General features: G+C 37.3%; 3 protein-coding genes across 9 annotated transcripts; 2 read left to right on the top strand and 1 right to left on the bottom strand.

Annotated features, from left to right (window-relative positions):
* The first annotated feature begins 4,470 nt into the window (after nucleotides 1-4,470).
* Nucleotides 4,471-195,482, top strand: adamts8a (ADAM metallopeptidase with thrombospondin type 1 motif, 8a). Of its 3 annotated transcripts, XM_073952221.1 has the most exons (12): nucleotides 4,471-4,704; nucleotides 10,187-10,400; nucleotides 29,543-29,633; nucleotides 74,059-74,179; nucleotides 178,138-178,377; nucleotides 179,325-179,457; nucleotides 181,069-181,233; nucleotides 185,289-185,587; nucleotides 188,898-189,084; nucleotides 189,257-189,429; nucleotides 189,921-190,096; nucleotides 192,626-195,465. In XM_073952221.1, exons 5-12 carry the CDS (start codon nucleotides 178,156-178,158, stop codon nucleotides 193,359-193,361), a joined length of 2,091 nt encoding a protein of 696 aa, XP_073808322.1. In that variant the 5' UTR covers nucleotides 4,471-4,704; nucleotides 10,187-10,400; nucleotides 29,543-29,633; nucleotides 74,059-74,179; nucleotides 178,138-178,155; the 3' UTR covers nucleotides 193,362-195,465. The 3 variants fall into 3 exon arrangements, with proteins under 3 accessions (XP_073808322.1, XP_073808324.1, XP_021332165.1); XM_073952223.1 differs by lacking the exon at nucleotides 29,543-29,633; XM_021476490.3 differs by lacking the exons at nucleotides 4,471-4,704; nucleotides 10,187-10,400; nucleotides 29,543-29,633; nucleotides 74,059-74,179 and adding an exon at nucleotides 171,857-172,761 and having other exon boundaries at nucleotides 192,626-195,482.
* adamts15a (ADAM metallopeptidase with thrombospondin type 1 motif, 15a) lies at nucleotides 139,904-170,008 on the bottom strand. The gene is made up of 8 exons (NM_001126429.1): nucleotides 169,070-170,008; nucleotides 152,050-152,182; nucleotides 150,568-150,735; nucleotides 148,388-148,674; nucleotides 145,553-145,730; nucleotides 145,248-145,423; nucleotides 142,863-143,038; nucleotides 139,904-140,723 (listed from the first exon to the last, which is right to left on the bottom strand). Exons 1-8 carry the CDS (start codon nucleotides 170,006-170,008, stop codon nucleotides 139,904-139,906), a joined length of 2,877 nt encoding a protein of 958 aa, NP_001119901.1.
* Nucleotides 195,483-197,767: 2,285 nt separating the features above from the next.
* On the top strand, nucleotides 197,768-222,235 carry zbtb44 (zinc finger and BTB domain containing 44). Of its 5 annotated transcripts, none has more exons than XM_005171911.5 (6): nucleotides 197,768-198,075; nucleotides 203,065-204,172; nucleotides 206,361-206,445; nucleotides 208,249-208,400; nucleotides 211,066-211,149; nucleotides 217,714-222,235. In XM_005171911.5, the coding sequence occupies exons 2-6, from the start codon at nucleotides 203,086-203,088 to the stop codon at nucleotides 217,737-217,739; spliced, it is 1,434 nt and encodes a 477-aa protein (XP_005171968.1). In that variant the 5' UTR covers nucleotides 197,768-198,075; nucleotides 203,065-203,085; the 3' UTR covers nucleotides 217,740-222,235. The 5 variants fall into 5 exon arrangements, with proteins under 5 accessions (XP_005171968.1, XP_073807069.1, XP_005171967.1 ...); XM_073950968.1 differs by having other exon boundaries at nucleotides 203,069-204,172; nucleotides 217,714-222,114; XM_005171910.6 differs by having other exon boundaries at nucleotides 203,069-204,172; nucleotides 211,066-211,366; nucleotides 217,714-222,114.
* The last annotated feature ends 16,030 nt before the right edge of the window (nucleotides 222,236-238,265 follow it).

The raw sequence follows: 238,265 nt of genomic DNA, 5'->3' as shown, positions 1-238,265 counted from the left end.
CTAACTGTAATATACAGATAAATCAAATGGTCTTAGTCTGTTAATGTATTTACTGTTTCACCATGTTTGTAAACAGTACATCACAGGCATATCTAAAACCCAGCCTGAATATATACACAAGAATGAATCCAACAAGAATCTCAACGGACTTCCACAGGATTACATTTAATCTGGCTGCTGTAACAGTGAAGTTCTTACCTAAAATGGCCTGCTATTTCCACATCACCTGCATGGCCTTGCAAGTCTGGACCAGGTTGGACTTTTTTTCTTAAATCATCTATAACCAAGGCCAAGCTTATTAAGGAAGCCAGTGAAGCAGAATTAGATTACATTTCTTGTTATTTTCATTCTTGCATGTGTAGCCATCAGATTTCTATAATAAAATCCATGTGCTATTATTTGGTGGTTTTCTATACTCGCATGCGCACATTCTAGAAGCACTTTGTGTACTTGTCTGAGACGCGGGTTTTGAAGCATAGCTGGATTTGCGTGCTGGATTTACGAGCGCGATGACTGCATGATAGCAACAGGTGTACAGAGATTTCAGATTCAAACACCAGATGTAATGCTTTCAACACTCCTTCAAAACAAACAGACAAAACTAAACAGTGGATGACAAAAGAATTCAAACAACTGTCTGGAAGATAAACTCTATTTATATGTATTTCTTGTATTCACTCGTATCTGTGGACAAACACATCCCACTGTAATAGAGACAGTGGGTTTTGCAAATACATTTAATTTAGAAATGAAAGACATGTCATATATCAATATTCAAGATCTATTCTTCTCTGAATATACAGAAATGTTGAAACAGAAAGATTTATGCTGCATAAATCATACTGACATTGCCTCTTTGACAGATTCTTTATTGCCAAAACAATGTTTGTATTGTGTGAAAGGCAATTACCAGAGCAGGTTGTTTAGAATAACTTTCATTGAATTTTATAGGGAAGAAATGAGAAATGTTTTATTCATATTTTTTCTAGAAAAGAGTTAAACATGATACTGTGGCCAGCAGTTGTTGATGTGAATAGATGAGAGCACTGATAGATTTAATTAAAATCATCTACAATGAGTCCTGTAAATGTAGGAAGACTGAGGGTGAATATACTAAAGCAAACATCTAAATATTTTACTCTATACCTAAATACATGTACTATGCTTTTTATGAGTTATGTGAATGTATTGTATTAACAGTTAACAGTTGTTTTAATGCAATAGCTTTTAAAATAAAAAAGGGCATAAATAAGTTTATCTACCAAAAGAAATAACTAACCCTGAACTGCCTGACATGTGTCAACATTAATTCCAGGATTACTTCCTGCGCAAACTTTTGCTTTTTTATATAGATTTTTATAAGTTAAGCTCATAGTCTTTTATAAACCACTAGTTAAACTGAATTGAAAATAAATGGAGAATATATACTTTTGCTGTTGTATTCTGAAGTGCCAAGATTTACCAAGATCTACCAACTGACGCTAATTAACAATTCAAATCATGATCCTTAAATATACCACAATTTTCATATATGTTGAAAATTTAAAGGTCATGATTTGGATTGTTAATTAGCGTCAGTTGGTAGATCTTGGTCAATTAAACTAATATTTTTCTGTAGGATTCTTTACAATATTATTTTTGTGCACATTAGTTTAGTATGTCCTGAAGCCAAATCTGGAGCTAATCTAACAAAATAACTTACAATAATGGTTCAAAAATGTGTATACCCAAAATTATTTGTAAGGAAAAAATATGAAATAAAATATTTAAAAATAACAAGAGAATCAAAAAACACATACAATTAAGTTGAAATGTAGTTTGTGAACTTTTTTTTGCAGTATTTTGCATGAATTTGAATGTTTTATCTTTCCATTTCTAAAGATGTTTTGTGAATAAAATATGATTTTATAAATATATCTGTTTAATAAATCTGTTTTGTTCAAATGCACCAATATAGTTCTTTTCAAAAATGGTAATGTTCCTTTTTTATTGTATGTAAACTGTTTTCAACTGTATTTCAATCAGGCAGTGAAGATTTTTAATGAAAACAGACTTTAAACGGGGCGATTTTGTATCGGCATACAGTTCAACGGAAGAGCTTGACCCAGGTTACTGAAAATGAAAAGTATTTCTGCATATACCCTATGAAGCTAAATAATGCTACCATTCTAATAGCAATGGCTTTAACCAAACATTTATAAACATATTGTCACTGCTGTGTCCTTGATCCTGTCATGTATCTCCATGGTGTTTCATTCTTAATAAGTCCTGCTACTTTCTGTAGTTAATAAAACATCTGCTTTTTTTTTTTTTAACTGTCCTAAACTGAAAACTGCTAACGTTTATGAACTCAGCCTAACCACATCTCTGCAGCAGTCATTCAGTTTAATGATTTCACAGTCCTGCATGTCAGGAAGTATTTAGACCACTCATAATCAAACCTTTGACGCAGAGAACTTTGTGGCAAAAAGGAGAAGGTAGAACATTACGGTCTCTTTACCGCACACTAATGAGAATTCCCAGATTCTGTAGATGGCAGAAGCAGAGGCTGAAGTGTTTGTGTCAGTTTTGATGACAACTGTAATTGAAAGCAGTGTCAGTTTTACGGCCCATCATTGCAGGGTCAGTGACTTCAGCTGCTCAGTTATGGCAGTAATAATAATGTGAACTTTTCACTGTGTTTTTATGGCAGGTTCTGCAGATTGTGTGGTGAACTTAGCACACTGAGATCTGCGCAAAAGCTCAAGTAGCTAAAGATGAGAGGATATGCCATGAATTCAGGAAAGATTAATGAATGTGTGTAAATCAATAATATGTGATTTGTTAGAAGTAAGGAGCTCCAGATTTTTTGTTAAAAATAAATAAATGTGGGTTTATCTTTTTCCATCTTTGGCTTCAGTTCAGTTTCTTTCTCGTAATGGAGATTGACATGTTTACTTGCTCTGGACGCATCTGTTTATGAAATAGATCTTTTTTGAGACTACAAATTATGTCTGTTGTTCTTTTGTTGTTTTACATTGAGTAGTCTGTTTACATTTGTCATGAATACCTGAACTGACGAAGATGATGTTTATAGTTTTGAGCGGTTGAACGTTGAACAGCTGAAATCTTTAACAGACGTTTTACGTCTGATAATGAGTGATTTTCCTCCACATGGAATCGGAGAAAATGAGGAAAGTGACTTGGTGTACTAAGAACATTTCCAGCATCAACATGGTTACTTATCCCCAAAGCCCAGATTTGTCGTAATCATGATCAGATCAGAACAAATGTACAAACCTTAATCTAATTATACTACAGAGAACTGCGGGGTTTACAAGGTGATGATTGTCAGTTACAAAAAGAACTATGTGCTGGTTAGGAAGAGGTGAAAACCTACCCACTGCACAATTACCCATTGTCGTCATGAGACGGGATAAGGGATTATGTAAAATGCAGGTGGTAGTAGCCTCAAGGCCTGAGCGTGGCCTGGGTCTTACGTAAGGGCATGGTATGTTTTAAATCAATGTCAGATGAGAGGAGAATCTGAGGTATTCACTCACGTGCACACAGTTTTATACAGAGACAAAAAGCACTTGAGTTCGTTATCAACAGGCATACTTTCTAGGGAATAGCTTAACAGCTAAAGAATACTGTAGATAAAGATAGATGGATGGATGGATGGATGGATGTCCTGAGACATGTGCACCTACAGATCATTGTGTACACAACAAGTTTGGGAAAAACTTACCAAGAGTTAATTTGATGACTTATCCTAACCTTGGCCACTGGTCTTTTGTACACAGCTTTACATTCAATGAGACTCTATTTGCAGCGGTTCAACTCACCCAGGAAACATTGTGAAAAATCAAGATTAATAGAAATGTATTTTCTTATATGTGAATTTGTTGTGTTCTTTTGCAAATACAAGATATTGCTTTCATCTGTTTTCTGCTGTCATTTGACAAATGGAGTGTTGGTCTGGAGATAGCCTATTCAACTACATATTGGTATTTCAAGGACTTATATTATTTCTATTCATTTGGCTGTGTCTTAGTTATGCAATGTCCTGCACAAGACATTCATAGTAAGGAATATCATTGAAAAATGTATAAAAGTTTGGGTTGTATTTCACAAACATTTTGTTTGCTCCCAAAACTCACATGCAAAAGGACCATTACTTTTGCATGTTTTTTTTTTTTTTTTTTTAAAAGCTTGCTAATTTTTATAATGGACTGCAATTGCATGGGAAAGCAAGCATGATATTATTAGGCCTATCAATGATATTGTTTTGATTGTTATTATTTGCAGACTTTTTTGAGTTCTGCCGAAGAAAAACTAATATTATAAAGCGCTGAAACAAATACCTTACCTACTGATTATATAATGACGGATTTGTAAATTCAAGGTGTAATATTATGTAAAATCCTAATTAACTAAAAACGCATGTGTCCAATTGCAGATCATATTTCTAGCCAACCGTTGACTTTTGGCGCTCTTTCAGTGCAAACGGAAGACAGGTTATTCCATATGTGGCGAAAACGGAAGCGGAGAAGAAGCCGAGGAATTGGAGCAGTGTTCACAAATTTTAAAGTGTTCGAAAATTGACCATGACGGATAAAAGCACTAAACTGAATAATAAGAGACCCCCGAAAAGCACAAGACGTAATGAACATCTTGTCATCGATGGACAGCTTCAAAGTCGATACTTTGCTCATACCTGAGGTAAATACCAGTCATTTTGAAAATTGATGTCATACCAATTCAATCCGTGTTTGTGTGTGTATGTGTGTGTGTGTGTGTGTGTGTGTGTGTGTGTGTGTGTGTGTGTGTGTGTGTGTGTGTGTATGTGTGTGTGTGTGTATGTGTGTGTGTTTAATGAGAGAGAGAGAGAGAGAGAGAGAGAGAGAGAGAGAGAGAAATCAACAAATGTACATCTTACAAACACTGATGCTTAGGTTTTTCACTTCAATTATGATAAAAACATTCCAAACCATCAATATTTAAACGTAAAATCTGTACATTATAATATATTTTATTGTGACTTGGAGCATATTTACCATTCAACTAATTGAAAGTATTAAAATTACCAGTGGTGTCCTTCAGGGACCATTATAGTTTCCAACCAACTCAATTCCCACTATTAAAATCAAACGATCAGATTCTAGGTTTATTGACCGCCAAACAACATCCTAAAATGTTGCTTTGCATAATGTTTTCTTTTTGTAGAAAATTAAAGTATTTTAGTTAAAAACAATATTTACCATCATAACAGTAGTTAAATCAGTAAATGGTGGACAAGCAGAAGTTATATACATGTTTTCTATGTCAAGTATACAATTCTCATGATCTCACTTGTTTCTTTAATTCTTTTTTATTTTTTGTTTATTTCATTATAATTATTTTTAAGATGAGTCATTTTAATTTTCATTCAGAGTAGACAACCACCCACAGCTACCTCCTCATGCCAGTTTATCCATTTGGGAGGCCTGGTGTGTGAGAAAAGAGCTTTGCACTTGTGTTGTCATGGACGCTTGTCTTATCAGACTAAAACTGGGCACTCTTTGTGTTTTGCCCAGCAGGCTGTTATAACCGTTAAGAAGTATGGGGAAATAACCTCATAGTGCCCACACAGGCTCTTTTTTGTGGCCCTGAAAGCTTTGCAGATGGCTGTTGTGAAATGTGCTAGCTATACTGATCACTTCCAGTAACGCAACACTGCTTATTTGCATCTTGACAATAAAATGCGCACTCAGAGCTTTCATCTATAAAAGTCTTTAGATACAAGCTTGACGCTAAAGATGGCGAGGGTAAAAAAGGATTGATGGGAATGCTGTGAAAAGTGAATCGTACCTACGCACTTGTTCCTGCTGCGTTGAGAGAAATGAAAGACTTTCCAAAAAGCAGCAGAAGCCAAAAGAAAAGGGGGCTCCCAATGTGTTACGTAAAGCAGTGCAGATGTTGGCACTTTACAAACTACAAAAAGAGCTCGGGGGTGAGGACATTTTAATTCTTTTATGAGAATATAATAATAATAACTGATATCAATTTGTGTAGATGGACATTTTTGGTTTGGCTCATCCCGCAGGCTGTCTATTCTCGCTGTCTAAACAGATCTCCGACGCTTGGCCGTTGGAGTCACAGTTGGCTACTGTGGCTTTGGCAGCACTTCCCGCTTGGAGACATTTGGATGACAAGTTGTGACTGTAATTTCATAAGAGGCCACCCAGGATAGACTTATTGGTCAGAGGAAATATCTGCTAGTGTTCCAGATCTTTGTAGTCCCTCACCACCAGGTTTTCCAGTTAATGGAAAACCTGTGTCTCTTTTTCCTTCATGTAAACAAAGGACTTTGCCTCAGATGCCATTTTCATGCATTATTGGTCTCTAGGAGTAGTAAATTTGAATGTTGCAATTTATCGTCCATATGTTGGTTTTCTTGCATCTTGCAAAAACACGAGTGAGACCGTTTGTGAAATATGGCCCAACAGCACGATTGCAAGTATTATACAGATTTAATTTAAGCATTACCTTAACAATAAGATAAAATGTATAGTGCATTTTCTGCTGAAAAAATATGTTAATTAAAAATGTCCAGTAGCTTATAATTCATGAGTGTTTTCAGTTTATTAATGTTTTCGAGGGGCAGCACGATGGCGCAGTAGGTAGCACAATCGCCTCACAGCAAGAAGGTTGCTGGTTCGAGCCCCGGCTGGGTCGGTTGGCGTTTCTGTGTGGAGTTTGCATGTTCTCCCTGTGTTTGTGTGGGTTTCCTCCGGGTTCTCCAGGTTTCCCTCACAATTTAAAGACATGCGGGATAGGTGTCCCAGTTTTGGGTTGTGGCTGGAATGGCTTCCGCTGCGTAAAACATATACTGGATAAGTTGGTGGTTCATTCCGCTGTGGCAATCCCTGATTAAAAAAGGGGCTCAGCCAAAGAGAAAATGAATGTTTTCGAATTGCGTTATTAGATCTCTATCCAACTTTTATTGTTGAAAGTTTAACTCTGCATACTTTTATTGATATTTTAGTAGTATGGCATATATTACGTATTGTATTATGTAGATAAAAATCTGTAAAATTATGGAAATTCACTGGCAGCTAGTTATAGAATTTTAAAGCTACTGTACTTGTAGCGGTATTTGGCAAATAAAATGGGTTGGTCACCAGAGGTAGAAAACTCCACTACAGTTACTCAAATAAGTCTATAAAAAAAGTTTCAACAAATGCATGATTTAATCAAATAAACCAAAATCATGTCTGTAAAGCGGTTTTAGTTATTTTCATAGATGAATCAATCTATGAGGGATTAGTTGCTGTCTATGAATGAAGCAGAGTTTATGAACGAATCGGTTCAGTTAGTGATTTAAATTTTTACCACTCACTTGTGTTACAACAAAATTTGTCGAAAAATCTCAAGAGGACTTTATAGAGCCTTGCACATTACATGCATAAGAAAACAAGTCATCTTTGTACTCGTGACCTGTTTTATTAATTACTTCCGTCATTTTATTGAAGTTGTGGTTACATTCGGAAATGTTCCCTTACTGTGGTCACAGTTTGTTTAAATAAACACAAGGGATAATATCTGTTAAATTTGGCCATGCAAAACAGGACACCAGAACTATTATTTATATACTATATAGGGCTGCACAATATATCGTTTCAGCATTGATATCGCAATGTGCGCATTCACAATAGTCACATCGCAAAGATATGCAATGTCCAGTCTGGATTATAGTTGACTAAGACCCACAGAATTGTATTTATTCACTGTATTTATATGGAATTTATATGACTTATGCAAAAAAACAAACAAAAAAAAAACCATTTCTTTCTTGGAAAGAAAACATTTCTTCTTTTTGTCTTGTTTCTAGTCTAAACACTTTAAAGCGAAAACAAGATTATTTCACTTATCTTATAAGCAGATAATTTTCTTAAAACAAGAAAAAAAAATCTCTTAATCTTCACTTATTTCTACTTACGGTGAAAAGTAAACAATATATTTCACTTGGTCTTAGAATTTTTAAAAAAATATTTGGATCAGAAAGAAGACAAAATACGAAAGGCTATTTATCTACCTGAATATTCTTAGACACCCCAGAAAATCCTCAAATAGTGGTATTCAAAATTCCGAAACTGTATTCATATCACAGAAAAAAAATCATAATGTCAGTTTTTTTTCCAAAATCTTGCAGCCCAACTTTGTATTATAACTTGTTCTTTTGATCTTTCATAATTATCCATGTCAAATTTATACTAAGAAAAAGAGCAGTGAGTGAAGGACTCAGGTCTGATTTTATGGTTCAGTTTCTCCAGTCTTACATCCAGCATCAGTTACACTGTTGATCCCTCCGACCTGCAAATAAACTCATGCCTCGTCTGTGTCAAAAAACAATAGCTTTCGTATTTGTCCTCGAGGGCTCTGTTCTCTAGCCCTGTGGCTGAGACTGTGGAGAGTTAGTGGTGGCTTGAGGAAGGGAAGCTATGGGTCAGAAACAGGTCGGCCGGGATTTATGAGCTGATGCTTTGTGAATTTCTATGACCCAAAAGAGTGCAGAACTTCAGTCATGGGATTACTCCACACAGACTGATACTCTTGTTTGGTGTCTGATTTAGTCCAGCCTTGTAGAGCTGAGAATTGATTTTCGCTAAATGAGGCTAGAATGATGTGCGAGGAATGTCCACAAATGAATAACTTGCAAAACAAATGAGGAATGAAGCTGATTTAGGGGTTGCTGGTTCAGATGAACTTTGGTGTTTCATAACCTGAATACTCTTTGAAAATAAGCGTGCTCACTGATCGCATGCAGTTTATTTCACAGAATCCAAAATACTAGTAAACGTTTGTTTGTTAGGCACAGAATGAGGTCATTACTGGTTTGCACGTCGTTTGCTTTAATGTGCAACAGATAAGGCAATCGTTTTAAACCACCAAGCTGTGACAACCACTGACATCTAACCTGTGCAATGTTGGTTTCTATCCGACAGATGGCGGTGTTGAGTTATTTTTAAACAGAAGAGTGAGTTTGCAGGACTGTGTTTTGTAAGGATGATGGCAGTGTAACCCTGCACAAGGAAATCAAGTGTGACGTGTTCAATGCTTATAACATTCTTTTAAATTTACTTAGTGACTGCAGTCTTGTTAAACAAGCTTTTAAGAAAATTCTAAAAATGTGTTTTCTTCATTATAATTTCAGGTTTACTCTTAATTATTGCTTGATACTGGTTGCAGGTTTGGCGTGCTATATGCTATCCCAGGAAAAAACCCTGAGCTCGGAGATGCTTGAGCCCAGGGTTCTCAACTGGTTGTATAGCATAGAAGGGGGTCCGAGATTAGGTAGGTCTTAAGAGATCCCCCTAGTAATGGAGGAAAGGGGGAGATGGGGTGAATTGATGGACTCCAGAAACGAAGATGGAAGTAATGGAAGTAAAACAAACCAAGCTTGGATTGACCTGATTGGTTTATCGATGATTATGATGCGGGACTAGCCGCTATCAGTCACAGCACGTTACCCTCTCAAAATTAGTTCATAAAACTTGACTTAAGCTAATTTTAAAAACATTTTTGTTAGTCTAAATAATCTCCATGCGTCTTGTTTTTATATCATTATGTTTCAATAATCTGTAACTACAACAAAATGTTTTGTTTAAACATTGATTTTATTAATTTTGTAGAAAGTAATTGTGACACATGCCATGTTGATGTGACTAAAGCAATGATTTGGTGCTGATATTTATTGTCCCCATAGAATGAATACTCAGGTTTTTCCTGACAAATGAAGGCCTGTGCTTTTATGTGTTAAAGGTTTCTAATGTTAATCTCAAAACAAGTGATACAGAGAGCTTAAAATAATCTGGTGGGGCAATAATTTATATTTTTAAATGGATGAAGATTGGGATCACTGATTTTTTTGGGGGTTATAATAAATCTATATAATTATTTTAAGAGATCAGACTTAGCTGATGATTGACTATAAAGCGAGTTTGGCATACTGTCCCGGTAGAGAGCCCTGAGCTCAAAAGATCCTCAAGCCTGAGGCTCCCTCCCATTTGTAAGGCGAGAGGGGGGTTTGAGCTTAGGTAGATCTTGAGAAGTCCCCTGCTTATTTATGGCTAATGGCAATTAGGAATTGCTGATTTTGACTTATCAATGTTGCCAATTGGGTTTGATCAATGCACTTATGTCGCATGTCTTTGGACTATAGGAGGAAACTGTAGAACCCGGGGAAACCCACTCAAGCATGAGGAGAACCACTCCGCACAGAAACGAAAACTGGCCTGTTAAGGATTTGAACCAGTAATGTTCTTGCTGTGAGGCAACAGTGCTAACCCCTGAGCTGCTGTGCCACCCTGTCAGGGAAAAGGAGGGAGGAGGAGTAGGGATAGAAGGAGTGATTCTTCAAGACAAAGACAACTGAGGTAAAAACTCTGTTTATTTATAGTGAGTTAGGACTCATCCGATTGGTGAATCCTGCGTTGCTAATGCAGAACCAGCTGTGGTCAGTCATAAGCATGTGATCCTCTCGAAATTAGTTTATAAACTATATATACATATTATAATTGCTAAACTTCACTTTGCAATTAAGCAATATTAAGTTTTACTTCATATACATACTGTCAGATGGTGATCTAGCTGACAATTTATTAATGACAAGTGATATAGTACACCATTAAGTTACTACAAGTGCAAAGCAAAATTTCTGAAAAAATCCGCCACAAGATTATGAACTTTTCCTTAAGGCAAATAACAAACACAGATCAGTTCAGAGAATCAGTGTTGTGTATTATCTTTTGCTACATACAAATCTAATCGCTTAGATTTTTTGCCCAAAATGATAAGCTAGCAAAGACAGCATTGCGTTTATCTCGCTAAATATAGTAAATAAAACCGTGACTGGTATCTTCTGGATATGAATCTCTACAAAGACTGATCTGGCTCTACTCCCTCAGCTCAGATAAAAACCAAACTATTTCTCTCACAGCCTTTGCCAAGAGTGTAGTCCAACACCAGACACGCCTGATTAGTAATGGACAGCTTTAACAAAGAGTCCAGGAGACAAGCGAGAACCTTATGTTTTGTGATCGCTGTCAATCAGTGCAGATGTAAACTACCCCAACAGTTTGACCATAAAGATTCTCTAATGCCAGACACTTCTATCTTTGATCAATTTTTGTGGTATTTAGTTAAATTCTGCAAAATATAACCTGGTGATTCAGTTGAAATAATATCTTTTACACGCTAGAATTGTAATCAGATTAGCATTTTATCAAAGGTACTAAAATTTACGCTACTTTGATTTCTCTTTTCTTCCAACATGCTAAGAAATGTTATTATAATGATATTAGTTTTTAATATTAGCTGAAAAATTGATTTCCTAAACCTAAAATCCCCATCATCATTACCTGGCATACAGTACTGTTTCCCTCATATAGCTGTATGGCGGGACTTTCTTTTACCATTGTGTTTCCCCAAATGTGTTTTTCCTTGTTTTAGTGTCATGGCCAAGTGTCAGGTTTCTATTTTAATGGCACTGCTCTTTCCCTGTTGAACTTTCTCATTCCCTTTTCTACATATGCTCTAAACCAATGCCACATGATGCTGAGCATGCAAACTCAAGCAAATTTAAGTTTCGAGGATTAAAAGTGTTCCTCGTTTTGGCCTTCCATCAAAAGGACATTCTCCCTAGGCACCAAATAAGGCATTTGCTTTGACGTGTGTTTGGATCTTGGCTAAGAGAGAACCACAGACCTCTACAAACGTAGGGCAGAGGTCAGAGAATTGCAGTGTAAATTCTTGACAAGCGAAAGACTATCCTCTCTTTGCTTTACTCAATGTTTTTTCATTCCCTGTTCTTCCTCTTTGTTCATTTATTCGAGAGATATCCTGAAATGTGCTTTCATCTAGTTTTTTCTCCATTGAATTGTAAAATGAAACAATGGCCTTGTTATTGTGCCATTTCCGGAAAGAGATGCAGGTGTTGTCATCATAGCCATTTAAAAGTGTTACAGCTAATAGATCAAACACATTCCTCTCACAGCTGAGTATGTGGTGAAAGCGGTCACAGGCTGTAATCGCAAAGAGTCACCATTAGGGGAAAAACACAGTGTGGAGGAGAGATCTCTGCATCTCAGAACTGCATATTTAAGCATTTCTATATGTAATACAGAACCCCCATGTTTCTCCCAAGGCAGTTGATTCTTGCTGCTTTCAGCTCATTTTTCTCTTTCAACTTATCTTGGATCAAAATTATCCGCTTCATCGCTGTCTTGTTTTGGCTGCCAAGTCACCGTGAGAAGGCCAGCATGGGTGAAGGCAGCGCAGAGGTTATGTCTCCTTTTTCAACTCTAAGAGTATGTTTTTTGTAATGTATTAGTTTAGTGCGAGGGCTGAGCTTGACCTAAAGGGCTCCTATTTTACCCCTTTTTCAAGATTTAAGATAAGTCTTTTGTGTCTCCAGAATGTGTCTGTAAAGTTTCAGCTCAAAATACCTATCAGATGATTTATCATACCTTTCGGAAAAATGGAATTTTCTGCTCTGAACACAATGTAGCTGTTTTTGTTGCCAGTGCCTTTAATGCTAGTCCTCCCAACCCACTGTTCTCATGTGCCTGTCAGAGTGTGCCTTAATCTCCGCCTTGGCTGCGTCAGATAAACAGCACAGTGATAGACATGAAGGAAGCAGATCTCACATAACATTTATGAGAAATAATACAGTTAGAACTTTCCCAATGATTATTTAATGTATTTGTTGTGGATTTTATGAGTTGATGAGAACAATGAGTCACACAGAATGTAATTACAAAGCTTACACACACACACACACACACACACAGCACGCACACACACAGCACGCACACACACAGCACGCACACACACAGCACGCACATTTAACTTTGCACTGTTTTTGCACACAAATGTGACAGGATATATGTATGGGACAGGATTCACAGCTGTATAGATATCTTTTATGTTAAATGTACAAAATGAACCTGATTTAACATCCGCAAACCGGGATTGAAGCATCTTTTATAATTGTACTGACATGCGGCTGTGGTGATGTTAAAATCGATGTAATACATCACAAACATGCACTGTTTTCAAAACGTTTTAAACTTGTAAAACTCATTCTTGATCACATTTGATAATGACTGGTGATCACAGAGAGCTGAAGAGATCCTGTCTTGTTGATATGATTATATGCATTACGGAGACATGTTAATACGGGTCTGTCAATCAATTCATTGGGTGGTTAAACCCCACTCTTACTTCACGTTGCAGTGGGCCTTAAAATGGGAGGGAATTGGATCCTATTTTAACATCATGAAATTTTAACAAAGTGACTTATTGTCTTTCTATCACTCCAATATGACTGAACAAACTATACCTACACACAGTTCTGTCCAAACAGCTTACAAAAGATGATTTTTATCATTGGTGCCCTTTAAAACTTATGACCCTTACAAGATGCTGGTGGAGATGTCAATGAAAATGCATTTCATTGCATTTCATGCAAAATGTATTTCTGCATATTCTGCACATTTCTGCATATTCTGCATATTCAAGGAAAAAGTATTTCAAGCGTACATTTAAAAAAGATAATTTATCAGCCGGCTTTATTCCAAAACAGTTACTTTTTTGTTCGATTGAACACGTCAGAAGAACCCCACTTACGTTCACTATGCATATTTAAATAAGTAAATAAATAAGCAAACATTTTTTGTAGTGGGTGTACAGTGCCTCACAAAACAAAGGGCCCTCACTGCATCTGAAGTACATGATTGAAGTTATTGCACATCCGTCGGCACCCACCTCTGATTGAGTGAGTTTGAGCCATAGTCTGTAAAAATGTTGGTTTGAGCTACTTGTACAGTACAATAAGTTAGCATTACAAGTATTTCCAGTGTAAACAAAACACCTGCAAAGAAACTCGAAACCAGTTAGAATTTTGGAAGTCAAACAGAAAGCACAAGTATAAATGCTCGGCTACTGTACCTGCAAGAAATGCATCATGGGTTACACCGATCACTCAATGCAGAAGTATAATTGAGTCTACAATAATGGTTTAAAATGTGTGCATTATAACCTGTGCTTTATGTATTGTTTTGTATATTATTAATTACTTTGAACGGTCATCATTCATATACAGTACATGATGTTTCACCACTTATATTGTTATTGCAAAAATTGTGAAAAAAAATTACAGATACATTTTTTACTAATGCAGTTATTTAGTTAAATAGGTTAATGTTATTTGAGCACCTTATTCAGCATATTAGTGATTTGTCATCACAGGAATATATTATGTTTTTCAACAATACTGAAAACAAATTCATTTTCTAGATTGCACTGTAATTAGGCCAAATGTACAATTAAACAGACATCTTTCCTTTCCTTCCACATTCCTTCCTTATTTGGGATATGTTTGGCCACGCATAGAGCAAAGTGTTGGAGAAAATGGCTCAATTTGCCAAGTGTCTTGAGAGTAAATGGATATGGTCTGCTCTCCATTGCCTGCGCTTTGGCTCCTAATCACACTGTTAATCTGGAGACAATCCAGATATATTACATATCATCTAAAACAGCCAGTCCATGAGATTGTACAGAACACATCCATCAAAACGTCTGTTGGTCCAAATCACTGATTACAGGAGAAAAGGGAGAAAGAGAGTACATAGCTTGTCTAGATATTTAAAGCAAAACATGCTTTGCTAGGTACAAAAGCATAGAGAACACACACAATTGCCTCTTTCACACATACAGACCTTTACCGGCAATTTTCCAGAAAGGTCTGTATGTGTGAACAGGCCCTTTTTGAAAATACAGGTAAATTTGTTCTGGCTATTTTCTGGAAAGAGAGGTTGTAACATTTCCGGTAATTTGTCGGAATGCTGCGTTGTGTGAACGCAGAAGGAAGATCGCCGGAAAGAGCGCGTGCACATCTAGAACATGCTGACGTAAGACGTCTATTTTAGCCAATCAGAACAGTCAGACGCATTCAGTCGGCGCGGTTTATGAAAATAAAAGTCTTTGAATATTTTCCCAGACACATGTAGCTGCTAGATGTTAGTCAGATAACGATTATATTTTCTTTCTTAATGCCAACTGTGTAAATAATTATTGATAAGATGCTTATGATAAGCCATTGTTTGTTTACTTTCAAGCTCTGCTTCCTTCAGTTGCGTGACGCGTCGCGTGTGTTTGTGAAACAGCCCGTGAGCGCCAGCACACACACATATTATGTACATCTCGACATGTGAAAGTGTTCCTCTATATTTTCATTTTCGTTGTTCACAATACTTCTCCATCCACAGAGTTTTTAATGATGTAGTCAAATGTTTACAAATACAAACCCAGCCGTTTAGAGCTCATTTCTGGTTAATGAAGTCAGAATTTACCGGTATTTTGGAATGGATGTGTGAACATTCTTTTCCGCAAAAATTCCATAACGTCCTCACCTGTCTGAACTGCTTTTTTGAATTTACCGGTAAAGTCGTTCTGGAAATTTTTCGGATATTTACCGGTATCACTGTGTGAAAGGGGCTACTGTGACTAACACGAACCAACTGCATATGAATGCTGAATCTAATGGGGCTCATTTTAGTGAGTCTAACATATAGTATTCTTACATCAGTTTTGCCATTGCTAAGTTCACAGACGTTGGGTGGCGGAGCTGGATCAAGATGAAGGTCATTTGTAGCTTGTGGAAGCAGCAAGTCGATCATCTAACAGTTTTCATGTTAGTCGAAAACATCTCTGTTCTGGATTTGAAGTTACAATTTAGTGACGTTGCTGTGTCTAATTAGTACAGCTGTGTTGTGTGTTAGCTAGTCATAAATTGAAGCCGTTTGATGTTGGCAGGCTGTTTGTGAGGGCTGCATAGGCTAAGACACTGAGTCCTGTACATCCAGTGTTTATGGAAATCCCCTTCACGTCGCTGTTAGATCATCAGTCTCTTTGCTGCCCAGCTGCAACTCCACGCCGTGTGTAAAACATCTGCAATGTGAGTGACAGTTGTGCATTCTCTTGGGATGTTATGGCCAGCCAAAATATGCAGCCATTGTGAGGGATCTTTTGTTTTTAGGGCTTGTGTTTGTGTGTATGTGCAGCTGTGCATAGTGTTTCATTGTATATGTGGGTTTTCTTCTGCATACACATGTACATGTGGGTTTGTGTGTAACTCGTGCAGCTGTGACCTGACTGCGTACCTCATATGCTCTTGGGTCAGAACGACCCACCATAATACTTGTCAGCTAAGTATCACAGTGTTTGTGTGGGCTTACATTTCAGTTTGTGGTTCTTAAATCACCTTAGAGAGTATTAGGTGAGTGTGCATGTGTGCATGTTTATTTCTGCAAGTGTATTGTTGTTCTGCTGGTGCTTTTGTATGGAAGCTTATCTAGGCCAAGACTCCACTTTTTTCTTGCAACACTTCAGCTGTGAGTTTATAATTAGCATTTTAAAGAAGAAAACCCACAATGAAAGAGTCATGAGCAACTCCATGTAAATGTTTCTATGCTTTTTTGTGTAAGCAAGTATTTTACAGTATTTTACGAACTGTACGTACTCAAATTTATCTGTCAATGTTTTCAAACAATTATATTTGATTTTGCAAAGTTACACCAGTGCTAATTTTACATCTGTCACATGTGTTACGTATATGTTAAAATACTGTATACTCTCTTTGTGAATTCAGTGCCTCCCACAGGTTTGAAATATACTTGCGGTGGTAGCCGAATTAAAACACATCCTTTACCCATGGCACATGAATGATTAACTACATGAGACACAAAAAATAATGTGATTTTTAACAATGCTTTTATTTTTACACTATTATAGATCATTTCTTTTCAATGTGTTAAAGTTTAAAAAAGGCTGGTGAAATAAAAAAATTAATCCACTATTTCTCTTATTTTAATGCTCTTTAGGAGCAATCTGCACACAGCGGCTCTCTCTTTCTCAAGTTCATGACAGTACAGTATTGCCTAAAGCAGTTTAGATATGTATAAAATATGTATTATATTACATAATTAAATTAATCACATATACAGCAAATTTGAAATAATTACAGGAAAATAAATAAAAACAGACAATATATCTGAAATGGATATTAATTAATAATTAGAATAAAAAGTGTATATTATATTCATTCATTCATTTTCCTTTCTGCTTAGTCCCTTTATTAATCTGGGGTCGCCACAGCGGAATGAACTGCCAACTTATCCAGCATACGTTTTACACAGCGGATGCCCTTCCAGCTGCAACCCATCCCTGGGAAAAATCTATACACACTCATTTACACACATACACTGCAGACAATTTAGTTTATTTAATTTATACCGCATGTTTTTAGACTTGTAGGAAAATCCGAAGATCCCGAAGGAAAACCAGCACTCAAACCAGTGACCTTCTAGCTCTGAGGCGATTGTGCTACCCACTGTGCCATCGTGCTGTCCGTGTATTTAAATAAGGCAAATGACTTGATTGATCATTTCTAATGATCTACATATCTTTTGCAACCAGTTTAGGGCCTACTCACACTATGCCATCCGTACCGTGCCCAGGCCCGTTTCCCAGATCGTTTGAGAAGTGTGAGTGCGCTGAATCAGGCTCAAGCACGGTTCACTTGGCCGGCCCTGGCCCGGTTGGAAGAGGTGTGCCTGAGCGCGGTACACTTTGGCTTTGGCGCGGTACGCTTGTGTGTGAGCGCGAAACGCGCCAAAGCCCGAAACCGAAAGCGAGACGTGACTTTTAAGGGACTGTTTGATATGGATTTATTAATCATTCTTACTGTTCAGTGATCGCAAACTGCCGTAGTTTATTAAAGACGCAAACTCCTCACAGCACGCCAGCTGCGCGCCTTCAGCAGACCTCCTCATTCCTGCAGCACGAGAGCTTTATGATTGTTTATGAGCGCCAAAAGTGGCGGATCTGTTCGGCGAAATATCTGACTGTGTGTCCCCGCATCCCTAAGGACTGTTTGGCGAAATATTTGACTGCATGTCACTGCATAACAAACGACTGAAAGGATATAACTAGAGAAATCTCCACTGTGCAGCTGAGTGAGAGCTTATGGCAAGCCGTTTTAACATTTAAACCTTGTTCTGACTATCCATAAATATATTTAGAGATATAATTATATATTTTGACAAGTCATTATTATAATTCGACTTGTCAGAATGACAATTAGAGATATCTGCAATTACAATTGTACTAGTACGAAATCAGATTGGAGATATCTGCAAATATATTATGACTAGTCATATTCCTCCATTGACTTCCATTGAAAAATATTTGCAGATATCTGTAACTGAGTTTTGACTCGTCCAATTCAAGATATCTACAACTGTAATTCGACTATTAGTAAATTAATTAGAGATATCTTCAAATATATTTGTAAATATCTCTAAATATTACGAATTAAAGACATCTCCAAATGTATGACTAGTAAAAACTCAGTTAGAGATATCTCTAATTACAATTGTGACTAGACAAAACTCATTTAGAGATATCTGCAAATATTTTTCAATGGAAGTCAATGGAGGAATATGACTAGTCATAATATATTTGCAGATATCTCCAATCTGATTTCGTACTAGTACAATTGCAATTGTAGATATCTCTAATTGTTATTCTGACAAGTCGTATTATAATTATGACTAGTCAAAATATAATTAGAGATATCTCTAAATATATTTATGGAGTCAGAACAAAAATTTAAATGCTAAAAAGGCTTGCCATAGAGAGCGCTTCTGAACAGCGCAGCAGCGTTGACGTAAGCGTGTCGAGGCCCGATATGGTGTGAGCGCGGGCCGTCGGGGGAGACGGGAGGGGGGACAAGCGTGCTTTGGCCCGGTTCGAGGCAACTGTACCTAGTGTGAGTACGGCCTTAGATGTCATTTCGTCCTCTCTGAGTACACAGTAAAGTTTTTCTGAATTGTTTGGATTAAAGAAGATTTTATTTACTTTTTCTCTTGGTCTTGCAGCTGTGCGTGCTGTCAGCTGTGAAGCCAAGCAGAAAGTAGTCTTTAATAAAAGAGTAATGCAAAAACAACTTGAGAAAGCGAAAGCAAAAGTCCACTCCCGGACATTTTAGAAGATATTAGTAACACCGGCCGGATGCATTTTTAAGCCTCAAAAAGGCACACCTCTTTGCAGATCACGTGAGACTGTTTGAGGAAGTGTTGTTGACAGTTCTCGCGTGAACACAAGCAGTACGAAATGTGGAGAGTGAAAGAAGATTTTCCACTGGTTAATCAAACGCGGATGTTTGGTTATCTTGGGCTGATACAAAAAAAAAAGTGTAAGAGAATGATAATATTGGTAAATAAAAAATACAAAAAAATTTGAGCGGCCGTTAATATACCTGATTGGTATATTTATAGAATATAGTAATTTTTAGAATTACTCCCATGGGAGAATATTATTATATTTACTTAATATTTTTATTTTTTTTATGTGAATTTGCATTTAGGAAATATAAACTTTAGTTGCAAGGGGAAAAAAGTGAATTAATAGAATAGATTTTTTTCTGGAAGTTATGGAAATTCCCTTTAGTATATGTATTTAGGGCACATGAAGTGCATGCAACAGAATCTGTGGGTCATAGTATTAAGTTTGGCTGGTTGGTGAAGTCCGGATGTGAAATTCGTTTTGCTGGGCCAGATGGCTTGTATTTATACACTATTTATGTCCAGGTTGTGTTGACTTGGCTTGAGTCCTTAAGGTTTACAGGATGCAGCTGCAGTGTATTCTTATGTAGGCGATAGTAACACATCAATCAGCAAAAGCAACATGTGTGTGATTCACTGTATAAACTTCACTCTTTTTTGGACAGCTAATGGTTGACAACATTAATAGCAGATTTCCGTCAAACTTATGAATGCAACATCTAAGCAGGGCTCGAAATGAACCTTTTTGCTTTTGTTAACTTTAAACAAATAGGAGCGCCAGCCAAAATTTAGCCGCACCCATTATTTTTGAGCACCTCTACTACAAGTTTTAATGAAACTTACAGCTTTTTCACACCGCACACGAAGGCAGAGTGTTTTTTTTTTGCGTCATTGTTAACAGATAACGATAATAACTGTAGTTCAATCTTAGAGAATGCCAGCCCTTTTTGACTGCATCCTTACGATTAAATGAAGGATTAAATGGAACCTCTCATGCTGAAATTGTGTAGATGTGGCAAATGCTGTTACCTGCAAACTCCATCCCACAGGATTTACAATGAATGCTTTAAACATTTTGATAGCAGACTTTAACCCACTGGAAGTCTTTTATCCACTCTTCGAAAAAATGCAAATAGTGGATTAACATACACCCTATGATCACTAATCAGATGTGCCATTATTTGAAACTTTAGGTGGCTTCTAAAACAAAATCTGTCAGTGTTGTTTTCATCCTGTCTTCTTCAGCGCTTTACATTTTGACGGTTGTAGCTCCCTGTCATCTGAAGGCAGAAGGCTGTTACTGAGTGATTGACAGCTGATATTAACCAATCCATTCGCGTTCAGTTCTGGAGCAGTGGGCCAATCAAAAGAGCTTCAAGGCGGGGCAAGCATCGCCTGCATTTATTGCAGCAAATTGACATGACAACTGTTTAAAACTGTTGCAAAGATGAACAGTGTCCCATCACGCGTACTTATACTACGCCCTAAAAATAGGTACTTTTTTGTGGCCAATATCAACGATTAGATTATGGCCAGTTCTACACTTAAAATTTTGTCCGGAAATAGTAAACCATGCGGGATCCTTTGGCATACTCTTTAACATACTACGATTTTGATGTACTAATTCTATTTTCAAATATAATTTAGGACAGATAGTTTTGGGACGCAGCATGTGATTCTGTGTGAATGTGTCCTGAATCCACGCATGCAAAGAAAATTTTTGGCAGTAAAAAAGCACAGCAACAATTTTATACACTCACACAAATACTCCCAAATATATTTTAAAAACATGAAGGGAAAAATCAGCATGTAAAAGCATGAAAATACATTATTTAAGACATTCAGGAATTCACTTTGAAAATATTTGGAGAATGTGCAGTGTTTTAGATGGGACCAGAGACATAACATTGGTATTCTGGTCAGTACTCTTCTCTGATGTGGTCTGGTCAGCAATTACCAGTTTCCAGTGAAAAATGCTGCTTTCCTTTTGACAAAGTATAATTATAAATGTAAACTAAATTGAATGTACTCTATTTGTTCAAAGGAAGGCAGATACTATATTTGTCATTGATTATATTCATGCTTTATACAGAAAGTTTTGTCTACTGCAACATTTGAGTCTGAAAGGGCTTTTACTGTCAGCAAGCACAACCTTTGTTTCTTGTGACCTCTCATTTCCAGTGTACCTCAAAGTTGACCCGTAATTCAGGGATATGGGGGAAAGAGAAGAAGGAGGTGAGGCAGCCTAGGATAGCCCATCATATTATGAAAGCAAAGGAAACAGGCCATGCAAAATACAATGCATACATCCAACTTATTGAATGTTTAAGATAGGATTTCCAACACACATTGATAGTATTTTATACAACACACACTATAGATCCCAACCTTTTTTTTAATTGTTAGCAATTTTGGATGCACCTAAATGTATACAATTTTTTGATTACTGGAGTCCGCACTGCATTAAAAGTTTACTCAACCAGCAGTGCAGTATGCTAGTATTTAGTTTTGAAGTCATGCTTCTTAACATGAATGTTATGATGATGCAGCATTGCTTGCTAGTGATCCGCATTAGGCTAAAATGAAGTCAGGGAAATGTTTTATCTGTTTACAGGACCATCATTGAAGCCTATTCTTTCGTTCTGCTACACATCATGTTTAGGGAATGTTGTTGTCTCTAGTGAATAATACAGTGGCCTAGCGTCAACTGTGGATGTGTATATGCATGAGGATGTGTAACTTTAGCCTCTGGCCAATAATGCTGGAGTGTTTGTGTGTGTATGTGTGTGCCAGTGTTGAAACTTGTATAAAATAAGTGCGCAGTTTTAGGAGGGATCAAAGCTGAAGTTTAAAACAAAAGCGATGGGGCATTCTCAATCCATCATATTTTCATCCTGCCATGGATGGATCAGAGTTTAAAGAGTTACACTGGAAAAGCTGCTGACACGGTGGTCTAACTGATGAGTAAGTGCTCAGGTGTTGCGGAAACTGTTTAGATTGTTATGAGCCTCGCGGCACTTTTGATTGCTGCCTGTCAGGAGATCCTAACAAGCTGGAAGTATGTCAGACTTGTGCAAAGCATTATGAAAAGACTTGGTGTACCTGTCAACTCTTCAACAAAGAAAACTTGACATGTGCTTTAAACAGGTGTCTGTTTGATTCTAATATGTTTTGTTTTGGGTTTGTGCCCTGGAACAAGCATCAAGAGAGTACAGTTTGTGCCCCCTTGAGTATCTGTGAGCTTAATGATGTCACTGAATATGAGTCCTGTAGCTTATTCATCTGAGCAACATTCAAGTTGTCATCTTGTGGTTTTCCTGCAAAGTTTTATTTTCCATTGTTTGCAAATCTAAACAGGAACCAAGGTGTTTGGTTTCAGATCTTTGTGCTGATTTATGATATTTTCATTATTTCTTAATCGAATCAAGATTTGAATTTGATTAGGGAACGCAGATCCAGGCCAGCAAACAAAAAACAAGCGCTGTGTTAGTGCCAGGTGTTTTACAACAAAGTTTATGTTGGCTTTGAGTTTAAAGATCTGACTAAATACAGCCTGATCAAAAATCTCTTTAAGTGGCAGAAGAAAAAAAAAACCCTGTTTTGTGGTTCAGGTGTGTCTGCAGTGCAGATTTCAGTGAGCCTTACTGAGTTCTTTACTCTGCTGTCGACCGAATCGTTTCTGAGTTCCATTAGGGAGAAAGGGCGTTTGTCTTGGCAGACATTGAGTAGATGATGGCATAAGTCTAGCTCAGTAAAACCTCTGTTCAAATGAGGTCACTCAGGGTGGAAAAAGGCAACACATACTTCTCTATTTCCAGAGACATGCAGTAATGCATTGTTGGATAGTGTAAGGCAACCCGGTACAGTGTTATCTGGTGTAATCCACTTGTTAAGTGTGACGTCACGCGAAACAGCTTCCGGGTCCAAGCGCTATATCAAAGTGTACAGGGAGACTAATCGAATGGCAATAATAAACGTTTAATACTTTTAATAAGCGCTGTAATACTTTCCAAACTCACGATCGCAATATACTGTGTGTGTGTGTGTGTGTGTATAATATATATATATATATATATATATATATATATATATATATATATATATATATATATATATATATATATATATATATATATATATATATATATACATACATATATATATACATACATATATATACATGCATAAATATACATAAATATCTCCATTCATAATATCCGATAGCCAGTAAGTGATACATTTTATATAAATTGTTAAAATATTGATGTCTGTGATGAAGCAAGTCCAGAGACTGTTGTGTACATCATGATTTTATATCAAATTCACTTTAATGAGTGATATGACTAATAAGTGGTCATAAAGGATTATTTTCTCAATTCAAATGAGTTACAGCTTGGACCTGGAAACAGTATTCCATACGTCACAAATTAATGAGTGGATAGAAAGCTGCTCATCAAGCACAGGGATGTCAAATGTGCGCATTAAAGTGAAAAGGTGAGCCCTCAATCATAAACTTTACTTGTTACATTCCTAGATGAATCAGTATTTTTGAATGAATCTCTTGAAAAAAATATGCAGTCACCTACTGATATAACAATGACCACATCAGTGCTTATATTGAATTATGAACATTAACCCCAATGCTGAATAGCAAAATTACTAATTTAAGAATAAAGATGTGTTGAAGTCAGAATTATTAGCCCTCCTGTTTATTTTTTCTCCCTAATTACTGTTTAACGGATAGATTTTTTTCAACACATTTCTAAACATAATAGTTTTAATAACTCATTTCTAATAACTGATTTTTTTTATCTTTGCCATGATGACAGTAAACAATATTTCACTAGATATTTTTCAAGACACTTCTATAAAGCTTAAAGTGACATTTACTGGCTTAACTAGGTTAATTAGGTTAACTAGGCAGGTTAAGGCATAGGTGTCCAAACTCAGTCCTGGAGTGCCTGTGTCCTGCTGAGTTTAGCTCCAGCTAGCTTCAGCACACCAGCCAGGAAGTTTCTAGTATATCTAGTAAGAGCTTGAATAGCTGGTTCAGGTGTGTCTGATTAGGGTTGGAGCTAAACTCTCCAAAGAGTTTGGACACCTCTGGGTTAGGGTAATTATGTAAGTTATTGTATAACGATAGTTTATTCTGAAGACTATTGAAAAAATATATATCTTAAAGGGGCGAATAATTTTCTTTCTAAATTTCTAAATTTCTTGTCAGTCCAGTATAAACCACAGCAAGCAGTTTTTATTTATATATTTATTGCAGAGTGCGAGAACAGTTTGAAGTAATAGCCTATATTAGGCATTGGCCGGTAGAAGATTCTGACGGTATGATAATCTTGGATAGAAATTTCACGGTAGAGGTTTGCAGCCGCGGGACTCGACCAGATTTGTTGTGGCGCGGAATAAATTTCAGAATAAAGTGCGGGAGCGTTTGGTAACTGGTGTAATTTTAGACGGCAGCGGGCGATCTAAAAATATCGCTCCCGGCTACCGAGCGAGCGAGCACGTGTGTGTATGTGTGTGAATTTAGCTTGTGTGTGTGTGTGTGTGTGTGTGTGTGTGCGCGCGAATGAGAGAGCTTTGTGCTGTCTGTCTGTGTGTTTGTGTGTGTGAATGAGAGAGATCGTGATGCTGTCTCTGTGTGTGTGACTTGCTTGGTGCTTATGTGTGTTTGTGTTTATACAGACAACTTGTAATAGGCTGTCTGGACTCTGTATAGCTGGGTGGTTTTCGGATTTGTTCTCCCCCGCTCGTTAGCGGGAACAGGTGCGGCGGGTAAAAAACAGTGCGGGTTGTCAGCGTGAGAACCAATGCTGAATATTCAGCATTCGGGCTCAGGCTAAAACCTGGCGGAAGCGGGCAGGAGCGGCAATCAAAATTTAGTGTCGTGCAGATCTCTATTTTATAGTGTCATTGTATTGTAATCACTGTTCTAAAATATGTTCTTTTTTAATTGTCTGGGTAAAAAAACAACAGCATTTTTGCCAAGTGAACACAATATAATTTTTTTAAAGAAACATTTAAAATATTTTAAATCAGTAACTTTTGATATGGAGGGTCCTTTTTAGCTGGAGATATTGATGCCCTAAAAACTAAATAAAATAGTTGTAAAAACACGTAAATAAAAAAACAAAAAACAAAAACTTATTACCGTAGGAAAGGTATAACATAAAGTTTTGGCGGTTTTAAAATCTTGACTTTTCCAAACCACTGTAAACCTTGAAAACGGTTATCATCTCATGCCTATATACACAGGTGCACTGCACCGGCTTTTCTAAATAAACAACAATATTTAGCTATTATGCATGTCTGCATTTATGTATTGTATTTATTTATTGTTAATCATTGATTGTTATTGCTTGTACTGTAAGAGGGTCTATGAATTGTACATTGTTCATACATTCATACATTTCCTGTTTTTTAATAATAATAATAATGATGAAAAAATTAAAAATTATAATAATAAACTTGAAAGAAATGTTTAAAATTAAACTAAAGTTTCTGTTCCTGTGTTAAAACTAAGACAAAGGAATCAGATCTTCAGTGGTTTAATGAATTTGTCAGGCGTTTTTGTCATGTGACCTTTCCCATGTGCTCCTTTGTTCTGTTTCCTGCCATTTCATTATGTTGATCAGTATCACCCCTCATCAGTATCATCGCTGTGTGTGATATACAGTCATCATGTCCTGTGTATTTATAGTCCTGTGTGTTGTTTAGTTGTTGTCTGGTATTCTTAGTGATGTTTTTCTACAACCCATGTCATTCCTGAGTCTCCAGTATTTTCTATGTCCTTCATGTGAGTGTTCATCAATAAATCCACTTGTTTGATAACTCCTGCGATCCTTTGCCCTTCTTAAAGAGCCCAGACATGACAAAATTGGAGTTATGCTGTTATTTCACACTTACTGGACATGTACTGTTCTTCCCCATCTGAGAAATATAAATCATAATAACTTTTTGATTTTAATGCTGACACTGAAAAATGATATCCCCTTATAATTAAGAAGCTTTTGTTGTGTATCTTCAAGTAAAATAAAAATATATTAATATAGTTTTCACAATCCAAATGAAAAAAATCTTATTACTAACAATATGGTTCTTCGTCTCAAGGCCTCAACTGTTATTAAATGAGGGCTAATTATATTTCAGTTCAAGGCAGATGACCTAAACTGAAGTTTGTGTGTGTACTGCATGTAGGATATAAAATGATTAAGAAATGAAGTGACATCAAATATGTTTCTAACTGCCCAGGTTAAATGTTTTCCAGGTGAGACTGACATGTCATAGTATTTGATTGATAGTTGCTGTAAAACGTGTTCCAGCTAAAATTTCTTATATCATCTGGAGAAGATGTATGGAAAGAGAAGGATCAGGATCATCCATCCTTTGGAGATGACAGAGTAGGGAGGAGGCAGGACAGAACGAGGGAAGAAGGAAAGTAGGCCATTTACTGGTCAGCGAAAACTCCTTGGATAGTGAAAGAGTGAGAGGAATGATGGACTTTAACACTCTGAACAGCTGAGAGCTCCACGCCTCATTCCGGCAAGCCAAGTGTCAGGATGTCAAGTAAAAAAAATGAGCGTAAAATAAAATAAGCTTCAGAAAGGCTATTAGGAGACAGCTGGTGGGGATGGAAGAGTTAATGAGTCTGGTGGGATCCAGGTCTGTGGGAAGCGTCTAGCTTCCACAAGGAGAGAGAGAGAGCACCTGCACCTGCCAGTAGGTGCTTACTGTAAATGGTCTATATAAAACTTGCTGCTTTTGGGCATGCTCATAACTCTGGAATTAATGTTTTTTTTATTTTTTTTTTATTTTTACATTTACATGACTTTGCATGTTCTCCCTGTGTTGACGTGGGTTTTCTCCGGGTATTCCGGTTTCTCTCACAGTCCAATGACATGCGCTATAGGTGGAATGCAATTGGCCATAGTGTATGAGTGTGTGTGTAACTGTAAGAGTGTATAGGTGTTTCCCAGTACTGCTTTGTGGCTAGAAGGGTATCTGCTGTGTAAAACATTTGCTGGAATAGTTGGCGATTCATTCCACTGTGGCGACCCCTGGTAAATAAGAGACTAAGCCGAACAAAAATGAATGAATGAATTTGTCAAAATCTAACGTTTGCTTCATATATTCACCCTGAACTTTCATACCTGTATGAATTTCTTTCTTCTGAGGAACACACAAGAAGATATTTCACTTTAGCCATTTTTTTAAAATATGGTACTGAAGTCCTGGGGTGAAATTAAAGAATTATTTTCAAGTAGATAATTTGAAGAAAATATAAAAACTAATGTATTAGAAAATGATTGAAGAAATTGTGTATCACACTTTGTTTAAAATCAAGATTTTGATTCTCCCATGATTCTGAATAACCAAGTGATGGAAATGTCATTTACTAGAGGGTGACAAAATGTTAATCACTGCATTTAAAAATATTTGATAAAAAAGGTTTAAAGGAATTATTTAGTCATTAAATAATACTTTAGTAAACTCATAAAGTCATACATTTAATTACTGGATTGATCTGTGTTGTTGAACAAATCATTTGAACAAATATGATGTAATAAAAAAATTCAGAATAAACAGTTATGTTCCACTGATGTGATTTTAATTATTTCCTTTTTAATGCCATTTCAGGGTCTATGGCTACATTTGTGCAAAAACAAAAACTGTTATCTCTTACAAGACTTTCCAATTCACAAGTTGGGGGAGGGGTTTTATAGAGATTGCAGTTAATCTAAGGATTAATTTTAACATTTTATTCACATTTCAATCATCATCATCGTTGTTTTTGTCCAAACAATGAAACTGGTTGGTTACCTAGATTCTTTCAAATATCATTATAAATGCACATTAATAAATAAAGAAATAATGACGGATTTCATGCACATTATCATGTGATATAGGGATGGACGATATTGTAAAAATGCAATCCAGATAAATATTTTCCATATTGAACGATAACGATATATATTTCAATACAAGTTGTTAATGCTTCCAGATTTAAAAGAGTAACCCAACAATGACTAAAGCAGCAAAATTAGAGGGTCTATTAAATGGTATAACATTTTCGGCTGTCAGATTTTCGGTGGTAGAATTTATAAATTAGATATTTTAGTTTTTATTGCTTTATTCTTCATTTATTCTGAAAAATAAATAAAATATACATATTTTTAACATGTATGCCTCTTTTTGAAAACAAGAACTTATTAAATAATAGCTCAAAATATCAGTTTATCTGCTTTTGGTCAGAAATGTATTATTCCTTGTTGAATAATCAGCACTTTATTTAAACAATTAATTGTATTGTACTGAAGTCCCCATTAGACAGAGCAGTTTGTGTACTGTATGGCATGAACCTTGTTCATGTATACACTGTAAAAATACTGGCTTCCACACAATTGATTTTTGTTGGGGCAACATGAATGAATTAAGTTAACTTATAAGTTATTGCAAATTTAAGTGGATTGAGCATTAAACAATTAAGTTGTCCCCCCCAAAAAAACATTAAAAAAATCTTGTTTCAGATCATTTTAAATAAGTAGTTTAAACAAACAGCAGACATTCTTTTTTGAGTGTAGCCTAAAAAATCTTTTGAATGGAGAAGGGAGTCATTAGGGAACATTAAAGCTCTCAGTTCCCCTTTGCAAATGATTGGTTTGCCCTCAGCATTTGAAATGACAGGAAATGTAATGGCCTAAGCTCTAATTGACCCATTTTTAAGCAATTAGTTGAAAAGTTGGATGTAAAAGGTGGCACCTGTTTACAGAGGAGTTAACGTTTTAATGGCTCAGCAATTCAGCTTTTCTTTCCCAATAGAAAGCTTTAGCCCTTATGGATATGGTGACATGATATAATGTGACCAACAATTATTCTCACAGACTTGTCAGAATGGCAATTATTATTTGAAACATTCTTTTTTTTGCATTCTGGCAGAAACTGAACCACCAATGTGTTGCTCCCACAGGGGATGTCCATTAACACTGTGTGCTCACTATGTAAAGGGTCTTTTATTTTCATAGCTGCATGTGTTGGTACAGTAAGTCTGGGCCAAGTTAACTATACAGGTTACAGTATGTTCCACTTGGCGCTCCAACATGACTCGTGGGAATCGGTCTCCAGTGTTCAGTCCATGCCAGGACAGAATGACGCCTTTTGGACCGAAGAGGACTGTATTTATTTACATGAGATAAAAATTTGTCTGATGAATGATGAAATAAATGGCAGGTTAATTGATCAGCATTTGAGGGCTGAGGTACTTATGGATAAATGTGTTAAATTTACATTTGTTTTGGTATGAGCAGAGGTGAAATCATTATTATTCAAACCTGGAGTTCCTGGGGTTAAAATAATGAATGAACTGGACTTGTGTCTGCTTTCAGAAGAGTAAACGGAGGAGGATGGGATTTGAAGAAACGATGGACCATTATGTAATTCCTACGAAGAGCCATGGGATTTTGGAACGTGAAACAGGTGTGTGAGAAAGACACCTTTGGTGAGGGAGACCAAAATGTTCTCATGCTGCTTCATAGTTTGGCAAATCTTGCAAGTCTTTCATCTTCATAACTGGAGGAATTATAAGCTGTCTGCACAGCTGTGTTGCTTTCTGAAACTATCGCTCCAGGTCTTGACTGACAATATGAATTTATTGCTGAATAGAACTTGGTCAGAAAGAATGAAGATTATGTCCAAGCATGGTCAGATTTATGTTGGACAGAATATCAATTTGTTTAATGCTATTTGTGGACCGTCTTGTCACATCTCATAGAGCAATTCAAAATTAAGTTTGAAGGATTAGAGTAGAGGTGTGAACCTACAGTGGTCCCATGGTTCGGTTACGATTATCATGCCATCGATTTGGTTCAATTCGATATCTCTGTGCATTATGGTGCATTGATGATGCTTTCCATACATAATTCGATTTTTTTCTTCACGATACAAGAATTTTAAAAATTAAAATCTATAAATATATTCATATTTATATTATATTTGTAATACAATTTTGTCCTGTAATATAAGTAGTAAGAAATGTGAACGGTACCTTTAATTTGACCTGCTTTTTGAATGTATCAAACAAAACTCCAATACATGCACAGAAGACAACACAAGCATTTATAGCAAATAAACTAATGTAAATATTATCCCGCTTCCTTTTTGTGCACTGTTTTACACTCCTATGATTGTTCATTGTCTTCACCTGCTCAACAGAAAGGACTGCGCTTGGCTTTAGAAACAAAAGCGCTGTTCACAGATGAGTCACACAGGAAGAACAGCCACGGTTACAGTCTATATTTGCATAATACGCGGTTATCACAGGTAATCCGTAATAGACACAGTTGAGAAAACTTGCACCTCAGGAACGCTCGTGTCTGGATCCACACGTATCGCTTTAACAGCCAAGAGGAGAGGAAAATTTACCTCACAAACAGGCTAGCGCAGTGAGTCAAATGTCCAAAGTGTGTGTGATAGTGAGAGAGAGGCAGAGATGGATTTTTACAGCATCTCTCCCTAGTAGTGAAATAGCAGCATAATTATGTGCATAATTATCTACCTTTTAAGTAGTAGGAGCGTTTTATTTAGTTGCCCTCACCTCCTTTGCCATAGTATTCCACTGCGAGGTCGCACATAGGAGATAAATGACGTCAGTACGTAATAACCAGCTATGATCTATTACTGAACCGATATCAAATTGTCCCCATCTGCATTGCAGTGCACCGAAGAAACAATTAATTTTGACACCCCTAGATTAGGGATTATATCAACCTAAAGGAATTTTTAAAACTGCGGAACAGACAATCAAGGTATGATTTAGCTCTTTTGGTTCATACTGTGAATTTGAATTTTTTATATAAAGAGCTTTACAAACAGAAGACACTGTAAAAAGTACTCGAGGGTTTCGTGAACTTTTCGTGCATTTGTTTTGATCCAGGAATGTAATACCTAGTTTTACTACTGGGTGTCAAACCTGCATACTGCACCTTTAGGTGTGTAAGTGCATAAGTACATAGTGCATAAGTGTCATTTGGCATGCAGCTAAAGACATTTTTTAAATCAAATCTAAAAGAAAATCACATAAAAGCTATCCTAAACAAGTCTAGGTGGTGATTAAAAACATTTAGGGATTTAACATCAAAGCAACATTAGACCTCATTGACTGTCCATTTCTCAAAATATAGTTTTATGTGCTCCACAAATGATTGAAGGCCATAGAGATTCAGAACAATGTAAGGGTGAGTAAATGATGAGAGAATTTTACATTTTAGAAGAACTATCAGACCATTTAGGTCTATGGCTTTGGAGTGTTTCTTGGATCGTGGTCACCATGCTATTTTCATATTATGATAAATTGTTAGGTACGGTTAAGCCTTAGACATGGTTCCAGCATGTTATGTCATGCTGAATAATATACAGCCTCTGTCTGAACGTTTGGTCAAGGAGATTAATGGCAAATTAATTCCATTAATGAGGCAAATCATCAAGTTATCATATTTTCCAAGCTCTGCAAGAAAGCTGTAATATATACCTAAGCCATCAAGATTTGTCAGTTAAAGAAAGAGTGAAGATGACACACAGAGAGAGAGAGAGAGAGAAAATAAAGAAGGAGAGGATGAATTATTAGATTTACAGTATATTTCATTGTGGTACAGTGGAAGGTTATAGTAGTCCACTATTAACCACCTCCCCAATATTCACATGAATGGTTGGTCAGAATTTAGGACCATTTTTTTAACTTTGTGAGTATTTTGTCGATCTTCAGCTGTGCCAGACCAAGTTCTTAGTAAGATTTAAAGCTATTTCTGTATGATTAATCTGGTTTTGAGGATTCCTTTGGCTTTAGTGTACTGTGGTCCAGTGTTGGGGAAGATACTTTTGAAACTATAGCCTGCCAGACAACAAGCTCCTCATAATTTAAACCAGTTAAACTACAGTTAAGCTACATCACTACAGGTACTTATGGTACATCTTTATAAATTCTGTTTTGTAACAATGGAAACAGGCAACTCGATGGCGCAGTAGGTAGTGCTGTCCCCTTACAGCAAGAAGGTCGCTGATTCGAGCCTCGGTCAGTTGAGCCGAAAAGAAAATGAATGAATGAATGAAAGAACAATGGAAACATTATATAATTCTCCAATTTGAACAAAATGAGTAATTTCAGCACATAAAAAGAAATACTGTAAAAAGCTCATTGAGATATTAATGATACAGTGATGTGTTGTGTCTCAAACAATATTTTAAGAGTTCACACTTAGCTGATAATTAATAAAGCATAATTGGCATGCTGTTTCGTAATATTCTCGAGCCCGGGGCTCCCTTCTGTTAGTAGGGTGAGAGGGGAGTTTGAGCTCAGGTAGATCTTGAGAACTCCCCTGCTTGTCGCCGTGTGAGAAGTGTAAACTAAGGTTGTATTGGGTGATAATTTGGTTTAGTCAATTGGCTATGGTGTATGTTTTTGGACAATGGGAGGAAACCGGGGAACCCGGGGAAAACCCAATCGAACACGGGGAGAACATGGAAACTCTGCACAGAAACGCCAACCGGCCCGATAGGAGGTTGGACCAGAGGGTGTTCTTGCTTTGAGGCAACAGTGCTAGCCACTGGGCCACCGTGTCACCCTTTCGAAAAAAAAGGGTGGGAAGTAGGCGTGGAAGGGGGGGAAGCTTCAAGCGAAGATAACTGGAGAGAAAAACTTATTATTTACATTTACTTATTGTTATTTACATTTAGTCATTTAGCAGACGCTTTTATCCAAAGCGACTTACAAATGAGGACAAGGAAGCAATTTACACAACTATAAGAGCAACAATGAAAAAGTGCTATAGGCAAGTTTCAGGTCTGTAAAGTCTTTATAATGCTTCTGTAATCATCTAATAGGGCAGATTATGGAGCTAATGAGGTGCCAGCTGTGTTAATCAATAGCATGTTATCCTCTCGAAATTAGTTTATAAATAAACCACAAAAAAATACCAAGAAGTTCAAGATCATTGGTTTGTTTCCCAGACCCTTAAGGAACAGAGCTGGCATGGAGGTACTGTAATACCCCAAGGCAATTTTTGCAATATTTTCAAATGGTATATAAACCTTTGTTGAAAATACAGAGATGCACATAACATCTAAAAATGTGGATCAACTTTTTTTGCATTCGAAAAGATGGAAGAAAACAATGAGACTTTTACTCAACCAGACATTTAGGGAGTTCTTGTTTTGATTATATATTACTTGGCTAAGAGCTAACTAAGGGCTAAGTTGTTCTGGTTAATAGTGTCACTACTTTTAGTTATTTACTATCTGATCTGGATGCATCAAAATTGGAAACTGCAATTAGCTTAACTATATTAGCATCATTTATTATTATGACAAGCCAAAGACTCATTTCCCAGTAAATACGTTAACATGTCTGCAGCTACATTTTTCAGAGTAAATCCCCTGCATGAATCCTACAGTACCTTAAGCATGATTGATGATGAAGGCCTGTTGGCCCTTATGTTGTTGTTCAATAGCAAGCCCCGCTGTTTTGCAATGTTCAGTGGACCTAAAAAGTACCCTCAGCTCACAGTCCACTCAGAATTAAATATGTGAATCATTCATCCCATGATGCATACTTAAACATATTTTCACAAGCCTAGACGCAGGACTCCCACATGGAGCAGATTGCATTGCATCCATCAGGTGTTTAAGAAGTGTGTTGTTTTTCTTCTCAGCTTGTTGTCCTGCAGGGTAATAGAGCTGTTGTTTATGTTATACATGCATTTAAGATTTATTACTCCACTCACCCACGGTTACGCATATTTAACACCACAGGAAAACATCCTGTGAATCATCAACAAGAGATCAAACTGTCTATGTGATGCTTTGAAAGATGTATTTAATAGATGCATCATGCAAGCATGCATATTCTGTAAGTGGAATTAAATTCTCACACACTCAATCTCAGACATTTCAAGTCAGTGGCGAAATCAGACACCTGCTTGGCATGAGACTCATGAGGTCACTCATGAAAACAAAGCTATTTCCCCAAATGGAAACAACAACATCATTAATTACGATGTCTTGAACTAACAAAAGAACAATCTACTAAAAACGCGGGCTTTCATGAGAGCTAGAGATTAAGGACAGCACAAAACTTTTAAAGTTAAAACATAACTTTCACAAGAGTGTCTCATTTCACATTGTTCATTTAAAACCCTTACATGATGTTGTGGGCGGCGTGGTGGTGCAGTGGGTGGCACGGTGGCGCAGTGGGTAGCGCTGTCACCTTACAGCAAGATTGTTGCTGGTTCGAACCTCAACTGGGTCAGTTGGCGTTTCTGTGTGGAATTTGTTTGCATGTTCTCCCCGTGTTCGTTTGGGTTTCTTCCGGGTGTTCTGGTTTCTCCCACAGTCATGCGCTAGGTGAATTGGGTATACGCTAAAATTGTCTGTAGTGTGAGTATGGGTGTTTCCCAGTGATTGCAGCTAGAAGGGCATCCTTTGCGTAAAACATATGCTGTATTAGTTGGTGGTTCATTCCGCTGTGGCGACCCCTGATTACTAAAGGGACTAAGCCGATAAGAAAAAGAATGTATGAACATGATGTTATTAGTAAAGTAGATTTCAGTAAATGTACGCTCCCTTGTTAGGCTGGACAAAGGAACCAACCTGTGTATGTTCTGAATTACAGCATTTTTATTATTTAAAGTTACATTGAATTTTAAAAACATTTCTTCAAAGAGAAGATTTACCATATTTGGTGTTCACTGTGAGAACAACATATCATTTTTGAAATTATTTTCACCCTGTTTTAAAGAGCTAGGAAACAAGGCTCTCTAAAACTTAAAACAGGCATTCCAGAGGGCGAAGGTAATAGCTGCGGGAAAAATCCAAAGGGATAATTCAACATGGAGTCCTGGTGGGTTTAATGTTTCCCATTAATCCACACGCACACACACACAAACTCACTCTCATCGTAGTGGTACTGGGGCTTCACCATGGATGACGTCATGTGTTTTCATTCTGATCCAGTGTGCACTGGTGAATGCTTAGAATGTCCTTCCAGTTTGACATGCTGCTTATGCCATAAATGGAATTTTGACATTTTATTTGGAAAGATTTATGCATGCTGATAAGCTGAGATATTTTGCTGGCTGCTGGAGGGAAAAAGTTTTATTGTTTAAAAGCCTCAGCAAATATAAAACATTTCCCTTTTTGTACATTGTTTTGTGTTGCCTGCTGCTTTCCATTTGCAGTCTGAGATCTTTGTTTTTGGTTTTTGAAAAGAATGATTCGATACTGCTAGTTAAAAGGGATTAATGGATTATCATTACAATGACAGGCTGGAGTTTTGAGAGTAATTTCAGTTTCCACAACAGCATTGCTTACTCATTGTCATCTTGTTCCAAAACTCTACTCTACTATTTTTAAAGGTGACATCAGATAAGGGCTGGGCGATTTGGCCTAAAACCAAAATCTCGATTAATTGATCATTTTAACTCGATTACGACAATCAATGAATGATTATTATATTTTTTTGCCTTCATAGTTCACTGACAGGTAGTGCTGTGACCTCACAGCAAGAAGGTCGCTGGGTCGAGCCTCGGCTGGGTCAGTTCTTCCTGTGTTTGCGTGGGTTTACTCCGGGTGCTCCAGTTTCCCCCACAGTCCAAAGCCATGCGGTACAGGTGAATTGGGTAGGCTAAATTGTCCGTAGTGTATGAGTGTGAATAAGTGTGTATGGATGTTTCCCAGAGATAAGTTGGCGGTTCAATCCGCTGTGGCGACCCCAGATTAATAAAGGGACTAAGCTGAAAAGAAATTGAGTGAATGACTTTGCTCACATATTACATGAGAGATTTCTGAATGAAGGGTGCATTACTTGATTTTAAAATAATTGAAGGAAACACACACTATCTACTACAGTGCTTCCCACAGATTTGAAATATACTTGTGGTGGTTGCTGGATTGAAATCTTTTACCCACAGCAAATAAATAGTTAACTACATGCAACAAAGAAACAAAATGTTATTCTCAATATTTAATTTATTATGATACTGTTGGTGTCATGGTGGCACAGTGGGTAGCACACTTGCCTCACAGTAAGAAGGTCGCTGGTTCAAGCCTCGGCTGGGTCAGTTGGCTTTTTTGTGTGGAGTTTGCATGTTCGCCCCATATTCATGTGGGTTTACAAATATTTTACAGCCAGTTTATTTTGTTCTCTCCAAGTATATAGTGAAATTTATTAAGTTTGTTTAATAAATAATTATTTAATGTTTTCTCTCTGCTGTGCACGTGCAGTCAGCTGCAAAAAAGGTAATGCAAAACAAATACAAATAACTGCAACTTTAGCAGATTCAGAAACTATAGTCGGACGCATTTTTGGCACAAAAGGCATGTCTCTGTGTCACACACGTGAGATTGTAGGTAAAGGTCATTGATGTGACCTTTACTGCCTTTTTTCTGTCCGTACAAACAAATTTAATAGCCAGTAGATTTAAGGCCCTTTAAGGTATTGTCTATACAGTTCAGTCATGTCATATTTGTGATGTTTGCTGTTAATTTGATACTGCACAGAGACAAGGGAAAACTACAGATATTTGTTTCACTGATCAACACACACACCCAAACCGCAAGTACTGTACACCAACAGTATTTCCCTGAAGAACCCTAGTTGAAAAAGTTGAGTCAGAAAATAATTGGCAGTACGAAATTAAAACAAACATCACAGAGTGTGAGGAGAAACAATGTGTAAATCAATTTTTATTTATTTTTTTTTTTTTTACAAAATCACTCCAAACAGAAAAGAAGCAGGAGCATCTCTTTTTATCTATCTTGAGTTTATTATTCTGTCATGTGTATCATAGAGGGGATTTATTTAATAAAGTATCAAGTCACACATAGAAAACAATTCTACATTGTTTTCATACGTTGTTATGTGAGAAACTGAAACAAGTCATTTAGACAAAATCAAACTAATTGGCATCAATGTTGGCACTGTTCGTGCTTGTTGACAGCTTCCTCAGCGCTCTGTGCGGTCGTTTGTTCTTTTTCTGAGCTAGAACTGGCTGTTTATTTAAGATAATTGCCTGAACCAAACATTTCAAATGGCTTTTAATGTCATTTCTTTTGTAGCGATCTTTTCATTGTTTTTATTTGTCATATTTGCTGAGCTGTGTGAGATGCCAGAGTAAAGGAAGCACTGTATCATGTTTTATGTGTGCAGCAATAAGAAGTTTTGAGCATGAACATGTTGGCATAGTGCATGCTAAACACTCACTGGCCACATCCAAACATTTATAATGACACTTCTCAGCTGGAAGTATCAGACAGCCAATCTTACTTAAAAGAAAGTCAATCTTACTGGTGGTTTCTTCCCAAAAACATGATAAAACTTCCAAGACAACAGAAAAGCAGACCAAATAAACACACAGAGGCATATATAAAGCCAATATCCATCATGAATAATGAAAGAGTATGCCTGTACTGTTTGTACAAACAGGAATGGTGGAACAGAAAAGGGTCTTTGAGTGACTGATGGAGGGGACAGAAACAAATCAGGATAAACACAAATCCCCTTTTTTTCTCTCTCTTTTTATCACTCCCCACCCAGAAGTTTGTTTTAGGTAGTAATATCACAGCTTATGATATGAGAGAGCATGTTTTATTTGGAGCAAGAGGGTCAATTTCTGTTTTTTGTCCAGTCAGGCATTCCATAAATCTACAGATACGCTGTGGCAGGTCTGGAGTGTGTAAGAAGACATGATTGATTTTTTTCTGTTTGTGATGATGAGTTCATGCAAGACACAGAGAGAAGGTCCTGCAAGGAGCTTCAACTAAGATTAGTTAGGTTTGTGGTGATCTAGACCAGGGATCCTTAACTATAAAGTGTTGCTACTGTGTTACAGTGCATTCACCCAGTCCTCCTTTTTTAGATTTAGTCAACCTAGGCTCAGTGGCGATATGTGCCCTGGTGTACATTTTTGAGAACCGTTAAATATGTACCCTGGACTACGTGTGCTTGTATTTTTTGTTTACACAAATCCTTTAGAGGCCGGCGTGTAAATTTTTGACAGCCTCAGATACAGTACTGGTGCACGTTTTCTCATACATTGCATACATGCCATTTTTGAAAAATCAAAAGAGGCTGACATTTACATTTCTGCCTATCTTGAGAAAAGCTGGTCAGCTTGTGTTACATAATATATTAGCTTGATGTTGACTGACCCACCCACACACCCCCTTTTCTAAACCCAATTGATTGTGTTTTTAAAAGCAAACTAAGGGGAAAAGCCATCACGGCTGCAAGCTTTTACCACAATGTCACACTGCTTTCTTAGTATTAGGTTTACGTGGTTTTTGGAACAGTCTTCACCGAACTCGAATCCATGTTGTGGTGAGTTAATAAACCAGTCACGCTGAAAAAGCATATTATATAGAGGTAACCAGTCAGCGATACCATATTTCTTGGTTATCAAAAATGTAGCCCTGGGCACACATTTCCAATGATCCTGTGTTGGATATGTTTTTGCAAGGAACAATTTTGCCCTGACAATCACAACACTTTTTTAACTGTTTAGTCTTTTTTTTGCAAACTGCACAGTTTATATCCCATTGCAGGCAAGGCTTAGGGCAGTGGTCCCCAATCTTTTTTTTCATTGCAGACCAGTCAACGCTTGACAATTTATTGTGGCCTGAGGGGTTTGGGGTTAGTGTGCGTACGTTGCTAGATTACCATCACCCGTTTTCTCACGGCTGACAAAACATTGCTGCAACTCTAATGCAAATTTTATTTATAGAGAAAATTAAAAAAACACTGCAGTGTTTGAGATAATTAGTATACTCAAGTTTTAATATGTTCCATATAAAATATGAAGCTGATCGGTCAGTTCTTGTCACATGACTTGCAGTGTGCACGCAGCATTCATAAGATGTGTTTAACTGGAAGGCGCTAATCCCTCACTCTCTAATATGCGCGTTGATCTTCTTCTTGCACACACAGACATGCTGGATTCACCTTATTTGTTGACAAATGGGATGCGGATCCATTCAGTTCATGGGTCCTTCACTGGGCCTTTTCCCCTTCGCAAAGCAACTTTCCAAAGACCTCTGGTTTTAACTTATTTTGCTAGTGTGTGAGTTACATTTTGGTACTCAAGTGACCTAGATTTAACCTAGAGAATACAGTCATTTTGTTTTAAATAAAAGACTTTTCAAAATAAAAGATTTTTCAAAATAAAGGATTTTTCAGGCATAATAAATAAAACTGAAATAATTGATCATTTCTTTTGCAGCCTCGTATCAATTGATTCACGGATCAGTACCGGCACTGATCCAGGGGGTTGGGGACCACTGGCTTAAGGCTAGTCCTAGACTTAACTGCATGTTTAAGCTGTTTTAACTGAAAATTCACTCAAGATACACACATGTTTTCTTTGGCATTTTTCATTAAAACTGCTTAAACACTCTAATTTATTTAAATCCTAGTGCTGCCTCAATCTAAGCACTGTTTGTGGAACTGGTGTTGTATTTTTTTGAAAGTCAGAAAGTCTACTTTTTTTCATACAGGTTTTTTTTTTTTTTTTTTTTGTGGAGCACATTTCACGGTTGTCACGAAAAAAAAAATCTATAAAGCAGGTTTAAACTAACCAAAGCATGAGAGCATGCTTCCATCATTCCCAGTGGCACCCACCTGTATTCTTCCATGTTGTCAGCTTGTTTGAAAGTCATGTCACTCCACTTTTACTCCACCTCAGGGGTGTTGGTTAATTATATGCGGTTTCCTTTCTCTCTGGCACGTGTCTAGTAACATGAAGCTCAGACGTTTACGGTTCCATAGAGAGGAATAAAACGCCTGCATGCCAATGAGCTCAGTACTGTTTCTCTCCTATTTTCCTCAGCATCTGAAGCAGCAGGTGAAACAGGTTACTTCGTTTTGTGAAACGCTCTTTTGATGGGCCTGTCTGGGTTTACTTTGTTTCTCCTTTGTGGCGTTAAGATCACATTGTACATCACCACTGTGACTTTACAAGCTCCTGAGGGGAGAGCACACAGAGTGGGAAACAGATGCACTCTCTGCTTGTGTCATGCAGGACAATTCAAAGCTGTTTTTGTTAAGTACCCTCTATTTGCATGTTACAGATTGACGTGAAAGTCAAGCTGAAGTGGGTTTTAATTGCAATTGACCTAATGTAAACGTGTTCTTGCAGTTTGTTTTCAGATAGCATGTTATCGAGAGCTAAAATCTCTAGTACTGTACACACTGAAATTTCATACTGAGTTCACACTAGACTGAGTTATATTTGGTGCTTCACAACATGAATATATTTGTTTAGCAAGCCTTAATTTAATAAACTCTTGTTATAAAATATAGATATTTTGTTTTCCAAAATCAAACTCACTGCTTATTAGCTAAATGTAAAGTTAGAGACGCTAAATCATTAGCCAGTCAGAATTTTTGTTATTTAAATATATTGTTTTAATCGCAAAGTAATCTGCGGGAGCTGTTTATACAGCACTGTTTTCATTAAAATCTGAAAACTTTATATGCATTGGCCATTCATTTACACATCAGTGTTTCTAAGTGTGTGTTTTAAAATGACAGCTACTACAACAAGGCAATTTTATAAAATGGTGCATGCATACTATGTATTCAGTCTATAGACCTTTTTGAGTGACGTAAACAATAAGGATCCTAACGTATTTCCTGTTTTATATTTTTATTTTCTATAGCTTCCAAGAATCAATGAAGATCCACATATTGATAAATAATGTTATTAAAGCTGTTTTAATGTTAAGTTGTTATTAAATTGCCTATTGTTATAGTTAGGAAATAGTTTGACAACAAGCAGGAAATGTTCATGGGCCAATGACATCGCCACATTGAAATGGTCTATAGTAGAGATGCCCAGGTTCTGCAGGCCAAAGTTAGCCCATGGTAACCTTTGATTTGGCTCGTCATCCCATCTGAGAAGAGAGGGAGAATTATGGAGATGGTAAACTGTAATGTAATGTTCATGCAATCATTCATTCATTTTCTTGTCGGCTTAGTCCCTTTATTAATCTGGGGTCGCCACAGCGGAATGAACCGCCAACTTATCCAGCACGTTTTTACACAGCGGATACCCTTCAAGCCGCAACCCATCTCTGGAAAAACATCCACACACACATACACATACACACACACACACACACACACACACACACACACTCACACTCACACACTACGGACAATTTAGCCTACCCAATTCACCTGTACCGCATGTGTGTGGACTATGGGGGAAACCGGAGCACCTGGAGGAAACCCACGTGAATGCAGGGAGAACATGCAAACTTCACACAGAAACGCCAAGGCTCGAACCAGCGACCCAGTTACCTTCTTGCTGTGAGGCGACAGCACTATCTACTACACCACTGTGTTACCCAAATGACAACTGACCTAGCTCGAAACAGCGACCTTCTTCCTGTGAGGTGACAGCACTACCTACTGCGCCACTGCGTCACCGTAATTTAATGAAACCTTTTATTTGTTTGTTTCATTGTTAAGCTACAAAAAGGCTAATTGAGATTAAATGTCTCAATTTAAATGCTGTATTTTAGTTTAAAATGTACATACTGTCAACCGACGGATAGAGGACTACGCAGAGACTTTGGTGAGGGAATCAAGGCAAAGGCATATTCGGCTTGATTAGTGTACGCCGCTTTGAACTTCACTGTGTTATAAATATTTTAATTTAAAATGTTATACTGCATTAGTTAATATGGTTGAAAGTAATGTTTTTCTATTTATTTTTAAATATCATGAAATAAATTAGGAAATGACCCATGCCAACTTTAATGTAAAATAGTGTGGTGTATTTATCTTCGGCCCACAGTTCTCTGTGATATTTGGTTTTTGGCCCTTCATATGAACAGGTTTGGGCACTCCTGGTCTACAGGGTTATGTGAAAACTTTATATCCTAATGGTGGACTGCAGAGTTGTATATGCACATGTGTGTGTTATTTCTTTACAAAGTGACATCCGCAACTAGCCTGGCATACTTAATATAGCATAAGTGCATGTGTTTGTACATGGACTTTTGACAGTGTTGTCATCTGTCTACAAAACTGCAAAGAAATGTTTTTTCTGTTTGTAGTACTTGGCTTGTTTGCTTGGGGATGCCATTTATTTTTAATCTGAACATTTTCCTGTGAGAAGTCATGTCATGCGGCAGTGCGGTGACACAGTCGGTAGTGCTGTCGCCTCACAGCAAGAAGGTCACTGGTTCGAGTCCCAGCTGAGCCAGTTGGCATTTCTGTGTGGAGTAGGCATGTTCTCCCTTTGTTCATCTGGGTTTGCTCTGGTTTCCCCCAAAAGTCTTAAAACATGCGGTATCCACCTGTAGGTGAATTGGGTAGGCTAAATTGTCTGCAGTGTATGTGTGTGAATGAGAGCGTATGGGTGTTTTCCAGTGATGGGTTGCAGCTGGAATGGAATTCGCTGCATAAAACGTGCTGGATAAGTGGGTGGTTCATTCCGCTGTGGTGACCCCAGATTAAAAAAGACACTAAGCCGAAAAGAGTCAGGTCATTCCAACAAGAATTTTTTAGATTGTCTTTATTAGTGCTGATAAAGTTACACAGGTAAGCTCCTTGCTTTATACATATACAAATAAATATACATGTTCTTTATACATATTGCCTCACCTTAAATGACATTTGTACAAATATGGATTGATTGATTGATTTGATTGATTGATTGATTGACTGATTGATTGATTGATTGATTGATTGATTGGATGAGCTACATGACATTTGTTTTACTCAAGCACATTTTCTCATCAACCCTTATAATAAGAAACTGATTCTAAATTATGATTCCAACCACAGGTTTAGAGATGTAGTTGCAAACACACACTTGAGGATGCGGTTTGTGACTGCTTGGACGTATGGATTTGGGAAACACAGAGTCATTGAATAATGCATTTTTACATGCATTTTTTTTATTTCTCTTTGCTATTTCGGCTTATTGGAACCTATATTTAGGATAAAAACCTAAGTATAATCTTTTGATATGATGTACTTTTAGAGAAAAATTATGTCTATATACGTGGACTTGTGGTCCGAAATTACATAAAACACTTTTTCCTGAATGTTTTTAATGTTTATATAACATATAATTTTTTAAAACATGTTTTGAATATCAGATAGTAAAAACTATTTTTTTTTGCCCATTTAAGACAGTAAAAATAGTGTTTGGGACATTTCATACTGTATGCTGCAAAACAGTTGCAGGATGACACTGGATGTCTGTAACAAAATATAAAATATTTAAAGTATTTTTAATAGCCACTTAAGAGCTAAAATGTGCTGTCCACATATGTGGACACTAAGCCCTAGGAGGTTAAGCATCCTAAGTTTGGGATAAAGTGAATGTTGACTAAAGAATGACAATTTTCATAATCCCTTTAAGCACCTTTAAAACCGACAAATATGAATCCAGACATTCTTAATGCAAAAGTCACTCAAAACATGTGCACTGTGTTTAAGAGTAGACGAGACCTGCTTTGAATCATCACGGAAATCAATCCTGTTTTCTAACCTCATCCAATTTGCATTAGTCTTGCGTCAGCAGCATGATTGAACAGAAGGTCAGCCGTATGCCATGCTGAGGTGGGTTTGTGGTGGTGGTACAGTATACAGCAGGTCCACTGAGACCTTGTTTTGGAACATTATACTGCATACCTAATCCAAACCCTGCTGGCTATCATTATTGTAAACTTGTGAGTCTCGGGGGGTACATTTACCCCAGGCCTGTCAGAGGATATTACAATCAAACACTACAGCAGGTAAAATGCATTACAGTCGAGGCTCAGATGACTTCAGACAGGACGTATGTGGTTTTCATTCAATTTGTTTTTACATAAGGCACAGGTTGTGATAGTAACAGTTTATATATCAGACACAAATGTCATTGCATATGCCTTCAAGTTGTAACTTGTCATCGTGTTCATTAGAACAGTCTGTGAAACGTATAATAGGGCCTATAGACTATGAATGAAAGCAATATCTTATGACCAAACAGTTCAAACATTTGTCTCAAAGTCATTTGTGCATTATCATTTTTGTAATCTCAACATGTTTTAGTGTTTTCTGCCTGGTTTATGTCCCTGTCATCAGGTTTCACAGCTTGTTTTACTCTAAAGCAGTATAAGAAACCAGAAAAGAGCAAAGGTCAGGGAATGAGAACAAAGTGGGAGAGAAAGTTTGTATAACTTTACCTTATTCAGTAAGGTTTTGATCCAGCCTGACCACACAAGTACAGTTTTCCTCATTTATGAACAAAAAAGAAAGACCAGCATTAGGTCTGAGGATTAACCACATTTTTCTGTGGCTATAAATTGAGGCTAATTTAATGCCTTGAGGTCTGGAAAAAGACGTTTTCTGAAGGTTTCTTAACTGCGGTTTTCAAAATCACAAATCATATCATTTTCTTTCAAGGCTGCCAGAAAAACTGATAAACGCTGAAAACACTGAATATTTTTGGTCATTATTTTTGGACTAAATTAATGTTTTCCCCAAAGAAAAAACAATCTGCTTCTTCAAGCATGAGATTTTATCAAAGTGTGTTTATGCAAACATTTTTGTCAATTAAATGGCAATTCAGCAGTCGAGGGCATAACTTGCCAGATGTTTATCATTAAAAATAAATCAAAGGATCATAAAAAATGTATTCTATTTTTTAATTTAGCTGTGTTGCATATTTTCACAAGACAAAATAAAATAAATGTTATTGCACACTAAGTCCGTAATTTTTGCGCATTAAAAAATAAATTTGACCTCACATAGTGAGAATCGTATTGACACACTGCCTCCAAAACTTTCGTCTTTTATAAAGTCGAACTGGGTTCGATTTTTTTTTTCTTCGTTTTTCGTGTCCAAAAAAGCACTTTGAGAGGTGTTTTGAAAGTTCAAAGCCACCGTACAAGCGAAAAGCTAAATACAGAATGCCGTCATTTGAGCTACATATAAATTTATGACAAACAGTGCATAAAATAAAGACACAATGTGGCAGACCCGTGAGAGGGTTTAGTAACTGGCGTAGTTTAGTAACTTGACGTAGCCTAGTGCACACATTATAATAGAAAGCATGGTCCGCTTTCGTTATGTTGCTTACAATTACAATGCGGCCACAATCTGTTATAATGTCTATTTTTACTGCTAGTTTCTGTTCAGGATTTGTTTACATAAGTCAATGTGTGAAGTATCTAGACATGGACCGGTATAAGATTCTGACAATATAATAACCTTGGATAAAAAGTGATATTTAAGTTTTACGGTAATGTGATTACTGCTATAAAATATATTCATTTTAAATGCTTAGGTAAAAAAACAAACACTTTTTTATGCTTTGAACACATTTTATTTTGAGGAACTTTTTAATTAATTTGAGACCGTAAACATGTCAGGCTAAATAATTTAAATTGACTTCTGCTGTCTACATTACTTTCAAAAGCACTGATTTCTTTACGATTTAAAATGGCACCTTTGGATATCTTTTCTGCTGGAAATAAAACTTAAAAATAAAATGTAAAAAAATCGAACTTAATTTATCGTAGGAATGGCATAGTAGAAAATTTTGGCGGTTTTACTACGTTGACATTTCCAAACCACGGTATACCTTAAAAACATTATCATTCCATGTCTAGAAATATCACAAGCAATGTATCCATTTTACTGATTTCCTGAAATGAACTTTGCATTTCGGGATAATCATAGCACAGCTTTTGATAAGAAGGAGAATTCTCTTTCCTCGATGCAGCATTGGATGAACACAATATGCAGCATATCTCTCTTTTTTTTCTACTTTGGCGAAGAGAGAGGACAACAAAGTATCACTGCTTGGACTCACTCTGAAATGCAATTTTTTGTAATGGATTTATCAATACGCATTGGAATATTTGTAGTTTACAAAGATCTTATTGACTAAGAATAAATTGCCTAATATAAAACATGTCAGAACTGTATGTCTACATTCTGTGTAGACGTTGATTCAAATGTGTATGAGGTTCTAAAGTTATTGAGTATGTTAACGGTGTAGAAAAAGCCAATAATCACTTTGATACTAGGCCTCCTACTTTATAAATGGCTAGATCCCGTGTTATATTGAAAGTACCCAGAAGACGTGATCCCCACACACACGAATTTAGACTTCATCAGATCAGGTCCATATTTTAAGAGATCCTTTAAGACTTCAAGCAATTCAGTCTTAGTCCAACTCCTCTAAATCTCACTCATCTTGCATTCACATTTGATTCTTCTGTTTTCCTATTTTAAGGCTTAATAGTCTGTCTCAAGGGCCTGTCGCTTCAGCTCACCTGTCTCTGCTTCTCGTTTGCCCATCTTTTTCCAACTCTCACTTTTTTTAAATTGATGACTACTGCTTTCCTGCTTCACTGCTTTTTAATTTCCCTTATGTTTTGGCTGTCTTTTATCTGCGTTGCTTTTGTGTTTTGCTAAGAGGTCTTCCAGACTCAGCTCCAGACTTATGTAACAGTGCAGGTTCTTTTTTGATTTACTGCGCAGGTGTTCAGAGACACTTCGCAGGCAGGTTTTCACTCATGAAATAACAGCAAGAACACATTTTGGGGTAGAGATAGAGAGCAGACAGGGAGGTTACTGGGAAGAGGAGAATATATGATAAAATTCTCACAAAGAATCACAAAAGTCTAATCCTTAGAGCCTATAGTGATGACATCCAATAAAAACTGATATATCGTTCATCACATAATTTGGGAACTATTTAAAAATGATTTAATGTGGTCCTTTAAGTTGAGAGAACCATATATTTGGCTTTTAAATGTATGGACACTCTTAGATCTTATTTGACATTTACATTTTTTTCTTGTCTATGAAGCTTATGAATCTTCTGTAAAAGAAAGAACCCTTCTTAAGAAGCCTTATGAATAATAAAGAACAGTGATGACAGATATGATGACCAATTGAAAAGAAATCACCATCTATTGGTGTCTATTGATTGATTGGACTTTTTATTTTAGAAATCAAAGTTAAAAAACAACAATTAAAAAAATCAAAACACTTTTATTGTCACATTATCAGCAGCACTTGTGAGTGAAAAGCTTAGGTGCTGGCTCCAGACATTGCAAAATACAAATAAGAAGCTTTCCCTTAGTCAGCTGGTGCGTGACCGGATGCTGCGGAACCGGTTGCCTGAGGGCAGCAGAGAGAAAAGTCTATGGCTTGGGTGGCTAAAGTTGCTGATGATTCTCTTGGCTTTCCTCATGCACCGCCTGGTGTAGATGTCCTGGAGGGAGGGAAGTTCACCTCCTACTACACGTCCAGCAGTTTGCACAATCCTATGTAGGCCATTGTGATTGCTGCTGGTGCTATTTCCATACCAGGTAGTTATACAGCCAGACAGGATGCTCTCCACAGTGCAGATGTAGAACGAACGGAGGATGTGGGGGCTCATTCCAAACCTCCCGAGACGCCTGAGGAAGAAGAGGCATTGAAAAATGCGTAAAAAGGTTACCTCGATGTTGTCTTTTGGTGATTGGTGGGTTGATTTTTGGCACATCAAGTTGATAAATGTGTCTATACACTATTCAAATGTTAGGGGTTGTTTTTATTTCAAGTAATTGCAGATTATTCTATTGATCAAGGAATCCCGAAGGCAACAACTGACAACAGTTGCGCCGCCACTGCACCACCCTTTCATGTTCAGTTCTAGTAAACTGAAACTGTCAGTCCATTTTTTTTGAGTTGAAGTTCAGTTTAGTTCAGTTCAGTTCAGTGTGGTTTAAAGTTCATTGCTGAAAACCCAAACACTGAAGAGCAAATAATTCCAAGCTCCACAAGTCACAAACCATGCAAGCCAGGGGTAACAGTGGCGAGGAACAAAACTTCAACAATTGATGAAAGTGAATGAAAAAACTTTGAGAGAAATCAGGCTCAGTTGAGCATAACCATTTTTCCTCTGGCCAAATATCCTGTGCAGAGCTGCAGTCTAGGTGCCGGAGGCTGGAGAACACTGGTCCATCGTGGAGAAACTGAAGGTATGAATAGGTCACTGGTGGGTGTTCAGTCTGGCCCACGGAATCAATGCAAAGACTCGTATGTCACCGTGGTCTTTCAGGAATCAGTCTCATGCTCTCCGCTCCTCCATGACCACCACAGTATCTGCTCAGAATACACTTAAGACATAAATAATGAATTCAGCTTTACCATCAAGTAAAATAAATATATTATAATAAGTTTAAAATGATTTAAAAACATTTTTTCATGGTAGTATATATTTTTGCATTGTTTAAACTTTCCTTTGGTTTCTCCAAACCAGTATATGTGATTTTGTCAAATTCTGTTTTCTTTTTTCTAACTTTAATAAAACCTCCATTTGGTTTTTAGCTCATCTTCTTGTTTTTAATGCGTAAAGGATTTACACCTGTAGTTTCAATGCTGCTAAAACTAATACTGTTTTGGCATTTCAGATTAGTCAGCTAAAGATGATTGCAGCAAATGCTTTCCAAACTGCTTTCAATGAAGAAAAAGCAATCCCAAACCCTGCATGATGCACTACTCAGACAAAAGAGCCTCTTCAACAGCTGACTGAATGTAGCACATCGGCTGAAAAAAAAAAAAAAAGGCAAACACTTTGCCAACAGCCATCAGGCTCAGCTATGCATCCCACAAGCCAACTAAACAAAATCCTACTAATTGGTGACTGTTGAAGCAATATGGACACTGTAGTAACTATTTAGTCATTGTCATAAAAATAAGTCAAGGCTATCAGCAACTAATGAAAGTTTCCTACTATCATGGCACTCACAAACCATAAAATGCCAGTTATTAAATAGAAAGTGTGTCTTATTGTATTAATTTAGTCTTTGGCTTCAGCCTCTCACACTTGAAGATTCCCTTATATGCACATGGTTTACAATCCATTAAAATTTCAGTCCAGGAATTGATGTGGTCAGGCACATAAGGCCATTTTACAACCATTGCATAAGCTTTTTCTTCAGGCATTTTCTTTTTTAATTGAAATACTGGGGCTATAATTCTTAACTATTCCGTGTGTGGAGAAGATCTCTTTTTATTAAAAATCCCATTCCTTAAGATCTGTCTGTTGCAGTTAGCTAGCCTTGACATGTAGGATTAAATTCAGCATGTGTGTGAAGGCTGTAAACATGGCTGTTTGTAATTATACAGTACCACCCATTGGAGATCACACAGCGGGCTATTGGTAACAAACATACATGCTCCTTAGGGGGCACATGCTTAAAACTATAGCCTTCAACTCAAAGTGAAGTAATCGTAGATGTAATGAAGTGGTATATTAGATTTTACTTTGACATGCTTGACTGTAATGCTACAAAAACATGATTGTTTGAATGTGTGCATTACAAGGAAAACAAATAAACACTTTAACTGCACTTTTGAGTTCAAGGTACTGAACATTTGCACAATAGCTATTTAAAAAAGAGAAACGTTTTCAGGCTTTAAAACGTTTTGTATAAAGTCAGTGTTGTCAAAACGACCCCATTTACACAGATCTACAGAAATCACAATTTGCGACAACAACCCATATCAATTTATCTCTATATCTATAGCGCTTTTAAAATGTAGATTGTCAGCTAAACATACAGTAGAAGTTCTAGTTAATTAAAACTGACTCAGTCCAGTTTTTTGACAGTTGAAGTTCAGTTTAGTTTAGTTCAGTGTGGTTTAAATTTTAAGTCCAAACACTGAAGAGCAAATCCATTGATTGGCAGCTACACAAGTCCCAAACTAAACAAGCCAGTGGCGAACAAAACTTCATCCACTGGCAAAAGTGAAAGATGCATTGTTTGTACACTTTACTAAATATATACTGTTGGTCTTTAATCTAGTTTTGAACTGAGAGAGTGTGTCTGAGCCTCAGACATTATCAGGATGGTTATTAGGATGAGTTTAGGAGCCTTAAATGAGAAGGCTCATCCTCCTTTAGTAGACTTTGCTATTCTGGGTACTATGAGAAGTCCTGATTTTAAAGAGCGGGTTGGATTGTAGCGAGACAGATGGTTGGTTAGATAAACAGGAGCTAGATTATTTAAAACTTTATAGGTAAGAAGCAATATTTTATAATCAATACAAAACTTAACTGGCAGCCGGTATAAAGAGGATACAATTGGGGTGATATGATCATAGACCTGGTAAGAACTCTGGCAGCTGCATTTTACAACAACACCATCAAACAAAAAAACAAAAAAACATTATATTGCAGGCCAGCAGTTGGTAATGTCACTTTGTGACGAACGGTGCACTGCAGATATGTGATTTTACAATCTGCTCCTGTTGTTTTGGTTGTTAGTGACCTGTTTGGTTTTGGTTGTTAGTGACCATAGATTGAACATGATATGTACACAACTTGACTATATTCCTGTTTCCCTTTATTTTTTAAAACTGCATTTTTATAGTTTACACAGAATCTGTAATGGTATTGTTGGTACTTAACAATTTGCATTTTCAGGCTTCCAAACTCTGTTGTTGTGTAAATGAGCTGTCGAAATGGCATAGCTTTTCAGTTTTTAGTTTAAAATGAAGCATGTAAACAGCCTCTAAATCTTAATCATTATATAGTTTTTTAAAAAGAGGTCATTCATTCAAAAATTATAATGTTTTGTAAATGTACTCACCCTAAGGCCATTTTCAATTCTTTTCTTCAGTAGTCACAGTCATGAGCCACACTAGGGACACTCCGTCAGTTCACTTGGTCAGCCATCCGAACTTCAAATCCCACAATTCATTACATTTGTTGCTCTCTAGCTTATGCACATTACAGGACTATTTTAGACACATTCACTCTTACCCTTCACAAAGTCTTGTCTTGCTGAGCATTTTCCTTGTTCCCTTGTTTTCCCTTGCTTTTTAGACTATTTCTGGCATTGCTATTGTTTTCTTTCTATCCTCACTATTGCATTTGTATTTGGAATACGTTTTTGGATTACCCTTTAGGTAAGGGTGCTTTAGGGCTGCACAAAATATTGTTTCAGCTTCAGGATTGCAATGCGTGCATCTGCAAAAGTCACATCATAGGATGTGCAATGTTGAGTCTTGATTGTAGACCAGAGGCCACAGTTCAGAACATTTGTGGAGAAAGAATGGTGAAGTCACTGCAGAGTTTAACAATAGTATAGAGTAAAAAGTTTATTATAGTTTCATTTGTTTTTGAGGGTGGCTAACTGGATCGCTTTACAACAAGAAGGCCACTTTTTTGAGTCCCAGCTGAATTGTAGAAAATGAAATTGGCCACAGTGTGTGAATGGGGCAGTGTATGGGTGTTCATTCCACTGTGGCAACCACTGATAAATCAGGCACAAAGCCAAAGGATAGTGATTGAGTGAGTGTGCCTGAATACTCTTAGACTCCTCAGAAAACCATAAAAAATTTGATTTTATTTGTATCTTTTGCTCTGTTGCATTTATTTATAATTATAGATTGCTTATTATATTTCACGCAGACGCACTCCCCTACAGAATCATCTTAATAAATCTAAAATGACAAATTCTTTACAAATAGAGCTACTCAATCATCTGGTGAAATTATCACAACATATATAGCAATAAAAAAAATTGCAATGTTAGATTTTTTTTATATCGTGCAGCCTTAACACTTCTTATTGTTGTTTGCCCCTGATTTGCCCCTGCCTGTTTTACCATAATTTTATAATAAACACTGCACATGGGTCTTAACTTCAGTTGTCAGTCTCTAGCAATAGGACATTAAAGAGCATTTCTAGCTGGATTTATGTCCAAACTTTACCACAGATTTGGACCACTACATGTTTCACCAAAGAAAAGTCACCAAAATATGAGCTAGCCCGAGGATCAAATTGTTGTTATTGGGCCAACAACATCTGTAAAAACGACAATTTTTTTCCACTTTTTTATCTTTATCCACTGTTAACTTATTATTGAATCTTAAGAAGACTTCATAGCACAAAAACAATGATTTTACTTCTGTTTTGTGTGTTTATCCTGAGATATTTAAATCTTGAAGCAAATAATAAGCAGTTTATGTTTCATTCTAAATAATGCAAAAAATGGGCAAGCAGACTGCCAGACTGGTGAACATTTTTATGAGGCACATAAAAGACATTTTTATGCGACTAACGCCTTTAAAGGAAGAGTGTAGATTCAATTTGTTTGGGAAATAACATGGCCCGTCTTCATATCAGCAGTGTTTTTGCCACAGCTCTCTTTCATCTGGCTTACAACTCACAACAAGCATGTGAGATAGTCATACAGTATGTGATCTTACATTAATTCAAGTCCATGTTGTGAATACTAGTGATATGAGTGTCTCATAGCAACCGTAACTGTTTTATACACATAAGATGAAAACACTCACTACACAAGTGTGGAAATAATGGTGCATTTAGAGATATTTTTGGCGTTGATATTTCTGGCATGACATTCAATTCTTATTATATTTATACAGAACAAATCAACAGTTTCAGAGTCTTTTTTTTTGATTTTGAAATATGCAGGTCTTTACTATCTGAGATGCATTTCATTTCCACTCCCTTAAGGTTAGTGTGAGAAAGTAAAATCACAAGATTAGTCGAACACACATTTCCAAGTTTTCTCTCTCTCTTTATCTCGCTCTCTCTCTTTCTCTCTCTCTCTCTCACACACACACACACACACACACACACACACACACACACACACACACACACACACACACACACACACACACACACACACAATCCATCTCTTTCGGTTTCCAACCCTAGCAGCTGTTCCCAGGCCCTCAGCTCTTTTGTGAAAAGCTGTGGGACTCAATTTAACAGTCAACATTTCCTGTTCATGTTCTTCAGCCCAAATTATTTTGAAATGTGTCTGATAATATATATTTTTTCTGATTCATTTCAGTGAAATTATGTTACTGGAAAAGCAGCGGACTCATTTCTCATCTGGCATTTTTTGGTTTAGTTAGATACGTTATGTTAGACAGTGCCTGACTATGTTGACTACAATTTCCCAGTAATATCAGAAATTGTTTATTAATCCAAGATTTTTACTAGCCATTGTCAATTTTATTAAAAACATTAAACTCTATTAAAAAGTGGATAGTGTTTTTTTTTTTTAAAGATTATTACAATTTTATTCTTTCTAAAGACTATAGAAGTACTTTTGAGGCCTTTTCATTGAAAGTTTTTTTTGCAGAACACAAATTGTTTTTCTATGCCATCTATGTAATCTTTATTTTTAAGATTGTCCAGGGAATTGATGTTTTTATGTTACTAAATTATGTCTGTACAGAAATTTACTCAACCTCAACAAAAATATCATTTTAATGGACACAGAGTACAAATAATAATATCACAGTGTGTTCATTTCATTTTTTGAATTGTTGTGATGCTTTTCCAAGCATTTGTCTAAAAATTTTAAATTTAGTGGGACTTGCCGATGTTTCATAGTGTGGCCTTTTTCTTAATGCTTCAATTTATCATTGCTTGAGTTGATACAGTTTCTTTGTCTTGATACATATTCAATCAATACATTTCTGTAAATAAAGTGCATAATAACAGTTTTAAGAAATTCATTTGTGAAAGTGGGAAAGTTTAGTCTTGGGCCTAATCGGACTATTTATATTCCCAATAGCACTAGCATTACCTCATTTTGTGGCAGTAGTTTTTAGTTTAGAGATTTGAGCAGAGACATGCTGTATATTACTATGTATATACTTCATGATTACACCTTTCAAAATATTTACTGTAAGTGAACAAAATATATGACCTTCAAATATTTAGAAAATTAGTAATCATGAAATAATGGCTGGTAAATTATATTGAAATCATTGCCTTATTGTAATGCAATTAAAAGAGAATACCTCAAGTGAACTGAAGTCAGCATCTTACAAGAAATAGTCAGGGCAAAATGCCTTTATTTATTCATGATTAGAGGTAATATAAGTTGGAAATAGAGTGATTTACTAATAACAAACATTTTGATGGTGTCTACATCACTGAGTGTGTCATTTAGATGTATGCTAAACATGCAGAAGTGCTGAATTATTTTCTTTTAACAAAATAAACACAACAAAAATGGCATAATTAAATTTTTTTGAAAATGTTCTAATTCGATATACAGTAATGATCTACTCTTAGCTTAAGCTAAAAGAGACTTCCAGACCCAAAGATCGGCTGCAGGATTTTACAACTCTAGGGGAGTTGTAAAATGAGCCTGTTTTCAAAAATAGGGTGTTCCTTATAGAAAGTACCATGTCAAAATAATTGGAACATTATGCACTAGGAAAGTTTAGGTTAAGTTTGAGCGTAATCTGAACTTAATATGAAATATGAAATTTCTCATATTGAAATCACTGAAGCTTCAACTGAAAAGCAATTGCACTGACTCTTGAAAGAAAGGAATCAAACGGACACTCTCATGTTACATGTGATTGGCTTTTTGCTGCACCTCACACTTTCAGCTTAAATGTGGTCCAGAGTTAATTACAAACACTTGGTTAAGCCCAGAGTTAACCGAGAACATTTATTTCATTTGTTTTGAAACCACTTAACCAGGTTGAATTTGTTTGTTTGTGTCTACTCAAAACTCAACCCAGAGTTTGTTCAATTTATTTTGTGCAACAGGCCTTCTGCTTTGTGGGATTGAAGTGTGAATTAATCTCTTTTCATAAAAAGTCACAAATAAATCTTAAAACAACAACAGCAGCAACAAAACACACACACATACACATAGAAAACATGGTGATTACATTTTGAATCAATCTGGTCAATTACTGAATCTAGGGAAAAAAGGTGATAAATAGATGGAGTGAATTTTAGGTTATTTCCTGTAGTAAAACAGACAATCAGCCACAGCTGTTGCACAGAGCTGTTTTCTGTCTAGTGTCCAGTGCCTAGATTAGATGTGGCTGGGCCAAATGTGATACATTTCGTAAGTGTGTGGTCGACGGTGGAGTGATGACAGTGCTGTCAATCAAACCCAGAGCTTTGTGTCTGGGTGGGGTTTTCCCATCAGCTTCCCTTCTGTAGGGCCGGGGCTAAACAGGCCAGCTTCCAATCTGGCCCCAAGGTTTCAATTATTCTAAGGTTAATCTCTAAGATTGCCTGTGGATTTACTGTTTCCTTGCCAGGCTAGAAGAACGTGAGAGCGCACTATGGAACAAGAGCTTGATGTGACATCCCAAATCTTTAAGCCCCCCCCAAGAGCATCATTGTTATGGGTTTAATGGGGTTGAGAAAGAGCCAAACCCAGTTCCTTTTTTTACTGTTGAAAAAAGGCAGGTTTGGGTCAGAAAAATCACCTCCTCGGTGGGTGACCTAGTCTTCAAATAGGAACCACCAGGCTATCAATAAATCCTTAAAAGTCAGTATGTTCTCACACATACTGTAGCTTCATAGGATTTAAAACACACCCAGAAATATGTCTATGGAAAAATGAAGGACTATTAACCTTCACGGAATCTTTCCATTCAACAAAATGCTCTTTATTGCAGAAAATAGTTTTTTAGATTATCTAAATGTTAAAGTGCTAAAAACTTCTAAGTTCTAAGTTTTATTCATTTGAAATGTTCCTTTGTCAACCAAAGTTTAAACAACAACAACTACTACTACTACAAGGCATTGGCATTGAAAATATCAAGCAGCTATTTTTATGCTGCTTTTTTGTAAATATGCCAGGTTCAACAGTTAATCATTGTATTTTAATGTAGGCATGCTATCAGATATTGGCTGTCATAAGTGAACACAGCTGGCATGAACTTTACAATGGCATATGGATTTATTTGTAATTTTTGGCAAATTGTATTGTCTGTAATTTTGTTTCCACCATAAAAACAATGCTTTGATTTAATTAGTTTTGACATGTTGCTTCAGATAATGATCCAATGGTTGACTAATATTAAACCTTTCATTTAAAGGGCCCCTGTGATGAAAATCATCTTTTGTAAGTTGTTTAGACAGAACTCTGTGAAGGTATAGTGTGTTCACAGTAATATTGGGGTGACATAAAGACCATAAGTGTCTTTTTAAAAATTTCCCAATATTAAAATAGGATCCAAATCCCTCTCATTTTGAGGCTCACCGCAATGTGACTTAGAAGTGTGGTTTCCCCGCCCACTGAATTGATTGACAGCCGCGTATAACATGTCTCTTTAGTAATGCAAATAATCATATCCACAAGAAAGGACGTGCGCAAAAGCAACTGGGATTAAAAGATCTGTTCAGCTCTCTGTGATCATCAGTCATCATCAAATGTGATCGAGTGAGTTTTACTAGTTTAAAAAGTTTTTAAAACAGTGCATGTTTGTAATGAATTACAGCGATTTTACCGTCTTTACTTTATCACCACAGCCACATGTCAATACAATTATAAAAGAAGGTGCTTCAATTCCGGTTTGAGGATGTTAAATCAGGTTTATTTTGTACATTAGCATAACTGATATCCATATAGCAATGGATATTAATTCGTATCCTGTCACATTTGCGTGCAAAAAACAGTGCAAAGTTAAACGCAAGAGCTATGTGTCTGTGTGTTCACAGTGTGTGTGCATGAACTTTGTAACAACATTGTGTGTGACTCATCATTGCATCTTCATAACAAATACATAAAATAATAATTGGGAAGGTTCTTACTGTAGTATTCCTCATAAACGTTAAGTGAGATCTGGTTTCTTCATGTCTGTCACTGTGCTGTTTATCTGACTCAGCCGAGGAGGAGATTAAGGCACACTCTGACAGGCACGTGGAAATGGTGTGCAGGGAGGACTAGCGGTAAAGGCACAGGCAACAAAAACAGCTACATTGTGTTCAGAGCTAAAAATCCTAATGTTCTGAAAGCTATAAAAAATCATCTAATAGGTATTTTGAGGTGAAACTTTACAGACACATTCTGGAGACACAAAAGACTTATCTTAAATCTTGAAAAAGGGGTAAAATAGATACCCTTTAAATCTTATATTTCATCAAACGAACACGATTACAGGTACACCAGAAAAAAACATGCCCAAATAAACTTATACATTAAACTGGCTGGCAGATCATCTGAGAAATAGTCGTTTGCAGGTTAGCCATTTGCATTTAGTAAATCTGTGTGTACATGCAAAACAAGTGTTTGCAATTAAATCCTCCATTCCTATGCTCCCCTTGATTTATAGGTTGTTTTAGCCTGGTGGGTCATTAATGCCCTGTTCATTAGAGCTTGTTTACTGGATTAAACACATGTTTGGAGAGCCAAGCTTAGCAAAACATTTGCATCATGGAACAAGAAATAATAAGAACTCAGTGGCAAGGCTGGCCTATGGGTTTATGAAGATTTAGGTAAACAGACCCCACCAGTGTTAAGATTGTCATAACATTAAATCATGATATATATATATATATATATATATATATATATATATATATATATATATAGTATGTGTGAAGAATGGATTCTTTTCAAGACGTCCATGTACATTTTCTGACCCCAGAACTATATACAGTAGATTACTGGTAACCACCTTTCACCTGGTTTATTAACATTATCAGTTAATTTGAGGGTCAAAGAAACTACATGTCTAAGAATAAATGTATGTCTAAAAATTCTTTGTTATATTTAACCCCCCACCCCCAAAAATATAAAAAAAAACTATTAATAAATCTTAAATCACCAGTAATAACATTAAAGAACTGTATTTGGCAGTGCACAAAGATTAAATCATTTTGTGAAAACCATAATATTAAAGAGGTTCACTTTCAGAATGGTTGATCACCATGGACTCCATTTCCAATTATTGGCCGTGATTGACTTCCATATTTTTTTTATGGGAGTAAGCGGTGACCAAGCAACTATTCAGATACAAATGTTTTCCAAAAAATCTGAAAAAAAGCTGAACATAACACAAAGAAAGTAATGCAGGACTGCAACAAGTGGTGGGTGAGTAAATGACAACAGAATTTTTATTCCAGAAGTGAACTGCTCTATTCATGCTCCATTTTTTTCCATATAAATACAATTTATTCATAAAAGCTAAAATAATGCATTCAATAAAAAACATTTTAAATTTTTAAATAAATCTTAACATAAATAAAAACAAAATATACAGATCTCTTAAAGAGTATGTTTAGTTTTTAGACTAGTTTGCAGATTAATTGTTTATATTTTCTCTTGGTATAACTTTATCTTGTCCTAAAGTTCTTACCTCACATTATTCTTGACAAAGCATGACAAGCACTGCCAGTTATTTTAATCTTGTCATTCTGATTATCGCTGATGTTATTTTGATTGTGTCTGCAATTTGGGTTTGTTCCTGTAAACATACAGCAATAGAGTACAATTCCCTGCCTTTTAAAGTCAACGTTGTTGACAAAGCCCAATGTCAAACGATAGTAGAAGTCTCAAAAAAACAACAACTTTGTCCCTTGAAAACGACTTCTGCTTTTGGCTCCATGAAAAACATGGCATGAAATCATCTGATTATTCACCACGCACTGCCTGAAGGTATGCTTGTTCTTCATGCAATACTCTGTTACCGACACATGCTCTTACTGACAACGAAAACATGTACACTTTTATATCTGTACACTACTTTTATACATGTAGACTACTTTTATATCAACAGGCTGTAACCTGAAATTGTGTGATTGTTAAAACAAATGAGGTGAACACTTTAGTCTGCATTTAGAATACATTTGTTGTAAAACCATTGCTATGATCACAATAAACACATCTTGCTCTAGGGTGAGTTTTGATCTCATGAAACTCACGACTTCACATCATATCTTATAACTGATTGAAATAGTTTTTGCTGTACACAAAATGTTACAGGCTGTTCATTATCCAGGTCTGTGTAAGGCTATTAAGGTTTTGGGGAAAAACAATGACAAGAAAGCTGCCCATGCTAAGGTTTTATTTGGCTGGCATCAGTTGTGTGGTTTGGAGTTCTTGTAAACAGTTGAAAACAAATATTTTTTACAAGATTTCATGAGGGAGTAAGTGCAGCACTTTAGAAACACGGCAAAAACACTTGTAGATGGTAAACTATTTTGTGTGGTTCTTTTACAGTAATAGCTCTAACATTTTAGCTATTTTTTTCTTATTGGGCATGATGTCACCATGGTTATGCCAAATATAACTCAGGTCAAACCAACAAAACATTTTAAGTAACTTGTGGTTGGTTTTTGCCATTGAACCGAAGTATGTAATGTAGACGCTGTAGAAAAAGTATACACATTCATAAACCACTTTATTAGTTACACTGAATGTATAAGAAAATTGATTTAAGGGACTTTGAATGTGAAATGGTTGATGGTTTAAGATCTATTGGTATTTCTATTCCTTTTTTTAATCTACTATTGTATTTTATTTAATATACACTACCCTTATCACAAATCCAAGTTTTAGGAACAACAAATAACTTGACTTCTAGTTGTTCACTTGGTATCAGAAATGGCTAATATAAATGGCAAAGGTCTCTAGGTTAATCTTATTTTACCAAAATAAAGTATGATCATTGGTTTGATTTTTAATTATTCATATCAGTAAGGTTTGCCTTTGCTTAAACAAAAGTCTTGTCTCTTAACAGAAATAGCGTACAGTGTAGAATATAAAGTCATGGTGCAGTGGGAAAAGAGTTAATATTGTGTCTGACTCCCATGAGCTTGTACGACTGCATCCATATATCTCTGCATTGACTCAAATAACTTATTAGTAAAGTCGTCTGGAATGACAAAGAAAGTGTTCTTGCAGGACTCCCCGAGTTCATCAAGACTCTTTGGATTTATATTCAATGCTTCCTCCTTCATCTTACCCCAGACATGCTCAATAATGTTCATGTCTGGTGACTAGGCTGGCCAATCTTTGATGACCTTCTTTGCTTTCAGGAACTTTGATGTGGAGGCTTCCTCTGGTTTGTAATGTAATGGACAGCACAAATGTCTTGATACCTCAGGCTGTTGATGTTACCGTCCACTCTGCAGATCCCCAAACCAGATTTTTCCTTCACCAAACTTGACTGATTTGTGTGAGAATCTTGGGTCTATGCGGGTTCCAATAGGTTTTCTGCAGTATTTGTGATGATTGGGATGCAGTTCAACAGAAAAATCTACCTTCTACCTTTTCCAAATGATTAACTAGAAGTCAGGTTATTATTTGTTGCTCTCACAACTGGGATCAACAACAAGATTTTTGTGAGATAGTGTACAATCTTTTCTGGTGCTTAAAGAAGACAAAAAGAAAACAAAAAAGGAAAAAAAAAATCCAGTAAGTGGCATTTATGTGTATAATAATGTCTTGTCAGGGCTCGAAATTAACTTTTTTTACTTGGTAGCACCGGTGCTCCCAACTTCAAATATTTAGGAGCACCAAAAAATTTTTAGGAGCACCAGAAAAAATTTAGGAGCACCCACCAAAAATGAATGAGCACCGCTGCAAATTGCTTTTTAAGGGATTTTTTGTATTTTAAAACAACATTAATAGGACTGACAAAAACCAGAAACAACTATCTAACTAATGCTGCGAAGACATTGATATTTGTGTGCAATAATTCTAAAACGAATGTCTAATATTTAGGCCATAGAATATTAATGATGATAAAAAATGACAATAATAGTAACAATGAATTCCATTTCTCATTATGATGCTGCCTTGAATGTGCATGAATGTAGGTTATCTGCTATAAAAAGTCTGTTACTTTATGAAAAATAATTGTATAGTTTGCATCAAACAAAAATGAAGCATTGCAGTAAGAAATATTTATTTTGTACTGCTGTTTATATATGCATGTCAATTTAATAAATAATATTTCTGCTACAAAACAAACAAAAGATTATAATAAATCATTCAATTCAATGATGAAAGCTGCAAAAGTCATCAGTAAATAAATATAAAAATAATATACACCTCAAAAAAGAATAGACAAAAGAAAGTAAGTTGTCTCACTTCTATCACTCTTTAAAAGTTTTGGTTTCAGTTTGTGTCAATTTAAAGGTTCAGTCTGAGCTGATCTTCATTTTTCTGTCATAGTGGAAAGCAGGCGAGTCAGCCGACCCAATTTATGAGCAGGCAGAGCAGGATTCTTGCGCTAACCATCGGCGCAATACCAGTCTTTGTTATGAGCCGCAGTTTCAGTGTAAACTTAGTAAAGGCGAGCTTCTTTGGCGATGATATGTACAGTATTAGATTTGACTTTTAGCGAACATTTGCACTGAACACGCAGTGAATGCAACGCATGGAGGTTTGGGCACCTTCTCCAGGAAGCGCGTACTCGATTGATCTCAGCTGGCGGATCATTATTCGCCACGTGACATGTCATGATCGCTTTCATCTGCGCCTAAACTTTAGGTAGGGTTTGCAAACCTGTGTGCTTTAAGTTTTTACTCTTCAGCCGTTTGCATTTCCCGTGGTGATAAAAGCTCCTTCCCTGTCATCTGACAGTGGAATACCTTGTTGGAATATGAACCAATATAGCGGCAGGGAAGAGCGATTCAGCACGTTTTTACAAAAAATCAAAACAGGTCGCACTACAACTAGTATCTGCAGTCGCACTAATGCGCCCAAATATATTATGAGGTCGCATAGATTAATTTTCGGGCGCATATGCGACCAAAATGGTGGCAATTTCGAGCCCTGCTTGTTCATGTTAGAAGAGAATGAGGACACTAGAAAACAGTATAATACCATTAACTAGAATTGTACATTTCCTAAAGAAAATGTGAGTGGGGTTTGCGTGGCAAATCGATGGGGTAAAATGCATTACCAAACTGGGCAAAATAGCAGTAAATGCAGAGAAATGGTTAAATTCATGTGTTTATGTGGTTGCTAGGGTATTGTAAATGGTTACTAGGCTTAAATAATAGCTTAAATAATCATTAAAACCCAGGTCTGCAGAAAAGCATACATAAACATATCAAACCTTGAAGCAAATGAGCTACAGCAGCAGAAGAAGAGCACAATAGTCACACTTTTGTCAGTTAATACCAGCAAACTGAGGCTACGATTCACACTGACTCTAAAAATTCATAATTGGTTATTGGAAAATTGCATGGTCTGATGAGTCTTGATTTCTGCTGCAACATTTCAGTAGTAAGGTCATATAAATATACGTCGAAATTTCTGTGGAATGTCTAGCACCTTGTTGAATCAATTAAGGTAGTTGTGAAAGTAAAGCAAGTACTACTTGCAAGATGTAGTAAAGTGGCCAGTAAGTGTATATAGACTGTGTTCGTTCAACAGCTGTGAAATAATATTTGGTTTACTCACTAACCCATAAACATGTAAGAGATGAAGAATTTATAAGCCATCTGCGGTTTTGCTTTGGTAGCTGTTACTGTGGCAGCACTCTTATGTTATTGTGTGGTTTTTGTAGGATGTGTTGCTCATGTTTGGTATGAGCATTTGTTACATTTATTGTGTTAAGAGAGGTGTTGGTCGGTCGGGCAGGATGTGGTTAAATTAGCAGTGGATGTCATTTGTTTATTTGTGAGGTTAGAAATTATGCTTGTGTCAGCTTTTAATGGGGTGTCTGAGGTTATGACAAAGTTGTTTGTAAGTACACACTGAGGTTTGGTGATTTAAGTTAATGAAATGTAAGTTGGCAAATAGGTATAGATTTGATCATTTATATGGTAAATTGTCACTTTTTATTTTTATAAGTGATTTTTTTATTGTTTTATATTCTATAAGCGAAGACTTATGAAAAATCTGAATTGTAAAAATAATGTAAAAGTGTTTTATGAAATCTACATGCTGAAATAATGGTACAAAAACTGTCAAGGTACCTTTTAAAGGACTTCAAAGAGAATATATTTGTCATTTTCAATAAGTACACTTTAGGCCCTAGTATATATTAAGATACCAGTATGGATCTTTTATGGCCCATTTCCACTGAGAGGTACAGTACGGTACGGGTCATCTTTATCAGGCTTGTGTTTCCACTGCCAAAAGGGTACCCTTCTGGTGGGCGTGGTGTACGACAGAAAGTTTCAGATGAAGTAATTTTTACTTGAGGAAAGGTCTACAGTAAAGCTGTATGGGTCATTCACACATCATATGAGCAGCATTTCTCACAACACAGATGCTTTATGCACATAAATACTTGTGTATAAATGTTCATTACTTACCTTTCTATGAACATGATTTGATTATAGCTGCAGATCAATGACAGTGCGACATAGCCTACTGTAACATCTGCAATTAAATAAAATAAATAAATAACTGCAACATATATGAGCACACACAGCCCCTTACAGTCTCTGATATGTTATCAATTACAGAAAAACTACACACAGCAGACCTTTAGTCCTTATTTGGGTTCAAAAACAACACGAAATATAGCCCAAAGTCAGTGCAAACCTCTCATATCTGTCCTTAATCTTCTGCAGCACGTGTAGCCTCTTGTTAGAAAGTAATTCCATCATTCTGAGTTCATAATAGTCCAGAAGGTGATGATAATAGTTAATCATGTACTGAAAACCATAATAAGTTGACTGAACTAAATTAATTAAGTAAACTTATTGCCTCAATTTAATTGAGTAATGGAGTCTCCCAAAACTTGTAAATTTAAATTTAATAAACTTGCCGGTTTTGTATACTTACATTTCACAAAACTAAGGTGTACTTAGTACTAAGGTTGCGCAGTGGGTAGTACGATCGCCCCACAGCAAGCAGGTCGCTGGTTCAGGATCTGTAGAGCTGAGCATTAATGGATTTGCTCTTCAATGTTTGGACTCTCAGTAGTGATTATTAAACCACACTGAACTGAACTAAACTGAACTGAACTTAAACTCTGATAACTGAACTATACTGTTTCAATTTACTATGATCTTTTTTGTTAAGCTGCTTTGACACAATCTACATTGTAAAAGCGCTATACAAATAAAGGTGGATTGAAATGAATGATAGATCAAATGTTAAACTTTTACTCTGTTATGTTAAACTAAGCAATGACTTAGGCCCACAGGGAATCACGCGCAGAAATTCGCTGATTTTTAGCCCTATCGAGTCGATTTATTTACGTGTGTAAATGTGTGTAAATTTATATTTTTTCAGTTTTTAAAATTAATTTCAGTAACATTTTTGACTAACATGAAAGCTTTTATTTGATACATTTACAATACAGTTTGTTAAGTAAAATTTTCTTTCTGGTATTATATTATATGATAGACTTGCTTTGTTTACCAACCAAATAAGTGGATCTAGATGGATTTGTATTGTAAGCTATTACGGATACTCTCAAAATAATTCCACATAAATCCACATTTTTTTTTATTTCATTTTATTTATTTTTTTTTTTTTTACAAAATTCTCTGCAAAAATAGCAAAAAATGTCTGTAAATTCTGTATGGCCCAAGCAGTGACAAAAAAACTATGATGTTCTTTAGCTTCTGCTGTAATTCAGACTCAACATTGCATATATTTCTATGGGACAATTGGGAATCTGCACATTGTGGTATTGATGCTGAAATGATATATTGTGCAGCCCTAGTCCCAGCCTTAAAAGACATGCACAATATTCTCAATGAAATTTATTTTTTTTTTGTGAGGGAATAATAAAATAATTTATGAGAGTCATGCAACGGATTAAGAAGCTTAAAAACTCATATAGAAAATCTGCTCTAAAAAAACAAAACAAACAAACAAAAAACCTAACAAATAAACTGTTAATATACTACTGTCTTGACAGAAAGCGTAAAGCCTACAAAAAGCCTATAACAAATGTGGAAAGTTATTGCGTATCATTTAACAAACTGTATTAAACTGTATTTAACAAATTGTATTTCAGTTTACGCACATGGCTGGTAATTTAATATTAATGAGATATCAAATGATGTCATTAAGCTGCCCTCTTGCCAGTCACTTATGATCATGATTTTGAGATTCAATAGATCTTCCTTTCACAACACTCATGAGCTCACACAGCAGTCTCAGATCAAATTATTCAGATATTTTAATCTGATTCACAAACCCATTTTAAGAACAAATATAACCAGAAGTAAGTTATCATGACTAAAGATCCAAAATCTGACAAACCATCTAGATTGTTTTAAAAAAGTTACTTAAGAGAACTTACCCTGTTCTATAGAATAATACAGTGAAATTGAGGCTTGATGCTGACAATCTCCAACAGTGTGAAATACCACTATAAAAACACTTAAAAATAAAGGTTCTTTATTGACATTGATAGTTCCATGAAGAACTTTTAGGTTGCATGAAACCTTTTATTCCATTAAAGGTTTTTAAGGTGACAACAGTTTCTTTAGATTATTTAAATGTTTTTGACACTAAGAAAAATGGTTCTTTTAAGATCTGGAAGGTTCTTTGGGGAACCCAAAATGGTTCTTTAATGGCATCACTGTGAAAACACCCCTTTGTAATCTGTATCTTTTAAGAGCGCGTATGACTTGTGCGCTTCTGATGCTTCTCTAAATTTCATTTGTGGTGTTCCACATATGAAAGAGTTTGGGGTTTGGAATGAAATGAAGGTGAGATACTGTCATGAATTTTCATATTTGAGTGAACTATCCCTGTAATTATATGAAAACTTGCACACAGATATTTGTTCTTATAATACAAACCAGATATAGAATATATAACAGTCAAATAAGTATATCTATTTGTAGCATGCAAGAAGCCATCATACATTCTACATTTTTTTTCTGGCTCGCATGTGTTTAAGCATCTAAAGACCTACATTTATGTTCATGAATCAGCTCCCAACCCCCAGCTAGTTTACAAAGATTGCCATAAGTGGGCTTCTAGACTTTAAGGAATGAGAAGAATCTATTAATTGAGAGACATGGAGTGAAATATGATATATGACATGGAAAGTATTCAGTATTTCTTATGTCACTAATTGAAAACTATCGGACATTTCTGATGACAGGAGCATCAGCTCTTACAAAATATATATTTGTTAACCGCAAAACAAAATTATATTTAGCCAGACACGTAGACTGACAGCAGAATGTCTGGACTCTATCACTGCTTTTTCAGTGGTCATTGTCTGCATTCTTTCTCTAACGCAGGAGTCATAATTTGCAAATGAATACATTATTTTTCATTGTTTGAAACAAAGAGAAATAAAGATACACATGGCTATAAAAAGAACATATGAGTAAAAATAAGCTTGCCGCGCTCAGATGTTAAAGCCGCTCCAAACCCAAAATAAAAAATAAAAAACTAAACAAAACTCTGCCCTTATATGAATGGGACCGCACCAAAGTTGACAAAGGGGTCACCCAGACACAAATACATTCCAACCAAATAATTTCACATCACTCAAAACAAATAAATAAAATATAATACTTAAATCATCATCACTTAAAATAAATCTTGAAAAAAAAACTATTTCGCTCTGCTTTTTTTAACATTAACCAGCTGTTCCCTGCCCTCCTTTTGCATCTACAAAAGAAACAACATAAACTTTCTGACTTAGAGTATATTAAAACAAATCGATAAAGGAAAAATATATAAAATACTAAAAACATTTAAACTTTTTTAAACTCAGTACATTTAAGCTATGTGAGGCCTCTGTCTTCACATACAAAGCACCAATTAGTGTTTATCAAGTGTTTAGGTACATAAAAATTCATTCATTCATTTCTTTTCTTTTCGACTTAGTCCCTTTATTTATCTGCGGTCGCCACAGCGGAATTAACCGACAACTTATCCAGCCCATGTTTTATGCAGCGGATGCCCTTCCAGCTGCAACCAATCTCTGGGAAACATCCATACACACTCATTCACACTCATACACTATAGACAATTTTAGCCTACCCAATTTACCTGTACAGCATGTCTTTGAACAGTTGGGGAAACTCGAGCACCCGGAGGAAACCCACGCGAACGCAGGGAGAACATGCAAATTCCACACAGAAACGCCAACTGACCCAGCCGAGGCTTGAACCAGCGACCTTCTTGTTGTGAGGCAACAGCACTACCTACTAATGTAACATCAGTGATTTTAAAAAGATGAAAAAGATGAAGATGAACCAAGAGCAACAGTATTAAAAAGGAAAACCATTTTTTTTAAAATTATTTGCATTCTTGTTACTGCAGCTCAGGATATTTATTTGGTCTCTAAATTGTGCTATACTGAATATACACTTAAGATTTGATACTAGGTAAGTTAATGCAAACTACTGGACCTTTGCCACCTATAAGCATTTGGCATCATTCCTAAACAACCAATACGCTTATATCACGCAGCCAACATTTTAAAACATAAAAGCGAGGCTGTGGTGGGTAGAAATCCAGAAGTAGGATCAGCACTGTAAACATTGCAACAACAAAACTCCAGCTGTTACCACGTTTTCAAAGTGCAGAAATGGTGCAAACATCACTTTCACATCATTATAATTAGTTAAGTTTAATTTATACAATTAAAAGCATATTAGGTATGAAACAAACTCACAATCTTTTTTAGAGAATACTATGATTTGCCACAATATTCACCAGTGCTCAACAGAAATGACTGTGATTGTCTGTGAAGGTCATCAGTTCACCGCTCTTCACTGAGTGCAAATACAGACACACTGGATCATTTTAAAGCCACGAAGATCAGTTGAGTTATCAGCATATCGCTTGTCTGTGTTTACACTTGGTAAACCTCGGGTAAAGTGCAGTGAACTGATGACCTTCACAGCCACAGTCATTTCTGTTGAGCACTGGTGAATACTATGGCAAATCAGTGATGTTTAACTGTGCGCTCAACAGTGCTTAAATGTTAGCAGGAAATTTAATTTTTAAAATATAAATTTTAGTACTGAAATTCAGTATTGTGGCAAGTTTGATAAATGAGCTTAATAAAGGGCATCTAAAACATGTGTTTGGGAAAGATAACATTAGCTAACTAGTGCCATTTCCTTTAACGTAGTTAAAAACGAGGTCTGATATCCTTTTTAATTTTCACTATCCATTCATAACCGACCTTCGGGTCACTTAGAGGGCGGTGAAATTGTTAATTTGTGTCGCTTTCTCTTTGCTGATAAGATATGCAGCCAGGTACACAATGTTCCAGTGTAACTCAGGCGATAATTCCGGGTTTCTCCACACCCCAGCCTCAATTTGGCTTTTGAAATAGTGGCCGCATGAAATCAGTCTGTACAATCAACAAGCTTGTTAAAATAGCTAGGATCAGAATACTGCAGCACGCAGGTATACACTCAATATCACTGCAATAATATTTTATAATCTTTCAGAGCAGCCACATTCCAGGGCCCTATGTGTTCTGTTGCCCTTTTCTCCTCACTTATGACACGGCTGGGTGTAATGACTGTGAGATTCACTTATGGGAAGTCATTGTCCAACCAATGCATAATACTGTATCTGTGTGAATGACATAAAAATGTTAATTGCTTGTGTGAACCATGCATAATAACCATAAAGTATTAAAAAAAAAAAACTATTAAAATGTGCTGATATTTATTTACTTTACCACACTTACATAGTCATTCGGTGAAAAACACACTGTGTCAATTAGGGGTGAGTTCTGTGTGGATGACTCCATCACAGTTAGAGACTTACTGGCTAAACATATTTGATTAAGAGCACATGAAGCCACAGAAAAGAAAACATGACAGAAAAAGTAAAGAATCCAGTTTATAAATGTAGTTCTGATAATACCCAGGCTGCACAGTGATTATGACACAAACGTGTGTGTGTGTGTGATATTCCCCAATTGGACAGATTGTGTAGTCTATATACCATTTCATCTAAACTAATCATGACAGACGAGTTTGTTTTTCTGTGAATCTGAGAATATTCATTCATGTATGTGTTTTTACTTCTTTTCCACATATGGTGTTCAGTGACGTTAAACAGTTTTTCAGCTTCACCCTAAGTGTGCTCACAACCCTGTGTAAAGCTACTGATTAATTCTTGATTGTTTTGCAGTGGAGTGAAACGCGTGTTTATACACATGCTTTATCTAGATCTGGAGCCCTTTGACTGAGCTACGGGGCTTTTTTTTTGTACTGCAAATAGTTTAGGCAAACAAATCCTTATTTTCTTAGATATAGTTTGCATTTGTTGTTTTTCTTCGTTTAATAAAATTTGTTTAATGAAAACTAATGTTTTACATAGCAAGGTGTGATCCTAGATGGCATTATCGATAAATGCAAAATACACAATATTATTCATTCATTTTCCTTTGGCTTCGTCCCTTTATACTTCAGGGGTCGCCACAGTGGAATGAACCGCCAACTTATTCAGCATATGTTTACACAGGGGATGCTCTTCCAGCTGCAACGCAGTACTGGGAAACACCCATACACACTCATTCACACATACACACACACACACACACACCTACACTACGGCCAATTTCATTCATTCATTTTCTTTTCGGCTTAGTCTCTTTATTAATCTGGGGTCGCCATAGCGGAATGAACCGCCAATTTATCCAGCATATGTTCCACGCAGCGGGTACCCTTCCGGTCGCAACCCATCACTGGGAAACATTCATACACACTCATTCACACACATACACTACGACCAAATTTAGCATACCCAATTCACCTATACCACATGTGTTTGGCCTGTGGGGAGACCGGAGCACCTGGAGGAAATGCACGCGAACACGGAAAGAACATGCAAACTCCACACAGAAAGGCCGTCTGACCCAGCCGAGGCTCGAAAAAGTGACCTTCTTGCTGTAAGGCGAACATGCTGCTCCACTGCATCACCACTATGGTCAATTTAGTTTTTCCAATTCATCTATAGCACATGTCTTAGGACTGTGGGGAAAACCGGTGCATCGGAAGAAAACCCACAGAAACTCTGGGAGAACATGCAAACTCTACAAAAAAATGCGAACTGGCCTAGCTGGGATTCAAACAGGCAACCTTCTATGCTATGAGGTGACAGTGCTAACCACTGAGCCACCGTGTTGTCCCCACAATTTTTTTTTTACATGAAATAAAGAAATATTATTTCAAGGAGAATTCAAGCTGAGCACTGGCACTGTGATTTACAACAAAATGTGTAGAAATTGTAAATGCCTCCACTGCATTGCTTTATTAGCATCACTTTTGAATAAAGATACAGAACAAGGTTTTTTTGTTTGAGTTAGATTAAATTTAATTAAGGTCAACTGAAAAAATGTATGTGGTTAAAAAATGAATTTCAGACTGCCCAAAACAAATAATTATTTTGAAAGTATGTCCACTGACACATTTACAAGAACATTATAGAAAAATATATATATTTATTTATTTTTTGTAAATTAGTGTTGGTATTTAAGATTTAAAAAAAAATTGTGGCAAATATTTGTCTGATTATAATGTATTAGTAAGAGAGGCACACTCATTCTACAAGGGTGAGTAGCGGTGATATTTGTCCTTGTAGATTTAAAAGTAGAAAGATTTTTTTTTAATACTAGCCCTGTTGATTGTATTGTATTACCAAGGACTATTAAAGACATACAAGCTGACAATATTTTTACAATTCTATTTTTAGAAGTATATTTTTAATTGAAGTTTTTTTGTGGTGAGTGTAATATGGGTAACATTTTACATTAATTGTACATCAGTGATGATCTATTAATTTGCAAAGTAAACATTACTTTATTTTGAATTATTGATGAATTAAGGTGCATGCTAATCAAAAACTAACTTTAACTACAACATTAGTCATATGATTTTATGTGTGAATAGTGGCTACCTTAATTACTTGTTATTATAACCATATTAATTAACATTTAAGTTAAATAACACAAGCTGTTATTGGATAATTACGTTTTGATGACTTTACTACTCATGAACTCCTGTGTTTTAACACTTTTCTATTGTTATTCAGTGTAAATGCACTAGAGTCTAGTGACTGGATGGATGTGCATAAGGAGTTCATGAGTAGTTAAAAATGAGTTAACGATGATGTGCCCTTCCAAGTCAAGTCATGATATAACATTAACATATCATAAGTTCATGATGGTTAAATTAAGCATAAACTAATGTGGTAATTTATACATTAATTTGCAAACAAGCATGTACTAACAAGTAATTAAGATAGCTTAATCATAGTTAAAGTTGGTTCATGATTAGCACATGAATTAACTCATCATTAGTTTATAATAAAGTAATGTTTAGTTTACATATTAGTACATCATTATTCATGTACTGTACATGAACATTGTAAAGTGTTACCGTAATATGTGGTGTAATATTGAGGACCAGCGTTTTTGTGTATTTTATCTTCAACATGTGTATGATTTAGACTTATTAGATTTGTTGTGTATATTGTTTTAGATTTTGACGAAGAACACAGACAAAATATATTTGAGAATGTATTCCTGCATTGGCAAGGATGAATTTTTAGCAGTCATGTATTTAAGTCTTCATGTAAAGAGATGGACGCTGGCCAACGCAGGTGCAAATCCAAATGCAGGATTATTCAACAGAATGGTCAGGCAAGCAATGGTCAACACAGGGGCAAACGGATGTATACAGGCAAATCCAGAGTCAAAAGGCAAGCAGCAGACATTGTAAATAAACAAAACAATAAAGCAAGAGTCTAACAAGGCAAGTCATGTCGTAATGCTCACAGATAAACAAGACTCAGCAACTATTGTGTGTGTGTGTGTGTGTGTGTGTGTCTGTGCTGCTTTTAAAGTCTAGTAATCAGTTCTGAACAGCTTAACCTTTGTGTGTCAGCAATCAGCAGAAAACTGGAACAGGTGTGAGTGTGTGGTGAATCACAGGATTTGTAGTCAATATAGTGACAGATTAGTAGTCCTAAGTCAAAGTCAATGATTCCTAGCAATTTACAAGTCTTGATTGCTGGTGATTGTGACACTTCAATATCATATGAACTTGTTCTAGTATGCTTAATTGGTGCTCAGAAAGATTTATTGTTGTTATTAGTACTAATAGCTTTTTTCTCTTAAATATTAAAAACAAATAATTATGAATAGAATGTTTTTCTCAAATAATACAGTAGTTTACTTTACTTTTTAATTGTCACATTTGGTCAATTCAATTCATCCATTCTACACATTTAAAAAATAATGCATAGTTTCTGTCACCAAACGTAGTAATTTAGATATGCCACTGAGACACGAGTGCTCCATCATCTAGCCTAAAATGTTCCCCTGTGTGCTTCCCTGTTTCCCCGCTCTTTCTGTTTTGAAAAACACTTCAGGGATTTTTGCACACTTTTGCATCTGTTTTCTCTCATGCTGTCTGTTTGCATTCATTAGCCAAATATACAGAATAAACAAATTTAAAGCTACAGCCCGAGCATCTGGTTTCCAGTGTAATGGGACTGAATGCAGATGAACACAGGAAAAAGTCATTCAAGTATTTTTCCTGCTCCTTGCATTAAGGCTTTGTGATCATCTCTGATTGATACAACACAGAGATCAAGAGCATTCCTTCTGATGGAGTGTAAAAGAAATCACTGAATCTAGTTCTTGTCATGCAGTCATAGCAAGTACATGAAGTTCAACCAATTCATAAAATGCATAAGTCAGGGTGGGATTGTAGAATGTTATGTGAATATTACTGGCATTTTGTTGTGAAATGCAAATATGACACATTTTAACTTGTGCTGCACAATATATAGTTTCAGCATTGATATCACACTGTGCGAATCTACAATATCACAGGATCTGCAATATTGAGGTTTGATTAACCAGAAAACCTCAAAACATGTGATTTCAGGAGTCATTTGCAAAATTAAACTCTAATAATATGAGAGTCTTTTATTTGGATGTGTTTTTAAGGCCCGTGACTGTAAGATTTCAAGTGAATTTAAACCATTTGGGCACAAGAAATGATAAAGTTTACCGCTTTAACAAAGGTAAATTGTGTTTAATTATTTAATACAGTAAACACGATGCAGTGGTTTTATGACATTTGATTATTGAATTTCTGCACATTTCTAACACTGTTAAACTCGAAAGAAAACCATCAAAAACCATTTATATTTGTTCTGTTGCTTTCATCTGTGCTTTAATTTATTTTATTTTGTATATTTTATGCAGATCCTCTACAAACAATTCCAATCACTACAAAATTAGGAATTCTTTCCAAAATAGGGTCATCTGGTGAAATCCTATCACATTATATATCACAGAAATAGCAAATATTGCAATGTCAGTTTTCTGTCATATCATGCACCCCCAATTTTAACCCCTCAGACCTAAATTATGTTTCAAGTTTTAGAAAAATGTAGAAGTACATTTTAATTTCCTATCATTTCCATAAACGACACAAGAAATTAATTATAAAAATGTCAACATTCTTTCATTTCGATGGACGTCAGGTTAAAACAGTTGGACTGCAAAAACAATATACCATGAATATTGCATATGTATCAATATAAAATTAAATTAAAAATATTTACTTGGAGTTTCTTCTGAAGATCACAAAGGACAAGATTATAATATTCAACCTTAATTTGGAGGTTTTTCTTTTATAGACTGCACATTATTAGAACTCAAAATAATGGACAGACATATTTTAAAAACTCCTCATTTAAAGTTTGCAATTCTACAATTGATATTTAAGTTTTATTTGTAAATAAAATCCTTTTTATTTATACAATATCTGAAATATTGTCCAACATATTAATAAATGTGAACAAAACCATTGAAAACGTTGCTTTCTTCTGTTTTTGGACCAAAGTGATGCCATGCTACTCTTCAGCATATTCAGTATTTTTTTAAATTATAGCAGACAGAGCCTTGGAATATAAATGTCCAATGACATAGACAACAGGCTTTAAATTAGGTCAAATGCATTGAAAGCAAAAATAAAAAAGACCTGACATATGATGTCCATTGTAATGGATGCAGGTTCCGTAAGGGTTCAAATTTGTTCATGTTGCCAAACCATTTTGTGTATCCCTTGTTTAAATGCTTGGACTGTTTTAATGTAACCAATGTCAAAACATTCAGTGGAAAACACTATTCAACATTGGCTCAAACTGTTTCTCTGTTCTCAAGGGCTAACACAGACCATTTAAACCAGGGATGCTGTACAAACATGTCCTCTCGGAGCACACTGTGAGGTTCAACCCAACCGCTGCATGGAAGACAGTGCGTCACAGCAGAGGATCCCCTTTAGGTGAGCGAAAACTGATGAAGTCAAAATACTGCACCAAAACAACACCAAGAGTTGACATGGAGAGAGAAAAAGACGTTCATCAGAACCATGTGTTTGGGTGCACTTTGGGTTTAAGGAAATGTGTTGAATCACACATTACGGGATGTGCGTCACTTGACACGTTTATTGTGAAAAATAACGAACTGAACTGCTGGAGATAATGAAGTGCAGCGGTTTGGGTCTCTGTCTGTTTTTTTGTTCTGTCCCTTATCCTGTGAACATTCGACCTTGGAGTCTGGCTTTTTAAAAGCATTAATCAGGATGCATGACGCATTTTGTGCTCTACATTTGATCAGCCATGATATGCTGAGTTGGCGGCTTGTCTCTTCAGGGAGCAAAACAGCCTTTTGTGTGTGAAATTTATATATGCATGTTTCCTTGTGTGTTCATGCCTTATTTCATTCCCTTATCTTTGTGATCCCTGGAGTATTCATCGTTGCGGTTTTTGGCTTTGAGTACTCGAAACGTCTAATGTTATGAGTGCAATATGAAACACATGTTGATTCAGACACGTACAGTCAGCCATCTTCCAGGAAGGACGAGGATTGAAGTTAATTTTGGAATAATGAGACAACAGGTTTGAGGATTGTTGTTAAGAAGCCCCTTCTTTGGATTCCAGTTTGCAAAATAAGGTAAAAGATTTTGCTTTAAATCTGTAGGTCAGCGAGACAGAGTTTGAAAATAAAGAGAAAAGGGCTTAAATAACCACTCAACACTTTTCTCAGTATTTTGATGACTATTGTTAGACACAATGTAGTCTGCAAATGATTATACTCTTTCATTGTCATTTCACAAAGCTCACATTTGTTGCTCAAATATTGAATCAATTACCATGCAAGAACATTACATTATATTTCATTGGTTTGGACAGCGTATAATAACAGGGTAGATCTTCTCCATGTGCCAACAGATACTCTGAAACAGGAGGTTTTACAGGGAAGAATTGAAGAAGAGGAAGAATAATATCATAATTTTTGATAAAATTTGGTGCTACAGTACTCTTACAATACTCGACAGTACTTTAGCTTAGTCCCTTGTTTTTTCACAGTGGAATGAACTGCCAACTATTTTTATGTTTTCCACAGCGGATGCCCTTCCAGTCACAACCCAGTATTGGGAAACACCCATAGACTACGGCCAATTTAGTTAATCCAATTCTTCTATAGCGGATGTCTTTAGATTGTGACGGAAATCGAAGCACCCGGAGGAAACCGGGACTCAAACCAGCGACCTTCTTGTTGTAAGGCGACAGTGCTAACCACTAAGGCACCGTGCTACTCATGCCACAGTACTTTTATTAAGATAGATACAGTAAAGGTGGACAGCAGAAAGAAAATACACAAAAAGCTCTATAACACCAAACAATACATGCTAAATAACAATATATGAAACAAAACAAATTCCAATCCGCAGTTAAAACATTTACACTGTTCCAAAAAACTTTAAGACTTTAAAAATATTTTTGAGAGATTGCAAAATTATTAAATTCATCTTTAATTATATTTTTACAATGTAGATTGTATCAAAGCAGCTTAACATAGAAGTTCTGGTAAATTGAAACTGTGTCAGTCCAGTTTTCAGAGATAAAGTTCAGGTTAAGCAAGAGATTGTACACTTTCATTAACATTAAAAACTGATATTAATTGTGCTGTTGTTGGTAAGGCACAAAATAATGGATTGAATTTTCAGTGGTGTAAATAAATATTTTTAATGAATAAGGTAAAAACACTGGAAAATATATTTTAGCACATCTCAAAAAAAAACTTTCATATATATATATATATATATATATATATATATATATATATATATATATATATATATATATATATATATATATATATATATATATATATATACATATATATATATATATATATATATTTTTTTTTTTTTATATTGGCCATTTAACATTTGCATTGCAATTTGATTAAAAGGAGTTACCTTAAGCCAGTCTTATACTTTAGGACTATATGTCAGTCTACCTCTGATTCACACCTTACAATAATCTGAAAAGAGTTTGGAATTAGAGATGCTCCGAGATGATACAGATACCTTGTCATGGTGAACGGCGATACCGAGCATCGATACTGATACTTCAAGCTTTATGATGCCTAAAGCACAAATTTCCCTCTAAGTATGAACCTTAAGTGGAGATCTCTCCTTACCTAAAAGAATAAATAAAGGATGTTGCATACAGTATAATCCCTTAATCACGTCTCTTTTAACCATTTAGTGTGAGCTTGTAATGGTCAGATCCAGATTTACAGAAAATAATAGATAAAATATGTTTAAAAAATGGTAAGAAATGACTGACATGATTGAAGAAGAATGCAGCATGTCTCAGTGAATAAAATGTTCGGAGCATAGGCATTATTTGATGCATAAGAAGTGCAAAAACACCTTAATACGTTACTTTTTTACTAAAAAAGATAATGGGTCCATAAACTACTGTTTATTGCACTAACTAGGCCTATATTAGTAAAAGTTATACTGTATTATTAATTAAGTAAAATATTTGTAGCTAGGTTTTAGTGAACTTCAAATATTATCAAAAGTATTATCAAAATGTAAAAAGGCCTAAATACATGCAAGGCCATTAAAATATTTGCTGATCTCCAACTCTTGATAGCTGCTCTATGATTGCAGCTCTGGACAGTTACAGCAGCTTGATGAGAGAGCGGGGATTTTCTTTACCGCACTATTTGCTTAACCTTACAAATAGCAAACATCTAAAAAACGGATCAATGGAACAGACAGAACAGCAAGCAGCTTACAATGATGGAGTCTGGTTCAAGCATGACGGCCGCTGGACTTGACCGAATTGAAAGACATTATTTGTGCTTTACACGCATGGCTGGTATTATTTTGTTTAACTCTTTCCCTGCAGTTATTGAAAGAAAACCAAAATGCTTCCCTGCGTCGAGTTTAAGGCAATCCGTGTTTATTACAAAATAAATAAGCTTTAATTTTATGATTTGTGCCATTGTCATTGTCTCAGATTGCACACCTAACTACCTAATATGGTAATTAAAATTATATATATAATTTTTAATGTTTATATTTTAATCGCAAAATTGTCTGCCAATTTCTGGGAATTAATGACACAAAATAAGTCATTTTTATAGCGAAAAATCACCCCAAAAAAATAGCGAAAAACCAGGGGGTCTGGATATAGTATACAACAAGGCACATGTGGTCAGAACACAAACGAGTCGAAGGTAGTAAACAATTAAGCGGTTCTCTCAAAGAAAAGCATGTCTAAGCAAAATGCTAGCAGGCCTCGTAGCTCTGCTCACGCTTTGCGTCTTTGCCCTTGTTTGGTTTCCCCCGGTCGGTGCAATGATGCGCAAACAAGTGCCGATGGTTGGCCACGCCTACTTGTAGCTTTTTTTGTGTTCTTCAGGAACCTATGGGTGACGTCACGGATACTACGTCCATATCTTTTACAGTCTATGGTTTTTTTATTGCTGTTTCCTTTCCATTTACTTGTTTCGTTTAAAATTTCACGAGTCCTGAGCAGACGCCATACAAAATCCACATGCTTTATAGCTTTTCTGTGGTGTTTCTGTGGTACTCTTTTGCTTGCATGACAGTAGTCCTGCTCACCAAGCATGTCAGCGCTTGCTCTGATCCATTTGTTGTGGTAACTAAATAATTGAAGCAATAAGCCAGGCTGGACTCAGATCAGTACCATGGTGCCGTATGGGAGCTGTCTATGATGTAGATCGCAGAACTGGCAGTATCTGCACTGCTTTGGCTTTCATTTTGCATGCATTACATCCACACCCTACATATTGAAATATTCATTGAGGCAAACGTTGCTTTCATGCAATCATTATTAAAAGTGCATTACTCTAAATAACATCACACAAGGATTTTATTATGTGATCTATTACAGCAAACAATAGTTGCTCAAAAGATCACTTGCTGAGTGTGTATGACAAGTCTAATACGTCATTTTATTTGCACTTGGTTTCCTTGAGCGTGTCATCAGAAATGCGAACGTAAGGGATTGTGACTGATGGGTAATTTCTATGGTATGAGGTGCTGTCTTGCTTTTTTTTTCTATAGATTATTTTGGCTGAGTCAGTGTGTGAGTCGCTCTACCAAGGTCAAGCCAATGAGATCACGCTTTTAAAACTAAATTATTCTCATCTGCACAAATAAGACGATCTAGCACTGCTCGTCGTGTTCACCCCTGAGGTAATGGTAAAGGAAAAAATTCAACACTTGACTCTGGCAAAATGTGCATTTTCTCCTTCTAGTCATTTATCTTCTAATGAGGCAAAAACAATAAAAAATTTTTTTTTTTCGAAAGAGAAGACATATCGTCTACATGTCTGGCATTATTAAGAGTTCTACTTGTCTTGGATGTACTGTCAAAGGCTCTGTGACTGTGAATTGTTTACTGTCTGGCGTCTAGAATTAAGAATTAGACCGGGTCATTGCTTTTGTCTTGTGTTACTGTCTTAGTTTCACAGTAACATACAATGGTCAGGGTTTTAAATGGTCATTTATCATTCTGAGGGTGCACTTCAGAGTTTAAAAAATGTTGTTCAGTGTTTTTACTTTTAAACTAACAGTGGGAACTCTTGTGATTCTGTGTGGCTGCTTTTGCTTACAGATCAGAGCTAAAAAGAGGTCCATGTTTTATGACCCAAACCACACACTGTAAAACCAAAGTGAAATGAGTTAATTTAGCTAAAGTATTATTTAAAGTTTATACTTAATAGAAAAGTTATTACTTTATTGAAAAAAGTTGGATGAACTCAAATTGATTGTATTACATTGAACTAAAGCTGACTGAGATCATACGTACAGTACATGTTGTGTTTTTTTTTTTTTGTGGTATATCTGGAGCAGGCATGGGGCGATAACCATTTTTAAGGTATACCGCGGTTATGGTATTTTCTGTAATACCATTCCTAGGGTTTGAGTAAGATATTTTATTTACATTTTTTTTTGGAACAGCAGCAGAAAAAATATTCTAAGATGCCGTTTTAAATTATAATAAAATCTGTGTTTTTGAAATTAATGAAGACAGCAGAAGTTAATGATTTATTTGATTTATTTAGCCTGACATAATTACTGCTCTAAAATATTTTAAATCTTTCAAAAATATATATTATATTGTTTTCAAAGGGGAAAAAGGTTTTTGTTTTTCACTCAGACATTTAAAAATAAAGTATTTTAGAGCAGTAATCACAGTGCCGTGAAACCATGATATTTATTATTAAGGTTATCATGATGTCAGATTTTATACTGGCCCATGCCTAATCAGGAGAGATGTTTTAGTTTTTGGGCTAAAAGTGTTGTGAAAAATTGATTCAGCATTGATTATGAGATTTTTAACATGCAAACTTGAACATTCTCTCTGCAATTGATTCTAATGTCTCGTTTTCACTAAGTGGTATAGTACAGTACGGTACAGTTCGGTATGGGTCACCTTTATAAGGCTTGTGTCTCCACTGCCAAAGGCTACCAATGGTACCCGTTTGGTGGGTGTGTTCAACAGAAAGTTGCAGTCAACATCATCCAGATATTATATGAGAAGCTTTTCTTACTAAACAAATGCTTTACATACCTAAATACATATGTATAAATGAATGTTTATTACTAACTTTTCTATGAACGAATTTGATTATAACTGCAGAGCAATGATAATGTGAAAGAGCCTACTGTAACATCTGCGAAAGTATAAAATAAAATAAAAAATAAATAAAAATAAATAAAACCATTAAGAACACATAAAGAGACTTACAGTCTTTGAAATGTTACAAATTTACAAATTAAAAATACCCCAAACTTACATTTAGGTCCTATTTGGGTTCATAAGTCATACAAAACATATATTTTTTTATATATTTTCATATGTTTTATGTTCATATTTTTATTCTTCACCACCACATGTAACGTTAGCATCTTGTTAAAAAGTAATTTAGTGGAAACGGGCCACAAGCTAATTAACAGCAGATTACGCTGTAGGCTTCAGAAACAGCTATGTTGTGCTTGCATCCACTTCTTTTTAAAGATACCACTTAAACTTAAATAACCATTATTAAAGCAAGGAAAGGTTTAAGTGAATTACAAGAGTGTTCATAGTGAGCTGTGTTTACTTACCTGTACATCTCATGACATAATGTATAGGTACGTAAGCGATCTTCCTCATAAGCTGGTGTAATTCAAGATATAAAAGTGAAGCAATTTGAAAATCTCAGAATAGATGCAGAATCAATTTGTCGAACAATTATTTTGCCACAACTCTATTTAGTGCCCTATTCTTTCTGAAATGCATAAAATGCAGATGGAAATGCAGGATCCAGTCATAAAAATGGAATTTGATTTCGTATTTTGGATGAATAGATCACAAGTAGTGCTTTACACCTAAGCAGATTGCAAAATACTGTAGACTATTGTCTGAGAATTGTATATGATCTGTGACTATCTTCCGTAAAATCTGTGATTGTCAAAATAAAAATCTTCAGTACTTCAGTAATCAGTGCAAACCTGGTAAAAATGGCTTCCAATGATTGGATTCCAATGAAAAACCTTTGAATTAGTTCATTTGTAAAGCTGCATTTTTAGATACACTGTGTGCATGTGGTTGAACCTGTAAGGCAAATGCTGGTGAAGAGCCCATAATTCATTTGTCATCACATATTATGTCCAGTCTGTTGGTCAGTGAAACTTTACTGTCATTGAGTTTTTAGCACTAAGAAAATCTTCTTGTCCAACCAACTTGGCCAGACATACATTACTGTAGATCCTGGCACACAAGCAATGTTGTTTGAATTAATTTGCCAAGAAACAGTTGTACATAGTCCTGAAGGCCATAAATGGCAATGCAGAGACATTAGTTTAACAGCATATCTCTCATACTAATCTGCAAAAGCAGCAAGGGGGGTTTCATTGTTTCTTAATAGTAGTTATCTTTCCCCACCATGGTAGTTTTCATTATTATCAAATCTACAAACAAACGTTCTGACTGATTAACAGAGCATACAGGAATGTGTACTGGTGATTATGAACCTGCATTCGTTTTCATTTTTTTGGCATCTTCTCAGACATTTAGCAGTATTTTTAGATAAGAAAAATATTGATGTGTACAAAGAGACTTTATTTTTGTTTTTTGACACTATACGCAACTCAAAATTAAATTAACTTCCAATGCGATTCTAGGCGAGTCTGGACACAGATTGTCTTTCTCAGGGGTAAATGAAGTAATCTGAGCGATGCTTTGAGGTCTGAGGACAGAGAGAGCTTATCTGTTGTGCTTTGGCAGGCTGTAGTCCTAGTTCTGATCTCTATCAGGTTGAGCCAATGAATATTTATGTTTGGTGCTCCTCATTTCATCTTTATCAGTTTAACATACCATGAATTATGACTGCTAATCCATTATGTCTTTCAGCTTTGCCCTGGAAGTTCTCAAGATCAAGGGTTTCCAAGCCTTTGTATATGGCAAGTTGGGCAATAAAAAATAAAGTATTCAGGATACTAATTATTAGTTTTAAACAACAACAACAATAATAATAATACTAATAATAATAATTAAAAAAAATAATAACAATAATAATAAATATATTCTGAAATAGACATAAATGAATTTAATTACATTCAATTAAAAAAAACTATTGCATTCATTGGAGAAGGATTTTTAAAAATCTATTTAAAGGTTATTTAAATTATTTCAAACTTTGATTTATGTATTATTATACATTTTATTTGTAACTACATTTTAAAAACCGAAACTCAGCAGTAAATAAGTGACACTCTTAATAGGAACAAATGTGTTATGTTTTTTCAATCTATGATTTATTTATTTTTTGTAGGTAATTTATTGTATTTTTAGATGTTGACAGTGGCTGTAATTTTATATGGATTGGTGAAATCAATTCTGATTTGTTTAAATAGGCAGCTTTTCCGGGAAAAACTTTGCAATAACCATTCGGCCATTCATTTTTCAAGCCAGGCTCATTCTAAAAACATGCCGCTGTATACATTTCTGGAGAGCGCCGAATACGTCTCAGGAGCTACATTTTTTGCTTTTTTAGATTGTGTTTTCGCAAATCCACCAGGACCTGTGTAAGCTTTTTGAGATCTCAAATTTCTCTTGCGAGTGCCATTCGCGTCTACTTTTCTTACCTAAATCCATCAGAGGCCGCTGTCGACTGACTGTTTGACTGACTGAATGACTGACTGATCCACTGAACTTCCATACTCCATCAATAAACTCAACCAACAGTGTTTTCAAAAGCACAGATTGACCCGCCCACCCACTTTTCCCCCGCAATCCAGAAAAAGAAAAGCCCTTGCCTAATTTTTACCACATTTTCAGATTTTACTCATTCTGTTATTTACTACGTTGTTTAATTTTTTGGCTTCTGTTTTTGTCTTGCCCGCTTTCTGGAACCGTTCTTTGCCAGATTCGAACCCCGTCGTCATGGTCAACTCCTCTTTCCGTTTCAAGTCCCCCGACATAGATGGTGAGCTACTGGACAAACTGGTAGCAGCGGGAAAGCTGTCCATACAGAGGTAAGCAGTCAGCTGGAAAGTGTAAAAGGAATGCCATCATAATGCTGCGTAGCGTTCGTTTTGAAGACGTTCGTTAGTTAGTTTTCGGTAACACAAACTGACACATGATGCACATGAACACATTTACATCTGTTTAGAATTTTTAAATAGAGTACTGTGTAATAAATGGAAACAAAGAAATAAAAAGCAATGAAAAAATATATCCAGAAATGAATAAATCAATTGAAAATATAGAGGGATACTTGTAATATAATGTGGACGGGAAAATTATAAAGTTTAAGTGCAGTTTCAAAAATTTTTCGTGATATCATTGAGCACGATTGGCTGCTCATCTGTAATCAGTAATAATCCAATCAGATTGATCCAAGCTTACAATAAATGGACAGATTTTTTTTCCCCACTGCCCTATCTTCGTTTTCGAAGAATCCCCCTTCCGCCCCATCTCCTCTTTTTCCTTCCTTTTCTAAGGGGAGCTCTCGAGACCTACCTGATCTCGGACCCCCATATTTGCTTATTGACCGGGCGGGAGCCTGGCTTAGGATTCTCTCCCGGAAGAGCATGCCAAACCTGCTAAAAATGCCAAGCATATCTAAGTGTGAACTTTTGAAACATTTGTATCATCTTTCACTTTCCTTGATTTTTCTGGTCATTTTAATGTTGCTTTCACATCTGCAATAGACTGATAAGCTCATGTGCAGCCTTTTTTTTATCATATATTCCTTTCACACATTGTGCAATCCTCTCTTCATCTTTTTGCTAGCATTGTTTGACGGCCTAATATCAGTTGCTATCCACACCACAGCTATAGGCAATTAATCAATTGTGAAATGCATCTGACTCATCATGATATGCATGTGTGGAGTCAACAAAAGTACGAGAGCCAGGGAACTCTGAGCAGACCAACAGGGACTTTCAGATTCACAAATTAAAGCGACTGTTTCTTATTAAAGTCTATGTTTTCGGCAAGTGTTTAGTTGGTCTGTATGCGATATGTTTTGCAAGTATTGCATTTGGGTACAAGTTCCTAAATCCTCTGCTATAGATTTACGATCCCTGTTCCCCTGTGAACTCTGTGAGTCCTTTTGTCCTTGTAATGAGGAAGAGGGAGTGAGAGAAAGACAACAGATAAGAACAGATTGTACCACTGGTCTATTTCGACATTGATGTTTATGCTGTTTAGATTGAGAATTTACGGGTTCTCAGAGCAGATAAATGTTTTGTACAAATGCGTTCAGTACAGGATGTGTCTTAAAAAGGGTGTTTGTCTCTGATTGTGGGCGAAGTAATTCATTCTCACTTAGCCATGTCTGACCTTTATCAAGTCTGTAATACTGAGTTCTAATCAAAAACACTTGAAGATGTCAATCAGTGTCTTCAAGATCACTAGAAATCTATAAGTAGGTGTGTTTGATTCGAGTTGGAGCTAAACTGTGCACGACACCGGCCCTCCAGGACCGATTTTGCCCACCCCTGCTCTAGGACCTAGTTAGGACACCCCTGGCTTATAAGGAGAATTCAGAAACATCAGTGGCCATCAAGTGAACTGCAGCCAGCCGCTAATTAGTTGTGTCAAACGTGATTTTATGCTCCAAAGTACTCCAGGTGATGAAGTATATTTCAGACTATAGACTATGGAAAACTATCACTTGAAATAATCAGTTTTGTTTGCATGACATAATGACATGACTCTACAAAATGGCACTTTGGCACCATTCCGATCATTATAAGCATTCATTTCATGTGTTATTGCATTGAAGAAAGGCTTTGTGTAAAGCAAAGAAATCAGGAATGGACTTGTGTTATACATATTATTACAAGCTTTACACTGATTAATAAATAAAAGTGAATATACATGGCCTATTTAATAATACACTATAACAAGTTACCATGCACTGGTTAAAGTGCACGACACCCTCAACAACTCTTTGTCTGAGATGATGCAATTTGTGAAAAATCCCAAGGTTCCTGTCGCATTCTTCTTGATAATTTTCTCTCTCTGCACATTTAGGTCAGCAGCATTGTTAAGAAAAACAGCTGCTGTGGAGAACACTTAGCCACTGCAGTAACTCTGGAGAGGATATGGGAAGTGGGAATCTGGGCAGAGGTGGGACCAAGTCATTGTTTGGCAAGTCACAAGTAAGTCTCAATTCATTGCCCTCAAGTCCCGAGTCAAGTCCCGAGTCAAGACAGGCAAGTCCCGAGTCAAGTCCCAAGTCAAAGGCAACAAGTCTCAAGTCAAGTCCAAAGTCCTATTGTTTGATTTTCGAGTCTTTTCGAGTCTTTTTAACAGAAAAATGAACTGTAAACAGATTATGTATGGTTGTAAGATCTGTATTTATTAAACAAACCTTTTTTTATGAAAGAACATTGCTCAGATATATAAAAACACAAATGTAATTTTCTGAAAAAGTGCTAAACAGTGCTGCATCTTGTCTACACAGCACATTGCACAAGAACGAGTTCCACTACAATAGAGTCCATTTTGCCTCACATCACACAGAAATTGCAGGTCTACTGCTGTCTAGTTCATTAAGTTTAGTTGTGCTGTTATGTCTTCTGTGATCAACTTGTGATTAACTAAAACTACATAAACAACCTCAATGAGGCAGCAGTAGACCAACAACTCCTGTATGCTGCAAAGTAAAATTGAGTGAACTTGGTATTTTGTCAATTGAATCTCGTGTGTGCTGAAGAGATAAAGATGCAAATCTGTCTAGCAGCAATGTAAAATTGTGGCACATATTCTCAATGAAGTAGGCTACTTTATACAAAAATTAACGTTGTTTTCTTCACATAACAATGAAGAACTTTGCTCTCTACCTTGTGTGACGCTCGTGCACCGATTTCCTCTGTGGACAAAACTGCTTGCGAGCTCTGAAATATACGCTGCTCACGCGCAAATTTTCTCGCTCTTAAATATGCACTGCTCACGCACACATTTTCCTGCGTGCTCTCAGAGATTATATACAGAATTTGAGTCTTGTGTTTTCTCTTCCTTTCGTGCTTTTTAATATGATTTATATTGAGGCACTATTTATTAACAATAACCAAAATACTAAAATAGACTTACATATTAAATTTTTAATCTAATAAACCATAACATTTTGGCTGTATGTTTTATGATGAGATATTTCCAGTTACAAACACTTAAAGACACAGAGAATAGATGTTGGATGTAAAGAATGCATTTTGTTTTACAAACATTTATTAATCACCCGAAAGGTGTACCATACTAATCAAATAAAAAAACATTTAAACAAAAATATAACTAACGCAAGCAGAAATGTAACTGTGATAAAAATAAGGAAACCATTATCAACATTGATAAACCATATCAACATTCTGGAATAATCAATTTACCAGGAGGATCTCTGGAGAGCAAAAGCAGGAAAGGTTTGAGGCGCCAGTGTGGACAAAACTCAAGCAAACGCAGTGAGACTGAATACGTGCACGAGAGACCAGCCAATCAGATTGAAGTACCTGCCCACTGGTGAAAGTAATGTCAGAGCCAATCAGATTTTTCTTTCTTTTCATAAAGAACGGGGTTCAAATCCCACTTAGGCACTTGTAAACTATCATTTTAGACCATTTTGTCAAAAATCCCTACTGAAAAAAACAGCTTGAACCAGCCTAGGCTGGTTTTAGCTGGTCGACCAGGCTGGTTTTAGAGGGGTTTTGGCCATTTCCAGGCTGGTTTCCAGCCATTTTTAGCCTAGTCTTAGCTGGTCAGGCTGGGAGATGACCAGCTAAAACCAGCTTGACCAGCCTAGCCAGGCTGGGAGCCCAGCCAAAACCAGCTATGTCCAGCTTAAACCAGGCTGGTCAAGCTGGTTTTAGCTGGATTTTGCTGGTCAGTTTCCAGCCTGATCAGCTAAGACCAGGCTGAAAATGGCTGGAAACCAGCCTAGAACTGACCAAAACCCCTCTAAAACCAGCCTGGTCGACCAGCTAAAGCCAGCTTACCAGCCTAGGCTGGTTTAAGCTGGATTTTTCTGCAGGGATATTGTAATGTTTAACAATTTATTAGAGCCACAAATTATCTAAAACTTGTTTTCATGTTTGAATAGGCAATAAATGTGCTAAATAAATTAAAATAGAAATACCCACAGTGAAACAGTTATATAAATTTAAATATTAGTTTAAATACATTCATAGTGGTTTTAAATATCTTTTAATATGTAGAGTTCAAATTCAACAAACTGAAAAAAACAAGTCTTCATTTTTAGTTTATTTAAAAACAATTACAAATGGAGTAATTCAACTCACAATTAAATGATCTCATTGAGTGATGGAATAATAAAGGTAAAACTTTAATTGAATGATCAGTCAAGTGTTTTCCAATGAAATCTGTTAAAATAAGAGTCCTACAAAACAGGAACAAAGACACTCATGAAACGAAATGTGATTGTCAATTGTATTTTTTATTAGATGGTTGGTTTTAAGTACCTTAAAAATAGTAGATAAGCCTTAAATATAGAGGGGGAAATACAGAAAAACAAACAAACAGAAATTCAACAATATAGATGCATTACATTACAATCTCACAATAAAAATTTAATTAAAAACCATGTAGAGGACTAAAATATTGCTAAGAGGAATAACATCAACAATAATACAAATACTTTTAAGGTTTTAAATACTAAATAAAATTAATAGCATCAATCCAAAATATAAAAAAGGTAACACTTTACAATAAGGTTGTATTAATTAATTAAGTTTATCTATGTACTAATGTGAACAAACAATGCAGTGAAGTACAGTTACAAATCATTACAGTATTCATTAATTAATGGAAATAAAATTATTGGTTAACCTTTGTTAAACCACAGTGCATTAACATTAATGTTAACAAGCATACCTTTAAATTGTAATAATGCAATAGTAAATGTTAAACTATAATTAATAAAGGTTTAAAAGTATAGTTCATTATTAGTTCATGTTAGTACATAGATTAACTAAAAAAACCTTATTGCAAAATGTTACCAAAAAATAACAAAACACTTTTTTCACAGTTTTAAGAGCTTTAAAAATAAATTATATATATCTAGTTATTATGTCATGTAATTATTATTACTACTAATTAAATAGTTAGAAAATACTGTCAGAGGATGGGCAAAACACAAAAATAAAACATATGCGCATTGACACAAACGACCAAGTGCAAAAACATAAATAACAGCCATGTTCATTCATAATTATGTGAAATAAATCACGAGAGGGTAAGTTTGGTTAAAAAAACTGAAGTTCATTGACTTATGCACAACAGTAAAACAATGCTTTTGCACAACAGTAACACATTGCGAGTAGTAAAGTCTCTTACCTTTGACAGATATTGTAAATCCGCTGAATAAAACAAAAGGAGCAGATCGTGGATGTGTTTATTTCACTCTCCGAGTCAGAATGAAAATGGCATCTTCAAATTTCCCGCTGGTGCAAAAACACGGAAGTGCGCCACAAAGCGCTAGTGGTCGAAAGTATGCGCGCATGCTTTCTGTCACACACACACACACACACAGAGATAGAGCGCTCCTTCAACATACTTTTTATCTTTGGGCTTTTTATAGAAAGTAGCAAGTCTTTACAAGTCAATAGGCGCAAGTCCAAGTGAAAGTCCAAGTCATTTATGTTCAAGTCCAAGTCGAGTTGCAAGTCTTTTCATATTTTGTCAAGTCGAGTCTGAAGTCATCAAATTCATGACTCGAGTCTGACTCGAGTCCAAGTCACATGACTCGAGTCCACACCTCTGAATCTGGGTGAGATGGAATGGATGTGTCAAGATTTGCTGGCATGGACAACAAACTAATGTTTTCACCGACTTCCACAATCATCTGTTTTTGTTGGAGATTTTTCCCGTTAGATTAGCCTGTCGTCAGAGCATCAGGACTGTTCACCTATCACCATCTGTCCTGCCATGCGGCAAAGAGAGTGTTTGTGCAGTTTTTCTAATTTCATAGTCTCCATTCTTTTTTTTTTATCCAGTTATATGTTAAAACCAGATAGTCTGTTCTGTGTTTTCTGTAAAGGCAAACAAAACTCTTGCCTTTTGACAAATAGCGCTGTGTTGCAGCAGTCTCTCTGAGCATATTCTAATCTGGAAAAGTGTACAGTATGCGCATTCTTGGCAATGCAGTCTTAGTGAAAACACGACCACATTGTAGATTCATCAGCAAACCCTGATAAAGGCTGATTTCATTCTGAACCAAGAGTTATGATGGAGGACTGAGAGATCTGTCTTGAACATGATGGCCTGATCCACCACAGACACAGAAGCTTTCATGATTGTGCTCAACTTGAGGTGCCTTTTTTAAAATTCGTTATTCAAGTTACTGAATAAAGCTGTTTCTGTGATGAACACTTATTTGTAGGCAGAGAGAAGTGATAGAAGTGTAAGAAGGAGCAGTTGAAAAAGCTGAGAAAATGACAACTGTAATGTTAGAGTATTTTATTTGAAATTGTACTTTATAATATAGATTTTTTTATACTTGTCAAACAAAAGAAATTATATTCAAGAGTTTACACTTTGATATCGCTTGATACTAATTGCAGGTTTGGCATGTTGTCCCAGGAAAGAACCCTGAGCTTGGAGATAATTGAGGCCAGGGCTTGAGCCTGGTCATTTTACATGAAAAGGGGGTCCAAGATCAGGTAGGTCTTGAGAGCTTTCCGAGGAAAAGGAGGAGATGGGGTGAACGGGGGGATTCTTCAAGAATGAAGAGAACGGAAGTAAAGTGAAATGGGCTATTTATTGTAGGCTTAGATTAGTCTGATTGGTTTGTCAGTAATTGCGGATGAGAGACCGGCTGCGATCAATCATATTAGGTGTTCGTCTCGAAATTATGCTGCGGTCACACTAGAGTTTGGGCTTGCGAAACTCTGTCATACAGCGCTGTGAAAAGGGGTGGAATTACATTTAAAAAAGCCAGTGATTGGTCCATGTTTTTCAATTTCTGTCCAGAGAGGCCATGTTTTGATCCTCGATTGGTCTCATGCAGTCAAGAGATGCGATTTCACAGGTCAGAGTTCACCAAGTTTGAACTTTGCAACGCAGCGATCTGCAAAACTTGGTGCATGACCTTGGGTTTTTAGTCTGACGCATTCGTGTGGGTATGAATGGAAGTCTATTGGAAGAAAAGTCTAGTGAGTTTGTGATACTTTACTTAATTCACAGATGCCACTCAGAAAGTAAAATACTGATTTGATGCCATGGTGTGCTGCTATTGATTTTCATTTTCCATCAAACACACACACACACACACACACACACACACACACACACACACACACACACACTCACAAATGTTTGTTTTGTGACATGACTGTGACTGTCCAAACCATATATTATATTGCCCTTACCCCACCCCATCCCTAAACCCAACCATCACAGGAGACTGTGTTCAGCTTTACTCTCTGATTAAACTCCTTCTGTAGGATTTATAAGCATTTTGAGAAATGAGGACGTCACCAATGTCCTCATATTTCACCTTCTTTTTGTAATACCTGTGTCATACCCATGTCATTATACAGATTTGTGTCCTGATATGTCACAAAAACACGTGTACACACACACACACACACACACACACACACACACACATAGAGTAATGTTACAAGAAATGCTTCTGAATACTGTGAATTCCGCATTGAGAAAAAGCAGATAGAAGATATGCTGGAAAATGAACATAAACATCCTTTTTCTCTTCTTATAACAGAGAACTGTGAAGAACTTACTTACATTAATTCTATTTTTTGGTGTCGTTCATCTGACAATTACTAGCAAAAGCTGCACAAAGCTCCACAATGTGACGTTGTATAAATTGCGTTGACGATAAAACCCAAAAAGAACGCCAGTAAAAAGCAACTGTTTAGTGCCATTGAAAATAAAGGCAGACACGCAGACCGAAATATGCATAAAACAATGCATAAAATAAAGCATAAATCTGTAATTTTTTACAGCATATTTCATAAATACATATTATATTATATTATATTATATTATATTATATTATATTATATTATATTATATTATATTATATTATATTATATTATATTATATTATATTATATTATATTATATTATATTATATTATTATTATAGGCATACAAGTTATGATACTCATTGTTCTCTTTAAAGGGATAGTTCAACCAAAAAGAAAAATGTCATTAAATACTCATATTAATTTTTACTCAAAAGATATTTTTACGGTTTTCTCACCTTTAATTGAAGAACAGTGGAGGTTACAGACAGGAAATTATTGGGAGCAGAGAGAAGGAAAGGGTCGGCAAATGACCTCGAGCGAGGAATTGAACTCAGGTCACCGTGAGCACCATTGATGTCGACACACTTAACAACTAAGGTACTGGTGCCTACAAGATGTTTTTTTTCGAACGAAAACCAAGAGCAACCTACCTCTTATCCTCCATATGCAGAACATGAAACATTTTTACAAATGTTGCACTTGTATGTATAGCTTGTGCTTTCCTACAGTTCATACTGTACTGTACGTCAGCAGGGAGGCTCACGTTGGGGTGCTCTCATAAAGTATGTTTACATGGACACCAATAATCCGATTTTAAGTTTGTACTTAAAAAGAGTTCATACTTGCACCTCGTTTGTCACAGGGGGCATGCATGAAATGTTCCCGAATGAAAGGGAAAGTGGCAAACTGCAGTTAAAGTCGACAAATTGAAATATGAAACATTCGAAATTACATGAAACTCTGAAGGAAACTTAGATAGCGTTATGATGTAATGATGTTAATCGAATTATATGATATAACATGTAAAACAGGATCATAAAGGGAACATTCAAAAAGCAGGTCATGTAAGCACCTTAATCATGATGTCCATGTAAACGTAGTCATAGATACGCATTCTGAATTGATGCTCAAAAACTGTAATCTAGTCATAGCAGTGAGTGTTTAATTTCAAAGTGCTGACTTTATCAATCAGCATTAATAGTTGTATGTGTTCAACCTAAATGCACAAAAGTTTAAATCCACTAAAGTATGTTCTTTTTTGAATGATTTTTCCTTTTAAAATCTCTTTAGGATGTCCTGTTCTCACAGGTTTTTTATGATCCTTAAATTTCATCTTATAGCATTTGATTACTGTCTTATAAAAGCAAGTATAAAAAATATATTTATTTGCAAGCCTACAGTATTCTTTTAAATATGTAGCGTGAAGGGGCCTAATCCTAAATCGAGGCTACCATAGTTCTCAAAGCTTCCACCTATTGTGAATGGACTCAACCCTGTCCTCGGGCTGCTTTGTTTTTAAATGCAAAAATTAAGTCTCTTATAAACGGAGTTATTTTTTTATGAGTTTTATATCCACCATGATAACCGAAGAACTCGGTTAAGGGTTTATTACTTAGAAAATGTCTAAAAGAAGAACATTATTGTGTGGAAACAGTGGAGCTCTGCACACCACTGATCTCACAGCTTGGCAAGCAGGAGTCCAGGAGCTGTATTGATCTGTATCCCTGTATTAACTAATATCTGTCACCTAAGGCAAGTAATTACTCAGTTTTTGCAGTCTGAACTGTCATCAGCTCGAATGAACAAAAGGCATGATGCAGTCTTTGAAACCGTTTAAGTGGGTTTCCACTGACTCTGGGCATGTTCTGCTTTCTGTCTTGTGCTATTGCTCTTTCTCACTATGTGTTATTAACTACAGAGGCAGGCTTGAGACATTCCTGCTTTAGCTTGGAATAAAGATGTCAAAAGGGTTGCAATATGGAGAGACCGAATTCACATAATGCACTGAAATGTGATGCAAGATTGTTGTTTGTAACAAAATAGACAAATTGTTGATACTTTTATGTAGGCTTCTACCAGCACTGTATTTGGTTCTGAGTTTGGGGTTGGGGTTAGGGATTAGCTAGGATAGGGCAATCTTACAGCTTAATATCACACTACTCCATCTTATCTGATAGGTAGCATATTGCGTCATCTAAATATGCGACCTATTTGAATGGGAGGTAGGACAATCTGATAAGGTAGAAGAAATCGACAAAACACTGGTTTAAAATGTTCTTGTTTTAATTAATTGCTGAAGTTTTTTTATCACAATAAACTGTATTATCATGATATTGACATATTGTAAGCTACAAAAAAGATTACTTTAACATTATAATGTATGATAACGGATGATAAATTACACTTTAGAATAGAGTGGAGGAACTATAACGTCAGATTGTATGCAAAAACCCAAAAGCGAGTTAGCATTTTAGCAGCTCCGTCCCAAAGTCAATGGGTTTTTTGAAAGAGATTTCAGTTAAATCGCTTAAAGGTTTGTGGTTACCACAAACTCAATATATTTTCACGTTTTATTCTACGATATAAAACACATCAGTTACATCGCACTCTGGATTTTTAAAATCAGTTATGCTTCTTTAAAAAGATGGTTGCCATCAAGTTGCTAAATGGGAATACAGGCGATGTCGGAGGCATTATACGTCATCAAGCTGGTCTGTCTGGAATGCATAGCTCACTAAATTTACAGCTTGCGTCGGGCATTTGGATCTACAGTTGAAGTCAGAATTAAATATTATTCTCTATCCATGATAGCCCTTGCAGCCATTTAATAGACGTATCTTTCATTTCTGTCATCTATGAAAAAGAATATGGGATTTGTACTGATAAATAATTTGTAACTGCCATAGCTAGGTTTTCACTAAGGTAAGCGGGCTGTATGCACGTGAGTAAAAAACTTATTTAAATATGTCATATGAGAATAATATCAGGCACTTTTCTAAAACAACTACTTCCAACAACTGTAAAGCAATACAAATGTATTTCCCACAGGAAAACTATTTAAAACATATAATAATGATGCATGTTTAATAAGTATAATTATACTAAAATAATCATTTAATTTTCTGTATTTGTTTACATAAAAGTTGTCTGTAGCAGGGTGGTGCTGACGTCACAGGCGAGTGCCCTGAAGTCAGTGTAGTCCATTTATGGCCTAATGTTAGCTTTTTAGTTCTTGCGTTTTGCATTTAAAATTCAAAACGGACAAAAGTTATACTATCATGTGAGAATTATCCTGTTGGAAAAAACTTGCAAGTGTAATAAACAGTGTTTGAACACAGAGCTTATTATTTGCAAATTTCGAAAGGTCTATGGGAAAATCCTATGGGGATTTTATTAAGGGACCCAGTTTTATGCAAGCAGCCAATTGGCCTACAAGGTGAAGTCATAGTTCCTCCACTCTTTAATGTGTTTTAATAAACATTTGATAAATGCGTTAAAATCAACAAAGCCAAAAAGCCATTTTAAGAGTTCATACTCAGCTGATGATTGATTATAGAGCTTGTTTGGCATGCTGTCCCGGAAGAGAGCCCTGAGCTCATAAGGTCCTCGAGCCCAGGGCTCTCTCCCATTTGCAAGGCGAGAGGGGAGTTTAAGCTCAGGTAGATCTCAAACTCCCCTGCTGTAGTAACAAATTAACAGATAGTGATTACTCTTAAGAGATAACTATTTACTAGGAGCATGTCTATGATGCCGATTTGGATTAGTCAAATAACTTGCAGTAGGTGATCTGCCAAACTGCTAACCGCTTAGCATATTATCTTTGGACGGCGGGGAGGGACTGGGATTCAAAGCCACACCCCCGGAAATCGAGAGCGCGCGCAACGCGTCACAACAGCCGACAGACAACCCACTAGTTCATGTCATTCGCCAGTTAGTTAGTGCCAGCGCCATGGAGGAGTTACATGAAATACTTTGCCACACTTACATGCTATTTCAGAGCGAATATTCAGAGTAGCATGGTAAACAGTATAGGAAGGCTATATGTAAATATAAAAGCAACTTCAGCTCAATTAAGCAGGTTAGGTGGAATAGCGCTATTTACTGGTGTTTTTAAGTTAAACTAAATATAAATCTACATTAAAGATGCTGTCAAAGAACCTTATGAAACTGAAAATAATTACATCAATCTTTCACCGGGAGATTTCAGTGGCTGAACAACACGTCTGTGCATATAAGTCATTCATAACAAAACACAATCTAACATAAAATAGTTTCAAAACAGAACATTACCTGTCGAACAGTAATACTTCAGCCATGGTGTCGTCCTTCCTCCAGCGTGCTAAAGTAACTCCAATATTGATTCAGGTTTTTAAAAGTTTCAATTCTGCTTTTGATTTCTCCCTGTCTGTCTCGTGACCGCGCGGCCGCTTTAAGGGCGAATTATATCCGTGCCTGGCTTTACAGTAATCGGCACGAGCTCGGCTGTCCTTCGGCACCTCCGGCTCCGACTCGGCATCTGCGAGCGGCCCGCAGCTCGCTCGGAGCGCATGCGTTTGTGAAGCAGACGGGCACGAGCTAATGGCGGATCTGCATGAACAGATGCGCAGAAGTCGGAATCTACATTTGCTGACAGACAGTCTGACCTGCCTATCGGAATTAAGGGAGATGACGGTCCGACTCTATTTAATTGGATAAACATTTTTTAGTTTTATGCTTTACCCTGAATATAAAAATACATATAAACACATTTAGATCATTTACTGTAATCATTTTTATTGGACTTTCAACCAGCACAACAAAAAATGTTTCTTAAGACAATCACCTACTGCACCTTTAAGTTGCATGTTTTTGGACAGTGGGAGGAAACCGGAGAACCCGGGAGCACAGGGAGAACGTGTAAACTCTGCACAGAAACGTTGGCTAACTTGGTGAGGACTAGAACCAGTGACATTCTTGCTGTGAGGCAACAGTGCTAACCACTGGGCCACCATGCCACCCATCTAGGAAAGGAAGAGGAGTAGGGGTGGATTCTTCAAAATGAAAATGGCTGCTATGTGGAACTTAGAGTAGGCCTATTTATAGTAGTTTATCGTCTGATTGGTTAATCATAAATTTAATAATACGGGGCCGCCTGCAAGCCATCATAAGCACGTGATCCTCTCGAAATTAGTTTATGAATAAACTTCACTTAATGAAATTTTAGGGATTAACTGAGACATTAACTAATATTAATGGTTTTGAAAGGCTTTGATACTGTAGTCGTAATTACATTGACTTGAGTTAAAATAACTGATGCTAACAAATGAAGCCTTACTGTACAGAGTTAATGAACAAAAGATTTATAAATAGTCCAAACAAGCATGAAAATGAAAAAAGCATGTCCTGCACATTGAAGACTGAGTTCTGCTCTTCAGAGACCATTGTCAACTTGCATTCTGTGCCTTTTAGTTATTATGATAAATAACATGTCCCTGCACTTAAAGCAACATTGTCCAAACACACTCTCTTTGAATCTGGACATGTTGCAATACTCATGTCAGCATCAAGTGGATTCTGTATCTGGATATCTGATCTGATTTATTAGTATTTGGATATCTATCTGCATTTATTTCATTTATTTGTTCATTTTCTTTTCGGCTTAGTTTCTTTATAAATCTGGGGTCACCACAGCGGAACGAACAATTCAACTTATCCAGCATATGTTTTATGCAGCGGATGCCCTTCCAGCTGCAACCCAGTACTGGGAAACATCCATACACACTCTATCACACATACACTACTGACAATTATCTTACCCAATTCACCTATACCACTTGGTTTTGGACTTGTGGGAGAAACCGGAGCACACGGAGGAAACCCAAGCAAACACAGAGAGAAAATGCAAACTCCACACAGAAATGCCAACTGACTCAGCTGAGGCTCATACCAGCAACCTTCTTGCTGTAAAGCAAATTTGCTACCCACTGTGCCAACATGCAGTCCCTGGATTTTTATCTGAGCAAAATTCAAATAATTCTGCACCAAAGTCCAACCAAACTGCGTTCTGGCACACTTCTTGCAACCGGGCCAAGGCCGGTAAACTGAATCATGCTGGGCCCTATTCAGAGCACTACCACTTGTCAAACGAACCAGGAAACATGCCTGGGCATGGTTCGGATAGCATAAGCATAATGTGAGTATGCCCTGAGGTAATGTGTTTTTGACAATCCAGGCTTATTGGGGATTAATTAGTTTTACCTAGTTTTTAGAACCATCCTTTTCCGGACTCAAACCTTGGTCTGTGTTCTAAGTCTGATCCCATACATGGTGGGCTACTGAGCAAACCAGTCATGCAGAAACTGGTATTACCCCATAGTGATATTTTTAAACACAAAATGCAGCCATAAGTACTCGCAAGCACATACTGTATTTCTCGGTTATTAAAAATGTGGCCCTCTGCACATATTCCCAATGAGCCTGTGTTGGTTTTTGAAGGGATGTGTGGTGTCTTCAGTGGTCTGTTGTGATACACTACACTAGATGAAAAAATTGGTGAATCAATGAACGTATGAATCTTAATTTTAAACGGTTTGTCTTTCTTGAATTTACATATCGACTTCTAGCTTCTTCTGTAGAGCCAGCCCTTCAACACACTGTTATGTCACACTCTCATAAAATCTAAAATGAGCCATTTTGTGAGCTTGGTTTAAAAAAAAACTTACTAAAAATAAGTTTTGAGTTTTAAAACACTTTGATTGCTTTTATAGAAGAATATGTCAAAAGATCATAGCAAAGTTCATTTCTCGAAGAATGCTCACTTGAAAGCTCAGTTGCAAAACCAATGAACAAATAAGTTGTTAGAATTTTGGAAATGTACAGTACATGTTCATGCCTTATTTTCATTTTTGTCACAAATTAGCTTGTCACAAGGCCAGAATCAATTTAACAGGAATTTTTGACAGCTGCTGAGATGGTTTCTGAGTCCATTTTGACTGGGAAAAAGTAATGGACAGCTGCAAATCTTCATGCCAGAGGTTTAGGTTACATTTGAGCAAGTTAGACAATAGCGAAACACAGCTAAAGGGATAGTTCAACCTAAAATGAAAATTCTGTCATCATTTACTCACGGTCATCTTGTTTCACAAAAGTTAGACTGCATTCTTCAGTGGAGCCCAAAATAAAACATTTACCTCTATCTCTATATTCAGTTACATACAATCTGTAAAAATGCCAACAGATGTACACATGCTGTATGTGAGAAACTTGGTCCGCTCTCCTAATACAATTATCACGGCTCCAATTCCCTCGCTGGTCTTGTAACATGTGGCTAATAAATTGCCACAGAGCACTCTGTTCTGTACACATATATTACTGTTGATTCAAACAAACCCCAATACCCCAAATCCTCTGCTTGACTTAAGCCACAGAGTCTTTGTTTTAATAGCTTTGATTAGTGAGAGGACGCTGAAGGAGCGCTTGAGAAGATCCAGATGCTTTTCCTTCCCATGGCTCTCTCACACACAGCCTTACGAAGTATATGGGATGCGGTGGATGGACGTGAGGGGGGAAAGGGTGGGAGTAAGAGAGAAAGAGGGTGAGTATGACTGATCTCAAATTAAACTGGATGTGGTCAAAAAGAACATAAAGAAAAAAATAAAGTAAGACCAAAGCACAGTGCACTGGATCTGAAGAAGCTTCTTGGTGCCCTCGGGCTTTGGACAGACATATGGGTATGATCAGAAGGCTGTATTTTGAATTTGATGGAGACCATGTTGGACATGTTGAACACTGCCTGATGGCTTAGGGAATATTTTAGTCAGTGTGGCTCAGATATTGCAGAAACTGAACTGCTGAGAAGTTATGTCACAAATACTGTGTTTTTCTAAAAATAAAATGTATTTATATTTATTTAGTTTTTAGTAAAGTGTTTTGTAATGAAATAAGAATAATTAAAATTCCAGACAATATTTTGACAATGGTTTCTACAAAAATAAATTAAAATGATTCATTTAAAGTTTTAACAATAGCCCTTTTCACACATACAGACTTTTCAAGAAAATTAATGTCAATTTTCCGGAAAGGGATCATGTGTGAACATCCCGTTTTTGAAAATATGTTCTGGCAGTTTTCCAAAAAGACAAGTTATAACATTACCAGTGTTTTGGTGGTGTCAACGCAGAAGGAAAATTTCCGAAACTTTCAGACGCAGAACATTTAGACGCATTGGCATGCGTGCTGATTATGAAAATAAAAGCCTTTGAATATTTTTTCAGTCGCATTTAGCTGCTAGATGTTAGTCAGATAATGTTTCTATGTCCCTTCTTAATACCAGCTCTGTAAAAATTCTCAATAAAATGTTTATGCTAAACCGCTGTTTGTTTACATTCAAGCTCTAGTTCAGTTGCTTGATGCATATGCACGTGAAGCAGCCAGTGAGTGCCAGCACACACATATTATGTTTATCGTGACATGTGAAAGTGTTCCTCCATATGTTTTCATCAAAGTTGTTCACAATACTTATCCATCCACAGAATTTGTATTGTAGTCAAATGTGTAAACATTTAGCTGCGGTTTGCACTTCTGCCTTCGGGTGTCTTTGGGACAAAAGCAGCTGGATGAATGCTAAAGCTTTAAATAAAAGTGAAACCATCAACAAAAGCCCAACCCCTTCTATGTTAACAAATACAACACAGCCATTTAGAGGTCATTTCAGGTTAATCATGTCAGAATTTACTGGTATTACGAAGTGGATGCGTGAATGGTCTTTTCCGGAACAATTCCATTACATTCTTGCCCGTGTGAACAGCATTTATTTTTTTTTATTTGCTGGTAAGTCAGTCTGGTAGTTTTCCAGATATTTACCGGTATCACTGTGTGAAAGGGGCTATTGACATTGTTAAGAAATGTTTCTCGAGACCCATTTATTCATTCAGTCATTCATTTTCTTTTCGGCTTAGTCCCTTTATTAATCTGGGGTCGCCACAGTGGAAAGAACCGCCAACTTATCCAGCATATGTTTTTACGCAAGCGGATGCCCTTCCAGCTGCAACCCATCTCTGGGAAACGTCCATACACACTCATTCACACTCATACACTATGGACAATTTAGCCTTCCCAATTCATCTGTACCGCATGTCTTTTGACTGTGAGGGAAACCGGAGCACCCAGAGGAAACCCACGTGAACGCAGGGAGAACATACAAACTCCACATAGAAATGCCAACTGACCCAACCGAGGCTCGAACCAGCGACCTTCTTGCTGTGAGGCGACAGCATTACCTACTGCGCCACTGAGTTGCCTTCTCGTGCACCAAATCATTATATTAGAATGATTTCTGAAAATGTTGCTTTGTCACATACTGTATATATGTTACATTTAGAAATATATTTAAATTTCCAATTTTAATATTTCACAATATTATTGCTTTATTTTATTTCAGATTAATAAATACAGTGTTGGTGAGCATAGTATCAGTAATATTTCAGATACTAAATCTTTTGTATTAGGGCCGCATGATATTAGAAAAATCAGCATTGTAATATTTTGTTATTTTGCGATGTATATTGCGATATCAATACATTATCACCAGATGACTTGAATATCTCTATTTGTAAAAAAATTATCATTTTAGATTGGGATAAGTATATGCAAACATAGATGCATACAATAAAAAAACAGTAAAAGTAAAATAATGCTGAATAGTTTAAAATGTTACATAAATTACTTGCAACTAATTTTAAAAAACATTACAATTACTTACACCTGAATGCGTTAAAAATCTTCAAACAGTCACAGGCTCTAAAGACTGCATTTACACTGATGGTCTTTTCCAATTTTATGACTGTATCCGATTTATTTGTTGACCCGCTTACATTACCTTTTAAAGTGACTCGTATCAGATTGTATGCATTTACACTGCACAAGGCAAAAGGCGCAAAGAGTAGGGAAAAAAAGAGCGGGCGCTGACTGACAGCTGATAATAAAAGAGCACTCTATTTCTTCATTTCAACATTTAATGTTAGCAGGGTTTAATTTTTTTTTTTTTTTTTGACAATTTGTTCTGCTATAGTTTATGACAGAAAAGTTATCATTTGTCCATGTTCTTTTAACTAAGTTTTTTTTTTACTATTAGGGATTTTAATGTCATATGTGATTTATGTACACTATATATTTAATACTTTTATATCGTTTACATGGTTGATGTTGTGCTCGCGCTCTCTCGTTAACATTGTTAAATACTTGTGCTACATGACAGTATAGCAGCTTTTTTGTCCTAATGTACGATTTAAGGTGACTGAAGTCTATTCTGAAATGAAAGCTGTCAGATTTAACGTTATTTGCTACAGTTTTTAATAACGTGTGACAGATCTGATTCACATCGGATACATTTCCACATATGATCAAGGCTTAAATCTGATTTGAGTAAATCGGAATCCATGTGACTTTTTTCCTGCTTACTTGTACATGGGCCATGTCCGATCTGTGCCAGATAGGAGAAAAAAAAAAAAAACGGAATTGGGTCACTTGAACCATGCAGTGTAAATGCAGCTAAAAACACATGCAAATGATTGTTTATTATCCAGACTCAACATTAAAGATCCTGCAATGTGAATATTGCGAATGATCACATTGTGATATCGATGCTGAAATGATAACTTGTGCAGCCCTAATTTGTGTACAGTATAAATAAAATGTATGCATAAATTCATATACATTTGCTTTGTTTTACTTTAAATTACCATATAAAGTGACTTCTACAAATGTCTAGATTTATATATGGTTGTGTCTTTGTGCATTAGGACTTCAAGAGTTTGCAGTAGGTAGTTTACATAGTTTAAGGTCAAAGGTTGTGGATAAAAGTGTTGTAGATTCCCGATGGACTCTTCAAACGCATGTTGACAAGAAGAAAGTAACAGCCTATCCTGTGTGAAAGGCAGTCTCCCTTTGAGGGTCTGCTCTGGACCAGCCGAACAACAATCTGGTAGTGATTGAGAAGATGACATCATCAGAAAGGTCGGAGTTGAAGTGGTGATGTGGCGCAAGAGCGAGATAAAGAAAGAGAAGAGAAGAGTGAGTGAGTGAGAAAGAAGGAGTCAACAAGAGCTGACTGAAGGTCACATGACAGAGGGGGAAAAAAATAACCAAATGTGCTTTCTCGAAACCCCTTGTGCCTTTTGGCAGATGTTGTGGCTGTTGTATGTGTGAGTGGTGCGTGATTTGGCTTTCTGTAGGTTACTAACCTACACCCACTGACACAATTCAAACACACCCACGCTGATAATAATCCAAACAATATTACCAAGGTCATTTGCTTGTCATTCCCAATTAATAAATAGTCCTTAAGACACAGAAGTCAGGCCTTGACCACAATTCAACCTTGAAATCCATGTGTCTGAGACTTGAAACTTTTCAATGCTAATGTATATGCAATGCCACACAGTCTGCAGATTTCCTTTTGTAAAGCAACCCACTGTTGGCAATGGGATTTAGCCGAGGCTCGAACCAGCGACCTTCTTGCTGTGAGGTGAGAGCGCTACCCACTGCTTGATCTTCATTATTTGCTGTGGTGTTGAGAAATGTGTTGGTTGAAATCTGTGGTAATTGTTCTGTTGTTTTGTTTTGTTAAAATAAAGGCAAAAAAATAATAATAATAACAATAAAATCCCTATCCATGTAGGCAATCCACTTTTCTACAATGCATTCAAATTATTAAAAGCATTCATTCATTTAGTGCCTGATTCAAAGTCACTTATGTTAACTTTAACTTTAAGCAATTTATATTTTAAAAGCTAATTAATTAAAATAAAAAGTAACTCGCATTACACTTTTTGAAAAGTAACTTAAATATCGTTACTTCATAGTTTAAATTAATACGTTACTTTACTCATTACTTATAAAAGTTGCATTCCTTGTAATGCATTACCCCCAACACTGGCCATGTAGTTTATGTATCACCAAGGACAAAGTTTTAGATAAAAATCTTCATTACTCTCTTTCTGTAGACCAAAGTCACTTTAATCTTAAAAGGCCTGTGGGTGAATAAATTAACCAAACATTTTCATCTTTGGATAAACTATGTCTTTAATTATTACATTGCATTACATTACAAGTATTGCATGAATGAAGTCCATGAATATTAAGATGATCTTGTCCTTCTGGGGATTTCATTCTGGTGCCTTTTGCACTCCAGGCAAACTTTAAAGACGCTCTTTGAACTTGTGGCACATTAAAGAGCTCAGACTGATTCGTTGTGATCTGAGTTGTTTTTTAGTCTTTTGTTGCATCATTCTTGCTCCCTCCTCCTTGCTTTTGTTAAATTCTCAGTGACATCTGATACCCTTTCAAAGCCTGTTCTCTACCATGGAAAGGTTAGACGCCGAGGTGTGTGGTTAGTGTGTGAATATAGGTTGTGTATTTGTCTTTGTGTCCTACATGCCCATTTCCAGCTGGTCTGCCCTTTAAACACGTCATATTCCAGACTCTCACACCATCACCGCATGGAGTTCTTGACACTCAGTGGCAACAGAGAAAACCATACTTGCTTCAAAGTGTACCGGCGCTGTCACGGTGGGTCTTTCAACCATCACTTTAGGTACCTCACACTAATTCATACATAAAACAGAGGAACAGTTTGCACTGTCCTCACTACCATGAATAATAGTTTTTGGAAAGAATAGGAAGAAAATGAGATCCTTTTTCTAATTAGAGATTTTGAGCACATCCAAGTCATAAATGGCCATGTCAGAGGATTCACCTAATTAAATTTCATGCTACAAGTATGCGTACAAAACATTTAGCAGGATTTGTGAGTGTTTATGCCATGCTATAATGAGAAGATGACAACCTGGATGTTCTATTCTAATCTGCTGGCGTTCTACCACGACACTACTATTAGCAACTCAATGGGCTCTATCATACACCAGACGCAATAAGGCGCGAACCTGTTTTGACCTGTTTTGATAAAGGAAGAAGAGTAAAGAGTAAAAGTAAAGAGGCCGAATGGAGGAGGCTCATTCTTTATCCACATGTATTTCACAAAATAGCGAAAATTTGTTGTTTTTGCATTATTTCAAGCCAATTCGTTTTTGCTCGAAATATGTTTGTAAGGAACTATTTTTACCTGAGAGCTTTTCTCATCTGGAAATGGTGAAATCCAAAAATTTAAAAAAAGATGCTGTTTCAGTTGGTTGTCCTGTCTACAGACTTGGTAAGTGTGTGATCAGGGTTCTTTGTTTGTTTATTCAGAGGCAAAGTTAGTTAGTATTGTAAGCAGTACTCTTTCAGTTTTTAAAGACATACTTTAGTTTAAATGATTTAGGTACTAAGTTTACAGTAGATTCATATCACTACTGTTAAGGACTGACAGATCTACTGTAAATGCTGCTCTCCGAATGTACACATGTAAACACTCTAATTTAACTGTTACTGTCGTGTAGCATTTTCAGCGCATTTTGTGACAGGATAGTATATACACACGGCTTTCTGACGCTACCGACTGAGTGTATCTAAGATACCGAAAAATGCAGAGATTTTTTTCTATAATTTTCCGTGTGGTATCAAACATTTCATTAAAACACTCTTCCAGCAGTTCCTTGCATCTTACATCTCGTTTGTCGCAGGGGGGCATGCATGAAATGTTCTTAAAATAAACGCGAAAGTGCCAAACTGCAGTTAAAGTTGACAAAATGAGAATTTGACAAATAATTTGATATACTGAAATCCATGTAATCATAGTTACTGTCTTTCTCCCCTGTGTCTGTGTGTTGTTTTGCCTCTGTGAAAATCAGCACATGCTCAAACTCAACCCTGTACATACAGGTGCTTAATCCTGTTCCTGGAGATCTACCTTCCTGCAGATTTCAGTTGCAACCCATATCAAACACACCAGTCTGTAATTATCAAGTTCAATTCAATTCAATTCAGCTTTATTTGTATAGCGCTTTTACAATGTAGATTGTTTCAAAGCAGCTTCACATAAATGAGCAGCTTTACATAAATGCTGTTAGGGTCCTAATTAATTGGTTGAGGTGTGTTTGATCAGGGTTGGAGCTGAACTTTGCAGGAAGGTAGATGTCCAGGAACAGGGTTGAGCAGCCCTGGTACATACATTACATTAAATAGGGACTGTTCCTGTGAGTTTTTTTCTTGTGTTGAATACAAAAGAAGGTATTTTGAAGAATAGTAGAAACCTGTATTAACATCCATTGTAGAGGAAATAAATACTATGAAAGTTGATGGTTTCCAATATTTTCAAAACAACTTCCATTGTCTTTAACAGAACAAAGAAACTCAAACAGATTTAAAGGGTGAAGAATGATTAAATGACTATCCTCTTAAATGTTTATCATTAATTCTGTCGAATTGATATAGATTGGTAAACATTCTAAGGTGTGCAGTTATTTTTAGTGAAAAGCACAGCTAAAGTAGTTCAAGGAGGTTTTGACTTTATTACAGTGCTTATAATTACTCCAAATTACTTTGTTTATTTTAAAATCCCTGATATATTTTGGAATTAGCAGCAGACGGTTGGGTGATACAGTATGCAAAGGAAATTAGTCCTACTAAAACCTAGCAAATATTTACACTGAACAATGGTTTTACATGTGGTAGCCGTAGTATCATTATTAGAAACAAAAATGTTAAAAAACATTATTAGGTGACAAAAATGCATCAACCTTTATAGTCTGAAAGTCCCATTTGTGAAAGTTAGATAGCAGCCAGCAACATTCAGTTTGAGAACACTAGACCTTTTTGCAAATATGTAAACATTGTTTGATGTGTCCATTTAGCAAATGACAATAGCACCAAATATATGCAAATTCCGTATATTTACGGAGGATTTAGGAAGATATAGTGTGAAGCATCAGTGTCAGTTTACGTAAGTAGCAATGGTTTAGAATATCCATGTTTAAAATGTAACATAAATATTAATAATGTGAGTTTATAATATGTGAAGGAATAGTATGAATGTAAAGGTATCATGAATATAAAGGTATTATCTCTATATCTCTCAGCACAGGTTTTAGCACTCAGTACCATCTCTAGAGGACTGTAGATATTCAGCGCTGTTATTCTCTCTCAAATGACATCAGAACATTTGATTTGGATCATGGAAGGTTTTAAATTCCATAACGGTGACACACTATTCTCCTCAGGAATTACATACCTTTACTTTGTTTCCACATGGCCAATTCTTTTATTGCTTGGCTGCACCAACAGTTTATATTCTGGTTTATAAAATCCTTACTTTTTGTAATTAGAGAGTTTAAATACTACGTACTGCATTTAGGGTTTTACATGTCTTTTGAGGTGTCCTTTTACTTTCCTTTTTTAAACCAAATACCATTTAAACCTGTCACATTTTCTATTTGTTGTTGTGCAGCCACAGAAGTTCAGACTGTGGTTCCCATAAGTAACACAAAGATCTTTTCTAAAACAACAGTTTGAGATGAATGACCTGGTCATAGGGAGCACCTGGTCAGCCAGTTGTAATAAACAAGTGATCTTACAAGAGACTTCACTGTCTCTTGAGATTGTGAATCTGTTTAAATACATCTATTCTGCTTCTATGCTGTTTCAAAAATTTATCCACAAATGTTTCTGTCCAAAAAAACAAAACAAACAAAAACAAAAAAACTACTAAAAACTGTTCATCTATATTGTAGATTCAAAACTGGAAACTATTAAAGTGTGATCTGTTACTCTGAAGTTGAATTGATGATATGCATTGATGCAACTGATAAAAAGTGTGAAATATTACTTCAAATTTAATCAGATCAAAGATGAAAAGGGTGTTTCATGCATCAAAGCAAGAAATAGTTTCTATAAAATTTATAGAATATTTAAAACAACCTGTTAGCTGTTATGCTGTGCTCTGCGGCTATTACGGCCATCAAATCAATAAGTACGTAAGCTTTCCAAATGAGGGCCAGGCAGTGGCGCAGTAGGTAGTGCTGTCGCCTCACAGCAAGAAGGTCCCTGGCTTGAACCTCGGCTCAGTTGACGTTTCTGTGTGGGGTTTGCATGTTCTCCCTGCCTTCGCGTGGGTTTCCTCCGGGTGTTCCGATTTCCCCCACAGTCCAAAGACGTGTGGTACAGGTGAATTGGGTAGGCTAAATTGTCCGTAGTGTATGAGTGTGTGTGTGAATGTGTGTGTGGATGTTTCCCAGAGATGGGTTGCGGCTGTGTAAAAACTTGCTGGATAAGTTGGCGGTTCATTCTGCTGTGGCGACCCCGGATTAATAAAGGGACTAAAACGACATGAATTAGCTGTCCAAATGACCAAAATTACCAATAAAAGTATGTTACTTATACTATGCTGGCTGATTTGCGTGTTGATGGAATTTGTTTTATTTAGTTGGTTTGCATATTTACCATATGTGTTTTTCTGTCATTTCAAAATGGCACTTTATTTTCGCTTTGTTTCACTCTATCAATTATTGTGTTGTGGGATGGTTGTGTGTGTGTATCAAACCTTTTGATGGCTTATTTAATTCAGTTCAATTCCATTCAATTTAATTCATGTTTATTTCTATAGCACTTTTACAATGTAAATCAAAGCAGCTTGGGTTGGTTATATATTTTTTAAAAAGTACACTTTAGCATTTAATCATCTCATGATGGTGTTAAAAGACAGAGGCTCGCAGCATTTGTTTTTCATTTCTATAACAATGCATTTTCAGTGTTACTTCAAAACTGTTATAAGCAAGTAAAATAGATTAGCATCCTCCTTACACATACATTCTATGTATGTGTATTCTATGAAAAAGGTCTGGTGTGTGGAGAGAGCACTGGTGCCATTGTCCTGTGGCTGCCTTCACATCATTGCTGCACATGTGAAGTGCTGCACATTTATGGTTGTGATGTGGAGAGACCCACCTCATGATTGTAAAGTGTTGTGGGTGAATGTCCATACATGTGCACCTTAATTACTTGCATGCTCAAATCTACATGATCTATATTGTCATTCATTACTTATTATTAGCCAAATGGTTAAAAAAGTCCCTTATCCTTCTCATCTGATCTCTACACTTGATAGAGGTCATTGCAATTGTCTTTTTTTTTTTAAAAGATGAGGCCTGTGATGAGTTTTTTCAAGTCTCTCTTTCCCAATTTTTTTGTTTCTTGAGTTAAACTGTATAGTTTTGTTCAAAAACTTACTTCCCTATCATTATCCTCATATAAAACAAACGTTATCATCTTTTGTTTGGAGAGCATTCAAACAGCACAACCCTGTAAAAAGTCTGAGACAACCAGGAAAAATTACTAGATAAAGAGAACCAGTGACTATTTTGATGCTTTCCAGACAAAACATAGGCTCAAAATCATGTCCAAAAGCATATCTTGTGAGGTCTGCATGTTAAAAAAGATCCTAAAAGCTGTTATGGGACTGTTTTGACATTTACAATATGCACACTTAAGCAAATTCAGATATAAGTCAATGATTGTTATGACTTTGTATCCTTTACTTCCCAGTGTCCTAGTTTTGAAGCATCGCTGTATAGTCAATAAATGGGATAAATTGCTGGGTCTCTTTTTTCTGATTTTAGAGCCCCTACAGCTTTAGCTTTTATCAGTTTTGTAGTCGTGCCCAAAGCCTGGCCCTTGGCAGAAAACCACTGGCAAGACTATAGGGATCTAATCATGCCATTAGACTGACCGAGCCTGGCAGTCGATACAGGGAGGCTAATCACCAACAGACCACATGGCTTTCTTAATGTGTCACGTTCCTTCATGTGTGCTCTCTTTTAGGGACTAGACTTTATTAATCGCTGTGGGGTTTTCAGACACTGCACACACATACAGTATAATAAATGAAAGTAGATTTGGACTAAAGTTTTGTGATCTTTGCAACATAATTTCAAGGGATTATTCTTCTAGTACTTTACTCAATTATTCACCATCAGGCCATAAAATATGTAATACAATAATTATACAATATACAATATATATATATATATATATATATATATATATATATATATATATATATATATATATATATATATATATATATATATATATATATATATATATATATATATATATATATATTGATCGCTCTTTTTTTTAAAATGTAACAGAAATGTGACCATATAACACACCACAATCACAATAATATTACTAAATATAACTTTTTTATACTGTTATGACCTCAAATGTCTAACATAAAAGTTAAAGAAAATAAATAAACAGTTAGCAGGTTTGTGATATAGATGACCTTAAAGGTTCTTTTATTGTGAGAAGGCGGAAAAAGTTCGTGTTTACAAGAAAACAAAAATGAGCACAAACAAAAATAGCTTGAGGGCTGACCAAGGCCAAAATAACAAAGAAAATATTAACTAACTCCACCGAAGATAACTTACCTAATGAACCAAAAAGAAATGCAGTGGAACTTTAAAGAATATTGTTTTATTGAAACTGTGGTCCTTGTTGATTCATAAAATGCAAGAAAATTGTTGCCTGCAAATTCACATTAAAAAAAAAAAACATACGCTGAGAAAAAAATAACAATTTATGTGCCTCCTGAATAGACATTAAGCCAGATTAAACAGCAGACTTGTGCCTAGAAAAACATTAGTTCCAGCATTAATATCTTTAATTAATAGCCTCTGCAAACATATACTGTAGAAACCAACAACCACATTTAATAATAATAATAATAATAATACCATTAGTAATATTAATAATAATAACAATAGTAATAACAACAACAACAATAATAATAATAGTAATGATGATAAAAATAATAACAACAATAGTAATAATAATAATAGTAATAGTAATAGTAATAAAAACACAGTAATAATAATAATAGTGATAATAATAATAACAATAGTAATAATAGAGATAGTAAAAACAATAACAACAACAACAATAATAATAGTAATAATAATATTAATAATAACAATTGTAATAATAATAACAATAATAACACAACAATTATAATAATAATAATAATAGGGGCGAGGCAGTGGTGCAGTAGGTAGTGCTGTTGCCTCAAAGCAAGAAGGTCGCTGGGTCACTTTTTCAAACCTAGGCTCAGTTGGCGTTTCTGTGTGGAGTTTGCATGTTCTCCCAGCCTTCGTGTCGGTTTCCTCCGGGTGCTCCGGTTTCCCCCACAGTCCCAAGACATGCAGTACAGGTGAATTGGGTAGGCTAAAATATCCGAAGTGTATAAGTGTGTGTGTGAATGTGTGTGTGGATTTTTCTTAGAGGTGGATTACGGCTGGAAGGGCATCCGCTGCGTAAAAACTTGCTGGATAAATTCATTCCACTGTGGCGACCCTGGATTAATAAAGGGACTAGTAGTGCTGTCGCTGGTCGGAGCCTCGGCTGGGTCATTTGGCGTTTCTGTGTGGAGTTTGCTTGTTCTCCCTGCGTTCATGTGGGTTTCCTCCGGGTGCTCTGGTTTCCCCCACAATCAAAAGACATGTGGTACAGATGAATTGGGTAGGCTAAATTGTCCGTAGTGTATGAGTGTGAATTAGTGTGTAGATGTTTCACAGAGATGGGTTGCAGCTAGAAGGGCATCCACTGTGTAAAACATGTGCTGGATAAGTTGGCGGTTCACTCCGCTGTGGCGACCCCTGAATTATAAAGGGACTAAGCCGAAAAGAAAATGAATGTATAATAATAGCAGCAACAACATTAATAATAAAAACAATTGTAATAATAATAATAATAATAATAATAATAATAATGTTATTGCTTTAATGAAGAAAAAAAGACCCCTGTCTTTTTCAGAGGATAAAACTAACAGCAAAGTTTTATTTTTGGGTAAACCATATGCCTTTAAAGCTAACGCTACTGGAATACAAGCACCAACTTCTTATTTGTAGCATGCTTAAAAGTAACTCCATGGACTGTAATTATTTTGCACATTATCTTAAAATATCCTGTGCTTATCATTTGGCAGATGCATGAGGATGAAGAGTAATTTGGCCAATATACAGAGATTAAGTGTAACGTTTTTGTGGAATGGTGGTGGATTTTAGCTGCTTGGAAAGGGAGAGCTTGGTTTTGCTGAGAGGGTTCCAGCCAAGAGTTTTATTCCAGTAAAAGCCAGTTTGGCTCTCTATAAAACACTGCATGGGTGGAGTTCTGTTTCCTCTGTCAAATGAACAGAGCAACATTCAAAACCCTCACATCACGCTACCCAGGAACCTCCACAGGACTCAATTTATTAGGACACCTAAGTTCATACAGAGGCAGAGCATGAGAAAATTGCTTACATTCACATGGAAGTGTCTTGTGTATGACAATTGGATTGTGGTTTCATGGTGTTGGGTTGCAATTAGTTTTTGTTTCACATGTCTTTTCAGGGCTCAACACTAAGGATTTACCAAATATATTTCTGGCTATAAAAAAAAAATTAAAATAAATAAATAAAAATAAATAAATAAAAAATAATAAATAAATAAATAAATATTAATGCATTAATTAATTAATTAATTTGTTTGTTTATGTGTTTGTTTGCCACAATTTTTAAATAATTGAAAAATTTCAAAACAAGCTAAATATATAGCAGCAGTTGCATATCCAGCAGGGCTGGGCAATTTGGCCTAAAATCAAAATCTTGATTAGTTAAACATGTTAACTTGATTACGATTAATAAATTATTCGTTTATTTATTTATTTAATTTTATTTTGCCGTTACCGTGCCACCTACACTCATCAATTTTACCAAGCTGACCAATCACAGAGCTTGCACTATGCGTCATCACAACAAGTAGTTAAATTTTTTTGGGAAGTCAGTGTCGGCATAAGTCACAGCGATATGCGAATGATTGAAGGCTGTGCCAGACCATATGCTGCACTCAAAGCAGAAGTGTAAACAGAGCGGGGTCACGTGACTCCACAACCGTCATGGAAAGTAACTGAAAAAACTGGCCTGGAAAAATTTGATCGTCAGGTTCTGAATGTCGATTTCGATAACTTTTCGATTACTCATCCCGCCCTAATATCCAGGCATAGTTGATTTGCGCAAGGAAACAGGAGCAAGAAACAATCACTCTCGCACATCACATCACCTGTGCATGCAACACTAAAACCCTCGTCAGTGAGTGAGCTGTCTGACCGTACACGTGACCATAGTCTCATTATTCACCTGCTTTCTTTTGCTCCTGCAAACACATTTATTTATTAGTCGTGCTGCTTCTTGATTCTCGAGGACCATTGGCAAACTAAAAAGACAATAAGAAAACTACAATTTAAAAATTTATTTTAATCAGCCAAAGTGGCTATATAAGCCCTGAATATATTGTTTTAAACAACCTAAAATCTAAAACATATGTGCCAAAAAACTGCATGTGTACAAAACTGCATGTGTACAAAACTGCATGTGTTTGTACATGTGTACCAAACGGATGACAGACTAGAATGTGCATTCTGTGCCCTTGTGAGAGGATGTACTGTAACTGTTGCTGCACACATACAAACAGTAAGAAAAACAGCATTTATGTACCAGTTACACAGTACTATAGAGGGATTCACTCATGGACATATGTCTGATAATCTGATAATCATCTGCAAATATTTGAGAAATACAACAAAATGAAAGCCGATTTGTTTATGATCCCCCTTCACTTGAGTCATTTACTTTGTTTCATCTCTTGGTTTCATTTTTGTCCTTGTGCTATAATTCTTAGCTAAAAAGCCAATCAGAGCACTTGGTGGCCTGACATTACCCAATGGCCAACTGTCAGTGTGTTCCAGCCCATAGTCTACAATGTTCAGACAGACTCAGTAAAATTCAACTGGGGAGTTAACGTGTGGCCTGTGGATTATTTCTGTAGGATAGAGGATGGTTAATACACACCTTCTGTCCCAATAAGCAAAGTCACTTTTTGTATACCTCAGCCAGTCCACAACTTTAATCTCATTGATGGCATGTAGTTGAGCATTAAAATGTTTAGATCTTTTCTGCAGATATAATGCATCACAATGAGACTCAAATCATTAATATTAGTTAATTCATTTGATGTTATACAACAAAGAGGCATACTTAAAAATACAGTTGAAGTCAGAATTATTAGCCCCCCTGAATTATTAGAACCCCTGTTTATTTTTTCCCCTATATCTGTTCAACAGAGAGTAGATTTCTTCAACACATTTCTAAACATTATAGTTTTAATAACTCATCTCTAATAACTGATTTGTTTTATCTTTGCCATGATGACCGTAAATAATATTCTATTATGTATTTTTCAAGATACTTCTATGCAGCTTAAAGTGACTTTTAAAGGCTTAACTAGGTTAATTAGTTTAACTAGGCAGGTTAGGGTTATTAGGCAAGTTATTGTATAACGATGGTTTGTTCTGTAGACTATCGAAAAAAACTTTAGCTTAAAGGGGCTAATAATTTTGTCCTTAAAATGGTGTTTAAAAAATTAATAACTGCTTTTATTTTAGCCGAAATAAAACAAATAAGACTTTCTCCAGAAGAAAAAACATTATCAGACATACTGTGAAAATTTTCTTGCTCTGTTAAATATAATATGGGAAATATAAAAAAAGCAACAAAAATTCAAAGGGGCGTAAAACTGTATGTCTTTTTATGTTTAGTGTTTGTTCTTATACTGTGAATACTGTATGTCAAGTTGTGTCAGTTATTGCTGTGTTTAAAAGTTAAGATAAAATAATGAATATTAGGATTAGGAAATTGACTGTTTTAATTATACATGTGCCTTAAAGGGATAATTCACCCAAAAATAAAAATGTCCTCATTTACTCCCATTCAAGTGGTTCTAAACATTAACACATTTCTATATTTGTGTTGAACTCAAAACATTCTAAAGATTGTTGTGAGAGAAAAAAACTGCCATTGACATTCATGGTAGGAGAAATACTATAGGAGTCAGTAACATTCTTTAGTATATCTTCCTTTGCTGAACTAGTGGCAATGATGTCTTTTCTGTGCTGTTAACTAGGACCATCAGTGCTGTTGTGCCATTTGGATCTGAACAGATGAGAGAGAGAGAGAGAGAGAGAGAGAGAGAGAGAGAGAGAGAAAAAGAGTAAGAGAGTTATTTGGATGTTTGCCATACTGGCCACATCAGCAAGCTAAGGACTGATTCAACTCTCCAAAAGTCATTTATTCGAAATATATGTCAGCGTGTTTGAGAACTCTATGATGAAGTGTGCTTTTGTCTGGGTCATATTCTGTTTGATGAACTATTCGGGTGATCTAAAGCAATATGTTTGCTATTGAACATGTTATGCATATGTATAAAAACGACTATGAAAGATTATATAAAGAGCGAGCAGCTAACAGAAGTAATGCAATGCCATTAAAAGATTCTTCACCTCATGAAAACACAGATCAGTGGATTTGAGGACACTCTCCAATAGCCAAACAATTTCATAATGTTTGTGTGAGGCGTTTGAGAAGGGCTTAGGGGTGGATCTAAGGGTGTTCGGGGTGGCTGTGGTTTAAGCCCCTAAACTGAGTTCCCGGTACAATCTCGCTGACTCCACATTAGACACCCACACACCAGGCCATGACTCATCCTGCTGGAGCTCATCCAGTGTGTGTGCATGTGTGTGTTTGGACGCAGAGGGGGCCTGCATAAGCATGCATAGTTGGACCTACCATCCAGCCACGACTGTCAGCCATTCAAGGTCCAGTGCAGAGTGCTAAAGCTGATACACTGGTGCAAATTATTTGCAAAGTGACCTTCATTAACCAGAAGCCAACTACACATACAAGTGATTATCAATATTGGCTATAAATGTACACATGCATGTAAACACTAGCGTAACTATCTATGAAATATTACTTAACATCCAAAGTTTTATTTGTTTAAAATGGGTCATAACCTTAATGCTTTCAAATGCACTGTAACCCAAAGCCTTTAAATATTACATCACTTTCTCACACGGTTTCTTGCCCAGCATTCTGCTTTTATGGGACCTGACATTGTGCACCGGAGCATTTTTACATGTGGAACTAATCTACAGGTCATTAATGACTTTAGCAGGTGAAGCAGGGAGGTTCATGCTCCAATAAGTTCGAGAGACTGAGGTAGAGAAGCTCTTTAGAAGATTCATCAAACCTGCATTAATTGGTCCAGGACTTTTTTTGGGCTGGAATGCTTTCTTTTCCTAGAATATACCGAATATCTTCAGTGAAAATCATCTGATCTAGTGCTAAATGCAAATGTTTTTGGAGGCAAATAAGTAATGAAATCATTTATTTTTAGGGCTTGTTCTTATGAGTGAGCTTTATACAACAAACAGAGATTTCCCATGTGTGGAGTTTAATCAGGATCTGCATCTTCAACACAAGTAGAAACATCTGTGGCAGCGGTTGCATTCTCAGGTCTTGCAAAACGTGTTCACTATTGGAATCGAATAGAATAGAATAGAATAGAATAGAATAGAATAGAATAGAATAGAATAGCGAAAAAGAAAATTTGTCTCTTTTTTTTCAATAACCAATTGTATTTGTATTGCTTAAAGGTGATATACTGTATTAACTGAACTTCTTCTGTTGAGTCTGATATGCTTTGCATATTAATGAACCATTTTTGTAGTAGTGGATGAAGCTGATAGAAATGCAAAGACCTGATTGTCTAAAATTAACTTGAGCTCTGCAGCTAAACTTCCTGTTAGCAGAGATGTGTTGAAACTGAACACAGAATATGTGCAGTTGAGAAAGTCTTATACTTTTAATGTTGTGTAGAGAATTTGTAGAAAAAGAGGACGTATGTATGGGTGCGGCCAATTTAGGACTGGAGAACGATTGACAAGTGACGAATTTGACTAAACTCCACCTGTTAATATCAGCTGCCTATAAAAGTTGGGAAATGAAAGTTGTTACGCACCTGCTGAACTAACTTTTGCATTGCATTGAGGATAACAGAATTCTGTGAATCGAATTATTCATTTGTATCCAATAAATCACAAAGATTTTTAATAAAGAATAAAAACCTCTCCTGACCTTTTTTATTGAACACACATGGAATTGAATAGAAATTCCAACAACAGAATAGAATAGAATAAATTAGAATAGAATAAATTAGAATAGAATCCTCTTCTCATTTAAACAAACACGATTGCAATTTTATCAAACACAAATGTACAACATATGTAAAGTATACAGCTTCAAACATATCTTAGTCAAATCTTCTTTTGTTCACAAAAAATTCTTTTAGTCTACAGGCCTCTGAACTCTAGACATTAATAATCTAATGCCCAGAGTCCAGCTGGGCCCAGACATGGACACATTTTTGAAACTCGTCCAGTCATGTTGTTAACATTGTTTATTTATCTCTTTCTGCTCTCAGTTAGATCCAATTTAAAGACAAAAACACATCTGGGCAATTACCGCAAACCTTGCTGGGGTCAAAAGAAATGGGTTTTGGTGGTTTTAAATGGTTTAATGTCTGTGGGGCATGACGTATATATAGGTCAAGGCTCCAAAAGGACACAAAGCAACTTGAAACAATCCAAAACAGTCCAGTTGTGCACTGTACATTTTTTTTTTGGATCTACACAACATTATTATGTAAGAAATGGACAGAGAAGTTTCATATTTGATCTTTTTTTCATACAGAGCTATCAAATGGCTTCACGACAATTTAATGCATAAATCATATTTGTCGTTTTTATGGTGCTTTTTCAGAGCTTGGCAGCCCTTGTTCACCATATCAGTAAATGTGTTCATTAGGGGAAACTGCTTTTTGAATTCATGTCTTGACTTAAAGGTGTTAGGAATACATGTAACTGTGAACCTTCAACTTTGCATTTAAATATTGTAAATCACTGAAAGTTATATCTTTCTTAAGGGCAGGGGATTGGCATGTTTCTCATTCGTTTCCTCTACGCTGTTTTCCTATCCATATTAATCCAAACTAACTAAATGAGGGAAGCTGGAGTGCAGATCCAAGTGCATTTGCCAAAAACAACCCGTAGGGATTTTAAAAGAAAACAACTTGTTTTTTCTTTTTGCTCTGAACATGATTATTTGTGGTGGAACATTAAAATGTATTGCTCTAATGATACATTATTTGTGTTTAAAGTGTATTTAATTTTGACAATTTTTTGGTATCTTTCCATGTCAGATTTGTTTTTCAATATCAATATCTGGCAATAAATTCCCTTAGGCTTCAGATACCAGAACTGGTGGAGTTTGCCTAGAATCTTGCTCTTAGGATTTTTGTTAGCTAAAATAACATTTGATGAGTTTGTGTTTCAAAAAAAAAAAAAAAATGATGAAAAGTCTTTATTATAATGTCAGTTTGGATAAAGTAGGTCATGTGCCTGCTAGCGTGTGCCCCTTAATTTTTGTCTTTACTTTAATTTTATCTTAACTAATAACAATGTATATCTCATAGTTGGATTGTCTCTAGCCCTGATAGCAAAAAAGTGCAACATTCTGTTACCACACATACGTCTTTGTTTTCATCAGTTTCATCAGTTAAGCCCAGTGTGTCGCTTGTTTTAACCACACTGTTCCTGAGGTGAGCAAGTGCCGAAAGAGCCTGTGGGGTTGCAGTGACAGTCTTGATAGAGGAACATCTTAATCAAAGGGCCACAGACCTCATGTTAGAGCTGCTTGGATAGAGACAGCCAGGCCCTCTGGTACATGAGAGGTGATGACTGGGGTATGGGGCATATTTAAATGTAGATTCATCATTATCAACATATATTTTAATGCATTAAATTATTGTTCTGCATACCTGTAATATTCCAAGTACCCATTCTATCAAGATGTTGTACCTGATACTTTTTTATCTACTTAAAACGTTCTCCTTATATGGCAAATTATGCCTTATGGCAAGTTATGTCACTAACTGCTGTTTATCTGACCTAACACAGTAGAAGCAGACACATACGTAGGAAGGATGGGCGGGGGGTAACCAGCTCATTTAAATTTAAAGGCACAGGCTACAAAAACAGCTACACTTTCTTCTGAATAATAATATAATATAATATAATATAATATAATATAATATAATATAATATAATATAATATAATATAATATAATATAATATAATATAATATAATATAATATAATATAATATAATATAATATAATATGGGCGATGCAATGGCCTGGTAGGTTGTGCTGTTGCCTCACAGCAAGAAGGTCGCTGGTTTGAACCTTGGCTCAGTTGGTGTTTCTGTGTGGAGTTTGCATGTTCTACCTGGACATCCGCCATGTAAAGATGTGCTGAATAAGTTGGTGGTTCATTCCGCTTTGGTATAATAAAAGGATTAATAAAAGGACTAAGCTGACAAGAAAATGAATGAATAATATAATATAATATAGATGGTATTTTGAGCTGAAACTTTACAGACACATTCTGGACACACCAAAGACTTATCTTACATCTTGTAAAAGGGGTAAAATAGGAGCCCTTTAAACCTCCTACTAGTGCTTTGATGTTCAGCTTAGCCCCTCTAAAATTAGTACTGCAAGAGCCTTGTCCTTGTACTGTACTGTACATCCATTTATGTGATACAGCCAAAATTTGGCCTACAAAAATATTACGTCATCTATTCTCCACACATCCACTGCAAATGCAACGTTTCTGAATAACGTCTGTCAGCGTTGAGAACTGTTTGTATTTGGTGGCTCCAGCTAGTTGCAGTGGTGAAGTGCAGGAATGCTGAATGTTGGAATTCTAGCTTTCCTCTATGCTTGATTGAGGGGTCGTGACATTGACCCTGGAGACTTGTCCCTGGTCATGACCCAGTTTCAACTTGGTCATCAATCATAAATCAGGCCCTCAAAACATCTAGGTTGAAAAGAAAGCAATTGCACTGAGTGATTTCTCTAGAGGGTAATTCAGCACACAAGTTCAAATAAGCAGGATTCCTTAAAACAGCTAAACGCCTAATAATTTTACTCTAATGACTGCTATTTGATCTGTATTTGCAAAGTTCCTTAAAGTCAATAAAATGTTTATAGGGGACCATTAAAGTAACATGTAATCCAAACAAGTAGCATAATAGAACTAACCTGTATGAAGGAAAGTCTATATCCGACACTTATTTTATTTTATTTTATTTTTTTAATTTTATTTTATTTTATTGTATATTTTTACTTTGTAATATAATTTTATTAAATTAAATTTTATTTAATTGTATTTATTTTGCATGGGCTTAGTCCCTTTATTTATCAGGGGTCGCCACAACGGAATGAACTGCCAACTTATCCAGCATCTGTTTTACGTCTGCCCTTCCAGCCGCAACACTAATTAAAGCCACACGAACACGGGGAAAACATGCAAACTCCACACAAAAATAAACTGACCCATCCGGGACTCGAACCTTCGACCTTCTTGCTGTGACGAGACAGTGCTACCCACTGAGCCACTGTGTCGCCCTATTTTATTTTAGTATTATTTTTTTATTTTATTAAATTTTATTTATTTATAATAATTTGTTTAAGTTTTAAAAAATATATTTTATAATTTTTTATTTTATTTTTGTTTATTTTTTTATTTTAAAGATGTTTGTTTGTAATTGAACACAAAAATACAAGACTAAAAGTACAAAACTATTTTCTAAAGAGCAAGTTATATTTCATTTTTGTAAAGTAGTATCAAAACTTCTCATGATTATGCACATAATTATCAGTTGCACACAAGAAAAGGCATAATCATATTCTGTGCTTATTTGGCCTTGCAAACTATAAACACTTTGAACTTTGTGCACTGTTTTCTACATATACATAGCCATATCCGTTAATACACAAGTGTTGTTTAAGATAATATACGCCCTGACAAATGTCTTAGCTTAGAGAGATCATTGAACTCAAATTGCTCTTTAATTTGTTTATAAACCAGGATCCTGCTGTCTGAGAGTAACTATTAATGTTCAGTTCTTCCAGGATTTAGTTGATTTAAGTGTAGTGTGTGACTTGAAAATTTTTTTTTTATTGTTATTTGTAGAAAAAAGCAAATGAGCATTGCTAGTAAAACATCTAAACCCAGTGTACGTAATAATGTGCTGTAGTTCACAAGAGCGATAATTTACTAATGACAGACAGTAATCAGAGGTTACAATCAGGGAGATGAACATTTTATGAGCAATTTCATTGGGCTCAGATGTTTCTAATAAAAGCTCAATCATTTTGGACTATTTTTCATTTCTCCAAACCCTAACGGGCCTTTTAGCTGTTTTGCAAAGCATTGCAAAACCTTTAATTAAAGTTTGATGTGGATGATCTGTTATTTTATTTTATTTTATTTATTTTATTTGTTATTTTTTTATTAATTAACTTTTTATTTTATTACTTTATTTTTAATTAATTACTACATTTTGTTTTATTTTTAATTTATTCATTTTATTTTATTTTACGTTGATGATCTGTTGTAATTTAATTTAATTTATTTTTATTATTATTATTATTATTATTATTATTCCTTTCTTTTTAAAATTCATTTATTTATTTATTTTTATAGTTAATAAAAAATTTTTATTATTAGTTTTCTAAACTGCTGTGAAACTTTTTCTGAGGTTGACAGGAAGTCTAAATCACAGTGGTCCTATCTGTGATCTGGATATCCAGATAACACCAAATTTATTAAATTTGAGAAAAATAAACATTACACAACAGAAGCGAAAACATTTCTAGCTTCTTTTTGTTATTTTATTAAATGTAATCTCAGATGGTGAAAAAAATATCTGTTGGTGGGGGTATATGTATGACTTTACATTTGGGTGAGTCTCTAGACGAATGGGTGGGTCTTTAGGCAAATATAAAATTCTGTTTAAAACCACCATTTGCAATAAAAAGGGTTTTTTCCCCTGTTTTATTTGGATGAAACTAGTAAACAGAGCCTGATGCGCCATGCAAAATTAAACAGAACCTTGTATGTTCTCATTGTCTCTGTATATGTACATTGATTTGATGATACTGTGTGCAGTTAAAGGACGCATTGAGAACTCTATAATTTGTTTATAAAGCAGGAGACAAGGAATGTGTTACTTATGAAGCCATCAATCAAATGGCTAGTAAAATATCTCAGTCTGTAAAATAAACAGGGTATGATATTGATTTATTCTGCAGGGCAGGGCTCATGAGTTTCCAATTATTTGGCAGTCAGGCACTTTTCATTGTTTTTCTACATATTACTCGGTGTAAATAATTCCAAAAAGTCCCCTTTGTTACGTTACGTATTGGCCGAAGGCTTCTTTGACCAAAATAAATGAGGTCTAAGGGAACACGTATGTTTTATCTTTTTCATATGAGAACGTAATTTGCATTATATAGTTTTATTACATTAAGTATGTTCTCATCTCCTTTGCTTTTGTCTCTTTTACTTCAGCTTGTGCCAATGCTAAATCTCTCTCCCTACACTCTTCATGTTTACAACAAAACATTGAAACATGTTTCCAATCTGTAAAGCCTCTTGCATTAAAATCTTTCCACCTGTTGTTGGAAACTGATGACACACCTTACCAAAATATTATGCTCTACTCAAGCTAATTAAATCTGTTGTAGCATTGAGCAGTAAAAGTTTGGGTTTTACCATCCAAAGGCAGAGAATGATTTTATATTTGGCTGGATTGGAGGTTTATCAGTTGATTAAAGTAGAGTCAAGTTGAAAGTAGAGTCAGGTCTCAAGCTATTTTGTTCCAAATAAATTCTTATACTCAAATAAAAATCCAATTTACAAAGATACATTATACAGTGATAAAGATTCTAAGTTATAAATAAGCACACAGCTGTATACATTGGTGTAGCATAGGCCTTCTACCATATATGAGCCAGTCTGTTCGTATTTTGGGGTGAGATCTGCTCAGTGGGGAGGCAATAAAACTGAAGGCTTTTAATGGTTATAGACAAGGGTGGGACGGCCTGAAAGAGGTCACTTGGGTTTCAATCTGTTTTGCTGCAGATGCCGGGAAAGAAAGGTTCTTTAAGGTTAAGCAGTTGGGTTTGGTCTTTTCTTAGCTTGAGTTTTTGAAGGAGATTGTCTTATTCAGGGGTGCCCACACTTTTACAGCATGTGAGATACTTATAAAATGACCAAGTCAAAATGATCTACAAATGCAAAACATATATTTATTAATGGGCATATTGAGAATTCTATATTTGTACAATACATATTGATGTACCTTGCGTAACTGTGTGAACCCAAATTGTGCAATACCCTACAACTCTGTATGGATTTTTGTCAATGCCTTACTCTGATGACTTGCACTGAATGGAATCAGCTAGGGAAGCATAGTCTGGACAGTAGCTGCTGATAGCCAGCTTCAAGCACACTACCAAATGATCATCAGTTATGGTGGAACGATATTTGGACTTAACCACGCCAATTTCGCTAAGTACTACAAAACTATATAAAAATGTGTTTTTTCTTGCATGCATGGTTACAGATATATATCAGAAATGGTCAGATAACAGACTGGCTGCCCTGTATGTCAATCAAGCGATGCATTTCAGTGAGGATGGATGATAGGCTGACGTCTATTTTTTAATGCCATGTGATCCACCCATGCTACTTTTGTGATTGATCAGTGGATCACGATTGACGTATTAGGCACCCCTGGTCTAATTGAAGCTAATATGTAGACTATACCATATCAATTTAAGGAAAACTCACTGAATCTGTCAGAACAGCCTTAAAATCAATTTTGCTTTCCTTATTTGGCCTCAGAATCAGCTCATTTCTTGATTTATACAGCAGAAATGTGATGTTTGAGATTACTTTAAATCTCAAATTCAGCTGAAGATAATGTTAACATTGGAAGCACATGAACATTGGCATATGACTGGATAAGAAAACAACACGAAACTCAACAAATATCAGGAAATTCTTTACTTTCTTCACCTCACAGCTATAAAAGCAGCACAGATCTGCCAAGGTCTTGTCAGTTAAGCAAACTGCGGTGGGATCATTTGAAATGAGTTGGAGCAGGACAGCAGGTGCAGTGGTTTTAGTGGGGTGATGCCAATATTTCATAATAAAAGAAAACAGAAAAGCAGTTCAGATTTACAAGAAGCCTTGGCTGGGTATAATTTAAAGCACTTATGTTGCCTGTGGACATTATATGTCTATAAATAAGATTTGCCATATACAGTATTTTCGCTGCTCTTTTATCTTTTCACTCTACATTCCAATACAGATCTTCTGCATGCCAGGATTGCGTCATTGCTCAAACAGTAAAAGGTTTGGATTGTTTATAAAGGGTCTGAGTGCATAGTTTACTTTGATGCAAGCACATTGAAAGAACTAGCTAGTTACATTACAATCAGTATGAAATTTGTTTGGGTCAGATTATAGCTGCATGTTTTCTTTTCGACTATTTTAAGCTTACAGACAAAGCAGAAACCTAACTAAATGCAAAACTATAGTATAATATATAGTATAACTATAGTACTTATAGTGAAACTGTCCAATTTCACTTTAAAGAAGACCTACTATGCAAAAATTACATTTATTCATTCATTCATTTTCTTTTCGGCTTAATCCCTTTATTAATCTGGGGTTGCCACAGCGGAATGAACTGCCAACTTATCCAGCACATGTTTCTCGCAGCGGATGCCCTTCCAGCTGCAAGCCATCTCTGGGAAACATCCACACACTCATTCACATACATACACTACGGACAACTTAGCCTACCCAATTCACCTGTACTGCATGTCTTTGGACTGTGGGGGTAACCGGAGCACCCAGAGGAAACCCACGCAAACGCAGGGAGAACAAGCAAACTCCACACAGAAACGCCAACTGACCCAGCTGAGGCTCGAACCAGTAACCTTCTCGCTGTGAGGTGACAGCACTACCTACTGCGCCACTGTGTTGCTTAAAACTACATTTATAAGGGATGTCAGCGAATTTAATACTGGGTTCTGTGTTTTATATATTTATATATACTTATATACGGTCTTATTCTATAAACAATGTATTTTCCTAATTGTCTGTTCCTAATTGTTTTGTTTTATTTGTTTTACGGTCTTTTTAGAGCAATGTTGTAGCACCTCACCTTGCCCAACACAAATATCCTTTTGGGGACAAATAGTTTATCCTATAATATTATCCTATCCTATAATAGTAAAAATTAGGGGTGCTCTGATCAGGATTTTCGCAGCCGATGCCGAGTACAGATTTTTTTGTCATGGTGATGGGCCGATACTAAGTACAGATTCTAATTCTTTTAGCCTTATAATGTAGGCATGGAATGATAACCTTTTGTAAGGAATACCGCGGTTTGGAAAAGTCAAGGTTTTAAAACTGTGATACCGTTCCTAAGGTATGTGTATGATTTTTTATTTACGTCTTTTTTCCAGCATAAAATATGCTGTCTTAAATTAAATTTTAATTTAAACAAATGACGACCGCAGAAGTCAATAATTCAATATTATTCAAATATTTTACATGTTTCTCAAAATAAAATACACTGTGTTCAAAAGGGAAAACAGTTTTTGTTTTTTACCCAGACACTTAAAAAGAATATATTTTAGAGCAGTAATCACAGTACTGTGAAACCGTGATATTTTTATCCAAGGTTATCATACCGTCAGAATCTTATGGCCCGTTTTCACTGACTAGTACAGTACAGTACGGTACAGGTCGGTATGGGTCACCTTTATCAGGCTTGCGTTTCCCTTTTGGTACCCTTTTGGTGGGTGTGGTGTACGACAGAAAGTTTCAGCCGACGTCATTCTCCCTCGAATAAATGCTGAGTTCTTCTTAGTCCAAAAGGCGATGATAAACATGGCAGTTTGTTCGTGATTCAAGTTGCTGAAACAATTTGCTCCTTTGTGTTGTCGAGCTTCTCTTTTGTTCGCCCTTCACTCTCGCATTTGTCCTTTTCTTTATGAATGGATCAGATGATGGAGACAATTCAATAATTACACACACGTTATTATCATCAGCCCAAGAAGTTTGTTATCTCAAATATAGACGCGATCGCGAGCTCCTGGAAGAAAGCAAAAACTGCTCGCACTTTTAGACGGCCTCGTAAAACAACAACAGGACACGACAGATTTTGTTCTTCTTGGCTTTGTGTCTGTAGATCAAGACAACGAAAAGGTTTGTTTGAGCTCGAGTCAGCCATGGCTCGTTGTTATATGCATATAGTTTTACAGTGTAATGTCTCGGCTGTGTATAAAAACATTGCAATTCCTTTGTTTTTATTCTGGCTAGCTCCGCACGAGCTTGTGATGTATCTCTCAAACCAATCAGTGTTCAGCTGCACGTGTAGCTCCACCTTTTGGTACCCTTTCTCATGTTTGGTACCCTTTTGAAAGAGTGTCGAAAAAGTGGTACGGTACGGTTCAGTTTGGTATGCCTTTTGACAGTGGAAACGGCCATAAAACCATACCGAACCGTACCGTACCGTACCGTACCGTACCACTCAGTGAAAACAGGGCATTATATCGGCCTATGCCTATTATAATGCATTAAGCACATTTCTGCTCTAAGTATGATACTAAAGTGGAGATCTCACCTTACTTAAGAGAATGAATGAAGAATTTCGTTGCAAAACGAGATATATCCATTTTGAAAAATGTTGGTTATTTGACATTTTTTAAGACATCAGCAGTCAAGTTCATTCAAAATTTTTGTACATTAAACTATTACTTGAGCTCAGTGAAGGCGAGGACACAACATTTTTAAATCCATGTAATTTTTATTTAACTTTATGTCCAAAAATAGTTTATAAATAAGTCAAAAACCAAGCCAAAATGAAACATATTAATCTAAACATTGTCAAACATCTTAAATTGGTAAAAAAAACTATACATTATAAATATATGGAATAATATATAGAAAGATTGATTAATAATAATAAGATTCTGAGTTAGATTTGGCCAGAATGTACACAACATAAAATAACTTTTTATTTATTAAATTTTTTTGGCAAAACGCTATATCCACCTAGGCTATATTCTTCTACAGTATTACCATTAAGAAAAGCTAGTGAATCAATGATTTGTTTGATAAGTAAGAATAAGTTAGTTAGATAAACAACTTGTAGCTTGTTATAGAAGGAGTGAAGGGTGGCTCCTTCACTCTGCTGCTGAAAACCAACGCTGTATGATCAGAGCGGGCGGAGCTGCGGTGTCACAGAGTCTAACTGGTCTAGTTGATTGTCGCGTTTTGTAAAAAAATACATTTTGTAGTAGGCCTAAAATGTACATTCTTAAATGTTATTAATGGCAGCAATTCACACATAGATTGAGGTACATCTGAACAGTGATTTCCAATAATAAAACCCAAATGTCAAAAAAATGACGTTTTGTTTTTCATTTTTTTTCATTTGCAACCAAACTCTTCAAATTAGGGATGCTGCATATAATCCCTTAAGCACATCTCTTTTAACAATTAAGGTGTGAATATGGCCAGAGGCAGCTTCACAGAAAATAATGTAACATTTATAAAAATCGGTATGAAAATAATCGCTCTGCTCGTCTTACAACAGCTCAAAAACAATAACTACAGTGGTTGCACTTGCAACAAAAAGACCATCACTAATGCAAGACGTGCCAATAGATTGTATAAACAAAGGTCACACCGTATCTGTATATACTGTATTTTAGCTGTTGTGACGCGAGTGCATCAATAAGTCATGCCCCCACACATCATTTACCTTCTCACGTGTTGTGGCTGCCGTAGGCTATGCATAATATACAAGAGCACAAGTGTGACTTCCTCTGTTTGTAAACTCTTAAACAAACACTTGTGATTGGTTCATGAAATCAGCCAGATTGGTGAGTACCAATCGAGTCATTAAATGTGATTATCGGCCGATACTGATCTTTGGCCCATCGATCAGAGGATCCCTAGTAAAAATACTCCTAATAGTAAAAGAATCGCATTTAGAATCACATTTAAAAAAAACAGTCTGCAGAAACACTTTGATTGACATTCTTCTTTTGTATGTGTCATCAGAGCAGGAAAGCCACGCCCATTAGTGACTCTACCTCATTAGTAGGCCCACACGGAATCTGCGAGCGCAGAATTCTGCAGATTTTCCATAGAATTCCGCAGATTTCTGCAGATTTTTAGCCCATGATTCATTCTGTTTATTTACTTGAGTAAATGTGTAAATTTGAATTTATTCATTTTTGATTCAGTAATTTATTTATTTTTATTTAATATATTAAGGTTTTGGTTATGATACTCCGCTGGACACTGTCAAAATAATTCCGCAGAAATCCGCACAATTGGGATCAAAGCCTAAAAGGGGCAGTTTTAAATAGTTATAAAAACATTATTATATTATTATATTATATATATAATATTATATTTTAAGCTGAAGGGACATCAGATATTTATTTTACATCACGTCTCCTTTAAGACTCAATCCTGTTTACTAACAGTACAATAATCTAGTCCTTTTTGGATCTAATTTCATTCTGCCTTTCTTTCTTAGATTTTTCTTAGCTATTCTTCAGTAAGAAAGTGAATGTATCATTGCACTCGCCTAAGTTATGGACACCAAGTTGAGGCACATGCATCTGTTTATCGATTTTTTGTTTGATTTCTCTCAGGGTTTACCTCACAATATGAGTTTGATATGAGAACAAACTTTAACCGGAGAGAAAAGAATTCCCTCACGCCGCAGTGCTGGCCTCTCGTATGACAAGGCATGAGTTAATTGATGTTGTTTGCATTTGTTTTTTTGGTTGATCTTGCACAAGCCACACCATTCTCTCTAAAAGTAGTCAAGTGGCTTATTTGCATGTATGTCTGGAACGAATAATCTTTTGAGCCAAGAATCTTGCTGATGAGGCCCAGTGAGTTCAGAGACTGAGACCTCCCTGATCGTCTATGTCAGCATCTCTGTGCTTAATTAATGGCTGTACAGATCCTCCACTGTCTTTTATTATTTCATCCCAAAATGGGGGATTTCCTGATGCTGATCTTTCATTTTCACAAACAAAACTCCCAAATTCAATTTTAAAATCCATCTGTATTCCAACACGCCTTATTAAAATTAGACATCTCCGTTTATTGAACAAGAGGAATTAGATCATTTGTTTACAGTCATAGTGTAATTGAGGCATAAAATACAAATCTACATTTGTTTGATCATGACTTGTTACTGGAAATGTGGTTTATTTAAACCTCTTTTAGCAAAGTTGAGGAGTCTTGTATCATCATGAAGGGCTTTATTTTTGCAAGAATGGCATAACCATCCTCATTACATGGCTATCCACCAATTAAATAGACATGTGGATGTTTTGCAGCTTTACCTACACATTTTGATAAAGCTTTTAGATAAAGTCTTTACAATGTATAGCATACAAAGAACACAGTACAAGAATGTTACAGTTATGTTAATATTAAAAAACATCCTAAGTCAAACAGCTGAGAGTCATGAAACATGCACATTAATGTTTGTTTTGTAGAATTTTAAATTATATTAAACACTCTAAAAGCAACCTGTCAAAATGTGTTCACCTTGGCCCAGTTACAGTATGTACATACACTCACTGGCCACTTTATTAGATACAGCAACACAAATTTCTAATCAGCCAATCACATGATAGCAACTCAATGCATTTAACCATATAGACATGATCAAGACGATCTGCTGCAGTTCAAACCGAGGATCATAATGGGGAAGAACGGTGATTTAAGTGACTTTAAATGTGGCATAGTTGTTGGTGTCAGCTGATAGAAAGGCAACAGTAACTCAAATAACTACTCGTTACAACCGAGGTATGCAGAAGAGCATCTCTGAACACACAACAAATCAAACCTTGAGGCAGATGGGCTACAGCAGCAGAAGACCACCTCGGGTGCCACTCCTGTCAGCCAAGAACAGGAAAGTGCGGCTACAATTGACATGGCTGGTGGTGGTATTGTAATAGTATTTTCTTGGCACCCTTTGAGTCCATGTCCATTTCTTTATGACCACAGTGTGCCCATCTTCTGATGGCTTCCTCCAGCAGGATAACGCACCATGTCATAAAGGTTGAATCATCTCAGACTGGTTTCTTGAACATGACAGTAAGCTCACTGTTCTCAAATCTCAATTCAACAGAGCACCTTTGAGATGTGGTGGAACAGGAGATTCGCATCACTGATGTGCAGCCAACAAATCTGCAGCAAGTGCGTGATGCTATCATATCAATATGGACCAAAATGTCTGAGGAATATTTCCAGTACCTTATTGAATCTAAGACAGTCCTGAAGGCAAAAGGGGATCCAACCTGGTACTAGTAAGGTATACCTAACAAAGTGACGGGTGAGTGTATATAATGAAGCATTAATAAAGCCATACCTTAGTAATGCTTTGTAATGCTGTAGCGATGCGATAAGTCTTTGAAAGTTGCCTTTGAAGATTGTAGTTCCTAAATTGTAACACAGCTCGTTATGGTGATTGACCAATCAGAGGAAAGAAATCCAGAGTTTTTAGAATAATTTGATTTATAGGACATTTCGCGCACTGTTGCTTTTCTAAATCCATGTAAATGTTAAACCATTTATTTTGTAGAGCCTTCAGTACTTTTTTCTTTAGTGTTTGCACTTTAATTGATTCTCTCTCGTTATTTTATCGCCCGTGTTTTAGTGTCTAATTATGTTGAAGTTCTGGAGCTTTTGGACCTTTATCAGACAACATTCACCCAGTGTAAAATCATTATCTTTATTAGTGCAGCCTGCAGGCCCGGGTTTATTAAGTCTAGCTGGTTGTTGTTTGTTCACCATAAAACTGCATAACTCAAAATGAACACTGCATGTTTGTGTTTAGAGTCCGGTTTTCCATCTGAGGGGAAACTGAGAAAGCAGGAATCCCCCTAACTGTGTCAGGTTTGTAATGAACCTCACTCCTGCAGAGAGCTCTGCTTGTGGAGCTTTATAGCACAGAGCAATGACTTCATCCTCTCTTTTCTCTCTCTATTTTGCTCTACATTTCCCTTAAGATGTCCTGCATTGCGATCCGTCAAGCCAGTCTTCAAGGTCTGGCAAGCAAACTGACATGGCCAGAGCCCAACTGCTCTCAAACCGCAAGCTAAAGAAAGCCAAGCACAAATGAACATCTAGATGACAGCATAGAATCAGCTAACATTTCTTTCAGTAAACTGAAGTGTAAACAAATGTAAGTACTTGCGGATATGTTTGGATGACATATTTCTGTTCTGATCTCTCTTGAGCTGGTTTAATTTCAACTTTTAGGTCTAGTTGTCAGAGAAATGTTGTCATTACCCCACTTTTTACTTTCATGTAGCAAGTAAAAGCCAACAAGAATCAAGGCTCACCTTACCTTTTCATTATTTAACCACTTCCCAGACTTTTATGAAATGTTGTCATTCATCTGATCCCATGATTCCTCTTTTCCCTCTGTTTTGTCACATTGTTTTCTTTATCCCAAAGCAGCGAATGAGCAGTCAAATGTCAAGCTTAGTTCCCAGAAATGTTTGCATCTTGTCATAATCTCAGTCCTCTTAATAATATTCTGAAAAAAACATTGTTTGCGTTAAAATTTGCATACATTTCGAAAGCCTACATGTTTTATTAGCACTTGTAAAAGACAGATAAACAGACTATGATACATTTGGCTGCTTCTGTGAAGGCAGACGCGGGGATTTTCACAATATGTTTTGTTTCAAAGCAGTTTTGCAAAAACTGTTTCCCTACTGACTCCAGGAGAGCAAACCAAAGCATGGAAAAAATGATGAGAAGTCAAACTTTCATGTGAAGTCAAGTTTGGAAGGATGTTCATGGTCTTTCATTTGTCTCTTATTGATGTGGCCTTAGGACTGTTTCACAACACAGGCAAAACCAGCACGTATTTATTTTGTCGGCCATATTACCAGGTTACCATATTCACACAGCAAGAATTAATGGCACATATCTGTGTAATGGCTGTTCTTTGCTTTTCATAGTGTTCTGAACACACGGAAAGATGTTGGGCTTGAGCCATTCGCTTTCTGTTCAACATATCTGACTAAATCCAGGCAGTAAAAGCAATTTATAGAAACAATTTAGTTCAGTGTAGATTCAATTGCCATGTACATATACAATCAGTTGACTTTTCTCAAAAAAGCAAGTAAACTCCTTGCCATAAAATTAAGTAAGTAATTAATGTGTATTTATACTGTATAGTGATTTTATCGTGTATGGCCATACACCCAAAGCTCTTCACAATCATGAGGAGGCGTCTCTCCGCACCACCACCAGTGTACAGCATCCACTTGGATGATGCGACGGCAACCACAGGACAAGGGCGCCAGTGTGTCACCACACACCAGCTATTGATGGAGTGGAGAGAAAGTAATGCAGCCAATTTGGCGGAATAGGATGATTTGGGAGGCCATGATCAGTAGGGGCCAATGAAGGAAATTTGGCCAGGACACAGAGGTTACACCCTTACTCCCTAAGGCTGGTTTATACTTCTGTGTCGAGTGATCGGCATGACCCACGGCGCCTGCCTTGCATGTTGCCATGCATTTATACTTCTGCGTGCTGTTTGTGTTACTCTGCATTAACACTTACGAAAAACTAGCTGGCAGTCGGTTTTAATGTTCCTCTGTGTCGAGTCTTCGCTGGTGTTTTATTTTTTCTGAACAATACCTTAATGTACAAGTAGCTAATGTGGTGGATGTGCAACAACTTTAATCATAAGGTAAACACAAGGTTTGCTTGCCAGCAAATAAGGTAAAAAAAATGATTTACCTTAAATCATAAGGTAAACACCCACTCTTATCAGCGCTACGAAACCGACCAATCACAGAGCTTGCACTATGCATCGTTGCGATGTGTAGTTAAATTTTTTGAGAGGTGCGCGTCAGCCATGGCATTTTAATTGACCTCAGAGAGTCAGGGCCTGGGTTTAACATCCATCCGAAAGACGGTGCTCACTGACAGTATAGTGTCCCCTTCACTGTACTGGGGCATTAGGGCTCACACAAACCACAGGTTGAGCACCCCCTGCTGGCCTCACTAACACCACTTCCAACAGTAACCTAGCTTTCCCATGTGGTCTCACATCTAGGCACTGACCAGGCTCAGCCCTGCTTAGCTTCAGTGAGTAATCACTTTTAAAGTAAATCAACTATGTGCATAATTATAAAAAATTAAGTTAAGTCCACTTAACAGTTGGTTTTACTAACCTTTTTATGCAACAAAGACTAATGTGTTAAAGCTAACAGAGAGGATTGTCAATCAACATGACACAAACACATAAATGCATAATACATATACACCTCATTTATAATTTGCTCTGTTAGAGAAATGGTTGCACATGTAAACATTAACACATGGACAGGTTGAACAATCTGTTTCCCCTTTCAGTACCCATATTCTCAGTACGTTTCACACATGAATGATCCATTTTGTTTAATGTTTCATCTGTCATTTAGTTGTTTTGTATGAATGTTTAACATGAAGTGTTCCACTTTGGAAATGCTGCATCGGCCAAACTGAATGAACAATTGGCGGCAGTTATGGCACAGTCCATCCGGAGGCCAGCAAAACCATTGTTTGTTATTAGTAGTGTCAGTGCACATATAAAATGATGTGTCAGATTTATTAATATGTATAATTGTATGTTTGTGTAATTTATAGTGATTAATGATATACAATTATCTCTTAGTATATATGCAAATTAAGTACTGCTTAATACGTCCCAAGTGAACTGGCAGTGCTCAGTTTAGTTTAAGGGGCCATTTTTAAGGAAGGCTCCTATTTTAAAGCTTTATATAGTAATAATTCTTCTGCCTTTTCTTTTTTCCTGTTTCTAATGTTTCCCTGCAGTAATTATTAGCACCTGTGCCTTGTTTAACCTGATTAGCATGTTATATATAGAAGAGTATTTGCTCCAGTTCTTTGTCCAGTGTAAACTTGTTAGATGGTTTCCATATTGAGGACTGTTTTTTAGGCCCCCCTTGTGCGTTTGTGTTTGCTCTGTTTTCCTTGCTCTTAGGAGTTGGATGTATTTGGGGTTTTGTCACTTTTAATAAAAAGAGCATGGGTGCAACATCTTTTCTTTGTAAACTATCTGTTTATTACATAACTGAAGCTGATTGTCAATGAAGAGATGATAATGAGGTGAAATGCGGTCACATAGCACTGGCATTCCACTTGTAACACGATCCATAAAGAATAAATAAATATCTTACAAAAATATCTTACACAACTGAAAATATGTGTACTACAGTACAAATGTATGATGAAATAACTCAAGTGTTACTCTAATGCCAGTGTGTAATGGAGAACAGATCTAAAAACTTTATGAAAGATCTATAATTGCAACCATTCTACATCATCATGAGGCCTTAAAGCAACTTTGGTAATTCAAATGATCAAATCAATAAGACATAACATAAGTCTTTATCATACACCTGACACAATACGAGGCCAGGCAAACATTTATTGCTAGTTTCATCCTGGTGCTGGTATAATTTTCACATCCTGCACCATGTTGTTTAAATAGTAAATGCATTTGCACCTATGGGCATGCTGATGAAAAAGTTGTGTTCAGCCACACTGTGGGCCAGTTGCTGTTTTGAGGCAGCTGAAATAGACCACAACATTGACCAACTAAAAGCTGTTTTTTGTTGTTATTTACAGAGCATGTTAGCAATAAGTGGGTAAAGAATGCATCGAAACATTGCTTATTACACACACTGGGATGCAAAGCAGCACACAAATATCTTTATACATGGTAAATGAAAAGACTAAACTGTACAATATTATTATTGTCTACATAAATATTAAAACCGCTTTCTCCTCCAACAGTTTGTTCACCTTAGGGGGCTTTTGTGGAATCTGATTCATTCTGTATTGTCTGCTCCCTTTAAACTTGCGCACAAGCAGATCTGTTTCCTCACTAATGGAGATTTCAGTTTTCAGCTTGCATGTAAATAGCTACCAGAACTCGCTCTTATCGGGAATGGGACATTAGACTCTGATTAGTCAAATGGATGTTACACCCAGAACAAACTCATAACTTAAGAGAATAAGGATACCCATTTTAGACCATGATGCACTGGGAGCACCAATCATTTTTCCCATCCTTAAAATGGCAATTGTGGATTTGGACGTTCCTAAAGTTTACATGTGCTATGTGCTTTAGATCGTTAAAACAGAGCCCAAAGTGTACCGAGTTTTTTTTTTCTGTTCATCTAGAAATTATTTTAGAACTTGTCTTGATTTGAGAAAGATGCTGAAGAAAGACTCTATTAGACTGATAATACCAACCCAGGCTCATTCTGAAAACCTACCTGAAAACGCCAGATATTTCCCAGGAACTACTTTTTTTCAGTTTTTGTTTTCAAAAATCCACCAGAGGGTGCTGTGTTCACTTTTTCAGATCTCAAAATTTCTCACGTGTGCCATTTGCGCCTGCTCTTCTCATGTATATCCACCAGAGGCTGCTGTCAACTGACTGACTGACTGACTGAATGACTTGACTGACTGATCGATTGACTGACCCACCCTCCTCCTTCTTTAAACCCAACTAATAGTGTTTTAAAAAAGCACAGATTGACCCGCCCACTCACTTCCCTAAACCCAATCGACAGTTTTAAAAAATCAATCCGGTAAAAGAAAAGCCCTCGTCTGATTTTTACCACGTTTTCAGATTTTACCACATTCCCACCCTGTTCTTTACTTGTTTATTCAATTTTTTTTTTCTTACCAGCTTTCTGGACCTGTTCTTTCTGTGCAAAAAGGCAGGATGTCATACCACCCTGTAGTGTTCGTTTTAAAGATTAAATGCAGCCATACGTACTTCTGGCTACATAATTCAAGATCTCCAGAAATGTATGAGTTTATGTTGGATAATAGCAAGTATTTAGTCAGGTTATTGTTTCTCTCCTACAGCCTAAAAGTATAGTTTTTACAGTGTTTTTGGTGCAAACATTCAGCAACATACAGTTGTAGTGGCTGTAAATGACAGTGAAAAAAGCGTCTACATTTCAATACTTCCACCTCAGGCAGCACTGTGACTCACCATATGGGACCTGGCTGAGAAATCGTTTGGCTTTGGTTGTAACTGGATAAAATTTGATTTCAAAGCTTTATAAACAAAATGTATTGGGAAACATTAACCAAAGACTTTCTTGGTAGTTTTTACACAATAATAACTAAAAAGAATTTGTTGTGCTGATCTCCTCAGACCATCGCAATGCTCTGCTCTGTAAAAGATACTTCCTTTAGAATCAGCTTCTTATGGTTGGACAATACATATTGAATTCTAGCAATAATATCTATATTAAAACGTTTAGCTTACAAATAATAAAAATAAATCTGTGCATTATATCTTGAAGTGAAAATGCAAATGAATGGACCTGTCAGTTGTTCTATGTATTGTATATAGTTTTTTTTTTTTTTTTTTAATTCAGGAAGATTGCACTTCTTGCATATTTTCATATTTGTTTCTTTAAGTTAATATGAATGTAAATGTTTCTTTTGTTGTTGATTTAGTAAGAATTATTAACTGGTCACTATGTCTAGGTTGTCATATAAATATCTTTTTGTCAAAATATGGAAAAAAATACACAGAAAAACAAATCTTTAGCCCAGCCTTACTGTCTTTCTCCCATTTCTCCAGTAAGACTTTTTCAGATTTATTCTTGTGGAAACCCATACTGTGGTTGTTCTAATATTATTTGCCCCTGACAATTACTGGTTTTAAATTCTAATTTGTGAGTCACTTTGGATAAAAGTGTCTGGTGGATGATTAAAAATGTTAATTTAATCAGATGGGTTTTGTGTTTGTGGTGGTTCTAGCACAGAAATTCCTCAGTGCGTGTCCTTGCCAAATCATTTCGGTTGTGGTTTTCATCATGGCCGTTACTAGGAAAACATCGGTTCTTCCAATAGAAATATACATTTGTACCATTGCTTTCTCATGACACTTTCCCTGGCAATTTCTCTCTTCTCATGTCCATTCAACATGTGGTTGAATATAAAATCCTCAAAGAAAGCTTTATGGACAAAGGTTTATGGGTCAGTGCTTTTAGACCTGATGTTAAGTGAGTGTCATTCTGTCAAAGCTACTTTTCATTTTTGTTTGTTAATGATACGTAACATCAAGGAAAAAAAGATGGTGGTTATGAGAGGAATATCGACAAACAGGGATTAAAACAACTACTTCATCCCTCCCCAAAACACTGTAAAAAAACAAACCTGGTGTTGAAAGATCAGCAAAGAGCTTTTGATATACCAGCATAACTCTTCAGGATCAAGAGTGAACTTCAAACAATGTATCAAATTAGGCTAAAAAAAGCAAAGGAGGAAATACTTGAGGAAGTAAGATTATCTTTCACTGTTGTTCAGTCTTGTATTGGTCTTTATGTAGATCAGTTGAAATCTGACTGTTTTGGCCACTGACAGATCAATGCTTTCTGCTTGATGTAATAGTACAAATCTGTCTCACAATGCACACTGATAGCGCTCTCCAAGTTATATACTCGTCCCATCAAGGTCAGACTGCCTTAAAAGGCCTGAGACGGCAAGCGTGCAGCTGTTACATTCAACAGCTTGAAATATTACCTCTTTTTTCCATCTTTCTCTCCTTTCATTGTCTTGGGAGCTTCAAATATATTTCATTTTTTAGATTCCTCTGTGTTAGGCGTCCATATTGTATGGTATGTTTGCAATTAGGGGGGCGACACTGTGGCGCAGATGATAGTAGGGTCGGGCAATGTCAACCAATTTGGCATTGTATAATGTCTAATGTGAAACATCGCAATAGACGATGGCATTGCCGTCATAGGTGGGGGTGAATTATTTATGAATAATTAATTAATTCATCGGAATTAATTATTTGTAGCCTGCCATTTCAACTACCTGACTTGCATGTCCTTTGTTTTACCTATAAGTAATCAAATCATAAATAATTAAAAATAAGTTACACACAAATTGCCACCTGTCAATCATTTTTTCTCTGGCACGAAAAGGCAGAGTGATCTCTGTTGTTATAATGGCGTCAACAAACTTGGTTGGTAAAAAAGGTGCACAACCAACAGGAACCAACCAATAATATCTGAGGTTTTCGTTAAAATTACTAAGTACAACTGAAGCGTGTGGACGGAGAGCTGTTCAGAAATGCTAGGTAAAACACAGTGTGGACGTGGATCGTTATCATTCTAAAATGCTGTTTTAAAACTAAGACAAATGAGTTTTCACCAGGACTGAGTGTGTGTTTTTCACGAGTGGCTTGCTACTGCAACGGGGGCGGAGGATCGCGATGCCGGCTCAGCATCATGATGTCTATCAACAATGGACGATGACATCGTCTACCAACCCAACCCTAGTTGCGCTGTCACCTCACAGAAAGAAGGTCGCTGGTTTGAGTCCCAGCTGGGTCAGTTGACATTTCTATGTGGAGTTTGCATGTTCTCCCTCTGTTCATATGAGTTTCCTCCTGGTGCTCCGGTTTCCCCCTCAATCTAAAAATATGTTGTAGGTGAATTAGGTAAGCTAAAATTGTCCCTAATGTATGTGTGTATGTCCTGGACCTTCAGATTGGTGGTTAAACTTTGGGCTAACAACTCACCTCATAATAACTAGATGGTAAGAAACACCAATATGGTGCAGCTAAATATCAACTTCGATATAAATGGCCCTGGGAGTATGTAAGAAAGACTTTTGTGAAAAATGACTCAAGATTACACCACAAAATATATCTAAATGTTTTATTTGGAATAAATACCTTGAAGCATGATGAGAAAAAAAATATGTATAACAAGACATAATAGGTATTTACATGAATTGTTTGTGCACAGCCAGATGGTTGTATACATGGTATACAAGCCCATGCAGGACATTGAAATCTTTTGCCATACAAAAAAATGCAAAAGAAAAATATGCTTTAAAGAAATAAAGAAACCATCTTTTAGATGGACGATATGGTCACTCTGAAGAACCTTGATCACAAACATGTTTAGCGTATTACAGGGATTTTCACTTACTGTGTACAAAGAACGACTAGCCACTGAACACAGGGCACCACACTGTACAACCTTGTGCCACCAGCCCCCAGTTCTTGAAATTCATTATAATAGTAATAATAACTTAGTTAAAATGGCAACTGTACCAGACAGGGCATGATTATAGCAGCTGCACCTCTGGCTCAGTGGTAGGTAGAGGAGAGGAGATAAACAGCATTACAACAAACACCAAAAAAAAAGAGCATTCTGGTTCAAAGCTGGACATGGAGGGAATGCGTTTGGCAGTACAGAACACGGCTGACAGCAGGAAACATGCTGGCCCCCCAAAAAAGAGATCTGCTGAGCTAAATAACAGGGACTTAAAGGAGATGAATGGACATGCAAGTAGAGTTGGCTAACATGCTAGCACACATGTACTGATAAAACACAGGCTTTGTGTACATAAGGCTGTTTTCATTTTAGGGGGGCTAATACAGCGCCGAAGACTTAAACATTTCCATGATCTGTACTTTGTCAAAATGGCCCCTCGAAAGTTACTGCACGTCATTTTGCAGCAGTAAAGGTGGATCACTGAATTGCACGAAAGGCCATGTGGAAAGTAGTTAGAAGACTTCCAGCTACATTACTACACAGATGACTTCATTTATTTGCATGACGTAATGCACAGGGATAACCGGCTTCCTCGCTCTATTTGTGAAAAAAAGCTAATATTTGGGCCTGTTTGTTGACATGGATAATGTGCTGCTGGAAATTTAGCCTGTGCTTCCTCGTAGTCGTTAAATAATGTGAAAAACTAGCAAACCAGCAAAAAAAAAAAAAAAAAAACCATAGCAAATATTAACCACTTTCACAAATGTTGATCATTTGTGGTTCATAACTAACCACTTGTCAGTTAAAAGTCTCTAGTTTGAAGAGGAGTGGTTATCAAATGGTAGATTGCAGCCAGTTTGATGCAGTATGAGGGCATTTCTGAGCTAGGTTATTATTTACCCTGTGGAATGTTTTGTTCACCCAGATGGACTATATCAGTGTTTGGTTTGGCCTCCACTGCACACATTCATTAATGGTGATTTCAAACATCAATTGCTCACACAAATAATGATGTTTACACTGATTTCTGCAGGGGAAACAAAGCTGTTTGGTTAAAACCAATGGATTTTGTGCAGTTTAAGCTTGATAATCACACTGCTTTTGACATTGCATGGCCATGCCCAATTCCATCTCATTTAAGTATTTAAGTGCGATTCTATTTTATTCATTTTCATGTTTTATACTTGATTGACTTATTGACAGCATCTAAAATGTATGCATTTTACAAATAAACAACTTATAGGCAAATAAATATAAGCTTTTTACAGCTTTTGTAGGAAAAAAACATTCACAGTTTTTCTAGATTTTGCAAGTTGTCTTTAATTAAAACTATTTTTGATTAATTATGAAAATTTCTATATTCTTTAAAAGATAAGATAAGAGAGAAACAAGTTTAACAACTCTACCAATGCTTGAATTTTCAGAACAGTTAAGATATTTGTTGGAATAATGTTGATTTTTAATGACACCAAATAAAACATTTGTTATTCTGGCCAATTTCAATTTTTCTTGAATTGAAATTTGAAAGAAATGTTTTCAGACTGTTATCAGAACAAAACAAAAATTACCCTTTAACTCTAACCTATACAGTAGCCCATACCTACTCCGTAAAACCCAATAAGTTAGGGTAACTCAAACTATTTGAGGAAACTGATTGCAACATACCATTTAAGTTCAAAAACTAATCCTGAGTACTGTGACCTTAATCTGTTTGAGTAAATGAAGCCATTTGAGCACAGTAAAACCCAATAAATGAAGAGAACTCAAACCAACTGAGTACTGTAAAACCCAATAGGTTAAAGCACTTTAAACCATATGAGGAAACCGATTACTACAAACCATTTGAGTTAAAAAACTAATCTATATAAGTACTGTGAACTTACTCCATTTAAGTAATGAGATATTTAATTAACTCATTACCTTCAACACTAGTTTCAAACAAATAGAATTAACTTTCAGTAATTTTTGAGTTAACTACACTCATTTTATGATAAAGTTGACTGTTGGGTTTTACGATGTTTTAATTTTTTTGTTGGTCTCTTTTAATCCATAGCTGTATTGTTTAGAGATCATATCATATTTATAGAACACTATAATCAGAGCATTCTTAATTTGTTCTGCTTTAGATGCTGTCAATACTTCACATACACAAACATAAAACCATGTATATGTAAAAATGTCATGTAAATATAAATGACACCTTGCAAAAATACCATAAATTATTAGTCTCATCTGGGTGATTGACAGTTGATAGATTATTTAATAATTTGCTTATAATCAGAGGTAGAGTACTATTTGCATTTGTATTCAAGCCTGTTTATCTCATGACCTCAGTCTTCAGTTTCATTTTCTTTTTTGTCATTTTTTTCCACAGCTGTTATTTTTTTCCCATTGTCAAGCAGATGAGGACATTTAAACTATAGCCTTTGTTCTTTTCTCTGTTGAATATGTAATTTGACAAAATAGAAGGTCCATGTAGAGAAATAATAAAGAGAGGTACAGATTATTTACAAGGTGCTAATGAACAGAAGTCCAGCTCCTGTGGCTTCTTCTTGTCCACACACTTCTCCCTGGGAAGCAACTTCCCCACAGTTGTAATGCAGCGAAGCAGTCGCCGTTTGAAGCCCTTCCCACAGGTCTTGGAGCAGGGGGACCAGTCGCCCACATCCCACATAGGACAAGGGTCTCCGCATGCCTGAATAGCACTCGGTTTTTGGCTAGGCTCGCAGTCCACCCCAGGCCCACCATCTCCCCCAAGACATTGCACCATTCTCCTCTGGAGTCCATTACCGCAAGTAACCGAACAGACATCCCACCCTGCTGCCACCCACTTCCCTGGTTTTGATGCGATGTCTTTAACATATGCAGGTGCGATTTTGTCCTTGAGAATATCTGCTTCTTTTCCACCTTTATTGACTCCACCTTCTTCCCTAAGAATGCTGTTTTCTGCACGTGCTTTTTCTTCTTTCTTTTGTGCCTTGTTATCTTTGCTCTCCCGTGGCAAGTAGAAAGAATAGCGGATACGTGGTGGTGTCATCTGGCCCACAGAAAGCACTTCAATTATCAGAGCTTCACCCAGAGGCTTCACAGCCTGTAGAGTTTCTGAAGACCCAACCGTTCCACTATAGCGCAGCAGACTCCCCTTCACCAGGATATCCTTCTCCATGGCTGAAACTACATAGTTTCCATTCAGCAAGTATTTGCCCTGGTTGTTTTTGACAGCAAGATAGTTGTCATCGCTTGTGATGCCCTTGTAGCCACGCTGCCTAATGTCGATGTTGGAGGATCCCATGGGAAGCATGACCACAAAATTGTAACCATGCCTGGGAAGAGAAAAGTCAGGAAAATTATCAGAATGGTTTTGGGATTTATTGGAATGTCATCTCTACCACAGAACAAATATCGAGAATGAGAATTTGCGGTATTAAAATGGCAGCAAGCCATTTCTGAGAAATACAGTTGAAAACTGACGTCAATACCCACATAAACAAGCAGCCCATTTTTTAAATTTTCTTTATTTCATGATTAGTTGAAATTCTTGAGTCTGATTGGCTGGAAGGTTTGCAATAAAATTATCTATTCAATGGTCTGTTGAAAATCTTTATTCTGATTGGCTGGAGGGTGTGCACTAAAAAAGTTTATCACTCAGGGAGTTCCAGTCAGTTTTGATCACAGTTCGAAAATAAATGTGCTTCCCCCAAACATCAGTAGTAACCATAGCAACTCAGTGACAGTTGCCAGAGCATTAATTTCTCTTGTGCAAATACACGTTTAAGGGCTGCTAAACACTGCCTACTTTCCACTGTTGATCTCATTCATAAACCAAATGGATGGAAAGAGAGATTTAAACTTTGTCATTCATTATCTTAGGCTTTGAATTGGAGGTGAAAAAATTTAAAAAGTAGAATGTTCTCTCACCAGGGTAGGGTTGCACCAGCTGTTCGTAAGCTTGAAGCCCACACAAGAGGCTGAGTACTTACTAGCTAGTTTGTAACTAAATTTGTTCTTACTTCGGTTGACCACATGTTCTTAAGGCAAACCATACTTAGTAGGTCGTAAGCTCTCCGTAAAGTCATCTGCAGTCACATTCATTCATTCATTCATTCATTCATTCATTCATTCATTCATTCATTCATTCAATTATTCATTCATTCTCTTTTCGGCTTAGTCCCCTTATTAATCTGGGGTCGCCACAGCTTATTCAGCACATGTTTTACGCAGAGGATGCACTTCCAGCAGCAACCCATCACTGGGAAACACATACACCAGTCATATTTAAGTGAAGTTTATTTATAAAAAAAATTCGAGAGGATCACATGCTTATGATTAATCACGGCTGGTCCCGTATTAGCCAATTCATGATTCACCAATCAGATGATTTTACCATAAATAACCAAAGCTTCATATTACAGTCATCTTCAGTTTGAAAAATCCCCCCTTCCACCCTTACTCATCCTCGTTTCCTTGATGGGTGGCACGGTGGCCCAGTGGTTAGCACTGTTGCCTCACACCAAGAACATCACTTTTTCTAGTCCCTGCCAGGCCAGCCGACATTTCTGTGCAGAGTTTACATGTTTTCCCTTTGCTCGCTTGGGTTTCCCCAGAATTCCCCAGTTTCCTCCCAAGTTCCAAGTTAATTGACTAATCCAAATCGTGCTCCTAGTAAGTAGTTATCACTTGTTACAAACTGTCTGGCTCTAGACAGTCTGCAACATAATCATGCCACCAATCGAACAATTGAAAAAAAGGAAAAGATTTATAAAAGTAATTTAAACAAACCACAAATGCAAAATAAATAATGTAAACAAACAAAAAATCTGGTGCTGGAGGAGACCGATCAGGCAGCCCAATTCAAGCCAACAACGCAAGCTTTTCCCGAGGGAACTAATGAGGAATCCTTAAATCATGCACTCATCACCGTCAACGCAGGACACCTGTAACGCACTCCAACCTGCGCACATAAGGGAACAGATGACCTCAAGACAATAGCGCCATCTAGTGGACATCCTAGCACCAGCAAAATAAAAAACAAACCCATAGCAATCCCTAATTGATCATTAGCTACAAACAGCAGGGGAGCTCTCGAGATCTTCCTGATCTCAAACTTCCCTCTCACCCTTCAAACGAGAGGGATCCCCAGGCTCAATGATCTTATGAGGTCAGGGCTCTCTCCCGGGACAGCATGTCAAACACACTATATAACCAATCATCAGCTAAGTGTGAACTCTAGAAACTAAGTTCAGTGGTGCAACAAAAAAATTTTGTAGGGTGTAAGTTGAAACTTAGTGTACTTTTACTTCATTGCTAGGCTACATTTTAAGTTACGCACTTCTGGTGCAACCAGCCCCAGTTCCGATATGTTTAAAATTTACGGTACATTTGCCATCTCTTGTAAATTATGACTCCTCTCCAGACCTATCCTGCTGACTTAAAAAATGTTTGCATGACTTAGCTTCACTCACATAGGCTTGGTGAAAAGGCCTGAAACCTTCTTGCAGTTCTTGTTATCTCCTCCACAGACACCGCACTTGTCAGACTTTTTGTTGGATCCCAGTTTTCCATCACAGCCTGCCTTGATGCATTTACCTTGGACGCAGACTGATGAGGAGTCAGGAGAACAAGGTGTACCGTCAACAACCTATCAAAAGCAGAGAAAAACTATTAAAATCCAAACATTCATGTGGATCTGCATAATTGAAACTGTATTTCATTTTTTTTTCCAGTCTATTTCTTTTTTCAAAACAATGAGACATTCACTGATGACTTCAATTACACAATCAACTGAAATTGTAGACTATATCGAGAATAAATATACGTTTACAATTTTGCAACACTGGCTGATTTTAATTGCTGCAATATGTGTGGGACCTAGTTGTGAATTGGAAGAAATGAGTCAAAGTCGTTTCTGTCTCTACTCTGTTGACAGTTTGTTTTGGATTAGTTACATTTTCAAATTGGCAATGGGGCATACTGAATCAATGTAGAGTCTAGTCTTGTGCCTTCAGTGAAGCAATGCTTGTTTTGAAACAATTAAAGCTGTTTCTTAGAACTTTTAGAGCTGTCTTTTAGAGTTCAAGTTCTGAATAGTTTCTTCAATGTCAAATGCAGGTTACAACAGCGTGTCAGTCTTACAAACACACCTCTAGCCATGCACCAGCTATGACGTAACTGTTGCGTCTGCACAGTTTCACTCCACACAACGGTATCTCATAAAGATAGGCCCTTTCACCTTCCTTATCTTTCCTCTCGCTTTCATCAGTTCTCCCTGAACACTCGACTGAGTCTGCAGTGATGTCTGACGTAAGTGTAAAGCAGCCATGAAACAGCAGGTATACTAACCACATACGTCTTCTCTTACATGGCTATGGTAATATATGGTTTTAATTTAATGACTCTTTTTCGCTTTCAATAAATTCTTCGATGAATATCTAATAACTCCAAACTGTTCTGATATTGGACGCATATGCTTTCATGCACCACAGGATTGCGAATGAGCTTTATTTATAGTGTCTTAGGTTCAGCTTGTATCATAATCTCACAAACCCACTGACATGTTATATAGCCCATAGTTACATGCTATATAACCCATTAAATGTTTTAGCATCCCCCATAATGCACTCAAATATACTCTTCAGTGAGAGAATCTCTTATTTATGAGTCAAAAAATTGCTCTTTTACATACAGTTGTAGTTTTTTTTAACAATATATTTTACAATATAACTGTTTATTTAGGGCTGTGCAATTAATCAAAATTCTGTTTCGATTTCGATTTTGGCTTCTAACGATTATGAAAAAACTTTAATCGAGATAAAAGATTATTGCATCATATACCGCCCCTTTCCAGTAGTACACATTTGTTGCTTTGCAAAGCTTAGTTGTACGTGAAAATTCCGATAAGGATGTACTGCACTGTAATGTTTGCAGCACGGGATGTGCACCATTGCTTGCTGTTGTGTGCGTATGCGCTGAGCCTCAGAGACGAGCAGAGCACACACATCTAAAGTCATCTTAATGTAATCGTGCTTTAATGGTCAAATACATGCAAATTTAGGTCAAAATGCGGCGTTTAGCGATTAGTCATAATAACCCTAATTTGTGTAAGAAACATACGAGTTGAAACCATAAATCAGAACCGTACTGCTCTTAAAGTGACGGCGTGCAATATTCCTGCTGCCGACTGTTTTTATCATTAATCAAACTACAAAAGGAGAAAGTCACTCACTGCTCTTGACTGAAGGACTTTTGTTGCTATAATTAAAGTGTTTTTCTTACAGTGAAGATGCTTAAAGCACAGTTTGTTTCATATTTTTAGTCTATTGTATTCTTTTTCCTTTCCTTATTTACAGGGAGGAAAATAACTATAAATATATACAGTTGAAGTCAGAATTATTAGCCCTCCTGAATTATTAGCAGCCCTTTATATTTTTCCCCCAATTACTGCTAAACGGAAAGAAGATTTTTTTTCAACCTATTTCTAAACATATAGTTTCTTCTGCAAACAATCAAAAATATAATGCTTAAGGGGGCTAATAATATTGATCTTAAAATTGTTTTAAAAATATTTAAATCTGCTTTTATTCTAGCCAAAATAAAACAAATAAGACTTTCTCCAGAAGAAAAAAATATTAGAGGAAATACTGTGAAAAATTCCTTGATCTGTTAAACATCATTTGTGAAATATTTATAATAAAAAAAAATTCACAGGAGGGCTAAAAGTTTTGACTTCAACTGTAAATCGTTTTGAATAATCATGATTACAATTTTGACCAAATATGATTATGATTTGTCCTGTAATCAAGCAGCTCTATGTTTAATTTATTTTAAAAAATACATATTTTATTGCTTACCTTGGGTGCAAGAACGTAGAAATAGCCCGTTCCGTTTGCCCTGCAGATCAACTTGCACATATCTTTGGCCGAAACACCAGAATATTTGGGCACCCACACCACAGAAGAGGTAAGCCGGTTAGTGTTCAGACTGAACCCATTGTAAGCCTCACACTGCTCCTCACGATAGCTCTTGCCTAAAAAAAAATAGGCCAAATGTAAGTAAGCACATTCTTCAAATCTTTTTTTTATCAGTATGCATTTATTTCAATTTAATATGCAATCTTGAAATAATACAAGTATCTATTTTTAGAAAGATTGTAAACCTGTGTCAGGGCATGGTGAAAGGTTGCAAGAGCGGTATTTGACCCTCACTCCCTGGCAGTATTTCCCTCCATTGACTGGCACAGGATTGTCACACTCTCTCTTCGACAGCTGAACTCCTCCTCCACAAGTTCTGGAGCAGCTACCAAATGGCCCCCATTTACCCCATTTGCCATCCACCTATGGGACATGAACAGGAAGGAAGGGTTGTCACAATTCACTTAACCTTTGAACAGAGAGCATCCCTTGACAGAAGACCCTATTTAACTCTGAAGCCCAAAAGACTGAGATAACAGCAGCACCCACACATTCACAGGTCACAGAAAAGATCTAAAAGCAACAGGCCAAATAAACCAAGTTACAGGTCAAGCGGAATACATTTAACAGGCTGACAGTGATATGACAAGTCAGTGATGTCAGCAGGGTTGTCATTAGACCCCATTTACTGGGGCACGTGCTTTGAATAATGCTTTGAGATACGATTTACTTTATATGCAAGTGTATTTATTAAGTGTGGTAATCCCTGAAGAAAGACAATATTCTCTATGTGCAACCGAGCCAACACTGATGAAAGCAATGTATTTTAATCAAAAAGCAAACTGACGTAGGCACGCAGAAAACCATGTGTCCCGGTTGTGAATGTGCGCCAAAACTGCCTTATGAATTGTGAAACCAGTGAGTTTTGCAAGTCGACAAAACTAAAGTTTATATAATATGATGATGATCTTACTCAATGAGTCATGGAGGTAAGACTTAATAAACCTAATTCTCTGCCATGTGTCAAGTCTAAGACAACAGATAATTCGGGAACACTTTACAATAAGGTTGTTTTAGTTAATGTTAGGTAATGCATTTACTGTTTGTTTATGCATTAACATAAACAAACAATAAACAAAAATATTTCAGTATTTGTTCATGTTAGTAAACCTTAGTTAATACAAATTAAGTTAAGTTCAAATTAGCTTATGGTGCATTAACTTAAAGGTTAACAAGCACGATTTGGATTTTATTAATTCATTAGTATTTGTTGAACTATGATTCATAAATTATGCATAAGTATTGTTGATTATTAGTTCATGTCAGCAATTAAATTAACATTAAACAATGAATCCTTATTTTTATATATTTTTGTATTCTATACAATTTTATTCTAATGAAATTAATATTCAAGATCTTTAAATGATCTTAGCATATCACTCCAGTTGTGTCTTTAAAGTTACAGTTAGTTATGTTAGTTACATTTAGGGTTCATTTCTATAATTTATTTAAAATAATAATTGTATAATGTAAAATATTATATAATATAATATATAATAAAATATAATAGATATAAAAATGTTTATATTATTTATTAAAAACCATAATAATTAAAACACTTCATTCAATAAAAATAGTAAGAAATTGTAAATCTGAAACTCTGGGAGTGAGATGACCACAACAGCCCTACAGTATATAAAGAATGGGAATCTACATCATGGCGAGTTGCATTCTGGTGTATTGCATAAACGCTCTAGAGAGCACAATATAAACCAATGCAAATCAAAAATACTGACTCTTTTATTCATTCATTCATTTTCTTTTTGGCTTATTCTTTTTATTAATCTGGGGTCACCACCGCGGAATGAACCACCAACTTATCCAGCATATGTTTTACGTAGCGGATGCCCTTCCAGCTGCAACTTATCACTGGGTTTTACGAACAATTTGGCTTATCCAATTCACCTGTACCATATGTCCTTGCACTATGGGGGAAACCAGAGCATCCGGAGGAAACTCACTGAAACACGGGGAGAACCTGCAAACTCCACACAGAAATGCCAGCTAACCCAGCTGGGGCTCGAACCAGCGACCTTCTTGCTCTAAGGCGAACGTGTTACCCACTGTGCCACTGTGACTCTTCTTTTTGAAACAGCTTACCAACAAAATGGACTAATTCATAAATATCTTTGATTAAAAAACATTCTTTGTCTGTTTGTCTGAGAGGCTAAAAATATGTATTTCATAATATTCGGTGTTCAGCGCTAAAGTGCAACTAGAGAATCTGAGCTCAGGTACAGAGGGAGCAGATCAAATAAATGAACGTGATTCAATTTGAAGATTCATTCAAACTAAACCTCTCCTTGCGTGAGTGTCAACTCTGCTATGATTGGTCAGAAGGTATCAGACAAGGAAGAAGTTCATTTAGCAGCTTCAGTGATGACTGCGTGATTACTTGCTTTTAGAAAGTGTCAATCCATGCTAGAATACATTTTTGGTCTCTACAATAAAGGCTTTTTCTTGACGTCATGCTTACAACGACGAATTTGAGGTTGGGTAAAAGTAGAGAGTGTTCACAGACAGCCAATCAAGAGGAAAGGCTGTTAATGTGCAAATCTGTTGATTGGTTGTGGAAAAATGGAACTCATGTCAATATTTCTAAAAATTTTTAAAGAGATAATAACTTTATTATGCACTTTGATCTTTAAAATTGTGCTGACCTTTCACCTTTACAAACATATACATTACATACTGCATGAAAGATGATATTTGAGAAAGCTTAATGGGGCAATTTAAGTTGTGGGCTAAGAAAAACATGCCTCAAACACATTAAACAACATGCGTCTGACAGAACAGAAAGCTGAGTATGGTTATGATTTAGTTTAAAGCGCATAACATAATGCATGTCTCATGTTTAAAACCTTAAACAGAGAAATTCTCCACATTCCAAGGTTAAAACAACACTATATTTGTTCAGTACACAAGCACTGAACCGAAAGACCTATACCAAACATTTTATATACAAATACATGTACTATGCATACCCACATAATCAGAGGATCAGAGACATGTGAAGTTACCTTAGTTTTGAGGAGCTCCTGTTTGTCTATGCATGTTCCACGCATACAGAGCTGTCCGTCCCCACAGCTGGTTCCATCTGCCCATGGAAAGTGTCGAGTCTGGCACACTAGTTGTCCGCGGGTTTTCCCTGTACACCATAAGCGCTGACATGGTGCCTGCATGAATGGGCATGGCTTTGATCCAGCACCGAAGGCAAGTTCACATTGCCGCTCTAAACCATACGATGCACCAGGAAGCACGTCTGGAAGAGCCAGTGGTTTCTCTGGTTGATCCAGCAGACAATCACCTGTGAAAATGAAAAAGTTATAAACAAAAAGTTACTCTTATACCGCTGTTTTCACAGCAATTTTAAGACTTTTTGGTACCCATATAACCTGTTCCCATAACTGTTTTATTCAAATATACAGTAAGTATGGTTTCTTGCTGCAAGAAACTAAAGTTTGACAAGATGACTGGAATGTGGGCATGGTATATTTGCTTTAGATTTTTGTTTATCAGAAATGTAAGATTGTATATATACATATGTCTTAGTCTACAGAGGGCAAATACCAGTCCTGAGAGGAGTTCTGAATCCCCCAGTGACCCCACTGTTAACCTTCACAGAAACACTCCAGTCAAACAGTTACGTCAGCTGCCACGCTGTTTTAACATAAATTCAGATCACAGAATTGTTGGAAGCTGCAATGTGAGCTGACCTTGAGATGTCTATTTCTTTGAAAGCTGCTTTTCAGAAAGCAACAACACTCATCCATCACTCTGTATATCCCTAAGCACACTGCTCTCGAAAAAAAAACGTTTGAAAGAATTTAGAAAATGTTTTTTATGCCTACCAAGGCTGCATTTATTTGATAATAAATACAGTAAAAAACTGTAATGTTATAATTTTTGTCATAATTATTTCATGGCTAGAATGATTAAAAGAACAGCATTTATTTTACTTTAATGTAGTATATATTTATATATACACATCTGTATTCTATTATATATGATTTGGTTTCTGAAGTGCAATGAATTTCATTGTGATAGATTAATCATGTGAGAAAATTCACATTTTCTTCTCTTTCACGTGGAATTACAAAACATATTTTATAATAATGAAACAATTAAAATAGAATTGCATTTAGATGGATCTAATTCAAGTTCAATGGGCCTTTTGACCTACTGTAAAAATATCAATCCATTCTCAGATCTCTGAAATGTAACGGCCAAAGTTTAGGTATACAAGAAATGCACAGTATGGTGGAGTGTCAAAATTAATTGTTTCTTCGGTGTACGACAATGCAGACCTGGACAATTCGGTATCAGATCAGTAATAGAACTTAACTGGTTATTATGTGCTGATCTCAATTATCTCATACGTATTATGTCACAGTACAATACTATGACAAGGAAGGCGAGTAATTAAAATGCAGAAACTCTGCACAAGTCACTGAGTCTGTTTGCTGGAGATACACTGACACAGAAGTTACAGCAGAAGCCCCTATTTCACTGCTATGGAGAAAATTTAAGTAAACTCCATTTCTTTCTCTCTCTCTCTCTCACTGTGGACCGTTTGACCTGCTGGCATGGCGTTTCCTCTTCTCTTGGCTGATATGGCGATTTCTGTGGATTCAGACACGAGTTTGTCTGCAGAGCGAGTTTTCTCCACCAAGTTTAATGTGGATCAGCTGTAACCGCCTCGTCCGTTTGTCAGTGTCACTTATCTTTGAACAACTGCCAGCACGTTAGAGCCAATCGCAGCCCTTTCTGTTAAGCAATCTGTTTTGTTGACCAATCATAGGCATTTAACAACTTGCTTAAGAAGAAAGCAGAATAATATTTACATTTGTTTCTTTGCTATAAATGCTCATGTTGTTCTGTGCCTGAGTTTTGTTTGATGCAGAGTGTTTTCTTTGAGCTGGTAAAATTTAAGGTACAGTTCATATATATGGTTGCTTGTAAGTAAGAACAGGATTGTATTACAAATACATATAAAATGTATTTTAAAATGATATGTTTTAATACAAGAATTCTTGTGCTGTGTAAAATATAAAATTGTGTATAGAAAGCATCTTCAAATGCACCATGATGCACCGAGATATCAAATTGAACCAAATCGATGGCATGATGATTGTAACCGAACTGAACCGTGAGACCAGTGTAGGTTCACATCTCTACTGTATGGCTTTCTTTGACTTACCATGTCCACTGTCCAGGTAGTCTGTGATAATGGCAGCACTGCATGGGGACCATGGACTGGTGCGATTGATTCGGATTAGAGTAGGGGACATCATGTGATTGTCCTGCAGCTTTCCAAAAACCTCCTCACATGCCTTAACATTATCATGCGGCATATTGAAGACATGTCCTGTAGCAGAGAGAAACGACAGAAAAGAAGTCAGAAATGACAAGAGACAAACAAAATATGTCAGCACTCCATGCTGATGTGAAGGCACGATCTCTTGGAATTATTCAAATGTAGGTTTAGATTTTTACTTTAGAATTATTCCAATGCAATTTTCCTGTCAGCAAATGCACCACAGCTATGCTTAGTCACTTTTACAATACCTCCAACAACTCCCCACATTTCCTCCCTGCCCTTGGAGGAAACGTTTGCAAAACCGCCTATGAGGCTTCCTACGGGGAAACAAACCACTTCGATAGAGCTTATCTTTCCTCAGCTGCTCCACCGGGCTGATCTGAACAGAGTGAACATCACCTCAGGAACATTGTTGTGGAGACTCTCCAAATGATTTTGGATGCTGACATGACCGGTTTTATCCCCACATATTTAGTCTGGTTGGCAAGTGTTCAGTTATGAGACTTTAGTACCTACATATCTAATAAATGACAATTCAATAGGTTTGCTACTGGAGAATCATGTCTGTGTTGGGAGAGATAATCTGAATGGGGTTGTACACTGGCACTTTCAGAATTATATAACTTCTAAAACCATAGCAGTTATTCTGACCAAGTCGTCATATTGTCACGTCATACTGTGTTTACATTGAAAACTTTTATTGAGATATTATATTATATTCCCTGAAGTCATTAGCCTAAAAAGAGGATCTTTTTGTTAATTCGGCTTATGAATAAGTTGTTTTGAAAACATGTTGTTTTACTATGGGAAAGTTATGTTTTTGTTAGCAATAATAATTAGCTTGGCAGCAAAGCCACTTATATTCAACGGCATGGGAATAAGTAACAGACACTCAGAAGTCGAGTCAGAACATAGTATGCTCGATTAACAAAGTGATCGCTCTTTAAAACAGGTTTATTGCTTTTGCAAAAAAGTCTGGAATGGGTAATGATACAGTTGGAACATTAAAGCATGTAACACACACTTCTAACAAGCATTTGGTAGAATTTTACCAATTGGGTGGCAAGTTTGATGTGTTTTCCATTTATATTTTTCATCTGAGGCTAAGACTAAATATTGATCCCTCTGAGAAGAGCAATGGTTGATGTTTGCCACTGATTTTTTTTTTCTTCGTCTTTTAATGCAAGCTCGCTGACAGCTTCTACAGAAGCATACATCACTGTTTAGCAATCCTGAAACTGTAGGTTTTTCTTGAAAGGTTTATATGTTGTCGTTAAAAATCAATTTCTCAATGGAGAAAATGAATGGGATTTTAACTGCCAGAACGCAACTGTTGTGCTTCGTACATCTGTTTACACTTACCAAGCTCATGGGCAGTAGTGAAGGCAGATGGCAAGCCATCATCCTCAATCACAGAACAGCTTCTCTTGGGATCACACATGGTGCCAACATCTGCCATACCCAGTGTGTCACACGTCGAGGATCCGCACAGGTCCTAGATCAGTAAAACAAACAAATAGTTGTCATCATTGTTGGCAGTACATGGCACGCATTCCCATATGTGACTCTGGTCCACTAAATCAGTCTTATGTTGCACGCATATTTGTTGGAAAAGCTAACAAAACAATGTACACCTAAAATTATTAGAATGTTAAGTAATGATCATGTTTCATGAACACTTTTTGGACATTTCCTTTTATAAATATATCAGATAGGGATGGTTCACTGTTGAACGACTCGTTCATTTTGAACAAATCTTCAGTGTGACTCGGGAACGAGGAGCCCTCTCATTGAGTGATTTGTTCATCCGCCCATGCGCACATTTGTGCAGGTGGTTTCGTTCATTTGAGTCTTCTATGGGCGACGCAGGGGCGCAGTAGGTAGTGCTGTCGCCTCACAGCAAGAAGGTTGCTGGTTTGAGCATCAGCTGGATCAGTTGCCGTTTCTGTGTGGAGTTTGCATGTTCTCCCTGCGTTCGCATGGTTTCCTCCGGGTGCTCCAGTTTCCCCCACAGTCCAAAGAGATGTGGTACAGGTAAATTGGGTTGGCTAAATTGTCCATAGTGTATAAGTGTGAATGAGTGTGTGTGGATGTTTCCCAGAGATAGGTTGCGGCTGGAAGGGCATTCGCTGCGTAAAAACATGCTGGATGAGTTGGCGGTTCATGGCGACCCTGGATTGGGGAAAGGACTAACCCAAAACATAAAAAAATGATGAATGAATTAGTCTTTTATCGAGTTTAAGTCATGAAGACTCCATCAGGTTTGGAGACAGAAGCCAATCACATGCATTTGAAAAGGATTTGATCAAGTTCATCTCTCGAGTCCTCGGTTTGAGTTGTTTTTTCATTATGTGAAAGGCAAAAGCCAATCATATGCATTCAGAGCTGGGAAAAGATTTTCTGTTCATCTCTTGAGTCCTCGGGTTTGAGTCATATCTTTACATGCTGTCATGTGATGAACAAACGACTCAAAAACCTAAAGACTCAAAAGGTAAATTAATTAAGCATCCTTCTGGCTCTGACTGTGACAAAAATACTACCAAACATACTGAGAAAAAATACTACCATAGACAAATGATTCTTTTCTTTTTCTTATTCTAGTTCTGACTTTTGTGTAGTGTGATCAATCTTTGTAGATGTGTTTGGTGGCAACTCGTAACATTTGAATAATATTTTGGCAAACTGAATGAAATGACTTGAAAAAAAAAATTGTTTATCTCGATAAACGGGACTCAAAGGTCTGAGTCAGTAAAATAATTCAAACTTCCCATTACTAGTTTTAAAATATAATTTTTTGATTAGCAATATGGATTGCTAAGAAGTTATTTTGGACGACTTTAAAGGCGGTTATCTTAATATTTAGTTTAGTTTTTTTTTTTTTTACACTTTCAGATTTCCAAGAAGTTGTATTGTGTTAAATACTGTTCCATCAAAACAAAACAAACAATGGAAAGTTTTTGGCATAATTCTCAATATGAATCACATATTTAAGTAAATGTTGGTGTTATTTTTATAAAAACTTTTTTTAAACATTTAGCCTACATTTAATTATTAAAGTTCTATTAAAAGTTCAGGTGAGTTAAAAGTTTAAAATCATTCAAAGTACATATAAATGCAACTTAAAAAAATCATAGCATAGCTAGCATAACGAGCAAAAAGGAAGAAGCAAAAAATTGGAAAAGGCTAGAAGAATGTGCTTTTGACTGACATGGAAATATTTCAGATGCCCAAAATATCTCTAATTTGTGTTGGTGTAAAGTGCAGTATCGCCATCCAGAAGAATTTCCGACTGACCTATATTGTCTTACCACAGTTTAAAGTGGATTTGCTCAAAATATCTGTTGAGCCCGACTGATTCAACATCATAATAGCAGGTTTCTTGGTCAACCTTATCCCACGGTGCAACACCCTATCCCAAGCCCCAAAAAAAGACTAGCACTGACTGCGGTTATAACCTTAACATTAAAAGCAGAGTTTCTGTCTGGCCACAAAACACTTAAAAGGAACAGTAGCTTCACCACAATCGAGAGAGACCACGAACAACTCATTTAATGCTCAAAAACATTTCAGAAACCCCAAAGATCTGACAGCTTTGACCAATTTTTACATTTGATTTGTCTAAGATGAAGTCTTAAGTCTGTTTGACATACACTATTATACATCTTATATACACTGTAAATTTAATAATGATGAAAAGTTGGTCCGAGGCGTGCAAGAAAGGATTGTTTCTTTTCTTCTATTAACATCTTTTACAATCTCCCTCACATTTTTTTTTCTTTTTGGTTTGCTTGACCTAGTTCTCATATCCCCTCTGCATTTTTAATGTGTGAGAATCCAGCTGTTAACTCCCAAGAATCATCATGGGGCTAATCATAAACAAAGTTGAGCTGAATTTTTTTTTTTTTTTGACAATTCCTTCCTCGGTCAAACATGAAAATCAGGTCTAAATGCCTTCCTTGTACACTAAGGCATCTGCCACAAATTTGGGAGTGTATTCTCTTCAGTCACAATGCAGCATAACAAATCATCAGAAAGACAGATAACAAGTTTAAAACTTAACCTTCAATGATGTGTGAAACAAACACCAGTGTGCAAAAATGGCATCCAGCAGAAAAAGCAGTTGAGTGAAATGACTCACTCTGAGACCTGACTACACTCCAAGGATAAAAACACAGCAATGTTGCCTGTTATAACCTATTATTAAATGAAGGCAACATGGCTTCATCCCACGAATGCATGTAACAGGAAAGGTGTGACCTCTTTTTCTAAATTTCGCCAGCCACCACTGCCTCAACACCGGCTGCATTATGCACAAGGGTTTTTAACTTCACATTAGCACTTAACTAGCCACTCTGCTCTAGTTACAAACATACACAAACCATCTGAAAGCAGGCAGTGTGCTGATTGGATTAATAAAGATCTTGAACAGTTTTGTTGTGCAGTTTTGGTAGTTAGGTTATTACTTTGATCATACATAACCAGCGTTATGTGAATAACTTAAAATGTCTATTAATTCTAAATTGATAATTACATTATTAAAATGTCTTTAAAATAATTTTCTAATTACTATGTCTTAAAAATATTTTAATTACTCATTAGGGTAATTTAATTACTTGACCCAGCTATATTTAAAATTCCTATAAATCTTAAAGCATAGACGATAGAAATTGAACTCTTTTAAATCTTTGCATTTTACAGTCAAGCAGGGCCTTTTAGCGGTTGTTGCTACATCAGATATGGTTGCGGACGGAAGTTAATGAGAATTATTTATATTATTCAGTAAATTTCCTATTAATTATGTTTTATTATTGCTACCCCTACCCTAACCCAAAAACCAACCATCACAGTAATGTAAAAACAGTAGTTGTACCGAGTATTATTAATGTTTTTATTAAATTACCCGATAAATTGTATTTTATTAACGCCTACGCCTACGCCCACCCTAACCCTTAACCCAACCATTACAGCACTGTAACAATAAAAATGATTGTTATACAGTGTTACAAAAATGATGCTATATTGATGTGCGTATCCGCAGCTGTATCCTATCTGCACTTTACCCTTTTTAACTTTAAAAAAAAACAGTACTCAAGAAAAATTAAACCTCATCTGTATCAAAACATAAAACAATTGAAAGAAATCACACCATATTTAATACACACCATATTTTCATTGTGCTATATCAAAGACTACACTACAAAGAATACACAAGACATGTCACTTGTAAAGTTTTGAATAGGGAAAACCGTAACGGTCATATGGTGAATTAAGCCCCGCCCACTAGTAAAGGAGCCAATCAGCAATCGATATAGACTAACAGTTCTCTGGGTGAGAGGCTTGGACCAGACATGAGTTTCTGAAGATTTTGTGTGAGTTGAACGTTTCGAAATAAAACTACAGTTGTTTAATTTTCAAGAGTTCACACTTGCTAATGATTGATTATAAAGTGAGTTTGGCATGCTGTCCCGAGAGAAAGCCCTGAGCTCATAAGATCCTTGAGCCCGAGGTTTCCTCCCAGTTGCAGGGCGAGAGGGGAGTTTGAGTTCAGGTATGTAGAGATATACTGCTAGTTAAGAGTTCGACTATAGTGTTAGTTTGAATTGATCAATTCACTTATGACATGTTTTTTGGACTTTGGGAGGAAACCGGAGAACCCGGTGGAAACCCATGCAGGCACGGGAAGAACATGTCAACTCTGCACAGAAACGACAACTGACCTGTTAAGGATTTGGACCTGTGACGTTCTTGCTGTGAGAACAGTGCTAACCACTGGGCCACCGTGCCGCCCTATAGAGGGAAAAGTGGAGGAGTAGGGGTGGAAAGAGCGATTGTTCAAGGCGAAGATAACTGTAGTAAGAACTCTTGTAATTTATAGTTAATTAGGAATCATCTGATTGGTAAATCATACATTAGTTAATGCAGGACCAGCCATGATCAATCATAATCACGTGCACCTCTCGAAATTAGTTTATAAATAAAGTTCACTAATTGGTGAATCCTAATAGGAAATGTAATAATAAGCTTGGCAAGCAATTTTTTTCAGAATTTCATGTTTCTCCATTTAAACAGAATGCCTGAGCGTACAGGACTGCCTGAGAGATGTTTCAAAAAGGACTGCAGAATGAAAGTGACTTGGACTATTGTCAGACAAATGTAACCTTCTATAGATAAAAATCTGAATTACACACAATTACTCCACTTGTCTGAATATATATTAATTTCTTCTTATATTTTGACATCAAAGAAGTCAGGTGACATCAAATCGATTTTCATTTTTAATGAGTTTTTGATGTTGCTTTGACGTCAAAGAGGCCACTGTGAGTGAAGGTATGCAACTGACAAAATGGAAGATGCTGTCTATCTAAATAGAGGTCTGCATTGACAGCCACAGCATCTGATCAGATTTCTTGTGGAGCAGAATTAAATTTTTAAAGAAAATGCGGTAACTCTGGTGTAATTTCAATGCGAGCAGGCGGTCTAACAATATAGCGTTCCAGAGTCCTGACGCAATTTCGAAACAGCATATCTGTGATTTCCTTATTCTAGTTGAGCACTGGTACAGATGAACAGCAGACCAGTGCTTTCTGCACATGCTATTTTTCACACAGTCTGTGTGTGCATCATCTGCATAATGGTCCTCAGAGCAGGCTTTACCAACATGGGAGAGCAAAGTAAAATGTGCTGTCCTTCAGCTTGCATTAAAAAACAGTTAGTTTACTGTTAGGAAACCCACATCAGGCAAGTCTGATGTATTAGAGTCTTTTTATAGATGCAAATGGAAAAACATTACCCTTTGCGAGATGTAATAAAGCCTCAAAGTTTTACTCTTTAGTAGTGACAAGACTGGAACCTCAGGTTTAAGGCGGCGCTCATGTCTCATCACAGAGAGGCTAACAAAACTGACAAACTGCCTACAATCCTTGCACAACATACAGTTTTCTCTGTTTTATCTCTCTTTTTTTGTTGTACCCAATTAAACACAAGATTTTGAAATCCAGCTCAAAATTTAGCGGGTACGGTTGGGTACTAAATTATTCTATGAGGGAAGTGGGTGAACAAAGACTGAATATACACCGGGAGCTGTAGGGTGCGGAATAAAATCTGGCGGGAGCGGGACTATTAAAGCAGTCCCACGCAGACCTCTACATCTAAATGACATTTTTCTCAGTCATTTTGAGTTTGAGGGGTCCAGCATTGCTACTGATTTGTTGGCTTATATGATTGGCCAATGTGGAATAAGTGAATGCAAGCACATTGCATGTATATAAATATTTTTAAAAGGGATGTTTGATTTATATGTTTATTTTAAATGGATTGTTTATACGTGCTGTTTTTTTTTTTTTTTTTTTTTTTGACTGAGAGTTTATAAGAAAAGTTGGCAAAAATATTTGAAGGGGCAGTTTAAAATTAATTTCTCATTAAATCATACTTTATATTATTTATACTGTTTGAAAAAATGTTAGAAAAAAGCAGACATTGACATCCATAATAGGAACATAAATACTGCATTTTTTCCCAGAAAGCTTCATTATATTATCTTTTGTGTTCAACAATGAAAGAAACTCAACTTTTAAATTCAAATAATATATAATTCGGGCAGCACGGTGGTTAGCATTGTCACCTGACAGCAAGAAGGTCACTTGTTTAAGCCTCGGCTGGGCCAGTTGGAATTTCTGTATGGAGTTTGCATGTTCTCTCCATATTTGTGTGGGTTTCTTTCATGTGCTCATCTTTCCCTCATAGTCCAAAGACATGTGGTATAATTGAATAAACTAAATTGGCTTTAGTGTATGAGTGCTGATGTGAATGAGAGTGAATGTGTGTTTTCCAGTACTGGGTGGTGGCTGGAAGGGCATCAGCTGCGTAAAACACATGCCAGAATAGTTGGTGGTTCATTCCACTGTTGAAATCCTGATAAATAAAGGGCAAAGATAAAGCAAAATGAAAGAATGAATATATATATATATATATATATATATATATATATATATATATATATATATATATATATATATATATATATATATATATAATCCAATTTTGAAGCACCGTGTTTCCAGCCTGTGAGTATTTTACGTTTTGTCAGTTTAGTGGCTAATTCGTACAAATTCGTACTAGTTCAGTCCTACGAAAATGTACGATTTTAAAAAGGAGGCGTGGCACCCAACCCCACCCCTAACCCCAACCTTCATTGGGTGATGAGCAAATTCATACGAATTAGCCACTAAATAAAAAAAATACGAATTGCCGTGAGATTGTGTTGGTGTTTCTTATTCACATACCACCGGCAGTTCATCTCTGACTGTTTGTGTTTGTTCATTTGCAATAATTTGCAGGTTTTCTCTGTGCCTCTTGTCATGATTTGGTAATAAAATAAGCTATGGTTCCTTTTAATAGATTTGAGCCATCTGTTTGTTCCAGGTGGAGGAAAGTGAAGAGACTTGTTTCAGGTTCTGTTTTAGTTAATAGACTTGTGCACCCACAACAGTAGATAAGGAATAAGAGTAGAGACTTTCAAGTCATTTCAGGTAACTTTTCTGTCCATTGTTAGTGATCCATTCTCTATGTTTGGCCAGAAATCTCTTTATCCTAAAACAGGGGGAGAAACTTGCCCATATTCTCCACAAGCAGCGCTGACCCAATTGGCATCCAACATCGCAAACATACGACTTTCATTATGCCTTTATAAAATCCAAACTGTTCCATATGTGCATTTCTCTCTCTCTCTCTCTCTCTCTCTCTCTCTCTCTCTCTCTCTCTCTCTCTCTCTCTCTCTCTCTCTCTCTCTCTCTCTCTCTCTCTCTCTCTCTCTCTCTCTCTCTCTCTCTCTCACACTAACTTTTGCCTTCCTTCACACTTTCTATCTATATCATTGTTGTACTTTCTCTGATAAACTATCTAAGACTAGCCCTGCGGGGCGGTAGTGGTTATACAGTTAGCCACCCGGGTAGATGTTCACTTCCAGCAGAGTGTCTGTGCAAACAAGCACATAATTAAATAAAGGCCACATGGTGATTTAAACTGCAGAAGTTGTAGTACTGAAACATTAGAAAAACAAGATGTTTCTTGAAACGAGTGCACTAGTGTATTAGTCAATTATTATTTGATGTCTTTAGTTTTGCTAATCTTTTTTTCCAATCTTTTTTCCGTTCCACCATTGCCCAAAAAGCAATGAAAAGTGTCTCTTGGATTGTGCCATGTGATGAACTTGAGAACCACATGAACTGCAAAAACAAGCTCACATGGCAGTCAACAAGCTCCAAGCTAGTGATCATTTTCAAACCAAATATGCGTTATATAAAAATAGGAGATGTGCCTATGTAGCCCAAAGCTGTTGGTTACGTTTAGTTTGCCAGCTAGCGTTTGATGCTGGCAGCTTTTGCAACAGATCTAGCAGTGATGTATTTCACAAATAACTGTTTAAAGACTTGTTGTGTGTCTAAGATAGATGGCTGTGGTTGCTGGTGCTATCCGTGTGAGTAATGGGTTTCAGTACGGAAAATCATGCAAAAGATAAAAGATTGTGATGGCTCAAATTTGGACTTTTAAAGGGATAGTACACCCCAAAATGAAAATTTACTTAACATTTACTCACCCTCAAGTGATTGCAAATTTTAATGAGTTTGTTTCTGGTGAACCCAAAAGAAGATGTTGGAAATGTTGGAATCTTTTAGCCACTGACATCCGTAGTATGAAAACATTACAATGGATGTCAGCTGAGTTTCCATCACTCTGTGTTAATGTGCATTTGGAAATATCACATGAGAAGCGAGTGATGGAAATTCAAAATTTACACCCACATGACTAATCAGCTGTCTCCATCATGCTTGCTTTGTTTATTGTTTCGTTGCTAGGTTACCAATACTATAGTCAGCCCCTCTAACAACTTAATGGAAATCCACCTAGTTTGCATTCTTCATTTTTGTGTGCTTTTTTTATCTTTAAAATTGTTAAAATAGCAACTCAATTCATTTAGCCATGTAGACATGGTCTAGACGATCTGCTGCAGTTCAAAGCGAGCATTAGAATGGGGAAGAAAGGTGATTTAAGGCACTTTAAACATGACATGGTTGTTGGTGCCAGACGGGCTGGTCTGAGTATTTCAGAAACTGCTGTTCTACTGGGATTTTCACGCACAACCATCTCTATGGTTTACAGAGAATGGTCCGAAAAAAGAGAAAATATCCAGTGAGTGGCAGTTCTGTGGGCACAAATGCCTTGTTGATGGCAGAGGCCAGGGTAAAATGACCAGACTGGTTCCAGCTGACACAACACGTCCAACCTTGAGGCGGATGGGCTACAGCAGCAGAAGACCCACCAGATGCCACTCCTGTCAGCAAAGAACAGGAAACTGAGGCTACAATTTACAATTTGCTTACTAAAATTGGACAATAGCAGATTGGAAAAATGTTGCTTGGTCCGATGAGTCTCGGTTATTGCTGCAATATTCAGATGGTAGGGTCTGAATTTGGCATCAACAACATGAAACCATGGATCCGTCCTGCCTTGTATCAACAGTTTAGGCTGGTAGTGGTGGTGTAATGGCATGGGGTATATTTTTTGGCACACTTTAGGCACATTAGTACCCATTGAGCATCGTGTCAACGTCTCACCCTACCTGAGTATTGTTGCAGACCATGTCTATCTCTTTATGACCACAATGTGTATGCCGGCAGCTAGCTCTCTGCAACTCTCACATGGTCGCCCACTGAAGCTAAGCAGGGCTGCGCCTGGTCAGTACCTGGATAGGAGACCACATGGGAAAGCTAGGTTGCTGCCGGAAGTGGTGTTAGTGAGGCCAGCAGGGGGCGCCCAACCTGCGGTCTGTGTGGGTCCTAATGCCCCAGTATAGTGACGGGGACGCTATACTGCTCAGTGAGCGCCGTCTTTCGGATGAGACGTTAAACCGAGGTCCTGACTCTCTGTGGTCGTTAAAAATCCCAGGATGTCCTTCGAAAAAGAGTAGGGGTTTAACCCCGGCATCCTGGCCAAATCTGCACACTGGCCTCTGTCCATCATGGCCTCCTAACCATCCCCATATTCCAATTGGCTTCATCTCTGTCTCCTCTCCACCGATCAGCTGGTGTGTGGTGTGCGGTCTGGCGCAAAATGGCTGCCGTCGCGTCATCCAGGTGGATGCTGCACACTGGTGGTGGATGAGGAGATTCCCCCCCCCCCATTGTGTAAAGCGCTTTGAGTGCCCAGAAAAACGCTATATAAATGTAAGGAATTGTTATTATTATTACTGTACCCATCTTCTGATGGCTGCTTCCAGCAGGATAACGCACCATGTCATAAAGGACAAATCATCTCAGACTGGTTTCTTGAACATGACAATGAGTTCACTGTACTCAAATGGCCTCCACAGTCACCAGATCTTAACCCAATATAGCACTTTTGGGAGGTGGTGGAACAGGACATTCGCTTCATAGTTATGCAGCTGACAAATGCATGGTGCCATCATGTCAATATGGATCAAACTGTCTGAGGAATATTTCCTGTACCTTGTTGAATCTATAACAATAAGGATTAAGGCAGTTCTGAAGGCAAAAGGGGGTCCAGTCTGGTATTAGTAAAGTGTCCCTAATAAAGTGTATATCATAATAATGTTCTGTTAATAATATACTGTATAGCAATACAATACTGTGAAAGCTACATGTAACTAACATTAGAGTTACTATTAACAATACAAATCCTGAACTTTTCATTAATGTTTCAAAAAATGCACAAATGCCTTTGATTAAGACTGTATATAGCAAACACAAATACACTTCAGATGTGTCTTTCTATTACCATAACGAACTGCTGAGTCAAACGCTTCAAGCGACTTGCTGTTACCAATCACCGAAGTTACACACCTTAAAGATCCATTATAAAATAACAATAATGTTCAACATGATGTGCAATTAATGTGGACATATTTCAGATTGAGAGTAAACACACAACAGAGTAAAATTTACACATAAAGGAACATAAAAATAGATTGAAATTGACATAAATACATAACGTTTTAGTAAGGCTAGCTATTATATCTCTGATCTGATGTTGTAAATGAAGATTTTAGACCTGTAATTCTTTTAACTTAATGTTATATTGCTTTATATTGCTAACTGCTTCTCTAACAACATGTGCATGCTGTAAATTATAGTTCAAATGCTGCATGTAAAGCTTTGTAAATCCATCTTATGTCACTATTGTAATGGTTACGTTTAATGTTGCCATGGCATGCCTCTCAGTTTCCCTCTTGCTTGCATCAGCGGCCTAGATACAATTCATGCTCTGGTTTTTATTAAACACAAACTGCTGCAATTTTGCATGACTGGCCAACTGTGATTCATTTTGGGACTTTTCTTGTTTCTTGCAACAAATGTGCTTTTTAAAAAACATATTTGCTGCATGCCATAATATTTAATTGGTGATTAAAAATACCTACGCTAACCTGCTGCTGGTTTTGATGCCAATACATCATTTGACCTCAAAAATGAGGTCACAACAGGAAAAAGATATGTTTTTATTCCCAGAATGCAGCTGGGCCTGAATCTCTGCAGCAGGTGGGCCTGGACACAGCAGGCACTTAGGTTTGCTCTCTCTATCTCCTCCTGCTTGCACCTCCCTTAGATTTTCCCTCATTAAATATTTGTAATGAGAAACAGACTGAGGGGAATAGGAGGAGAAAGAGGAGTAAAGAGTCAGATCGCTCCCAGCTGGGCCTGTGGTTAGGGAAGCTCCCCGCGAAACTGGACACTTCCCGTTAGCGCATCTCACATAAGTCCTGTATGAAACTCTTTACACCTCTTTTGTACACACTGGTCTTTCTGACATAAACTGCTTAATGGAAGAGTTCTGCCGTCATTTGCTCACCCTCATGTAGTTCAAACCCATTTCGTTGAACACAAAGGGAAAATGTGCAGTAGCTTCCAATGAGGCAGAGTGCAAATGAAAGTCTTCTGAATATATACAGTAGTGTAAAGTGTGTAAAGAGAACACAAGGCCTTATTGACACTAAGAGGTGGATCGGTTTGATTTTATGATGAAAATCTTTTAAAACCTGCTCTGTGACCTGAACCAACCAATTCACTGAAAAAATACAGTATGAATCTTTAGAATGATTCATTTACAGTTCTACTTCATATGAGTTGAGCGAATAACGATTGTTCAATCTGCATCTTATCACATGGCTTCAGAAAACTTCAGAAAACTAATAAAAGTGTCATATTAACTACATTTATAATCCTTTTATGGTTCGTTTTGAAGCTTGAAAGCCTCAGTCCTCATTCATTTTAACTGAATAGAAAAAAACAACTGTCACACTAAAAACAAATGTCTGGGTTTGCTGCACTTGAAGATTTTTTTTTAACTATTTTAAGGAGTTTTCACCTTTATTGCAAGTACAGTAGAGTTGAGACAGGAACGTGTGGAGAGCAGAGAGAGGAACAGGGTGAGCAAAGGAATCAAACTCAGGTAGTCCTGTGCACCTCAGTACTATATGTTGGTGCACTTATCACTTTGCTATTGGTACTGATCTCTTGAAAATGTTCAACCAGATTACAGAGGGTGTTAATTTGCTAAATGAAAGCCTTTCATAAATAAAATCACATTACAGCCTGGACATCTACTGATTTCTGTAAGGATCAGGAAACACCAAGCCAACGGTTGGCCGTTAGGCTTTGTTAGTCTGGAAGTCAGTGTTGGCCAGGCTAGTTGGTTTAGTGTGTTCCTCACGTCGCCTCTCGCCGAGTTAATGTCAGAGCTTGATGGCCTGATTCAGCGTGTCGAATTGGCATTGGCTGTTGGCTGAAGGATTGTGCTCTGATTGGTTAGTAAAGAATCAGAGTACAAGTGTAAAGTAGTGAAGTGACGAAGTAAGTAAACAGTTCAAGTCAAGGAGCACAATGAGGCCAGCTGTCATTTCACTACATTTCTCAAATATTTGCAAATGATATGGATTATTAGATTATCAGACATTTTTGCAATAGCGAATCCCTCTGTGGTGAGTAACAATTACTTGGATAATGGTACTAAAAGCTGCTTTGTTTATGCTTTGCCTGCGCACATTTTGGTCTCCCGTTGTGAACGAGAAAACAGATATTGACATCCATATGTGCAGAAAGACACATCCTCCCATGCAGGTGCAGAACGCACTCTCAGTTCAGTTGGCTTTCATCCATTTGGTGTGTTCATTCACAGCTTTTTGGTCCAGACGGAACCAGACGCAAGTTTTCATTGTACTGTAGATAGCTGTTTGTTATAGTTGTGGAGACCATAAAAAATCATTAGAATTGCCGAATACTGTATGCCACAAATCACAAAATTGTTGCAGTGACTTTTGTAATAAAATAATCTTTTTCAAATTTAGTTTTTTCAAATGTAAAAATATGTCCTCAACTCTTGTATATTTACAGTAGCTGTATACCATTAGCTTTATCCATTACTTTTTTAGGCTAAAGTTTAAAGGCTTGGCTTTGACCAGATTTGCACTCTATTGCACTATTTTGGCCTGTTCTTGTTTTTCAACTGACTTGTTGTCCAAAAATACTTAGTTGTGGTCAGCGCCAATAGCCTAGTGGTTAAGTGCATTGACATATAGCAACATTGTGTTCACGAGTTCAATTCTGGCTCGAGGTCCTTTACTGACCCTCTCCCTCTCTCTGTTCCCAATACTTTCCTGTCTGTAACCTGCATCCTATTCAAATTAAGGGTGAAAAAACAAAAAATAAATATAGAAAAAAAGTGCAAATGCAGAGCGACTTTCTTGAGCTACAGCCAAGACAACAGAAGAGCTCACGTAATCCTCTCTCAGCTGGCTCAGAGGCCAGTTGTATTCTACTTGCTGTAAACTTACACAGACCTGTTTGCAGCAGGTCGACCCCCAGAGCGACAGACAGCTCTATGGCAGTGAAAACTATGTCTTCTCAGCAAAGATTTCACTGATAATTCACTCAAACAGCAGTTTGTTGTGTTGTGGAATTGCCACAGTAAAATCATTACTACATTCAGCAGTCAAGTATAGTATCACAATCTGGCCAAATCTTCCAGGAGAATCTACATTTTTATATCAGCTAAATATATCCATAATCAAAACTGTATTCCTATGATACTGCTCATGTACAGTATGACCCATTCTTTCATTTATGTCTATCAATAGATTTTACTTTTATTTATGCAGCCTTACATAATGTCACCCTCCTCAGGTTGGAAAGTTTCTCTTTTATGTAGGTTAGCAGATGCACAAGTCTAACTCCTCTTCAAGTCTTCTTGACTTATCCGAGAAGAGCATGGAGAAACCCGACAATCTCCCTCTGTCCACAGGGAGTAATGAACATAATGAGTGGAAGAATGTTGGGAGTAACTGTGCTCTCTTGCTAAAATGCTTCATAAGTTCCCTTTGGAGAAGAAACAATAAAACATTTACTCCCCTCAGAATGATTCACTACAGCTGTCATCCAGACTACGCAGACACGACTGGTCTGGATGTCCAGCTCAGGTCATGTGTAACTGAAGCAGATTACCAAAGCACACAATGGTTGCGCTCATCTGGCAGGTTTGGAGCTGGAAATGTTTTCACACATATGAGAGTTCCTGAAAAACAGCTGACAGCCTCAAATGAGTTCATGTGAGTTAGTAAGGGTGAGTCGGTGCAAAGTAGGAGTTTACAGATGTGCGAGTAAACCGTTAACCTCAGAGAGTAAGCATTGTGTTAACACTGCCCTGCTCAGTGTAACTGATAAACAGCTGATAGCAGGGCTGAAGTGAATGCTCTATTTAGAGGGGATGCTTTAATACTGCAGTGGGTTTAAATGAGGGCAAGATAATGTGATGCTGACGGGGGGTTCATTTAGCAGAGTTGATGACCAGTAATGTCAGAATACCACATGGTTTTCATTTCAGTCTTCATTACAGACTCACTGTAAAACATGCCTATTGTAGCATTTTTAGCAGTGAGTGCAATAAACAGAGTTTGGAAATTAAATATCTGGTGGATAATGCAGAAATATAACAGCAAACCACATAAAATAAGTCTAATAGTGTAAACTAAAAAAATAAATATTTTTTTAACTTGTTTAACTGTCAATCTGCATTGCAAGTGTTGTACCGGGCGAGTTACTGAGCAAGTTTACTACAGATACATCATACATTCATATGTGTAGAGCTGGTAATGTCATGCAAAAATCTAAATATTTAATCATGGATGATTGGTGATAGTGTTTTAATGTACTGATATTAGTGTCCATCTCTGGTATTTGTTTGAGTTACGTAATAGTTTTCCAGTGAGCCTGCGTTGAACAAAAATAAGTATCATTAAAGTGTTGATTGAAAGACTTTTATATGTTTTTCTCTGATAGTTTATAACACATAAATCACATGCAGTGTTGCCAGATTGGGCGTTTTCCCACCCAACTGTACGGTTTTAAATTTAATTGTGTTGGTAAAAAAAAAGAATTGGCGGGTTGACCAAATTTGTGCAGTTTTGATACGTAACGTTTATATGCAACTTAGTCAACAAATCATAACTGTGTGCTTCTACTCTATTCAGTTAGTAGCGATCAGTGCATAGCGCTAACCGTTTAAGCCCACCCACAAGAGAAGGTTGTATCAAAATCTGACTGCTTAGACAAATCTGACTCCCCTTCGCGTGCATGCGCATCACACAGCACCTGCAGTTAAAGTCACGCCGATTTATCATGACACTTTTATGGATCATTTTTTCTGCGATTGACTGCAAGAACAAACAGAAGCGTTGTCTGATTGACAAGCAGCCCATGATTTTGTTAAAAAGAATGCAAAACGCCAAATGAGCTAATTTATACCCCATTTCGAAAGTAAAACATACTCTAATTGGTAGTGTAATTTACAGAACGTTAAGTGCAATGTGTGGGTGAGAAGGGGAAGTGTTTCGATGTGATCCAGTTATGTTGTGGTTTGTGCTGTATGCTTACAAATTAAGACAGTTAAAGTAACTAGGTTAATTTTGATTTAAATCAATTTAAATTAGGGCAGCGCGGTGGCACAGTAGGTAAGGCTGTCATCTCACAGCAAGAAGGTCGCTGGTTCGAGCCTTGGCTGGTTCAGTTGGCATTTCTGTTTGGAGTTTGCATGTTCTCCCGGTGTTTGCGTGGGTTTTCTCCGAATGCTCTGGTTTCCCCCACAGTCCAAAGACATGTGCTATAGGTGAATTGAGTAAGCTAAATTGTCCGTAGTGTATGTGTGTGGATGAGAGTGAATGGGTGTTTCGCAGAGATGGTTTGCAGCTGGAAGGGCATCCGCTGCGTAAACATGTGCAGCGTAAAACTATAGACAAGTTGGCGGTTCATTCTGCTGTGGCGAGCCCTGATTAATAAAGGAACTAATGCGAAAACAAAATGAATGAATAAATTAAAATTAAATTAAAAATTAATCTAATATTTTGGCCATTTTTTTGTGCATTTTGGCTGATTTTGGACAGCTTTTGGAATGGAAAAGGTCAGCCATATCTGGAAACACTGTTCACATGAGGTCACATTTATGGTGCTTTTTCTTTTTTGTTATTTTTGAAGCTTTACAGCACCCATCCTTAATAAAGTTAACAGCATTAAAAAGAGTGGCCAAGATATTTTTTTCATTATGTGTCTCATAACAGTAATAAATTCATAGATTCAACGAGAGGCTGAGTATATAGTAATTTTTTTTCTTTTTTTTTTGTATAAACTATTACAGTCTGTTTGGCTTGTCAGACATGCCAGGATGTGATCTTGATTTTGCGTAAGATCAGCATCAAGATACTATTTTTAATACAAAACACTCCAAATGTTCAATGAGATACGTATATTATTAGCAGAACTTAACTTATATCTTTGCTGAATCAGAGCACACATTCCTACTCTCAGTGCTAATGCAAACTATAGCAGTAGCTTCAAGGCAGGCCTGACCCATGACATTAACAACACTTATAAACATGATGGGAAGCCCATGGCAAGTCCAGGTTAACAGGAGAGCCTGCTCTTGTTGCAGCCTGCCCATTACTCTGTGAGACACAAGACATAGTTCAGCATCTAACCAAGCTAAATACACAAATATGTGTTCAGATGTTACCCCAATTCAAGCTCTTTTTGTTTTATTACATCATCCCATTGTGCATTTGTTTCCCCACAAACACATGATTAAAACAGCATATTTATGCGTATGGAGCCTACCTTTAGATTTAAAAGCTGTGATTACAATGTCAGCGTAAATCATGTCTAAATTGGTTTGATTATTGGGTAAGTAAATTGCAGTCGCCTGTCTGGTGTGCAGTTTTGTTTCATGTTGCTAACCATCTTGATATGATTACCACCAGATACATTAGCCTGATGATTCTCTGCTTCTCATGCTGCCCTCTATGGGGGAAGCGCGCGTTACACCTTACCTGTTTAGTGAAGAGGATCGCCGTATCCCAGTACTCCGGATGCTTGTCATTGTTTTTGTTCAGCTTCTTCTGCCAGGTGCAGAAGTTACGCAGGGTCATCGCCGCGTTCCCGGAAACCTTGGGTCCTTTCTCTTCCTCGTTAATCACCATAAACTTGACAACCACGATGTTGATGGAGTTGAGAATGGTGGGGTGCTTGTAAAGCTTCGCCGCCACAGACATTAAGGTCAGCACATAATGCTTGAGGTCGTCACCGTGGAATTTGGCCATGGATTCATCGGCCACCACTAATGTCTCTACATAACGCGGAATGGAGACGAATCTTTTCGAGCGGTTTCTCAGAAATGACATAGTGACGTTATTCATGTGTTGTTCCTTCAGGTGCTTAAACTTCGCTAGGGACTGTGCAACGGTTTGAGTCGCATTGCTGTCCACGCCGCACCTTGACGTGGAGTTTCCACTCAGATCGGCGTTAGATCTGCGTCTGATGAGATGCGCGGCTTCGTTGTCCCGGTCGGTATTGTTAGAAGCCGGCTTGATGAAATATTCCCAGCCGTCGTATCCGAATGCGCCCTGGAGACCCTTGCACAAGCTGAGCGCAGCGTAGGAATAGGGATCAGAATTCACCTCACCGGCATAAAAACACCGGCTCAGATCTTCACCGTGCGCGGAATTGTGCGCAGCTGAGTCTGTGCGCGCTGAGAAACCTGGAGCAATGAAGCTGGAGTCCGACCTCAATTCGAGTACAAAATCTTGTTCAAACGCACTTATTTTAAATACAGCCTTGCGCGGCAAAATACTGTCCTCATCATCGACTAAACTGTTCTTTACATGATCCATTCTGATGGGCACGCATAACTGGCTCTGCATTGAATTCACAATTCTCCACTGAGCGTAGAACACGTTTACAAGAAGAACTGACCTTAGCAACAAAAACATGTTTATGCGCTTGAAATGGGTTTGACTTGTGAAGCGCAAATTGACACAGTGAGATGTGACTGCAAGAATAATCCAGGATGCTGCTGCACTACAATGTTGCCTTTGCGCGTCCACAAAGTGTGAAATCCGCCGGTCTGTTCTCCATCTCTCTCTTGTACCTGTATATTGAAGCGGTTGTGTTCATCTGTCGGCTTTATGCTCGCGCGTCATGTGTAAACATCTCGCGCTTGTAATCAGAAGATTTTGGGGAGGTGCTCGAGTGCGCTCATTGGGTATTCCTCTCAGTTCAAGGTTAAGCCCGCAACTACTTGTGGCTTTTTGCGCTCCGCATCATCAGCCTGCAGCGCTCCAAGAGCCGGGTTTCCCTCCCACTCATTCACAGCATCCAACAGTGACTTGTATGAAGTTCCACATGGGAGGATAGCACTTGGATTTCTTAGGCATAATTTACTGCAAACATTTTTATATGCATAGGATGTACATTTGTAGCCTATAAAAATAAATACATTATTATTATTATTAATAATAATACAGTTTATATTTACAGTAAGTGTACTCACAGCACATCCAGTATTTTAAACTGCTCATCAAAATATAGACTATACCTTATTGTGTTTTTTTTTTCTGGATGCTACAGCTGATGTTGAATAGAATAAGCCTATATGTGACTTTGTACTATACACAAATGCCATTATGTGACAAGAAGTCATGTTTAGAAACATTTATTTATGCTGAGAATTAAATTTAATACGATTTTGCAGAGACTGAGGGTGAATAAACAGCTGCTTTTTATATTTTTTAAATATCCCGATTGGTAATAAGCATTATTTAAGGCTAGCTATGGTTAAGCAAGTTACGGATCAAACGGATTAAAAAACATGCTAAAGATATAAAGTCTTAGCTGTGTCTTTATCAGGACTTGTGAATCTATAAACAGGTCAGTTTGATATTCTTCAAGGGGCCCTATAGTTATGCACAGGTGTCGACCTCTTGTGGTAAAAGGTTTACAATACAACTTTCTAAATATTAGAAAAACATTAAATATTGAATGATTATTTAAAATAAACGGTTTTTTTTATTATAAAACAAATAGTTTTAGTACTAGACAATGTTTTTGTTTCTATACGATCTCTTGTTAAGTTAATACGTTGGCTAAAAACGTCTAGGTCACACAACACGCTAGTCTAAAATGTCTACAATGATACAATACTGCCTCTCAGCGGTGCTCTTGAAATCCAACTGAAATCAGCCATACAGTGAGAAAACTCACTGCTTATGTTGAACAGCCTGTTGTATTTCCCTTTATTCAGTATTAAATTATTATTCCATTTTTCCTGCGTTTATGTGTGCAGTTTTTATGTTTTATTTAGTACCACCTAAAATAACAACTTTCACAAACACATTTCACTTCAGTGTGCACTCCAAAAAAAGTTTCGGAACATTCGCATCATTTATTTTGTTTTTGGGTTTGCTCACTTCCAGGCTTTTCAGTGTCACCTTCTGCTCTCTAGGTATGATGAAGGCATCATTTGCTCCTGGGTACACCGCGTTTCTTCCAAGATTTCCACTGGTTAAGCACGCGCTTTCTAGCACCTACATGGTTGACACTCAACACATACTTCCAGTGTCCTGCAGCATTCCAGCCGGCTGTTATAATAATAGCTGTAAGTAATACCCGCAGTAGTGAAAAGGGGGCGTGCCGGTGGCCCCATTGGATCAAACCAGAGTTTTTTCCCCTTTGCTTTGGCGCACGAGGGGGAGGAGAGAGGATGAATATCAAAAATAAACCGCGTACGCTGGAGAAGCCCAAGACTGTATAAATACCAGCGACGCGGACATTCTTCTCTTATACCGTGAGCCGGCTGTTTTATGTACTCTGCGGGCAAAATTAAAGATTTTTATTAAGTCAGAATTAATTTTAGTCTTTCTCCGGATCAGGTTCATCTTCATCTTTGTTTTAAAACAGTAGTTTGACCGTGCGCCCAGTGCTTTTTATTTCCTAACACACAATTTGGGATATTTCCGAATTCACGATTAAAATGGTATCCACAATTGTTTATGTTTTCTTCTTAGTAAATCTTATGTCTCAGTTTGCTTTGTGTGAGCTGAACGAGGAAGAAGAGACTGTGTTAGTAAACCGTACATTTAGGAAAGGTCTTTTTTGGAGAAGTGAAGAGAGACAGCATTTTAAGCTCAGTGCGTTTGGCCACCTTTTCCTGCTTGACCTGTCTCCGGACAGCAAGTTCGTGTCTCCAGTTTTAAACGTCCAGCGCATTAAAGCAAAGAATCTCCGCTCTGTCCTGGACGCCTCCAGGAGCGGGGGTGCTCTCAGGGATGCCACCCTTTACCCAGACAGCGGTGCGGACCTCAGAGACTGCTTCTACACCGGCACGGTAAACTCTGAAAAGGAATCTGTAGTTGCTGTCAGCTTGTGCCACGGCATCCACGGCACCTTCATAACACAAGGGGTCGAGTACTTTATTCACCCTAAAGCAAGTGTCCAGACCACCGGGAAACATTTTCCGCAGGTGCACGTCATCAAGAGGAGAGCTGTTTCCAACAGTCGCACAGCGTCTTTGGTCTTTGATCAAATGAAAGTTGACAGTCTTGTGAAAGAGAGCAAACTGAACTCCAGTGAAGATGAAGACAGCAACATGAGACGCGCAAAAAGATTCGTGTCCGCTGCGAGATACATCGAGACACTGGTAGTGGCCGACGCGTCCATGACACGGTTCTATGGGGATGAGATAAAGGTGAGTTAAGGGTCAGGGGAAATGGTTAATGGTTGTTATTAGTTATGCGCCTAACTTTATTCAACGCGTTTTTCAGTCATCTGATTCATTCTGAAAATGTTAACAATTCCTGAATCGACTGCTAATCATTTGAGAGGCTTTAAAACCTGCTGTAACAAGTGTAGACAGTATCCTTTATTATTATTATTATTATTATTATTATTATTGTTGTTGTTGTTGTTGTTGTTGTTTTTGTTGTTGTTATTGGTGTAGACCAATTTCATATCAAATAATGGTAAAAGTGATAATATTAAATATCTGTAAAAATGTTTTCTATATTTATATTAAAACCTAACTCTGCCAAAAAAGTGGCATAATCTACTGTAACATTCCTGAGCACGTGCGTAAAACTCGGCGTGAACGTGTAAAACCGAACTTGCCATCCGTATTGAGGGGTATTTATGTCAATATACAATGCTTTTGTAATTAGCACGGATGCTGGAGAAAAGAACTGGCTTTTTGATAGTCACGACTTCTCGCAAAAGGAAGCTGATTTGTTGGATATTGCTTGGAGCGACAGTGTTTTGGAAAGTGAAAGCTTGGTGTTTGCGTTTTTCTCTGTGGTCGCTTGCAGCAGGGTTTCTCACGGGGGATGAAAAAACTCGAAATGGAATTGAGTGGAGTTACAGAACTCCTATTAATCAACGGGGGCGATCAGAGAGGAGGAGAGCGCCGGTTGCACTCATTTTGAAAGAGGGCGATTAGCTGTAAAATGATATCAGTATTTATAAGCTGAAATCTGTAAAAGAAAATGGTTTGCAACATTATAACGTCGCAGATAGATTAAATAGATCTTTCCACAGGACAAGCGCAAGGAGTGCGTCAGAAAGAACGCATTCGTTTACTGAAGGCGCGTTCTATGATAGTGCTCTGTGTTGAGCTGTTCACAAACGTGAGAACACTAGATGTCGTTTAATTTACATGATAATGGATCTTTTATTAGTTTTTTCCCTCTTTTTCTGTTTTCCACCCGTCAAACGTTCTGTCCCCAGAGAAATTATATTAATATTGAATATTTGACCGTCCATTTATATCAAATGCCTTGTGATATTTTTCAATGCTCCATTTAAGCGGTGGAGATTATAAATTTAAATGGACTCATTACTATAACAAAGATATCAATCATTACAGTGGCATAATAGAAACTGTTCTGATTTAAAATCTATAAAAAGAGTTGTTTTGGTGTATATTCCCAGCCCCATCTTTTTAAGAGGGCGTTGCATATACTGAAGCTACATTTCTGCTCTGCACACACATCAATAAATAGCCAGTAGAAGCAACATGAACAAGACCTAGAGAACCAGTGTCGAAAACACACATCGCATACTCAGCCTCAGACATGCCAAGCACCACCAAGGGACCTGTGGCTAAACGTCTGGTGCATATGGCACGCTTTTTTGGAAACACTTAAGCAGATTCTCAGTCGCCCTCTGATTGGTTTAAATCTACAAGATTTGTTGAGTGTGGAGCTGAGTGTGCAGCAATCCTAACCAGTCTGTCTGGAAACAAGTTTGCATCTTATGCCAAGTTCAGACTGCCAAAATTTCAAAGTAGTCGTGTCACAGATGATTTTAAACTGCATGACTATCTGGGGTAGCGTTCGGTCGCTGCTGTGTTTACATTGTAGGATGGATCTGCGACAAGGTGTTACACTTCATGACTTAACAATAGGAAGAATCGTCGACAACTTTGTCTAGATCCACAACCAAACACATGCAGGAAGTGACTTGGAAACAACGCAGGTCATGTGGTATATCTTTTGTTATTAACTACATAATATGAAAGAAGCCTTTAGTGGGGTAGAAAATGTCCTTATTTTGCTCACCTGGCCTTTGAAGGGAATTAGCCATTTCTCTTTTTTTCTTTTTCAACCCAGTTGAGATATTGCTCAGATAAAACGTCAGACACGGGTGCTGCTGCCAAATTTACACTAGTTTTTCCTACATTTCTTGGGTCCAAATAGACCAAAAAATAAGCTCTTTTAACTTCTCCCCCAACCTCCCGCTGGCCTGCAGATACCAATACTAGTAGATGCTGCTCTCTCATTGGCTGTAGCTGATCAGCAAAGTTGTTGTCAACCAGAACACATTTCACATGGCATGATCTGAATCACAGACAGCTCCAGATATTTAACATCCCAAATATCTCGTGTCGACAACTCATTAACGATTCTCTCAGATCGCAGCTTTGATAGTTCACGCTGTGTGATTGTTACTCACGTGAACGAGCTCCCATTACCTGTGATTTCAGGGATTTGTCAGCGATTTCTCAGAACCTGTCGGCGAGTCAAAATCAGAGCTAAAATTATGCAGTCTGAACTTGGCATCAGTCTATGTCTATGTACAAGTCCTTTTTTATGTTTTGCTGACATATAATTAAGGATATTGATGCATCATTGTAAACTTTTAAAGATTTATGGAGTGGATGGACATTTTCACACCCCTATTTATGAAATCCATAACAAATAAAGGTGAATGCTTAGTGAAACTGTCAGTCAAAAGCACCATGGGTGGCCCTTGAGTATTTGAATTGGCCAAAGTTACCGGACCTTCAGTCTGAAGTCTGGCTACTTGTTACTAGGGCCTAATTTATCTACTCATGTTTGTTTCTATTATTATTATTATTATTATTATTATTATTATTATTAATTTCTATTATTAATGGCTATTATTAGTGTCTATTATTACTGTTGTTATTATTATTATTATTATTATTATTATTATTATTATTATTGAAACATCTAGTTACAATAATTTCAATAAAAGTAATTTTTTTTCATTAATTTTTAATGAAAATGCTACAGAGCACCATCTTCAAAATTTTAATTCAAAAACATTATAGTATTTGCTGATAAAATAACTTTTTCTGGCATGCGAAGCCTCAAGTTATTAATGCACGGTTTTGTGTGATCCATGTAACATGACATTATTGCAAGGTGCATTCAAAGCCTCTGAAATATAGACCATGTAAGTTGTATCACTCAACTCGCTAAACTTCTACATAATGTATATGCAACCTTGTTGTCATACGTGTATCACTCTCTCTCTTTTTCTCTGTCAAACTCACAGTAAGCGAGCATGCTCTGCATTATTTTCACCCTATGTTTAACTAGGGTTTCATTTTCAAAAATGATTAAGCAATTCTAGTTTCACTCGGTTTCTCTTAGTGTTTCTTTTACATAGGCCTAAATTACAGAAATCAATGGTTCGGGAGGTAAAAAAAAAAAAAAGAATTTAGATGTGTACATTTGTGTGTATTTTCACAGCAAAACAATAAACGAAATGACACATACAACCATTTCAGCATTTTCTAAGCACAGAAACTTCAGCAATGGGCATGGTCAAGCATAAACAATGTGCTGAGCAGGGATGCCCAAACTCGGCCCTGGAGGGCCGGTATCCTGCAAAGTTTAGTTCCAACAATCAGACACACCTGGGCTAGCTAATCAAGCTCTTACTATAATAAAAACATCCTTGCAGGTGTGTTGAAGCTAAAATCTGCAGGACACCAGCCCTCCTGGACCGAGTTTGGACACCCCTTGCTTAAAGAATCAAAACCGCATGCCTAATAAGACTGATTTGGTTTAATGGTAATTAAAATGGGGATTATTATTGTTGTAGGATTATGTAAACACAAGGCTATCACACATATTTGGCTATATAATTCATTAATTTATTTTATTTTTTTCGGCTTTATTAATCTGGTGTCGCCACAGCAGAACTTTTCTAGCATATGTTCTACATGTTTTACCCATCACTAGGAAACATCCATACACTCTTATTCACACACATACACTACAGACAACTTAGCCTACCCAATTCACCTATACCACATGTCTTTGGACTTGTGGGGGAAACCGGAGCATTCGGAGGAAACCTACGCCAACCCGAGGAGAACATGCAAACTCCACACAGAAATGCCAATTGATCCATCTGAGGCTCGAACCATTGATCTACTTGCTGTGAAGCGAACGTACTACCCACTGCACCACCGTGCATCCCTGTCCATCTAATGCAATGAAAAAATCTAATTTGCACAATAGGTGCTGTTTTAAGGTCTGTACTGGAGGAGGTAAAAGCCCATGTATTTATCCATTTAACTGTTGTTCTGAATATGACTAAATAACTACATATGAGTGCATTCAAAACAGCTGCCATATGCACTGTTTCATATTATCAAGGATTTCAGAACAAACCTATTGAGAGGCACTTTTCCATTGCAACCAGTCTTTATTCCTATGTAAATCAGGTTACACTCTCAGAAATCTTTCAGTTACCAATATGGACTATTTGTTTATGTACTAACGTACATTTTGAAAAAAAGTATCGCCCCAGCAAACACCTTTGTGCCTTTATTTATTATATTTATAGTGAACTCTGAGAAAAGAAGACTAAAATGTAGTAGGTCCTAATTATTAGTCTGTGGTTTAGATATGAAAAGTGGCAAAAGGCAGGCAAACCACTAAAACTTGTGGTTTGAGGGTGACTGTAGGGTTGGTTATACAGAGTGTAACAAAATATGAAACTTGTCAGTGAATCAATGTGGGAGAAAACCAGAAGGGAGTGAAAATACCATCTGGAAAAGAAGAACAGCCAGAAGTTGTTTTTGACTCATTTTATTGACAGAAAGAGGAACAAATGTTTAAATATTTTGGTCCCACGAGCCTTTAGATTATGGTGACCCCTTTATTTTCAGATATTAGACATGTCTGTCCAGACAGTCCTTCCTATATTAGTGCCATCAGCTTTTATTAATGTAAAATCTAACATGAACTTAAATATAAATCAAATATAAAGAATTGTACCTGTTTTTAAAATAAAGTTGAGCTCTTTCTGCCATTGTTTAAAATAGTTAATCAGACAATCATCTACTATTTCTCAATATGTGCTGTTCTTATATATGAAGTTCAAAATGTAATTTTGGGAGGAGCTTAAATATTCAGACTTGTCAGTTATTATAATTTACGACAGCCATTGTCCCAGTTGACAAATTTTCTGACATCTCTCCACCACCCTACCTTGTCCTTTTCCTATTTCATGTCTTCGGAAGTACACTCATACACTGCAAAAAAATGATGTCTGTAAAATTGTATTTGTATTATATGTTGAATTTAAACAAGCAAATTAAAAGTAATGTTCAACTTAATTTGTTTGTTTTAATTCAGCTCAAATAAATTGTTTTCAACCACTTAAAAAATGAGTAAATCCAAGTCTTTTCAGTGTAGGGGGATTGAACTGAAATTGAACCACTATCGAGGTACAAAAGATGTAATTGGACAGTGAAGTCATATACCATATTTGTTTCATTACTAATTGATAATTTTTTTTTTTCCAACAGCACTATCTCCTAACGGTCATGGCCATGGCAGCACAAGTCTTTGTGCATCCTAGCCTGAAAAATGCTGTTAGTCTGGTAGTAGTGAAGATGGTTGTTGTGGAGGATGAGGAAGTGGGACCTGAGCTTTCAAGTAACGGCGGCGTTGCCCTGCGTAACTTTTGCATGTGGCAACAACTGTTCAACCCTGGCAGCCAGAGGCATCCAGAACATTATGACACAGCCATCTTGTTCACTAGAGAGGTGAGAAACAGAAAACTCTCTTCAAAACAAAGTAATCAAATCTGATAGAAAAAACTAAATGTTTATTTCATGCTGTAACCGACAGCCAAATGTATTTTGGACCTTGTTTAATTTTAGGCTTGAATTTATGACATAACTGCACTTTAAATAGCAGATTTACTTTTGATATTAAAAGTGTGTTGGACATTTAATTAAATTTTCCTTCAGGAAAGATGGCAACTATTTCTCTCATGTAATTTTAGTCCACACACATTTTACAGACGGAATTACCTTCAGCTTTTGATTAACTCGCTTGGCTACCACTTTTCCAAAACAAGACATAATTTCATCGAGTCAATGACAGGGTCATGATCACAATGCTCAGCAGGGGACTCCTTGTCCAATTTTGGAGACGGTAAGCAAGAGATTGTAGCTCTGCCAAAAACCAGAGGGTCAGCCCCGCATAAAGCAGACATAGGAACGAAAATGAAAAGTTGGCTGGACATCCAGCTGAGAACAACACAACAGAACGCAGGTCCTGCTGTGGCTAGATGGAGAAACAGGTGGTTTTTATTTAGTGGAGGAGGTCTGAGTATCTCTGGTCGTCTCGCATGGCTTCCACTGAGACGTGTTCCCCAGTTAAGGTTATCCCTGTCTGGACAGGGAAGTATTGGACAGGCCCTTCAGTCTGCATGTGTTGTGTGGTCCAGCTATCTCACAGTTAATTTTCCCCCTCTTGTGTGTGTGTGTTTTTTTTCTAGTATTCAGTCTGCCATGTATTTGCTTCATTTTACGATGGAAACACTGACAAATATGTTTTGTTGGCAAGAGTCTGCTTGGGGAAAAAAGGGCTGTCTGGAACTAATGGAGCGATGTCTGGATATCAGTGTCTCAAATGTGTCCCCCTGTACTCTCCTCTTGCTTTTTCCCTCATTTGCCTACTTGTCTGTCTCTCATTTTGACTTCAGGATATTTGTGGATACAAGGATTGTGACACTCTGGGTGTAGCTGATGTTGGCACTATGTGTGACCCCAAAAGAAGCTGCTCCGTTATAGAGGACAACGGCCTTCAGGCAGCGTTCACTGTGTCACATGAACTCGGTATGTTCACACGCATGACCAGACTCCATGACTGTAGTTGAATATCTCACCCTCACTGACTGTCTGGACAAGAGCATGGGTTCCAGACTGAGTCATTAATTAATGGAAACCAGATGTTAAAATACACTGAGAGCTTTGTGCTACTATTAGCGACATTGATCATATTCAATATCAAATCAATTATTAATCAATCATCTACATGTGAAGTGTATGTAAATAGCTTTCTCAGTATTCAAGTGTTCTCCATTACAATATACCTAAAGACAACTGGTAGACAAACCTTGAGTTTCATAATGGAATTAATTGGTGCTTTCCTAAAGCTACAGTACACTACTTACATGCTACGATCACATCGAAATAATGCGGTGCTTTCTAACATCATCTGAAAATGGTGGGTGGTCAACCATAGGCACTGAATCTCAGGTATGGTGGGTGGGTATAGTGTGTAGGGAATTTAAAAAAAGACCAATGCGGGATCGTTTTACAGTGTGGGAGTGGTTGTATTGAATTGATCGCTCAGATTAACAGCACTTTCTTTTTTGAGCTCTGAATTATTATATTTTTTATAAATCTATTGCACTATGCATTCACTATAGAATAGAAGTGCACTTGAAACTTCATGCATATTCATTCATTCATTTTCTTTTCGGCTTAGACCGTTTATTAATCAGGGGTCACCACAGCGGAATCCAGCCTATGTTTTACACAGCAGATGCCCTTTCAGCTGCAACCCATCACCGAGAAACACCCGTACATTCTCATTCACACACACACTAAGGACACTTTTGTACATAATTTCGTACTTATTTTGGGTCTAAGTTAATTAGGTGGGCCTCCATTAATCTTGGTACATTTATTTACTCATTTAGCAGACACTTTTATCCAAAGCTATCATTATCAAAATATGTCATTATCATTTCAATTACGTCCTTAAAATTCCATTTGAGGAATTTGTTTTTTAATAATTATTACAAACTAAGTGAAGTTTCGACAAACTAATTTCGAGAGGAGCACGTTATATGATTGATCGCGGCTGGTTTCCCATCCAAAATTAGTAGTAAGCCAATCAGATTAATCCAAACTCAGTATAAATAAAATAGCCTGTCTAGAATTACTACTTTATCTTCATTTTCCGAAGAATCCCCCATCCATCCTATCTCCCCCCTTTTCTCCTTTATCAGGGGGAGCTCTCGAGAACTACCTGATCTCGTACTGATCCCCCTTGCATGCTTTTCGACCAGGCGGGGGCCCTGGGCTTAATTACCTCCCAGCTGAGGGTTCTCTCCTGGGACAGCATGCCAAACCTGCTAATATTATCAAGCAATATCTAAGTGTGAACTCTTGAAAGCAAGAAAAAAAAACCCATACAGAATATGCACATACAGATACAGTAGGTGTTCAAAATACAACCTTTGCCCTTGGGATAAATCACCAAATTGTAGTAATAGCTATAGTGTTGTTATCTATTTGAATGCACCGTAAATGAAAGGTAAAAACTACACAGTATGTAGCAGTGATGGACATCCTTGAAAGTTATATGAGGAGCACAGCAATGTGGAAAAGTTATTACACTGTACAAGTACATCTGTCTGTTTTTCTACTTTTTTCCAGGCCATGTACTCAGCATGCCACATGATGATTCGAAAAACTGCGAGAAATGGTTCGGGCATCTCTATGGGCATACAATGGCTCCTTTCTTTGTCCATCTCAACAAAACTCTTCCCTGGTCTCCATGTAGCGCATTATACATCACAGAGTTCTTCGACAATGGCCACGGTAGGATTCTTCTCTGGTTCTCTAGAGATACTGTTTTCATTATTTCCCTTCTTTAAATATTTTACGAAAACCAATTTTGCCCTTGTGTAACTGAGTGGGTTTTCTTTTGGTTTTCAGTTTTTGTTTGGTTTTGGCACATAATGGTGCATATATCCCAGAGACCCGGAGAGAAAAAAAATAATAACACTGAGTGAAGTTTTTGAGCCATTTGGCTTGAATTGTAAATCTGTCATTCTAAAGTTAATGGAAACATGTCACAGAGAAGCTACTGTGTAATTTTGATCTTAATGTGCGGTGAAAAATCTCTATAATGTAGATGCCTGTGTTTTATGAATTGACTTTCCTTCAGTGTTTTGCACGTTTCTTGTTTAAATGCCTCTTCTGTCTTAACCTACTCCCTAACCACTAATAATGGGCTGGTGGGACCACACTGTGTAATTTTGCTGAGAGTGTCAAAACTAACAGTCTTTGCAGAGTAAGCTCACTCTCACTCACTTTGTCTACTCGTGTACTATATAAATACACAAACTATGGTTCAAAAGTTTGGGGTCACGAAGAGCCCGGTTCTCTTATGCTCATCAAAACCACATTTATTTGATCAAAAATACAGAAAATGTCATTAAAAATAACCGTTTTATTTTAAGATGTTAAATTTTTCCATGCGATAACAAAGCTAGATTTTTTACAGCCATCATTTTCAAATTATTCAGATTTTATTATTCTGATTTCTTAATATTATGAATATTAATGTAATGTAATGTGTGTATTTATATAGAGCTTTTATTGTCTATAGCCATACACCCAAAGGGCTTCACAATCATGAGTGGGCGGGGGCTCTCCACACCACCAACAGTGTGCATCATCCACTTGGTTGATGCGTCGGCAGCCACATGACAATGGCGCCAGTGCGCTCACCACACACCAGCTATAAGTGGAGTGAAGAGACAGTGATAGAGCCAATTCAGTGGATGGCGTTGATTAGGAGGCCGTGATCTGTAAAGGACGATTAAGGGAATATGGCCAGAACAACGGGGTTACACCACTACTGTGCCATGGAATTTTTAATTACCACAGAGTGTCAGGACCTAGATTTAACGTCTCTTTAGAAAGATGACGCTCACTGACAGTATAGTGTCCCCTGCACTATACTGGGGCATTACGACTCACACAGACTGCAGGTTGAGCACCCCCTTCTGGCCTCTCTAACACCACTTCCAACAGCAACCTAGCTCTACCATGTGATCTCCCATCCAGGTACTGACTAATTTCAGCCATTGTTAGCTTCAGTGAGCAACCAGTCTTGGGCTGCAGGGTGATATGGCTGTGGCTAATCTGTTCAAAACAAGTGGATGAATCTTTCCATGATATTTTATTGAATTAAACGTACAAAGGACTAATAATGGATTAATTTAAGTTTAATTAATGGATCAAAATGAAGCTTTTCTGATCAGTTTAATGTTTCCTTGCTGAGTGAAAGGAACACTTTCTATAAAAGAAATCGTACTGATCCCCTGATTTTGAACATTAGTGTGCATATTTATTTTTTCTTATCTATGAAATATGATTTCATAATTTGTCAATTCATGAAACAATATGCCATTGCCAGGGGAACATGTTGAGACTCTGTCAGAGATACGTAATGTTAACCACGATTTAAATAAACTACAGCAATTCACAACAAAGATGAGCTCAGATTCGAAAAAGTGACAGCTCAGGAAATATGGTAGACATACTTTCTCCAGTTGTTGATTTATTTCCGCTGATATCTCAGTCTACACTCTCTCGTTCCCGCTCTTCCACTGACTCATCTTCAGTGACTCACACATTCCAGGTTTAACAACTGTTTTCCCTCACAGAGACAGTATGCGAGGCCAAGCACATGCCGTCTTTACCGGCCATACTGTTGCCACAGGTAGACTGTGAACTGATACGGCTTCAAGCCTGTTATTTTCCATTGTTTTTATGCCGGTATCCGTTTCAGCGAAAGCCTTTCATTACCAAGCATTCATAACATTCATTTAGGTGTGCAAAGCCATATTGAACCCTTTTCAAATGTTTAATACCTTAGAAATTAAGGTGTCCTCAATACTTTAAGCCTAATTAGATTTCACAGTATCAATGTTGGAAAAACACAGAGGGAGTCAAGGAGTCTGCATAATTGTTTCAAGGCATTATGCTGTCTCCATATCTTTATCCATATGGATAAAACGATGTTTGGGAAGGACTCTTGGTAGACATTCCATATAGTGAAATTAAACTTTCTTTTGTTGCTGATTCATTTTTTTTTGTTCTAGAGTGAGCTAACTGAGGCTCCACAATAGTAGGTTACATAATGGAAATCTCCAGATGCGCACGTTGAGAAGAGAGAAGGTAGAGCAAGATCTCTCTGCTATGAAAATAGTCCCCTTAAGCTAACGTGCACACCTGTTTTAGATAGCTGAATATAAAAGATCATTTTAGTTGAGGTAAACAATCAGTCAATAGCAACAGTTCAAACCAAATGTATGTGTTATTGTTCAGACTGGGTATTGCAACAATACAGACTTCTCACAGTTTTAGGGTCACGGCTTTGGTTCAGTATATGATATGTTTAGTAAAAAACTGGATATTTGTCTAATAAAAATAGAGGAAAAAACTCAAATACAAAATACAGTACATAATGAATACATTTGAGCAAAAATACTGCTAAAAGAAACAGTGCTTTTCAGGTTTTTTTTTTGTGTCTTACAGTAGTTTTAGCATAAAGCTATAGCTATTCAGCCAGTGACTATTGTGGTTTAAATAATATTTAAAACAAAGACAGCAAGAATAAGATGTCTTTACATTATGAGAATCCACATTTCCCGAATGTTTACGTTCTAATGCTAACCCATTGAATACTTCTTAAGTCAGAGAGGTGGATTATTTATTAATTCTTTTTGGTCATAATGGAGTTTCACCATTGAGAAGTCAGAATTGATTTGCATGTCACATCTTTAAATTTATTTGTTCAGTTGAGCATTTCTCAGATCTCCCGCACAAGTTCTCTTTGTGCTTTGATGTTCAATGTTTAAAGAGCCCCTATTATGCATTAAAAATGTCATATTTTGGTTTTGGGAGAATTTCATTGTTATATATGCATTTTTTTAACCTAATTTTCCCAACGACTCCCATATGATTTGTTCAACGATTCATTTGTTCCCAAAACCCTCCTTAGCGCGATGCTAATCTTTGCTGATTGGTCTGATGGCCCAGTCTGTTGCTATTGGTCGAGGAGCAATTTTGGTCATTTTCAAAAACCCATTATAGGAGCTCTTTAAATAACAAAAGCTTATAAATTTAGTTTAAATATAAATAGCGACACAGTATGAGTTTCTAGTATGCACGCATAATATCATTTTCACTTGAAAGATTCCTAACTTTACCGTGCTCACTCACTGTTCATATCAACTCATGGACATAGATTCTAACATGCACAAACCTCATATTATGTCTATATATGTGTATATTCAGCCAACTCAACTCCACCCAATGACAGGTTTCCAGCTTCCCTCCTCCACCCTATCTCTTCCTTCTTCCCTACTCTTAGGGTACATGTCAACTGAAGCATATTTGCACAGATGAAAATGCCAGCGCCCTTCCAAAAGCAACCACTTCTCTAAATGTTAGAGCTTTTGAAAAAAATTGAATGCTTATCGATTTGTGTAAAACGCATGCTCAGTGCCTCACTACGCTGCTGGCGGACTATAAGTGATTATATGTAATACTTGAGTTGTTTACAAGTTGTTTTGTTGACATTTAAACACAGATTGAGTGACTTCATAATGTATCCATTTCACTGTGTTATTGATGTTTGTTAATGTTTATTTAAAGCTATGAATTGTGGTAAAATTGATGATTGTTTTACATGCACTTAACTGAATTAAGCTTGATGGACCTACAGTACAGATCAAAGATTAACCAGCTAAGAAATTCAGATTTTCAATCCAATACTAATCTTTACAGAAACTGGGTTGAATTTGAAGCAATCTCTAGAAATGTGCAGCTGAATAAGAACATGTGTGTGTGTTTTTCAGGTGACTGTTTGCTGGATCCTCCTGAAATGACCATCCCTTTAGCTGCTGAGCTCCCTGGTCATACATTTGGTCTAGACCAGCAGTGCCAGCAGGCGTTTGGAAACAAATACACCCACTGTTCCAATGCCCCCGCAGATCAGACTTGTGTACAGCTGTGGTGTCGAGAGGAAGGAAAGATTCAGTGCACAACTCGGAATGGAAGCCTTCACTGGGCTGATGGCACTCCATGTGGGGAAGACAGGCGATGTCGTGAGGGTTTGTGTCTGTCGAGTGCAATGGAAGAGGCGGGAGAGCAGAAGGTATGCATGTGTGTTTGTGCGTCATCCAGTTTTATCACCCTTTACCTGTCAGCACATATGCAGAAAAAATGGCTGGAAACACCCATGCACAGATTTATGGGCGCCACTATTAAAAAATATCTGATGTCGTGCTTATAGCCCCTTTGTGCGTCACTCTTTCTACCGTTGCATACTGTCTCAATTATCTGTTCTGTCTCTCAGTTCTTTCAAAACTTTTAGATATTTCCCCTTCTTCAGACATACTCTTTTCACCGTAATGTTTACATGTTTGAAAGAGTGTCTGAGTGCTCAGAACAGAAGAGTCAGACTGCGTTTTTCACCTACAGAAATAAAACTCATTCCGCTTCTTGGATCGCAACCAGGCTTTTTGCAGCTTAAAATAACCAATCTACTTTTATATCCAGCATTTAAATGCCAAAGTGAAAGTAGGTTTATGTAGATGGAGCCCTTGAAAAGCTCAATTATTTTTGAACCTTCCATTTAAGATGCAGTTGCATTGTATTCAGCAAAGCCTCTTTAAAAAGTGTGATTATTTTTGGTGTAGTGTGTAAAAAAAAAAATACAGCTTGTGATCCCAGACGGCCTGGCTGTGAGAAGGCATCCCTCAGCCAAGTCATAAAAAACCCTGACAGAAATGCAGTGTGGTATGCTCACATTCCGTCAGCACTACGCTTACTGGAAGTGATGTTTAGGAGCACTTTGCAAGGCTAGATCAGGGGTCAAGATGAGCACCGCACGTGACAAAGTCTTCAATAATACACAGAAAACAATAAATAAATATCATTTGAATTTATAAGTTACACAGACATTTAACATTTATAAATTTATACAGTATGTAACATTCTTTTTACACACACACACACACACACACACACATATATATATATATATATATATATATATATATATATATATATATATATATATATATATATATATATATATATATATATATATATATATATATATATATATAGTATGTACACATGCAAGTTTGGGCCCACTAAGATTTATTTATTTTTTATATAATGTTATTCACAAGCAAGTATTACACTGATCAAAAGTGAGATTTATATTGTAATATAATATTGTACACGTAAATGGTCAAATAATGTACCACAAACATTTGCTTCAACATTGATAATGCATCCTGAGCACAAATTCATCATTGTAAAATTATTTCTAAAGGATAGGCAGAGAAGGATAGACACTAACTGCGTCCCAAATCGCATACTTATGCACTATTCTACGCCATTTTTGTAGTATAAATAGTGTAAGTAGTGCGTTCACACTGAAAACTCTAAAAATAATTAAAAAAAGTGCACTTTAATTACGCGGATGATGCACTCATTCAGCCGGTAAAATGAAGTGTGTAAAGATAGACACTTCACGCACTCAACGACCGCAGGTTTGCTAACGTAGCAGAGCATGTTGGATAATTTTATTTATTTTGAATGGTGGAAGCAAAATTTTTTTATGCGAGTGATTATAGTGGCTCCCGATGGTGAATGCGGTTATATTTATGGCAGGTATTATTTGATTGTTTGGTCATTTATTTCACTGATTTGGCAACCGTCAAACATCATCAAGGAAACGCTTTGAATTTCCGCTTAGTAAAAAACATTAGTACTCCATTTGGGACGACACTACATACATATACTATGCTGTTGAGTGTGTAAGTGCATAAGTACATAGTGTATAGTGTGCCATTTGAGATGCAGCTACAATCTTTACAAAAAAATACATTGCTTTTGTAGCCTGTGGCTTTAAATCCCAAATGAGCTGCTTTTCCCTACCCACCTCTCCAACGTGCACGTCTGCTTCTCATGCATTATGTCGGATAAACAGCCGTTAGTGATAGAGACATGAAGGATTAGTCAAAAATACCAAAAAAAGTTAATTTGATGTATTTGTGGAGTTTATTCAAGCCTTTCTGAAACAAGGAGTCACACACAAATGCCGTTAGCAGTACACACACACATGCATACATAAAATTGGAGGGATTTGGATCCTATTTTAGCGACAACATTTTCTTAAAAAAGAGACTTGTTGTGTTTCTAACACCCTAATAGGACTGTGTACACACAATACCTTAACACAGTTTAGTCCAAACAGCTTCCAAAAGTTGATTTTCACTCTTTAACTTGTGTTTTTCACATGTGAAGCTTGTGTAGTTGAAGACTGAAGAAATCTAGTATAGCTGATTTTTTTCACAAAAAAAAATACAGTAGAAGTCAGAATAATTAGCCCCCCTGAATTATTTTTTCCCAATTTCTGTTTAACGGAGAGAAGATTTTTTTTTCAACACATTTCTAAACATAATAGTTTTAATAACTCATTTCTAATAACTTACTTATTGTATCTTTGATATGTTGACAGTAAATAATGTTTTACTGGATATTTTTCAAAACACTTTTATACAGCCCAAAGTGACATTTAAAGGTTAACTTCTGTAGGTTAATTAGGTTAACTAGACAGGTTAGGGTAATTAGGCAAGTTATTGTATAACAATGTTTTTTCAGTAGACTATTGAAAAAAAAATAGCTAAAAGGGGCTAATAACTTTGACCTTAACCTCCTAGGGCTTTGTGACCACATACATGGACAGCACATTTTAGCTCTTAAGTGGCTATTTAAAATACTTAAAATAGAATAGAATAGAATGTTTTTTATTTTGTTACTGACATCCCTGTACAGTGTCATCCTGCTACTGTTTTGCAGCATATGAAATGTCCCAAACACTATTTTAAAATGTCCAAAGTGGGGAAAAAAGGTTGTTTTACTCTCTGATAATCAAAACATTTTTTTTTTTAAATCTGTTAAATATGCATTACAAAACAGTCAGGAAAAAAGTGTTTTATGTAAATTCGAACCATTAGTCCACATATATGGACATTATTTTTCTCTAAAACATACATCATATCAAAAGATGTTACTTAGGTTTTTATTCTAGTTATGTTTCAATAAGCCGAAATTTCAAAGAGAAATAAAAAATGCATGTAAAAACATATTGAACCGTAAGAGGTTAAAATGGTTTTTAAAAAATTAAAAATAGTTTTTGTTCTAGCTGAAATTAAACAAATAAGACTTTCTTCAAAAGAATTTTTTTATAAGTAATAATAATAATAATAATTATATATATATATATATATATATATATATATATATATATATATATATATATATATATATACAAAACAAAATTTGTTATATATAAACAATATATATATAATTTACAATATCATTGTACTGTATTTTGTACTTTGTTACATTTTATTGTGAAATCTAACAGCCTCTATTTTGTGTCCCAGGTGCCCGTCAATGGTGGATGGGGAGAGTGGGGCCCTTGGGGGCCATGTTCACGAACATGTGGTGGGGGTGTGGAGTTTTCCCATCGAGAGTGCACTTCTCCTGTACCACAGAATGGAGGATTGTACTGTGTGGGACAGAGGGTCAAATACCAGTCCTGCAATACTCAGACCTGCCCAGAAGACCATGGTAACATTTTATAAATAAACCTCCATACTCACTTTAGATAGCATAGGTCGCATTATTGAGGGTTAGAGAATGAGTGAGTGGAGAGAATGAAGCCATGAGGTCAAAAGACCGTGCAGTTTTCTTATAACATTTATTCTCAGAGATGCACCTGTGTCCTTTTTTTAATCCACAGGAAAAAGCTTCAGAGAGGAGCAGTGTGAGAAGTATAACAGTGACCGTTACATGGACATTAAAGGGAACATAAAGCAGTGGATCCCCAAATATTCTGGTGTCTCTCCACGAGACCGCTGCAAACTTGTCTGCCGAGCCAAAGGAAGCAATGAATTCAAAGTGTTTGAAGCCAAGGTGCACATCCATTGAAGACATTTTACTTTTAATCTAATCCGATCAGCAATAAGAACGATATGTGAAATTAATTTTAGTCTCTGCCTGCTCTAAAGCTTTACTAAGATGTCAGACGGTCGCTCTCTTAGACTTCCCTCTCGCCACATGCCCATTGATATCTTTACACTCCCACTAAACTCTCATGCATGAAATATTTTCCCTGTTGTAAAATGTGAAACCTGAGCACCCCAACCCTACAGTCCAGCTACTTGCTTAAGCTCTTGAGTGCACCTCTGTAACTGATATTTCAGATACAGCTGAAATGTTGTTAGTTTTGCATCATCAGCCCAGAGTTCTGGCGATTCTGCTTTATGTGGAATAGCCATTATGTGAGAACAGAATACACTGGAGCACTTAGGCTGCCATTGCAATAAAAATACACATTATTTCTTGAAACATTTGTTGAAGGTTTCTGTCTATTCTGACACTCGTCTTTTCTATATGCTGGGCAGGTTGTGGATGGCACCACCTGTGGGCCAGATACCACATCCATCTGTGTTCAGGGCCAGTGCATCAAAGCCGGATGTGACCAGGTGATAGGTTCCAATGAAAAGCTGGACAAGTGCAGTGTTTGTGGAGGTGATGGTACAACCTGCAGGAAAATAAGTGGTTCGCTAAACAAAGCTACGTAAGTGAAAATCATATTTTTAAGCAATTCATTTAAAAAAAAAGAAATATAAACACTGGGAAAGGCGAGAGCTGCTGATATAACTGATATGAAATTCTGATTTTAGGCATCAGGGTACCATATTTCAGTGTGAGAAATGGCTATTCACTTTGAGATTTGCTAAAAAATTAGTTTTGTTAGTAGTTTTAAAGATTAACTTTGGTAAGTGTTTAAGGAAAAATGTAAATGTTGATGATGGGCTTAAGCAATTAATGACCCACTATGAGTTAATATCTGTTAATACATCCAATATTCAGAATTGTGTTCTGGAAGAACCATTTGTATGGGGCCCACCATCATAAAATCATCAGTGAAAAGTTCTTAAAAGGATTGATCACTCAAAATTCAAATTTAATGTTAATAAACTCACCCTCAGGCCATGCAAGATGGAGACAGTTTGTTTTCTTCAGGAGAGCCTTCAAGAAGAGCTTGAGCTAAAACTGTGGTCCTTTCAGAGAGTGTGCTTCTGGTTCAAATGATTTACCAGATTCTTTTATGTATTCATACACCTAACATATACAGCTGAAGTCAGAATTATAAGCCCCCCTGTTTATTTTTTTCCCAATTTCTGTTTAAGGCAGAGAATACTTTAACACATTTCTAAACATAAAATTTTAATAACTCATCTCTAATACCTGATTTATTTTATCTTTGCCATGATGACAGTACATAATATTTTACTAGATATTTTTCAAGACATTTCTATACAGTAAAACTTAAAGTGACATTTAAAGGCTTAACTAGGTTAATTAAGTTAACTAGGCAGGTAGGGTAATCAGGCAAGATATTGTATAATGATGGTTTGTTCTGTAGACTATTGAAAAAAAATAAAGCTTAAAGGGGCTAATATTTTGACCTTAAAATGGTTTTTGAAATTTAAAAACTGCTTTTATTCCAGAAGAAAAAATATTTCAGACGGGGGCTAATAATTCTGACTTCAACTGTATTCATTCATATAAACTGCCAAATTACTACATGTAATTACTGTATGTAACATAAAGATGAATAGGCTTCATCAATTTCTTTTTTTTTGCATAAACTATGACATAACCATAAAAATCAGCCAATCTTAGGCTTTGTTCATTTATGTAGTAAATATTGACCATTTTCTTGGACAGACCAGTTGTATCGGGTAAACATTGCATGATTTTGCCCCAATTTTTAGTTGCTGACAGTTTTGCAGAAAATGAAGACAAATGCCTAAAGTCACACAAAATCTGATGCATTTTATGCTATAGTAAAAATTGAGCATAGTAAAGCACAGACGACAAAATACCAAAGCACCAGTCAAGGTACCAAAAATAACAAAATGTGTGTGAACGCAACTGTATTAATGAGTCAGACACAGGACTGACAAATACAGTATTGTTGCTGTGTGAAAGGAACAGGTTCCCCGTGGGGTCTTAAAAAGTCTTAAATACACTGAAATATTGTCTTGTAGGTCTTAAATAATATTAAACGGGTCTTAATTTTCCTCTGTCCAAGTAAAGCTACCCAATCGAGTCAACACCATCCAATTACCAACAATTCATCTCAAAACTTTTTTTTTTTTAATTTATTTATTTTTATTGCAAGATCCGATTTACAATAGCTGTTCGCCAATTTTACAACAATTTCTCTAAATGAAATTCCCTTATCAGGGAAAGAAAAAGAAAAATAATTACACTATTCCTCATTATAATAACAGAGCCACATATCACTTTACATGATACACTATACTTAATCAATTTGGACCTAAGGTCAACAAATGTTTATTTTTGGTTATTTATGTCATTGTCTCCATAATAAATAAACTTTTAACAATGTTAAACTTGTCATTAAAAAAAAAAAAAAAATTTAATCAGGGGTCGACACAGCGGAATGAACTGCCAACCTGTCCAGTATATGTTTTACACAGCAGATACACTTCCAGCTGCAACCCAACTGGGAAACATCCATACACACACATACACAATTTACAGAAGGAAAATTTAGCTTACCCAATTTACCTATAGCACATGTCTTTGGACTTGTGGGGGAAACCGGAGCACCTGGAGGAAACCCATGCAAACACAGCGAGAACATGCAAATTCCATACTGAAATGTCAACTGACCTAGCTGAGGCTCGAACCAGTGGCCTTCTTGCTGTGAGGCGATCATGCTACCCACTGCGCCACCGTGCTGCCCGCCCTGTATAAGTCTAAAATTTAATTCATAATAGTTTTAACGGGGTCTTAAAAAGTCTTAAATTTGACTTGATTAAACCTGCAGAAACCCTGAGTGGTGTAAAGAACATTTAAATAACCTCAAGAACGTTTCTTTTACTATCATAGACCTTTTGTGCAGTGAAAAGTTCTTGTGGCTGTTAAAGGTTTTCATGGATTAATTATTGCAAATAAAGCACTTTTTACTTTTAGGAATGTATGGTTGGCCAGTAACCAGTATGATACTGATATATCGTCCACATCTCTCCAGGTTTTCATAAACTGTTTTCTGCTAATGTCTCCACAGTATTGGCTACATTGATATTGTTACCATTCCAGCTGGGGCGACTAATATTGACATAAAGCAACGCAGCCATCGAGGCATCCCACATGATGGCAACTACTTAGCAGTTAAAGCTCAAGACGGAACCTACATCCTGAATGGGAATTTCTCAGTATCAATGGCAGAGCAGGACGTCCCAGTTCCCGGTGCTATGCTTAGATACAGTGGCTCCTCCACCACCCTGGAGCGACTTCTAAGCTTTCACAGACTTCAGGAACCCATCACCATCCAGCTGCTGTCTACTGCTGGTGACATCTCGCCGCCTAGAATCAAGTATACATTCTTTTTGCCAAGGGATGTGCCTTTTAGCAAGCCTGGCACTGAAAGCAGAATTTCAACACATGTGATTTCGCCTTTTGGGGGATTTGATTGGGTTCTGGGCGAGTGGTCCGAGTGCTCCAAGAGCTGTGGTGCTGGATGGTCCAGGAGAAGCGTGGAATGTAGAGATGGAGAGGGCTCTCTGTCTTACCTCTGTGATGCCGATCTTCGACCGGCAGACATCCGGCCTTGTGGAGATTTGCCCTGTCCCATGTGGCAAATGGGGCCATGGTCTGCATGCTCACGGACTTGCGGACCCGGAGAGCGCCACCGCACTGTAGTCTGTTTAGACTATGCTGGCAAGGTTCTAGAACCTCAGAAGTGCAATCCAGACAAGAGGCCAGAGGTAGCTGTAGGAGACTGCTTTTACCAGGACTGCTGAAGCTGACTTATGTAATAGAATGGAGGAGGTGGTGGGATGCGTATGTAGTGACTTGTCACCACCAAACTTCAAAACAAAAAGTGCTCTTAGAGATAGAGCGTTAGATCGGAGATCACTTATCAAGCATAACCAGGGCATTTTATTTTAAATATTACCTATGTAATGGTCTAATTCTCTGTCAAGTTTAATTATAACCACAAAGGTAACTTCCCACGGAGATCTACCTCAGTCAAGACAAGCTTCATAAAGTTAACAGTTGTTTAGAGAGGAGTCCTTTGGAACAAACCTGCTGAAATTCTGTTCAAACATCTCTCGCATACCTCCGTTATACAGTGCAGATTAATACACATCTAAATTGAGTCCAAATGTTCAGTGAAAGGAATAGCCATGGCCTAAAGTTTAAAGAGATGGTCACAAGTCCTAGCACAGGCATACATTGTAGGTGGGGGGAGTGAATAACCAGCAATCAGCCCCCATCTGCTCCCTGGGGAACCCACAACTCTGGGCTGTATGTTCACAGGTGTGTGTTGCTTCAGATCAGGGGTCACCAATCTCGGTCTTGAAGAGCCGGTGTCCCTGCAGGGTTTAGCTTCAACTTGCCTCAACTCACCTGCCTGTGTGTTTCAAGTATACCTAGTAAGACCTTGATTAGCTAGTTCAGATGTGTTTGATTAGGATTGGAGCTAAAATCTGCAGAACACCGGCCCTCCAGGAACAAATTTGGTGATCCCTGCATTAGATAAAAGCATCTTCTTAAAGATACAATCTATGCTAGAGCTACAGTCAGAGCATCCACCTTCATTAAATTGTCCATACCTGACTACAATTTAGTGTCTTTATACATGCTAGACTAATTGAATTCCCATTTATTTTCATTTTTTTATAGCTTCGAGTTTATTTTTTATCAATACCTACTACTTTACTTTAATACCTGTATTACTCTCAAAGGCTTTCCGATTTTTCATATTACAACACTGGAAACAGTATTTGGAGGTACAGTTCTTTACCTATCTGTAAAAGAACTGTTGGAACGCATACATATATGCTCAATTTACCTTAAAAGCTTGGTTACGAATGAATGATTTTAGTTTGTAATGAAGAATTAATGTGGAATCGCCCTCTCTTACACACTGTTAGTCTTTTTGTAATATAATTCAGCCATTTGGCAACAAGCTATCCCACACAGAGTGCAACAGTGTAAAGACTGCAAATGTGCCTTAAATTAATTCCTTTTTTATTATTAGCATCCACTGGTGCATATGACTTATAAAGGGATCATATAATATAACTGATACTGGCATGTGTGAGTTTACTTGAGGAAGTAATTTATTGTAAATGATCACGTAGAAGTGGATAATTACTGTATGTTATTGAACACACATGTGCCCTCAAAATAATTGCAATGACATCTAAAGAGGAAATACATTTCCTGTGAAAAACATTGAGATTGCATGCATCTTTGCAATCTGTATTCTGTTCATTTGTCTTTACTCTTCCGAGCTTTAGTTGGCACTATTTTAATACATTTGAAAATCGATCAACCATAAAAGAGGAGAAAATAAATAAAAATCTAAATGTTGTAAATAAATATTATTTTTCTATTTAATGAGACAAGTATAGGTCAGGAGATCATTTAGATGCAGTAGTGCTGAGCAGACATGCCTGATATTTCTGAGAAGTTTTCCCTTTAGCGTAAAGAGCACTGATATTTGTTCAATAAAGTGTCATTTCACATGTGGTGAAATGAAATGAAATTTAATACTTAGTTGCAAAATTATAATTTTCAAATTTGCATAGTTGGAAAATGTAACTAAAATGACCTATAAAATGATTAAATATAAGAGAAAAGATTTTCATTCCAATTGAATTAGAAGTATGCAAGCTTTGAAATGGTGCATATTTGAGACTAAAGCATTCTATCCCTTCAGTGAAGGTCTGCACAATGCTATTGTTATAGCTTCCTTTTACAAGCTATTTATTTTTCTACCTTCGACACCTAATGTTTTTTTTCTCTTGATGCTGCTGTCTATCTTATACATGATTGATGTATGAAATTAAATCAAATAAATATGTGTCTACAATAAAATTTGTTCTTTATTTGTTTTGAAAACCCTCCATGTCAACACATTGAACAGTCATTTAGCTCATAGATGTTAACTGAATACAAACACATACAGGTACAGCATTTAAGCAAACAAAACAAAAAAACTGAAGTCACAGGCATGTAGCCAGGGGGGGTTCGGGTGGTTCGAAAGACCCACTCCTCACTGACAAAGGTCCAGAATTTGTCACACATGAGCTCATTTATTTTATTTTGACTGGTATGCCATCATATATTGAAAAAATAACCCATCGAAGAAGGCTTTTTGACCAAGTGGAATCAGTTTTGGCCAGTGCAAACTATTATTGTTCATAAGTCCAACAGCTGTGAAAGAAAACATACAATCTGACGTAAAACAAGTCATCTTTCCCTACTGTATTGTTTTTAAATAGAGAAAACGTCTTACCAGAAACTTTTATTCTACATCTAGCACTTTTTCCTGAAAAATTCACCTATGGCGTAATTACCAACCTACGTCACACATGACGTCACACAGGTTAAAGCGCGCATACCGGTTGCAAAAAAAGACCAGTTTTAATAGCAAACAACAGCCATCAGAAGAACTGAATGGAGTAAGAACCTAATTAAAAATGCCGGACTCTGCAGTTCTCATTTTATATGAGGTGAGTTCACACGATGCTGAATCATACACATTTCTTGTTTTTAATTTCAGCAATGATTTCAGCAAAAACAGTTAAATATGGTGAATTAAACTGAGAACACTGAATGCTTAGAATGAAATGTAAAAATCTGTTTACCTACCCTGCCATACAGGTGTCAGAATGCAGCTGGTTTGCTAGTAAATGATTACCCAGGCCTTTTACAGTTCCGTTTTCTTTCCTTGTCCTTGGCCAGGCAAAACCTCGATATTTAGCACTACAAAGTTTTGAATGTGGTAATCATGGAACATTATTTCTTGCACATGACCACACAGAACAAAATTGTAATCATCCAAAGACTTGCAGGCCTTAACTTCTCTCATGTAAAATCACTTGAAGTTTCAATGAGAGTTGTATATTTTGGGCTGGACGCGCATGGAAGGGTGCTATCACAAATGGACTTGTCAGACGAACGCCGCTCGCTTTAATGTTAATTTTGCTGAATAACTGTGCTTATCACTGGGTGACAAGCTATTATAATACGCTGAAAGCATTATGTAAATAATATATTTAATATGTAATTAGTACAACTTATCTCTAATACAACAACAAACTCCGTACAGCATCAGATGTCATTCCCTCGCAGGTTTTTTTCTGCAACCTTGATTCAGACATCCTGAATGTTCACAAACCGGTAATTCACCTTTACTGCATGTTTTTGGACTGTGGAAAAAAACCAGACCACCCTGAGGAAACCCACGTCAACACAGAGAGAACGCGCAGCATCACACAGAAATGCCAGCTGACCCAGCCGAGGCTCAAACCAGCAACCTTCTTGCTGTGAGGTGATTGTGCTACCCACTGCGCCCACCATGCTGCCCTATTATTATGTTTCAAATTTTTTTTTTTTTTTTACAGAAATGGACAAATTCTGAGGATAGTTGAATGTGCTGACCAGTTAACAAAAGGCTATTTAAAACTTTAACCGAATTCTATTTTTTTTTTCTAATGATGTTATGTGATGTTAAAAATTGGTATTTAATAAATAAGTATTTCACATTTTTTATTCTAAATTGTTTGAAAATATTTTTGATACATATGTGTCGTTATGATGACTAATTTAGCTAAAAATAGTGCTTATAATGGCACTAAAATGCACTATTTAAAAATCATAATTAAATAGAAAATGAGGCGTATATGTGCCCTTTTTAAGAAAGAACCACACCATTCACCAGGCTAGCTACAGGCCTAATTCATACTGTCCTAAAAAATATATCCACAAAAGCCTGTATTCCCAAAGCAAAATGCTGGGAATCTTAGATTTAACCTCAGAGAGCCAATGAAAACACAGATGAGATGCAAATGTAGTAAAATTTAAGGACTCTATAGAGACTTACATGCAGGTCTGCTTATTCCTGAAGATTTTCTCCGGGGAAAAAAGGTTAGTTTTCTAGACTTCTAATCAAATCTTATTTATAACATCTTCAGATTTTATTTTTGAGGTAAACCTAAAATCAGTTTTACCAAAAAACGGAGGGCATTCAAGTGATAGAACAAGAAGCACATAATGTTTTAGCCTCGTCTACACACTACACTATGTTGGTGTCTACAAAAATTAAATGCATGCTTTTATTTTGTGTCGTTGCGTCATTACGACGCTTTTTAGGTCATCAGTAAAAATGAAAGGTCAGTCGCACGAGCTCCCTGAAAAGCATTCTGGGATAGAGTATGTAAACATCAGCCTCAAACCTGTCAGACGAGAGACTAATGCATTTTATACACAATGCAGACTTAAACTGGCTTCTTTTTATGAATCTTGTCTTTTAATACAAACGGGGGGCACTCGACTCGAGTGAATTATCGGGATGTGATCATGTTTTCGAAAAGCGATAGTAACGCTACTTCTATGCAAGTGTCAGAATGCTAGCAGCTAGTTAGCTTGCTGCTGGATCGCATTCATGAGCTCATAGTCGTACAACATTTCAACGGATTCGTCCATTCTTCTTTGGAACCGGTGAGCTGCAGAGACATTCACGCAACACGAGTATTGTTTTGTACACTGTGTTGACACTGACGACACTTGTTTAACGTTAACGTCGGATTAGCGAGCTAGCTAATAAATGCTGCTTGTTAGCTGGCTGTTGTTTCGGATTATAAACGGTAACGCATGTCAATGTATTCATGATTATATTTTCTACACGAGTCTCTGGCTGTCTCACATTATTGACGGTTGCGGTTTTTATATATGTAGAGCCGTCTGCTTAATTTACATTGCACGTCGCCAAATGTTAGGCCACGTCTAAGCTGTTGAAATATGTAGCTTTTGTGATGAGAAATTCAATGTGCGTGGATCTAAACTTTTGAAATGAGTTTTGAGATTTCTGTCATTCCGGTTGCTATTTAGAATAAACGCTTATGTAAACAACAACTACTCGTGTGTAAAGCCACGCCCCTTTAACTTTTCTAAGCACGAGTGTGACAGCCGTAAACAAGATGTCATATTGTATTCTCCATTCATTCATTGTGGAGGAATTATATCTGTAATTATGCACGCGTTTAACTTCAGTGCCTCTCACATCTTGGTTAACTTATATGTTTAATCAGATTGCTTATTTTAAAAGATAATTTGAGGCTTAGTATTCATGTATGTGTTCGCTTATAGCAGAATTACAACAAAGCTGATTGGTTCTTTATGAACAAAATGTTCATTTTATGGAAAAAGATGAACAGTCAGTAGTGACAGTCAGCAGTCATTACTTTTATTCTTACTCTAAGATCTAGTAAAGAAAGAATTTTAGTTCAATTTAGGGCTCTGAGATTTGGAGAAAAATTATTTATTTATTTATTTTTGACTGATATTGCGATTTGATTTACGATTTAATTCAAGCTTCAAGCAGATTTTAATTTAATTCAAACTTTAGCTCAGTAATCCTTTAAAAAGTAACCTGTTTTTGTTTGGTGTCTGTTTTTCTTTGATATTAATTATTCTATTAATGCTTCTGAAGCAGAAGGTGCCATAATCTCACTTGTCAGCGCTTTTCTGTTTGTATTATTTTTTATTATTGTGGGCGTAGTTTAGCTGTGCAATTCTGATTGGGCAGAATGAAAGTGTGCTCACTCAATTGGCTAGTTATAAAGCCCCGGTTAGATCAAACAATTTCGGCCAGATTTCCTTGACGTAGGGTGTCGTGAGGAGTCGTAAATGACAAATGGATGTCGTGACACAACATTCAATAGTTTTTTCTTGTGTAATGGCGTAGTTCACGACAACCGATACCATGTCTGTGATGCCACACGACACTATCGCATAACATCTAGACGGTTTCATTTTCAGAATTGTAGTGGACTGGTTTTGAAGCACTTCACCTCAGATGTTATTCGTTATTTTTGTTTACATATATATTTTATATTGCAGCCTCTTGCGTTTAATTAATCGCAACGTTTCAAATTGCGATTCGATTTTGATTAATCACACAGCCCTAGTTCAATCCCTTCCTAAAATATATTAATTGCTAAAATTTTTAAAACCCTATTTATACTGTAAGGCGCTGTAATTTAAGGAATTTTTATTTTTTTGTGTAAACACATTATCCTCACATAACAAAAACATATACTTTGGTAAAAACATACTTTAAAATAATAAGCTAGCATAATTTTTTATACCATGTTAATTACTTTATAAGGGACACAGTGGCTCAGTGTTTAGCACTGTCACCTCACAGCAAGATGGTCACAGGTTTGAGTCCTGCCTGAGTCAGTTGGCGTTTTTATGTGGAGTTTGCATGTTCTGCCCGTGTTGGCGTGGGTTTCCTCCTGGTGCTCCGCTTTCCCCCACAGTCCAAAAACGTTTGCAATAGGTGAATTGATGAACTAAATTGTCCATAGTGTATGAGTGTGTATGGATGTTTCCCAGTACTTGGTTTCAGTTGGAAGGTCATCCACTGTGGAAAACATATGCTGGATAAGTTGGCGGTTCGCTCCGCTATGACAACCCCTGATGAATAAAGGGACTAAGCTGAAGGAAAATGAAAGAATGAATAAACTAATTACTTTATAACAATTTTGATTTCTTAATCCATATTAGGGTTTCGTATCTTATCATTATGAATTGCCGAAAGATAATTTTTTTTCCCCCTGATATGGAGCAAATTACTTTCCATATCTTTTTCCTTTAAGAAAAAGAAGTACACTAACCAATTTTAGGGGTTTTCACCTTTATTAGGATAGGTCAGTGCAGAATATATGGACAGGAAAGGGGAGTAGCGATAGGGGAAGTGTCGGCAAAGGACTTCCAGCAAGGAAACGAACTCGGGTCGCCGCGAGCACCTCGGTGCTATGTGTTGACGCACCATCCACTAGGCCATTGGTGCCGACATATGCAGCATCCTTAAATTATTCTCTTAGGTAAGAGAATGTGCTTGTGCTTTATGCCTTTTAAAGCTTGAAGCATCAGAATCGGTATTTGGATATCAGCCAATCACCATGTCGGTACTCTGTACCGGCTGCAAAAATCAATTTGTAGCATCCCTAGTTTCAGCTTTCTTCAAAATATCTTTAGAGAAAGACAAAGTTTTAAAGCCTCAAAGTTAATTAAAATGTTTGGATGAACAATCCCTTTAACTTTGCATTTAAACTTTACCGTCCTCAAAAATGCGATTTGTAAAATCTTTTCTTTGCTCTTAAAACATTTTACAGCCCCCAATAGCACCTCTTGGACTCCTTGCGGGTTTCTGTAGGAGCAGGCTCTGAAAACCTCTGGCTTCAAGCACTGACACCTTAAAAATTGGTGGTCATGTTTTTTATCAATATTTCAACCATGTTGTCCAGTTACTGCTGGAGCTATAAATCAGAAACGTGCACGAGCAAAAAGAGTTTTATGGAACTTTTATGGCTTTTTGCTCTCATTTGTCCCAAAAATCTTGTAAAGTCTCTGTCACTGTGGAACACAGCCTACTGTTCTGAGAACCCCAGGTGTTATCTTTCCAAGAATTAACTACATTTTTTAGCTGTTTCTTGGCTTGCTTCATCTCCTTGTTTGATTAGACACTGCAGTTGTAAATGTTTAACAGCGGGAGTCAAGAACCAAAGATGATCCTGGTCTCTTTAAGCCGAGACAGACTCGTTTAGTCATCTGCATAGTTTAGACGTATCTGCCATCACCGTATTAGCTGTCAGCTGGATCCATGCAATGCTATAGCAATTTTCAGCAGATGTTGTTTGAGGGAGTTTGTTTGGGCTTGGAAGAGTTACAAAAACAGGATTCTTCAGCTCTGAATCATTCTAACTATGCGATTGTGCTTTGTGTCATGAGGTCCACTGAAGTGCTGAAAGTGTATAGCCTCGCGTCTTCTGTCTGAATATGTAGATTTGCTAAATCAGCAGTCGGGAAAAAGCATTCCCTGCCAGTCACTTAAGATGGATGATCTATTACTTTGGAGGGCTTTCGGGAAAGAGTTTGGGCTTATGCAGAATAAGACCAGGAAAATAATTGAATCGATTAAACATATACCTGTTGTCAGTTCATTAGTTTTAGCACAAATTCATTTATAATCATGCCATGTTTATTTTGAGTCTATATGGTGTATGCCATATCTTGTACAGTCTTGTTTTTGTTCTCTGATGTCAGTGTGTTACTTCAAGTCTTCACAAGCATTTCAATGGCTAGTTCCCAGTGTAACAAATTTCTTTTCACTGGTAAATATTTAGTTATATGTCATGATGCTTACTTGAAAATTTAAAATGTGCTGTCACTTAATTATAAAACCAATGCAGTTGTTCATTCATTTTCTTGTCGGCTTAGTCCCTTTATTAATCCGGGGTCGCCACAGCGGAATAAACCGCCAACTTATCCAGCAGGTTTTTACGCAGCGGATGCCCTTCCAGCCGCAATCCATATCTAGGAAACATCCACACACACATTCACACACACACACTCATACACTACGGACAACTTAGCCTACCCAATTCGCCTGTACCGCATGTCTTTGGACTGTGGGGGAAACCGGAGCACCCGGAGGAAACCCACACAAACGCAGGGAGAACATGCAAACTCCACACAGAAACGCCAACTGAGCCAGGGATCGACCCAACGACCTTCTTGCTGTGAGGCGAACGTGCTACTCACTGCGCCACTGCGTCGCCCCCAATGCAGGTGTTCCCTTCTTAAAATGTAAATGTACTTTACATGTTTTTATTTTCAGGTACAAATTTATAGTTTTATAATAATTTAAATATCTAGAGAAGGTCTATGTTCTGTGCCCTTTTTACCATGTAAGACAAAGTCATACTTTGTTATAATTATGGCAGAAATCAAAATTATGTGATCTAAAGATTTATATTCATGTTAAATTTATTGCTATGATTTGTAATGTCTTTATTTTGGAATTTTATCAAAATATTTTGGAATTTTATCAAATAATTCAGATTTTTAATGCCTTTTTTTAAGAGTTTTATCAAAAAATTCTGATTTTTAATGCCTTTATTTAGGAATTTTATTAAATAATTCAGATTTTGAATGTCTTTATTTTGAAATTTTATTTAAAAATTCAGATTCCTAATGTCTGTATTTAGGAATATCGTCAAATTATTCTAATTTTTAATGTCTTTATTTAGAAATTTCATCTAATAATTCAGATTTTTAATGTCTTAATTTAGGAATTTTATTAAATAATTTAAATTTTGAATGTGTTTATTTTTAGATTTTATTTGAAATTCATATTCTTAATGTCTTTATTTAGGAATTTCATCAAATAATTCTGATTTTTAATGCCTTTATTTTGAAATTTTATTAAATAATTCAGATTTTTAATGCCTTTATTTTAGAATTTTATTAAATAATTCTGGCTTGGTTTTGGTGCAATATATTTGGATTTTGACGTTTTATGTCACAATTAATATTCATCAAATGTTGTTTTTCTTATAACCATGAATGTAAACATGATGACTATTGGTTATTATTAATATTGGTAAAATGATGTATTTAATTTGTTTTGTTTTTTTCTAGACAGTCCTACTACTGTAAAGGATGGGTGTGAAAACGTTCACACACAACTCCCCCAGCCACAGCCAGGAGCTTCTGGATAAGCTTAACACCCTGCGCAGTGAGGGCCACTTTTGTGACGTCACCATCCGGGTACAGGGCCAGCTGTTCTCAGCCCACAAGGTAGTCCTAGCCTGCTGTAGTGACTTTCTTCGGGCAAAGTTGTCTGGGAAGCCGGCTGAAGAAGACCCTGTAATTGTCGGTGAAGATAACAAACACGTGCTTGATCTCCAACATGTGACGGTTGCTGGTTTCGCTCCTCTTCTGGAATATGCATACACATCTACTCTGTCCATTAGTACGGAGAATATCATCGATGTATTGGCTGCAGCGAGCTACATGCAGATGTTTGCAGTGGCCAACACTTGCTCGGAGTTCATGAAGTCCAGTATCCTGTGGAACGCGGCATCTTCGGGAGCAGGAGCTCCTGGTAGCATCCAACCTCCAGGTTTGCACAGACCCCAAGAACCCCCTGAAGGCCATGCCAGCTGCACCCTTGCCCCTGTAGATGCCCTCTCACCATCTCCGGTTTCATCTGAGTGCAGCGTGCAAGAGCGGCCCATCCCTGTGTGTCGTGAGTCCAGACGCAAACGTAAAGGCTTTGCAAGCCCACAACCAGCATCCTCTACCTCTCCGCAAGTCCCCAACCCCTCGCCCTCTTCTTCTTCCTTCCCAGAGAGCTCAGCACAGGCCCTGGAACCATCCCTAGCCTTCTCCTGGACGTACCCCTTCGGTGTAGACCGCCGGTTTACTCCAGAGAAGTCAAAACTACCTGATGGTCTTCTGGAAACATCTGGAGCGTCAGGTCAAGACTCTAGCGGAAGGGCTCTGGTGGAGTATCTGTCCTGTGAGGGTCCCCGTGGCCTGGGCGTAGGGGGAGCAACGGGTATAGAGGAGGAGGAAGAAGAGGATGTGCAGGTGAAGGTGGAGAGGCTGAGTGATGAAGAAGTTCATGAAGAGGCTTCTCAACCAGTCAGTGCTCCACACAGTTCACTGAGTGACCAGCAGACAGTTCCTGGCAACGAACACAACCAAGAAGATCTACTCATCAGCCCTCAGTCCTCATCGATTGGTATGTCACACCAGCGCTTGCTATATATTTTCTGCAATTATAAAAGTAAAAGCTGCAGTAATGTTCTTCCTTAATAGGAATACATCCAGCTTCAGTCTTGTACCAAATCATTACAATTAGAAAGTGAAAAATGTTTATATGTGGACTGTTTTAGATCTGTCTGGTTGATCTCCATCATTGAGTAGCCCCAGGACTTTTTATATAGGGAATAGTGAGCCAGGGCTAACTATGGGTTGGCGGGAGCCAAGAGCTAGGGCCAGACAAAATCTGTGTGCTAGGGTTGTGACGATACTGGAATTTGGTACCAATCGATACTGGAATGTTAAAATCATCCATTTCTCGCCAACATTTGAGATGAAAAGTCTGCAAAATCACAGAAATGATTGTGATTGGCTGTGAAGGTCATCAGTTCACCACTGTTTACTGAGAGTAACCACAGATACAGAGACACTCGAGCGTTTTAAAGCCATGATTCATCAGCGGATCGCTTTTATGTCAGCTTATAGACAAAGCAGCTGATCTTTGCGACTTCAAAACGCTCAGGTGTCTGGCGGGAAATGGACCTTTTAAATATTTCAGTATCGATTGGTACCAAATTCCAGTATCATAACATTCTTAGCCTGTGCGGTATTCTGCAGAATTTTCAGCAGATTTTCACAGATTTTTGAGCCTGTCATTCAATATATTTACTTATTTAAATGTGTCTTAATTTATACTTATTTATTTATTTATTTATTTTTTATATTTATTTTTATTATATTATTAAATAATTTGCAAAGGTTTAGATGATTTGTGTATGGTACAGTTTGTAAAGTAATATTCACTTATAGTAGATGTATTAGATGAGAGACCAACTGCAGCTTAGTTTAACAAACAAATGGTTCTAATTGGATTTGTATTGTAAAACTTGAATAAAGGTTACAAAACTTTTTTTTAACATAAATTTTAGCTCCTTTACTCTTAAAAAAATCTGCATAAATCTGCAGAAATTTTTATTTTATTTTTTTACAAGAAATCCATCTAATAGCCTTATGGCCTTAAGCAGCAAGACCAAAATTAAGCTGTGTTTTTACTATTGGACCATTAGCTTCGCAATTCTACTGTAAAACCCACTCTTAACATGGGTCCTTAAAGCAAAAGTTATCATTTCACCAGCTCGAGAAAAGTAAACCAAACGAAAAAATCTGAAACCGAAAAAGAAGCAGACAGACCATATAACAGAAGTTCAATCCTTTCACTTAACACTACAGCATCGACTCATCAATATCCATCCAAAATGATCTACCTTCAACCTAGTAAATCATTATTTAACATTAAAGAGAACATACATATTTAGTATGCATAGACAAACCAATCTCTTAGGCCAGTGGTGTCCAAACTTGGTCCTGGAGGGCCATTACAATTAAAATCATAAAGTATGGGTGTTGTGTATAGGGTTGACAGTGTACATACTTAACCTGCATAGTTAATACATGCTTAATATGTACCTTTTTCCTTTCATCAAGAATGACGGACTGGTTATGTGAGTTATAGAAGTTGTCCTGAGAATATGTGATTTAGCAATGTGCAGATTTAGAGGTCAGGTATTAGCAAAGGCACAAAGATAAACAGAAGCAGATGAAATTGGAAAACTTTACAGTGATGTAATTTGTCTTTACTATGTCTCTGTTATTTTCATAAGCATATTGTTTTACACTAGTTTTTAGTATAAGTGTCTTTTAGTATCACATATAAATCTCGAAATGTTTCTGCTTTGCATGGTGGTCAGAATCCCCAATGGATCAAACTTGGGAGTTATTTAATATTTTGATGTTAGCTGGTATTCTGAAAACATAATACAGAGGTTATCACACCTCCAGCCAAAACTTGAATTAATAAATACTTTTTATTCATCAAAATGTCCTGGAGATTTCTTTTATAATTATGATAATAAAAATATAAAGAAGACAACAAGCAACAAGAGTATTTTTATTGTTAGATGGGATTAGGTTATAAATGGACATACTTTCTAGTCTAATTAGCTTTTTTTTAACTGCTATTTATCAGATTGCTTTGATTTCAATTATTTCATGCACATTTTTGTCTGAGACAGGCCTCTAATCTGTTACACATAAAGTAGATAACAAAATATAAAGACACTGTTTTACAGTCGAAATGGTTTAAAAACAACATTCTACTCTTTCCTTAGGCTCCATGGATGAGGGGGTGACAGAGGGTCTTCAGTCCATGCAGGGCACTCCAAACACTACTGGTCACATGGAGGAGGATGAGAGGTATGACTCCTTTGGGTGTCTGTGTTGTTTTTACAGAGTGCTTTTACGACGTCTCACTTTTATGATTAAAATAAAGGGCCCCTCTGAGTAGGGACATCAGTCTTCTCATCATCGTCTTTCCTCTTGTATACTTATAAGCAGCAAAGGCTTCTGTGATATTGTAGTGGCTATTAGGATGTGGAGTTACTGCCAAGAGGCCAGAGAAGCTGGTTGGCAAGCTTTCTGGAAACTTCTTGGACCTGAATTTGCCTGTTGGAATACTGGAAGAGTAGGGAAATGGTATGATGCAAAACAAATGGGATAAAAAAGACACTGCTGTCCATCTCAGGAGTGGAGTCTGCTTTATATGACAACTCGATATGCCTGACTAAACGTGTGTTATATGTTAGCCTAGGACTTTTGTGTGGTAATCTGTGAATCTGCAGACAGGAGCATGAACGCAACTCAAAGAAAATACTCAATACACAGCGTGACTCTTTTCTTTGGATTCTCACCTAAGTGTACATGTAAAGGGAGCATAAAATGAAGTTAAATGATTTTTGAAGATGATTTTTCATTCCTCAAAGCTGACATCCCTTTTTAAAATGGCTTTTTTTTGTTTTTTCACCCTTCTGAAATGGCATTATGCCCCTTAAAATTGAATCAAGGGATGAGCTAACAGATGATGTTTAACCATCAGTCACAATAGATTAGTTTGTTTATTATTCACAGCATTATTCCAACTATTCTTCAGCTTAGTTCATGATTTGTCAGGGGTCGCCACAGCAGAATGAACCGCCAGTTACTCTGGCATATGTTTATTGAAACACCCACACACGCTCTCATCACACACACACACTCGTACACTATGGCCAATATTTGTTTTAGCCAATTCACCTATAGCGCGTGTCTGTGCGTGAAACCGGAGCATAACCCAGAGGAAACCCACGCAAACACGGGGAGAACATGCAAATTCCATATTTAAATGCTTCCTGGCCCTGCCAAAACTCGAACTTGAGACATTCTTGCTGTCAGGCAACAGTGCTTATCACTGAGCCACCTTTTCAGCATTATGTTATTCATTCATTCATTCATTCATTTTCATCTGCTTTTCCGGGGCCTGGTCGTGGGGGCAGCAATCTTAGGAGAGAACCCTAGACTTCCCTTTCCCCAGACACTTCCTCAAGCTTCTTGGGGGGGATCCCACGGTGTTCCTAGGTCAGCCAAGACACATAGCCTCCTCCCAGTGGGAAAAACCTGGAACAGCTACCTAGGTAGGTATCCAGGCAGCATGAACCTCCTCTATGATCTGCCACTCCTTCATAAACCGCTACCTTATCGTGGAGGAGGGGTTTGAGTGCCAGAGTGATTCTAAGGGCTATGTTGTCGGTAGGGTAGGGTCTCCCATGGAAAAAAGGTCTTAGGTTACAGGTCAGACTAAGTGCGATACAAAAACCTCTTATGAGCACAATAACAGCAAGGAGCGTGACATCGCCTGGTGTGGTGCAGCAAGGACCCCACCCTGGAGCAATTTGGCAAGGTTTTATCCCATGGATAAATGGTTTTTATCCCACCAATGGAGCAACGTGGGACCATCCTCCTGCAGGAGGAACTGTGAGGGACTGGTGCATTGTAGAACGGGTGATGGTCGAAGGTTAGGGCCAACAACCCAATCATCGGGCACAGAAACTAGCATTATGTTAATGTTAGCATAACAATTTGTATTGAAAAACACTTTTTGTTCCTTTTCATTAATTACTAAGAGTCAGTGTGCAATTGGCTTATCCATCTAATTAGTGTGCCTTGTTGTTGCTCTGTCTCCAGGCTAGAGAATGTCCAGTATCCATACCACCTGTACATCAGCCCTTCAACTCGCCCTGGACTCAATGGTCCTGAACGGCCCTTCCAGTGCCCTACATGTGGCGTCCGATTCACTCGAATACAGAATCTAAAACAGCACATGCTCATCCACTCTGGTAAGATAGCCTCTGCTATTACAGCACAGCACACTGATGTTAATGTGTAGAGAACTTCTTCAGTTGCCTTTTGTAATGGTATCTCAAGTATAAAAACACTATAATATAGTCTCTAACAATCTAATTGTTACTGTCTTGGCAATCAGTTTACATTTACAATCAATTAGCAACCTCTGAGCTCACATCAGGTCAGTCTTCAAAGGTTTATCAGTTTTTGCTCAAAATTAATAAAGCTTTTATTTCATCTCAACTCTTATGTACATGCAGTTCACACATGACCTTTGAATTATTTTGCATAAAAGGTCTCCACACTAAGTTGGGCAGTTGTTTGACTGTCGGAAAAGAAACTGAGAAGCCAGAAAAAAAGAAAAATTTTAACTACTAAAACTTAAGAAACTACCGAAAAATGGCAAAAACAATAGGCACAAACACTATATTGCCAAACGTTTTGGGACATCTGCCTTTACGTGCACATCCACTTTAATGATATCCCAATCTCAGTCTGTAGGGTATAATATGAAGTTGGCCACCCTTTATAGCTGTAACTGCTTCAACTCTTCTGGGAAGACTTTCCGGAGGGTTTAGGAGTGTTTATGGGAATTCTTGACCATTCTTCTAGAAGCACATTTGTGAGGTCAGGCACTGATGTTGGACGAGAATGTCTGGCTCTCGGTTTCTGCTCTAATTCATCCCAAAGGTGTTCAGTTGGGTTGAGGTCTTGAGGGAGCTGACTTTGTGAAGACCAGTCATGCCTGGACAAAGTCCAAACTCTTAATACAAAGTAGGGCTGGATGATAAAATTGGTATCGGTATTTATTGACCGAAGACAGTGTACAATATTAATTTTAAAAGTTTGGTATGAAGTGCTATAGTTTTATTAAAATGTGGCTGCTGAGTACGTGCCTCGGAAGCAATGCCAGTAAGCTTAGGGTATAGGTTTGACATTTCCAATGAAGGAGCGCGACTTGCTCGACGTGCATATGTGAGTGACTCGCACATGTTGTGCAAAAGTTATTTAAATTTTTGTTAGAAAATATTCAATAATTATCAATACCGAATGATATTAAACGATATTGTGCTATTTGTTTTTCAATATTGCCCAGCGCTTATAGAAAGCCCACATTGCAATCCCCTATACTAAACTTTACATTTAGCACAATGCAGTCAGACAAGTACATTTATCTGGCAACTGTCAAACCAAGATTCATCTATCTGATTGGCTGTCAGAGATGTGTGATTTGTCACTCAAGGGAACACATCACCTGCTCTAGAGTCTAGTAGTGGTGGGCTTTACACCACTGCATTTGACACTTTGCATTGCATTTGGTGATGTAAGGCTTGGATGCAGCTGCTGATCAATGGAAACCCGTTCCATGAAGCTCTCCATGCACTGTTTTTGGACTTATCTGAAGGCCACATTTATACTCTGCAGAGAGTTGGTGAGAAGTCGCACTGCACCCCAGGACACGCTGATGCAATTTAACATGACCCTCTGTGATTCTACACATGCTGCTGTTTTTGCTTCCACTATTATATTTAGTAGTGAGAACGTTTCACAAATGGACTTGGAATTGCACAGGTGGCAACCTAGCATGGTACCACACTTGAATTCATTTAGCTCCTGAGAGTGACCCATTCTTTCACAAATGCTTTTAGAAGCAGTCTTTAGAGCCAAGGTGATGGAAGTGATTGGAAATCCCGAATTCAATTATTTTGAGGGGTGTCCCAAAACGTTTGGCAAGATACTGTATGTGTGACTTAGCACATGTGAGGGATTTAATAATACTCTCTATTTTAAATGAGACATTTTTATTGCTTGACTTTTTGCAGACATGGAACACCGATGAATCTTTCTAGTGGGGATTTGTAAAGCTCTTGCATTCATGCATGCTATACTTTGAAAGGCTGTGTTTGACAGTGTGTGCCATGTACATAAAAGAATTAGGCAGTTATATACTTTAATATTCTGAGCCTTTATTGTTTAAACGTTTTAGGACAGCTTAGGATTGTTCAGTAGTTAAGCTTTAAAACATCCTAAAATGGGGTCTTGTATTGCAAAGAAGAGTATAACATGATTCTCCCTAATCTGCATGTTAGTTTAAACAGAGCTGACATTTGTTTGCTGTCGATTGTCCAAACAGAACTTCTCATCGCAGCTGGACTGATGAAAACCATTGTAGGCAGTCGGTTTAGTTGTGGCTTATGTGAATAACAAACATTGCTGGAGATTCTATGGTGCCGATTTGGATTAGTCAATTAACTTAAGTTGCACGTTTTTGGACGGTGGGAGAAAACCGGGGAAACACACATGAGCACGGGGAGAATTTGTAAACTCCGCACAGAAATGTCGACTGGCTTGGTAAGGACTAGAACAAGTGACGTTTTTGCTGTGAGGCAACAGTGCTAACCAGCTAGGAAAGGTGGAGGAGTAGGGGTGGAAAGGGGGATTCCTTTTCAAACGAAGCTGGCTGTGATATAGAACTTAGGGTGTTTATAGTGGCTTAGGACTCGTCTGATTGGTGAATCATAAATTGGATAATGCAGAACCAGCCGCAAGCAATCATAAGCATGTGATTCTCTCGAATCATCTTCTTTATTTACTAATTATCTCCTTTTTTCTGGCTCTGTTTGATTGACTGCTGTTTTGTGTCTTCCCAATATACAGGCATTAAGCCATTCCAGTGTGACCGATGTGGGAAAAAGTTTACGCGGGCTTACTCTCTGAAGATGCACCGGCTGAAGCACGAAGGTAAACGATGTTTCCGGTGCCAGATCTGTAGCGCCACTTTCACTTCCTTCGGTGAATATAAGCACCACATGAGGGTGTCTCGCCACATCATCCGCAAGCCTCGGATTTACGAGTGCAAAACGTGCGGCGCCATGTTTACCAACTCCGGCAATTTAATCGTACACCTGAGGAGTCTCAACCATGAGGCGTCAGAACTAGCAAACTACTTCCAGACCAGGTGAGGAGGAGCTGAACATTTTAAGAAAATATGTAGAAGTTCAAATTTAGTCTTGTACGGTCGGCCGCTAATCTCATGTTAAGGTAGCTGACTCGTTTTTTTTTATTATATTACTTTGGGGAGAAATGATCAATCTGTATAACTGTAGCAATATGTGTATAAGTAAAACAGGTGGTGATAAGTTTATTAGTTTTTGCAGTAGGTGTCATGAACTAGAAATGAACAAGATTTTTTACAGTAGTTATTAATATTGGTGTTATTTTCATATTTAAAAAGTAAGTTAAGAAGATTCGTACTTTATTTTGAAAAAGTACTGCTGACCAATTTTAATGAAAGTACTGTAATTGTGAAAATATACTAAAATATATATTGTGAAATATACTAAAATAAATGGTTTTATTTTATTTTTAAATGTAAATGTATTTATTATCATTTTTAAACTATAATATTATTATCTTAAATAGTTAATTTATTCGTCGTTTTATTTAATATTTTTGGGATTTAAAGATGTTTTTCTTTATCATACAACAGTTTTCAGTGTCATGGTCATTCAGAAATCACTATTATAACATGATGAAAGAAATTAACAATAAATCATTGCTCCCTGTTAGTTTCTGATAATGAATGCATTAGCTCAGTGGTTCTCAAACTGTGGTACTAGTGGTACGCGTGCTTCATTCTAGTGGTACACGGAAGAATCAATGAATAATAAAAGAATAAAATGCACACGCTTTTAACCATTTGATGCATATGAAAACACTGAGACTCATGTGATCAGACAGCATTGGCTGTTCCTTGAAGCGTACGATTACACCGGTGTGCTTAAGCCTGGTTTACACTTCTGTGTCAAGTGACCGGCGTAACCCACGACGCATGCAACGCGCGTAGCTGTGCATTTATACTTCTGCGCGCTGTCTCTGTTGGTCTGCATTAACAGGAACCGGCGGACGTGCAACAACTTTAACTATGAGGTAAGAACAAAACAAAACTTTCCATCCGGAGCTTCTTCACAGGACTCCACACTTGTAAACAATCGCTCCATCGGGGTCGCACCATTCGCACGGCTCTCGGTCCCGCCCACACTCATCAGTGCTACCAAGCCGACCAATCACAGAGCTTGCGCTATGCGTCGTTGCGTCGTATTTTTTGAGAGGTGCACGTCAGTGACGGCCACGGCGTAGGGCTATGCGTCAACGCTGTAGCATACGCGTGCATTTGACGCAGAAGTATAAATCAGCCTTTAGAATGTTTACTTTAGTGCATCGCGTCTTCAGATGTTAAAGGGCCACGAAACCCCCTGTTTCAGCAGGGTGTTTTCACACCTCTAGTTTGGAAAAAGTCAGGAAAGTGAGCGTATCCAGCTCTGTTTAGGGGGGATTGTCGTAGTAGGAAAAGAAGGAAGGTGCATAAAAATGGGAGTTTCGGTTTGGGCATGCGCTGATTTTCACAGAGGCAAAACAAACACACAGACGCAGGGCAGAAAGACGATTAATGTGTTTACATGGACATCAGTAATCGAATTATTTGCCAAATTATTAAATGGTGGACTTTAACTGCAGTTTGGCTCTTTCATTCAGGAATTTCATTTATGGCCCTCGTGACAAACGAGATATTTGATTCGAGGAATTGCTGGAAGTATGTATTTTTAATGCAATGATTGATACCGCATGGCAAATGAGAGAAAAATACCTCCGCATTTCTCGGTAACCTAGATGCACTTGGTACGTAGTGTCAGAAAGCCGTGTGTGTTATTCCTGTCACAAAATGCAGCGTACATCCTACAAGACGGTAATAGTTTTATTGTGGTGTTTACATTCGGAGAGCTGCATTTACAGCGGATCTTTGAGTTCATAATAATGTAGTGTAATTAACTAACTGTATACTTTAGTAACTTAAAAGTCATTTGATTAAGGTCTGTCTTTAAACACTGAAAGAGTACTGCTGACGATACGAACGAACTTTGCCTCTGAATAAACAAACAAAGACCTCTGATTGCTTGCTTACCAAATCTGTAGAGACCGGACAATCAACACCAACTGGAGCTGCGTGTTTATCAAAAGGAGACGAGCATTTTCTCATTTCCAGATGAGGAATGCTCTCGGGTAAAAAAATTTCCTTAGACACGTATTTTTGTTGCGTGCACTGTAATCTACACGTGAGTCCAGCTGCTCTCTCATAGCGGGAAAATGAAAACAAAACCTTTTTTGTAGCACATTTATGAACACAACACTGACGACCTGTGTCTCCAAACAATTCTTTTTCTCCCACTTGTTTTGGCAACACAACGTGGCGTCTCTCTGCTGTCTGAACACTGTACAGGTAAAAACAGTCTTTGAAGCTATCGTGCATATTAATAAAGTTGCACCGCATACACATTAGAGCTCGCTGATTGGTTTTAACCAAGTCTTTCTCATGAATTATTGCTGCTCACTCAGAGACATCACTAAGTACTCCTAGGTACAGACAGCCAGTCTGCACGCTGGAATATACACAAGGATCTAATCGGCGTGACGCAGCTTCAAAAATTTGTTTCAAACCGGAAGAACAAATTTGCTTCAAATAACGCAAAAACAACAAATTTTCACTTTTTTGTGACATATATGTGTCCCAATAGTGTTTTTAGCAGTGTGGGACACATATGACTGTCAACAGCTCAAAAAATGTGTTTTGGTGTTTCGTGACCCTTTAAAAATCAATTTGCTTGACGCAGAGCCACAGGAGCACTAGAGAAGCACTAGAGAAGCCCTTCTGCATACCAGTCCTGTTGTGTTGGCATTTCAGTTACTGCAAACTCAGTAAATTCCCTATACTGCATCATTAGTAAAATAATTATTACAAATGTGTTAAATGTGTGCTTGTAGTTATGTAAAACAATGCGCGTTTTCCATATAAAAAAAGTTATTTATTTTGTAAAGTAGCGTGGCTTTCAGTTTAGTTTGTTACCTTAGATTTAGGCTAATTAATTTGAATGTGATTCAAATGGCGCGAGACACAGAACATACACTCAATGCCATTCTTGAAGCTTAGAGGTAGAATATAATTAAAGTTAGTCTCCGTGTGCACAGACGGAGGACCCACAAACTGTACCAGAGTCTGTTTGAAAACAGTGGTCAGTGTGCAGTTAACGGGAACTTCAGTTTACTTAAGATGACATCTCATTCGCACCAAATCACGGAAATACAGCACGTATGAATTGGTCAAGCAGTGTATTCATGCATTTATTCTGACACACATAGGTCTACTGTAAATGACGAGCAGCAGATCTAATTTTAAATGTAAATATGTAATTCCAAATCATAAATTTAAAATGCAAGTTAATGTTTAGATTTCAAGGATATACACATATATCATTTGTACATGCAGCTTATATTTCAAAATGTGTAAAACAATGTATATATGTATGACATAAAGCCTATATTCATCAGGTACAAGCAACATTTCCAGGTTTTGATGAATAGGCTACTATACAGTAATATTTTACAAGTAATGTTTTTGTCTGCAAGCAAAATGTTCAAACTGTTTATAATGTTTAAAGTGGCTGACAATAATACATATTCGTAATAATCGGAATTAATCTGCCTCATTTTTAACTGTGCAGTGCAGTAGCTGCTTAATTAGGCATACTAGGCTACTGTATTTCAATACTGGTCATTATGATGTTACATGGAGAGAAATGTTGGTGAAAAAACGTTTGAGAACCACTGCATTAATGTAAAGCAACTTTATTGTAACATATTACTGATGAAACCTTGTATATTTTCAAAAACAGCTGATGATGAAAGCTTTTTCTGCTTCTGCTGTGATTGACAAAATGCATCCATCAGATGAAATGTCTTTCCTGCTTTGCCACAGTCAAGGGCAATCCCTGGTTGTTTTGTGCAGTATTTGGCACAAATTTACAAACTGAATAGAGCTCTCAGGAAATCGCTGAAATCTCCACTATTGACTGTCCTGATCGGTATTATGACAGATGTAGTGTTTATTTGTTTCTCAATACCTTTAACACATGGGCGCGCACACCATGTTCTTTCCTGTTTGAAAACAATTTTTTTTTTATAAATGGAAAAATAATGACTTTAATTCCGTTTTGGAAGTAGCAAGCGTTGGACTGTGCATTTGGAAAAGAAGCAGTGAGATGTAAACAGTTGGACATGCAAGGAAATCATTCCAGTGTCAGCTAATTACCGCTGAATAGTGAAACTTTCAGTTGAATTACTGTCTATAATTTAGAGGAGACATTCTGTTGAGGTAATCTTCCTGACTTTAGACACTCATTTAGGCAGAGGAAAGGGTGTCAGGTGCCTTTTTGCATTGAGCTCTTGCTACACATAGACTCGCTTATTTCATCCAACTGTTTATTTTATTTAAGCCCCCTCGCTCTCTCTTAGGATCTCTACTCATTTTTGTCAGGCTCTAATAAATGGTGCCTATGCAAGCAAGAGTGCTGAGGCAATAGTTTGGCTCTCGTATGCTAATTAAAGGGACAAGTCACACAAAAATTTCAAATTCAGCCGTCATTTACTCACTCTCCACTTTTATTATTTTATTTCTTTTATCAGCTGAAAAAAAAAAAGTATAATGGTAACCATTGACCTCCATAGTATTTTTTACTGATGAAAGGACTATGACTCAAATGCAGAACTAAAATGGGTATATAATAAATATAACATAAAACAAAAAGAAAACAAAAACAACCCTGATGGGGGAAAACTTAACTAGAAAGACAAACTAGACTGGATTGGGCTGAGCTGGCAAGGAACAGGACAGAAAGAACGATGACGAAACTGGCACAGGACAGCAGATGTGAGGAGACTATAAAGGAGGAATAATTGACAAACAAACAGGTGAACATAATAAACTAATAATGGGTTAAAAATGAGGGTGGGACTAGACAGTAGACCGGAGCTTTTGACACAAAGAAACAACACAAGCCATGTGCTCACGTAAAAAACAGGACTAGAACACACAGCCAATGAAAGAACTCATTAACCGCATGTTTACATGAATCACAACACTAAAGCATGTGGCGCTTGTAAACATGAATCGCATACTAAGCACAACACCAACACAAACAGAACACAAGCACGAGTACACGATAAATGAAAACGCTTACCATGCACTCAAACAAGACATCCGATCCCAGCGCCAACCAAAACCGACTAGACTGGATCGCTGAGAACCAAAACACCATGCTGCAAACAAAACAACAAACACCAGGATGAGAGCGTGCAATCATGCACACGCCCGGCCCAAGCACAGCCAAGATGTCGCACATACAATGACAAGGCAGACAATGACGAGAAATACGAGTGCTCGACCTGAGCAAACTCGAGCTAAGGACAACATACTAGACAAGACAAGACTAGTGTCCGGACTCCTAAACACCAAAACAAGGATTAACAAGACCAAAGTGGCAGAATCCTTACAGTGGAAGTCAGTGGTTACCATCAACGTTTAGGTTACCAGCATTCTTCAAAATATCTTTGGGGTGAACTAGAGATTTAAAGGGTTTTATCGTCTATCAATGTTAAGTTGTATTGCATTTAATTACATTGACGAGTCTGCATTTATCCATAGTTTGGGATTTTGATGATAAAGTAAGTTTATTTTATTGGCAATCAAGAACAATTTGTATTAAATTGGACCAATTAGGTGTCTAAAATAAAATTTTAGATCATTTTAGTCAGTAAATACATAAAAAAAATAAACCTGTCAGTATTTTACTTGTCATGTTTGTGCAAAGAACTTTTGAAGTCATCGTGTCAAGAGTGAAAGGACTTGCATTAAAGAAATAGGAAATTATGTCATTACTATCTAAATCCTATTGACGGATTGAGCTATTGGTGTTTAAATTGTGAATGCTTGTTAAATCCCTTTTTCTGCCAAGCCACAATCCTCAATCAAGCTTCAGATGTTGACTTTTGTTTAGATAGCTGTAATGTTTTGCCAAAGGACATTTTGCCAAAGCTTATTGTTAGACTTAAACATGCTAGGACTGGCTGTTCATGAAAAGGAAAAACAAAATCCAATAAAATCTTACACTCGTATACCAAACTTGGATCACTATCTTGGATGAATCAGATGAACTTTTCTTTTTTGACAAATTGCTTTGTTTTGAACTTGCGTCTGAATGGTTTGACATCCTCTGATTGTGGCTTCACAGAAGGAGACTGAAAGCTGAAATCTTTATTTTCTATATTTTGAAGTTTACCTTGCTAACAAAAAGGTATTGAAGGTACTGAGTTTATGAAAGATAAATGTACAGTTTTTTAACCTAGTCTGCTTTGCCTTATGTTAGATTTTTCTGAACACAGGCCCTTCTCTCTTTCTCATTTTTCATTTCCTAGTGAGTTCCTCCTCCCAGACTACCTGAGTCACATGCAAGAGGAAGAGGGGCTCGGACACTTTGAGATAAGTGAGCAGACCTTTGAAGCTTCTTCCTCCTCTTCCTCAGTCCAAACGCCAGTTATCTCTCAAGTTTCCTCTACCATGAACTATGACACCCACACTTCAGCACCTCCTTCCCAAACCCCAAACCCCAGATCAGGGAATGGAGGCGAGGACGCAGCAGGGGACCTCCAGAAGCCCACCACTGCTGTCACCTCTCTGCAAGACCCAGAGGAGGACGTGGGAGAGAAGGAGAGAGGGGCAAGAAAGAAGAAGAAGAGACTTGTGCCAATTACTATTGAGTGAAAACGTTCCATGTGTGTGAACACGTATAATGACAGTCGGTGTGCTGTTGCACACTCAGTACTTCTGTTACGATATCAATCATGGAAAATGGAAAATTATCGTTATAAAAATCTTTTTTTTTTAAATTTGTTGGGGTTACTTTTAAGATCATCTGATATGGATTAGGATGTGCATCATAACATTGCAGAGAAAACCACACGAGGATCACATGTTCAGGCCCGTAGCCAGCCTGGTGAAAGGGGAGGTTCTTTTTTTTTTTTTTTATATGGACCTTTTTGCAGTTATTAGCCTCATTTTCTATTTAATTTTTAGGTTTAATTACCTTTTAAGCACTATTTTGTTTGTTGGATTAGCTTGTCAGATGGTCATCACCCACATTTTTCGATGTACCAAAAACATTTCCTAAAGATTTGGAAGAAAAAATATGAGAATAATACTTATTTTTCAAATACAAATTTATTACATCACATACAGTTAAAGTCAGAATTATTAGACCCCCTTTAATTTTTTTATAGTTTTTTTTTTTATATTTCTCATATGATGTTCAAGGGCATTTTCACAGTATGTCTGATAATATTTTTATTTCTGGAAAAAATCTTATTTGTTTTATTTATTTTTTTTTTTAGAATAAAAGCAGTTTTTAGTTTTTTAAAAGCCATTTTAAGGTCAAAATTAATAGCCCCTTTAAGCTATATAAAGCTTATATAGCTTAAAGGGGGGGATTTATGGGGAGTCTAATAATTCAAGGTGGCTAATAATTCTAACTTCAACTGTATCATTAGAAAAAAGGATGCTCTTCAAGTTTTAAATTAAAAAACTAGCCTATTGACATTTATTACACAAACACAACCTGGCCAGCATATTCAACTTTCCTGTCACTCTGAAACAACAGCCAAAAGAGGATTCTGCTTGGTCTTAAAGCCTTTTTTGATGGTTATTTTTAAAATGTATTATGGCATAGCAGTCCCCCCACACCCCACCCCACTCCGCGGCTACTGGCCTGAGTTAAAGTTATAAGTAAAGCACACACAGAACATGTTTCAGAACATTTTCACGTGATAAAACATGGTCACATTTTTAATTTGCATGAAAATGTTTTAAATACATGTTTGGTGTGTGTGTGATTTTTGTTTAACATGTAAACCTCATGTATTTTTCTCTGAAAGAGCAGTTCAAAGTTTAGTCATTTTATTTTCCTAGGGGCCGATCACACCAAACGCGCTAGAACGGCTAGTTTTTAAAGTAACTTCTAATGGAGAATGGCTGATAGCATAAGTGTCTGCGCCTCAATGTGCATAGACTTACTGTCCATCCTAAATTATTTAATATTACAAATGTTTCATACCATTTAGATCAGAAAAGTGGATATGCAGGGATATCGATGGTTCAGACGAGTCATTCATATCGGTGATTCATTCACTAACGAATCACTCCCTACGTTAGAATTAAAACTGAAAGCAGGAGCGGGGGGCAGTTGCAGGACATGGATTATAAACGGGTCGGGTGGATAATACATTTCCATGCACACAAACACACGCTCTGGGTCAGCAATGCTTGTGCGGTCACTTATCCTTCAATGTAGAAAAGTGATGTAAAATTATAGTTTTTGTCATTTAAAAAAATATTTGCATACTGACCACCGGGAAAGCTCCAGATTATAGATCTATGCATATATGTTTACATATCTATGGCTTTAGATTACCACAGTCCTCCACTACATCTTGGTCCCACATTCATTTCAAAGGAGCGCTACCCTGTACTAAAATGGCAGCTCTATTGATGCTTTTCTTCCTATTGACAACGACAGCACAGGCGAATTCGAATTAAAAATTTTTATGTGCACTCACAGTTGAAATAACGTCAACTTTGAGTGAAAAAAACGTGCTACGTCAGTCGTGTCTCCCACGGCGGTTTCCATTGAGGTGACTGCCTTGTTTAAAGATGGAGGAAAGACTGGTGGTCGCTGTTTTGAGTTATCCGGTGCCGTATGACTCACAAATGTTGAGTTTCACAATATTATTAAATATTAAAGTTTAACCAATATCGACAGTAACACTCGCGCACAATACCCAGCTGATTCAGTCGTTGACTATCGACTTAAAAGGTGATACTTTTTTTTTTTACACTAAAGTGTTGTGTGCCTCGCGTTTTTGGAACGTAAAAGTGCGTTTGGTGTGATCGGCCCCTTAAATTGTTTTATTAGTAACCCGTTAATATCTGTGACTAATTAGTTCTATGAAAGCACATTTTCTTAATTTAATGATGTTTGTTATTATATAATATTTGTTGATTTTATTTGGTCGATTTGTATCATTTTTAACTGTTTTGTTTGTTGTGTTGTGTTAAACTGATGATCTGTTATCACGTGATTTTTATTTCCCTTTATTTTATTTCTGCGCCATAACTATAGCAAACTGCCCCTTCTGACTGTAAACAAACCTATTACAAACAGAGATTCTTCAACCCTCTGAGGGCCGTTCCTAAAAATGTGAAAGACTGCATTAATACTTCCATGGGTGTTCAAAGCGCAAACAAAACACTGAACTTAACTGGCACTAAACGCCCATGTTAATGGGTTGCTGTGCTTTGATTGAGTGTACATGTGAAGAGTAGCCCTGTATTCCATGCCCTCTTTTCTGCTGTACGTGTAATGCTGCTAAATTTTGTAAACTGTGCCTCTTGCCCAGCTCTCCAATTGAACCACTCGTCAATTCGATCTAAAGAGCTGTTATGTGAATCGTTTCGGTTTAGAGTTCTTCTTTTGATTGTGGCATATGGAAGAAATGTCCACTTTTTAATATTGTGAAAGGTGATGTTTCCAAAGCCTTTCCCGTGTTATTTGCTGTTGGAATCAACTCAACTTGATGCCATAGTTGTATGTGCCTAACAGTCTCCCAAACACCTTGTGACTATGGCATGAGTCTTGATTTGAAGATGTAACATGACTGCAGCTTTGGAATATGTAGCATTTGTTTGGTTTGGTGGTTGATGGCGTATTTCGCGTACGACTCTGTGTAATATTGCACCTGGCAATCAGTCTCGAAGCTGCTCCATTCCAATATGATTTTGTAGGGAACAAACGCGTTTTAATAGGCTTTGTGCAATATCGTTTTGGATGAGTCACGTGCTCCAAGATGAAAACCTTTTCTATTGCTGTGGACAATGAGATGAATGATGATGACGACATAACGGATGGGGGCTAGTCGAGGGAATGAGCTAAAGCATGTGCCCTTCCATAACAACAACAACAACAACAGATAGCGAAAGAAATCCAATTGCATTACAAAAACTAGGTTGCGGTATCATTCTCTGATGTCATTTCCCTCGAGACGGTCTCCCGCTTATCTCACTCTCTCCATTTTTGCGACCGCGGGCTGTAGCTCAAACTCAATTACTTCATAGTCTGAGAGTTTGTATTGACGCATTCATCCATAAGACAATATTGGCTGTCTGTCCCAGATTGCTCTTTGTGCTGCTTGCATGTTTTCCGTGCAAAAAGAAAAATGGGGGAAAAAATCAATATAGCATGGTTGATTCGTTTGTTGGATGTCGTTTCAGATATGTGCAACTACCATTTCGTATACAATATTCAATCTTTGGTGTTCAGTTGTTTGAGCAGAAAGAAAACGTGATATTTCAGTAGTCATGATGCTTTTTTTTCTTCCCAGATTCTGTATTGATGAGAGTTACCTTAAGAAGTGTCAATTTGTACATTTGTAATATCAATGTGAGTGTGAGTAGTTCTTTGACTTGAGCCTTGTAGTGTTCGCTTTTGTGACCATGTCTTATTGAAATACATGAATATATATATATACTCTATATTCTTTTTTTAAAGCCTATAGTTTTAGTCGTATCTTGTGCCTTTGGATATTGGATCTGTATTGTATTTTACTTGGCATACACATGCGTTGATATGAATTCATAATGTTTTGTAGACAGAATGCTGGTAGACTTCAAATGTAGCTTGAAACTAAAAATATTTTTGAAGTGCTATTTGACACATGGTTTAAACTGTATGTTTTTGTGTTTATTTTCATAAAAAAACAAGTGTATTGGTCGTTTTGTATCTCTTTAGTGCTTCTTATCATCCGTTTCTGTGCCAATTCAGATTTATTGAATGATGTTTTGTAAAAACATTACGTACATAAAGATTTACAGTAAATGGTTACAGCCTAACACTCCCAAGTTTGCTTCCGTTCTTATTGCTAAATCTGGATTTTGAACTCGTTGCACAATATGTAGATTTCCTGAAGAAAATTTCATTTCTTTCATTTGATTTGATTTATTTCGAACAGGAAAAATCCTACACAAAACAATTCTATAAACAAAATACATTTTAACATAGTTGAAATGGTGTGGGATGAAGCACAAGCTTATTCATTTCCCCACCCCATTATCACGCACATCATTCCTTTATTACTTTAACTTATTTCTTATTTTACTCTTTTTCTTTTTTTTTCTTCTTTTTTTTACAGGAGACATATGTTATCCCTTTTTCAATTCAATTCAATTCAGCTTTATTTGTATAGCACTTATACAATGTAGATTGTGTTAAAGCAGCTTCACATAAATGGTCATAGTAACTGGATCAGGGTGGTTCAGTTTTTAGTGTTTAAGTTCAGTTCAGTTTAGCTCAGTTCAGTGTGGTTTGAAATCATTACTGAGAGTCCAAACACTGAAGGGCAAATTCATCTTCTCTTTTGGCATCTTTGACATATTACATGTTTGTATCCATTTGTACATTTACGTTTTATAACATTGACCCAAAAATACATAGTATTGCAAACAGTCATTAATTTAGATTTCATCAAACCTTTCACATTTTGTTCTTTTTCAATCACCTCTTTTTATCATTATATTCCTTTAATAATATATATTTATACAACTGACATCCTGACATTGTTTGAGAATCTGTTCTAGACTGTTCCATAATTTCACAACACATACAGACACACTTTTTTTTTTTTTAAGTTGTCCTTGTTTTCAACCTCCTAAGATTTTGTTCTTCTCTCAGATTATATCCCCCTTGTCTTTCTTCAAAAAAAAACCTTTGTGTGCATTTTGGAAGACACTTATTCCTAGCTTTTAACATAATTTGTGCTGTTTTAAATTTGCATACCTATATTTTTAGGGGCTTTCACCTTTATTTTATAGATTAGTGGAGATGTGATGAATACATAGAGAGCAGAGAGAGGGGGGAAGGATTGGTAAAGGACCTCGAGCCGAGTATCGAACTTAGGTCAAGTGCTATATGTCGGCGCACTTTACCACTAGACTATGGGCGTCGACTGTAAATTATTAAACTTAAGTATTTGTACTACTAAATGGTCACTCTGGTTTATGTACTTACTGAATGCTTAATAATAAACACTCCACCAGGGGAGGCCAATCCTGTTCCTGGAGATCTACCTTCCTGCAGATTTCAGTTGCAACCCTTATCAAACACACCTGTCTGTAATTATCAAGTGGATTTCAGGTCCTAATTAATTGGTTCAGGTGGGTTTGATCAGGGTAGGAGCTAAACTGTACAGGAAGGTAGATTTCCAGGAACAGGATTGAGCACCCCTGCACTACACTCTCAGAAATAAAGGTACACGAGCTGTATCTTTTTTAAAAGGTACAAACTTGGAGCTAAAAGGTCCATATTAATACCTCAAGGGTACATGTTGGCATCTAAAAAGTGCAAAAGTGTTTCTTTTAAATTTTATAGGTACCAATACATACTTTTAACAGTATGGACTCTTTAGGTACCAATAGGTCTTTTGAAAAGGTACCATCCCAGTGACAGCTCGTGTACCTTTATTTCTGAGAGTGTACAGTGCTAAATACCATCAATTCTGAACAATCATGTGACATCACAAAATTGTAATTTCTGCTGAAAATGCAGATTCTTTAAAATTTATTGATAAATGAGTTCTTTTAAACTGCAAAATTGCACAGTATTGCCATTTTACTGCAACCTTGGTGAGCAGAAGAGACTTTATAAATAAAAAACGTACAAAAAAAACTTACTGACCCCATTCAAGTAAGATAATAAAGTGGCAATTAAATCAGATACATATGTGTGACATTGTTTCATAAACCGCTGATGTAGTTTTTTTACAAAGCTGTATTGTAACATCTCACGTGGTCTGTTGTGTTGGACTCACATGTAGTTTCTAACCCAGAACAAGCTCTGGTGTGTGAAGCGATGCTAATAAAGAAATTCCAGGCAACCAGGTGCACAAACACATGCTAACAGAAACAATGAGAGGCTTTTAATTTTGCCTTGGCCCTCTACATGAAGTTTTTTGTGATATAGCACAGCATTTTCAGACTCCAAGCACCTGCTTGTGATTTGGTGTCCTCCGACTGTGTGACCCACATCGGCTCTGGAGGGATGGTTAAAGAAAGCCCTTAAAATGGGTCAAGTCAGATAACGCTCACAAAATAAGAGCTTTTTATTTATCCTCACTGAAATAGTAGCTAAAAATGTCATAAAGTGGTCCAGAATCTATTTTATATTATGTCCGTGACATTGACCGCTTTTCGTTTTCCACTCTTGTGCTTCAGACAACATGCTCATGATCTAGCATCTCTATAATTTACTCTGAGAGACATCAATGGCTCTGCTGGGCATAAATCTAAGGGCACGTCCTGTGCCAAACCTATTGCCTTCTACACCTGCACACATTAGTCAAATTCAGTTATACAACAACCTTTTATCTGCGAAGCTTAGATGCTTTTTTTGTAGTGATGGATTAGAGTTTTCCAACATGGCCTGAAAATCCTTTTTACTCTATACCAAAACACATTAGCATTGAACACTGCCTACTATACTTCTGTATTATCTTTGTTGTACTGAACTGCAGAATGAAAAGTATCACATCACTCACTACAATTCAATACTTTCAGAAATAGTTCATCAAAACAAAAGACAGTTTGCCTGCTCGTTCTTGATAGATTAATGTCAAACAAATTTAGCTTGCTGTTTATAATGGAGATTTGAACCTGTGGTTCAGATCAGTGAAGTTATTATGTGGAAAAATAGAAGTCAAGGTATGTTGCTGAATGATGAAGTAACTGCTGTTTATATACATTCATAATGATTGCAATCCTCCTTAAACAAACTTGGGAACTAGTTTACATTTACCATTCAGGATGTGATTTTAGTTCCGTAGCTGAGGAGAATTAAAAGATTTAGCTCACCTGATATGAAAATTCTGTTATTCATCACTAACCCTGGTGTCATTACAATCTCCGAAAACCTTTATTCATCTTTAGGAAGATAATTTAAGCTTATATATTTTAGATAAATTTCGAGAGCTCCTTCATCCTCCATAGACAGCAACAGGCTGTGATGAGTCATACTGAGGCATGATACTCAATGTTCAATATTCACTGCACTTCCAGTTGTTTATTCTCATCTAAGTGTTCTGTCTGTTTACTCTAGTTCAGAGATGTAAGGTTAGACTTCTCTTCTCAAAACTTTCTGTTTTGAAGTGTAAAGGCAACTGACATACATCATTGACACAAAAGGTTACGTAAAACCATCAAAAATGCAGTGGTCTGCTTTGAGCTTTGAGTTCATTCGCATTAGATCTTGAATTTTCATCTAATAAAGGAAAATTATTAAATAATCAGGAAAATGTTCTTTTAACTATACCATTTATGTCTTTATATTCTATTAACGTCTTGTGTTTTTGCAGCATCCTTCAGGTGTCAGAAAGAGTGGAATAGGGTAAACTCTTAAAAATAAAAGTCCTTTATTGGCATTGATGTTTCCGTAAAGAATTTTACATCAGTTGAAGTCAGAATTATTAGCCCCCCTGTTTTTTTTTTTTTTTGTTTGTTTGTTTTTTGGTCTAAATTTCTATTAAGGGAGAGAATTAAAAAAAAAATAGTTTTAATAATTAATTTCTAATAACTGATTTATTTTATATTTTCCTTGATAGCAGTAAATAATATTTACTAGATTTTTTTCAAGACACTTCTACACAGCTTAAAGTGACATTTAAAGTCTTATCTAGGGTAATTAGGTTAACTAGACATGTTAGGGTAATTAGGCACGTTATTGTATAACAATAGTTCCCCTTCGGTTGGGGAACTTCAGTGCCATGAATGGGAGGATTCGGATCAGAAGCCGCTTATCTGGAGAGTATTGAACGGGCCAATGAATGAAATTAATTGGCAGCGTAAGCTTGCGCAGGTGTGCGACATCTGCAATTATCTCAGCATATAAGCACACCTGAAGCCAGCAGACGCCATCCTTTTCGCTTCAGATCCTTTCTGAGTGAGTCGATGAGGGTTCCTCTTGCTGATCAGCACTTCAGAGCGAACGAGCGTGTCTCCCGGTCCAGAGTGGGTCTTCGCGGTGGCAGACGGTCGAGCTGGGTTACTCCCTTGCCTGCGGTTCTTTGGGTCCGGTCCTCCAGAGCGGTGCGTATAGTTGCAACTTTCCTAAAAGAGCAACACAGTCGTGCAGCACGTCCTTTTCAGGATGGCGCTCCGACTGTGCGTTTCTGGATGCGGGGGTTTCCTGTCTCCGGATGATGGACACGATCACTGCATTGCATGTTTGGGGGTCCAGCATGTTAATGCGGTGCTCGCGGGCGGTTCATGTCGTCATTGCGATGCCATGACCGTTGCACAGCTAAGATCGCGGCTAACTTTCGCAAGAGAGCGAGCCACCCCAGTTGCCTCCTGTTCTAAAAAAGCAGCGGGCGCTCGGGCAGATCTGAGGGTTTCAGCGGGAGATAATCCGCCGCCCACGGGCTCGCGGACCTCTCGCTCCTCACGGCGCTCCATCCAAGCTTCGGGTGGTGAGAGTGATCCGTCTAACCAGATGGTAGCTCTCACACTCGCTGACACCGGAGATCAGATGTCCTCCGCGGCATCGGAGGGTGGGCTTTCACTGTCCGACGAAGATCCGGACCCGCTCGCCCCCTCCGGGCAGGTGAGCGCTGTCAAATCGGATCCTGAAGCGGACATGTTAGCCGTGCTTTCCCGGGCTGCTTCGGCCGTGGGGTTGGAGATGGTTTATCCCCCAGCTCCGCGGCCGGACCGACTAGATGGGTGCTACGTAGAGGACCAGAAGGCGAAGCCTTCGAAGCCTCTCGTCCCCTTCTTCCCGGAAGTGCACAGTAGGCTCACGCAGTCCTGGAGGGCACCTTTCTCTGCCCGTGCTGCGAGTGCCTCCGCCCTCACCGCCCTTGACGGCGGAGCTGCCAGGGGGTATGAGGCGATCCCGTCAGTGGAGCGCGCTATCGCGGTCAATCTTTGTCCGCGCGGCGCCTCTACGTGGCGGGGTTTGCCCCGCCTCCCGTCCAAAGCCTGTAGGTTGTCTGCCTCCCTCGGAGCCAGAGCTTATAAGGCTGCGGGCCAGGCTGCTTCTGCTTTGCACGCGATGGCCACCTACCAGCGCTACCAAGCGCAGGCGCTGGCCGAGCTGCACGAGGGCGGGTCCAACCCAAGCTTATTACATGAGCTGCGCACCGCGACCGACTATGCTCTTCGGACTACTAAGTCCGCCGCGTGTGCGCTGGGGAGGACGATGTCCACACTTGTGGTTCAGGAACGCCACCTCTGGCTAAACCTGGCCGATATGCGCGACGTTGACAAAGTTCGCTTTCTTGACTCGCCCATATCCCAGGCTGGCCTGTTCGGCGACACCGTCGGTGAATTCACCCAGGAATTCAAGGCGGTGAAAGAGCAGTCGGATGCGATGGGCAATGTCATCTATCGGCGTGGCCGTAAGCCCGCTCCGCCCGCCGAGCCATCCACCTCCGCTGTTCCTCGCCGAGGGCGCCCGCCAACGAGTGCTGCCCCGCCCCCGCCTGCGCCTCCGGCCAAGCGGGCGCGGCGTTCACCTCGAAAGCAGGCAGCCCCTCCTGCCCAGGGCGCCGTTAAGTCCGGTAAACGGACCGCGAAGCGTCCCTGAGACAGGCCATCCGGAGAAGAGGAAACTTGCTCTTTCCCCGCTGGAGGGCGGGGCCCCGATAACAACGGTACTTTTCAGTGCCACCAAAACATCAGTAAAAGAGCACTTTTTCCCTTCCCCGGATGTGACTGCACGAGTTCTGCCAGTCCGGGACGCGCTGCCTTCCGGCTCGCAGACTCTACGTGCTTCGCCAGTGGCTCACGAGCGCTGGGGGGACGGTCTCCCTTCCCTCAGCCCTCCAGCCCCCTCTCCGGAGTCAGGGTGCGGAGCCAGAGCGAATCGCTCTCCTCCAGCTTTTCCGCGGGACCCTCGTGCTTCCCGGATCAGCACACCCACTCCGCGCTGCCCCACCGCTGGTACGTCAGCGATTGTAGCGATGACTCCATTAGCGAGGGCTCTGCCTGCCTGGTTAGCGCGGGCCAGCCCCTCGCGGTGGCTCATACGCACAATCAGACTCGGTTACGCGATTCAGTTCGCGAAACGGCCCCCCAAGTTTACGGGCGTGTATTTCTCCAGGGTCAACCCCCTGTCCGCCCCTGTCTTGCGAGAGGAGATTGCTGCCCTCCTGGTGAAGGGTGCAATCGAGCCGGTTCCTCCAGCCGAGATGGAGAGTGGGTTTTACAGCCCATACTTCATCGTACCCAAAAAGAGCGGTGGGTCACGGCCAATCCTAGATCTGCGCGTTTTGAACCGCTGTCTGCACAAGCTGCCGTTCAGAATGCTCACGCAGAGGCGCATTCTCCAATGCGTTCGTCCTCGGGATTGGTTTGCAGCCATAGACCTGAAGGACGCGTATTTCCATGTCTCCATTCTTCCACGCCACCGCCAATTTCTGCGGTTTGCGTTCGAGGGTCGAGCGTGGCAGTACAAGGTCCTCCCCTTCGGGCTCTCTCTGTCTCCGCGGGTCTTCACCAAACTCGCGGAGGGTGCCCTAGCGCCCCTTCGGCTCGCGGGCATTCGCATACTCAATTATCTCGACGACTGGCTGATTTTAGCCCACTCGCGGGAGCAATTGATTATGCACAGGGACGAGGTGCTTCGGCATCTCCGCCTACTGGGGCTTCAGGTCAACCGAGAAAAGAGCAAACTCGCCCCCGTGCAGAGGATTTCTTTTCTCGGGATGGAGCTGGACTCGATCACCATGGTAGCGCACCTCTCCGAGGAACGCGCTCGCCTGTTGCTGAACTGTCTGAGGGAGCTCGACAGCAAACTAGTGGTCCCACTGAAGTTCTTTCAGAGGCTCCTGGGGCATATGGCATCCGCAGCCGCCGTCACGCCGCTAGGGTTGCTCCATATGAGACCACTTCAGCACTGGCTTCACGATCGGGTCCCCAGACGCGCATGGCACGCGGGCACACACCGGGTCTCGGTTACTGCGCTGTGTCGCCGCGCCCTCAGCCCTTGGAACGACCCCTCGTTCCTACAGGCCGGTGTGCCTCTAGGACAGGCGTCCAGCCATGTTGTTGTTTCAACAGACGCTTCCAACACGGGTTGGGGGGCCGTGTGTCGCGGGCATGCGGCTGCGGGCCTCTGGAAGGGTGCCCAGCTGCATTGGCATATCAATCGCCTAGAGCTGTTGGCAGTGTTCCTCGCTCTCCACCGCTTTTTACCGGTGCTGGAGCGGCAACACATGCTGGTCAGGACGGACAGTACGGCGGCGGCGGCGTATATCAACCGCATGGGGGGTATGCGCTCTCGCCGCATGTCTCAGCTCGCCCGCCGTCTGCTCCTCTGGAGTCACCCGCGGCTGAAATCGCTGCGCGCCATTCACGTCCCAGGCACGTTCAATCGTGCAGCCGATGCGCTCTCACGACAGCTGTTACGCCCTGGAGAATGGAGACTCCACCCCGAGTCTGTTCAGCTGATATGGGCGCGATTCGGGGAGGCCCAGATCGATCTGTTTGCTTCCCCCGAGAACGCTCACTGCCAGTTGTTTTTTTCCCTGACCGAGGGCTCTCTCGGCACGGATGCACTGGCCCACAGCTGGCCTCGGGGCATGCGCAAGTATGCGTTTCCCCCAGTGAGCCTGCTCGCGCAGTTTCTGTGCAAGGTCAGGGAGGACGAGGAACAGGTTCTGCTAGTTGCGCCCCTTTGGCCCAACCGGACCTGGATATCAGAGCTCTCACTCCTCGCGACGGCCCTCCCCTGGCGGATCCCTTTGAGAGAGGACCTACTCTCTCAGGGACAGGGCACCATCTGGCACCCTCGCCCCGATCTTTGGAACCTCCACGTGTGGTCCCTAGACGCGAGGAAGACTTAGGTAACCTACCGACTGCGGTGGTTAATACCATCACTCAGGCTAGAGCCCCCTCCACGAGGCGCGCCTACGCCCTGAAGTGGAGTCTATTCACTGAATGGTGCGTCTCTCGCAGAGAAGACCCCCGAAATTGCCAGATTAGTGTTGTGCTCTCATTCCTTCAAGAGAAGTTGGACAGCAGGCTGTCGCCCTCCACTCTCAAGGTTTACGTGGCCGCCATCTCCGCTTATCATAGCGCGGTAGCTGGCGGCACCGTGGGAAAGCATAACCTGGTCATCCAGTTCCTTAGGGGTGCTAGGCGAATTAATCCATCTCGCCCCCCTCTCATGCCCTCTTGGGATCTCGCCCTCGTTCTCACGAGTCTGCGATCCGATCCCTTTGAGCCACTCGAATCAGTATCTCTAAGATTTCTGTCCCTGAAGACAGCTCTGCTGGTTGCGTTGGCCTCCATCAAGAGGGTCGGGGACCTGGAGGCATTTTCGGTCAGTGACTCGTGCCTGGAATTCGGGCCGGATTACTCTCACGTTATCCTGAGACCCCGCCCCGGTTATGTGCCCAAGGTTCCTACCACCCCCTTTAGAGTTCAGGTAGTGAACCTGCAAGCGCTGCCCCCGGAGGAGGCAGACCCAGCCCTTTCTTTACTTTGTCCAGTTCGCGCTCTGCGCATTTATGTGGACCGTACTCAGAATTTTAGATCATCTGAGCAGCTCTTTGTCTGTTATGGCGGTCGGCAGCAGGGAAGTGCCGTATCGAAACAAAGATTATCCCACTGGATTGTGGATGCCATTTCACTCGCTTATTCGAGTCGAGGTCAGCCGTGTCCCCCGGGAGTACGTGCACACTCCACTCGGAGCGTTGCATCCTCTTGGGCGCGTGCACGCGGCGCCTCTCTAACAGACATCTGTAGAGCTGCGGGCTGGGCGACACCCAACACATTTGCAAGGTTTTACAATCTGCGAGTGGAGCCGGTTTCCTCAAGGGTATTAGGTAACCCTTTGGTGATTGAGGAGACAACTCGGTAGGGTGTTGAAACACGCTTGCTGCGCCATTCTCCCTAACACGGAGGTACGTGCGCCTTTTTTATCTGTCAGTAAAGTTCCCCGTCAGGTGAGCCCTGCAGATTCCTCCGTGGCCCCCAGCACTGACTCAGCGGAGGAGTCACTTGCTGGCCCACTACGTTGTAGGTCTGCCCGCTGGTCAGCCCGCGTTTTGGGTATAGGTGCCTGCTATGCGTGATCCCCACTAGGCGATCCCATATGCTTATTCCGCCACGGTTAAGTCCCCCCCCTGGGCGGACCCGTGTCTTCCCTCTCCGCTAACCACTCTTTGCTATGCGTACTCCCCCTTTTTAGGGCTAGTCCATAGGTAAATTCTGCCATCTATCCCCCCCTTGGGTAACGGATGGCCTCCGCAGCGTCCTCCCTATCGGGATTGCACGCTTCCCAACGTACTGTCGTATTCCTAGAATTATCTAGATGCTCACGACTTCCCAAAAAATATATCTAAATCCGTAAAACTTCTGTTGAAGTAGGATAAATTAGGGCCAGGGACACGTTGGAGGACCGCGCCCCCCATGATGTGGGTGCGTCACGCTTGCTTGACTATCTCCTCATCGGGGGTGTTGGTAAGGTGCAGTCATTATGGCGCTTTCCATATTCTCCCATTCATGGCACTGAAGTTCCCCAACCGAAGGGGAACGTTCGAGGTTACAGAAGTAACCCTTCGTTCCCCGAGGAGGGGAACGGAAGTGCCATATTCCGTCGCCATAATGACTGTCCCTTAGCTGTTTGAAAGTCTCTTCAGCTTAAAAGGATGGCGTCTGCTGGCTTCAGGTGTGCTTATATGCTGAGATAATTGCAGATGTCGCACACCTGCGCAAGCTTACGCTGCCAATTAATTTCATTCATTGGCCCGTTCAATACTCTCCAGATAAGCGGCTTCTGATCCGAATCCTCCCATTCATGGCACTTCCGTTCCCCTCCTCGGGGAACGAAGGGTTACTTCTGTAACCTCGAACGTTTGTTCTGTAGACTATCTAAAAATATATATAGCTTAAAGGGGCTAATAGTTTTGATCTTAAAATGGTTCATAAAAAATTAAAAACTGCTTTTATTTTAGCCCAAAATAAAACAAATAAGACTTTCTGCAGAAGAAAAAAAAATATCAGACATACTGTGAAAATTTCATTGCTCTGGTAAACATCATTTGGGAAATATTTAAAAAAGGAAAAAATAAATAAATAAAAATGGGGCTAATAATTCTGACTTCAACTGTAGAAACTTTCCATTGCGCAAAAGGTTCTTTATATTAAAGAAATGTTCTTTAGATTAAGAGGTCCTTTTGAGAAGTGATTTCACATGAAACTATGTCACATTTTCTAGAACCATTAGCAAAAAGATCCCACATTTTGGCATTTTCACATGAAAAGTATTGAATTATTTTAGTTCCAGGCATGGCAATTGGGAAAACTAAATTAGCTTCTACTTCAGGTCTAATTGACCCTTTACGGAACTACCGGTGATAATGATTAGCCAAAATGCATGCCATACAAAACACCAGCGCAGTATTTTGAAGTTACAAGACACATTTAGAAAGCTAATGTTTAGAAACATTCACGGTCTCCAGCATTGTTCTTTTCTCAGTCTCAATGACATGTATACGATCAGTTATTTTAGGTGATTTAGTCCTCTTTTTTCCCCATTATCACAAAACACAATGAAGTGTGTTCATGATGTCTTTCAGCCTCCAGTTGCTGATTTTGTTTATTGCGGTGCTTGATAACTGTCAGCCGTCTCACATCACTTTACAGTTTCTGGTGACAATGAGAATGCAACCAAGAAAATGGTCCTGTGGGAAATTAGTTCTCAGTGGACCTGAGCATGGTAGCTAGCTAGTTCTTATGACTCAGCTGATTTCTTGTAAATACCTAGTGTGAATAAATGTTTTTTTTCTGTGCCACTCATTTGAAAACAACAGTTTATATTTAAGAGCGCTGGAGAGACACAGAAGACGACTTCAACTGAGAGGACCTGAACTAATGACCCAAATGGCCCAGAATCCATGTACATTAGCTATTTCTGTATAAACCTAATCTTGTATTGAACATGGCAGCTACCTCTACCAATTGTTTCCTGAATGGAGTGCAGTTGGATAAAAAGAAAAGAAAGAAAAGAAGTGAGTGGATTAATTTATTTTAAGTGGAACAAGTTCAGATTGAAAGTGGTTTTAGAAATAAAGTTTTCACTTTTCTCCTTTTTTTCCGCCAAAATCCTACTATTTTAAAAATATCAAATGCATATGCAGGCAAACAATCTTCTAATGTGCAAAACTGGTTATAGCTAAAAAGTCTCTTTTCTTGCTGCAAATCCAAGAACTGTCCTCTAATTTCTCAGGATGATCCTTTGTCAGCTATAGGCACATTTGGTTTTCAGTGCGTTGTTCCAAAAATACTTTGTTTTCATCACTGATGGCATTTTAAAAGATGTCTGAAGTAAAGAGGACTGAAAAGAATTTGTTTCATGCTGGTCAGCAATCACACAGAGAGCTCCACCGTCACCACTGTTATATAATGGCCAACCCCAAGACAATAACTGGAAAGTCTTTCAACGTGATTCTGGTTCCAGTGACTGCTTTTTCAAATAATGCCTCCTTTTTTTTTTTTTTTTTTTTTTAAATAAACACCTAGATCATTTTACTTGCCAAAGCCTCTTAGTCAAGTAGAAACATTTTAAAAAGGTGCAGTTGATAGTTGAAATATAATATAAAAGTTATGTTTATAAACATAAGTCCAAATAACCACTTATTTTCCTCATCTGTTTTACCATCTGCCACTAATTTGCTTTACAAAGCAGGTTCATTAAAAGACTGATCAAGAGCATTAGCAAATACTATTCTTGCAAATGTGGGTAGCACTTCATAAACAGAACTGTGGGGTTTTTTATTCTTCTGTTTTTCCATTTTTGAGGCCAGGTTACTACAAATGCATTGCATGTCTACTGGCATCACAGCTTGATGAACTTATTGAGGCAAAATAAGAAAGTTAAGATGTAAAACATACGCTCTAGTTTTTTCTCTTTGATGTCTGCCACAGTCTATCTCTGTTATGGTTTTGCCAGTGTCCACCTGTGCTGGATTAGGCCACGCTGCATAGTTACAGTTCCTGTAATATCAAAACAACAAGGAAACTTCCAATTGTGCAGTAAAGCCGATGGAAAGCGATTCAAAGACTGGCATTTTGGTCAAAGGAAAGATTTTCTGTTAAAACTTTATCAAATATCCATAAATAACTTTGTTATGACTAGTTTGACACACACATTTGCCAACAAATGCTTACATGAGTAAAATGGAAAAGAAATCGAGGTCAAATTTAGCTTTTTTCCTCAGTCTAACTGAAAGGTTTCAGCTTCGTTTGTTTAAACAAACACTTTGAATCTGCTGCAAAGGAGACCTTTATGTTTGTTCAAGAACCAAATTTGAGGGAAAGGGAGAAATTAAATGAAGGAAAACTGACCAAGGATCAAAATGCAACTCAAAAATATATATCATTGATGTAAACTGATTTAAACTGATGTGGATTAAAGCTCATATCAAACAAACCTTAAGAAAAAGTTTGTCTAATTCTATCTTTTAAACTAAAACAATACAGTAATTTTCTGTTTCTCAATATACTAAGAATTACATTTAAGTATTTAGACAAAAAGGTTTAATGTTTATAAATATATAATGCCTGTCCTGTCCTAAACAAATGTCACCACCTGATTAGTGTGTTAGAGCCTCTTATTGGATTTTCACATGGATAATTATGTCAACTGGTAACAAGTTGTGTAACCCAACTAATGAAGAGAGTATCTTCTCATTTCTACAGCATGTCAGAAAACACACTTTGTGATTGTGGAAAAGATGTTAATCTGTTTCAGAACAGATGTTGAAATCTGTTTCAGAACAGTCAAATTACAATTAATACATTGACATGCGTAAAGCAATGAAAACATCTACAAGATTGTTGAAAATAATTAGGTTTGGAAACTGACTTTAGCATGAATTCTACTGGGAACATGTAGGACTCATAAAGGAAACCTACACTGTAAAAACATATTTGGTCAACTAGTCCTGACAGCATTTTTTTTAGATCATTTTAACTTATTATACCAAGTTAATCATGTTCTAACTTAATTTTATAAGTTACGGAAGCTATTTTAAGTCAGTTTAACATAATATAAGTTCAATGGCTCATAAAGTTAATTTAGTTCAGCTTAAAAATTTAAGGCAACCAGATTTTTTTTACAGTGTAGAGGGAACCTGCAGGAATCCTGAAGGAAACATGCAGAATTTTTGCAGGAATCCTACAGGAAGTATGTAGGGCACTTTCAGGCAACATACAGGGCCCCTAAAATAATCTTACAATGAGCATGTAGAAATCCTACAGAGAACATGCAAGACTCATGAAGGAAACCTACAGAGCCCCTGCAGGAATCCTACTAGGTAGTTTGCATAAATACTACAGGGAACATTTGGGACCCTTGCAGGTATCCTATAAAGAACATGTAGAAGCACTACAGGGAACCTACAGGAAGTTTACAGGACTTTTGCAGGAATCTTATAGGGCATATGCAGGAGTCCTACAGAGAACTTGCAGAACTACAAGAATTCTAATAAACTACTATACTGATCCTGTTAGATTGCTGACTGGAAATTCTCCTTAAAACATCTTTCAAAGCAGTGTGGTCAGTCTCAAATTTCAATACCAACATCAACTACAACAACTAAATAGGATGTCAACAAATAACATGTTATTTGCTAATTAATTATTAGTCAAAAGAGCATGAGAAAATAAGCAAAAGAAAATGAGACAAGTGTGAAGATTAATAGAATTAATAAGTACAAATTGAATTAAATGCATAATCCAGTAACTTTTCTCTCATCTCCTATGGTTTTACACTTGGCAATGGCATCATCAAACTACACCTTTGTTAGTTTTCAATATACACCCTATAGTTGCTCAGTGGCCCAGTCATTTCAAATATGATAATAATAATAATAATAAAAACAATATCTTGCTGTTGATTTGATTTGATTTGACATGTATGATTAATATCAAAATGCACATTTAGCTTTATTTGTAATATTCAGTTCATTTTAAATGCAATGTCCAGTGGTGTAAAGTAACAAATTACAAATAGTTAAAATGCTATTATCCAGGAGTTTATCTCAGGAATTGTCATTTACGAAGTAATTTAAAAAATGTGTGCTTTTACGTTCCCTTGGGTACATTTTTGGTGCAGTATCTGTACTTTTACTCCACTATTTTCCTTCAACCTGCAGTCACTTTATTTTTTCTTGTCTTTGGGGATTATAAAAATCAGTCCTGGGATTCCTGTCCAATCAAATCACACATAGAAGATAAATCACATCATAACGAACTACCTCAATACATGGGCGATTTATAAATGCAGCAAACTGTTTGGAAGCATTAAAAGTGTGCATAGTAGATGTCCAAAATGTTTACACACATTGATCCTGAAGATGGATGTTTACAATACGATGACCAAAATGGCCCTAAACACTCAAGAGGAACAAGACACCAACATGACATCAGATTGACGTTGCACCCCCAATGTCATGGAGATGTTACATTTTGCTTGAAAATAAAAATCAAATTGACATCAGAACCTAACGTCAGGCCGACATTAATGCCAAACCTAAAATCAACCAAATATCAACATTTATTGATGTGACCACTATGTCGTCTATCAGATGTTGTATATTGGATGCCATACCTGACGAATAAATGTCAGTATTTGACATCAATATGACATTGGTTTAAGATTTTGGCTTGACGTAGGATTTTGGTGACTTTCTAACAACCTAAAAAAAAAAAAAAAATCAACATCATTTCACATCATTATTGGACATCAAAGTACGATCATCCTTAGATGCTGGCTAGACATTTAATTTTAGTCACCTGACATCACAAGCTAAATCTAACCCAATAACAACGTCTAATGATGTTGTGTCTACTGGGCAATAACTAAATGCACTACAGAATGTTACGTTTACACACACACACACATGCACCTTTTCACAGCCTAATACTCACCGCTCACTAATCTTGATTACTTTTGAAAGGTCTACTTTTACTCATACTTTGAGTAATATTTACAATAGATACTTTTACTCTACTTGCTCTACTTTTTTGGCAAGTAATGGTACTTAAACTTTAGTATGATTTATCAGTACTCTTTCCACCACTGGCAAAATGTAAATCATAAAGTATGGCTCATGTTTTTATCTTTGGTGTTTTTCTATTGTGTCGGGCTTTTCTGGTTGTGTCTGCCATTGTTGCAGTCCAGAACAGGGAGGTGAAAGATGTTACACAGCAGAATGCTGTTGCATTGCTCATTGAATACAGCATACAAGTTCAAGCTTGTTTTATTAGTTTTGCTTTTAAAACTAAATACAGTATAGTACTGCCCACTGAAAATAACTAAAGAGGAAATAAACCTAAAATGCAAGCATTAAAGTGAACCACAGTGCCTATGTCTCATAGTTAAGCTGCAGAATATGTGTTTGGCTATAAAGTTTAAACCAACCTTTCGGAGACATATTGAGATCACTGCCATACGCAAAAAATCAAACGTCAAGACCAGGCAGGCTGCAACATTTCAAGGAGGTTGATAAAACTCCTCAGGTGCAATTAAAGTGACGACCTGAAAATGAATGGGCTGTTAAACCAACAGATTGTGTAATGAAAGATACGTCATGATCACAGAGCACTGTTTAGCCAACTCTCCCCACTTAGTCTGCTGAAACGGTTTGCGATTTCTAAGAAAATAGAATTTCTTTGGATTACCAAACAGTTCCAACCGTTAATAATAAAAGCAGCTGTTATTAAACAAATTAACTGACAGAGAAATGTTTGGTTTTTCTTTTCTTCCACTTTGTCGGATATGAAATGAGCACTCTTAGGATCTGGCGTAAAAAGATAACGTTTACCAGATAACCTTCATATTTCACTGTGATCCCAAGAATGT

This window comes from Danio rerio, chromosome 5 (genome assembly GCF_049306965.1).
Source record: "Danio rerio strain Tuebingen ecotype United States chromosome 5, GRCz12tu, whole genome shotgun sequence".
NCBI lineage: Eukaryota > Metazoa > Chordata > Actinopteri > Cypriniformes > Danionidae > Danio > Danio rerio.
This window is presented reverse-complemented; position numbering and strand designations above follow the sequence as displayed.

Coding starts and splice junctions, on each gene's coding strand:
- adamts15a (NM_001126429.1), bottom strand. CDS start 170,008: ATGTTTTTGTTGCTAAGGTCAGTTCTTCTTGTAAACGTGTTCTACGCT. Junction 145,424..145,552: donor TTCACCATGCCCTGACACAG/GTTTACAATCTT, acceptor ATTTTTTTTTAG/GCAAGAGCTATCGTGAGGAG. Junction 143,039..145,247: donor TCTACGTTCTTGCACCCAAG/GTAAGCAATAAA, acceptor TGCTTTTGATAG/GTTGTTGACGGTACACCTTG.
- adamts8a (XM_021476490.3), top strand. CDS start 172,048: ATGGTATCCACAATTGTTTATGTTTTCTTCTTAGTAAATCTTATGTCT. Junction 172,762..178,137: donor TCTATGGGGATGAGATAAAG/GTGAGTTAAGGG, acceptor TTTTTCCAACAG/CACTATCTCCTAACGGTCAT. Junction 179,458..181,068: donor CACTGTGTCACATGAACTCG/GTATGTTCACAC, acceptor ACTTTTTTCCAG/GCCATGTACTCAGCATGCCA.
- zbtb44 (XM_005171910.6), top strand. CDS start 203,086: ATGGGTGTGAAAACGTTCACACACAACTCCCCCAGCCACAGCCAGGAG. Junction 206,446..208,248: donor CACATGGAGGAGGATGAGAG/GTATGACTCCTT, acceptor CTCTGTCTCCAG/GCTAGAGAATGTCCAGTATC. Junction 211,367..217,713: donor GCAAACTACTTCCAGACCAG/GTGAGGAGGAGC, acceptor TTCATTTCCTAG/TGAGTTCCTCCTCCCAGACT.